The sequence below is a fragment of the Ceratotherium simum genome, chromosome 5 (assembly GCF_057802395.1).
Source record: "Ceratotherium simum simum isolate JZ-2026a chromosome 5, ASM5780239v1, whole genome shotgun sequence".
Lineage (NCBI taxonomy): Eukaryota > Metazoa > Chordata > Mammalia > Perissodactyla > Rhinocerotidae > Ceratotherium > Ceratotherium simum.
The window spans coordinates 21,486,161-21,688,639 of NC_141904.1; the positions used below are offsets into that span (position 1 = coordinate 21,486,161).

A 202,479-nucleotide genomic window follows, 5' to 3' on the forward strand; every position below is an offset into this window, starting at 1 on the left:
CCTGCTTGCCTTTCTCATGGCATAGTGTCTAGATTCCAAGAACAAATGTCCCAAGAGATAGATTGTAGAAGCTGACACTTTTTTGAAGTTTGGGCCCAGAAACTGACACAATATCACTTATGCCATAAGTTATTGATTAAGCAGTCACAGAGCCCAGAATCAGGGTCACAGGTCATAATCTCACTTTTCAATGGGAAGAATGTCAAAGAATTTTGGGGCATGTTTTAAAATCATCACTTAAACCCCTGTGATTTTGAGGTTTCTATGTTAAGGCCGCTAGTGTTACAGTTACAACTACTACAGTGAGAGAGAAGAAAAAGTGCCAGCTCCTTAACAGTCTGACATATTTTAATTACAGGTCACCAGCCAAGGAACAACAACAAAACCTACAGAGGGGGACCTCTAACTTTTGTGAATTACAAAATGCAGAGATCTTTAGGGGCTTCTGCAAAGTCCTACTGAGTTCATCTTCAAAATGTACTTGCAGATCTCCTGTAAGTCAGCAGAAAATAACCCCCAAAAAACACTGCAGGGGAAAAATGGCAAAGAACATGACTAGACGGTTCACAAAAGGAGAAATGAATAGCCAATACAGAAAAAAGCTGTCATAGTCGTTTGTTGGGTTAGCTGCCTCAGATCCATTTCCCCTTCCTAACAACACTGATTTCCCTTGAGAAGTTATCACTTTCTCTCTAGCTGAGGTTCAGTGGGATTGTAATCAGGGCTCTGCCCATTCCTAGCCTAAGGGCAGGCATTTGGTCTAAGCTAGGTCAACTGGAACTTGAATCTTAAGAGAGGAATAAAAAGACCAAAACTGTTGGGGTTCCATTTCATTCTCGTGATGGTGTCCTGAGCAGACCAGACCCAACGATGCCCTTCTACACTGAATCCATTCCTAGGGTGCCTGCTTCCTCATATCCAAAAACGCCCATGTCCTACTCATTCCTAAGCCAGGTTCTCCAGACTCCCATTAATTCTGTGGATCTCCGATGTCCTTCCCCTGCATTCCTCTTTTTTTTTTTTTAAAGATTTTATTTATTAATTTTCCCCCCCAAAGCCCCAGTAGATAGTTGTTTGTCATAGCTGCACATCCCTCTAGTTGCTGTATGTGGGACGCGGCCTCAGCATGACCAGAGAAGCAGTGCGTCAGTGCGCGCCCGGGATCCGAACCCCGGGCCGCCAGCAGCGGAGCGCGAGCACTTAACCACTAAGCCACGGGGCCGGCCCTGCATTCCTCTTGATTTAACCCATCCAGAATTGTTTTCCGTTGCTTATAATGAAAGAACACTAACCCATACAAAAGTTCACTCACAACAGTAATGAAATAAATCTACATTAAAGCAATGAGATACAAGTTCCCTTATTAAACGGGCAAAAATTTTTAGAAATAAATGCTACTACCCAATTTTGTTAAGATTTGGGAAAAATGACTACTTCTAATTGCTGGTGGGAGTGTAAATTGGTACAATCCTTCTGGAAGACAAGGCAATGTACGTGAAAAACTTAAAATGGATACATACTTTGAGTCATATAAAAAATCTGTATAAAGACCAAGCTTCTAGGAAATTTATTAGTGTTGTTTATAACTGGGAAAAATTAGAAATGATATATATAACTTGAGTGACCATATAATGTGTCATCCAAAATGGGGGCACTTTTGAGAGTAAAATAGGGCACTGTTAATAATTATGCCAAGACAAGAGGCATAAACCAAGCCTGTTCAAGGCAAATCAGGATGCTCACAGTCACCTTATGCATAACCAATGATCAGGGGTTAGTACCATAAGGGTACTGTGCATCCAACCAACAGAATTCAGTCAAACTATTAAAAATGTTAGTATATTACACTCCTATATTCATTTAGATCTGGAACTTTGTTTCACTCCATTGATTCTCTTATGTCTCTTTGTACCCATTTAAAAAAATGTTATGGCTTCATGGTATGTTTTAATATATGGTAAAGCAGATCACCCAATATTAGTTTTAAAAAAAAAATTCTTCCAAATGCAATTCATAACAATTTTCTTAAGTTCCATGCCCATCCTCCTCAACATGTTAAGTTATATAATGGTTTGGGGAGGAATGACATTTTTACATATTCTGTCTTCTAAGAATATGGAATGGATCTACTTTTGCTTTCTTTCATATTGCTCAGTGGAATTTTATAGTTTCTCTACATTTCTTGTTATGTTTATGCCTAGGTATTGCACATTGTTATTGTTATTGTAAATACCATCTCCTCATTATTGCTATATAAAAAGTTACAGATTTTTATATATCTGTATAACCAGTCATTCTACTGAACATCCTTTCCAACGTAATAGAATTTTGTTACATTTTTCTTGATAGATAACCCTATTATCTGAAAATAATAACAATTTTGCATCTTCCTTCCCCATTTTGTTTTATTGTCCCATTGTATTCACTAGGATTTCCTGAATAGAATTTAATAATAGTGGCGTTAACAGGCATCACTGTCCATTTCTGACTTCACTGAAAAGGTACCCTATTTCCTGTCTTCTCATACATTGCTCTTTCTCTCTAACTTGCCTCCTCAGCTTTCCTTGGTAACTCCTATTTATTCTTCAGATCTCAATTCATCACTTCTTTCAGGATGACCAACCCTGATGGTCCAGACTACACCAGGTCTCCCTATTACATTCTCTCAGTGTATCATTTACCTTTACTTCATTGCACTTACTATAGTCGTAATTTCAGACTTATTTGTGTGGTTAGGTGACTAATGACTGTCTCCTTCACTCATCTGTAAACTTCATAAAATCTGAGAACTTGTCTAATTTTGCTCACAATGGTGTATCCAGCCCTCAGTAAAGGGTTGACCTGGTTGATGCTTGCCAAGTACTTATTGAATTAATTAATTCTAGAACCTTATCGTTAAGCATGATGCTGCTCACTTTTCTATTGCATATTCTATTGTACTTCATCTGTTTTCCATTGGTGCTTTACTATTGAATTTTATAAACTTTTTGAGTTTTTCATTTATTAACTGTCCAGAATTGGAGTGATTCCCTTCAATGCTCACATCATGGGATGTCAGAGTTGCCATTCGAAAGTCAGATTGGAGGCTTGGAAGCTTTCCCTTTGAGACCTGCCATCTGTGACAACTTGGCGTGCACTAAGCCATGGAGTGGAAAGCACTCACATTTGAAGCTTCCATCTCTCCCTCACTTCCAGTCTTTGTCCCTCTGTGATTGTTTTTCCAGAATTTCCACATCACTTCCTTGAGAAATGGAATTCAGTGCTGGTTTTCCTTGTGAGGGACCTGGTCCAAATTCCATTGTCTCTTCAAAAAAATTCCTTGAAGTTTGGGGTAGCAGTTGGCACCACTCTCTAATTTGAGCTCTTACCAAGTATCCCCCTCCTTCCCTCTTACTTCTTTATGCTCATCTCAGTTCTTCGGAATGATGTTCAGTTTTGCTCTTAAACATCTTTCTTGGATGTTTACTTGTGAAAGTCATCCCAAATCCTTCTGAAATTAGTTTGAGAATAAACAAACTCATAACTAGCCAACTGGATGGAAATGATATATCAGTGAATGCCAGTAATGTGTTGCCACTCTGTAACAGACTGGCAAATGATTGAGACTTGCTGGGCTTCACTTGTCTGAATGGAAATGGAATGGAAACAGTCTCTGAAATGGTCTCTGAAATGGAAATTGTAACAGTACCTGCTCAATAGGGCGGTTGTGAAGATTAAATGAGTATGTAGAGCTTAGAACAGTGCTTGGCTATTACTACTGGAGAGATCTTGTGCTGAAGAATCATGTTAAATGGATATTTCAGGAAATAACCACAGTTATATATGTGGATCTTTGCACAGAAGGCAAGTGTTGGAGGAAGGGGCATTGCAAGAGTAGTTTTACATTTTCTTTTGTGTGTGTGTGTGAGGAAGATCAGCCCTGTGCTAACATCTGCCAATCCTCCTCTTTTTTTGCTGAGGAAGACTGGCTCTGGGCTAACATGCGTGCCCATCTTCCTCCACTTTATATGGGACGCCGCCACAGCATGCATGGCGAGCCCGGTGAACCCCAGGGCGCTGCAGTGGACCGCGCGCACTTAACCACTTGTGCCACCGGGCCGGCCCCAGTCTCACATTTTTTTATAAGTATTTTAGGGGATTCTTAATTTAGGAATCCATTTGGGAGCATCCCTGACATTAGTCATCCTGTCTTGGCTGACTTTCTCTGCAAGGAAGCTCAATACCTTTCAAAACCTTATTGGACAGTAGAGATTTAACCTTAATATTTCAATACTAAGTATGTCATATTTGTTTAAATAGTCTCCCCAGTTTATCATTGGTTTTTTTCTCTATACAGATTTTCTTAAATTTTGTGGAATTGAATATAATAAACTTTTTCCCTTTGTGATTTCTTCATTGCTTTTCACATAGAAAAGATGGCCAAAAAAGTAATGAATAGACAATTAACAGAATAAGAAGTATAAATGGTCAATATATATGAGAGAATGTTTAATCTTGTAGTCATCAAAAGTATGTAAATTAAAATTATGGATCTTTTTGCATATGGAATTGGTAAAGATAGAAAAAAGATAATATTGATTACTTGTTAGGGTGTGATATGATGAGCTCATATATTGCAGATGAGAATGTAAACTATTACCGATGATTTGGCAATGTGTATCAAGAACCTAAAACTTAACGTGATGGTTAATTTTATGTTTCAACCTGGCTAGACCACAGTACCCAGATATTTGGTCCAACATTATTTTAGATGTCTCTGTGAAGATATCTTTTAGATAAGATCAACATTTAAATCAGTAGACTTTGAGCAAAGCAGATTACTCTCCATAATGTAGGTGGGCCTCATCCAATCAGTTGAAGGCCTTAATAAAAAAACACTGACTTCTCTTGAAGAGGAGAAAATTCTCCCAGAAGACTGCAGACTCAACCTGCAGCATTAACTCTTCCCTGGGTCTCCAGTCTACTGAGCTACTCTGCAGATTTTGGACTTCCCAGCCTCTACTATCTTGTGAGCCAATTCCTTAAAATACATCTCTCTCTTTATATATAAATCCCATTAGTTCTGTTTCTCTGGAGAACTCTAATAAACTTGGTAATATTAATTTAAACTTAGTAATACCATTTCTAGGAATCTATCTCAAGGAAATAATCATAAATAGAGTACAAATTCATATAGCAAAAATAGAAAAAAATTAGTAAAAAACAAATGTCCAAAATTATATAATTAAATAGGTATATTATGCCATATATACCCATAGAAGGAATGATACAGTCTGCAATCACTGAAAGTCATGTGTTGGAATAGTATTTGTTTATGTGGGGAAATGCTCATATGTGACATATCCCTCTCCCTATATCTGTGTATCTATGTACCTATCCATTTATATCTGTGCTGTTTAATACAGTAGCCGCTAACCACAAGTGGCTGCTGAGCACTTGAAACGTAGCTAGTCAGAAGGAGGAACTGAATTTTTAATTTCATTTAATTAAATTTAAATTTAAGAAACTTATGCCCAATTCAGGTATTAGAAATCTTTGAAGTATGTTTGGAACAACTTGGATATTTCAATATACTTTTTTTAAATTAAAACTTAATTTTTTCAGAGCAGTTTTAGGTTCACAGGAAAATTAAGAAGGTACAGAGACTTCACATATACCCCTGCCCCCAAACATGAATAGCTTCCCCCGTTATCAACATGCTCCACTAGAGTGGCACATTTGTTATAATCGATAAACTTACATAGACACGTCACAATCATGCAAAGTCCATAGTTTACATTATGGTTCATTCTTGCTAGTGTACATTCCATTGGTTTAAACAAACGTATAATTTGTATCCATCATTATGGTGTCATACAGAATATTTTCACTGCCCTAAAAATCCTCTGTGCTCCACCTATTCATCCCTCCCCCCTCAATCTAACTTTTCAACTTTGAATTTTATGAAGTCTAAATACAGATTAAGTATTTTTGATGAAAATTGAGCTTATCCAAATTCAGATAAGCTTTAACTATAATGCCAGATTTTAGTGTGAATTGTATTTTTGAAATTTTCTGTAAAGGACACATTATTTTTATAATCAGAAAATTTAGTTCAAAAAGAAAATATAAAATCATCTTTAGCAGCAAGAAATAAGGAAAATATCTCCAAATGTGCTTTTCATGACATTTATAGTACAAATATTCTACTTTTCAGGAATAAAAGTCTCTAGACTGTTGGGGAAATAATATTTCATCAAGCAGTGTCTAAAATTTGAGGAAATCAGTTGGTCTGGATCTACTTGTGGGAATTTGAGAACATTTGTTAATGTTTCATGAACAACTATTCAACACATTTTGTGAGAACTCTTTTCTTGAACCATGAATAATTTGTTACTATCTTGCTGAATTCTGGCTCTGGGAGTTAATGTTTTCTTGTTCCTGAGAGATTTTACAGTTAGATTTTGAAAAAGATAAACTGTCTCTGGAAACTATGTAAAAGACTAATTTCCAATCAGCCCTATTCTTGTGGAGAAGTCGTACGGTGACCAAAGGAAGAGAGAGCTTGCAATTTTCATTGATATTTTTCCTCCTTTCCTTCACAATGTAACAGTTTATGAGTTACCTCTGAGATGGTTCTCTGTCAGAAAATTTCTGAAATGGGATGATTCTGTTAAGTTAGTTAAATGATCACTCCCATCATCACTCTTTTATTCGAGACTGTGGGGCAAAATGCTGAGGGTCTGCAGGGATTCCAGAAATTAGCCTAAAGGTTTGTGACTTTCTTCCTACTTTTGATCCAGTTCACTCAAACCCCCAGAGGGGAATCATGAACTTCTATGCACTGGCATTGACTACTCATAGGTGAGTATTTCCATCTCTCTTTAAAGACAAGACAGCTGAGTTTCAGAAACATTAATAAGTGTGTAGTAAATGTCAGAACTGGGTCTACTCATTACTCTCAAATTCCAACATGAGTGTTCTTGTGTAACTGGAGGTTTCTCACTAAACAAAATGTCATAATAGAAATATTTGCTGGTTGTCATACATTAGAAAACAAAGAAAACTTCAGGCTCAGTATGGTGGATGACGATACACATCTATCTCTTCTTCCTGAAAACCCTTTAAATGACAAAAAGAGAGAGAGAGAAAAGAATATTAATGCACAAGGACAAAGAGAATTAGAGAACATACAGCGACGAATGAGAATTAACACAAACCTTTTTGAAAAGAGAAATATCTCAAAGAGAGTGGTGACTTTCTTAGCAGAGTATAGAAAGCTACAAACTGTGGGTATCCGAGATAGATACTTACAAGAAACAATCTGATTCTTCCCTTAGAACCTTGGAAAAGCACGGGATTTAAAGCCGGGGGCGCAGCAAAAGATGCAGATAAGGCGTGAGGCTGCAGGGGAGTGATTGAAATCTTTCCTGCAAAGCGGTTGGAGCCTTAGTTCTCTTCCTCTCTCCAGAGTTGGCTGACAAGCCTCTCCTTCACAGAGTTTCCAATCAGCCATTTGCCACCGCACTCTTAAATAAAAACAGACAGCCCAGGATCACTGGGCATTTGAGAAAAGTTTCCAATATGAGAAAGACCCAAACAAGCAGAAAAAGTAACATGGAGAAAACAGAGGGCATAGAGCCAAGGAAATCGCTAAGAAAGTAGAACAAAAGAGAAGTAGAGAATAGGAATCAGGCTAAGAAATTTGGGGAGGTCATTCTGGGAGATTTGAACTTTCAATAAATAGAAGAGAGGAAATTTCAAAGAAAGAAGTAAGAAAACTCCCAGAGCTGAAGGACGACGTTCCAGATTGAAAAGGCTCTCCGTGTGCCCATCTCAATTAATAAAAAAAACACACCAAGATAGATCTTTATGAATTTTAGGACACCGGGGATAAGAAATATCCCAAAGCTTGTGGTGGGAGAAGCACTTCACATACAAAGAAAAGGGAATTAGAGTGGCATAGACTCCTCAAACCAACGCTGGAAGCTATATGCCATGGAACAGTGCTGTCATAATTTGGAGGTAAATTATGCTCAATTCTATGCTCAACAGAGAATTTTTTTTCAATTATTTTATTGAGGTCATATTGGTTTACAACATTGTATAATTTCAGGTGTAAATTATTATATATCAGTTTCTGTATAGACTGCATTGTGCTTACCACCAATAGTCTAATTTTAATCGGTCACCATACATATGTGCCCCTTTACCCCTTTTGCCCACCCCCCAACCCCTTCCCCTCTGGTAACCATTAATTTGTTCTCTTTGTCCATGTGTTTGTTTATCTTCCACATATGAGTGAAATCATGTGGTGTTTGTCTTTGTCTGTCTTATTTTGCTTAACATAATACCCTCAAGGTCCATCCATGTTGTTGCAAATGGGACGATTTTGCCTTTTTTATGGCTGAGTAGTATTCCATTGTATATACATATCACATCTTCTTTATCCATTTGTCAGCTAATGGCCACTTGGGTTGCTTCCACATCTTGGGTATGGTGAATAATGCTGCAATGAACATAGGGGTGCATAGATCTCTTTGAATTGTTGATTTCATGTTCTTTGGATAAATACCCAGTAGTGGGGTAGCTGGATCGTATGGTATTTCTATTTTTAATTTTTTGAGAAATCTCTATACTGTTTTCCATAGTGGTTGCACCAGTTTGCATTCCCACCAGCAGTGTATGAGGGTTCCCTTTTCTCCACATCCTCTCCATTTGTTATTTTTTGTCTTGGTAGTTATAGCCAATCTGACAGGCGTAAGATTGTAGTTTTGATTTGCGTTTCCCTAACATTAGTGATGTTGAACAACTTTTCATGCATCTATTGGCCATCTGTATATCTTCTTTGGAAAATGTCTGTTCATATCTTCTGCCTATTTTTTGATCATGTTGTTTGTTTTTTTGCTGTTGAGTTGTATGAGTCCATTATGTACTTTGGAAATTAACCACTTGTCGGATATATGATCTGCAAATATTTTCTCCCAGTTGGTAGGTTGTCTTTTCGTTTTGTTCATGGTTTCCTTTGCCTTGCAGAAGCTTTTTAGTCTGATGTAGTCCCATTTGTTTATTTTTTCTTTTGTTTCCCTTGCTTGAGTAGACATGGTATTCAAAAAGATGCTGTTAAGACTGATGTCAAAGAGTCTACTGCCTATATTTTCTTCTAGGGGTTTTATGGTTTCAGGTCTTATTCAAGTCTTTAACCCGTTTTGAGTTAATTTTTGTGTATGGTGTAAGATAATGGTGTATTTTCATTCTTTTGCATGTGGCTGTCCAGTTTTCCCAACACAATTTATTGAAGACACTTTCCTTTCTCCATTATATGTTCTTGGCGCCTTTGTTGAAGATTAGCTGTCCATAGACGTGTGGTTTTATTTCTGGGCTTTCAATTCTGTTCCATTGATCTGTGTGTCTATTTTTAAGGCAATACCATGTTGTTTTGATTACTACTGCTTTGTAGTATATTTTGAAATCAGGGACTGTGATGCCTCCAGCTTTGTTCTTTTTTTTCAGGATTGCTTTCGTTATTCAGGGTCTTTTGTTGTTCCATATAAATTTTAGGATTCTTAGTTCTATTTCCACGAACAATGTCATTGGGATTCTGATTGGGATTGCACTGAATCTGTAGATTGTTTTAGGTAATATGGACATTTTAACTATGTTTACTCTTTCAATCAGTGAGCATGGACTATCTTTCCATTTCTTTATGTTTTCTTCAATTTCTTTCACTAATGACTTATAGTTTTAAGTGTATAGGTCTTTCACCTCCTTGGTTAAATTTCTTCCTAGATATTTTATTCTTTTTCTTGTGATTATAAATGGGATTGTATTCTTGACTTCTCTTTCTGCTAGTTCGTTATTAGTGTATAGAAATGTAAGTGATTTTTGTGAGTTGATTTTGTACCCTACTACTTTGCTGTCATTGTTGATTATTTCTAACAGTTTTCTGGTGGATTCTTTAGGGTTTTCTATGTATAGAATCACGTCATCGGCATACAGCGAGAATTTTACTTCTTCCTTTCCAATTTTAATACTTTTTATTTCTTTTGCTTGCCTAATTGCTCTGGCCAAAACCTCCAGTACTATGTTGAATAGGAGTGATGAGAGTGGACATCCTTGTCTTTTTCCTGTTCTCAGAGAGATGGCTTACAGTTTTTCACTGTTAAGTATGATGTTGGCTGTGGATTTGTCATATACGACCTTTATTATGTCGAGGTAATTTCCTTCTCTACGCATTTTATTGAGAGTTTTTATCATAATTGGATGTTGGATCTTGTCAAATGCTTTCTCTGCATCTATTGAGATGATCGTGTGATTTTTATTTCTCATTTTGTTAATGTGGTGTATCACATTGATTGATTTGTGGATGTTGAACCATTCCTGCATCCTTTGTATAAATCCCACTTGATCATGGTGTATGATCCTTTTAATGTATTGCTGTGTTCGATTGGCCAGTATTTTGTTGAGGATTTTTGCATTTATGTTCATCAGTGATATTGGCCTGTAATTTTCGTTCTTTGTGTTGTCCTTGTCTGGTTTTGGTATCAGGGTAATGTTGGCCTCAAAGAATGAGTTAGGAAGCATTCTGTCTTTTTCAATTTTTAGGAATAGTTTGAGAAGGATAGGTATTAAATCTTCTTTGAATGTTTGGTAGAATTCTCCAGGGAGGCCATCTGGTCCTGGACTTTTGTTTTTTGGGAGGTTTTTGATTACTGTTTCAATCTCTGTACTTGTGATTGGTCTATTCAGATTCTCTACTTCTTGATTCAGTTTGGGGAGGTTGTATGAGTCTAAGAATTTATCCATTTCTTCTAGGTTATCCAATTTGTTGGAATATAGTTTTTCACAGTATTCTCTTATAATCCTTCATATTTCTGCGGTATCCATTGTAATTTCTCCTCTTTCATTTTTAATTTTGTTTGTTTGAGCCTTCTCTCTTTTTTTCTTAGTGATTCTGGCTAAGGGTTTGTCAATTTTTTTTATCTTCTCAAGAACCAGCTCTTAGTTTCATTGATCCTTTCTACTGTTCTTTTAGTCTCTATTTCATTTACTTCTGCTCTAATTTTTATTATTCCCCTCCTTCTGCTGACCTTGGGCTTTCTTTGTTGTTCTTTTTCTAGTTCTGTTAGGTGTAGTTTATGATTACTTATTTGAGATTTTTCTTGTTTGTTGAGGTGGGCCTGTATTGCTAGAAATTTCCCTCTTAGAACTGCTTTTGCTCTATGCCATAAGAGTTGGTATGATGTGTTTTCATTTGTCTCCAGGTATTTTTTGATTTTTCCTTTGATTTCTTCATTGATCCAATGGTTGTTCAGCAGCATGTTGTTTAGTCTCCACATATTTGTGACATCTCTAGCTATTTTCTTATAATTGATTTGCAGTTTCATAGCATTGTGGTCAGAAAAGATGCTTAATATGATTTCAGTCTTTTTAAATTTATTGAGGCTTGCCTTGTTTCTCAACATATGGTCTATCCTTGAGAATGTTCCGTGTGCACTTGAGAAGAATGCGTATTCTGCTGTTCTGGGATAGAATGTTCTCTATATATCTATTAAGTCCATCTGGTCTAGTGTTTCATCTGAGGCCACTGTTTCCTTGTTTGACTTTCTGTCTGGATGATCTATCCATTGATGTAAAGGGGTGTTGAGGTCCCCTACTATTATTGTGTTGCTGTTAATTTCTCCCTTTAGGTCTGTTAATAGTTGCTTTATATAATTTGGTGCTCCTATGTTAGGTATATATATATGCGTAAGTGTTATGTCCTCTTAGTGGAATGCCCCTTTTATCATTATATACTGCCCCTCTCTCTCATTGTCTCTTTTATCTTGAAGTCTGCTTTGTCTTGTATTACTATGGCAGCACTTGCTTTCTGTTGCTTCCCATTTGCTTGTAGTATTGTCTTCCATCCCTTCACTCTGAGCCTATGTTTGTCTTTAGAGCTGAGATGTGTTTCCTCTAGGCAGCATATTGTTGGGTCTTGTTTTCTAATCCTACAGCTACTCTGTGTCTTTTGATTGGAGAATTCAATCCACTTACATTTAGAGTGATTATTGATATATGAGGGCTTAATACTGCTATTTTATCTCTTGTTTTCCAGTTGTTCTATATTTCCATCATTTCTCCTCCCTTGCATTTCTGACTGACATCTTGATGCTTTCCTTCCCTTTATCTTTTATGTTATAATTAGGTGTTTGCTAACTTGTTCTGATAGAGAGCTGCAATTTTCTGATTTTGTCTGTCTATTTATCTCCTTGCTCAAAGCTTTGTAAACCTTTACCTTTTTGTTTTGTGCAAGGGCTTCCTCCATCATTTATTGTAAGAGATGTCTAGTGGTGATGAACTCCCTCAGCTTTGTTTATCTGGGAAAGCTTTTATCTCTCCATCATATCTGAAGGATAGTTTCACTGGATAGGGTATTCTTGGCTGAAAGTTTTTCTCTTTCAGTATTTTGAATATTTCACTCCATTCTCTCCTAGCCTGCAAGGTTTCTGCTGAGAAATCCACTGAAAGCCTAATAGGGGTTCCTTTGTAGGTTATTTCTCCTTTCTTGCTGCCCTTAATATTTTTTCTTTGTCACTGACTTTTGCCGATTTTAATAGTATACGCCTTGGAGAAGGTCTTTTTGCATTGATGTAATGAGGAGTTCTATTGGCTTCATGTACTTGTAAGTCCAGTTCCTTCCCCGGGTTTGAGAAGTTCTCAGCTGTTATTTCTTTGAACAAGCTCTCTGCTCCTTTCTCCCTCTATTCTCTCTCTCGAATACCCATAATCTTTATGTTGCTTTTCCTAATCAAGTCAGATATTTCTTGAAGAATTTCTTCATTTTTTAAAAATCTTAGCTCTCTCTCCTCCTCCATCTGAAGCATTTCTAGATTCTTGTCCTCTAATTCACTAATTCTCTCCTCCAAGTGTCAGTTCTATTTTTTATGGTTTCTAGATTATTTTTTATCTTATTAGTTGTGTTCTTCATATCCATTATTTCTGTATAGTTTTTTTTTTAGGGGCTTCAGTCTCTTTGGTGAAGTATTCCTTCTGCCCATTAATGTTTTTCCTGAGCTAATTGAACTGCCTTTCTAAGTTTTCTTGTAACTCATTTGGTTTCTTTATGACAATTTTAACTTCTCTGTCATTCAGATTGTAAATTTCTGTGACTTCAGGATTGGTCTCTGAAGATTTATCATTTTCCTTCTGCTCTGAAGTGTTGCTGTAGTTCTTCATGGTGTTTTATGAACTGATCCTTTGCCATCACATTTGCAGTAGCATCGGATTTCAGATTCCACCTGCCACCCCTGGGTGGAAGCAGGAGCTGTATTTCTGATCCCTCGCTTTCTGCTGGAAGTCATGTAGTTATGGCTGCATTTGCATGCTGGCCACAGTGCTTGGTGGGTCACTCTCGTGAGGGTGGGTCCTCTGTGCTGAGCAGGCAGGTTGTGCTTGCACAGGCTGGCTCTGGACTCGTGGATGGCTTGGCTGAGCCACTGTGTTTGGTGGGTGGGGCATCTTCATGGGGGCTGAGTTGGCTCCACTCTCCGCTGTGGCATGGTGTGTACTCCCGCAGACTGGGCTCCAAAAGCATTTGAGGGCATGGGCCAGGGCTGTCCCCACCTCCTCTTACATTCACACTGGCCACTGTGTGAGGACCCATGGCCTGGCTCACTGCTGCCTGGGGGCGGGGGGTGCACTTATCTATTTCCACTGCTTCCTGCATATCTAGTCCACCCACCTTCAGATGTGTGGCTCGTGGATCTCTCAGGCATCCTATTATGCTGTGTGGGAATCCTCTATTGTTTAATGAATGTCCGTTTAGTTGTGACTTAGAGGAGAGAGACAAAGGGAACAGCTCACTCCACCGTGATGCTGACATCGTTCTTCAGCATAGTTTCATACCCAGATAAACCACATATTAGTTTCCTAGGGCTGCTGTAACAAAGTACCACAAACTGGGTAGCTTAAAATAACAGAAATTTATTCTTTCACAGTTATGGCGAGCAGAAGTCCAAAATCAAGGTGTTGGCAGAGTTGTTTCCTTTTAGAGGTTCTGAGAGAGAATCTATTCTATGTTTTTCTCCTGGTTTCTGTGGTTGTCAGCAATCCTGAGTGTTCCTTGGCTTGTAGATGCATCATTCCCATATCTGCCTCTGTCTTCACATGGCCTTCATTCCTCTGTGTGTTTCTGTGTCTTCACATGGCCTTGTTATAGAGACACCAGTCATTGGATTTAGGGTCCACTCTAATCCAGTATGACCCCTTCTTAATTAATTACATCCGTGAAGAACCTATTTCCAAATAAGGTCACATTCTGAGGTCTCAGGTGGACATGAATTTTGGGGGCACACTATTCAACCCAGTATAAACCATCAACCAAGTATGAGGGCAGAATAAAGACATTTGGGGGCATGTAAGGACTGAAAAATTATATCTCCAATGCACTGGGTCTTAGGGAAGTTACTGGAGGATGCACTTTTCCAAAATAAGTAAGTAAACTAAGAAAGAGGTAGATATGGAACCAGATAAAAGGAAATCTAACAAGGAAAGCAGAAATAAGAGTCCACCCAGAGCAGAAGAATGGGGGTGCTCTGGGTGTGAAGTCTCCCAGGGCAAGGGAAAGACAATGCTAAGTATTTCATATATTTGAGTATTTGGAAAATAAAACTAACACTTGTTTGACAGAGCTGAAATTCCAAGATATAACAGAAGTTGAATAAGAGATATTCATAGCCCCTTCTTGCCTCAATACTTAGCAATCTTTACATAGTGATAAAATAGCAACCCTAACTCTTGTTTAACAAAAACTTAAGAAATATATCAAGAAGGCAAGGATAGATAATTATGTTAGATAAATTGCTAAATATTCAATCATTATAGGAACTCAGCAGATAGTGTCTAAAATTGATATGACATAAAATTGCAGTGTTAGCACATTGTTTAGAAATAGAGAGGTAAAGTCTAGAAGAAGAAAGTGATAAAAGTTTATATGGTAACTTCTGGGAAATGGATCTGGGCAGGGGAGAGATGATGGCTATCTTTTAATTATGAGCCTTTTAGTGTTATTTGATTTTTAAAATTTTGAGCAAGTAACACTTTTATAGAAATTCAAATTAAAAAACTATAATACAGGATGCATAACAATCATCTAAAGAGTGTGTTAAAGTGCAGCTTCTGTGTTTACATCCAGAGATTCTAATTTAGTAGGATGGGTGGTCCTGGAACTCTGCGTTTTAACAAGACCTATGAAATTCTGATGGGAGTGGTCCCTAGACTTTACTTTGAGAAACACTTGTTTGTAAAACAGCCACAACATTGCTGGGACATCAGCTCCAGCTGGTTTCTGGTAGAAACTAAACAAATTTGATCCTATGTTAGCCGTGTCCATCCCCTATTGACATTGGGATAAAACTGTGTTGCATGTTAAAACCCTACTTAATTGAAAGTTATTCTGGCTCCAAGAGTAGGTGATGAAACAAGAGACCTAGAAGCTGAGGTCAGGAAATGTTTTCAGGCAGTTGGAAAGAGTCTTCCAATAAGGCAAGCTGCAAACATTGGCAGAAGCTCTGAGGACAGTCCCTTCTCTCTTTATAGGAGGCTGAATCAGCCTCCTGCTTGCTAAAATGCATATGCAAAATGAAGTGCCGTGGATTCTGCCCCACCGTGCAGTCAGCCCATTGCTATGGAATAGCTGTGAGTGTGAAGGGGTCTGAGGTCAGGTCCCAGCCTGCGTCGAGGAGAATCTTGGAAATGTATCCCTCAGAAATGCTGAAGTGAAAGCTATTGCTGAAATCTGCTACTTAAACAGTGACAGAAGTGTCACAGTGACAGCAAATCTACTATAAAAGGCTAATAAAGCCACCATCAGCCCTCTCCAAAGTTCTACATGACCTTGGTCTACCATGAAAGTTATCACCAGCTTCCCAAATAGAGTCATTAGGGACCGTTCCCAGCTTCTGTAGCTGAGTAGCTACTGGGAGCCAGACACTGTATAATGCACTTCACACAGGCCAAATCTCACAAAACCAACTTCACAGCTGAGAAAAATGGAGGTTCTGAGAAGTTAAACCACAAGCCCAGCATCACATAACCAGTACGTAGTAGAACAAGTCTTATTCTTTCCATGACTCGGAACTGCATCCTGGACCATCTCTAAGCCTACAGTATATCAGTAACAGAACAAGATCATTAGCATTGAAGCTGTGGTGTGTGGTCCATTTGTCACTGCAAATGTGTTCACTGGACAGAAATCCTGCCGGTCTGGCATGAGGAGTCTCGTGCAGGTGCTGCAGAGGGAGCTGAACACAGCAACACAGCACGAGAGACCCGATGGAGCTCCTGCAACAGTCTCCAAAACACTGACACAGCTCTCTGTCACAGCTATTGATGAAACACCACGGCCAGCTGGACATCCCAGGGACCAGGGGGAGGGGGTCATGAGAAGGGAGTGGCTGATTTTAAGCAAAGACCAAATTCTTAAGATGAGGTCACCAGTTGAAGGGTTTCATAAAGAAGCTGCAGATACCAAAGAAAGTAGCAAACTCTTAATCACAGAATTTATAACCTGAAGGAATTTTAGGAAAGATTAGCCCAACCCCCTAATTTTACTGATAATGATGATGAAGAGGAGGAAGATAATGAGTTAACATTATTTCTCTTCTACATGCCAGGCATTGTGTTAAGTATTACTTCATTTAATCCAATGAGCTGGGTACAATTTTTATTCCCATTGTATTGATGAAGAAATCAAGGCCCAGAGATGTGGTGATTGATCAAATGTGGCACAACGAGTTAGGGGTAGAGTTAGCACTAGAATTCAAGCACTTCATACCCAATCCTGTCTACTTTTCTCTATATCTTATAGGCAGTTTCTCTTCCCTTGAGAATGTGTGAAAAGAATATAGTCTTTGGAAGAACCAGGCGAATCCAGATCTAAATCCCTCTTTACCTTGGACTGTGTGCCTTTCTTTTGCTGAGTCCTGGATCTCTCATTTATAAAATGGAGGCAATGACATCTTATTCTTCCTTTTGTTGTCAGCACTAAATGAAATAATGCATATAAAGTACTTATCACAGCACCTAGGTCATAGTAAGAACTCACCAAATGTGGTTTTTTTCCTTTTCTTTTCTCTCTTCCTCTTGCCTTAGGTGTGGAAATAGTGTCTATTTGGCCTTTTCAGTACCTGCCCTTTTACATAGTAATCACCATATATCATATTGATCTTCCAAATGGATTGACTATAAATTTGCGTACATATGAGGACACATATAATGAAGTATTTCAATACAGAATCCATATAGTCAATCCCCCTTCCCCATGAACACAATGGGGTTTATGGTTTAAGCAAAAATCTATTTTAAGGACAAAGAGCTAGGAGAGATAATTACTTTTTGTTGTATTATTTACCTGATTTTACAAGAAAATAAGAATATTAAGAAAATTTTAATAAATTTAAGAAACACCAAAATGGCTTCTTTGCCTCCGTTCCTAATATAATTAAGTGGTATTTAGCTGGTACTCAGCTGCACAATAGAATTACCTGGAGCTTTAAAAACACCCAGCGTCCAGGCTGCACCTCATACCAATTCAATCAGAGTCCCTGGGGGTGAGGTTCAGGCATCAGTAGTTTAAAAAAACTCCTCAGGTGCTCCCAATGAGCAGTCAAAAGTGAGAACCATTGAGAGACACTAGAGCAGTGGTCCTCAATGTATGGTCCCAGGACGAGCAGCATTAGCATCAGCTGGGAACTTGTTAGAAATGCACATTCTCAGGCCTCACCCCAGACTTGCTGAATCAGAAACTCTGGGGGTAGGCCCTCCAGGGCATTGTTATACACACTCAAGTTTGAGAACCACTGGTCTATACCCAGTCCTCTCCCTTATCCTCTGTCCAAGCTAATCAATTATCATGTCCTACTCATTTTACTTTTTGGATATTTCCCTTATATGTCCATTCGTCTCCAACCTGAGCACCACTATCCGTTCTTGCCTGGGTAACTGATTACCCTGTGACTAGTTCTTTTCCCCTCCCATTCCCTCTTACCTCAGCAGCCAGTACCAGCCATACTAAAAGTCTAACCACATTCCTTCTCTGGTGCCTACAGAACAGAATCTAAACTCTTCAATATAGCACACAACATCCCCTATGGCTGGCCGGTACTAACCTCTCTATCCTCATCTCCCATCACTCCTAGACTCATTTTAGCAATACAGCATCCATACAGTCAATCCCCCTTCCCCAGGAGCACAACGGGGTTCACGGTTTAAACAAAAACCTATTTTAAGGACAAAGAGCTAGGAGAGAGAATTACTTTTCGCTGGATTACTTACCTGATTTTTGCCTGGCTAAATTGTATCCAATCATTTTCATTCAGATCAAAGACACGCTTCTTGAAGAAACCTTCTCTGTCCCAGTCTGGGATAAGGAGTCCTTCTCCAAATTCCCGCAGCTCTGCCTGCGTACCTTCACCTTAGCACTACCACACTAAATTGAAACACTCTCTGGGTCTTCCCAGCTAGACCATGAGCTCAAGGCATATGTCACCTTTTATTTATCTTTATAGTCCCTACTTCTGGCATAATGCATGCTACATGGTGGATGCTCAATATATGAGGCCAAGCTGAACCGAAAATCTGCAAAATGCATGTACTCATTTGCAGAGCATCAAGCAAGCGAATTCTAGGCCAGCACTTCTCAAACATAGATGTGAACGTGAATCACCTGGAGATGTTGTTAAAATATGATACAATTAACTTGTGTGGAGCCTAGAAATTCTGCATTTCTCCCAAGCTCACAGGTGATGCTGATGCTGCTTGTTCAAGGGCCATCAGCTACACTTTGAGAAGCAAGGATTGTGGCCCTCCAAGGCCATGAAACAGAGGACACTTGTAGATCAATTTATGTCGTACTAGAAAAAACTTTTCTTACTTTGCCGAAGTGCTAGTTACAGAGATGGTAAAAGATGCTTTACGCTGTTTACTAGTCTATTCTCATAATACCCGAGTCTGATATATTCTTTTGTAAGAGATTGCAAAGGTTGTCTTATGAACCAGGCCTCCACACAGCTGTTGTCCTCATCACAGGAGGTGAGAACTTCCTTATCAGTGGCATTTGTGTAGAGGACAACTTCTAGCTGTTATAGGACATTTTCTCAACACAGAATCCAAATTCAGTTTGGGAAGTAGAAGCTGGGGAGAAGAAGAGAGAGAGGCCAACAGGATACTAGCGAGCCTCAGCAAAAGAAGGCTTATTCATTCCTCTCTTCCTGCATAAAGAAAACCAGTTAGTGAACACTTGTTAAGTTCCTAGGATACTACAAGGTGACAGATGCTAAGGTTGTCCAGGTGGACAATGGAGGGCTAGAGAAGAAATTTAGTCAAAAGAAAATTCCAGAATTCTGGGTCAGAGATGAAAGAGATTTCAATTTAGGGAGTCCAATAGGGACTGCACCAATGTTCAACTATGACTATTCATATTCTCAACCCCACTGCTCACACTCAGATAAAAGATCTAGGAATCAAATCTAAAATGTCAAATGAAGTTTTCCAGACATATCACAGGATTCTTAGTCATCTGTAATTCTGACCAGCTGTTCTGTAGTGCACTGTCCATGTCTCATAAGACTGCAGTGGCTCAGCTATAGGTCATTTCTGCACAGAACCCCTGGGAAAATGTGTGCTTGATACATGTGCCATGGCTCCTTTTTGAGGACATGCAATTTTGCTTCTAGATCACTCCATAGTCAAATAGATTCGTTACTGTGGAATGGTTCAAGATTTTTTTTGTTTGCCCTTTTTATTATTTTTAAGCTTTTATAAAAAGGCTTTTGAGCAACTCATCACACTTGCCATGACCTCAGCTTCCACTAATCCTCAGAGTTCCAATCCAGTCATGCTGGCCCCGGTACAAGTCCTGCTCACACAGTCCCAGTTTCCCCACTCAACTCAGCGCACAAACAAACACACCAGTCTTGCTGGCTTTTGTTTTCTGGTCATCGCTCATGCCAATTCCCCTCCTCTCCATCAAATCAAACCATATGTATATTTCAAGGTGAGTTTGTTCATTCATTCATCACGTCTTTATTGAGGTGATGCCTTTTAAGTGCCAGGCAACATCTTGGGTGTTGGGGATATAGTGATGAACAAATGGAGGTGCTCACTTCAGTGCCTCTTGGGGACATAGACAAGTGAGTGGGCTGAGCCATTATAACCCTCCCTCATGGGACCCAGAGGGAGAGATCCAGTACTAAGAGACTATACAGTAGGGTGAGGGTTACCTTGCCTACCTTTGGGAAGTGTATGGAAGGTGTTCCCAAGCAGGTGAGATCCAGCCCAGAAGGATGAATAGGAGGAAGAGAGGGAAGAGGCTCCTTGCAGTGGGAAGAGATTAGGCTGGAAGGGTGAGCAAAGGTCAGATTTTGCAAGGTCTTTAAGGCATGGAAGGAGTTTGTACTGTTATCTTAAATGAGCTGGAAGGAGAGCATCAAGAATCTGTAAGTAGGTACCTGGTGTGAATCCCATTTATTCCTTGAAGTTTTCTCCAATTATTCAAATCCCAAGTGATTTTTTCCTTCTTTGATTTCCAAAGCAATTACTGGCTCTATATAGAAGGCTTACTCTGAATTTACGCATGGTATTTTTGTCATCCTATGATCATTCTCTGCTGTTGGTTCTCAACTTTTTGTGCCTCCAGCACACATTCAAGTACTATATTTTTGGTTTGAATGTCTGAGATATATAACACATTTATTTAAAAGTTCCCTACGTTTAGAGTGTAATGCTCCTTCTGTGAAACAATGTCACTTCATATCACCCCTCTGACCTGTTGTATGCATTAAATTGTGCTCTATAACCTCAAATGACCACTCAGACATAAAATTTACATCAAAAGTGAATGTACACTCAGTGGTAACCTAAATTAATTTTATATATTGATCAAAATTATGTGGCATACCAGTGAAGGGGACAAGTCTTCCTGGTCCTTGGTGTTCAAGGAGAACCATTGTTCTAGAATGTTCTCTAACTCTAGCGACCTTGACTTAATGCAAACTGCTCAAGGCAAGGATAGTTTTTATATATGTATATGTTTTAACTTTCCATTATTCTTAACACGGTTCTGGATGTAGCATAAGGATTTATTTGAATTTTACATTTATTTTCATGACTTGGTTTACTCTTTTCATAATGAAATGTCAGGCATCCAAAAATTTATTTAAAAAAATATAAGAAACACCCATTTTTCCATCACCCAGCTTAAGAAATAAAACATTATAAGGACAATTGACCCCTGCCTTACCCTTCCCCACTAAAAGATAACCACTGTCTTGAATTTGGTATTTATCATCCCCATATGCTTTTACTACAGTTGTGGGTATTCACAAACAATATGTGGTATTGCTTCTCAGGTTTTAAAATGTTGTATAAATGATGTCATAACATATCCTTCTGCAACTCTTTTTGGTTCAATATTATCTTTTGGATTTGTCCATGTTTATAGATGCAGCTCTAGTTTACCAACTGAACTTCTGTATCATATTCCACTGTATGAATATACCACATTTAGGACATTTCAGTTGGTTTCATGTCTTCACTAAAACACACAATGTTGTGGTGCACGTGCTTATATTTGGTTCCTAGTGTACCTGTGTGAGAGCTTCTGTAGGCACATAAATCTAGCAGTGGGATCGCTGCGTTGTAGGAGATGTGCACCACCAACCTAACTAGATATTGCTAAGATGCTCAAATGTAAAGGTGGAAAAATTTAGAGTCCCATTAGCAGAGTGTGAGTTCCTCTGGCTCCACATTTTTGATAACCCATGTTACTTTCAGATTTTAGGGATCTGATGTATACTTCATGCATACATTTACACATACACACACCCACACACACACCAAGATTCTTATGGAAAAACAAAACTTTATTAGGTGAGTCGAATTTGCTTTAGAACTTCCCAGAGAGCAACAAATGACTACTTTAAAATTTTTGACAGCCTAGAATTAATTGATTGGATTATTTTAAAATTATTCAAACAGGATAATGTTAAGGAAAATTACGTGGAAAAAGTACAAAATTGCCTATAGTATTACCCCATTAACAGTCACTTTTTAAAATACAATATATACTCATAGACTTGGCAATTACTTGTTGCCTTAACCAAATGGGATGATTTTTAAAATGAATTCACTCTTGGCTTATTAGACATTTTATGTATATTTTCCAAATGTGTTTAACATGTACTGGTGTTCCAATGGGTCTGAGTGAAACTACAGTTAAGTAAAAACGAACAGAACAAGCTTCCAAGTCAGACTTGCTTTTATTTCAGAACTTGTCTCTTGCTACATTGTAATTCCCAAGAACTGCTCTGGTCATATAGAGTATTCATCCTTTTTCATAATGTTTTGGGTTTTTGCAGCAAAAATCAAGTACATGCAAAGTACGCTAAAACAAAACAAATGAACACAGCACAAAATAGCAGTTCATAAAATTAGCCTCATCTCCCTTTTCTCTTTCTCACAAATTCCATTCTTTCGTAAACGTCCTGGAAAAGAGCAAGCATTGACTATGGTGGTGGCAGCCTGACAGGTGGTTTTTACAGAGCAATCAGTGCTAGATGCAACATTAGGGTCATACCAGAACTGAAGACATGGGCATGAGGGTCTAGTTCTATGAATAGCTAGAAGACATTCCCAGAAAACTAATTCTAACTGCTTTTAACTCAAGAGTCCAATTTGATATAGATGGGATGAAAATTATGACAAAAATCTTTTGGCAGATACACCATCAGAATCGATGCCTGACCTGTACAGGGTTGTCAAAGAAAAGATTCAGTGAACTCTTCAAGGTCAGTTGTCCCAATTCTCAGGAGAAATGAAATCATTCCTAGTTCCTCAGGTCTGCTCACTGATGTCTTCACTCAGAAAAGTCTTTCCCTCAGATTTGAAGCAGAACAGATTTAGCATGTTATTAGCCAATTGTTCACATGAGAAATTCCTGCCACTTTCCACTTCACCTCTAACAGACGATTTTTGCTTTCTGGTTAGAACCACGTGGAATCACACATGCCAATGGAGATATCTTCTTTGCTGCTGTGATCATCTTGTGTCCTCACCATCTGCAAAACATGAAAATATGCATTGCTCTTAATGTCACTGGATTTGTTTAAAATGTTCCCTTTAGAGTCTACTCCTTTTTATGCCACATATGAAACAAACACACGTAGTTCTGCCGTTTTCAATAGTCAAAATAAAAGCGTGATGTGATAATAGATACAAATGAGCAGCATATAAGTAGAACTCTAGATACACTCCTTCCTGGGAAAGCTCTGCAGGATAACTCACACGCTTGAGTGCCCTGAGGAGCAAGCTGAGGCTGCCCTCTATGGCACTTTGCTCGAGATGACACCCTTGTTTGGCTTCCACTCCTTCCCTGTCTTGCTTCCTTCATTCCCTCTCCGGTTCTCCCGTGAGTGTCACCTCAATAAATCCCATGCACAGGAATCCTCACCTCAGGGTTGGCTCCGGAGAACCTGGCCCAAGACGAGATCTGAGAGATGATCTCGCCTACTTGTCTTCATACACATTTGCTTACATGCCCTCCTCAAAGGAAAAAAAATCATGTACTCTTGCCTGGCATATTTTAAAGTTAACATCGAATATTTTTTTATTATTAGTTTAAGTGATTGGCAAGGATGTAATGTGTGACATATTGTAAAAACTGACGTTTAAAAATAAAACTTCCACATTTCTCTTTTCATTTACTCAATGGAAGTTAAATATCATGGTGATTTGTTACCACCAGTATCCATTTAAAATATATGTCAACATGCTCATGGTTAGAAGTCAGATATTTCGCAGCATTCATGCCTCTCCTTAAACATGTATTTCTATTTCACTTCTGTCATAGAATTTCATTCTAACTAATATATTTATATGCTTTAAAATCTTTTATTGTTTGCCTAATCATAATTCTCTTCAGCAAAAAACTATATATTCAAAAGTATGCTTTTTATTTCCTATGACTATAAGCTTCTACTTGTTAAAATTTTTTCTAGCTGGATTATCATTAGAATTTATAAAAACACCATATATGTTTAAATTTTGGTAATTCTATCAAAACAAAAAGTAAACATTTTTATTGGAAATGTATTTCTTAATGAGATGGGTAGTTTTTCCCTATTATTTTTACTTATTACAATTTATTGTTAGAGTGAGGTAAAGTTTAATATCAATTCTATTAATATTTATTGTTATAGATTTAAGCACTGATAAATATTGTTTACATAGATGGGTTTTGAAAGAGTTTTATTATAGCAATGTCAGACAATTCTTTGAGTTCTTTCTGAGTTATGTGCCAAAAACCACTCAGCAATTCTTTTGTAAAACTTTTCGGGTTTTACAAAAGAATCTGTTACCTAGGCATTAGTTGACACTTTCTCACTTCTGGGAAATGTACTCAAAAACGCTTTACCAAACTTATCAAATGGCCATTAATTATACCAGCTACTCTTTCACTTGGAGGCACAGTGTTTAACTTGAGAAACTAAAATATGGTTGGAAAACTTTAATATTACTAAATTAACATATTTGACACATCTGTTATTACTATATTTTTTGATAAAATAATATTTCTATAATCTGTTTTATATATTTTTTCTTCAGAATTTTGAAGCTGCAACTTAGCTAATTCACTTTATGGGACATATTCCCATGTAGTCTAATTATGGCAGAACTGGTCCTTACTGTAAAACCAATCAACACCTCTGCCTTAGAAAGAATCTGATCTCATCTTCCAATTTAAATAAGTATGTTACTGAGGGTCTCTGTGATGACGTCTTACTTATGATTCCATTCCAAGACAGGTAAATGATTGAGGCTCTTGCTATGATGTTTTTGGGCTGATGAAACAATGCTTGCTGTCCATTGATATTTCTCCTGCATACTTTTTGCTTTGTTCTCATGGAATTCCCACCCAGGAGAGATGCATCCTTTGACAAGAGTTGGGAAATGGAATGGGCCAGTTTACTAAATGAAATTTATCATCACTCAGATCACCCTCACTCTAAAATATATCTGAATTCAGAACGCCCAAACATGAGTTCAAATACCCCATTTCTAGCAACACACTTCTTGCTTAACAGAAACATGTACAGAATGGGAAAGACCTGACTCCTTACCTGGCTTAAAGGGGGCCTATAGATCCAATATTTAAAATGACTCCTTGTTTGACAACACACCCCCACCCCCCACCTCATGCCTCCCTAGGAGGGCTTTACATCTGGGCAAAGCACTGTAATCAGACTTAGAATGGCTCAGAAATATGCCATCTCTGTGTGAAGTGGGTGGCATTCGTAAAAGGGGATGCAGGAAAGGAGACCCTCCGTGATTCCTCAGACAAAAACATTGTCAGGTAGAGAGCCCTTAAGACTAGTTTTTAGAAATCCATGTATTGGCAAGTCTTTGTGCATCCCCCAGTATGACACACGCTGGCTTTGCCCAAGCTCCTCATTATACAAATAAGAAAGTTGAGGACCAGGGCAATCAGGTGACTTTTCAAGATCGCAAAGCTAGTTAGCGACAGAACCAAAAGAAGCATCTGGATCTCCTCATTCCCAGTCTGGCACTCTTTCCACCATGGCCCTCAGCTCTAATATAATTTGTCATCATCACTCATCGTCGTCGTCACCATCATCATAATTTTAAATAGTAGCCAACATTTATTAAGCTTTTACTCCATGCAAAGTGTTATTTGAAGCAGGTTACCTTCATTTACTGCTCAAATAGCCTATGATGAAGGCTTTACTATTATTCTCATTTTACAGGTGGGGAAATGGAAGCTCAGAGAGGCAAAGTGATGTGCCCAAGAACACATGACCAGTGATTGCAGAAATAGAATTCAAATCCATGTCAGACCTCTGGATTCACTCTTTCAACTATTGTTTCCCAAAGTGGTTTCTATAAAACACCAGCCTGATAAGATGCCCCCTGACCCAAGATTCTGTGGTCAAATTGGTTTGACTATTGAATCTTTCAGAATCACAATGAACATTAGCTCATTAAAGGCACTGAGATGTCCTGCAAAAATGACACCTACTTATCAGTGTTTGACAGGAAAATAATTTTTTCCCAAATACCTATTAATATTTAGTGAAAAGACCCCCATTAAAGAAGATTAATTTAGGCTCAATATCTGTAACACTGGGTCGGTGGTTCTCAAACTCTAGCCCGCATCAGAATTATCTGGAGGGCCCCAACCCCAGAGTTTCTGATTCAGTAGGTTAGGGGGGCATTCAAGAATCTACATTTCTTATGAGTTTCTAGATGATGCTGATGTTGCTGGTCCAGGGACCACACTTTGAGAAATACTGCACTTGATGTTAGAAAAATAAAGGTTAAGAAACAAGCTCTGGGTTGGCATAATGGGAAAAAGAATACAGTTACACTTTTAAAAAACCCATATTAAAATCTTGCAAATGTACATTATAATGAGCAAACAGAAAATCTGTACGTTAAGTAGATGGATAAAGTGAAAATAGAAAACTGGGCAAGCGAAAAGAAAAGCCCACCCTCTTTGGGAAAATAAAAGATAAGCACAGTGATATAAAGGCTGATCATTCTTCACAATGGATTTTTATTTTTAATTGTCAAGTGTATTATCAGGCTCAGATAACTCATTTAGGGATAATACTAGGTGATTATGTGCCAGGTACAGTGTGTATTCTGAGCTTCATATGTATCATCTCCAACCCTTTGCCAACCCAGAGATAGATTTTATTATCTCCTTTTCATGGACTAAATTTAAGGTGAACTTGTGTTCTATAAACATAATTATAGAGTATGAATCATTGTGACACAACAGTATTGGACTTGGTGCTATCAATATTCTTTGATAAGACACTTCAGATGTCTGTAACTTCCACTTCCTTATCTGTAAAAAGATACAAAACAACTCAGTGATTTCTAAAGTCATTCCAATTTTCAACTTCTAAACTTCCATGATTCCAAGAAAAAAGTCAACTGACATTCTCTGAAGAGACTCAGACTGGCTTCACGGAGCATGGCTGGCCAAATGTCACCCAATCAAGCTGTTAGAACTCGCTGAGAGAAATGACTAAAGACATGATCTACTTCTAGATGTATGATATATAATTCAATAGAAAAATGGAGAAAACTTTTGGAGGAAAGAAAATATGAAGAACGATAATAATAATAATATTATAATATATAATATAATAATGATAATAAACAAGAAAGGTATTAGTAATTCTCACTTGATAACAATCCTTTTGATTCTACCAACCTTCTCATTTTCAGCACCAAACCACCTTGAGAGACCTAACAGGACTGATTCAATCAGGATTTATGGCAGTGTTTTCCAAACTTGTAGGCACACTGGAATCACCTGCAGAGCTTCAAAAAAATATGGATGCTTGTGTCTCACTCCCAGAAAATGTGATTTAATTGATGTGAGTGTGGGCTGGACTACAGAATTGTCAACAAATAACCAAGGGATTATAATAGATAGACAAGTTTGGGAAATGCCGATTTATAGAGGGTTCTTTCCTGTGATTACATTGTTAATTATATCCCCTGCTATGCACTGAATTGTATCCCCCCAAAATTCACACTTTGAAGCCCTAGCCCCCCATGTAACAGTAGTGGAGATAGGGCCTTTAGGAAGGAGATTGAGGTTAAATGAGGTCATATGGGTGGAGCCCTGATCTGATAAAAGTGGTGCCATTATAAGGAGAGGAAGAGACACCAGGACTCTCTCCACCATGTGAGGACACAGCAAGAAGGTAGCCGTCTACAAGCCAGGAAGAGAGCTCTCACCAGGAACCAAACTGGCTGGTACCCTGACCTTACACTTTCCAGCCTCCAGACCTGGGAGAAAGTAAATTACTGTTGTTTAAACCACCCGGTCTATGACATTTGTTATGGCGGCCTGAGGCTGACTAAGACACCCACCTTCTTACACTCACCCTCTCTGTCTCTGAAAACTTTTGGGAAAGCACACTGAATCAGGAGTTTCCAGACCAGGGTCAAGTCCCAGTAAGGCACTAAACCTCTTTGGGCTTCAGTTTCCCCATCTGCATCTGAGGGATATTAACTCTGTTATTAACACACAGAGTTTGGGATGGAACCCGGTGACATCGTGTGTATGAAATTACCTTACCAACAGTACAGCTCTGTACATGGCTGAGCTGCATCTGGTACCTGCTTTCTCTTACTTTCTTACTTACCCAGCCTCCCTTACAATCCCGGACATGATTTCTCATTTGTGTCCCTTCCTCAATTTCACTTGCCCAGTATATTCTCTCACCATATAGTCACCAGTCATTGGCCCTCACTCTAATTCCTTGGGGTCCCATCGTAGTTCTCCTGTAAAATATGGCTATTGGCAACAAATCCTCTTAGTTTTCCTTTATCTGAGAATGTCTTTATTTCGCCTTCATTCTGGTGGGCTATTTTCACTGGATATAAAATTCTGTGTTCACAGTTCTTTTCTTTCAGCACTTTAAAGAAAAAAATGTTGTTTCACTGTCTTCTGGCCTCCCTGGTTTCTGATGAGAAATCCAGTCATTTGAATAGTTGTTCCCTTCTTTTGTCAACATGTATTTCTCTGGCTGCTTTATCTTTTGTTTTCAACAGGTTATGATATGTCTGAGTGGAATTTTCTTTGAGCTTTTAAAATTTATAAAGTTATATCTCTTACCAATTTGAGAAGCTTTTGGCCATTATTTCCTCAAATATTTTTTTCTGAATGAATCTAACTTTCCCTTCTTTCTACTTTCCTTCTAGAATGCCAATGAAACAAATGTTAGACCTTTTGATAGTGTTACACAAGTCTCTGAGGTTCTGTTCATTTTTTAAAATCTCTTCTCTCTCTTCAGATTACATAATTAATCTATCTTTAAGTTCACTGATTCTTTCCTCTGTCATCTTCATTCTGCTATTGAGCCCATCCAGTGAATTTTTCTTATTTCAGATATTATATTTTTTTACTTCTAAAATTTCCTTTAGGTTTCTTGTTATCGATTTTTCTGCTAAGAATGTCTATCTTTCTGTTCATTTCAAGTTGTTTACCTTTATCTCATGGAGCATAGTTATTACAGCTGCTTTAATGTCTCCGTCTGATAATTGCAACATCTGAGTCAACTTGAGGTTGGCATCTGTGATTGTCTTTCCCTTTGAGAATAGTTCACATATGTTGGTTCTTTGTATGTTGCACAATTTTGGATTTTTACCCTGAACATTTTGAATATTATGTTGTATAGACTCTAAGTCCTATTTTAATTCTCTGTAGAATTTTAATTTGTTTTTTAAGGAGGCAATCAACCCAGTAGGTTCAGAATGTAAGTGCTGTCTCACCTTCTGTGGACAATAGTTCTAATGTGTTTAGTGTCCAAAGCCTTCACTATCCTCTTTTGGGTCTTTCCCATCCATGCACAGCTTAGGGGAGAGCCTGGGACTTACGCAGTTCCCATACTTAGAATTAGAGGATCGCGTTCTCCAGCTCTCTTCTCTCTGAGGTTACCCCGACATGTTGGCCAACAGAACCTCTCTTCCCAGTTCCTCTGGCCAGAAAGATAGGGTTTTTCTTTAATCTTAGCTGTCTAGCCTTCCACTCAGCTCCAAACTCTGCCCACCTTCAGAGCAAAACCATGAGAGAAAAGAGGGGCAAAATGGGGATTTCTTCCACCACTTGTGACAAACAGCAGCCCCTTTTCCTAGTTCTTCTGCCCAGAAATATGGGGTTTCTATTGAGTTTTAGCCTGCTCCATTCCTACAACAGCTCCAGGACTGGGACCTGTCCTCAGCACAAAAGAGAAAAAAAAATGAGAAACTCAAACCCTTCACAATATATCTGCTGTTGTTTACTTTTCAGAGTTCTCAGGTAGTTGCTTTTTGTGTTTTCTCCCGAGTTTTCAGTTGTAATCAGTGGGAGTGGTAGTTAGTATGGGCTTACTCCATCTTGAGCATAAAGCAGCTTAGTCCCTCTTGACCGGAACCAGATATTTCATCATATTTATATTTGATTTTACTTTTCTTACGTCTTATCTACTCTCCCCTTTCTGTCTATATTTTTCGTTTCCTCTATCCTCATCTCTCTTGTTTTCCATCCATTTGTTGATTTTGTTCTGTATCTATATACTAGTTATATCTACAATTATACCAATATATAATTCATATGTAATATATAATATATAGTATGTATATGTATACATATAAGTATACATACATACTACATACATACATAGTATTTTACATGCATACTGCATACATATATAGTATTTTATTGTATAACTATACCAAAATTTATTTATCATATCTGCTGTAGGGCATTTTTGTTTCCACTTTGGGGCTACTACAAATAGTGCTGTTACAAACATTCTAGTACGTGACTTTTGGTGAATATGTATTTTTCTATTGGGTATACACATTGGAATAACATAGCTGGGTCCTAGGATATGCATATTTTAGCTTTAGTAGGTACCCAAGAATATTTATTTTATAATAGTTTCCCACATAATTTTGGTACACAGCAAAGATTGTGAATAGCTGCCCTAGAGCCTACTAAAGCTTCCTATTCTCCACCTCCTATTTTCTCTTCAGCTGTAGGTCTGTAACCATTCCCTCATACAGCCTAAGAAGCTGCCCTCAGCCTCCACAGAGACCTCAAACCACAGCAGCCTTGTTCTCTCCAGGCTCTACTGAGGCCGGGGCTCAGCTAGGAGCCTACATCTCAGGCCAGGCAAGCCCTGGTTGCTAAGGAAGAAGGCAGACCGTGAGTGCTCAAATTCTGAAGGCTCACTGCACAGTTCCTCCCCATTCCATTTTGCACAAAGGCGCAGGGCTCCCCTTGCTTACTCAGGACCTTGGTCCTTGTTCCTGTCCCTCTCACATCTCCATTCCCTGACCACACACCAAGCATCTATACTGACTTCTAGTTCTGGTCTCGTCAGCACCCCTGACTCCCTTTTTTGCTTTTCTGGAGTTTTATCTCCCTTGCCCCCTTACTTTGGGGATGCCTTGTAGCCCTACATGATAAGCCCCTCTATCTTATCATCTCTTCCTGTCCCAGTGAGTTCTCCTTGCTCATCCTCCACTCAGGGAAAATCCAAACAAACACAGGTACTTCAGGATCTCCAGTTCTATTATACTCAAGGTTACCTTTTTCATCTCGTTGTTTATCATTTGCTGGGGCTGTAATTTCTTCTGAATGTGCCTCCTCCTTGTCTTTCATCATCAGATCCCCAGTTGACAAGAGCATGTATAACTTCCATATCAAATGAGTAGTGGTCTCAGAACCATTACTATGATTGCTCCCTACTACAAAGACATGCTGCTCCTGGGAACCAAGCTCATCAAACAGCTCACTGTTTGCTGTCTCTATTTCATACACCTCAGGAATAAGGCTGAGGTGACAGAGAAAAGAGATGAAAAATACGTTAGCCAAGTCCCTTGCAGGATTAAACGTAAATACAGCCAGAGAATATAACAGGAATCAATTGTATTTTTTTTTTTGCTGAGGAATATTTGCCCTGAGGTAACACCTGTTGCCAATCTTCCTCTATTTTGTATGTGGTTCACCATCACTGCATGGCCGCCGATGAGTGGTGTAGGTCCACGCCTGGGAACTGAACCCGGGCTGCCAAAGCAGAGCATGCCAAACTTAACTAGTAGGTCACTAAAAGGAATCAATTTTATGCATGAGATTAGAAAAGTCCAAATGCTGTTTGTGGATAAATTTGACTGAGGGGCAACTTTTTAAATTTTTTTTTATTATAGGACCCTCATTGCTTTTATTTATTTATTTATGAGGAAGATCAGCCCTGAGGTAACATCCATGCTAATCCTCCTCTTTTTGCTGAGGAAGACCGGCTCTGAGCTAACATCTAAGGGGCAACTTTTTAATATTCCAAAGGGAAATTGGACATTTGTGTCAGTGGTTTAGGACTCCAGACTAACATTATTTTCATCAGTGAATTTTTACTGAGTACTTAGGGTTGTACTTTGCAAAATCAAACTTAAAAGAATTCTTCCTGCCAGTCTTCATATGGATTCTGTTTTCTAAACAGCAAATGTTTTTGTTGCTTTTGTGACTCTTTTTCACGTTTCTCTTCTGCTCTAAAATTATTACATCTAACCTTTGATATTACAGTCATGTGCTGCATAACATTGTTTCAGAGAACAACAGACTGCATATATGATGGTGGTGCCATAAGACTAGCACCATATAGGCTAGGTGTGTAGTAGGCTCTACCATCCAGGTTTGTGTAAGTACACGTATGATGCTTGCACAATGATGAAATTGCCTAATGATGCATTTCTCAGAATGCATCCCTGTCGTTAAGCGATGCATGACTGTATAAGTTTTCTGTTTTGGCACTACACAATATTAGAGTAGTGTTATATAATTACTAATAAGGACCTCTTCTTTTTTTCATAAAAGCAACAGAAATGGAAACATGGTTCTTTCTAATAGGGGTCATATTCTGTCTGCTATTAACACCAGATCTGTGCTATCATCACAAACTAGGAGCATTTAAAACACACACATGCACACACACATCCCACAACCAAACTTGCATCCTGAAAACTAAAACACCGTTCATTTCAAATTATTTTCTTAAGGACTGTTTCGAGCTATAGTATTATTCAAACTGTGAATTTATCAACTCACAATACAGTGTTTTCTGTGCCAACGTTCTCTGGGTTGGGAGAAGTGATGTTAACACACTTGGGTCTCAGATCTGCAGGGGGATATTTGTTGATGGCACCTGGAGAGAGAGTGGGCTGGTTAATCTAAATTTTACCCTTCTGCATTCTGCCTATCACCCAAAGTTAGTTCATTTTTTCCTGCAGTTGGAGGTTTTTTCAAGAGCAAATTAATTTTATAAGGGATTCAGCAAAGTAGGCACCTTCTGACATTGCAATACCTCATTGGCAAAGTCTACGAGATACAGTAGTGATTGAGTCAAAAATTCTCATGTTCTGTACATCATAGGCTTGTGATACAGTTCAAGGACATCTCTTAATCCTTTCTATCATCTATTTCTCTCCCTTTAAAAGGAAGATCTTTCTAGAAGACACCATTAACTATTGAAATTGCCCTATTTATCTCGGAGTTGGAAGAAGGCATCATTTTTCACAAGTGACAAGCCTGCTACCTAATACAAATTCTGAGTTCCAAGACTCCTGAGGGTTACGTGAGCCCTGGGACTTTATGAGTGCCAGAAAGTCTGCATCCCTGTGATTCCCTGGTAAACCTGCAGGAGCTGCAGACAGCCATGTGGGCTCTGCCCCACTTCTAATCTCCAGCACAGGCCAGGACTTGCTTGATGCTACAAGCTCTTAGGTATGCTACTACACTGTGTCTAAAATTACCACACATGGACAGAGACTAGGGCAGCCACTTTCAAAGCCCCACTGTGAAAAGACACCCTTAACCCCCCTGCCTGGCTGTGCCTGAGCCTGCTGTCTGGGACTGAGGCCCTAGAAGAGATTTGTGCCCGTGGCTTATAAGAATTCAAGTCAGAACCAAAGGTAATTTACAATGACAAGATAAAATAGAAGTCCTTGGAGTAGGTGGAGGATGGTGGTAGTGGGATATATTATTTATTACAGCAGTATACCATGCTAAGGATTTAGGAATTGACGTATAGTTTAATGGACAAGGGCACAGTTCTGGGGTCAGAATGCATGGGGTTGAGTCTAAAATTTGCCAACTATTAACTGTGAACTTTTGAGCAATTTATTTAATGTCTCTGAACCTTAGTTTTCTCACTTGTAAAATGGGGATATTAATACTTTCCTTTGAGGGCTGTTTGTTGTTAGTGCCATTGAGTCAGTTCCGACTCCTAGCAACCCTCTGGACAGCAGAGCGGAACCCTGCCTGGTCTTTTTGCGCCATTCTCTCATCTTCTGGCACTATATCAGACAATGCACCACTGCTATTCACAGGGTTTTCATGGCCAATTTTTTTTAGAAGTGGGTGGCCAGATCCTTCTTCCTAGTCCTTCTTAGTCTGGAAGCTCCGCTGAAACCTGTCACCCATGAGTGACCCTGCTGGTATTTGAAATACTGGTGGCATAGCTTTCAGCATCACAGCAACATGCAGCCACCACCACAGTATAACAGTCGAGAGACAGACAGGTGGTGTGGTTCCCTGATCAGGAAACAACCCCAGCCTGTGGCAGTAAGAGCGCCAAATCTTAACCACTAGGCCACCAGGGCTGGCTTGAGGGCTGTACTGAGGATTAAATTATAGAATCCATTTAAAGAACTTGACAAGTAGTAAACACTGACAGATTAGGGTTAAAAGACACTTTTACCCATATGGAGGGTTTTATGGCAAAGACCTTGACAATGCAGTAGTAAAATTCAAGGTCAATAAGACTTTAGATTTTTCTCTGTGGTTTCTCACTGCCTCCTACTCACAGCTTAGACTCCACCACTCTCAACTGAAGTGAGGATCCTGTTACTGAATCAACTGATGAATTATACACAGAGACATTAAATCTATTGCAAAAGCAATAGAAGAGAAAAGGTTTAATAACTTACGTCTGATCGAATGGACAAATGGCTTGACAAACTTGATGATATAATTCAAATCTGGCTTGTGGGTTCGGCCAAGCTGAACTAAGTGATGATCCAGTGGGTGGCTGGCTAATTCTTCTAATTCCTTGTCATTGTGTAAAGGACCAAAGGAAAATACAAATATAGAGTAGCCCTGACACTTGGCTCTCAGAGACACATTTCTTAAGACTTCCTTGTCTAAGGGGTTGGTTTCACCAGCAGATATAATGAAGATAACTTTGTTTTTCCTCAGGTTGGGGGTTCCTACAAAGACATTGTCAATTGTCCATTGCAGGGCATGGCCAATAAAAACATCTCCATTGAGCTGTTGAAGAGAGTCTTGGAGATGACGTTTCATTTGGTGTATACTGTTATAAGTGACCAAATCAAATTCCAGGTAGACGGGGCATTCTTCAGTGTTGGGCATATAGCCTGGAGGAGAGTAGCTCAGGACTGCCACTCTATCTCCTAAGGTGGAGGTCAGTGGATCTGGGGCAATGTGAAAGTAATCAAGAACTGAGGTTATAAAAGCTTTCACTTCCTTAAACTCATCATTTCCTACTCTTTGGGAAGCATCTATGAGGAAAGCCACATCCATGTAATATTCTTGAAGAGAGGCATCTCCAGGTTCATAAGTAAGACCTGGTCCTTCTTTTCTGCCATGATTTCCATGTCCTGCAACAGAATAACTCAAGTCACTCTTTTTAGTAGAAGGATAAACTTGGAACTCCTAGCCAGGGATGGCAAGTTCACAGCATGGGGTATTGCCTTGCTTCATTCCCACAGCCATGGCAGACATCACTAATCAATTACAGTACTTGTTTCCAGATGCATTCTCCAAATATGTCTCCACACAGTTCATGGAGAGCCACTACCATTTGACAAATGTTGTTACATAAAAAGAAACTTATTTGCTACCCCATCTCAGATCTTTGTCAAAGGATTGGTTGATCCTCCAGCTATTTTCATATGAAGATGAAAAACATACAGCTATTTTTAGTGCACTCCACGTGATTGCAAAATTTAAAGTACGTGGTTGCATAAGAGTCAATTACATGTAATGAATCCAAGAGAAAAGTAAATATGTCAAAGTCACATTTATTGAAGTCACAAACACATAGACCTTTACACACGTGTTCAAAATATGCACCATATTTGTGATATCATGAAAGCAAGTATCAATGCTGACTTTAGAATCCAAATCTGTGTAAGACACAACATGCTCTAAGATCTTGGTACTCATAGAGCCAGTATGCAAGTAGTTTATCTGCTCATGACAAGATAAGGAGCTTAATTAGTCTTTGTGTGGTAAATATGATGTAATCCACACAGAAAATGAAATATAATGATGTACACCTGAAATTTATATAATGTTATAAACCAATGTTATCACAATAAAAAACAAAAGGGAAGGAGCTTGCACCATGATGTAAGTCAACTATATTACTAAGCACACTAATTAGTTGAGCTACCTTTATTTTTTTTGTAGCAAGAGTTTCTCAGTGAAGGCAACAGTGCTTTGATTTACCTTCTGATCCCAACTTATCTTGTTGCAGAACAGCACTTCACGTAGCACTGCTCTAAGCCTAAGGGGTCATGAAACCATGTTCACAATCATGGCAGTGATGGCTGGTTGGTGAAGCCACAACACAAAATGCCAGCTCAGAAAGACAGGAAACGTGTGGCCAGTGTTTTTTTTTTTTTTTCTATGAAAGAAGAAATGTGTTTGTGAACCTAATCAAGCAAGAAGTAGATTTCTAACTGGCAAAAATTTATTGATCCCCATTTGTGCTTGACCCATTATCAATACTTTACATTTATTACTTTAATTCTCACAACAATCCTCAAAATGAATTGATTGACCTATCTTAATCCATAAAAGCTTAATATTGAAATAGAATGCAAAAAAACACCACCATGGGTGATGTTATTAACAGGGAAAATGCTCTATTAGATGTTTAGATGCTCAAAGAACTCTGCATGCCTGGGGTAAACTTCACATTATCTTTTTTTTTTTTTAGTCTATTGTTGGATTTGTTCATTTTTTGACAAATAAAAATTGTATATATTTAAGATGTACAATGTGGTGTTTTGATATCAGTATACTTGTGTAATGAATACCGCAATCAAGCTAATATTGTTGGATTGGATTTGTTAAAATTTTGTTTAGAATTTTTAGAGGAATGTTGGTGTGTAGTTTCCTTTTCACGTAATGTCTTCGTCTGGTTTTGGTATCATGGTAATATGACCTCAAAGAATGAGTTGGGAAGTATTCCTTTCTCTTTAATTTTCTGTAAGAGTTTGTGTGGAGTTGGTATTATTTCTTCCTTAAATGTTTTGATGAATTCACCAGTGAAGTCATCTCGGCCTGGAGTTTTCTTTATGGGAAGGTTTGAACTACAAATTCAATTTCTTTAATAGGTTTAGGGCTATTTAGATTACTTCTTGAGTGAGCTTTGGTAATTTGTGCATTGCAAGAAATTTGCCTATTTCACCTAAGCTTTTGGTTTTATTTTCTCTTTTTTATTTATTGAGTTCCACTTTAATTTTATTACTTCCTTTCTTCTGCTCACCTTTGTTTACTTGTTCTTCTTTTTCTGATTTCTTAAGGTGAAAGTTGAGGTCATTAATTTGAAACCTTTCTTCTTTACCAGTATAGGTATTTAATGCTATAAATAACCTCCTAAGTACTGCTTTAATGGAATCGCACAAATTTTGTGATATTGTGATTTTATTTTCACTCATTTCAAAATATTTTCTAATTTCCCTTTTGATTTCTTCTTTGACCATGGATTATTTAGAAGTGCTTTATTTAGTTTCAAAGATCTTTCTGCTATTGATTTTTAATTTAATTCTGTTTTGCTCAGAGAATATACTTGTTATGACTTGAATCCCTTAAAGTTTTGAGAATTGTTTTATGGCCCCTTAATATAGCCCATCTTGGTAAACATTTCATGTGTACTGGAAAAGAATGTGTATTCTGTTGTGGTGTAGATTGTTCAATAAATATCCACTAGGTCAAGTTAGTTGATAGTGTTGTTCCAGCCTATTATACTCCTGATAATTTTTGGCTTACTTTTTCTGCTGATCATTGAGAGAGGGTATTGAAACTCACTGATGCTCTTTTCATTTTTTAAAAATCTTTTTTCTCCCTGAGTTTGATTTTGGAAAATTTCTATTGCTCTATCTTCAAGTTCACTAATTTTTTTCTTTTACCAAATCTAATTTGCCATTAATCCCCTTCAGTGTATTGTTCATCCTAGACATTTCAGTTTTCATATCTCCAAATTCTATTTGAATCCTTTTTTTATATCTTCCATGTCTCTACTTAGCTTTTTAACATATGGAATATAGTTACAATAATTGTTTTAATACCTTTGTCTGCTAATTCTAACATCTGTGTCAGCTCTGGTTTAGTTTTGAGTGATTGCCCTCTTGATTATGGGTCAAATCTTTCTCCTTCTTTTTAAGCCAGACGTTGTGAAATTTTCCTTACAGGATGTAGGATACTTTCGTATTTCTATAAATATTCATGTGCCTTGTTTTGAGAGGCAGTCAAGTCACATGGAAACGGTTTGATCCTTTTGGGTCTTGCTGTTATGATTTGTTAGGTGAGTCTGGAACAGTGCCTAATTTAAGGCTAATTATTCCCTGTATTGAGGCAAGACCTGAGTTTTCTCCCTAATACTCTATGAATTATGAGTTTCCTCAGTGTTTCTGGTAGGAAAACGCTCTACTCCTGGCCCAGTGCGAGCAGCTGGCACTATTCTCTAATCCTTTCAGATGGTTCTTCCCTCAGGCTCAGGTCATTTCCTCACAGGCACGTGCTGTCAGCACTCTGCTGAGTAATTAAGAGGGACCCTCTGAAGATCTCTGGGGTTCTCTCCTGTGCAGCTCTCTCATTTCTAGTATTCCACCCTGTGACCCCTCACTGCTTTGGTCTCCCTGGACTCGCAGTTCTGTCTCCTCATCTCAAGGAGTGCACTGGGCTCCACTTGAATTTCCCTTTCCTGCACTGTGGCCTGGAAACTCTCTCATGGCAGTAAGCTGAAGCAATCACAGGGTTCCCCTCACTTGTTTCCTATCTTTCAGGGATCACTGCCTTTCAATTCCTCATGTCCAGTGTCTTGAAAGCTGTTGTTTCATATATGAATACATATATATATATATATTTTCTTTCGGTTATTTCATTTGGGAGGTAAATCTAATTCCCGTTATTCCATCCTGGGCATTTCTAATAGATGACAACTGAACATCTTGTTTGAGATGTTCCTATGTTTACTTCCTTCTCACAAAGGACTAAGAACTGGTTATTTGTGTAGCAGATTCTTCCTTTATTAATACATTTATAATCATTGAAGTGGATCTTGCATTTCACAAGCATATTTGAAATTTATGGGCCTCCCATTTCTCACCAGGAACCTAGTGCCAAACTCTTAGAAGTTTTGATCAAGATGGAGGTCCCTGATTAAACTCTAGTCACATGCCACATAATGATGTTTCAAAGACGGACTGAATATATGGCGCTGGTTCCATAAGATTAGTACCATATAGCCTATGTGTGTAGTAGGCTATACCACGTAGGTTTGTGTAAGTACACTCTGTGATGTTTGCACAATGACAAAATTGCGTAACAACGCGTTTCTCAGAATGGATCCCCATCAAGTGATGCGTGACTGTACTAAATATGAAACTAGAAGTGCAGAAAAAAGCATATGTTTTATATTCTTCTTTGCAGTAAATGCTATATAATATGCTTTAGCCCTCTCTACCACTGGGATCTCTGTCTTCCATCTACAGCATTTTGGCTTCTTTAAAAAAGCCAATCAACAAACTTTGTTAACAAGTATTTCATAAACGTTCTGGTAGAAGAAAGGTTGACTTATCATGTTAGTGAAATATTTTTTTCATGCATTGCCCATATCAGAAATATTACTGCTTTTTCCAGTTTTCTAATTACAAAAGAACAAAATCTCAATCCTTTTCCAAAGTACCCCACAGAACTGTTTGCTAAAGAGGTACATTTCACTTACACAATCTCTAAAAATACATTCTCTACCTACTTATAGGATTAGCATGATAATCAAAGAAGCTAAATGTAGATGACTATGCCTTGAAACTCTAAAATGTAGTCAAACATAAGGTGTGATTATTCTACTTTGAGTCTAAACTCATCTTACTTAGAGAGACTGGGCCTTCAAAAATATTTTCCTTCAAGAAAACCTGGCAGACATATGGATAAAATATACCTATAGCTCATAGCAATGCTGCATGTTTTCTGGAAATGTCACCGAGCGTAATTCCCCTCTTCAACTCTGTGTAAGAATTTCCTCAGAATGGCAGAGGAGGAAGGGCTGGCTCGCTTTATTATGGATGAGGCTCGGAAGGAATGAGGGACCCAGCTAGATTTCCAGGGACGCACCCCCAGAGATTAGCCTAACTTTGGCCAAGATTTAAGCCACATGCTAAATGCGCTCCATTAACTTCAGGGAGAAGCGGGGGTGGAAAGGGAATTGAGGGAGAAGAGACAATCTAAAGGACCTGAGCCATTTGGACCGGGATTAAGTATGCTGTGAAGTAGCTATGCTGTCTTTCATGGCATTTGTGGGAAAAATCTCAAAATATGCATGAATTATCCTGTGGTCTGCCTTGGAATTTGTCCAGGCGCTAAAATGAGCCATGTGTTCTCCATAAGCAACCCACATGTACAATTGAGGCCAGTTTATGTGTAAACTTCTGTCCACATGAGCTATAGCAGATATTTTTCAAATTAATATTTTTTTAGAAGACTTCTCATGAAGTTGGCAATAATTTCTTTTTTGTTTTTCTACTTTCTAAGTATTCAATTGAGCACTCAGTTTGCTTCAGATCTTGTGCTCAGCTCTATGCATGTCTTCTCTCGTTTAATCTTCCATGCAACACTATGCGGGTAGAATTATCATCATTCTCATTTTACAGAGGAGCAAGTTCAGGCTTGGAGAGTGTACATGACTTGGCAAGAAATGACAATCTGTAAGTGGTAGAGGCAGGATTTGGACCCTGCTCTGTGCAACTCTTTCAGAAGAACTGGTCATCGGATATGAAAGTGGAGCAGAAACTTTAAGGGACACATTAACCAGCTCACCAAAGGCCCTGGGACCTGGTTTGTGATTTTTTCTTCTCTAGGCATTGTATATGAACAGAATCTTTGGGGTCTGTTTGAGTCTCGTCTCTGCCATTTGTTAGCTCTGACACCTCGAGTCTTCTTCACGCTTCATCTAGAAAATGGTAATAATAAACTACAAGCTTATAAGGTTTTGAGAGAATTAAATCAAGTTTGCCCAGTGCCTAGCATATCCTAAGTACTCCACAAGTACAATTTTTAGAGGGAAACAAACAAATAGAAAAGTCTCAGACATCTGAAAATCCTGCCCATGATACTCTATTTTGCAAACCAGAATTTCCATAAGAAAAAAAAACGCAAAGTCAACTGGTATTAGTGGAACACAACTCACACACACATACACAAGTACACGCAGAAAGCTCATTCTGTTGTCTTTATGCACGCTTAACTGCAGAGGAGTTGGCAATAATTTACACACCTCTCCATTGAAAACTGCCAACCCAGGCCTGTCCTCCCTTCTGTCTGGTGAGGTAACTGGTCAAGCTCTCAGCTGGGGCAGCAAGGGAGACAGGCACAAGTGTGTCTGTCATTGTGTGTGTCATTGATTTTATGCCAAAGGGAAATACAGACACATTTAAAATCTCTTGTTTTGTTGTATGAGGTCTTCTTTCTCCCATTTGTCTGAACAAGTGGGAGTGACGGTCTTAAAATAGATTGCATCCTTTTACCCAAACACTTAGAATCAATGTCTTTCTTGCCTAGACTTTTCTAGGTGGCACTTAGTCCACAAGACTCACTCTTGCCTTCTACTTCACACTCAGAAACAATAGTCTGCAGAAGGTACCAGCATACCGAGTAAAAGTGATGCATGCCTTAGGAGTCACTTATATCCAACCCACTGGATCCGGCACTTTGGTTTTTATGGCGTTATTCTGTGCCCTGGCCTCTGACTGAGTTTATAAGCAGTGTTATAAGGCCAATTTATTCTGGCCTTATGGCCTCTGGATGAGTTTATAAGCAGGGATTTTAAAAAACGAAATTAAGTTTTAAAAATAGAATTGCACCACCAAAATTATTTTAAAATAACTCTCTCAAATGATGACATGGTTTAACTTACTCTCAGACTTGGCAATTGGATATAGTTCCCCATTTGTGAATGCAGATAACGCCATCAGCAGGCAACATGGCATACACAGTTAGAAGTTAGCATTTTTGTGCAGATGGGCATGGGTTTGAATCCTGGCTCTGCCACTTACAAGCTATGTGACTTTGCCTGAGGTTCTTAACCTTTGCACCAGTGTCATCATCTGTAAAATGTAAAATGTAACAATAATGATGATGATAGATTTTTTTGGTAAAGATTAAATGAAATGGGATATATAAAGTGCTTAGCATAATACCTAGCACATAGTTGCACTAAATAAGCAGTAGCTTCTGTGGTTACTATTATTCCTCATGCATTGTTTAAACATCAAGCAAGACAGTGTATGCAATGCTTTGAGAACTGTACTACCTAGAATAATCTTCAATAATCTCCAAATCTTCCATCTGCACTTTTTATTAAACTGAATACTTTCTGACTTGTATTAGGCATTTTTTTGTACATAAAGAATATACTCTGTTGAACTATAAGCTCCTTGAAAACAGGGCCTCTAAGTCTTTTTTATTTTAAACCTAACTCCCCAAGGAGACTAGCTGAGGGCTGAACTCAGAACAGGAGCCCAATACATACTTGCTACATGAAAGGATGTCTCAAAAATCATGTGAAAATCCACGTAAATGCTTAGCAGAGTCCTTTCACATCGTAAGCCCTCAATGAGGGCTGCCACTGCCACCTTCCCCACCACCACTATCCCTACCACCCTCACACCTGTACCTCCACCTCCACTGCTGCTTCTGTCGACACCGCCATCACCTCCCCACCACTACCGTTATCACTACCACCATCAGCACCAGCTCACCCTCATACCTCCACCTCCATCTCCACCATCGACAATATCACCACCCCCACCATCTCCGCCACCCACTTCTACCATCACCATCAGCAACAGCACACACCTTCATCACCATTGTCTTCACTACTATGACCAGCACCAACATTATCATCACCACCACCATCACCCAATTACTACTTCAAGTATCCAATTTTTATTCCATTATAAAGGGGTCCACGTGAAAAAAGTGTCACTAATACTCTAGAACATTGCTTTGTTAACTGCAACAAATGATTGCATGAGACCTACAGAAGCAACCTCAGTGTATGTTTGAATTCAGATAGTCCACATACCCTGAACTCTCAGTTCACGGTAGTTTCGCCCACATGCAAAACCTTCAAGACACTCAAAACTATAATAACAATATAGTAAATTCCCAAGCAGAAGTAAATGCAACAACCTCAGTCTACAGTTTAAAATGAACAGGAAACTCAGTTTATTCCCCAAGGAACATCAAGATGATTAAGATTTCCTAAAGAGTTCATGAAACATGTCATTAAAATTCAGACATGACCACAATTCTATTACTGATCTCCTCTTTAGAATGTGTACTGATTTGGAAGTAACACATTCAGCTGGGGTTCCATGGGTGACTCAGAAGCAAATTCTGCTGCATTTAATTCCAGTATAGATTTAAATTTAAGAGAAGTAAAGATATATATTCAAGTTCAATACATGACAGCAAAAATCAGAAGCAAGCTAAGTGTTCAACATGAGTAAATATTTAAATACATTCATTCATTGAAAGAAAAATTATGAGGACACAGAGAAATCAAGATACTTATGTAGCTTGCAGCAATATGGAAAATGTATGACATAATATTATGTGAAAAGCAGTATATGCAATTGAATAAAACTATATAAACTTATATGCCTACGGAAAAAACAAAGAATATAGTACACACTACAAATAGCTCAGTTTGCTTGTCTGATTTTAGATTCTTTGCACTCAAGTTTTATGTGGTATGATAGTACTTTTATAATTTTTTTTAAAATTAGCAGAATCCTGAGGGCATAATGGGGAAACAGTGGACCAGGTGTAGGAATCGTGAGTCCATATACTGAACCTTCCAGTTCCATGATCTTGGGGGCATGGAGTTTATCCTAAAAAGAGTTTCTCTCAGTATTGACAGTTTGGATAATTCTTCATTGTGAGGGGGATGTCCTGTGCATTGTATGATGTTTACCAGCATCCGTGGCCTCTACCCACTAAATGCCAGTAGCACCCTCCAGCTGCGACAACAAAAAATTTCTCCAGACAATGCAATGCGTCTCCTAGGGTGGGGGAGAATGGAATCACCCCCAGGTGAAATTGCAAGAGGTGATCACTAAATACCTCCTCAGCTGTAGTACGCCACAGTTGATTCAAAGTCAAAAGACATATTGTTTAAAAAAAAAAAACTGATTTGTAGATCAGATTCATATTAAAGTTAGAAAAATAAAAAATATAAAGCAAAACCCATGCAAATTCCCTTGAGCACAATTCCAGCCTAGTTTGAAGGGAGAGGTGTTGCTTCTTAGTTTTCAATGAAATTCTTTGAAAAGAACGTCAGCTGAAGTTATCCTAAGGCCTGAGACTGCTTAAAGCTGTGAGTGAGCCCTAGGCTGAGTCTGGGTTGGTATTTAACATTCATTACAAATTATCCTGTCCTTTATTCTTGAAAGTAGACTAACTGTATCTTAAATATTGGTTAAAATAGCACCTGTGATTGCAAGTGCGAGTCTCAACACCAAGCAACAGCTGCAATTTAATTAGAATTAAACCACACATTTTTCATTACATAATTCCAAAAAACTATGTGCATTCCATCAGCAAGTAGTAATTAGGAGGGACTGAATTTTCCAAGGAAACTTTACATTGCAGATGTCGTGGTCAAAATGCGACAGTATCACTAGATGATCTCTCTATATTTGGATCTTAAACAGCATTTTGTTAGATACGTGTTGGATGGATGGGCGGATGGAGGGATGAATGTTCAGTGGTCTTGGATGAGTGAAATAAAATTATAATCCAGTTCACCTGGGACCCTTTGGAAACAGGCATTCTCTGGAAACAGAACTTCTGTTCTGTGACACTGAATACCCAATTGCTCTCAGCTCCATTGAGGCCACAGAGCAAAGCTGGCACAGCAAAGTGGTAGGATGAGCAGTGGCCTTGAACTTCAGCCGATATCAGAATCAGCTGTGCTGCTTGTTAAACCTGATCGCTGAGCCCCACCCGAGTTTCTGATTCAGTAGGTCTGGGATGTGTGCTGAGAACCTGCATGTCTAACGAGTTCCCCGCTGATGCTGATGCTGCTGCTTTAGGGACCACACTTTGAGAACCACTGGGATAGTGGATCTCAAACTTGAAGACATACAAAAATCACCTATGATGGTTTTTTTTTTTTCCTGTGAGGAAGATCAGCCCTGAGCTAACATCCATGCTAATCCTCCTCTTTTTGCTGAGGAAGACCGGCTCTGAGCTAACATCTATTGCCAATCCTCCTCCTTTTTTTTCCCCAAAGCCCCAGTAGATAGTAGTATGTCATAGGTGCACATCCTTCTAGTTGCTGTATGTGGGACGCGGCCTCAGCATGGCCGGAGAAGCGGTGCGTCGGTGCACGCCCGGGATCCGAACCCGGGCCGCCGGTAGTGGAGCGCGTGCACCTAACCACTAAGCCACGGGGCCGGCCCACCTATGGTGGTTTTAAAGCTTGTAGCTTTTTCCTTGCCACTCACACCCCTAAATATGAAACAGCAGATCTGAGGAGGGCTTAGGAATCTGTGCTTATGGAGGACTTCCAGGTGATTCTGATACAGATTGTCCTTGAGCTGCTGTAAGGAGTGGCAAGGGCCAGGAAAGGCGATGGAATTGAAGATGAACTTGGAAGTCAGAGCAGGTAGAAAGAGGCAGAGGGAGAGGCATAGGTAGAGAGAGATAGTGGGTGTGCTTCTTGTGTAAGGGAGTGATACACAACTCATCGCCAGCCCACAGGACTCTGGGAACTCTGTAAATTTTTTAAATGGTTAAGATTTCCGACTTTCCTCCAAGACTCAGCTCAAGGGCAGAAAGATCAGCCATCAGCCATAAGAATCACATTGTAAATGAGTAACTAGCACAGCATATGGAGAGGCTTCCGAAAGTTATCGACCTTTTATTTGTGCAATACATTTGGAACTTATCAAAGCTCATCTCTTAGTGACTGAATAAAATATCTGAACCACAATTTACTCTCCACGAGGACAGCACATTATACAGAAAGTTCTCAGCAGGTTTTGGCAACTGGCTAAAGAAAGAAAGACAGGAACAGCACAAAGTCCCTAGACAACACTTGATGATCTTTAAAAGATAAAAAATATATATTATCCTTAGGTCTGAGACTCGCACTGTTTCCAGGCTATCACAATCTGACACAATCCTCCCTGGAACTCCCAGCCCACTTCAACGCACTGCAGGAGAAATTGGGTGGGGTAGGGGTAACTGACAATTTACATTTTTTCCTACTAGAGAGCCATGTACAATTTTTTTTTCCAGCCAAATTGGACCTTACACTGGCTACGAGTATCTCGATTTCCAGACATCTGAAAAATCAATTGAAAAGTCTATTATTACTGAACAATGGTCATTAAAGATGGCTGCAAAGATGAGTTTCTTTTCTTTTTTTCTTTCTTAAATATCCAGTCATAGCTGTCTTTCCTGAAAGGTTCACACTTCTGAGTTATTAGACTTCAGAATATCTAACAAAACTATCACAAATGACAGTTTGGTATTCTAACACTGCCAAAACAACTTCTCATTTTCTTTTTCTTCTTTTTAAATCAAACTATAATAAATTCCTTGAGGCCTGTTGTAATTCCCATATCATTAAAATAAACACCTAAAATTAACTACATCTATTAAAACGAACAAATATTTTACTCTCTTCCTTAAGCTACGTCTATAAGACAATAAAAAATTGTTTCAGCTAAAAAATATACACATCTGAATGCCTTAATGCCATCATATTACATACATCCAGGTTTACTGTATTACCTTGTTTTTGAGCCTTGTTTTTCAACTAATGATTGATTGACTTTTTAATTCTTAATTCTAGCTTCTACAAAGAAAGTTCGGCTGTTTTAAAGATAAAGTTCAAATATTTATATTTCAGAAACGGGGGGAAAATGTGGGGACATGAATATTGAACCCAAGGAAAAGAAAATTTATTTATCTAAGGAAGCCACTAAGAATGAATAATTGGCATGAAATTGGCCACTTTTTCTTTTAAACGTGCATTTTCTAACACCACACATGATACTTATGACAATGCTTTAAATGCTGGCACTCTGGCCAAAAGAACTTTTGGAAGACTCCAGATGCATAGGTGGAATGGCTGAATAGTCTGTTTAGAATGTCACCCTTTTTAATGAAAATACAGACAAAACTCCTATGTATCTGATTTATTTGAAACTACTAAATCCTGACAAAAGGTATTAATGCTTTACCATTCAAATGTATAGAGTAGGCAGTGGGGGAGTTTATGCTTTATCATTTCCGGGTACTTAAAAATTAACTTATACCTTCTCATGCAATCACAAATTCTGGGGGACTGGCCAGGCCAACTTTCAAAGTCATTTTAATCCTTCCTTTGCTCTGATGCTCTCTATATTGCCTCCTTCTACATCACACTAACATTTTAAGTTGTGGAATCTAGAGAAATCTTAAGTCTCGTGAGAACATCAGGGATATTTCTTAGAGCTGACATCAGCGATCTCCTTAGTGGTGCCTGTCACCATTTAAATCTTCACTTTCAACAAAAGCAGTAGTTGTAGCTACCATCTTGAACTTGAAAAAAGTTGCTTTAGATATCAGCTTCAATTTATGTGATTCTCCACTAGTGTTAAAAGACAAGGACCTGTTACTTAAAAATTTCCACCGTAACTTTTCATTTCCTTACCAGAAGTGAGACTTGCAATTTCTTCAGAATCCTTATGTTTTTCGTATTTAATCATTAATTCCTGTGGCACAAACATTTGGCTTGGAACGTAAACCAAATGGTCACTTCCGTTATCCTCCAAGACAAAAGATGAGTCTCTCCCAGCACTTAATTCCCGGCCAGTGAAGCTGTTCTGTCTTAAAGAAACCTCATGTGGCTCAGTAGTAAATCTAGAAGATAAAAAGGAAAGTTTTAGGTGCATGAAGGTAACTTTGGGGAATGCAAACAAAATATCCCAACAACTTAATATAGTTGATTATTTCTTAGGAAAAAAACAAGTGAGTGGTACAACTCTAAATTCATTTCAATCAAATAATTCACTAATATTTGTTATACTTATTAAAAAAGTATAAATTGATAAATTAAAAAATTACCATTTATTCTTCCTTTTCCCCCACCTGCTTATAGCCTATGAAATACTACTTTGGAATAAACTAAGTCTGATTTGCCACAGATTTTTAGATAAATGATGAGAAACTCAGTCATAGGTTATTTGGAACAACCAAATATTGTGTCTCAGACTGACATCAATCACCACAGAAAATATAGAAAACAATCATTTAATTTACCAAGAACTACTCTGAGAAGAATAGACTATATAAAACATATCTCATTGACATCATGACTCTTAAAATGGTGTCTACATTTATATTCTTAAGAGTTTGAGTTCTCTATGATAATTGAGAACATTGTGTTTTTATTTAGATTATGATATAAAGCATATACAATATAAGTTTATCTTTATTTTTATTCTATTCATGCAACTTTATGCAATTTCAATGTCCGTGTTTATATTTGTATTTGATACTGGTGTTTGGCACCCAGTAGTACAGTTTTAACCGTTGAGAGTTAATGAGGACAGGGGAAAAAGTCAGACATAATACATGAATAATACATTCACACCAAGTGAAAACCAAATGCTATCATGACACATAGTATGGATAATTTTGCAATAGTGCAGGTAAAGACAAGTGCTGAGGAATCAAGTCATCATGCACCCTAGCAGGCACGCTGACAGGGGATGTAGCTCTGCCGCATGCATCATATTTTACGTATTTCACCAATATGGACCACATCTTTTTAGTTTTCAGGAATTTTATTTCGGCAAAGCAGAATCATCTATTATATTAAATCAGTGTTTTAAATTTGTATCTTATTGACTTTGCTGCACAAATTTGCTTTGGGTTGATAGTTGCACAAGAACTATAAGCATAAGGTATTTGCAGCTAGATTTATGTTTATACAGATTTAAATAACATTATAATATTTTATCTGCAGTTCTGTAAGAATCGATTTTCCTTTAAACGAGTTTATGAGTTATTCAGTGTTGGGGAACACTGCTTCATGACATCAGTGCCATAGTGTCCCTCAGAAGTTGTTGGCTGCTGGACACTTCCTTCCTAAACTACCGAGTCAATGAAATCTGACATTGGAGGAACATGTACTCGTACGAATGCTGAGGAATGCTTCATCTTGCCATTTTGCTTCTGGATGTGGGTAAGAGACCTTATCTGTTCTGAGAAGCTCTTTCCTTATTTGCAATCTGAGAGGATGGAGTATTTATGGGCCTAAATCTGGGCTTTCACAAGGCTGCAGTCAGGGATCCAAGCTCAGGGAAGTATAGAGAGAAACAGAGAGCAACCAAATGGGCCACTCTCGTGCTGTTTGAGGTTCAAGATTCATTCAGATTAATTATTCATATATTTCTTTTTAGGACAGAATTTTAAGGAAAATCATTTACATGTGAAATTATATTGTGGGGTCTTTTTTGCTAGGTTCTGAGGATGAAACAATGAATCATATGCAGCCCAGACTTCAGTGAGACAAGACATTGGGATAAACTGTAATAAGAGCCTCAGCAGAGGTATAAAAAGGTACAAAAAAGGGAGAAACTATGGATTTTGACTGAGAGTAAAGATGAGCTTCAAAGAGGAGACAGCTTTAATCAGGGCCATGAAAGATGGGTTTCACTGGAAGGAACAGGGTCCCAGGCAGTGTGACCAGAGGCCCGGGAGGGTAAAACAACAGTTCACACCTTGCAGACTAGAGTCCAGTGTAGCCAGAATGCAGCACTTATGGTGGGAGACATGGGAAGTGAGGTTGAGGTGGGTTGAGGCTAAACTGTGGGTTCTATTCTGGGGTAAATTTCAAAGTGGGAATTTCTGAAGAAACCATGAATTCAAAGGCAAAATGGTAAGAAAGCTCATGAGGATGTTATAAAAACTTTGATAGAGAGAGCATGCTAGATGTGTAACTTCTGCTACAGAAAATGGAATACAGGAAAAACCTTTACTTAGAGACCTCATTAGCTTACTCAACCTAGTAACCTGCCATCAGCCAGTTACAAATCATCAGTCAATTAACAGTCACTTGTAAATATAAGAGCTTTCTAACTCACAGGAGATCGCTATTTTGATCATCCTCTCCTGAACGGATGAGTCTACAGGCATTCTCAAGCATCGGTGGTGGGTACTGATTGAATCCTCCTATTGAGAGAGCAAAGTTATAGTTAGATTTTTTTTTTTTTTTTTTTTTTTGTGAGGAGATCAGCCCTGTGCTAACATCCGCCAATCCTCCTCTTTTTTTGCTGAGGAAGACGGCCCTGGGCTAACATCTGTGCCCATCTTCCTCCACTTTATATGGGATGCCGCCATAGCATGGCTTGACAAGCAGTGTGTCGGTGCGCACCCGGGATCCGAACCAGCGAACCCTGGGCCGCCGCAGCGGAGTGCGCGCACTTAACCGCTTGTGCCACCAGGCCGGCCCCTATAGTTAGATTTTTAAACTAGAAATTGTGTTTGCTAGGTAAAGAGAATTCCAACAGGAATCCTCTTGAAGCAATAAATATCACTAAAATATTTCAGCCAAATTTGGTTGGGGTGAAAACAGAAAATAGTAGCAACTAGAAATAGCATTCAAAACTTGATTTTAGAGTGCTTTGCAGCCAAAGAATTACCAGGGTCCTAGAAACAGACCTCTTCTCATTTACGAGTTAATTGTGATGCAGAGACACATGATTCCCATATGCTCAGGCTAACATAATCTAAGGGAAATTTTATTCTGACTCTATAAAGCTTTTTCACTCAGACTTATGCTAATGGATCAAACATAGAAAAAGTAATATTTTATTACATGATGCTATTTCTGTGCTTCTGCGCCAATTAACACTGATTTCCTAGGAGAAAAATAATCACAGAAAAGATTTTAGCTTACTGACCTAAATAATATGTCCCTTTACCCCTTTCCCATTGTTGTTCTATAAACCGTGGAATATTGAGACGTATATCGTTTTTTCCCCTCATTCAGGAAAAGAAATAGTTTTTTAGCTAAAGGAGGCCTTTGACCATCAAATGACCCAAGACTCCATGGAAAGGTCTCAGAGAACATTTATGGTTTTATAATAATCGTATTTCTTTAGTTCTGAGATGAGCATTTTTTTCCCAAAATGAGACTGTCTTCTAATCAATTGCATTTGACAGTTGCTGTTAGTGAGGCAGGAATTGTGATGCAGTTACTATTGCCTGTGCTTGTGGGAACAGCAAATGTGCCAGCACTAAAACTTGTAGAATTGGGGTCAGTAGTTTAGAAAAAATTCCCATAAGTAGGGGAGTATTTTAATACCTACAAACCACGTGGTTATGGGAAGGCAGTGAATTGGATGTGTTTAACAGCATTGCTCAGGGGGAACTCAGCAGTAAGCTAGTTTTACTTGATCACAAAGCCACTTAAGAGCCCAGCAAGACCAGTTTGGAGTTATTTTATAGAGTCTTTCAAAAGTGCTGCATCTTTATCAATCTTGATGGCCCAAAGAACAATATTGCATGGAAAAAGATGGATATCCATCTCTCTGAGTCAAGAAAGAGCTCACAAGAGTCAAATTTTGAATAAGAAGTGTTAGGAATGCCTTAACCAGTCTAGTTCACATATATTCCCTTTTTATGCATGCACAAGAATGATATATGATAGTCTGTCTAAAAGAACTCTTTCAATTACTATAAAATAACTCTAATAGAAAAGTTGATATCAACATTTAATTAGAAGCATTTTTTTCTTTCTTTTTACATAATATAATGGTGCATAATACAATTGAAGGCATTTAGAGTTAAAGAAATAACATGATATTCCCAAGAGGGCACTTATTGGATTCTCCAATCGAATATGAGTCACAGGAGAAAGGTGACTCTCTGCAACGAAGAGTGAACTCTCACAACATTGTCACTGCGGTGGTGTTGGAGACTCCTTGAAGACCAGGGCAACTTCAGAATTCTAGCGTGGTGGGATTGGTTCCAGCAGAACTTAACTCTAAACCTGTCCAATTTTCAAAAAGAACAGGTTCAGCTCTGATTCTGTGGGATCTTCTAGAGCTGGGTTTCTCAACCTCAGTGCTACTGACATTTTGGACTGGATCACTCTTTCCTGCGGGGAGTGTCCTGTGCATTGTAGGATGTTTAGCAGCAGTCCTAGTCTCTACCTGCTAGATACCAGTAGTATCCTCTCCCTCAGTTGCAACAACCAAAAATGTCTCCAGACATTTCCAAACGTCCTCTAGGGGGCAAAATCATCCCCAGTTGAGAACCACTGCTCTAGAGTGTTTTCCAAACTATTTGTGGTGAAGGACAAGGTAGTTTTATTTCTAAGCCTTTGCAGATTGATACGTTTGGTTTATATCTTGTTCAGTGAGATAGAGTCCACTGTTCATGCACTTTATACCATGGCAATGACAAATTGCTTTAAAAGTTTCTAGATGCTTACTCTTGATTTCTGTATTTCCCTCTTCACGGATCACTTTGTGGACTAGCATCCACCCAAAGGGTGACACTTTGTAGTCCATTGGCCTAGAGCCTTGCTACTCAAAGTGTCATTCTTAGACAAGAAGCATTGACATCACTTGGGAACCTGTTAGAAATGTGGAATCTCAGGCTTCACCCTAGACATACTGAATCAGAGCTGCATTTTAACAAGATTTCTATGTGATTTGTACGGTCAGACTCTTTGGGAGCAGCACAGGACTGTGACATCTTTACATCCTCACACAGGTCTCCAGGGTGTGCCAATGTTGCAAACAAACCAGGTGTAGCAGGGAAAATTTTTATTTCAATGCTCATCCTGGAGACCACCTAAGAGCTGCTAAAACTTCTTTAGGTTGAGCGAGTGTGGCTCAGGAGAACTCCAATCACTCTGCGCTTTCTGGTGCTGAGATTTTAGCTAAGAAACATTCTATCATGAAAAAGGTCTCAATGTATTATGACCAAGGTATAAACAGGATATTACCAGGATATGTCCTGTCCCTGTCCCCATCCCACCATCAAATTCATATATTTGGGTTAGCTATAAACACAAAGATAAGTTAGGTTATCAATACTATTAACAAACACTAATTTATTACGACAGAGGAAAAACAAAATAATGACTTACGTCGGACTGAGTATACAAATGGCTTTAAAAACTTCACAACATAATCCAGATCTGGTTTGTGAATTCTCCCGAGCTGTATCAGATGGTGATCAAGTGGGTAGCTGGCTAACTCCTCCATGTCGTCCCTATGTGTAGAGCCCAGGGAAACCACAAATATGACATAGCCTTGACACTTGGCCCTTAGAGCCATCTTCTTTAAGAATTCCTTTCTCTCATGATTTTCTCCAGCTGAGACCACAAAGATAGCCTTGTGTTTTCTAAGGTTGGGTGTTCCTGGGAAGAGAGTCTCCATGATCCACTGTAGGGCTTGGCCAATGGTGGCTTCTCCATTTAGCTGCCGGAGGGAAGTCTTGATGTGGTTCTTCATTAGGACTTGGTTGTCATAAGTTGTAAACGCAAACTCTGTTTTTATTGCACCCTTCTTTCTCCTAGAATTATTCCAAGGAGAATAGCTTAACAAGGCAAGTCTATCACCAGAGTCTGAAGTTAAAGGGTCTGAAGCAATGTCAAAGTTGTCAAGCATTGAGCTCACCAAGGCTTTTGCAGCTTTAAACTCATCATTTGCTATATTCCGAGAATTATCTAAGATGAAGGCTACATCCATGTATGACTTTTCAGGCACAAATACTTCTTCGATGCAAGTATTTGGAAAACACTTATCTGAAAACACATAAAGAGACTCATCGTTGGTTCAATGTCAGCACAACAAGACACTGTTGTTTGAGACCTTTTTCAAATGATTCGGTGACTGATTACCAATAATTAATAATCTGATCAATTACCTCTTCAATCTCACATCATTTAAATTAATGAGCAATTTTCAATGTCCCAGTATTTCTGTGGCCAAATTTCTGTGGCAGAAATTTGGGAAGGTCTTTGTTGAAAGCAGATGTAGGTAGCATGTAAATTTGAAGTCTACAAGTCAGGTCCAAACTCATTTAGAAAATATTCTCGATATTTTAGAGGCTTTTGATCAAACTACCAAATTGTCCCCAAAGAAAACCACATCAATTGGAACAATCTTCTAAACCAATTTTCACATTCTATGGAAACTCCAAACATTACAGAAATTGAAACACTGACATGCGGTGTTGAAAGACTGGAAAACTTACGATAGAATCTATAATCAAAAATAGAAATCTCTGATAAAGCCAGATTTAATAACTCACACGAAAGGCATTTAAGTATTTCAACACAATGAATTCTTCTCATTGGTCTTACCATAGCAAAGTGTACAATGCCGAAGTCTTTCCAGTGGTTCATATTCCCCATTTGGAGGAACTGGAATCACCTGAAATGTTCCAGTGTTGTCAAACTGTATTGAAAAAGAAGCATATGCTTATTTGCTCATTTTCTTAGTCATTATCAGGAAGCCACTGTGCATCCACTTTAAGAATTAGTTTGAAAAACACCTAATTAATCACCATTACCTTGCATTACAGCCCTTTGCTCTATTCAGTGCATCTTTATACACACACACACACACACACACACACACAATCTCCCTTTTTTCCTAAACATAACCCAAAGAAATACACAGAACAGGTATTGGCACCCCTTTTTTAATGAAGAGAAAACTGCCACAAGATACCCACCAGATTCACCCACGAGGGCAAGTATTAAAATCTCACTCATTTCCAAGCCTGCAATTCTGCACTGAATTTTTACATGCTTCTGATTATGTACCAGCTGATTATGTACCACACATCAGCTCCTGAAGTTGGGTCCTGCAGAAATTTTACATTCACAAGTTTCCTTTGGCCTCTTGAAGTAGTGATTTCAACTATTTCCACCCCAATCACACTATCTAGAAGGCACATCTTTCACATGTCAAGTGGACTTTCCCAATCACAAGTTCCAACTAGAAGTCTACTTCGAAAGGCAGTAGACAGAAGACACTAAGCCTATTCAAAATTCTTAGTAGTATACTACCTGATTGTCTGTTTCTTGATTAGTTTTTTTGCTTTAATATTCACTGAAATGGGCAATATATAGCATTCATTCATTCATTTATTCAGTCAGTGAGTCAATAACTATTTATTGACCATTTCTCTGTGCGAGGCACCATGCGAGGCAGATACTTTAATTACAATGAAAGAAATCTATCATTCCCTGGTGGGGGTGAGGGTATTTCTCAATCCACAAAGATGTTCATACTGTTTCTCCCTCTCCCTTGGGAAATTAAAGGCTTAGAAAAGCCACACCCTCTGTTTTTATGCAAAGTGCTGAGTGACCATTTGGAAATATTTATAGTCATTCCAGTCTTATGGTTAGAAAGTATTTACTACATTCCTACTCTCTACTCTTCGTGAAATTGGATGCTTTGGGCATTATTGTATATTTGACCTTGGTGGTCCCCCAAGTAAAGACTAAATGTTGCCTTGGTAAATCAAGAAAGTTTATTCACAGGAGTAAACCACGTGTTCTTCATTCATTCATTTATAATGTTATAGGTAAAATATAATGTGCCTATATTGTTTATAGGTATTGTTCTAGGTGCTGGGGATACAGAAATGCATAAAGCAGATAAAATCTCTACCTTACATTCTAGTGGGGGGACATATACCATAGCATAACAAATACAGATCTTCCTCAACTTACGATGGGGTTACATCCTGATAAACTAATCATAAATTGAAAATACTGTAAGTCAAAAATGCATTTAATACACTTAATCTACCGAACATCACAGCTTAGCCTAGCCTACCTTAATCGTGCTCAGAACACTTACTTTAGCCCACAGTTGGGCAAAATCATCTAATACAAAGCTTGTTTTATAATAAGTGTTGAATATCTTATGTAATTTATTGAATACTGTACTGAAAGTGAAAAACAGAATGGTTGTACGTGTATCGGTTGTTCACCCTCATGATCGCATGGCTGACTGGGAGCTGCTGCTCACTGCCCCTGCCCAGCATCATAAGAAAGTATCATACTGCAGATCACTAGCTGGGGAAAAGATCAAAATTCAAAATTTGAAGTACAGTTTCTATGAATACGTACTGCTTTAGCACCATGGTAAAGTCAAAAAATCATAAGTCAAACTATTGTAAGTTGGGGACTATTTGTAAATTAACTATCTAGTATATTGGGAGGTAATTATTGTTGCAGAAAAAACTTCGACTTCCTACAATCCTTTTTGTCAGGATCAATTGTGACTCTCCCTGTGGCTCCTATTTCCAAAAAATTCTTGAATGTGTTATGAGCAGATTGATCTTTTCACGTTATAGAGGATTTCGTTTTCTTTTTATGGTAGAAATATGTGTATTTGTTTGAAAATAGACCTTTATGACCTCCTGGATGACGTGACGGCTTCACCCAGCTCCAGGAGCATGTACTTCATGGATAATCTGAATATATTTAAAAATAGTAGAACAGTAAGTGGAGAGGTTCTTCAGTTGTTTTTTTTTTGCGGGGGCGGGAAGCAGAGATCTCAGGAGAATCGGTGAATCCAAAGGGATGGAACTTCTCTTGGGAAAAATGTTCATACACATCAAATGTTTTACACAACATTAAGGGTTCAAAGATCCCCTAAACTTCATCCATCACAGGTTAAGACCAGCTGTTCAATGAGATACAGAGAGCAGATGACAGATTTGAGAAACACGAATGCTGTAGAGGGCTGGTAGAGTACCATATTCACAGCCCTTTCTATCAGACAGACTTGAGTTTGAATCTTGATTTAGCCATTTAGTAGCTGTACAAAATTGAAGAAGTCACTCAAACTCTCTGGGCCTCAGTTTCCCCATTTTTAAATGGAGATAACAATTGTATTCACTTCAGAGGGTAGTGAGAATGTATGAGTATGTATGTAAAGCTCTAGGGACAGTGCCTGGCACACAGCAGGAGCAGAGCAAATGTGGCTGCTATTATGATTGACTCCTGTTATTAGGTATTGGATTTCATGGACCCTGATAACAACATAACTGTGAAAACTGCAAAGAGGATCAAGAGGCCACATATCTCCCCCTACTCCCCACTACTCCCATCCTGCTAGTACCACTATCTTAAAAATAAAGATGTTGCCAAGGGAAGTTCTTACCCCAAAAGCCTCATCAAGGAAATTCCTTTCATTAAAAGCAAAGACTGCTGGACTGATATCCAGGGCGCTAAACTCCATGGTGGCTGTGATGATGGACGACCTACTGGCTGTTTGTCCATTGCTAAAAAACACAGCAACTCTCCTCACGTTGGCTCCTGGATAAGTCCGCTTGAAAATATTTCGGGCCACAAACCTCATCGCATTACCAATGTCTCGGGCTTCTGTGGGGATTTGATATTTTATTTGGGAAAGAAGCTGGATGAGTTGCTTCTTTCTATGGTAGTCAGACCAACGGATGAGATAGTTGGTGTCGGAGTCATAGGAAACCACAACCACACTTGCTCCCACAGGGCAATTATTTTCCCTGATGTTAAGGTCATTGACAATAGAAGCGATGATGTCCTTCATTTCATTAAATCTCTGTTCTGTGATACCGTAGGACTGGTCCAAGGCAAACACCAGCTCTGTTGGATACGGAGGACACTTTTCTACAAAAATGAAAAGCAGAGTATGAAGTTATTTCACTAGATCAAAAGCCTTTCTCATTCTCTTTACTCCAGTGAGGCTGGTTGACACCGAGGTCTAGGAAAATGCAAGTGTCACATACAGCTCTAGAACGAGAGGTACCCACATGTGAAGGAAGGAGAGGTTTCTGCTTTGTTAGCTTGAAGGTGTTATACAAATATAGAGCATTAATATTTGGCTATATGATGCTCAGACCTCACAGTCCACTATCAGGCTGCTACTTAACAAGCAATGGGATGGAGTATTTGGGCTGACGGAACTGCTCTGTATCCTGATCGTGGTGGTGGTTACATTAATCTATGCATGTGTTAAACCTGAACTCACATAAAAAAAGTGAATTTTACTGCACATAAATTTTAAAAAATGAATAAAAAGAAATTACGGCTTATTGGGTATTTTGAAAGTTTACTCTTTCTACAAATCTTCAGAAATTCTCTACTAATAATGGAAACGTCAGCTGGAAGATCTCCATCCACTTATGCAACAAATATTTATTGAGTACCGCCATGTGAAAAGCAGGGTGACATACACTGTGAGGTAGATGCAAAGATGAGCCAAATGCAGGTCTGCCCTCAAGGAATTTTTACTGGGGAGGATCATTATATTACAAGGTATAGAGTGATGCTTATTCTTAATGGGGATTCAGAGGAAAAAAGAGGCTGTTTCCAAAGAGAGGAGATCTCAGGGGCTTCATGAAAGCTAGCTTTTGAATGAAAGCGAGGGTGGCAGGAGAAAGGGAGCATCACGGACCACTGCAGGCTTGCAACAAGCTATTATAAAAATGGGACTGTCTGCAATTCCCAACTCAGTCATAATAGTCTTATGATGATTGAACTTTAGGAATTTCATAGGGAATCTGCCCTATGTATCAAACCTAACTTTTGAAAGTCCTTGTTAAAGTCTGAACACAGGAAGAGAAAAAGGAATTATTTGAAAAATAAGCATTATCTGTACAGGCTGTTCTACTATCCCCAATCTGGCTAACTCCCAAAGCACATTAAACTCGAAATATCCCATATCCCAGTAATAGAAACAGAAGAGGAAGTGTTGGTTTAGAGATGTGTTTTGAATCAAGGAATTTTACTATGAAGAAATTTTTATAATATGGAAGGCAATAATGAACAATAAAATTAGAGAAACGAAGTATTCCTTATCTCTTAGCCCTATACTAAAAATTATTAATGGAGTGGCAGACAAGCATATTCAAGACTGACCTACCATCACAGATTCTCCCAGAAGACAGAATCACTTTCTATTTATTTTTATTCTCTCCCTTTCCTAGTGCCCAGCAGGGTACCTGATAAACTTAATTCAAATCCATGAAGTTTTATTGGGCACTTACATGAGTAAGGTTTTTTTCTTTTGAAATGTAAATTCCAAAGTAAATGGTGCCAAACTTTAGGATAAGCTCAAAGACCCTGTGGGTCTACCTTGGCAGGCCTCTTGGAGACCAGGAGCTCTTGAAGGTGATGTAATCAACTTCAATGACAATGTCATCCCAGGGATCTAAGGCACCATCAACACCAACTGCAGTCTAGGCCCCGAGAAGACCATCCATGGGAGGGTCAGGTTTACAAGTGGTGGGCACTTGACAAGATGAAAGGTGTGAATGTGGGTCAGAGGGAGGAAAGGAAACATCACTAGTCCAAGAAGCCAGTGTCCATGGGGTCAGTAGCATACAGAGCAATAGAATGTGGTCAGGCAGAGAGCCCTGTCACTGAATTCCCCAGCAACACAAGGCCTCCTCCGTGAAAAAAGTGAGGTGTAAACTGTGACAGGACCTAAATAGAACAATAGTGTGAAGGGGCTAGGGGCTAGGTGTCACCATTTTACAATCAGATCCAAACATGACATTGACAATTTCATTCATAACCAAAAGACAGAAGTGTCTGCATAGAAGAAAGAAGTCCTTTTTCCCATAGGGATAAGAGTTTCTTTCAAATTAATCTTGTCAGAATGCAGTAATTATTGCAGCAAAAAACATAGTATGGTAAGAATACTCACCTTTCCAACAAGCTATAAAAATGAGAGAGAGAGAAGAGTCTGTTACATTTTTGGAACACAGACTAACAATAATCCAAAACAACAAAATTTCAACAAAATCGAACATTTTGCTTGACTCGAATCGCAAATGAGGCTTATTCCTAGATTACTGGAAGCCAGGGTTGAAGGACTGAGCAAGACAAATGCAGACTTTTATTAATTTGTGAATCTTCCTGACCTATTCTCCTTGTGAGTCATGGCCAGCCAACTTGAGCAGAATTTTGGTTGAAATCTGAAACACTGATCACTTGTCTTAGAAGCAGAATAGGTGAGCCTCTGATTAAGTGGCAAGATAGCTAAAATTCAATTTGTTTTGTCTCTCTTCCTACAGTCTCCTGAGAGCCATACAGCAAGACAAGGCTAAAACATGGGGTCTTATTTTCTTCCCCGATGAACACCTTGGGAACCTCTATTTTCCTGCGGAACTGTGGGGATTTCCAAATGAACTTTGTCTCTGCTAAAAAAATATAGCTCCTGTGTTTGAGTGATCTCCATATCTAGAGAAAGGAGAGAATCCCCCCAAGGGTATCTCCTGAGCAAAACAGCAGCTGGTTTCTCTAAGTGATTTGCTCTGTAAGTGTGAGACAAATCAGGGGGAAATGTTAGTATATCCTTAAGAAAGTACAGGCCTGACAATTTCCATGTTCATTTTGCTCAACTCCTAGGACACAAATGAGTCACTCCGATGTAATAAAAGATTTTATTAGCACCAGCAACGGAGTGGCCTTTCATCCTGCTGCCCCACAGCACACGCTCCCCTCACATCAACCCTATTAACACCCTTTTTTTGTCTTAATCCTGTGGCCCTGAGATGCTAACAGCTGGCAGACAACCCACAGCCTCCTGTGCTTCTCAAGGCCTGAGACAGATGCCTTTTTTCTGACTGAGAACTTCCATTTGTTAACCTCCAACCCAGCTGTGAGGCTAGAAGCACAGACTCTGGAAATAGACACTTGTATGGATTTGAGTCTGGCAAAGCTGGGTGACTTTGGGGAAACTGCTTGACCTCTTTTAGTGTGTTTCTTTTTAAATATATTTTTTCCTAAAAATCCTCTTTACTTACGCCTCCTCCTCCAAAACTCTAACCACTTGGGTCCTCCTGTTTTATCCTCGACCACCCTGTCCCTCTCCCTATTGCACCCTAGCCTTCTAGATCTCTTATTTTATTCTGGGGAGAAGGTCCCAGCTGCCAGCTCAGGACCTGGGCCCTGATCCCTGTGTCGCAGAGCTGCTGCAGGACTGAAGAGCAAACAGTGTTAGACCAGCCGTCCAGCCTTGCAGGGCCTCGGTGACATCATTTATGAAGTGAGGCCCTCTGAATTAGCTCTAAGGCCTATCACTCAAATCCTCATCTCAGTTCTGCATTCCAGAGTTCCATGCTCTCCGATGAGCACCCATCTGCTTATAGAACCCACCCACTCTTCCTGGGCCCCCTAATTTCCTGGCTAACTCCTTTCATTCATGTTGGAAAACTCTCTTCAAATCCCAAGCCCTCCAAGGGCAGGTATTCACCTCCCCGGCCCCTTCCACCTCCTTTGATCTTCCTTGGGAAGACATCATTTGACTTCACTGAGAAGACCAGCAACACCTTGAGGAGTTTGATCACACACTCGCCTCCCCTACAGCCGCTCTGCCTTTGTCCTCTCGCTGTGGCCCCAGGCCCTGGTTCTCACCTCCTCCCTGTGCTGGAAAGCCTTTCTACCTCTCAAGCAATGTCTTTCACATGGCTCCCCTCCCTTTGAATCTTCTCACCATTGGCTTCTTCCTGCTTCTTTTCAAGTTGCCCACATTTGGTGGTACATCCTCATCTCTGTAAGGCCATTTTCTGTTCTCTGGCCCTATTCTTTTTCCTAAGCTCCCTGGGTTCAGCCTTTGGGTTTCTGTTTCTGTCTCTCTAGTTTCACATCCTTAGGAACCTCATCCATCCATGTGGCTCTAAGGACACAAGTGCTTGAATGACTTCAACATCTGAGACTCTTCCCCTGATCCTCATCTTTCTTAGAGGCCCATTTCATCAGCTGCCTGTAGATCATTTCAATTTAAGGCCTACACAACATTTCTCTACCTCTAAAATGTTTAAAGTCATCATCTTTTCCTACCAATTGATTTGCCTTTCCTACCACTGGATTTCCCTGCCTCCTCATCGACAGTGATACTGAGCCTCCTCTGCCGGCCTTACAGTGATTTTAAACTTGTTTTTCTTGTTTGTTGTTCTTTCCTTGCCACACACTTGCAATTTCTACATTTTTTTATCCAGTCTTCTTCAGTAAAGTCTCTTTGATTTTCCCATTTTACATTCTTCTGACTGTGACTGTACAAGCATTATTATAAATCACAATGCAAACATGAAGAAAGAAAAATCATCTTAAACTCTACCACCCTAACACAATAAATTGTTACATTTTCTACTTTTGCTTCTAGTACTTGTTTCTCTGTGTATATATATTTACCTATATGTAAAAATAAGGAGGATCCAATTTACTTTTCTGGGTTTTAATGACAATATTTTTCATATTCTGATTGAGTCATCATAAAAACCATATCTGCTTAATATTTTGCACCATAACCTAATTATTCTATAAGTTTAAACAGTCTAAATGTATATTCATTTTGCTCTAAATGAATAATATTTCATCAACCATCTTTACCTATAATCTTTTCCTTTTTTTGCTTTATTTCCTTAGTATAAATTTTCAGAAATGAGATCACTGGGCTTTTTCTCCTTCATAAGCAAAGACAACCTCTCTATTTTTGCTGACTCCTGCTTTATTCCTTTGCTGAAACCCTTCTCTTGCCGCCTCCCATCACTTCCCTATAACCAGATTCAATTACCTCCATCCAAGGAGACATCATTAACTAACTAACCAACTAACCCCAAACCCCCATGTTCATCGCTTTAACACCATGCCTTCTCAGGCCTTTGTACGTAATTGTTATACTAGTGTGAGCTAATTCTTATACCTTTTGAGTGGGTCTCTAGGCATGCTTTCTCTCTCTGTTTGAATCGCAACTCATGAGCTAAGGCACATGTCTTTTCCTCCCACCTTTGATGTGAGCTCTTCCTACAGCAGGCACTCACGACAAGCCTGCTGCAGACGATGTCTGCCTTCTTCACTGGTGAACTCAGCCTACTGATTCCACATACCCACACTACCTTCATCCTAGGAGCCCTCACCAATCACTGATGCTCCTGTTCCATGACACACAGATACTCACGACTATGGTCCCGCATGAACTGGATCAGATCGCACTGCTGCAAATAAAAAAAGAGAAAGAGAAAAGAGACATGAGCACAGTGACCTCCAAGTGGCCATCTTCATATCCCAGTGGACTGGTCGAATAAGCAGATACGTACAGAATGTAGAGGCTGCCCCGCCATGCCTTTAGCACCCTAGGAAAACAAAACCAAAGCAAGTTATTGGTATGTGAACTGGAGTCTTTAGTGACAAAACAAGAGCAAATAAAAAAACCTTCATTAAGAGCACAGCTGGCAGAGAGTGATTAAAATATTTCTGAACTGCTAGATAACAATGTTTTTTCCCACTCACATTAAGAGTATAAACTTTTTTCTTTCAGTGTTTTATCACTTAATCTAATGATTGCACAGAGGGAACTGAATTATTTTTCTAGGGTGAGAAGAAGAAACAAAAGTATTTCTTAAAGATATTTGTACTAAAGATATAACTCTTAGAAGGCATTTCTCACAAGAAAACTTAACATTGTAAACAGCAGATTTCCCAAAGGGTGGCACTAAGGAGAGGAATCTATTGCGAGGTACAAGTATATTACAAATCAAGGAGCATAAAATGCAGGCAGTAGCAGGCAACCTCTATATATGTGAAAGAACCAAAGAATTACATAGCAAAATGGGCATTACACAGAAGAAGAGCATACACTAAGCTCATAAATGCTGAAAAGTTATGGAGCAAAGGAGTACAAATTACTGGGTGAGATGAATCAGGGAAGGTTCCTGAAAAGTCAGTCCTTCTTTCTTGGCAGCTGAGCTTTTCTCGTTTCCCCTTCTTACTTCCATTTATCAGGATCAGGCTTCTCCTTGGCAGTGGTCCTTAACATGTCTGCCCACATGGATCCCTTTGGGCAACTGATGGATACTAGGATGCTAGCTTCAGAAAATGCTATTACATGCTCACATTCCTACAATTTCACTGGCCCCCAGAAGCTCAATTAGGCATGTCAGTATAAGAACCTCTGTTCTAAATGACAATTGTGTCATCTGCCCATCCATCCATCCATCCATCCATCCATCCATCCATCCATCCATCCAGTAAACAGTAAAATGTCTGCTGAATGCTGATGTGCCCCATTGTGTGCTGCTGGTGTTAACTAGAACTGTTGCAGCATCCATAATTCTACCCATTAGGTCTTCCTGACCTAAATCATGAAATTATGCATCTTATTAAATGATACTGAGTCTTATCCTTCCCTTTAGTTATGGCAGAAAACAGAAAGGAATGCACAGTGATTTAAACAGAGAGAGGAACAATTTCTGGCTGATAAATAGAGTAGACAGCCCACATCTTACAGATCAGAACTGTGGAGAGTATGTCCTAAAAGACTGACCTTAAGAATAACTTTGAGCAAGTTCTTAAGCAGAGATTGAGGATCAAGGGCCTAAGACAAAGAAGCTACATTCCACCTGACCAGCAGGACCAAACACAAGACCAGGAAGATGTGGGTCCCCCAAATGAGAGCTCCAGAAGCTGGAAAGGAGATAAATTCAGACCAGACCATATTGACTTAGAGACTAGATTCTCACCCACATGACTAAGAATATTCACCAGTTCCTTAATGCAAAAGAAAGAAAAGATTGTATCAGAATGTCCTTTGCAGTTAGTTATTCTCATTCTACTATGGATTCAGACATCCACAAAACATCCATGTTTTTTATTTTCTTTATAAAGTTAAAGAACCCCTCCAGGTAGTCAGAAAACATTCACAATGCACAAAACAAGAAAAGCAGTTTCTCCCCTCATTACACAGTGCTGCCTGCACCTCCTACACAAAACACAGGTGCTGGTAACATTTAGTTCTTACCTAACTGTGCTCATTAGGGGAGAGAGATGTGTAAATAAATCGTTACAATAACAGGAGAGGCACTAAAATAGAGATATAGATATTTCATCAGTGGGAGATGTGCCTGACTCTGCCTGGGCACGCTTCCAGAAGTGACATTTCTCTTGTAATGGAATCACAGTGGAAAGTTTCAGTTATATTTCCAAAGCTCTCTAGAGTCTAACTTCTGAGGCTAGGAAGGCAACAATCATGGTTATGGGAAACTCTATCAACTTGTCTCTCATGATGGAACTTTGCCAGGACACATCTATGGAGCTTATGCAATCCCATCCCTATTTTTAAAACTTTAGTAAAAAATAACAGTAACAGCTAATGTTTGCATTGAACTTTATAGTTTATAAAGAGTGTTCACATTTGATTATCCGATCCTCACAGCTACCTTTTGAGGTGGTTAGGAGAAGATATGTTACCCCTATTTTAGAGGTAAACTGAGAGACCCAATGCCTGGCCTAAGGGCACACAGCTAGCAAGAAGCAGAATCTAGACTTGAACCCAGTGCTTCAGACTTTAAATTCCGTCCTAAAAACCAGTATACGCTCCTTAGTTCTCGTGGGTATACTTACTCTCCGTCCAGGAGGGCCTTGAGTTCCTTGAGATCCCTCTTCACCTTTCAAGCCTACACTGAGCTGCAGATATGAGTGTGCATTAGTTTCCACATTGTTTATCCATGGGGACTACTGTACTTTTAACGAGACTTTATAATTAACAAAACTTTTTTTAAAGAAAACAACTATTAATTCAAGTCAAGTAAATTGCTTACTTGTAATATAAACTAGCCATTCTTAGTCATCGGTAAACATCCTTTTCCCTCTTAGCCTCTTCATTAAGTGACATACTTTGCTCTGTGCCTTTAAACCTAAATTAGTCATAAACTAAGATTGGCCCTAAAAAAAGCAAATATACTAGGGCACACAGAGATCTAATTCAAAAACCTCCCATCTGCAAAGGATCAAATAAGAAAAATAATTCCCCACATACATAAGAAGACATGGCCGGGCTGTGTCATTCCCAGGCCTCAAGGTGATGGATGTGGATGCTAACGAAATTTATCCAGCCAGATGGAAAGTATCTGTTGAATTGCATCTCTTTCATGCTGATAATGACCACTGATATTACACTCAAACTTTACAATGAAAGGATGCATGTCTCAGCACTTTGTTTTTAAGTAGGTATAACATTCTACTCTGCACTTGGCTAATTAGAAGATCTCAACATCCTTTCTTAAAATGAGTACCCCATATGACCTTGCTTATGGGTAGTGGAATTGTCAGAAAACCCTCAGGGACACAGTGGGAAGATGTCAGCTTCATTTCCACTCGCAAGGTTAATATTCTAGGCTTTAATATGTGCCTTAGAAAAGACTGGAAGGCACTGACATTTCTTGGAACAGCCAGTTATCAATCTGTAAATCTTTAAAATAGTTCAGATTCATGGAACCATAGAATTTGAGAGCTGAAAGTGACCTTCGGTGTCATTAAGTTCAACTCTCATGTTATAGAAATGAAGACCCTAAAAAGGTGTGTTGAAGGTCACGTAGCTAGGAAGTAGCATTTCAGATGCCCTTGGGTTGGATCGATAATCCACATTTATTATTATAACATAAAAGCCAGAGTCTTCCAAAGAAACATTTATTATTTCTGGCATTATAGGCTACTTACTGTTAATCCCCTAAATCCTTTGGGGCCAGGCCTCCCAGCAATTCCAGGATCACCAACATTACCCTAAACATTCAGATATAAGAAATCAAGATATTAAAATATTTGCTATGAAAGAATAAAAGTAATTCTCTCCAATCCAAAACCTAACTGATCTTATAACTATACCATATATTAAACATTAAATGTCATCTTCTGTCATTTGGAATTAAGTCATTGATACACTTAGATATTTTCCAAACTATTTTTAATTTTCTAATAATACAAATATTTGTGCATAAATATCAATTCAATGGCTATCCAATCAGTTACTAAAAATATCTAAAGAAAAATGTTTGAAAATCAGGAAAAACATTCAGAGTATTGACTACATAAAATACTAAAAAACGAATTACTTCTTAAATTCATGAATCATTTCTGAAAAAGTTGAAGGTAAAAAAAATTCACTCTGACTTTGGTGGGAAACTAATTTTAGCACTTACCAATACGCTAATTTCACATTTATCTGTAAATTGAAATATGCTTATTTTCTCCCTTTATCAGTAAATAGAAAATTGGTACTCTACAATGAGAACTCTTAACCTAACAGTTATTTATATAGTCCCTTCTTGTACCCTTCTCTACCTAAGGAAAGAATCTCTCTCTTTTTTTTTAAAGGGTCATTCTATCTGGGTTGTCTTTTTTTTTTTTTTTGAGGAAGATTGGCCCTGCACTAACGTCTGTTGCCCATCTTCCTCTTTTTTTTTTGCTTTTTTCTCCCCAAATCCCCAGTACATATTGTAGCCGTAGAGTTGTAGCTCTTCTATGTGGGATGCTGCCTCAGCATGGATTGATGAGCGGTGATTAGGTCCGTGCCCAGGATCCGAACCGGCGAACCCCGGGCCGCCAAAGCAGAACAAGTGAACTTAACTGCTGCACCACCGGGCTGGCCCCAGAAGGAATCTCTTTTAGTGATTCATCAATTAAAAGCACTTTTAAGGGGATTCGAAAATTGGCTATTTTCCTATAGTTGATTTGATTTGCTTAGACATTCTATTTCTTTAATCCATAATGGGTATTTTAATTTGAGCATCAACAATTGGAAGACACTCTTCTGGACAGGACACTTTTAATTCCAGTGTATAAAACAGATATGACACGAGCTACTCTGGATGCAATGGAAAGTATGGCTGGTTGTAGAACATGGAGATGGATTTCAATCTGGTGGGCAATGAGGAATTCTGGAAGACGTCTGACCAGGAGAGTCACCTAATTAGGCTATGCTTCGGAAAAAAGTGACAGTAGTGTTTGGGATTAACTGAAGCAGGGAGAAGTTGGAAGCAGGAGACCAATGGGGAGAATCTTGTCATCTTTCAGGTGAGAGGAAGTGAAGGCCACCATAACAAAGAACAAATAGGAATAGCTGAAGCCAAGAGTTCTGAATGAGATCACCGAGGCAGAGACATCAAGAAGAGGACAAACGACTAAATTTGGGGGGATACTTAGAGATAGGTTTTCAAGACAAGAGACAGCAGGCAACGAAGGACAGGACAATCTTTTCCAATTTAAATTTTCATGGGAGTTAAGTGTAGTCTTTTCTTCACGAAGCCCAGGTGAAACATCTGCTTTGTTTTGTGGTTTTCTTTTTTTGCTTTTTTCCATTTCATTCAGATCTACAGGCTTACCTCAATTCTCAAGTAGAAGGTTAAGATCATGGTAATTTCAAAAGAAGATCATGTGCACAATACCTTTTGCCCCATATCTCCAGGGAATCCTCTTGGGCCCTATAATTTTTAGCAGAGGAACTAAATCAACACACCACTTCTGCAGTATGATCATTTCTTCTTGTATTATTTAGGTTTGACTCGTCAATTAAAGAAATAATTGTTTTCCATATTTACCTTTATTCCTTTTCGTCCCGTAGGACCATAGCCTGGGATGCCATAATCTCCCTGTGAACATATCAGTTCATTTCAATTTCTCAAAAGCGAAAATTAGTTGTAATCTATACTGGGGGGATTATAGTGTTAGGAGAGAAGCACAGGAGACTTCCAGGTGGAGGAGGCCTAATCAGTGACCTTGAACTCTGGGAATATGGGAGTTGCTGGGTTTTTGTCACTGCCTGATATGTGCCCTGGTACTTCTTGGGCCAGCTCTGCTTTGCAAACTTTGCAGGAGGCAGAGGGATGGTTGTTCAGGACTTATGGAGTCAGTGACAGTTACTTGCCTGGAAAATTAGGAGCTGGTCTAAGGGACACAGGCGAGGAATTCCCCAAAGAAGAATTATAAATGGCCAATAGACATATGGAAAAATGTCACACTCACTAGTAACCAAACAAAAGCAATTTGAAACCATATTGAGATACCATTTTTAGTCAATAAAATCGGTAAAGATAAAAAAAAAAGGTATTGACACCCACATTGGTGTGGATGCCCTGAAGAAGGACTCTCTTGTATAACACATGGGTGCATATATCTGCATATATCATTTGAATTTTCCCAAGAGCACTTTGGGAAAATAGAGTTCAACGCCTTAATTAAATACGTACATAAATCTTTGACCTAGCTATACTACTAGAAATTTCTATGTAGAAATGAATTATGGTTTCGTCCAAAAATTAGTTAGGTACAAGAATGTTCATTGCTGTACTATGACAGTAAAAAATTAAAAATAAACTAAATATCCAATAATAAGAGATTGGTCAAATGAACTAAGGTATATATATTCAGTAGAATATTATGATGCTACTAAAAGTGATGTTGAGGGAAAAATGTTAATGACATGGAAATATACACGATACATGTATCATCATACGTTGTTTACAGGGAAAAATAGAGTAATTTATTTTTTGTTTCTCCAGAATGTTAATGATAAATGTCTCAAAACGGTGGGATTATGGGTAATTTTTTTTTCTTCCTCATTTCCCATCTTTCGTGCTTGGTAAATTTTCTATAATATCTATGTATAACATTTGCAATAAACATTAAAAAGGAATACAAAAATTGTTCCTATATTGGCTGTTCCATGGACTGAGATCCTGGGACAGCTGGAGCTACCAGAACAGATGCCCCATTTCTTGGCCCTACTCCCTTCTTCTTGTCGTCACCCTAGACTTTTGCAAGACAGGGAGAGAAATGGGCTGTGCTATTTTTCAGCTGACATGTGTCCATATGGCCATCTTGGTTGTTAAAATATTGCAATGCCCTGTTCTAACTTATCTATGATCCTCTCTGCATGCCCCCTTTCCCTCTTGCTGCTCTCCCCCACTGTAATAGACTAGCTATAGAATGAGAGCTCAGGGGGTAGGAGAAATGTCCCACATCTCCCTAGGAGATGCTGAAATACCTTCAGTTCCCCCGGTGCTTAGGCTAATGGTGTCAGGCCCCTTCTTTTTACATCAGAACTGAGCACATGGAGCCAGGAAAGGGAAAGGATCCTAAAAGCTCATACCTGCTGTCCTCGCTGTCCATCTTGCCCCACTGGCCCCGGATCTCCAAGAATTCCAGGTTCTCCCTAGAAAATGAGACAAGAAGAGCTTCAGATCAGTAAAATCAAACCCAGCTCCCACCCTAGGAAGTTCTGTCCACCAGATGGGGAGACTCCAGGTTCCCAGTGAGGGCTCAATGCCCAGTAAGGAGATGGGTAGATAAACAAACAATGATCTTCCCAAAGGCGAACAGAGACCATCAGCACAACCCAGGGCTGGACGCAAGTACTGCTTTCCCAGTGTTATAGAAGGATGAAGGAGAAGGCAAAGAGTGGAAAATTGATTCTAGGGCAAGTTGATTCATTTGCCCATCCAATAATTATTTACTGTCCTGGAAAATAAACTGTTGGACATGATAGATATGGTCCTGCCCTCACCAAGCATAGGCTGGTTGGAAAGAGAGAGAGTTAGACAGGCAATTATAAACTCGTGTGATAAAGTTCAGAGTGCTATGGGAGCCAAGAGAAGGCGAATCTAAACTAGATTTGGTGGGGCTGGGGAGGCTGGCTGCCTGAAGGAAAGGAGCAGGGACGGTGAGTCTTGAAGGATGAGTTGTGTGAGCTGGAAGAAGGATCAAGAGAAGAGTGAGAATGATCCACGTAGACAAAAGGCATTGGTAGAAGCCCGGGGCAGGTGTGCAGGAGGGAGATGAGCTATGAAGCCTTAGAATTACACAGGGTCAAACAGCAAAGGGCCTTCTTTAAAGTTTAGAGATTCTCCTAAGGGCCATGGGGAAGTTGAGACTGGCTCCATAATTTGTAGAGCTCAGTCTAAAACGAAAGCACAAGCCCCTCGCTCAAATATTAAGAGTTTCAAGATGATGATAGCAGAGCATTAAACCAAGCAGGGGGTCCTTCTAAGCGAGGTCCCTGCGTGACTGTACAGGTCCAGGCCCTGAAGCTGGCCCCGGGGGAGGGAGCCACGGAAAGGTTTTAGGCAGGGAGTGAGATTCTGAATAGGCCAGTAGTCTGCTCTTTGACAATCTCCGGCAGAGCCGCCTCAGAGATGGTAGGTTGAGCTAGACAGAGAATCGCATGCAGAAACAGACTTGAGTCCTGACATGCACCACCCTCTGCCCAACTCTGCCACCACGTGCATTCATGCGTTCAGGAAATCAGGGAGCTGAAGAGATTTTTCAGAGTTGTTTCATGATAGGTGAGATCACTGTGTCTCTCCTGGTGTAATGGGGCAGTTTCATGAAGAGGTAAGCAATTAAAAATCCTTTGCTCGTTAGAAAGAAAAGAACTATAAGCAGGAAGCTGGTGGGTGATTGATGGTTCCTGGATTCAATTATGTGAGGAACTAACATGAAAATCCAGAAAAAATGGAGGTACTCTTTTCTCAGTTTTTAAAATCTGTAAGAAATACACTTACTTTTTTCCCCAAAAGTCCAGGTCTTCCAATGCTCCCTTTAGCTCCCACTATCCCAGGAGGACCCTGAAAGAAAATGGGAGATGCAAATACTGGCACTGCACTGATTCTTAGACAGCCCATTAGATTGGTTTTGCTTTTCTTCATGTCATTTCCAACAACTCCTTGATGCCTCCTTAACAAGAGACTCAGCCACCCAAGGGAGAGAGACATCTGGGCTGAAACCAAATGACTCAGGCTACAGTGTTGATTAGAGGACCACAAGTCTTCATTTGCAGGGATGTCACTAGTCCATATGGGGCCTTAGTGAGAAACAGAAAAGGCGCCCTTGACTTGATATACGTTATTTCCGAATGTGGCAACTTTGTTGTAATGTACTGATTTTGTTAGAACGAGATATTTTGCTGTCATTGGCACTTTTGTGCTCTGTACCACGCACACATACAAAAGAGTATGTAGACTGTGTTTCAGTTTCCCTTCTGAAAATGGGCAAAAATGTCTTTCACAAACATGCTAGGAAGATACCTGAGCAAACGCAGGTATCCCTTGCCTTCTGAACTCTTGCTATCTGAGCTGGAGAACTGAATAGAGTCCGAACATTTTTCATACGAATCCCTCACCATCCAAACTCTCATTACTCACTGTCAGAAACCAGGGAACCAAAGAGATTCAGAGGGTGAATTCAAAGCTGATCTTAGGAATCAAATACATTTGAGTAGCAAGGGATCTTGGCCAAGTCAATTTTTTCAAATATCTTCAGTCAATGGAGATACACACGGCACAGATAATTTTTAAAAGTTAGAAAAATCAGAAAAATGTATCAGGTTTTGAATCTTTCACAAGTCAGCAAGGTTTGTATTCTTCCAATTGCTTTCCTCAGGCTGGTGAAATGGGTCTGTGCTTTCGGAGTAAAACCCCAGTGAAGGAGAAAGCGGAGTGTTTAAGCCACGTGCAAGGAATCTGAGCTGTGCTAAAAATTTGTCCCAAGTTAATCCAAAAATGAAATACTCCATATGTAGATAATATAAAATAAACTATATATGAAGGTGTTTTTGGAGTAAGAGGAAGACAAAGCTTGGAGACCATTGACTGTAACGTTTCTGAATCACTCACCTGAGGTCCTTTATGCCCCTCGCTTCCCTTCTCTCCTTTCCTGCCAGGAACTCCATTTACCCCCTTTTGTGGTAACAAAAGAAACACAGTGCAATGAAGTCAGTGAAACTTGCTTTCTTCATTAGTGTTTTTGAAACACCCCATGGAAAAGCACTAGTCCCACCCTCCAAGCAGCCTTTTAACTCTGAAATTAAGCATGTCTTAGAAGAGGAATTGCGGGGAGACCCAGACTTAGTGGTACAGATTTTATTAAGGAATTCCCAGCCTGGGTATAAGACCTTCATCCCTCTCTGAGAGGGAGAAATGAAAAAGAGACTAAAAGGAGAAATAAACCCATAGGAGACAGAAATAAGATGTAAACAGTGGTCGGATGGATTCCTTTGACAGGGCTGGTTACCTGAGTCAAAGTGTTTATCAATGTGCACCATAGAGAGCAAAGTTGTTTCAAGTTAGCACAAAAGGACATTTTAGCAGCAGACCCATCAGAGGAATTAAAACATATTTCCTGCCATATTTACCAATAAATGCATGGCTCTCATATGGTTTTCTCATACAGATGAAAAAACTAGAGGGGCTGGTAATGTTTCTCACTGCCAAAGCACCAGCATTAAGATGGCCCTGGCTGCCCCGTGCAAATGGTGGTTGGAGCCCTGGGCTAGCCTTGGTTCACTGCCCAAGTATCAGAGACCCTGGGTCGCTGAGGTAATGTCACCCCTCTCCTCACAAAGCCTGGGGGTGGATCTAGGCTGGTCCCATGGTTACTCAATCAAGAGGAGCTGCTTGCTGGTGGCTTGGGTCAGGGGCCCCAGAATCACTCAAGAGAATCCCAAATTCCAGTTTAATATTAACAATCTGGAAATTTTTTGAAGAAAAATGAACCTCTGGGAAGGTCTTAGAATGGACACATCTACACAGGCCCTTCCAGACAAGTTCAGGCTTAAAGTGGACTCTATAAGGTGACTAAATACCCACATGCTACAAAGCCATTCTCTAGGGATGACCCCAGCATCTTTCTGACACAGAAGAGAGACAGAGATATCCTCTCTCTGATGCCCATATCACTAATGATATGACGTAAAGCCCTATCAGTGATGTTCCCCAAGCACTGTCATCCCCCATGGTGTTAGCGTTAGGTGAATTGAATAACCGTTTCCAATTCCTAACTTTGCTTCATGGGAGTCTGTATGTGGAACCTGAGTTAAGGAAAACCAATTTGTTGATCCTGATATTGATTACTAGTATAACATTAAGGTCTTAATAATTCATTATTAAAAACATGCAGACACAATACCAGGTCAGCACAAGAGCATGCTTTTCCTCTGTCAGTGAGCTGCAAGTGTAGGAGCAGGTTTGATGGAGCAAAATCACCGACCCACAATGGGAAAGGTAGAATTCCAGAGACACGTACCATGGAGGAGAGCAGCGGCAGATTACAAATTTCTCAGTTATTATTATTATACACAACTATCTGCCGCCTTCCTATCAGAATAACAGCATTATTTATCAATATTTGTGAAATATTCCAACACACCTGTGGGCCTTGTAAGCCTTCAGCTCCCTGTGCACCTTCAGGCCCAGGATTTCCCGGCTGCCCCTGATGAATGAGAGTTTTCAGTGGTAAGATTTTCTCTGCATGGTTTCCATGTAGATTTTCTATTTATAGTACCTAGTACCACAGCACACAAGTACTATTTTGTCTGACTCTTTGCTCACCCCTGACTTTGCTTAGGATTTTCCTCTTCCACACTGCCTACGAAATGAACACAAGGTCATTTCTACTGCTTCAAAAGAGTAAAGAATTTCACTCTTTTGCAGCCGATTCCCAGGGCATGTGAAAAGCAGTCAAATGGACCACATTTGGGATTGCACAGGTCCTCTGGTCTCTGAGGCGTCTGTGAGAGAGGCTTTGCCTTAAGTGAGGCCTGTCCTGTCCCTGACAGCTGAACTGATGGACATTTGTGTATCCCCCCTTTGGTGGGGATCATGTCCAGCGTTCGGCACTTCCTACAACATCCCTGTCAAATGCTCATCCATTCCCAGGGCCATCTGCATGTGAGAAGGCTCCTTGGCCCCATCTACCACAGAGGACAGGGAGTAAAGCATACTCACCGAGGCACCATGGAGCCCCCTTTGGCCTTCTCTGCCCTGGAGAAGAAAAGGCAGTGTTAGTGTGTGGGGGTCTGGATGGAGGTTCCTCAGAGGCAAAGCAGCCTGTCTCATTTCTTGACAGACATAAGTAATGAGCAGCCCACAGAAATGGCTTCCCCGAGGCACTTTCCAAAGACAAGTTTTCACACTGGGCACTTAATTACAGACTAACATTTGGGAGATTGATTGCAAACCAATCTAAAAGTCATTACAGACCCAGCTCCAGCCTGACACCCTCCGACAATTATCCGGGAGGCTATGTTTGGAGAACCAAACCATCCAGAAGAACCCGTCTTCTACCTTTCTCTCTCTGACAAATCCCACAAAGTACTGTCTGCTAATCAGAGGCTTCCTGCGTGAGAACAAGCTGTGTCATAACCATCTCTCTCTGTGTTGGGCTCCTGATTGTATCTTGGGGAGAGTAAAAAACTGTTAGATACAGTGCTTCATATGGGCCAAATGGGGTTTGCTTCCAGGGAATTCTACAAGGAGGAAATGGCCGATGGGGTCTGCTCGACTAGGTGGTAGTCCAAATGGCACCACCAGGTTCATCTGAGAAAAGCTGGGCTGGTCTCTGAAGCTGAAATCTGTCTGTACCGATTCAGAAGCGATTTCACGTTGCCAACTCAGGCTCTCCATATAGTGGCTGTCTTTGTTACACCCTCTCCTTTCCAGAGGGTAGCCAAGCGGGGAGATATTCAGACCCCAGATCCTAACTTCTTTTTCCCTAAAAGAGCAATGATAAAGACTGTGCCCTCACCCCACCCCCCCAGGCCCTGCATCTTTGAGAGAGAGAGAGCTGTGGAACATCGCAACCACCAATTTACTTTGTGCTGTGATAAACAACTATGATTACTTTAGGTACAATATGAATACTTCAAAAAAGCCTATCCACTCATTCATTCAGAAAGCACGGACATTCTTATTTCAGAACTGCTGTTTCCTTTCAACTGCCCACCTTCTGAAGTTCCTTAGAATAAACTACCTGATCACAGATCACCTCCACTGGGTTAGCTGATGATCAGAATTCCTCCATTGAGGTTTTGACCCTTGATTCAGCTACTCTTTGCTTTTAAAATGCAAAGACCCTTTGGGAGAAGTTACACATTGTAACTTGGCAGCTGTTTGTACCTTGATGTGACTAATAGAGCTCTTGACATACAAAAGCAGAGAAGACACAGTAAAGAAAGGTTGCGGCCACTGTTTCATGATGTCATAATTCTGTCTCCATTAAAAAGCAAGGATAAAATAGCATTCATTCCATAACCAGACAGTATAGCACAATGGTTAGGTCGTTCCCTAAGAAGTCAGGCAGTCTTGAGCTCAACCCTGTCCTTTAAGCCCCTGTGGCAGAGAGCAGTCACACAATAAACCTTGGCCAGCATGGTTGGGAGGCCAGACTCTGGAGGGAGACAGACCCCAGCTCTGCCACTTATTACCCATCTTGATCCTGGGCAAGTTTGCCCAAGGTTCCTTGATTTTTTTCATCTGTAAAATGAATATAATATTAGTTTCTACCTTGCAAGTCTGTTATGCGGATTCAATGAATTAATATCTGAAAGTGCTTTGATTAGATCCTGGCACAAATTAGAGGCTATAGAAGTACAAATACTATTATTTGTAAGTATTCTTTGTGCATGACAGGCCGAAAGCAATGGGCCTGGAGTGTGGTTTCAAGTGCTCTGGTTCTCAGTACATTGATCCGCTGTTTTGGCAATAGCTGGCGCAACAATTAATTCACATAAGTTGAAATTCTGTAATGCAGGAGGCAACGTCTTAGATTTCCTTGTGTTTTTAGAATCCATTTAAGATCCTCTGACCCTCATAGAGAATTCTGGCCTTCACTGGAAAAGTGGGGGAGGAGGTAAAAAAGCTTGATGTTGTTTTATATCCAAACTGCCTTGTTTAATTCAGAAGAAAAGAGGTTACAAAGGAGGAGATGCTCAGGGAAGTGGATGAAAATGAGGGAGAGAGGCTGAGAGACCCCTGTCCTTGGAGAGACTTAAAATAATCCGCTGGTTTGTCCAAGTAGTAATCCCCCACCCCACCTCTAGCATCTCTTTTTAAAGAGTGCCTGATGGATGGTGACAGTTATAAAGCGACTTCAAACTAAAAGTATTTTCTCTTCAACCAACAAAAAGACATATTTATCTTTAAAATTTACAGCACTTAGTTCATCCTGCTGCTTTCCTGCTCCCTCTGATTAATTTTAATTCTCTTGAGTGGAGAAGAGGGCAAAGTCCCAAGGAATTTTACCAGAAGCACCAGGAAGCCTAAGCCACCCGACTACAGATTCTTTCTCCTAAGAACTATGAGTCAAGATAAACAAAGGCGAGAAGAATTAAAACACATTTCTCCGCTATCTGTTGCAGAGAGAAAGGCAGTCAGCCACAGCCTTCAAAGCGATGAGAAGATTCCAAGTTTGCAAAAGAAAAGAAAGCCAAGCATTTTCAGTTTCCTCTTGAACAAAACTCAGGGCCAAATCTAGGATGTTGTACGTTATTCTCTTTTTACGACCTGCTTGCCGAGTGCGTGATAAAAGGTTTTCTAACACATTATAAACAGCATCTCCAACTTCAGTAGTCCACAAAGAGAAAAGTGACTCCTTGGTTTTTCCTTAAAAGGAAGAGGCAATCCCATATCCTTGTTTAGGCTCCATATCACATGGAGGCTATAAAGTTACCCTAGGATCTCGAGGTTGCCACTGGCTTGGCCCTAATTGCTAGTGTTTTGGTTCATTCGAGAAGAATTTATCTGTGATTCTTCTTTCCCACTGGCGTATATAAAGAGAAAGAGGGGGTGTCACAGTGGTTCTCAACCAGGGGCTGTTTTGCCCCCCACCCCCATCACCCCCCACAGACATTTGGCAGTATCTGCAGACAGTTTTGCATGTCACAACTCCAGGGGTGGGGGTGGGGGTGGAGGTCGGGGGGAGTGTTAGTGACATCTAGTGGGTAAAGACGGGAGATGCTGCGAAACATCCTCTAATGCACAGGGCAGCCCCGCACAACAAAGAATTATCTGGCCCCGAATGACAATAGCGCCAGCATATCAGCCCTGGACAAGCCGACTCTGCAGCAAGAAATACTCTGAATGCCTCTGTGGCATCTTCAGGTGATAAGGAGCGGGAAATAAATGTCCACGGGAATACTTACCCTGCTTCCTCCGGAATTAGAACTGCCTTGTGTTCCTTTCTGTCCGGTTCTACCCTAGAAATACAATCGTTCCCCCAAGATTATGAGGCAATGATTCTGAATAAATTACAGAGGCATCAGCACCAAAATCTCAAGCACTATTAAAACAGCAGAACAAATGTGTCATGCTAGAATCTGTCCGCATACTCACACTACTGGGTGCGGATCCATTAAAGAGGACAATGGTACAGCAACATGCTCCGCTACCGCCAGCATCCCCATAGAACAATATCACCCACAGAAGCTTAGTAATTTTGCACAGAGAAGTGCAATCTGCTACAGACACGCCTTATTTTAAGAAAATAAGCCTCTTTTAAATGGGAACTTAGAGAGGTGCAATTATAGAAGAGTTACATATTTTGCTAATTAATAAATTTAGACTTTATGAAGGCCTCAGCTAGGTAACAGAATTAACCAACTTATATATGGAAAGTAGATCCAATTACTTGTCTTCCTTGCTCTCCTTTGGAGCCCTTTTGTCCTTTGAGGTTGTTGTTTTGTCCCGGATTACCCTAGAGGAAGATTTAAAGAGTATTTCAGAATCAAGAAATATCAGCATTTTTTTTTTTTGCAAAATGGTACAATGTTCAAGTACTAAGCTAATTTGGGTTAAGTGATGAGGGGTGTGAGAAAATGCCCCATATTTGGAACTCATAGATTTTTGAAAAAAATAGAAGTAATATTTTCCCAAGTTTGAAGGGGGTTTGGTGATAAATGAAGAATTCTAAGAGCGCTTGCTGAAGCCATAGTGATTTTCCTTTCTTTGTATGGGAAGCTGCACTGATGCACTAGTCCAAACATGCTCATGCCATTCCCTCCAAAGTATAGGAAGAGTCCCCTGTAACTTAGTCTGCAAATAGGGAATCTACAAGATTAGAAGCCAATAAGCAAAACTATCGAAATTTCCCCCCAAAAGAACTTTAAAGACTCAACATACCATAAGGATGAATAAGATAGAACTTTGGTTCCCAGTTCTGAATTTTTAATGTAATCAGCCCAGATGAGACACAGACAGATTTTTTCCCAAATAAGCCTCGCTCAACACCTACCACCTCCATTCCCAACACAAGCCTTTGCCTACAAGTTAGCAAGAGACACAAGAGAAAGGCGACAGGAACTTAGAGCAGCTACACAATTCAGAGCCAACTGGGCCCTAGTAACTTACAGGATCCCCTGGGAAGCCCTTCTCCCCATATCCCCCAGGGGGGCCTCTGGAACCTGGGCTGCCCTGAAAAAAATAAAATGAGCTTCTGAGTTAGCTTGTAGGAGGGTTTTATAATGGTGTTAAAATGTCAAGTGCTGTGTGCATTTAGTAGGGAGGAAATCAGACAAAATAATCTACGTTCTTCTATCCCAGCCGGGTTCTCTCAGACTGCTCAAGCAGTACTAGGTCCTGTTTTAAGTCTATGGTCAGAATTACCTGTAGTGAGGCTGACAAATGGGAAACCTTCCTATGGCCTAGCATAGTGCCGTCCAATAGAACTTTCTGCAGTGCTGGAAATGTTCTATATCTGTGCTGTCCAATATGGCAGCCACTAGCCATATGTGGCTGCTGAGCATGTGAAATGTGGCTAGTACAACTGAATTGCAGAATTTTTCACTTTCATTAATTTGAATTTCATAATTAATTGAATTTAATAATAAGTCACGTCTTGCTACTTGGTGCTGTATTGGACATCCCAGCCAGTCTAGCAACATCTGACATCTATAATCAAATGGCCCACTGCAAACCTCTGCAAGGATGTTCCACTGTCACCTCAAACTCAACTGTTCCCAACTAAACCTGCCCAAGCTGGGATCCTTGCAGGCATTTTGACCGACTCCTCATTTCCTGCTCCTCTGGTCACCTAGATCTGGAGATCTTGTGTCCCTGAGCTAAGACTAGGGTGAAACAAGCAAGTCGCCTAGGGTGCAAAATTTAGGGGGGCACTCACTCTGCATAACTCTGAGAACTAGTGCTTCGAAATTTTGCACCCTAGGTTCTCACTCTAGTCCAGGCCCTGCTATGTCCTTGATATGATCTGTTTCTGTCCTCGCTGCCATTGCTTTACTTGAAGGCTTCACCACTTCTCACCTTGATTGTAACAGATCCACCTCTCATCTTTGCCTTGCATCTAGATCATCTCCAACACACCCTCCACACTACTGCCAAGTAATATTTCTAAAACGTAAATTCAATTGTGATCCCCCTGCTTAAAACCTTTCAAAGGCTCCCCACTGCCTAATGGTTAAAAGCCAAACTCCTCCGCATGGCTCACCAGGGCCTTCCCAATCTCTTCCCACCACCTCTTGAACCCCATCTCCCTCTATCTGTACTCTGATGCTCACGTCAGGCAGTGCCCCCAAGCCTCCATGTCTTCGCTTATGCTGTTCCCTCTGTCTGGAATACCCTTCCTCCATGTCTTACTAATTCCTATCCATCTTCAGCTCAGGGACCACTTCCTCCAGGAAGACTTCCTGAACTCCCTCCCCACCCTGCCACGTTAGGTGCCCTTCTCTGGGCTCCCATGTCAATGCCTGCAACATGGTCCTAATCACATTCTGTGTTGGCATTGGCTATTGATACGTCTGTCTCCCAGCTACACCACGAGATCCTTGAGGACAAGGACAGTGTGGTTCATCTCTGATTCTCTGACACATAACTCAGGGTCTGGCATATGCCAGGTATCCAAAAATATTTGATAAATAAATGGATCAGAATATAAAAAGCAGAGCTGCTTGGAACCAAATAAGCACATATTAATGAGTGTTGAAATGAATTTAAAATAAAAAAAATGTTTCACTGTCATTGCTATACCAAGGCCACCAAAATAATTTTGTCTCTTTCTCTGGTTTTTGTTTTTTTCTGATGCAATAGAGAGAACATGCAAGCTGCTGACAGGCAAAAGCATTCATTTTCAGACTTCTGAAAAACACGCCTGTAGAAGGTCCTTGGACACCTTGAATTTTTCTAGCTGGAAATTCTTGAAAATTACAGTTACCCACTTGCCCCAAACAGGAATGCAGCGTCTATTCAGTGGTAACAGGTCTTCATTATGTGGTTAAGTCAGCTGTCAGATTTATCCCTAATAACCACTGACACACAGCAATTAAGACCATCTGCGTCACCAAATTCTCCTTCTTTGATGTACTGAAAAGTGTTACCTGGGATCCTGGATCACCTTTTTCTCCCTTTTTTCCTGGAAATCCATGAACACCCTAAAGGAAGACAGGGAGAACAAAATTCTCATTAAGAAAAATATATCAACCTCATGATGATTTTATGGTACTTAAAGAAAAATGGCTTACCTCCTCCCCATCAAGTCCATCCAGCCCATCGTCACCATCTTCTCCCTGACAGAGAACAAGGAGCAGCAATCAGGTCAAAGGCGATCTCTGCCACATGCTTATTGGGAAACTAATCCCATGAGGAAATCAAATTTGAGAAGCAACTACAGTACCTTAGATCCAGGAAATCCTCTGGCTCCCTGTAAAAGATTAAATAGCTCTCACTGGCATATCCAAGACAGAACGTGGATTCATAGACTGTTGGAGCAGGAAGGGGCTGCCTCTCTAAAGAGAGTGACTGTGGATTTCTTTAGTTGCTTCTGGCTATACAACCTCCAAGAGATTACAGACGGAATTTAATGAGTGCTCAAAACTCCTTGAAATGATTGAGAAGTAGAATTAATCTGCAGATGAGGAAACCAACAGATGTAATTGGAGAAAGGCAAAGAGCAAGGGATGATGGGAGAGAGAAAAGGAGCGGGAAGGAATGGAGGAGAGAGGGAGAGGATGTTGTAGGCAATTTAAAATAACATTTCAGCAAAACCTTACCTTTTGACCCTGCTCCCCTAGACATCCTGCAAGCCCTTTTTCTCCTTGGAGTCCAGTGTCTCCTCGTCTGCCCTAAGAGAAGGAACCCAAACAGGTATCTGAAGGCACTCTTGCCAGAAGCTACCAGCAGTTTGCTTTTCGCGAGTTAAGCTAGGTCACATGGCACTTTGAGCTTTAGACAAAGCAAATCCTCCCACAAATTCCTTCATTTAACTCTGTTTCCCCCCTCTATTCAAACATTTTCCCTGTCAACCTTCAGGGCTTCCCTCAGATCCAAGATCACTCAAAGGTGCAGAATGAGCTCAGTGGCTTCACTGCCCTCATCAGACAGCACAGCTAAGGGTTTGGAAGTCGCTTCACTTTCCAGCCACATTCCAAATACTCCAGTAATACATGTTGACCTGACATCTTGCCCTGGGCGCTCATGTTGCCCTGGAAAAGTCAGCATTGTTGACCGTAGAGAAGCAAGTGGGTGCCAGGGGACCCAAGCTGAGTAAAAGCAGTTTGATGGGAAGCAACGCTACTCCAAGCCAGTGCTCATGGGAAGGACCGCCAGGTTAAAGATCCCCAAAGTCAGACCATCCACACAGGGAGAAGCGCTCAAGGGCAATGACGTGTGCATCTCCCACCAATCCTGCTTCTCCCAGGAAACTTTTAAATACGGGTAAATCCTAGAGTAAAATGAATCTCAAGAGAAGAACAATGTGCTTGTTGAGGGCAGGAAGCCCCAACCGTCTCCTTCCCCGTTGTGTCCCTGTGCCTGGCTGAGACCTGGGTGCACTGCAGGTGCTAATGCTGTGCTGTATGGATAAATATCTATTTAGCAATGAGCCTAATCCTTTCCTTCCTGGTAGGTGAGGGGAGAGGTGACTTGCTTTCACCTGTTTTGTTTTCTTTATTCTGAGGGTTATTCTCAGCAGGAGGCCTCGCTCAGCGCCACAGCTTGCTCCGAGGTACCTAAACACTGCGCCTTCCTATTGACTGGACTCTCAGCCAGCTGTGAGTGTAGGGTGACACTAGTCCCCACACTCAAAGCCCTCCCCTGCTGGCTAGGGCTCCAAGACCCCTCTGCAGGTACAGGGTGGGTGATTTAGAGTGCTCCTTTTAGTGGTCATTTCGTAAACTACGGCCCCAGAGGAATTTATAAATGTTTATGGCTGAGGAAACTGAGGATCAAGAAGTTAAGTATCTTGTTAAACTTCACATCTAGGTCAGCCCTTGACTGTCTGACTCCGGATTCTGTGCTTTTAATCATAACTTGGTGCCCAGACGAGGAGCTGGGCTTGATTCTAAGGGGATGGAGAGGCAGGCTGAATGCTTCCTGAACTTTTCGCATCCCAAATGGAGCCACCCACATGATTTCAGTTCCTCCAAATCCATTTTCATAATGTGATTGATGAAGCAAGTGTGAGTTCTGGTTTTAGGATCAAAGATTGAGATTTGAAAGCCTCTGTGTGGCATGTAACCATGACGCCATGCCTTGGGGGTGCTTTGCCCACTTCTCTTTCCATGTACGAAGCACTGGGTTTCAGGACCAAAGTCGCCTGCGTTGGGGCAGGGAGGGGGATGCCCAGCTCCCTGCCACTAATAAAAACATGCCAGGCAACCAGTAGGTGAGCCCGCTCCTGACTTCCTCCCAAAAGTAGGTTTGGCAAGTGCCTCATGACTCAGACAGGAAAAGGGAAAAGAAAAGCAACCCATTTCTTTCCCAAAACTACAAAAAATAAACATATAAACAAAACCCCACCTACTCTTTTCTGTGGGAAAAGAAAGCTTCCCATGAAAAGGAAAATCAATGTGTGTGTGTGTGGGTGTGTGCGTGCGTAAGTGGTGGCTCACAAAAACTTACAGGGTCTCCATCCTCTCCCCTGTGTCCTCTGCTGCCTTTCAGACCTGGAGAACCCTGGGAGGAAAGAGAGAAAAACAAACGACAGCCATCTCTCATCAACTCAAACTTGTGAAATCGTTAGGCATTTTAGGCAAGTCCCTCCCTCCAACTTGGCCGTAGTTTTTGCCGGTGTGGCTGTGAGTTTGGGGATAGTCTGACACCTCTGGAGCTGGCTCTTGTCCTTGCACTCACCTGGAAGCCCTCTGCAGAAGGTGGCCCTCCCCGTGCCTACAGGAGGCTGCCCTTTGGAACCCACCTCGCAGCTCAGTGTGTCCGGGCCAGTCCTGCGCCTGAGGAATTTGCGTGGAGGACAGCAACGGCCACCACAGCTCTTTTAGCAGGCAAATTGATAACATTTCCAAAGAGATTTAAATTATGATCGTCTCTCCCATGGCCATGTGTGGTTTAACTGCCTTGTGGCTTATTTGTGGCAGGGATTTAATTTGAGGTTTGCTTTCCTCATTCTCGAACACAGGTCTTAGCTGTCTGCTCGGTATACCAGGGCAGTTGTACTCTTAGACTATAATTCTAATACTGAGTTGAGCAAAGTAATGAGAGAGGAAACTATGCTAAACAAAACATCATAATTTAGCAAAAAGTCCAAGGAAAATTATCCTTCCAGAAGAATGGACATGGCAGAACTCATGAGCAAGTATTATATTTGATCTCTTAAAAAAACCAACAAACCAGACTTCTTTTTATTGTAATATCTAAAACCCATTTGAAAAAGTGCATAAAAGTAAATGAAATATAAATTACACCTTAATTATTGTAAAGTGAACATCTGTGTAGCCACCACCCAGGCCAAGAAATAGGACGTCGCTGGTACCGACATGCAGCACCCATCCCAGACACAAACCACTCCCACGTCCACCCCCGGGAGCACACTCTTGACTTTGATGATAATAATTCCTGGCCATTTTTTTTTTAATTTTTTTTTTTTTTGTGAGGAAGATCGGCCCTGAGCTAACATCTGCCAATCCTCCTCTTTTTTTTTTCTTTTTTTTTTTCTGAGGAAGACTGGTCCTGGGCTAACATCCGTGCCCATCTTCCTCCACTTTATATGGGACACTGCCACAGCATGGCTTGACAAGTGGTGCATCGGTGCACACCCGGGATCCGAACCGGCGAACCCCGGGCCGCCACAGCGGAGTGCGCACACTTAACCTCTTGCACCACCGGGCCAGCCCTCCTGGCCATTTTTTTATACTTCACTACTTAATTATTCATCCCTAGACACTATAGGTTAGTTTTGCCTGTTTTCAAACTTTTTATAAATGGATTCATACCACGTCTTCTTCTGCATTTTGGGGTTTTTTTTGGCCATTATTGCATTTGTAAAATTTATACATGTTGTCGTGTGTAGCTGTAGTTCATCCATTTTCGTCATCTTAGAGAATTCCGTTGAACAAAAATATCATGACATATTTATCTGGGCTATTGTTGTGTAACTTATCTTTTATAATTTGTTTTTTTTAAGGCTATTAATCTGCAATGCTACGCTCGTTTTGCAGTTTAATTGTGTTCCAATGCTGATGAAGTATAACTTTCCCCACTATTTCTAATACCCCTTGCTACTTTCAAGCTGTCTAAAGTGAGTACAAAAGTATAAATTGCAAAACCAAGGGGCAACATCACCAAGGATATATAAGAGAAAAGGGAGTTATTCTTAACAACAGTATCAAAAGTGAGTCCTTCTAAACTGGCTCCTACACCAGAAAAGGCACACAAAATGCCCAAAGCAATTACACCAGCTTTGAGTGAAGGCTGCAACTGAACCACGTAGTCTCAGTCCCACCCATACCAAATCAAGGCCCATTACATAAAATAGTTTCACAACTGAGTGGCACCTTCGAAGCTAGTCGTCCCTGGCTCCCTTGAGGTCCTGGAATCCCTGGACACTTGCAAAATGTACAGCAGCAAGCCCTCTCTGCAATGTTTCCCTGGAAAAAACCAACCTTGAGTGAGCAACAATTGTGAGGAACTTCATCACATAAGAACTGCATTTACACAAATCATAGTCCACCACCTACAAGCCCATCCTTTCCTTTTGGGTGAGCGGCCGCAGAGAAGAAGAGGTGCTTTTAGACTTGATACTGATTAGAGGGCACCAGACTAGCAACTGCCTTGGAAACGTACCCTCTCCAAGGAAATGACCTCTATTTATAAAAAGGGCACTCATCACATAGATAGCCACAGGCCAAGTTTGCATAAGACTGGTTGGTTCCTAGTTGATAGTCTCCTGTTTCCTGGGATTTCTACAGCAAAAATTGTTGGGGGCTTTTTTATTTGATTAGGGTTTGGTTAGTTTTTTAGTTCCCTATGCATTCATTTGGTGAGATGACAAAGGATGAAAGGGTATGCAAAAACAAAAATACAATGCTCTGGTCTTTCACATTTTTTCATATACTAAAGACCACGCACCTAATTAGTGGGGCAAACAAGGCAGTCTTTGGAAATACTCATAAAGATTCCAATTTTGTTCCCATGGCATTTTGAATAACTGGGCTTTTTGATCAACAACTCACCAGATATTGTGATAGCATTTTTCCCAGTTCTCTCATTCCAATTGTCAGATGAGACCTGTAATCAAATCCTTTCCCAAATTCAAAGCTGGAAAACTCATCATGAGCAGTTGTGTTTAGGGATACCACCAGCAGAGCATCAAGTCCTATTCAGTAAAAATAACAGATATAAAGCCAAAGGGCTTGTTCATGAAAAAGAAGAAAAGACCATCATATTTATACTCAGTGAACATTATTCAAAGAATGAGAAAGGGGAAAAGAAAAACATAAGAGGAAGCAGTACTCTTGACATATGAAGAACCCAACAGCAGGTCTGCCTGCATTTTCAGTACACACACTCGGCACTGGTCCCTGACTTTAGCATGAAATCCCCTGAGAAAAAGTCTTCAAGGGAAACTGTTCACAAATCTTACGGAAAAACACTAGCAGAAAACTATGCTCAATACCTTACCACCAACTGTGATGCAATTCTTGGGCATTCAAAAGCAATTAAGAAGGGGTATTTTTCATCTTCAGAGTTTTTCTGAATGTAAATTAATGGTAGTTCTCAAGTCATCTCCACTATCAAATGCCCATGGGAGCCCTGGCCCTGAGAGTCTGAGGAAAGCCCAGGGTGATTGTAGTTTCAGCCGAACTCCTGGCCATCCCCAGGAGTTCATTTATTCACTCACTCACTTATTAATTCATTTGCTAGTTCATTTACTCTATGCATCCTTTCCTTAAACAAATATTTGCTTATTAGAAGACTATTATGTTTTAATCATTGTATCAGCAATACAAGATGAACAGGACAGGCATACTCCCCTTCACAGAGGTATCATCTAATAGAAGAGCTGGACAAGAATCAGAGTTGCTCTGAGAAGTGGTAAGTGCTCTTAGAGGGAATGTCAGGGTGCTATGAAAGCCTCAAGGAGAAGCTCCTGACTCAGTCTTAGAAGGTCATGGAAAGTGTCTGCAAAGACCCGATGTCTAAACTGATCCTAAGGGATGAATAGAAGTTGGTCAAGGGAAAGAATCAGAGAAGGAGATGGAGAGAAGGACTGGGGAGGAGCTGAGAGTGGGGAGAGTTCTAGGCAACAGAAAAGAGTACATGCAAGGTCTGGGAGGATGGGGCTGTGGAGGAAGAATGGAAAAGGTTCTGTACACCCGGAAGGCTGAATGTGAGGAGTGAGGTAAGGCTGGAGTGGGGAGCAGGGGCCAGATCCTGCAAAGCATCATGGGTCACACTAAGGAATTTGATATCCCAAGAACAGTGGGAAGGTGTTGAAGGGATCTGAAACGGGAGGGTGACACAATCCAGAAATCAAGGAGGAAATTTTGTGCCCTCTAGGGAGGTTGCCCATGGAAGCTAAACCCCAGAAGCCAATGTGGGCCTAAACCTGGGAAGTCTCAACAATGTATCCCATCTGACAATCAGTGGAGCCTTCTGTCACTGCACATTACTCTCAACTTCCGCATTTAGCGTCCAGCTCAGTCTGAAACTATGACACAGACAGAGGATGTATAGTGAGAAGAGCTTTTCAAAATCTATATTGTTATCTTGCACATGGATAATCAGAAACAGTAGGAAGCATCTTAGGTCAGGTTCCCTAGAAGTAGAATCTGAGAGAAGAATTTGTGAGTATGTGGTTTCTTGAGGGAGAGAGAGGAACAAAGGGAAGGGGAAGTTGTAAGCAAGGATGTGTCTCAGTAAAGTCATGATTAGCATGACCTCGGCATGATTCATGATGGAGTTTGGAGTGTAAATTGCATCAGAGTTGACCCACTTGAGGCCAGGGTGCTGGGCTTCTGCACCCCTATATAATTGATTGCCCCCCTTCCACCCCGAGAGTGGACGTTGTATAACCCCGCTCCCACTCCAAGCATCAGGTCAGTCAAGGGCACACGACTATGGAAGGTCACAGGTGTAAGCACTCGGCCATAGCATTTGCAGCATTTGGGGGATGAGTGTGTGGGCTGGTCAAGGGGGTTTGGACAGGGTACCAACAGCATCTGCTACAAGTGTCCAGACAGATTCCAAAGTCTAGAGCCTCTGAGCAGGTAGGGACTTGCTCAGCACATCCCATGTTTCATCATTTAAATTTTCAACTCAGTACCTGCTTCTCTGAGCCTGTCCGACTCATGCTCAAGCATTGTGGTGCTTTCATCTCCAAGACCATCTGAAAAGATGAGGAGCACCTAGAGAAAGAGGAAAGCAGAGAACAGGATGATGTGAAAATGAAATATATAATTGGGAGGGAGAAACAAATGAAGGGCTGTGGAGATGGGAGATAGAATGTGTTGTGGATACCTGTCCTCGGGATGCAGATTTATCCTCAAACGTGTCCCACAGCGACTGCAAGAACTGTGCATTCAGATGAGTTGGCCCATTGACGGTGACTTGCAGCAAACTGTCAAATATTGTTTTCTCGTAGATTTGGAACTTGGCAGGGAATTCTTGGTCATTGTTCACCTTAAAGGCCACACTCACCTGCGCCTCTGCGCCTCCCCCACAGCTCACCCCCCTGATGGAGGTGATGTCCTCTAAGATGCCTGGGAGGTATGATTCCAGGCGGGGGTGGCCATGGAACAACGGCTGTCCCAGCAGGTGAGTGGAAATGTCGAACCCAACCACTATGTCCACAAGGCAATCTGGAGACCAAGGGAAAGGAGGCCAGATTAATGAGTAGACAGGAGCAGGGAAGGGCAGACCAGGTCGGAAAAAGGAGAGCGATCATGGCCCAGGACTGGAGGGTCTCTAGTACCCAAAAAGCCTTCAAGAAGGAAGATATTGGCTGCTTGAGCAACATATAACACAGATATTTCCTCTGTCCCCTTTCCAATATTACAAGTTCCAATAGTTATTTGAAGATCCAATCATGATTTGATCTCATTCTCAGTGGCTGACTTTCTGTGTGTGTGTGCATGCATATTTTCTTCTTTAAATGATGACATATTATGGTTCATATAATCATAACATATTAAAGATTTGAATTGTCCTTAGAAATTATTTAATCCTGAGGTCACAAACTCAAATGGCTGCAAAGTCCAAGTGGGTAATATAAATGAGTGAGGTGGGCAGGGAGTGAAGAAAATGAATGGAGAACAATGACCCATCTGTTCACTGTTCAGCTCCAGCTGAGAGTAGCCATGTGGAAAAGGGGACCTAACATTGTCAGATCATCTGATTTTTCAACAAGAAGCCTGAAATCTACATTTTTAATGTAAAATCTCCAGTTTATAAAAGCTGTCAACTAATTTAACAAGTTGTCGACACCAGACAGGACAAACACAACTCAGCTGCAAGTTGCCATTTAGTCACCTCTGACTCTGTCCACTTGCTCATTTTACACATGAGGAGACAATGATTCGTGGTGGCTGTTGCAGCTGAACCAGAATTAGAACCCTGGCTTTCTGATTCCAGGCTCTTTCTGCCATCTGCCTCCAACTGAGCACCCCAAATGGGATGTAAAAGATCTGGAGAGCTTGGAAAGATCAACACGTGTTGCAAAAGAAGTAGCTTCAATCATAACAACTCTAGAAATAGAAGCACTCTGAGAAATTTCTGCATGTTGTGCAAATTCCACAAGATGTTATCATTCACTGCTGCTTCCTGATGCACTGTCCTCCCAACTCCCAGCCCCAAATGTACAGAACCTGAGCCCCACATGGCTACTCTCAGCTGGAGCTGAATAGTGACATCCCCATCAATGGGTCATTGCTCTCCATTCATTGTCTTCACTCCCTGCTCACTTGACTCCTTCATATCACCCACCTGGCCTCTGTAGCCATTTGTGTTTGTGACCTCTGGAAATTAAGTAATCCCTAAGGACAGTTAGAATCTTTACTATGCTATGATTATATGAATGCCATCATTAAAAGAAGAAAACTTACACACACATATGCTCACACAGACACACACACACACACACCACTGAATCCCTTCCAAGATAGTTTAACAAAGTTAAAAAGGCAAAACTTCCAATTAGCAAAGGTTTATTTTACTTACTTCCTATTGGATGTAAGGCATTGTTCTAGGACTTCCAGAAGTGGAGAGGAGAGAAATAGAAGACTGAGTTCCAGATGCTAAGAGGCACGTAAACACTGGATTGCAGTGGGGGGACAGGGCTGACCAGAGGACATTGCTCAGGGCCTCCTCCAGCCTTTGTACCATTTTCCTTGTCTCTGAGGGAGGCTGACTGATCTCAAACTTCTTGGAAACAGAGGAGAGGTCTATTCTCACTGCACACTCTTCTAAAAATAGGCTCTGCTAGACCTGCCCATAAGATACCTTGGGAAATGGAGAACCGAGAAGTTGCAATTAAATAAAAACAAAGAGCAAGGGAACACTTACTGGTTTTCCCACAGCTCCGGCAGATTTCACGGACCATTCTTTTCTTCACATCCACGTTCTTTAATTTATTAAAGTCTTCAAAAGCAATTATTTTTTCAGAATTGCCTGTTATCGGCAGAAGCTGTTCCTTGTGAACATCTCCTATGCCCAAAACAAGGACACAAATTCCAAGGTCTTTCAGGATTTTTACTGCATTTGCCACATTATAGCGGGGATCCCCAGATGTGATAACAAGCAAAGTTTGAGGCACACCAGCGTTTCTTCTCCCACCAGCAGATGCATCAAACATCCAGCTCACTTGCCTAAGGGCGAAGTCGATTCGCGGAAGCCCACTGCTCTTGGTGATATTTTGAATTCGCGTCTTCCACTGGGTTGTAGTCAGAGAGTTTTCCAACTCAGTAATTTCTTGGTAGCGGCTCCCAAATTGAGCCATCCCAATTTTCATTCTTTGAGACTGAATGTCAAAATTATCAATTAAGTCTGACAAGAAAGTTGTCATGGTACCAAACTCGGCATCAGATACCATGTCAGAGCCATCACAAAGGAAAATCACATCAGCTTCTTTAATTTTACAGTCTACAATTGGAAAAAATAAGTCAATTATTTCCCTCATGAATCATTCTAAATTTTCCCTTTACTCAAATACTTAAATTGCTTTACTAAATCCCCTCATTTGTAGCAAATTGAGATCAGTTAACAGAAGAGAGGAGGAAAGAGAAGGAAAGAGAGAAGGAAAAATAGCAGGACAGAGAAAGAGAATAGATTTTGTTTCAAATTTTAATTATTTATATGATTCATTTGAAATGACACTGAAATCTACTCAGAGAAAGAAAATAAGAAGTTTGAGTAGATTGAATATATTCATTGAAAGGTAATTACAAAGACTAGAAATCCCTTCAACATACCCAGATCGGAAGGTTCACCCAAGTCAAGGTAATGGTACTATTCTGTACTATCATTAGTACTCCTGTTACTATTAATGCTATCATTTTATATTTGTGTTGAGAATTATCATTTGAAAAAATTTTTTGGTATACAATAATAGTTAATATTCATGACCACCTTATAAGGAATTATTCTAATTGTATAGATACAGATATGGAAATCAGAGGTTAAGTAACTTGCCTAAGAATACACAATTACTATGCAGTGGAGCTGGTACGTGGACCTCTCAATCCTTTTTATTCTTAAATCCAGAACTTTTTTCAACAGCAAAATTTTTTTTTATAATATCATAATCCAAATATTAAAACTTCATGGGACAAGTATTAATGGCTAGTAAACGGGGCAGAGGGTCATATCCCTGAAGTCCAATGTGAAATGTCCCGTAACCAAGGGACGATCTTCTACACTCAGTTCCAATCAAATGCAATGGCTGGGATAGGGGCAGCACTAAAGTGATTACTGAAAGTAATTGAGTAATTCCTTGTAAGGGTAATGTGGCAGACGCAGAGATGGGCTGCCCAGATAGACCTTCAAGGAAGCAATGGCTGCCCAGCTGTAGGAGTGTGATCAGCCTATGGCCTCCAGCTGTCAGCTCCTCAGGGTCAGCCTCACTGCAGAGAGATGCCTTGCCAAAGGCCATGCTCTTCCCAGGGCAGCCCACATCTGGGGACTAAGTGAGAAGGGGGTATAAAGACCCAGTCCTTTTAGTCTGGTGCTAGACAACTCTGATGGGCAATACTCACTCCAGAGCTCTCGCCCAGGTTTGAAGTTTTGTCAAGCATGCATCACTGTTTGACTTCTCCTTCTGCCCATCCTGCTTTCCCCCTTTATTTCACAGGTGTGGATCCCTGATAAACATCTGGCATCCCAAACTCCATCTCTATATCTACCTCCAAAAAGTAGGCATGAGAGATGAGAATAAAACAGCCTCCACATCCCTAGGAAAGGACTGTAATCCTAGCAATGTACTAGATTTGGTGGGGACCCAACGATAAACAAGAGGCCAAGCCCGCCCAAGGAGCTCACAGTCTTGTGACAGATGCAGATAAGGAAACAGCAAATATGTGTTAAGTGCTACCACCAGGAGAAATAGAAGGTGTAGGGGTTGGGGGACACTGTGGGGACACCATCAGGTGTTGGGTAAGGAAACTGGTGAACAAAGGCCGAAACATGAGAGACAAGCTAGATGTAGCCAAGAGAAGCAGTGGGCTGGCGTGTTTGTGGTGGGTAGAATGGTGCCTGAAAAGATATGGAGGAATTTCAGAATGACAGGAGAGACTGTAAAGAGGGGAGGGGCAATAGATGAGGCTGGAGACATGGGCAGGCGCTAGATGGAACTCAGGAGTTAGACATTGTAAACTGTAAGCAGAGCAGTGACATCTAATACACCAATGTGTATTAGAAAGGTCACTCAATGTTGAGAATGGACTGGAAGGTGGCAAGACAGATGGCAAGGAAAGCAGGTTTCAGGGCAGGAGTCCAGGGACAGGCCAGAACAGGCAGAAGAACTGAGATGGTCCCACTGTCTTGGGAAAAGTGATAAGATGACATGATCATTCAGTATCTGAAACAAGAAGATGAATTTATTGCTTACTTAAGTAAGGTAGAGTTATGGTGGTCAGACATACTTTCATTCAGCACAGCAAATGCTGCTTCTGATACGGGATTTGCGGGAAGGTTTTGTTTGGGGTTGGACTGCTTACAGAGATGGGAGTGGGTTAATGTCAGTCTTAGAAACATGATTTGCATTGGCCACAAAAGTAGGTTTCAAACTGGTAGAGAAGAAGGAAGAAAGGAGGAAAGGAAGAAGAGAAGGCGGTCGGCAGGAAGGGAGAGGAGAAGGAAAGAAGAAAGGAAGGTAGTTGGTTGACTGATTCATTTGCCAGGTTGGGAGGACTGGGCCAATAAGCGGCAAGGATTCCCACCTTCCAAGCAAGCACAGTGGCCCTCCCTAGATGACATGTCAATCTCGGCTGCTTTGAGATCAGGTGGCAAATCTCATCCTTCCCTCACTCAGATGTGATGCCTCCAGCCTACCTTACCCCAGTGATATCTCAGGGAATCAGCTTAGGCCCCTTCCCTCCCTCTTCCTAGGAGCCAGTCTCCATTACCCCACATTCAACTCCCATATCTCTCCCTCTGTGCTGGTGGTCCTTAGCCAGAAAAACACATTAGACCACTTGGACTTCCTATGGCCCTACAGGATGCATATGATCCCATATAGAGGGCCCTGGATCTTCGAAGACAAAAGTCTATCTGTTTAAACCATGAAACTCTCCACTTGAGTTTGGCATGAAACTGATGCCCAGTGGCTGCATTGAACCATTAAGCAAATAGAACAACACAAGTAGCCATGAAACGGGGCAAAGTGAATACAATCCTAAGAAGAGTTCCTTTCTGCCAAGAAAAAGGAAACGGGGTGGCAAGACAGCAAGAATGCTTCCAAAACCTCCTTGTATAATCTCTTCCATGCATGCTGCAGTGGGAAGGGACCTTGAGCATCTCACTCAATCGCCTATTTATTTTAGAGATGAGACAACGTGGCCTGAGCAGAGAAAAGTTCAGCCCATTGACACGCAGGTAATGGGAAGCCAAGACTCATAACTTATGTTTTGCTTAAATTTTTATTACTACCCCCATAGAAACTTTAAAAAATCACAACTTACCCTCTTGTGCATTGGTACACATACCATCTTGTAGAACCTGGTAAACATCTTTCAGTTTGTCAAAATTATCTACATGGATAGCATTGTTTTTATTCCCTGCCATAGTCTCAAGTTCTTCTGGGTCGGCCTTTCCTACACCCACTGCATAGATGATAATGCCTTTGTTTCTTAATTTCAATGCTGTGTCATTGAGCAGGCTTCGGTCATGGGATACCCCATCGGTGATGATGATCAGCATCTGCTTCACGTTTTGCTTGATGCGGCTGCCGTGTTCCTCAGTGAACAGGCTGTTTGAGTGCTCGAGAGCTCTGGCAGTGTAGGTAGGCCCTCTGGTGTCCCGGTGCCTCCTCAGATTCTCAATGATTGCTGATCTGTTTGAGTATGTATTAAGGTAGAAAAGATCCTCAGGATGGTCAGAGTATCTGAGAGCTCCAAACTGAACTCGGTCCCTGCCAACATCCGCTTTCTTCACCAAATGGATAGTTAGGTTCATCATGCTTTCTTGCTGTTGTGAACCTATGCTGCTTGAATGATCCAGCACAAACACAACGTCTAAGAGGTTAATCCTTTTACAATCTGAAAGAAGAAGAAAGCAGGCATCACAAATCTTCTGCACAGTACGTTCTACACAGAGAGCTGAGAAGGAAAGCAAACTAACATTTGCCATGAGCCTACTGTGTGCCAGCCACTGCATCTCACTGAGTTCTTAGAGGAGGCTGTCGCCATTTCACAGAGAAAGAAGCTGAGGCTCAGAGATGCACAACTTGCCCAGCGCATGACTCCAAGGACATTTGTACCCTTATCTACACGACTCTGTGAGCAGTGGTTCTTACGCCACAACACTGTTCTGCTAAATCTCATTAGAAGGTGTAAGGTCTTTTGCTAAGCAGGCTTTCAACAGAAAGGAAACGTCAGAAGGTAGTTCAATGTCAATATAATGGTGAGATCACTGATGTTTGCCAAACTGGCCTGCTGCTTTCAAGAGCGCAGGGGCTCATTGTCTAAGCTGGGATTTTTATCCTACTCCCTCTGGCTTCGGCCGTCTTCTCAGCTTCTGGCAGGCAGACTTTCCTATGACACCATGCCTCTTTGTGTCTATTCGTGTTGCCTCCCCTGACCTCCTGAATTAGAAAGGCCCCAAGTAAGGGTAGAGCTAAGGATCCTATCACCTCATCCTTAGCCCCAGGCCCTCCTCCATATTAGAAGCCAAGTGACCACTCTGGCTGGGCCTCCAAAGTGTGGGCCTTCTCTCCCCTCTTTTCCTTTCCTCAGTACCTTAAGCACATGCCTTCCCAAGGTTCGCTTTCTCCACCTACCACCTGCCTATCTTACCTCCAATCCCTATTTTTGGCAATGAAGTCTCAAAATTTCAAGCCTCGACACTGTGGATGAGCCCAGGCCACACCTGTAGGAACCTGGGGCCATGACCCACTGCGATTTGGTGACTGGTCATGACTTGATGAATATTAATGAGTCGATCTAATGTATGAGGCAGCTGGATTTCACCTTATGCTCTAGACAGGGCCTCCACAAACATTCCATGTATCAAAATGAAGAAATTCCAGGAAGGGCCCAGCGGATTTCAAAGGTGGGGCTGTGGCCTTAAGGTAGGCCTTTCTTAGAAAGTCTCAACATTACCAAGAGTTTTGGAATCACTGCCATTCTTGGAGGAAGAAAAAATTCCAATTTAGCTGTTATGAGAGAAATCTTAGCGCCATCGCCTAAAACTCAGAGTTGACACTGAGACATTTTATTTATTAACTTTCTGAAAACTTCACACAGATATTCTGCAGAATGAAGTCCAAAAGAGATCTCTCTGTTGCCAGGGGAATGACATACAACAAACTTACTAATACTTCAGTTTGTTCTGTTAGTTGTAGCCAAAATACAGGTAACGGCACATGATACATTGAAAAGAACAGGTGTTTTTAGTCTTATGTATAGATTTATAACCAGTTCTCACTCCAGAGCCATTAAAATTGATGGGCTCAAACTGAAGTTGCTCAATACAATCTGAAAAGCACTCCAGTTTGTGAGGTAAAAATGATGACCCCAAGCAATCGTTTAAAAAGTAATAAGTTAAAATTTTCCAAAGGCATAGATACGTGAATACACAAATGTAAAATACCTAGCTGACAGAAGTTAAGGAATAACATGAAGCAATGAAAATATACACTATATATATATCTTTAAAATAGAGAGGGTTGTTTTGCAGGGGTTGCTTAGGATACTGGATTTAATTTAACTAAGAGGAAGATGAATTTGTATTTCTAATTATTTACTACTTAACAATGGTTATAAGTGGCCAAAAAACAATTCTGGGGAATCATTTGGGATTAAAAATTGGATCTGGAAAAATCTAGGTATGCAGGTATTAAAGAGGTGGAAGTTTAATGTAAAATTCTGAGACCTTCATAGACTATATTTGAAGTCACCAAAACCAGACTCCCTCACAAAACTGTTAATCTGGAATATCCCCGGAGATCATGAGTATAAGACCAAAACTTAACACTATAGTCCAATTAGAGGCCAAGCCCAGAGTTCAGCCCACTGTTCACCCCACTATAAAATCAACAGCTCACATCCTTGAGTCCTGAAGAATAACAGGGTCACTTACCATGCTGAGCGCACACACGAAAGATGAGTTTACTTTCTATTGCCTTTAGATCATCGAACTTCTCAACATGGAAGACCAGGCTGCCATCCCCACTGATCTCCTCTAGCTGAGACCTATTGGCACCGAACACTCCCACAGAGAAGATGATCACACCTTTGTCCCGAAGAGCTCTGGCAGGTTCTCTCACAGCATCCTGTGCTTCTCCGTCCGTGATGAGGATGAGAAACTTTTTCACCCTAAGACGGGCCCCCTTGAGGGGGCTGAAGTACTGATCTACAAATGTTAGTGCCTTTCCGGTAAAAGTGTTTTGGTTCAGGTAAGACATTTGGTCTATTGCATCAGAAATTTCTTTCTGCGTAAAGTATTTATTAAGCTGGAACTCTTCCTTAGTATCAGTACTGAACTGAACGACACCAATATGGGTTTTGTCGGGTCCAATTTGAATCTTAGCTAACAGATTTTTCATGAAGGTTTTCATTTTCCCAAAATTTTCAAGTCCTATACTGCCAGAACTGTCCACCAGAAACATGATGTCAGCCTTCATGTCTTCACAACCTGCATGTTATTAAAAAACCAGAAATAAACCAGGTTGACATGTTTCTCAGAATATGCAGAAACAGTAAAGCAGAAATAAACGCATTAATCAGAAAACACCTAATTTAACTCTAGCAACTGCTATTGCATTTGGAAATTTTATTTGCTTCTTTAGTAGAAACCTACTGACTAGGATCCTGAATCAGAAATCCATTGAAGATTAGCCAAAAAGATTTAAAGGGGAATTGCAACTTCCAAAGTGTGTATTCATTCATGCATGCGTCATTCATTTATTCACAATTCATTCATTCATAATTCTTGAGGTGCATGAAGTGCCAAGCATCAGGCTATACGTTAAGGATGCAGTGGTGATCAAAAAAAGGAATCAGAGGAAAAGTAATCAATTCCCTGTACTCATAGGACTAATATTCCAGGGTTTTATGTACAGTCTTGAAACACAAAATTCCAAGTAGTCTTTATACAGTATATTTTCTGGAATAATTTACAGTGATTTGATAAATACTATAAATCAATATTAAAAATTGGGGCAAAAAGCTTTTACTAGAGAGAATAAGTACGTTAGTAAACACATATTCATTCAACATGGATTGTTCTTTTATTTATAAACAAAATTTGTAGATATCCTACTGATTGGAAATGGACATGTATTTGCATGTGTATGTATGTATATATGTACACGCATATACATATATATGTACACATACATATATACCCACATAGAAGACCAATTTCTATAAGCCATAGAAACAAACCACTGTTATTAATTCATGGTACAGATGTTGTGTGTATACATATGTATACATATATAAAATATGCAAATATATTTTCTTTAGCATGTATCTCCTTAGTCTTATCCCTTTCATCTGTCTGTTACTGTTGCCATTCTCTTACTAGTCCGTCCCTCAACACTCACAGAGTCCATCCCACACTATTTGAAAATAAACAATTAGCATCAGCCATAGAAGGATAAGATGATGCTAATTATTTTTTAATAACTTGTGTAAGGCCCACAAGGGAGGAATAAAACCACCATCTAAGACCCAGGCTACCCTGGGGCCATCATGCAAGTTGTAAATAAGGAGGTTGCTGAAGATGTCTGTGGCGTTGGTGAAGCCCCACCGCTGTGAAGTGTGTAAGGCTTTCGTCCATGAAACACAGGTGAAAGGAGTCGATTTTTATATGTGGTCTAGTATCCACAAAATTATCTCCCTGTATCTGTTTATGACAGAGACTGCTGCTTGTCCTCTAATATCTTTTCTCCCATTCTTCTATGTCAATAAAGTTTCAGCTAGGCAGAGGGCTGCCCAGGTAAAGACTCTGTTTCCCAGGCTTCCTTGAAGCTAGATGTGGCCCTGTGACTAAGATTCAGCCAACAGATATGAACAGGAGTGATTCGGGCACTTCTGGGTCTTAACAATGAGACAATTGAGCATGGCGGGCTCCCTTGGCCCTCTCTCCCTTTCCACAAATGCCAGGTGATGAGAACTGGAGCTTCAGTTTTGACCTAGAGACGGAACCTATACATTGAGCATGGAACAGCGTCTCTACTAGACCTGGACTGCTCCCTCTGGGCTATTACACAAGACAGAAGTAATATTCTGTGTTGTGTGCTTTGGGGTCTTTTTTGTGAGAGCCACTTAGACAGCCACCTAACCAATACATTCGGTCTCACTCCATTCGCATCCGCTCTGAGACCGGTCAGTGTTTTCCTAGGCCTTGAGCTTTGGCTTCTTAGTTTTCCTGCCTCTCTGATCACATCTTACGGCTCATTTCCTTGTCCACAGCTTGTCTCCTCCTTCAGATGTGCCAGTGCTCAGGCCTCTGATCTGCAACTACCTGTAATGTACTGTACCTCCTCAGATTGGTCCAGGACCTTCTCCCTTGAAGGACCTGAGATACAATCTACTTTATGTCTCCTGAAACTCTCTCACTTTCCTAGGCATCAACTCCAGGAACCATTGTGGAACTTTTCCTCTTGTACTGTTTCTAAGACACCCTGAAGACCCCACTCTATTACTGTCCACACAGGGAGAACAATGAATAAAATTGGGATTTAGGTTTTTGCTATGAATGCTACTTATGGGCTTGTTCATTTTTCTTTTGATTTTAGTGACTCAGAGAAAATTCCAACACATTTTCACTTTTGTAAGTTCAAATAAGTGAGAATTCTTTTCCTTCCCTCATCAGTGAACACCTTAGCCAACTTCTGCAATAGCTAACTTTTATGTGGTGCTTACAATGTGCCAAGCATGCTTCTAAGTGCCCCACATACATTGTCACCTATAAGATTTGCAATAAGCCTAGACACAAGGGAACCAGGGCAGGTAGACAGTAAATAACCTATTCAAGGCCCACAGTGAATAAGTGATCAAGCTGGGGTCTGCACTTTTCCTCTTTGACTCCAGCATCCTCTGTCTTAACCACTAAGCTAACACGCCTCTCAGCAGACAATATTTTCATGCGCTAATACTAGCAATCAACACATACTATTCTTAATTAGTAAGTGGCTATTATTAATAAGAGAAATAACAATCAAGTACGGGAATTTGCAAATTTGCAAAGTTTTCCTAACTTTTGTTATTTACTCTTTTTCAGAACAAAAAGGCAAATATGTGTTCCTGTCATAAACAAAAATAAACAAGGATTACCTGGGTACTAGGTATGCATTCATAATAGAGAAATAATGGTTGGTGTTTATTACGTTAAACCTAGAAGGACTCTCTTATACAGGTATTATCCTCATTTTATAGATGAGGAAGTTTGAGGCTCAAGTGGAAAAGTGAGTTGAACCCCGATCTACCTAAAGCCAAAGCCAATTTTCTTTCCACTGTACTCATCTGCCTCCATCAGTGCTTATGCATGCACGCTCACACAACTCACACTTAGAATAGAGTCTCACACTCCACAGCAGTGGGCTGTGTCAAGGCCGCAACATTCTTAGCAACCTTTCTACTTAGGACTTCCAAGATGGCCTCAGGGCAGCTGTCTACAGAGGGCTTTTCTAATCTTGGCAATTGGTTTAAAGTGAGGGGCTGAATCTCTCCCAGGTGATAAAGGAAGTTAGCGAAACGGTAGCCAGACAGCTGGTCACATCACTCCTGTCTCAGCCTGGCTATTAGTCTGCCAGAAGCAATTAATGAAGTGTGCAGAAAAAAGCCTTTTTAGTTTTGCTTACCTTTCTCAGTGCAGATGCCGTGAGCAACTTCATTTTTTATGCTTTTTAAAGAATCAAAGTTCTGCGCAAAGTTAACCCTTTCTTCTTTCCCAGCAATTTGTTGCAGTTCCGCCTTGTTAGCATCTCCAACGCCAACTGCATGAATGGTGATCTGCTCAGCCCTTAGTCTCTCAGCAGGTTCCAGGACGTGGTCCGATGACTTCCCATCAGTCAGCACAATGAGATGACAGGGAATCCCACTTGGCCTATGCTTCCTTCCCTTCCTTATTATTGGTCGCATGAAATCCAGAGCTGCCCCCGTGGAAGTTCCGCCTTGGAGTTGCCTGATGTTGAAAATAGCCTTTCTTAAGTCCACATCATTAGAATAGACACTAATATGAAATTCTACTTGATTCTTATGTGAATACTGCACAACTCCAACTCGGACTTGGCCTGGGCCAATGCTAAACATTTCTGTCACTGCTGACATAAATTTCTTGATTTGCTCAAACTCTTTTTGACGGATGCTGGTTGAGCCATCGATGAGGAAATAGAGATCCGCCTCCTTTGTATCCACACAGCCTGCAAAAAAATAGAAAGCGGAAAGTGCATTCTTCCATTAACTATAGAGAATCTGGCGAGAACTTTGCAAGAGGGTTTGTAGAGAAATGTGAGACTGTGAAGTTTCTAAAGAACGAGGACACTTCACGTTTGCAAAGAGCCTGTCCATTTCATCGAGCTTGTTCATACTCATTCTCTCCTTTGAAATTCGCAACAACCTTGTGAGGAAATTGAAACAGAGTGGGGCCTCATTTGCCTAAGGTCACACAGCCAGTAAACTAACGGGTAAGGACCAGAATCCCAAGTCTCCAGGCTCCAAGATAAATCATTTTTCTAGTATTGACACCTGACTTTTTAGACAGTTTATGCCTTCATTTCTTGAGAAACAGGATGGGATAGATGACTTTCTCTTCTTACTTCCCCAGTAACCTCTTCTTCCCAGAGCAAGTAGCACAGTATATTTAAAACTAGAACCAGATCATATTACTCTTCTACTTAAACGAATTATCATTGCATTTAGAATTTAAAAATAAAAAATTGACCTGATCTTCCCCCTGCTTTTCTCTCTGATCCTATTGCTAGCAATTCTTCATCTTACTCACTGTGCTCTAACCACACTGGGCTTCTTTCTGTATTTTGAACGTGCCCCAGAGCTTTTGCACTTGCCCTGCTCTCTTCCTGGAATATTCTTCCGCCAAATATTCCCATAGCTTGTTCCTTCTCATCTCATCATGGACGTGCCAACTCAAACATTATTCTTCAAAAAGGCCTTCTCTTCCCCTCCAGCTAAAGCACATCAATCATTGTCTAATCTATTACCCTGTTTTCTTTATAATACCCATTACTTTCTGAAATTATCTTATTCATGTGTTCATGAGCACAGTCTGCTTCCTGTCACAGAATGTCAGCTCCACAAGGACAGAGACTTTGCCTAGTTCTCTGCTTCTGCCCAGTAGGCCTGGTACATCACAAGATTTCCATAAAAATTTTTAAATAAAAGAGCTCTCAATGTTCCTCCCTTTTTTGAGCAGATTCTATGAAACAATGCTATAACTTTCCTAATAGTCTATTTACAACTCTATCTAGTCATTCATTGAAATTGGGTAGGAGAAAGAGCATACTTTTAAAATTTAGGTTATTTATGAAATTATCCAGTTGAGTACGCGAAAAGATCTTTAAAATACAAGACAATTTAGTCATTTCAGAAATACTTTCTCTCAACAGTTTTTTGGCAATTTATAGCTATTGACACTGCTTCAAGCTATGGGGAGGTGGTCCTTAAGAAATCAGAAATACTGGAAACAAGTTTAACCCTGAGAATTAAACTATGAAATCCGCACATAAAATATTAGGGCAAAGATAAGCAGTTATCTGCAAAAGTTAGGGTTGTTCCTGGGCCAGCAAAACTTGACAGTAACCAGAATGAATTGATTTATATACCTCATAAAAAAGAATTAGGTATTCTTCAGAAGGAAGATAGTGGTGGTCTGCACGAAGGAGAGAAAAATGTGAAGTCACAGTGGGTAGGCGTGGCAAGGCCCATCCAATCCCCCTTGGAGTTATGTTGTTCAATACACTAGCCACTAGTCACATATTGCTATTAAAATGTAAATTTAAACTACTTAAAATTAAACAAAATTTAAAAATAAGCTCTTCAGTTATACTAGCCACATTTCAGGTGATTAACAATCCCGTGTGGCTAGTGGCTATCATATTAAACGGTGTAAATATAGAACATTTCCATTATCAAAAAAAGTTCGATGGGACAGTGTTGAAGCAGAATGTGTCCCTGGCCCACAGCCTCACCTGTACAGTTATATATAGAGAGAGATAGAGATAGAGATCTATGTTCTTGATTTTGAAAGAGAGTCATCCACCCAATTGGATGCCACTAGACATTTCAATCATAAAACTAACTCCCTTACTCTCATTCCACAACTTCCTTGCTCTGATTCTTTTGATTATAATTTAGCGTCTCACTTGGCATGCCTACAGGAAGAGAATGTATTTCTCAGAGGACAGGAACATCCAGGCCCTGGGCAGTGATAGTTGTCATTACAAAGACAACTGTCATTCTTCTTCTATATATTAGCCTCTTGGCTTGGTTAATGAGTCTCCCCTTGATTTAATGAAGTTCTATTTAAAAAATTGAATACCTAGTATGTGCTAGATGTGGTGGATACAGCAGTGACTACGTCAATATAGATTGGTTCTCTGTGTCTAACCATTCTGAAACTAGAAAGCTGACCACCACACTCTAGACCATGGCAAATTCACTAAGGTAGTGCTTCTCAAACATTGCTAGCATGAGTTCACTGGGGAGCTTACCAAAATGCAAGTGTCTAGGCCCTACCCTCAGAGACTAATTCATTACGTTTAGGGTGGGGCTTGAGCCACTGAATTATTAACAAGCTCCCCAGGAAACTCTGGTAAGTTTACTGCAGATGCTGTTGGTGCTCTGCCTGTATCCCCTCAAATCTTTTACCATTTTTGTGCATGTTGGCCCCCAATGCTTTCACTCCAATGACTAGCACCTCTGTCTGTTTGTTTCTCTCAGGTTGTTGGCACCCTCTTGGCTTGGTGCTTGAGTGAGAAGTGTGTGGAAATTTACATTCCCACGTGTGCTGGAATATAAATTCTCTAGCTATATTGTCCCCTGACTAGGACAATTCTAAAGTTGAACCCACGCTGTTTCTAGAAATGGCCCCACGGAATTGACCCTCCATGAGACTTTGCCTATCATCCTTCCCTTCCTGGTTCTATTTCCTCACTTCCCTACCAATCTCCAGTTTTTCTTGGGTATATTTCCTAATACATCAATTTCACATGAATCCTTGTCTGGCCTCTACTTCTCAGGAACCCAACCTAAGTCAGGTACCAATATTTGAGAGCCACTGAATTAATAAGAAGCTACCCACTGTGGCCTTATGGAAGATAGCCATCCCCTTGGACGGCCCTTGCCCTCGCCTTGGACCCATACCTTTCCATTTAGAATTTCTATAGTGACAATAATAGTTTTTGTCACATCGTTGCAAACTCCCCGAGAGAGACCACATTACACATCCCTCCTATGCCCGAACAGTTGATACTAGACCAAGGTGGCTGCCACTCTGAGGGACTCCCCTATGTATCACTCAGGAGGTAATAGGGGACTTGTTTCTTGCTGCTGCTTGTGATGTACATGTGCCAGAGGAAATCCAGGGCTGGCCCAGGATGCATCCTTAAACCTTCAATTGACTGGTCTGAGTTTAAAACTAGCCTTTAATATCATTGGAAGATTACAATTCTTTTCTACGTGAGTGCTGCCAAATTCCAGTTTCAATTGTTTGTAAGCATTTTATCTGCAGAGGAAATGTGTGAAAATAGCAGCTATCTCAGAATTAGATAATCTCAAAGTGACATCAAGTATCTCTTGGCATGTACCTTTGAAAAGAGCTCAGGAAAACTAGCAGATTCACAAAGCATCTTATCTAGGATATCCTTCACTAGAATGATGGAAGAAAAAAATAAGAAAAAAGAACAAAAAGTGAGAAAATAATCACGGTTGTGCATAAAGATATAGGAATAAGGATGATCCCTGCAAGACTTTTATAAGAGCAAAACATTGGCAATGACCTGTATATCCAGCAGTTTAGGATATGTTAAACAAATTATTTTATATCCATACAATGGAATATTATTCCCAACCTAAAGAATGCTGCAAAAGAATATTTAAGGAAATTGACAAAAGTTCATGATACAAGGTTGATAAAAAAGTGGGTAAGGCAGATAATACCAGTTATCCCCAAGATCCATTCTCTCCTTCTACACTAATGGAACTCCCAATTTTAACCTAGGTACTTGCTGCCCCAAATAAAGACTACATTTTCCAGTTCTCATTTTTACAACTAGGTGTGACATGTGACTAAGTTCTGGCCAATGAGATGTAAGAAGAAATGGTGTGTGTAATTTCTGAGAATATCCTTGGAAAAAAGGAGGTAGAAGCCTCCCCTTTTCCTTCTCTTTCATCTTTCTTGCTTGCTGGATGTGAATGTGATGCCTGGAGCAGTTGTCTTGGACTAAGATCACGGGAGAAAAGGCCATGAATAGCAAAAACAGTAACACAGAAAGAGACAGGGTCCCTGAACCATGGTGTACCACACAGGCTCTGTCTGCCTACCTCAGGACTTAACTGTGAAACAGAACAAATAGTTTCATCCTGTTTAAATCACTGCTATTTTTATTTCTGTTGGTCACACCCAAATGTAACTGTAACCGATACAACAAGTTACCCGACTGTATATTCCTGCAGTGTCCAACACAACAGCCATCAGCTACATGTGGCTACTAAAATTCAAATCAAATTAAATTTAAAATTCAGTTCCTCAGATACATTAGCCACATTTCAAGTGCTCAATAGCTACATCTGGCTAGTGGCTGCCTTACTGGACAGCACAGATAGAGAACATTTCCATCATCACAGAAAGTTCTTCTGGACAGCACTGAAATACACAATGTTATACCATTTTTTTAAAACGAGTGTATTTGTGTGTACATGAATGTAGAGAGAGAGAAGAGACTAAAATGCAAGCAAAATAAATGTTAAGAATGGTTTTATCTGAAAGATAGGATTACAGATGATTTTCTTTTCTTCTCTATGTTCATCAAGACTATTAAACTATTTTATAATTAACACATTATTTTTTTACGTTTTATTGAGGTATGATTTACATACTAAATACTTCACTCACTGTAATTATTCAATGATTTTTAGTAAATTTATAAAGTTTTGCAACCATCACCAAAATCTAGTTTTAGAACATTTCCATAATTCCTGAAGTTCCCTTATCCAAGTATAGTCAGTCCTTGCTCCTGCCCCAGCCCTAGGCAACTATTCATATTTTATAATAAGAAAAGTATTTTTTTTAAACATACCAGTTTTGTCAAGATCTATTTGTTCAGCACGAGTAGAAATTTGGGACCATATTTCATTCTGGAGCTTTTTTAGGAAGTTCTTACTATAAGTTTCCAAGTCTGCATAGGACTTCAGCACGGAAACTGTCTGTCTCGGAGGGTAAGATGCTATTTCTTCTATTTGGGTATCGTTAGCCCCTTGGATGCTCATGGCAAACACAGTTACGTCCTCCAGCCGAAGTTGCAGTGCAGCCTCACGCACCTCGTCATCTGATGGTCTGTTAGTGATCAGAACTGCGATCTGAGGCACTCCCTGTGCCCTTCTGCTGCCATTTGACTCTGAGAAGCCTTCTCTCCTCATCGTCTCAATAGCAGCTCCAACATTGGATTTCCCAGCCTGGAGAGAAAGCTTCTGGATTTGCTCCTGAAATTCAGATTGGGTTGTACTTGAACTCAGAGAAGAAATAGTATTGGCTGTATTGCTGTAACTCATAAGTCCAAGCCGCAGGCAATTGTCCTTCACATCCATGGAGGCGGTAATGTTCTTCAGGAAGCTCTGCAGGTTCCTCAAATTTTGTGTGGTTCCGACTGACTCATCCACCAGGAACACGAGGTCGGCAAGGGAATCTTTCTGACAGGCCATGGGGAAGGGAACTGTGGAGAAAGAAAAAGGATTATTACAAACCACTGGCCCAGAGTGAGAAAGGCACTTTTCAGATTGTCAAGAAGCATTAGTGACAATTGAGGTAGTCATGACAGATGTAGTTAGCATAGTTTTCTTTTTGTGAACAAAAGATAAAAATTCTGAACACGACTTACAAGGGTCATTGACTTCAAAGGCTTTGCAATACTGTTCTTGCTATCTGAAGAACAAGTCTTACCAATTTTCCTACCACGGCTCACCACCAGGATCTTCATGACCACCATCACCACCACTATGAATACCACCACCACCACCACTACCTCCACCTCCACTACCACCACCACCAACCACCACCACCACCACCACCTCCACCTCCACTACCACCACCACCAACCACCACCACCACCACCACCTCCACCTCCACTACCACCACCACCAACCACCACCACCACCACCACCACTGCCACCTCCACTACCACCACCAACAACCACCACCACCACCACCACCTCCACCTCCACTACCACCACCACCAACCACCACCACCACCACCACCTCCACCTCCACTACACCAACAACAAAACCACCAACCACCACCACCTCTACCACCACCTTCACCACCACCACCACCACCACCTCCACCTCCACTACCACCACCAACCACCATCACCACCACCTCCACTTCCACTACCACCACCAACAACCACCACCACCACCACTGCCACCTCCACCTCCACTACCACCACCAACAACCACCACCACCACCACCTCCACCTCCACTACCACCACCTCCACCTCCACTACCACCACCAACAACCACCACCACCACCACCACCTCCACCTCCACTACCACCACCAACAACCACCACCACCACCTCCACCTCCACTACCACCACCACCACCAACCACCACCACCACCACCACCTCCACCTCCACTACCACCAACAACAAAACCACCAACCACCACCACCTCTACCACCACCTTCACCACCACCACCACCACCACCTCCACCTCCACTACCACCACCAACAACCACCACCACCACCACCACCTCCACCTCCACTACCACCACCAACAACCACCACCACCACCACTGCCACCTCCACCTCCACTACCACCACCAACAACCACCACCACCACCACCACCTCCACCTCTACTACCACCACCAACAACCACCACCACCACCACCACCTCCACCTCCACTACCACCACCAACAACCACCACCACCACCTCCACCTCCACTACCACCACCAACAACCACCACCACCACCACTGCCACCTCCACCTCCACTACCACCACCAACAACCACCACCACCACCACCACCTCCACCTCCACTACCACCACCAACAACCACCACCACCAACAACAACAACAACCACCACCACCACCACTGCCACCTCCACCTCCACTACGACCACCAACAACCACCACCACCACCACTGCCACCTCCACTACCACCACCAACAAAAACCACCAACCACTACCACCTCCACCTCCACTACCACCACCAACAACCACCACCACCACCACCTCTACCACCACCTTCACCACCAACAACAACAAAAACCACCAACCACCACCAACAACTACCAACAACAACCACCACCACCTCCACCACCTCCAGGTCCACCACCACTACCACTCTCAAGTGCAGGGATGCAGGGATGAGTTAGCAGAAATATTTTTGACCTCAGGGAGCTCACATTCTATGGGGAGGATAGATAACTAGATCATGTTATTTCAGACAGTAATAAATGCTAGCAAGGAAATCAAACAGGTGACTCAATTGAGTTACTATGCTGGGGATATGGGGTGGGTACTAACTTATCTGAGACATAAAGAAGTCAGGGAAGGCCTGTCTGAGAGGATCATATTTGGGTTGAGATATGAATGAAGAGAAGGATTCAGCCACATGTTGTTCTGAAGGAAGAGGAATTCTGTCAGAAAGAACAGCAGGAGGTAGGAACAAGCAAGAAGCTCAGAGTGGCTAGAGCTAGTGAGTGAGGAGAACAGCGATGGATGAGGTCAGAGGGAGGTGGGGCCCAAATCATATAGGAGTCATATGATCTTATTTAAGTCATAAATATCACCCCAGTTGCTGAGGGGAAACAGTGAATTCACAGATATCAATTAAGAAACAAATGCTCTAGTGCCAGAAAGAGATAATGGTTCTTGGACAAGGATAACAGCAGATAAGGTGGAACAACAGGGTAGCTTAGATACATGATCAGAGGTGGAACAGAGAGGACTTGATAATAAATTGGATGTAAGTGTGGAGAGGCAAAGAGGAAGTGGTGAAAACTCCTAGGTTTTTGCCTGAACAACTGAGTGGACGTTGGTGGGCTAAACTTGGAAGAGACACACACAATCTCTGCTCACATTTCATCGGCCAGATCTTAGTCTCATGGCCACTTTTCCTAAGGAAAATGAAGCTCAGAGGTTAAACAACTTACTCAAGGCCCTAAGCAGCCAAGCCAGGGTTTGAACCAGACCTTCCTGACTCCAAAGCCCTTACTCTTATCCTCTAAAGGCAAGGAAGGGGTCCTGTCAAGCAAATCCTTGTTGTGCTGTACCGCTGTGAAGTAAATAGGAGGAGTGAGAGAAGCAGCATCAGCACACAGAGCCCTCTAAGAAGGTGGGAGAGCCCCACTGTCCTGGACAGCTCAGGCAAAGCAGCTACCTACAGGGGTGGAGGATCTCCAAGGTCCCCAAGGTGGAGGGCCACAGGAGCGTTTCTGCTGTGGGAGACGAAGCACATACGCCATAAGAACCTGCTATTTTCCCTAAGGCAGGAGGAGTGCGGGATGGGGAGGGGAAGGGAAAGGGACTCCCTGGTGCCTCAGGGGCAACACTAACTGTGGCAGAGCCTTCTAGATACTCACCAAAACCCATTTCCTCTTCTTGGGTATAGAGCTATACCTGATTTCCCAGCCTCACTTTCCATTATGAAAAGTGGCCATGAGACTAAGATCTGGCCGATGAAATGTGAGCAGAGATTGTGTGTGTCTCCTCCAAGTTTAGCCCATAAAGCCCTCCCATGAGTGATCGTCCATCTTTTTTCCCTTCCACCGAATGTGTAACAATTCCCAGGTCACCTGGAAGTCATATTTGATGATGGAAGAGCCACCACCAGTCCAAGTACCTGAACAGAGGAAAGACAACTGGTCACTCTGAGCACTGGCCCCACAACGTTATAAGAGAAATGAATAAACTTCTTCTTATCCAGGAAGTCTATTTGTTATTAAACCCTAGTCTAGTCTGACAAAAAAATCAGCCCATAGCTATAGCCATTGAATTGATGAATGGCAGAGCAGGATGGAAGTTTCAAGTTCATTCCGCTTCTTACAAATGAGGATGCTGATGCAAGGCACAGAGAGATGATATCACTTCCCCAAGTTCACAGAGTCAGCGAGTGGCATTGTCTGGATCTTTTAACCTGGTGTTCAGGGAACTTTGTACCACACCAAGTGGCTTCCTTGAGCATTAAAGCTGGATAGCACCTGTTCAGAATGGCCCATCATCGCTAACCGAACACAGAGGCAGCTGGGAAAATCCATTTTGCCGGAAGTCTTTCTACCTCATTCTGGAGAGAATGGCTGGAGCCTCTCAACAGCACAGCACCCTTACTGAGAACCTCCCCTGAGCTGTGTGCTGGCCTTTTTGCCAGCTCATCAATACTGTATGTGTAGCTTCCTGTCTCATTTTACCCATTCTTCACCAATGCTTTCTAGGTTTACCTCCCAAGCAAACTATTTGTACTCAAGGGTCTTCTGTTTTGGGGTCTTCATGGAGAACTCTCCTAAGACACAAATAAAGCATTTTTCAAGTGAGAAGTTGTGAGTTGTGGGGGCATAGTAGTCTTCCTTTTGGTCCAGGGGATCAGGAATGAAAGTTGATGAGAAGGAGGTGTTCTGCAGGAAGTACAGGGATTTGCCAGGGGCTGAAGGGAAGGCTGTTGTGGCACTTGGCAGTTCTGGGGGGTGGCAGCTTAGTGATAATAGAAAATGTCTTTCTGGCCTGAGAATCAGCATTCTCCCAAAGGAAACCAGCTGCAGTGACTGGGGTAAGGTACTGCTCTCAAGCAGCTTTGCACACAACAGACATCAACATGGATGATGGCGCCTTAGAGGATGGGTCTGTGCTGTCACGAGGATGTTTCTCAGAAAATAAGCTGGGGAGAATTTACATCAGGGGGTGTGATAGCTGAGGTCTTAAATTATACAAGTGGGGCTACTGAGTCAGTTCAATTTGAGCTGCTTTTAATTGATCTCATTCACCCCCATAACCTCATCAGAAGTATTTCCAATACTTCTTCGATTCAAAAATTCAGTCTACTGTAAGATATACTATGACTTAATGGCAACTCTTCAGGAATTTTTTTAAAAAGGTACAACTGACAGACACATCCCTATATAAAAAATGTGAAAATGTGAAGAAAATGTATGTCTTGGAGGTGAAAAATACAAGCACAAAATGACTGCATGGCTGGGAGGGGGAATGAGTCAAACTTCTGGCTTCAGCAGATCCTGACACTCATTAGAGAGATTTTACCTCCAAGGGAAAAAAAATGGGGTAGGATAGGAGAAGCCAACACAGCACATGAAGGGCTCAAGACTGCAGAATCCTGCATTGCACTACCGTACAGCTGAGGGTATCCTTTCTCTGCCTGGTCTCATTCTAAGGTTAATATTCCCATATAGTGTCACCACACCTTAATTGACAGGCATTTATTGAATATTTACTGCCCTCACACTGTGCCAGGACTGTGAGGGAAAGAGAACAGACAAGGATCTTATTTCTTTATCTGTAAGACTTTCATTTTCACTTATTAAGAAATATAACATCAGTTCCTTGTTAGGCACTGTGTAGAGTCAAAGAACACAGAGATACATGTAAGTTGCCAATTCTGCCCTCGTGGTGCTACCAGTTCACTGGTGGGGTTGGGGGTGGAGACCAACACAGAAACGGGTAATTATATACAGTTACGGGAAGCGCTGCTGTCATCAAGTGTGCACAAGGAACTGTGAGACCCAAAAAGAAATTTGAAAGAAAAGCTTTCCAGGAGGATATGATTGCGGGGTTGGAATTTAAATGATGACAGGAGTAATTCAAGCTGTAAGAAGGCTAAGGAGTGTGAAAAGATTCCTGTCAGAGAAACCGGCCCAAGCAAATGCAGAAATGAGTAAGAGCAGAGTATGATGTGTACAAATTTCCAATACTTCAGCATGTCTAATCAGGAAAACCAGAAGGGGAGTTGCAAGAGATGAGGGTGGACAGATGAAGATCTGATGGCATGGGGACTGGGCACCTCTTCAAGGGCTTCCTTACCTTTTATATCAGTGTCGTCTGCCCCTTCCTTGTACTGAGTCACATCCTTGATGATCTGCGTCATGTTTTGGGAAAACGTGCTGAGGTCTCTGACCGTCCGAAGGTTGAAATGAAACGGAGCCGTGGCCATGGCCTTCAGGTCCTCCTCAGAAGCTGTCTGCATCCCCACGGAGATGATTCTCACCCCGTCTTTCCTCAGGGCCTTGGAAGCCTCTTCCACGTCATCCTCGGACTCGGCTGAAGCCAGGACCACCAAAATTGGGGGAAACTCTTTCTTGTCTCTCCTGTTTGGGGGTCCAGAGAAATAGGTTCTGTGAGCCTCCCGGAGGGCGTTTCCTATCCGCAGGGAGCCGCCAGTGAAGCTGAAGTTCTTCCTGAGGTGGTTCAGCATGGGGTTCCTGCTCTTGAAGGTGCTCAGCTGGAATTCACTGTGGAACTTGTCACTGTACTGCGCCAGGGCCACGCGGTATTTGTCGGCCTCTATGGGGAGACTGCTGATCACTTTGGTGATGAACGTCTTCACCAGAGGGAAGGACTTGGTTCCCAGGTGATCAGAGCTGTCCACCAGAAACACCACATCTGCGAACTGAGGGCCTGGCTCTGTCAAAACAAAACGACAACAAACCAAAACAAGGAGATTGTTCAGCCTTTACGTTTTCGCCCACAGCACTCATTTGAGACTATGTCCTACTGTTAAGGGTAACTCAGAATCCCAAGGAATGTGTCTCCTGGAGGTCAAACAGAAGAAACCATACTTGTTTTTGCTAAAATGTCAAACAAGAGCACTTTTGTAAAGTTAACAACAGATTTTTCTTTCTCAACTCTATACCAGAGGCAATCAATATTGTTTTCCTTTTTGGTTGTGGAACCCCAAACTCTGATATTGTACCAAAGAATAAATAACACGATACCAGCAAATCCCAAAGTGGTCTGTGGACTAACAGCAACTTTTAAAACAGTATCGAGGAGGCAGCTGTCTTGGGTTGGAGAGCGTAGAAGCAGATCTGAGACAGGGTTTTGGTGAATGAGCTTGATGGAGGGAAGCAGGAGAGGGGCAAAGCAGGATGTCTAACCTTGGCCTGATCTGAGGGGACTCTGGAGCATCAATTACACCAGAGTGGCCCTCTTTGAGGCAAGAGGGCCAAGTGATTGTGATCCCCTATCAGTCAGTCATTGGCTGCAGACCATCCCCAGGAATTGGAGGGAAGGAGAGGAGGGTTACAGGCATAACCTCCTGGGTAAAGTGGCTCTGGGAAAGCTGAGAGCAATTCTCCTGAGAAAGAGGGGTACAGCCGTGAGCTGTTGCAGGCAATATTCGCAACTGCCAGGGGGCGTGCACCAGCCTGATAAAGAGAGTCTGGGCAGGAGAGGCACCACCAGTCATGATCAGCCACCTCTGCTCTCAAAATTAGTGATATGCTAGTAAATATTTAACAACTGGCTCTTTCTTTCAAAGCAACTCAGAAATGAGTCAGGAAATTCTAGGGTAACAGTGCAAAGTTAAAAATGCTTCTTTGAAATATGTTTTGAGTAATTACAAGAGAGTAGAAAAACCTAGCTTTCATACTCTTTTTATATATACTCATATATCCCTTCCCTATTTCATGTTTGTAAAAGAAAAGGAAGGCAATGGTTTAGCCACAAAAACACATAGAATTTATTTTCTATGTGGAGTTCCTTCTTTTTCCTTTTCTTCCATTTATTAAGGCCAACATGCAAAATGACCTACAAAACAAATGGGTTGACTCTATTCATAGAGACAAGAAACATTGGGACTTAAGCAAATCAATGAATAATTAAAGTTTTTCTAGCCAGGTGCAGCATAATTCATGACTTTTGCCCATGGCTTTCTGTCATCTTTGATAGATGAAGTTTGCTTGATATTGTATAGCTCCAATTACAACTAAATGCTGTCTACTTTGATTTCTTAGTAAATAAAGGTTTCTTAAGACATAAAAATTTTTATTTTCCTAAATAATAATAATAAACATAAAACATGCTGGTACCTGGACTTTGATCTGCCAATGTTTCAGTCCAAAGGATTAGGACAAATATAATTAGCAGGATCTTCATCTTGTTAGTGAAGGTTTCTTGCTTTTATCCTGTAAAAAAAATGTTATTTACAATATGAAAAATCTCATTGTATAACAAGAAATCACTACTGGGAAAGATGGGTTAGGGTGCAATACACTGTAAACAACTTATTTGTCAAGCAATGCCAGGTGTGTTTAAAACATTCATCAAGCATTTGGAGTATTTGTTGAAAACAGATAATGCTAATGTTTGCTGAGCCCTTTCCATGGCTCAGATACTTTTCTCAGTGCTTTACAAGTATCATCTAATTTAATCTCCACCACAGTCTTACAGGATGGTGCGATTACTATAGCTATGTGACAGATAAGGAAACAGGCAGAGAGTTGCTTGGTAAGTGGTGGATCCAGGATCCTAACCCAGACAAGGTGACTGCAGAGCCCAAGCTCTTAACCACCGTGCTATAAGCCTTGCATAAAATCTGCATCCTCATGAAATGTATGCAGTCACTATTCTTTACCCTCTATTGTTATGCTGACAATGACTAATGTATATGTTCATAACTTGGCTCCAAAAAGCCAACAGCTACCCATGTTTCTTTCTTCATTCAACCCTTATGAAAACTGTTCTCTCATTTATGGTTATATTCAGTTTTACAAATTACAACTTCAGCATTTCTCTCCACGAAGCTCAAAATCAATCAGAAATCTTCATGGGAAATTACAATCTTACAGAAATTCCACCAAATCAGAGTTGCTCTTTATAAAAAGGGAAATAGATCAAATAGCCAATCCTCAAAAATAGAACTGCCTTAAATAAGATACCACAGATGGAAAGGTTGATTTTTATTCTGGAATTGACTTCTCCAGCAGTTCTTTTGAAATTGCTGATCATGCAGGAAGATTGAGAGAATCATTGGAAGCTAGATTTGGAAGAAACCTGATAGATCATTTAGACTAAACCCATATTTTGCTAAGGAGGAAACTGAGGCTCCCCAGTAGTTAGTGGCTGAACCATGTCAACAATGACTTATAATAAACCATACATTTTACTTATTCATTAATTTTACTATTGAGATATAATTCCCATACTACAAAATTTACTCTTTTAAAGTGTACAATTCAATGTGTTTTAGTGTATTCACAGGATTTGTATCCATTATCACTAATTCCAGAAAATTTTATGACCCCAAAAAGAAACTCCATACCCGTTAGCAGTTACTCCCCATTCTTCCCTTCCCACAGGTCCTGGCAACCAATGATCTACTTTTTTCTCTATAGATGTGCCTATTCTGGGCATTACTATAAATGAATCATATAATATGTGGCCTTTTTTGTTCAGATTCTTTCATTTAACATAATGTTTTCAAGGTTTATCCATGTTGTGACATGTATCAGTATTTCACTCCTTTTTATGTCTGAGTAATATTCTATTGTATGGATATACAACATTTTAAAAATGTACTCATCAGTTGATGGACATTTGGGTTGTTTCTGCTATTTGACTGTCATGAACAATGCTGCTATGAACACTCACAAGTTTTTGTGTAGATATATGTTTTCATTTCTCTTAGGTAGATATCTAGGAGGTAATTTTTGGTCTTATGGTAACTTCATATTTAACAGTTTGAGAAACTGCCAAATTGTTTTCCAAAGTGGTTACATCATTTTAGATTCCCACCAGCAATATATAAAGGTTCCCATTTCTCCATGTTCTCATCAATACTTGTTATTGTCTGTCTTTTTTTATGATAGCCATCCTAGTGGGTATAAATGGTATCTTATCATGGTTTTGATTTGCATTTCCCTAATGATGAATAATGTCAAGCATTTTTTCATATACTTATTGGTCATTTGGATATCTTATTTGGAGAAATATCTATTTAAATACTTGGCTCATTCTTAACTGGGTTATTTATCTTTTTATTGTTGTGTTCTAAGAGTTCTTTACACATTCTGGACACTAGACACTTACCAATATATGATTTGCAAATATACTCCTCCCGGTCTGTGGGTCATATTTTCATGAGTGGGTCACATTTTCACTTTTTTTTTTCTTTTTTAAAGCTTCAGTGCATGGTTGTGTATCCTAGTTGTTAGTTTTGATTCTCTGTGTCAGCCGCCGCCACAGTATGACAACTGACAGACTGGTGGTTTGGGTTCCACCTCTGAGAAAGGAACCCGGGCTGTGGCAGTGAGAGTGCCGAATCTTAACCACTAGACCACCAGGGCTGGCTCATATTTTCACTTTTTTAATGGTGTCTTTGAGGAACAACTGATTTTAAGTTTGACTAAGTCCAGTTTATCTATTTTTTTCTTTTGTTGCTAGTGCTTTTGGTGTCATAGCTAAATCACCATTACCTACTCCACAGTCATGAAGATTTACTCTGCTGTTTCCTTCTAAGAGTTATAACTGGAATTGTCTACCCTTTGACCACCTTCACACATTCCCCTCAACCCCCTGCCTCTGGAAACCACCAATCTATGCTCTGTCTCTATGAGTTCAGTTATTTTAGGTTCCTCATGTGAGTGAGATCATGCAGTATTTACTTTCTCTGTCTGAGTTATTTCACTTAGCATAATGCCCTCGAGGTTCATCCATGTTGTTGCAAATAGCAGGATTTCCTTCTTTTTATGGCTGAATAATATTCCAGTGTGGGGTGTGCGTGTGTGTGTGTGTGTGTGTGTGTGACATTTTCTTTATCCATTCATCTGTCCATGGACATTTAGATTGTTTGCATGTCTTAGATATTGTAAATAAGGCTACAATGAACATGGAGATGCAGATATCTCTTTGAGATAGTGATTTCATTTCCTTTGGATATATCCCCAGAAGTGGAATTTCTGGATCATATGCTAGTTCTATTTTTAACTTTTTGAGGAACCTCCATACTGTTTTACATAGCGGCTGTATCAATTTACATTTCTACCAACAGTATACAAGGGTTCCCTTTTCTCTACATCCTTGGCAAAACTTGTTATCTCTTGTCTTTTTGATAATAGCCATTCTAACAGGTGTGAGGTGATATCTCATTGTGGTTTTGGTTTGCATTTCCCTGATGATTAGTGATGTTAAGCACCTATTCATGTACCTGCTGGCCATTTGCATATCTTTTTTTGGAAAAATGTCTATTCAGGTCCTTTGCCCATTTTTTAACTGGATTATTTGGGGGTTTTTTTTTGTCTTTTTTTTGCTTTTGGGTTGTATAAGTACCTTCTATATTTTGGATATTACCTCTTATCAGACATATGGTTTGCAAATATTTTCTCCCATTCTATAGGTTGCCTTTTCATTTTGTTGATCATTTCTTTTGCTCTGCAGAAGCTTTTTAGTTTGATATAGTCCCACTTGTTTATTTTTCTCCTGTTGCCTGAGCTTTTGGTGTCACATACAAAAAATCATTGCTAAGACCTATGTCAAAGAGCATTTTTCCTATGTTCTTCTCTAGGCATTTTACGGTTTCAGGTCTTACATTTTTAAGTCTTTAATCCATTTGGAGTTAATTTTTATAAGTGGCATGTGATAGGCATCCAGTTTCACTCTTTTGCATGTGGCTGTCCAGTTTTCCCAACACCATTTATTGAGGAGACTGTCCTTTCCCCATTGTATATTCTTGGCTCCTGTGTCGTAAATTAATTGATGATATAATGCATGGATTTATTTCTGGGTTCTGTATTCTGTTCCATTGGTCTATATATCTGTTTTTATGCTAGTACCATACTGTTTTGATTATTATAGCTTTGTAATATACTTTGAAACAGGAAGTGTGATGCCTCCAGCTTTGTTCTTCTTTCTCAAGATTGCTTTGGCCTTTTCAGGGTCTTTTGTGTTTCCATACAAATTTTAGGATTGTTTTTTCTAGTTCTGTGAAAAATGCCATTGAACTCTTAATAGAGATTGCATTAAATTTATAGATGGCTTTGGGTAGTACGAACATTTTAACAATATTAACACTTCCAATCTATGAACACGAGATATCTTTCCATTTATTTGTGTCTTCGACAATTCCTTTCATCAATGTCTATAGTTTTTTGGTGTATAGATCTTTCACTTCCTTGATTAAATTTATTCCTAAGTATTTTATTGTTTTTGATGCTATTTTTTTTAACTAATCACATTAAATTCAATATTTGAAAATTAAGTCATTCAGCCAGCTCTATTTATATTGTGAATACTAAACAGAAACAAACACACAGACTTTTGGCCTCAAATAAATAAATAATTTGCTTCAATGCTATTTAAATGGGATTGTTTTCTTTATTTCTTTTCCCAATAGTATGTTGTTGGTGTATAGAAATGCACTGATTTTTCTATCTTGATTTTATATCCTGCAACTTTACTGAATTTATTAGTTCTAACAGTTTTTTGGTGGAGTCTTTAGGATTTTTTATGTATAAGATCATGTCATCGGCAAACGGAGACAATTTTACTTCTTTCTTTCCAATTTGGATACCTATATTTCTTTTTCTTACCTGATTGCTCTGGAAGTATGTGGAATATGATGGTAATAGTGGACACCTTTGTCTTCTTCCTGATCTTAGAGGGAAAGCTTTCAACCTTTCACTGTTGTGTATGATGTTAGCTGTGGGCTTGTCATATATGGCCTTTGTTATGTTGAGGTTCATTCTTTCTATACCCAATTTGTTGAGAATTTTTACCATGAAAGGATGTTGAATTTTGTCAGATGCCTTTTCTGCATCTATTGAGACAGGATGATTTTTATCTTTCATGCTATTAATGTGAGGTATTACATTTATTGATTTGCATATGTTGAATCTTCCTTGCGTCCCAAAAATGAATCCCATTTAATCATGGTTTATGATCCTTTTGATGTGCTGCTGAATTTGATTTGCTACTATTTTGTTTAGAATTTTGCATATATATTCATCAGGAATATTGACCTATAGATTCTTTTCTTGTAGTGTCTTTATCTGGCTTTGGTATCAGGGTAATACCAGCCTCATAAAACAAGTTTGGGAGTGTTCCCTCCCCTTCAAATTTTTAGAAGAGTTTGAGAAGGATTGACATTACTTCTCCTTTAAATGTTTGGTAGAATTTACCCATTAAGTCATCTGGTTCTGGGCTTTTCCGTGTTGGGAGGTTTTTGATTACTAATTCAATCTCCATACTCATTATTGGTCTGTTCAGATTTTCTCTTTCTTCATGATTCAGTCTTGGTAGGATATTTGTTTATAGAAATTTATCCATTTCTTCCAGGTTATTCAATTTGTTGGGCATATGATTATTCATAGCAATTTCTTATGATCCTTTGTATTTCTGTGTATTAGTTGTAATGTCTCCTCTTTCATTTATAATTTTATTTGAGTCTTCTTTTTTTCTTGGTGAATCTAGCTAAAGGTTTGTCAATTTTGCTTATCTTTTTAAAGAACCAATTCTTATTTTTGTTAATCTTTTCTATTGTTTTCCTATTCTCTATTTCATTTATTTCTGCTCTAATCTTTATTATTTCCTTCCTTCTGCTAACTTTGGGCTAAGTTTTTTCTTCTTTCTCTAGTTCCTCAAAGTATAAAGTTAGGCTATTTGAGATTTGTTTGGGTTTTTTTCCCTTTTTTCTTTTTTTGTGAGGAAGATCAGCCCTGAGTTAACATCTGCCAAACCTCCTCTTTTTTTTTGCTGAGGAAGACTGGCCTTGGGCTAACATCCATGCCCATCTTCCTCCACTTGATATGGGATGCCACCACAGGATGGCTTGACAAGTGGTGCACCTGTGTGCGCCCAGGATCCAAACCCTGGGCCGCAGCAGCGGAGTGTGTGCACTTAACCACTACGCCACCAGGCCGGCCACTTTTCTTTTTTCTTAATGTATGCATTTATAGCACTAAACTTTCTGTTTAGAACTACTTTTGCAACATCCCAAAAGTTTTGGTATGTTGTGTTTCCATTTTTGTGGAGCCACTAGCTGGGCTCCACAAACACCTCTGGTCCAGCAAAGTCACAAGCTGTGTTCCCCGGCAGGGTGGTGCCAACGGTTGGACTCTGTGATTGGGCAGGGCTGTGAACTGGGCTCTGTAATTGCTCTTGGTCTGGTGGAATCTCAGGTTATGCTCCCCGACTAGATGGTGCTGCTGGTTGGACTCCACGTTCAGGCAGAGCCACAGTCCAGGCTGTGCTCTGTAATCAGGCAGGGCTACAGTCTGTGCCTCAAAGTTACGTGGAGCTGCAGACTGGGCTTTGTGGTCAGGTAGGCCACTGGCTATGCTCTCTTATTGAGCAACATTGCTGCCTGGGCTCTCTAGTTGGGCAGAGCTTCCCACTGTATCCTGCAGTTGAGTGGGGCTAGAGACTGCTCTGAGACTGGATGAGGTCACTGTCCAGGCTCTCTGGTAGGTTGGAGCCACAGGCTATGCTCCACAATTGGGCAGGGTCACTGGATGGGCTCCCTGCCCGGGCGATGCTACAGGCAGTGTTCAGAAATCAGGCAGGGCTGTAAGCTGGGTTCCACTGCTGGGTAGTACCATAGGCTGGGCTCTGAGGCTGCCCAAGGTCATTGTTCAGGCTCCCTGGTTATGTGAGGCCAGAAGCTATGCTCAGCAATTGGGCAGGGCTGCTGGCTTGGTTCCTTGCCTGAGCAGGGCTGTAGGATGTGTTCCACAGCTGCCCAGGTTCTCCAGTGAGGCTTCTGGTCAGGTGGGGCTGAAGGCTATGCTCAGCAGTTGGGTGGGGCTGTGACTTTTCTTCCTTGACTGGGCAGAGCCATAAAATGGTCTCCACGGCAATACAGCCCATTGGTTGGGGACTCCAATCACGCAGAACTGCCACTAGAGCTACCTGGCCAGACAGGGCCACAGGCTCAGCCCTGAAGATGGGCAGAGCCACTGGCTGGAAGCTAGGAATATGTTCCACCAAGCTCGTAGCACTGGTTCATGTAAGCCCTGCCCCGCTTCTCCATCTCTATCTTATCCCCAGTGGTCAAGCCCTGCAGAACCCCCCGGTGATCCCTGTGAGGTAAGTCCCAAATGGACCTCCTGGGAAGTGTCCTGCAACTCTGAGGGAGCTGGATATCCACTTTGGGTTCTCTTTTCCCACTAGAGAAACTACACCCTTGGGGGAGTGGCCCAGGTGGTTCTGTGCCCGCCTGGGGGACAGGCAACCTGATCAAAGTGAAACTGCTCCTCTTACCCACCTAATGTGGTCCTTCTCAGTCTCTGTGGTCTAGGGGTTGCGTCAGCCTCACCCTTGGGTTCTGGATTTTTGCAATGGTGTCTTGCCTATGGATAGTTGCTAGTTGGTCATCTTGTGAGGGAGACTGAAGGAGGGAACAACTTATGTCACCATCTTGATGACATCACCTCCAGGGGCTCCTGGACCATGGCCAAGAGGGGCTGGAGTTGGTTCGCAAGCCACTTCAAGACCCACAGGTGGGTGTGACTCCTCCCAGGTCCCTTGGTGTATGGGGCTGGTGACAGAACCAAAGCCAAAAGGGGCTGTAGCTGACCTTCAGGGATATAGAGCTGTTTTGGGGTCTGAGGCAGAGACCACAGTCAGTAAGCCAACTACCTGGGTGCAAGCCCACCTTCTCAAAATGGCTCTCTGAAGTCTTGAACTGCACCAGGGTTTCATAATCTCCTACCTGGTCCCGAAGTTCCCACAGAGACACTTTTGTTCAGAGATGGATGCCAAAGTGTTGTGGTGGGGTTGGGGGGCTGGACACAAGTGAGGGACGTCTTATTCAGCTATCTTGCTGAAGTCTCTCACTTCACCTTTTTATTTGCTATTTCCATTACTTCTGCTTCTCTTAGTATAAGCTGTTCTGATTTGTTTATCTTTCGTATTGCTTGTGCTCTTGAGAGAAATCTAATTTTTGCGTATGTGTAACTCATTTTTCATTCTCTTGGCTGTTTCATACCCTATTCCTGAGGATAGAAGGAAAGCTTGTGTTCCTCCAGATGAGATGGGGATAGAAGAGGGCAGACTCCCAGAACAGAAAAATTCCACTGCTGTAATCTAGGCCCATCACTCCAATCCCCTCTCCCAAGCCTCCCTCTCATCAAAGTACTTCTACCTCAGGCCCTGTGGTTATTCTGGGAAGCCATCCTTTATTAATTACGAATTATATATGGCTCTTGGTTCTTTGATGACTCAACTTCCCTATCTCTCCTGTGGCATCTTGAAGTTTGGATTTGACAGAGGAAGCCAGCAGCCAGTACCAAATTGCCAACTTGTCCAAAACTAACAGGGGAAAAGTGAAGGAAGGATTAGGCTATGGAGGTCCCAAGACATCAGAGTGGGGGTCCCAGCACTCAGGAGAAGGTTGAATCACATCTCTAAGGCTCCTTCTACCTCTAAAAGTCTCTGATCCCTTGATGTTACGATGGAAGGTCCTGAAGCAGAGAGTAGCACAAACAAGTGATATTTTGGGGAAGTTAATCGGCCATTTTGGAGGATATATACCCCAAACTAGACTTCAGGCACAAAAAAACTGAAGCTCAAATAGCTGCTAAGTGAACCAACTTGCCCATTCTCACACTTTCAACTGTTCAATCTCTTGGAGGCTGATTGGGAATTCAAAGCTAGCATCAGCTCTAAAGGGACAGTACCCCAAGTCCACTTCAGGGGCTATCAATAGCCAAACGACACTTCTGGAGAGAAGGCTCCACACATCCTGGGAAGCAACTAGCTGGCCTTGCTGTTTCCTGTGGGGATGTTCAGCACATGTAGGCCAGCCACATAGAGATGGGTAAAGATACTCCCCAGCCATTGCCAGGAGACAAAATAGGAGAATAATAATGAAATAATGAATAGTCACCTCCCTTTTGATTACATTCCTTTGGTCTTAAATGTCTGTGAAGACAAATCTCACTCATTCGGAATGGTAAACTGTACTTTCTATAGGGCAGTCTGTTTTATAACATAAGGCCTGGGGTCTAAATTGACTTGGTGAAGCAGGAAAATAAAAAAGCTTAAGTTAGTGAAATACAAAGGCACATTGCAAAGCTTGCAGCCTTCTGACAGGTTCAGACACTATAAGAAAACAGTAAATATTTAGTAAGTTATAATAATACATCAAAGGCACTGGTGTAGGTCTTGAGCCTGCTGGACTGGAAAGAAATATGTAAAAAGTTTTTTGGAGATTCTAAATCCTTCTAATCTTTACACTTCTAAATCCTAAATCAAACACAGTACAAACAGCATTCTAAAACCACCAAGCTTAATTTCTCTTTCTCTCCTTTTGCAGCCAAAGGAGCATGAGGTCCTGAAAGTTGGTAAGACATAAAGATCAGGCCAACTCTCCTTCTGTGCTCCATCCTGTTTCCCTCCTCCCCAGTGGCCACCTCCACTCTCCCAGATTAACCATCCTTAACTCAAGATATCTGCACCACAAATAGGCCAAGACCAGGATATGGAGCTCCAGCAGAGGGAGAAGGACACAATTTAGGAACCGCAACCTCAGCTGGTAAGGGCCTAAAACTGCACCTGTGCCACCCACTCATTTCCAGCTGAGGATCTGAGGTCCAGCGAGGTTGTGTGGAATGTCCAAGGTTACACAGCTAGTCCATGGCAGAGCTGAGGCTTAAAGCCTGGGCCTCAGCCTCCCGGGTGCTTTGGCCCATTTCTGGGAGCATCTGGAAGGCACATTGAGTTTTCCTGTGAGTATGGACAGTGAGGCCAGATAATCACCCTGTCTTATTCTCCTGCTCTGGTTGACCATCGTGTGGGTGCCACATGGCTCTGCTTCTCTTGGTTTTCGCGCTTTTCTTGCTTCTTCCATGGCACCACTCCTCAGAGAGGATGTGCTACCTCCTCCACATCCCAGAATCTACTGACACACCCAGACCCCCACTCTGGCTGCCCGGACTGCCAAGACCATCCTCTTCTTTGGCACTAACCACATTTTGCCTGTTCTGTGGTTACTGAAATTCTTTTCTTAATCCCCCACTTTTTCTCCTCACCCAGTAACACACAATGAATACATACACATACACATACACAGAAACACCTATAAGCTTGTTTAAGGCAGGATTTGGCTCTTCATCCCTCACTAGGTCAGTGCCTAGGTCAGTGCCTGCTCTATAGTGGGTTCTCAAGAAATAGTTATTGAATTGAGTTACTTAGAAGGTGCTAGAAGCACCATCAATCCAGCCAATTCCACTCAACTGCCTAACAAACCTCACACAGCAGCAATTCTAGGCATAACTAGGAGCAAAAGGCCATGTTTGGAGCATCCTGATATTGATAAAGAATTGCCCTATGCATGGGAAGCAAACACTACCAGTTTGAGCAACTATGTGGCTAAGCTATACCACCATATTGGACCATTCTACACAAGTCCCAGGGAGCCTGCTCTGGCAGCAAAGGCCACACTGTGTGGACAATCCTAGTTCCAACTTTATAAAAAGCAGAGTCCTTCCAAATCCCCTGCGGTCAGCCAAGGGAGGAAGTAGATGGTGGCAGAGGGAGGAGATTTGGCATCAGTACTAGGACCAGTATGTCCTTCAATACAGGCTGGGCAAAGCAGATGAGACGTAAAGATCCAGAGTTCCAGTTTAGCTAGAAACAGCTTCAGTTCAATGCCATAAACATCTACTGAGCTACCACAATGCATGGTGCTTAGTGCAGGCAACATGGGGAAATGAAGATTAAGACCTAGTCCTTGCCTAAAACAAGACTAGAATCTTTGCCAGGAAAAGTCCAACTCATGATTTAGAAGCTGACTCAGCAAAGTCATCCCTCCTCTGCAGTCTCATTGGACTTTACTTACATCATTTCTATATATTTTTATATACACGCATACATGTATATATGTATATATATATGTACACACATGTGCATGAACATCCATGATAGATAGGTTATTTATTCATTCAACATACATTTCTTGAGTGCCAACTATGTTCTCAGCACTGTTGTAGGCAGTTTGGATTCAGCAGTGGACAAAAATCTTCACTCTCGTGAAGCTTTCATTCTGGTCCCCCCTCTAGACTATCAACTTCTTTGGAGCTGGGACCATATGTGTTTGATACATCTTTACATCCACAGTGCTTGGCACAGAGTGAATACTCAGTTAGAAAGGAGAGAAGGAAGTGAAGGAAGGTCTGAAGGCAAATACTTATAAAATAAGGCCAAATGAGGTGTCATCTCAAACAAGGGGATGAAACAAATACATGGAAACAGAGCAGAATTAAGGAAACGCTTCAAGAAAGGCATTTGGATTAGACTTGAAGGATGCCTGGAATATCAAAGGGCAAAGACGATGGGAGGAGACAGTTCTGGTGTCTATGGTGCAGAGACAGCAAAGGCTCTGGATAGCAGCAAGCGGCAGGTGTGTCCTGGAGGCTGCCAGCTTCGGCTCTGGCTGTGGTCCAGGATGTGGAATGAGGAGGAGTGGAAGGTCAAGGCTGGAAAGGCCCAGGTTGAGACGACAAGATGGCGGAGGGCTTTAATGCTCTAAGGAGCATTTTAGGAGTGGGGCTCAATTCTGTTGGTAATTATGGCTAATGATCGCTCTTGGCTGAAGGAAAAGGGGCAATCCAAGATAGAGAGGATCCCACAGCAAGGTGACACAGTGCATCAGTACAAGGAAACAGTTCCTCAAATTCTTCTTGTTTGGAGAATGTCTGATAATTCATTCTAGGGACATCTTCATCAGAGCACATTAGATTAGGACTGATGACAGGAATGCTTATGCCACTGTCTTCTAAAACCAAGACAAATAAGACACATCAGAAACATGGGCTGCAGCTTAATTAACAAATTTACCAGCTGTCAATTGCCCAGTCATCCAACACTGCCATTTATAGAGAATTAATGGAACTGTTATAGGCTCTTGGACACCAAGAGTAAAATATATAAAATATTCCCTCCAAGAGTATACAATCTACTTGAGGAGCCGGGATAATTACATGAAAAGAAAAAATACAGGAAGCACCAAGTGCTCAACCCTGAGCTGTAATAAGGGTCAGAAACCTGTTGGTTTTGACTAAAATGTCACTTCAGGGGCCAGCCCCGTGACTTAGTGGTTAAGTGCGTGCGCTCCGCTGCTGGCGGCCCGGGTTCGGATCCCGGGCGCGCACCGACGCGCTGCTTGTCAGGCCATGCTGTGGCGGCGTCCCACATAAAGTGGCGCACGCTCCGCTGTAGCGGCCCGGGGTTCTCTGGTTCGGAACCCGGGCGTGCACCGATGCACCGCTTGTCAAGCCATGCTGTGGCGGCGTCCCATATAAAGTGGAGTAAGATGGGCATGGATGTTAGCCCAGGGCTAGTCTTCCTCAGCAAAAAAGAGGATTGGCAGATGTTAGCTCAGGGCTGATCTTCCTCACAATAAATAAATAAAATGTCACTGCAAACTCCATCATACAATAACTATGGCACATACTCCAGTGCCTGGCACACGCTAGGTGCCTAGTGAATACTTGTTGAAAGAATAAATGAACCTGGTGTTTCAGAATAAATTATAAAGAACTGAGTTAGAATGAAGTTTAAAGAATATAACACTGTATTTTATGAAAAGGTATCAAAAGGAAACATACAGAAACACTTGATATACTCTAATGGCTCCTACAATTTTTATCAGGGGTAATGGAAAGAATACTGAAGAATCAGAACTCATAATTCAAAATGTGAGCTCCTTTCTGAGACTTGGTTCCCTAATCTATAAAACAAGAGGGTTAGACTTCAGCTATAAAATGCCCTCATTTTGTGAATTAGAACCAATTTCTTCTCGGAACATGTGGTCTGCCAAAGGCATACAATGAGTGAGTCCATCCCTCCAAGGTCTGGACCTCTCAGACAAGCAGTCACCTTCCTTGCCAGAGCATTGGCAGAAACTGCACTGGTACATCCAGAAGGTTCCTCCAGCACAGGCCCCAGGCATCAGAGACTTTTATTTTTCACGTATTATTAATTACATGTCAACCATCCAATCTATAAGCTTCTTACAAACCAGATTTTGTTTTTTGCATAAACATCCCTGGAGAGAAGAATGTCTTGCTTATGTTTCTAATACCTCCACTAGCCAAAACTTTACAAGGCCTGTTATATCTACATAGGAATAAATGATTGGATCATAGCTGCCCTCCAAATCATGAAGCCCCCAAATTAGTATGATTCCCATCTATACTCCCAATGCCTGATTTCCACTGGGGTTGCAGCTTGCTTTCCTGTGGTTGTTTGATCTCCTTGGGGTCTAAGTGTATGCCTCATTAATGGTGCTGCCATTGAGAAAACAGAACATGGCTCCGCTCTTTCTTCTCATTACAACTTTCTGAAAAGAGAACAACCTCTGGGCTGGTGGCCTTCAACCATGGCTGCACCCTGGAGAGCTACTAAAAAATTCTGATGCCTGGTTCTACTCCCAGAGTTTCAGACTCAATTGATCAGGGCTGTGGTCTGAGCATGGGATTTTTTAAAGCACCCCAGGTGATTCTGATGTGCAGCCAGGATTGAGCACCATCGGGTTAGGCCATCCTGAAAGGTCTAAGCAAACTCGCTGGAGAAAGCACAGGGTTACAGTACCAAAGAGAAGAAAGTCTGGACCTCAATGGCCTTATCTGTAAGTTGTGGTGAATAATGGTTGTAGCATTGTGTTGTTGAGAAGTTTCTATAAGATTATGTATATAAAGTATCTTGTAGGAGACATCTGTTGATTTTGCCTGCCCAATATTCATTACTCCTCCTGAGGAAGCCCTCTCCTCACTTTCAATTCATGTAGTTGCTGAAATCATGACTTCACCCCTACTCCAGGAAAGGACACCTGGACTCAGCCAGCATGGCTGTGGTCACCATGATTGATCCAAGGATGAGCACCTGACCTAGACCATCAGCATCAATAATCATCAGCCAATATATAGGCTTTTGCTAGACCAATTGGGAAGGAGAAGTTCTCTTGCTGCTGAGGTTGATAAACTGGTGGGATATAAGACTGCAGCAGCTTCTGGGGTCACCTTGCCACCATGAAGGAGAACCTCAAGATCAAGAGAGACATGTTTGTGATGGCATCAACACCTTGATCACCCCGACCAATCCCTGGACTTTTTCAGGTATCTCAGCCAATAAGTTCCCTTTTGTGCTTCAGCTGGTTTGATAATTTACAAGCAAAAAATCCTGACCAACATTCACCTGGAAACATTTGAAGATGCTTGGATACCAGACCCACTGGGAAATCAAGATTGGGGCCTCTATGATGGTTCCTTCTTGCTGCAACTTTGAAGAACCATACTATCTGGAGAGCTCTCAAATTCCCAATCCCTCTGGAGCTGATGAAACACCGTGGTTTCCACGCTGTTTCTTCCTCTGCCCCAAGCCTGAACAGTCCTCTTCTTATGCACAATCTCAAATGCCAACTACACTTCAAAACCTGCTTAGCCTTTCTCCTGACCACTGCAGCTGCATCCACATTCCAAGTTCCCATCTGCCCCAAACACTGTCTATACCACTGTTTCTTAACAGCTCACATGTATGTTTTATTATTTGTATTGTTTATTTCTGTGTACATGTTTGGTTGACCTATCTTTAGTGTAAGTTTTGAGAGAAGGGACCATATTTTATTCTACTTTGGGTTCTAATACAATGCAAAGCAAGTAAACGCTTGCCTAACCTAATTAAAAGGATACAGTAGGTTGGGGGTAAATGAAGAGTTGAGTGCGTAAAGTGTGATCCCAATTTTTTAAAAGATGTCAAATATGTTTATTTCTAGGATCTGGGGTTGAGGATGTTTTTAGTTAATTCTTAAATTAAAAATTATTTTTTCCCACTTCTATAAGACAAACGAAACCAGAATCAAGATGAACAGACAACCCACCAGCTGGGAGAGAATATTTGCAAAACATACATCTGACAAGGGGTTGATCTCCATAACATATAAAGAACTCACACAACTGAACAACAAAAAAACAAACAACCCGATCAAAAAATGGGCAGAGGAAATGAACAGACACTTCTCCAAAGAAGATATACAGATGGCCAATAGGCACATGAAAAGATGTTCAACATCACTAATCATCAGGGAAATGCAAATCAAAACAACACTAAGATACCACCTCACGCCCATTAGAATGGCTATAATCACCAAGACAAAAAACAACAAGTGTTGGAGAGGATGTGGAGAAACAGGAACACTCATACACAGCTGGTGGGAATGCACACTGGTGCAGCCTCTATGGAAAATGGTATGGAGATTCCTCAAAGACTTAAAAATAGAGATGCCCTATGACCCAGCCATCCCATTACTGGGAATCTATCCAACGAACCTGAAATCAACAATCCAAAGAGGCTTATGCACCCCTATGTTCATTGCAGCATTATTCACCGTAGCCAAGAAATGGAAGCAACCTAAGTGTCCCTCGACTGATGATTGGATTAAGAAAATGTGGTATATATATACAATGGAATACTACTCAGCCATAAAAAAAGACAAAATCGTCCCATTTGCAACAACATGGATGGGCCTGGAATGTATTATGTTAAGTGAAATAAGCCAGAAAGAGAAAGACAAACACTGTATGATCTCACTCATATGTGGAATATAAACCAACACATGGACAGAGAAAACTGTACTGTGGTTACCAGGGGCAGTGGGGGTGGGGGTGGGGGCACAAGGGGTGAAGGAAGTCATATATATGGTGATGGACAAACAAAAATGCACAACTCAAAATTTCACAATGTTAAAAACCATTAAAACATCAATAAAAAAAATTATTTTTTCCCGAGTAAAGCAAACATAAAAATTGAGGGAAAAAATTCACAAATATATGATGCGTTTCCAAGAACAGTACCAATTCCTGACTGTTGTCCCAGTACATCCATTAATAGCAACTTGTTTCTCTCATAAAGGTGTCCCAGGACTTCCAGTGTCCGATCTGGCTTGTAAGGAGCTTGGAAGTCATCACTCTGTCCTAACAACAAGTAAAACGCTGAACAAACTGAAAATCAACAACTCTTCTTAGATCTATCCAAGAAGTGAGGTCACAGAGCAAACCACAGCTCCCAAAATTGGAGAGACAGACGGGTGGAGACAGAGAATCACAACTTACCACAGCAGAAACCTCTACAGAAACCTCTGTAGGAACCAGTGCCGGGGTAGAGGAACCTGATCTGAAATTGACAAATTGCGAGAGGCTCAGAGTGGACAAATCAGAGAGTTAAAAACTCTAAGGGAGGGCTGAGTATTAGGGTGGCACCCATACTTTTGTAAGTTTTACCTCCAGTAGCTCTATCAAGTTCTCACAGTGAGGATCTGAGAAACTACACTTGTGCTTCCAGCAGCGGGAGGGGGAAGTAACCGTTTTGAAATATTCCAGAGAGTTCTGTTCTTCTTAACAAGATCTGCCCTCAGGAGAAACTATTTTACCAGAGCCTAATCGACCTGGGGAAAGGGAAGTACCTAACTCCAGCCCCCTGTAGCCATCCTGTCCCACCTAAGGGGATAAAAAAAAAACTGAGACGCGCCTGTGAAGGTCACAGCCCAGGAGGACAGGCTCATTAAAAGACTGAGACCTGATCACAGGACTAGAGAACACTTCCCTTCCCTCCACACCTTACTACCACATCACTAAATACTTATTTATTGCAGTTTCTTTTAACCATTGTGTCATATACAGCTTTCCAAAAAAAATTTATCAGTCACGCTAAAAGGCAAAAAACAAAGTTTGAAAAGACAGATCAAGCATCAGAAGCAGACTCAGAAATACAGCAAGGATGTTGGAACTATCAGACCTGGAATTTATCAGACCTAAATTTAAATATATTTAGAACTAAATGAAAATGAAAAAACAACTTATCAAAATTTGTGGGATATGGCAAAAGTGGTGCTCAGAGGGAAATCTATAGCATTGAATGCGTGTATCAGAAAAAAAGAAAAATCTAAATTCAATCATGTAAATGTTATATAAGCATCCACCTTAGGAAAATTTTAAAAAGAAGAGAAAATTAAATCCAAAGTGAGCAGAAGAAAAGAAAAAAATAAAAATGGAGCAGAAATCAGCAACACTGAAAACAGGAAATCAATAGAGAAAATCAACAAAACCAAAAGCTGATTCTTCGAAAAGATCAGTAAAATTGATAAGCCTTTAGCCAGGCTGACTAAGAAAAAAAGAGAGAGGACACAAATTACTAACATCAGAAATGCAAGAGCGGACCTCCCTGTAGATCCCACAGACCTTAAAAGGATAATCAAGGAATACTATGAACAACACTATGCTCATAAATTTGATAACCTAGATGAAACGGACAGATTTTTTGAAACATGCAATCTGCCAAAACTCACACAAGAAGAAACAGACAATCTGAGTAGACCTATATCTATTAAAGAAATTAAACCAATAACCTTCCAAAACCAATGCACCAATGACAGACAGGTTCACGGTGAATTCTACCAAATACTTAAGGAAGAAATGATACCAATTTCTCTACAATCTCTTCTAGAACACAGAAGCAGATGGAATACTTCCTAAATCATTCTATAAGCCAGAACTACCCTTATGCCAAAACCAGACAAGCATATTACAAGAAAAAGAAAACTACAGACCAATATCCTTCATGAATACAAATGCAAAAATCCTCAAAAAAAGTTAGCAAATCAAAGCCAGCAATGTATAAAAAGAATTACACGCCATGACCAAGTGGGATTTATTCCAGGTATGCAAGCCTGGTTCAACACTCAAAAATCAATTTACGTAATCCATCACATCAACAGGCTAAAGAAGAAAAGCTACATGATCATATCAATCAAGGCAAAAAAATCATTTCACAAAATCCAAAACTCCCTCATGATCAAAAAAAAAAAAATCCTCAGCAAACTAGGAATAGAGGGGAACGTCCTCAACATGGTAAAGAACATCTACAAAAAACCTACAGGTAACATCATACTTAATGGTGAGAAACTAGACGCTTTCTCGCTAGGATGAAAAACAAGGCAAGCCATATGTAGAATGTGGCTAAAGAATTCTTGGGTCTCATTCCTTTCATTTCCCATCTAAGCTCTGTATCATTGAGTCATTGTTTTCTGGAATCTGATGTTGCTGAGATAATTCATATGGCTAGCCTAATTTATGTTTTATTTTTCTGCCTGGATAGTTTATCTTTTATCCTTAATAACACCAAATTAATATTGATTTGTTTTTTTGTTTTTTCCTCTGGAACGTGATGAGACTTTTCATCTGCCAATTCAGATGTTCTTTTACTTTGGAAAAGTTTTCATCTAATTCCATGTTTCCTTAATTAAAAGATATATTTTTTCACATTTTAGTCTTTCTCTAATTGAGAAATATCCTGTGACGTTCTTTAATTTATTATTGTTCCTTTTTATTCCCCTAAAAGTTATTTTCAAACCAACAACGCATCTTGATTAAGGATAGTTTGAAATCACAGAAATACAACATGTTTTATATTTATTTGCAGTTCCTTTTGTTCTCTCTTTTTTTTTTTTTCAGAAAGTCCACATAGTCCTATGCTGTTTCTCTGTTGTTTTTTTTCCATCGCTATTATTTTATCTAAGCATTTTTCTCGCTTTTCTCGCTTGTCCTCTGCTATCTATGAGATTTTTGCCAAAGCTGTCCTGTAAATCAAAACTCAGTTTTCCACAAGGTTAACTTATATCTAGTTGCTTCTAATTTGGATTTTGATTTTGTAATTGTTTTATTTTCCTTCTGTGCTTTCCTTGACTTTGCCTTTCATTATCTCTTGCATTTCTTTGAGACTTTTAACCTGTGTTCTTTAATGCCTTAGAATTTGGAGTGATTTTCTTCTGTTTCCCAGAATAATTCTTAATCTTTATTCTGCATATAACAAATGCTTCCCTTTTTATTGGAAGCATTTTTGCATAAGGCCCATACTGGTGCTTTGGATTTTCTGTGCAGCCTTTGAGTGTGTGTTGGGCATGGAGATGGGGGAGGAAAATTGAGGCAGCAGGGATCCAACAGGATTTGGTCCTACACATTTCACATTCATAGTTCTCAGCTAGTTTGTAGTTTCTTGCTATTAAGAATGGACATTTTCCAGGCTGGCTCGGTGGTGTAGTGGTTAAGTTTGCTTCGGCGGCCCAAGGTTCGCAGGTTCAAATCCTGGGTGGGGACTGATGCACCACTCCTCCAGCCATGCTGTGGCAACGTCCCACATACAAAATGGAGTAAGATGGGCACAGATGTTAGCTCAGGGCCAGTCTTCCTCACCCAAAAAAAAGAATAGACATTTTCCTCTCATTACACTTTTAGCTGCTTGTTACTACTTTATAAAAAAGCTATTGATTTTTTTCAGGATTTATTTTGTACTCAGCTATCTTAATTAACTCAATTAATTTTTCAATTGACTCTTAGCTATGGTCTATCTGGAACAGCAAGCATTTATATATTTCTTATCATGTGCCAGTCACTATTCTTTGTTCTTTATCTTTACAACACCTCTATGAGGTGAGTACCACCTTTAGCCCATAAAACAGAAGAATAAAGTGATGTTAAGTATTCTACCCAAGTTCAACAGCTAGTAAGTGATGAAATGCTGATTTGAACCTAGATAGGGGGGCTCTTAAATCATTACACTGCAAAATTTGATTATGTTATCTCCCTCTTTCCAATTTTTTTTCTTACCTTATTGCAATGGTTAAAACGAAGTATGCAAAGTTATCTTCATTCTCTCATTTCTTCTACAACCTGCCCCCTCTCCATTAAGGAGATAGACCTATTAAGCATATCATAAAAGCTAAGGTCTAAAGCAGCTCTATACTAACTTGGCATGTGCTCTTGGGCAAGGGCTTAATAATTCTAAGCCTCAACTTTCTCATCAATGAAGTGGTAATAAACACTTCATTTATTTTTTTTTTTACCTCTCAGAATTACTGTGAGATTTAAATATAACCATTTTTATAAACTGCTTCAAGACCTAGCAGAGATATCATTATTACTACAATTTCACACCCAGAATATTTCTATTTCAGGGGCCTGTCTGATTGACTTGAACATCCTCAAGCCATCCAGTTGCCTAGAAATTTGTTATTACACACACATGTACAAACCACCACCCACCACAACCATTGTCACTTGTCATTCTCCAAAGAACCATTCTTGTCCTGCATCCTTGTTGCAGAGACTTCTAGTTGCCTACCCATTATCCAATATTCTCTCTTTCTTTATCAATAGAACCTCTATATTGATGGATGGGGCAATGTGTGCAATTATAAAAAACACATTTCCAAACCTCCTTTGCAGCTAAGGTTAGCCAGTGAAACACACACAGAAGGTGGATGACCCAGCAGAGAAGTAGGTCTTTGTGCACTATAATTATGCCCATACCACTGGTGAAAAAAACTGAGGCTCAGAGAGGTAGTACAGCTTGCCCCAAAACTTGCAGTCTCTGTGACTGCAAAGATGATGTTCTTTCACTGCACTATGCTGCCTTTATAAAGCTCTCATTCCACTATTCTGGTCTCTTCATTTCCTTTATTATCTTAGTTAAACATGCCGAGGGAAATGGCTCAAGGTGTTATCTGGATCCATCAAATAACGTGGAATTTACAATGGCCTTTCAGAGACCAAGCCTTGAATTATAGTATGACCCCAAAGAGTGGCTTGAAGAGTCAGAATTCAAACAAGTCAGAGGAATCTAGAACAGTACCACAGGCGACTGGGGATTTTGACAGTGGTGACAAAAATTCTAGCAACTGCCACTTGTACCACCATCTAGCCCCTCCTCATAAGGTAGGCATGCATCTTGTTTGTGTCTTAGGTCCTGGCTTTGCCTAGTGCCCCACTTCCTCCTCCTTTGCACGTGCTCAGAGAGGACCTGAGTCTGAGATCCTGCAAGATTGACAGGGACATCCTCAAAGCAAACTGCAATACCATGAAAAGTACACATCTCAAGCGAATTCCTGTCCTCCAGTGCCAGAGCTAGAGGGTTCTGGGTTAATGTTCCAGGGTTAAAAATTCTTCCCTTTTGGAAGGTGATTTGAACTTGAAGGAGGAAAATCACAACATAAAATACCATGAAAACAAGACATATGTTATAAATCTTATACTCTGTTATAGAAGGATGCTGAGTAGATGCTCTTCGAATACTTATGAACAAGCTCGGTGTGCATGCATGATTCAGGATGGGGAATACTTAACATTGGCAAACTTTATTTTCACAGGCTCGTGACATTCCTAGCAACAGCTTCAATTTTACCGACATTTCCAAAGTTGTTTTCAAAGAGAAGTTAGCCTTTGAAATCTGTACAAACCTTGTAGATGTTTTAACTTAAAGTATGCAAGCATAATTAAATATATGATCATTGTATTAAGTATTTCCTCTGCTTTAACATATTAATAAAGATTCAACATTGTAACTATACAGCAGGTAGGAAACTCTGAGGAGATACTTTGGAATAATCCTGGCAAGTGCCACATCAAAACCATACATCCTGCATCTACCCATTAAAGAGAGGGGAAAACTGAGAAATAGTGGCAGCATTTGCTCCAGAGTCTCAGAATGAGACAATAGTGGATTTAGACAATATTTAAATGAAGCCACTAAAGGAGAAGAATAACAAAAAAACACAAGTAACAGCAAACCATTCATGGAACCTTCATCATCAAATATTTCATGAGTGAGATTCTCAGCAGTGGTGAAGAGCCTGCCTCATCAGCAGGAAAGGTTCAGAACCTTGGAGAACAGGAAACAGCATAATTTGGGTCTACACAGCATCCATATTTCTTTCTAGGGGGTTTTCCCATAGCAACTGATTTCTTCTCAGAATTTGTAAGAGGTAGCTAGCTCTGGCACCAGACTCATCAGAGAAGATGACAAGTGTCTTTCTCACTTTGATTCATAAGAAATCTCAGGATCCCTATTTATTCTACTTGTAAAATGTATCACATAAATTTTAATACAAAGATCAAAAAATATGTCTTGCCAATGTGAATTTTTCTTAAGGATTTTTGTTCAGAACTCGCAAAGTAAATACATCTCTTCCAAAATATCTAATCTGGCATTCTGGGTTAACAACAATAACAAAAATTAACTTCAGAAGGAGCATTTAAATACCAAAAACCAACATAAATGTGAGGTATGAAACACTACCCCAAATTACAAAGATCCCGGTTAAAGAAATAATATGCCACCAGTTCGGAGATTCTAAGAGTAGAATCCCTCCCTCACTTTGAAAGAAGCTTGCTTGGAGCCTTGCACATGGTAGAAACTCAAAACTCTTTGCTAAAGCCATGAGTGCTGTTTAAAGGAAATCTGGAAGATCACAGTTCACAGTTTGAAACAGAATAGCAATTCCCAGAAACTGTGTTTCCAAGTTCTTATTATATCTGAATATATCCCAATATCTAATGCCAAGTGTTAGATGATCTCCAAGGCAGTGGCTATCAGATTTCAGCTGCTGGAGGGCTTGTTAAAACACATATTCCTGGGCCTCTTTCCCAGAGATTCTGGTACAGCAGGTGTAAGGTGAAGCCCAGGAATTTGCGTTTCTAACAAGGTTCCAGGGAATGGCGATGCTGCTAGTCATTGAACCGTATTTTGGATAGCACTGCTCTTAAGGTCCTTTCCAACTCTAAGAGTCTAACCTTTAAGAACCTTGTCTCAACCATTTGCAAAATTCCTTAGAGTCCAGGATTTTAGGGCATCCTACCGGTGCAAAATCACCGGAAAGGGAACATCCTACTGGCACCTGCATATCTGCTCTCAGCGCCCTCCTCAGCCCGCCTCAGCCCCCAAGCCCCCAAGCCCCCGCACTTTACACTCACCGAACTTTGCACCCTGGAGACCGCCCCCAGCTCTCCGGAGAGCTCCGCTAACCGCGCGCCTCTCGGCGCCCGCGGCACGGCTGGCGGGAGCGCGGGCAGCCCGGGTCCCCGCTGCACAGCGCAGGTGGGCACCGAGCGAGCGCCGCGTGCCCTGGGCGGCTCTTTTAAGCTGGCGCTGACCCTTGGCCTTGGCTTGCCTCTCCCCTGCGGGCTGAGACTTTTAACTGTTTGCAGGTTTTTATGTGCGTGTTCAGAAACGCTCCAGCTGCCTGTTGGCTTCATCCACAGCGGCTCGCAGCCGGTTTCGGGGAAGCTGCGGGCTGCCAAAAGAATTGCAGAAGGCAGAGTTTCTCAGAAGCCGAGGGCAACGTTTATCTGTCTGCCGGCTGCTGAGCCGAGGTCACTGCTGCTCCTTGGACTGAGGACTCTCCATTTAGCTCTAAGGGTTTACTCAGCAGTTTCCTCAGAGTCGGCCTGCGGAGAACCAGAGGAAATTCCCAAAGAGGGGCAATGTCCTGGGGGAGAGAGAGCGAGTACCTATGCTAAGAGTAGGTAGCAGTTCTCTCCAGCAGCTTCCAGAAAGGGCAGGGTTGACAAATAGAGCAGGCAACAAAAGTGAAGATGTGGTTTAGCACGTAGATCACGATGGAGAACTTAGAAAGCGTTGCCTATTCTCAGATGAATGGCTTATTTTTTATGTATGTTTGTTTTTCATGGACAGGAGATTTTATATGTAAACATGTTCCCAGCTTGTGCGGTTGAATTGGGTCTGTCACTGCACCGTTTCAGCTCCTTCAGGCTGTCGGTGAAGAGAAGCTGAAACGACTTACACTGATGGAAGTTTATTAAAAGGCAGAGAGGAAACAAGGATGGGAGCTCCTCCTGGCCCAGCAAAGACCTCTGGTGCGCCAGGCCTCTTGATTCTGGTACTGCTTCCGAAGAAGTTAATTAGGAAGTTGCCACGTATGTCTCAGAAGGAATAGGGTTGAAAGGATGGAGAGAAGGAAGTTGAATGAGGGCTGTCAGGACTTTTTCCTTGTATTATTATTTTTTTAACAAAGAGAACACAAATATGTGTAAACTAATGACTAGTTTTCTATTTGTTTTTTATTAAGAAAGGGGAAAATGGTTTTCCTCAGAAGACAGTGTGTTTGCTCTAAGCCAAGGGTGTCCTGGACTTCTGGAATCCACTTAGTACAGTCAGGATTACGGGGTGTTCTGCGCAGAACGTCCTGAAATCTTGGATTTGAATAGAGTTCTGTTCAATTTTGGGAGGAGGTCCCAGCCTGCACCACAGGGGTCAGAGCCCTGCAACCTGCCCCAGCTGGCTCTTCAATCCTCAGGTTTCTCTTTTGTGTGTAGGTTGGGGGTGGAGAGGTGTGCTGTGAGAGTTCACTGTCCCTGGTGCCGCCCACCAGAGCTGTCCTGACTGTCCAACATCACCCTCCTCAACAGTCCCCCAAGAGGTGTAACGAGGACCACCAACACAACCCAATAAAAGCAGAATGGTGGGGGGAGATGGAGGCCATGCTCTTTAAAGGTACATCACCACCCAGCATTGTTTCTAGAATGTAATCAGGAAAAAAACTCAGGATGCCAAAGAATGGTTTCTCTGGTTGAGATGCACTCCTCACCCACCCCAAGACTCGTCCTTTAGTATCAGTGAGCCTCAGATCCTGTCCGGGCCTTAACGGAGAATCTGCGTTTGGCCATAAGGGTGAACCGTAGAGAGTGATGTCGAGGGCTGGAAGGTCAGGAACCTGGATTCTTGGGGACAAAATCTACTTCCAGCTCACATTCATGCCTGGCACCCCACGGAAGCTTTGCTCATGCTGTGTCCTTACACCCTCAGTGTGCAAAGATTTATTAACTGGGATGTTATTCCCCGACCAAAAGTAAAATCCCAAGGGAGGAAAGGAGATCTATTTCACTTCAGGAGAAGGGTGGGGTCCTTTCTTCACCATCAGTGAAGTAGTATTCAAACGGCGTTGGAGTCCAAAGGAAGTTGGCTTTTTTGAGTAAACTTTTCTGGAAAATATTATTGTAGGAATGTTTTTACTTACAATACAATTACAATTTAGGTTTCATAATCCCAATATGATGTAAAAGTGGCTTTGGGGATCTACCACCTTTTCCACAGAATTCAACATTTCCTTTTCCTTTCTTCTGCTTCTAAAATTGAAACAAGTTTTTTTTCTAAAGAAATTATAATGCAAAATTTGTCCTCTATTGAGAATTATATTTATTCTACTACAAATACATTAATCTAATTTAATTTGTTTCAAAAAGTAGGAGTTTTAAGCTGAACATTTGAAGGCATTCAGGCACTAAAATCACCAAGTTTTCAATTTCCTAACACAGAAAATAGCTTACATGGACTTACATTACATTTATCTCACTTTGGCTTCACTTGCCATTTTCTCTAGGAAAGGAAAAGTTATGGAATAAAAGAAAAGAAATCCAGAATATTAAAATTGTGGAAAGGATATTAAATGTTTCCCCAGAATTCATCATTAGTTGTATTTTCTTTTGATTAACTCAGCCTCTGCAGTCTGAGTTTTCTGCAACTTTTTAAAATAAGGAGAGAACATTAGAGTGAGCGATATCAAATTGTGTTCTCCTTAATGTGCACCCCTTAATTCCCACTGAGAAATATTGATGGTATTTCCAAAAATGTGAACCCTATACTACCAGAAATACACAAGATGATTTTGGATGGGAGATGATTTAAATGACATGATCGACTTTCTCCTTGATGAAATCGGAATTATTAAAAGAAGGGGAAAATAGGAAACACTTCTCTAACTAAGTGACTCAATATCACTCTGTCATGCCTGTATACTAGTAGGTAAAAAAAAATTAATAAATAAAATACAATATTGATAATTAAGGCCAACATACTTTCTTATCCCTGTGTTAAACAATATTGGAATCTGGTGTGCTTTCCTTTCTCGATGTTAAGCCGTACTGAGAACAAGCAAAAATGACTTAACTACTCACTCCAGGAAATACTTGCTCCTTAAAGATAAGACTGTGACTAACAAAAACAGCTTATTTATCAATACTAATGAGCTAGCGCAACAAGAATTGCTTCAACTCCTTCATCTTCCAGTGTCTGCCAGTCCAAAGCTGTTACATAATAAACTCTGCCCAAACCCAACTAGTATGCTGGCTGGCAAACCCACCTAAAATTCACCCAGCCCAGGACCTAAACCCTATAAATATCCTGCCCTGACTTCCTTCTGAGACACTACTAGGACTATCAATAGGGTGTTCTTCTTTACTGTGATAAATCTGATTAGTTAGCTTTGCTTGACCAATATGTTTCTCTGGTGGTCTTCTAGAGGAACTCAACAGTTGACAAGCACACCTTAATCAATGTTTGTTTCACGTTACAGCATCACAGAGGAAGACGAAGCCAACAGTGTGTGGATGGGTGAGGGCAGCAGAATCTATAAAGGTTTAATGAGAGAGTGACATGAGAGCTAGGTCCTAAAGAGTCCTGAGTCCAACTCTGGAATACTGGGGAACCATGTCTCCTTAGGAGAAACCCTCCATCTCCAAAAAGAACAATTAGAAGGAGAAATCCCAGGAATTCATGGTAAAATGAGTGGCTACCCCTTACCTTCTTAGGTAGTTGAGAAAATCTCAGATACGCAAAAAATGTGAGAAGAAACTTCATGTATCCTGGATGGGATGGTGAATATGATGATAACAAGAGAGGGGTCTCTAGAAGACCTAAAACCTCAAAACATGAGTTCCCTTGATTTATCCAGCAAGGATAATAGTTATGAGCCTTTCTAAATAGCCCAAAGCCAATTTAAGTTTTGTTTCTTCACCTTGATATTAACGGTAATAAAAACATGGTAAAATATCTTTTTACAACCCTGTTGAACAAGAATATCAATTCCATTATATATTTCCAGGTAATTGTGGGAAAAGTGCTATCCCTTTTAATGCAACATCATCTGAACTATAATATGAATTTTGATAGTGAGATGACTTAAAATGGTGGAGATAATTGTGTTTGCCTCACAACAATGTCATAAGATCTAAATGAAATAGTGTATTTGTGTGTCTTAACATTGTGGTTAAGAACTTAATCTTTGGAACAAAACCAACCTAGGTTTGAAACCCAGCTCTGATTTTTATCAGATGTGTGATTTGGGGCAAGTTACTTAATCTCTCTCCAAGTCTCAGATTTCCCATCTACTAATCATGGATAATATTTATGCTACAGGTTGTTGTGAAGACTAGATATGTCATCTATGTCTAATATGACAGTGTACAACATATAGTAGCTGCTCAATAAATGCTACTTGCTTTCCCTTTTCTCATCTGAAGTCTTGTCCTAAAAGTCATTCAGCACATCATTTTTTTTTCCTACTGGGTAGAAATGGCACATTTCACAAAAGACATGGAATGCGATGATTATTTATTTCACACCAAATAATAAACAATGTCTTTTTAGCAGAGCGTTCCTGTGTGGGAAAGAACACAAATATCTTAGACACAGCAAAATTCTAGGCTAAAATTTTCCTTGCCTTTGCCAAGAGTATTCAGGACAAGGGATTGTTGAAAGAGAAACTGCAAGGATTGAAGACAGAGCCCTCAGGAAGTGAAAGTGCATATGCTCCAGGCCCAGTGGAGATGCAGATAACCCCAGACAAGAAAGGATCCACCACTGTAGATGCTTTCTCATCACTTGTAATGCAAACACTGCGTGGCAGGCAAGCCTTGTGACTTCTTGGAGCCTATGACTACGCATCTTCAGCTACCATGGAGGAGAAAGCAGTGACTGTTATATATATGTTGGTTTATATGTATTATTTTTTCCTGGGAGGAATAATAGTGGAAGCAAGGGGGAGGATTGAAACATAGAAAATGCAGCCTTATGATTATGGGTTTCTGCTCCTGATTCAATGTGGCCAAGAAGGAGAGTTTTTGCCACAAGAGTTTCACAATCTGTCAGGTTTTCAAAGACCAATGAAATTATGAGCCCAGGTACTTGGGGTAAAAGTTAGCTTCACCAAGGAAGGTCCTAAGGCAAACCCCAGACAACATATTGATGTGGCTGCAAGTTGTCTTTGATGTTCCATAATAAGCATTTCGTATCCTTTAAGGCCCATCCCTTCCTTGATACGTCATCCCCAATATTCACCCTAGTGCTGTAGAGGGTCAGAGCTGCTGACTTCCAGTAAAGAGTCAAACAGAGGGACCTCCAGGGTAGAATGTGCCTCTCCTGTGGTACAAACTGACTCCCTTTACAAGTTCCCTGGAATCGTAGCTATGATGCATATACAGGAGAACAAAGCGGATGGAAAGGATGTTGAGTGGTACTTGAGCACAGAGCAGCAGGTCAACTTCAAGTTTCCAGATTGGAGCCTGAACTTGGGAGTGGCTTAACAATCCTCCTGTAACAGAAATCTGATTTTAAACTCACCTACTGAAAAAACTCAACAGCTTCCTGTGATATTGTGATTTATGATAAGCATATATTTGGTCTTGTCCCATTCTAGGCTCCTAAAACCCTTGGAATTTTCTGTGATAAGAACAATAAAGGTGTCTTGTTATGTTAATGAGGTGATTTTTGGAAAAAACCTAGGTAACCTAAGGGTGGAGGCTGGTTGCCAGGAGAACTAACCTTGTGATGAAGAGGGTTGGAACTTTGGGTACCCCCTACTCCAACCTCTGGAGAGGAGAGAGGAGCTAGAGGTTGAATCAATCACCAATGGCCAATGATTTAATCAATCATGCATATATATATATATATATATATATATATAAAATGAAGCCTCCACAAAAGCCCAAAAGGACAGGGTTTAGAGAGCTTCCCGGTTGGTGAATATGTGGAGATTTGGGGAGAGTGGAGCGCCAGGAGAGGACATGGAAGCTCCGCCCCTTCCACATACCTTGCCCTACGCATCTCTTCCATCTGGCTGTTCCTGAGTTATATCTTTTTATAATAAACCAGTAATCTAGTGAGTAAAGTATTTTTCTGAATTCTACGAGCCACTCTAGCAAATTAAGAGAACGCGAGGAGGGGGTCGTGGGAACCTCTAATTTATAGTCAGTTGGTCGGAAGTACAGGAAACAACCTGGACTTGCGATTAGCTTCCTGAGTTGGAGAGGGTCATTGGCATCTCCAGTTTGTAGCCGGTTGGTCAGAAGCACAGGTAACAGCCTGGACTTGGCGACTGGCGTCTGAAGCAGGGGAGGAGCTGCAGTCTTATAGGACTGAGCCATCAGCCTGTGAAATCTGACCCTTTCTCTGGATAGATAGTGTCAGAATTGAGTTGAATCCTCAGACGCAGCGCTTGGTGTTATATGGGAAGTCCCCCCCCGCCCCAACACATATGTTGGAATTGGATCCAGGAATGTACAAGACTCCCCAATACCTAGAGGATAAAGTTAAACTTAGAGCAAAGTATAAAAGTTCTTTAGTGATCTAGATGCACTCTACTTTTCTAACTTACACCAAAATCTAAACTGTCTTGCTGTTGCCCACACATACCATGCTATTCTATACTTCATACTTTCTCAAATGGTGTTCCCATTTGTCTGCCTAGTAAAATTCTAGTGATCCTTAAAGACTTACTCAGATGTTACCTCTTCTATGAAGCCTCTTCCCTATTATCACCTCCATTCAATGTTAGTTGTTCTAGTCTCTGTAACAACATATATAGATAGATATAGATATACACAGACACACAAATCACAATATGATAATTATAACAATTAACTTTCATGTCTGTACCGGACATCTATTGTTTTGAATTCTTAGAAGAGCATTCCCCTCCCCTCTTCTGGGAAATATTTATTCTTCTTATATGATTCCAAAGAGAGCAGCCATTCTTTTCAGGGCCCCACCTCCATAGCCATAGTTCTTGGTCTGGGGATAGCCCTTGACCCAAATTTGGCCAGTCAGCCCTGGGATCTTGGGTTCAGAGAGGCTGAGTTTTCATTCTTTAGCAGATAAACATGAGTCTGAAGGCTGATGGAAGCCACATTCCAGTCATTATGAAAGAAGACTGTTAAAGATTAGAGTTGACCTGCAGAGAAGAGAGTGGGAGAGCCTTCTGGGGGTATTAGCGTTCCCAGTTCCAGTCATCTTTAAGACTTTGTCCTTACTACAAGGTGTGCATATTGGCCAGGAAATAGTCCTTCTTGACAAACAGCTAGTTAGTTGTTTTTCACTCAGTGAAAGAAGCCTGGCTAATATAATGACTATTTAATCCACTTAAATCTGGGTTGTATTTTATTACTGAAATCATCTCTTCCTCCCTTTGGTATCTCAGAACTGTCCCAAAGTAACTCAAAAATTACAAAAAGCGAGCCAGCTCTGATGACCTAGTGGTTAAAAGTTCAGCGCACTCCGCTTCAGTGGCCCGGGTTCAGTTTCTGGGCACGGAACCATGCCACTCATCTGTCAGTGGCCATGCTGTGGCTGCTGCTCACATAGAAGAACCAGAAAGATTTACAACTAGAATAGACAACTAGGTACTGGGGCTTTGGGGAGGAAAAAACAAAAGAGAGAGAGGAATATTGGCAACAGATGTTAGCTCAGGGCAATTCTTTCCCAGCAAAATAAATAATTTTAAAAAGCACTACAGTAGGAAAAATAAACACTGAGGTTCTCTGTCTCCATTTAAAATAAAGAGTTAACCATAGGAAACTTCAGAATATCTCAAATCCCACTCAATGGACGGAGCCATATGTGTTAAGTATACACCACATATAAGATTCAACAACCACTACTAAGCAGGTGGGCAAGTTCTCAGAATGTCAAGTCCCCGAGGAGGATTTTTATGGGTGGGTCAAATTCCATTCAAATTTCAAAAAACATGCAATTCCCAAACCCAGTGCTGTTGGGATGTTAAAACGGGTAATGTTAGAAACGGTTATGGTCAATTTACCGGTACAGGTTAAATCGTAGAGGAGCTGCTGTCCCTGGTGAGTTCTGGATCTCAGTTTTACTGCTTTCATTTTACTAGGTTATTGGAGAGATCAAGCTCTAGATCATATTTTCTCAAGTCAATTGTATATAAAAATCAATAGATTTTTAAATCTATGTTTTAAAAATACATATGTATATGTATATAGTATTTGAGATACCAAGGGCCTGTTGAATCAGAATCCCTGGGGTTGGTGCCAGGAATTTGGATATTTTAAGGCTCCAGAGTTGATTCTTTTGACCAGACAAGTTTGAGCACCACTAGTCCAAAGAATTGATTCACATACTCAAATGCACAATACCATGGTTTACAAACTGTGGTGCCCACTCATTTTGCCCTTGTTATGAGTAGGACTTCCCTTTGGCCTAAATTTGCATGGCCTCCATCTACCCTTCCTAACAATCAGGTTTGAAGAAGACAAATTATTAAACATGGTTCTTGAACAAATAAAGCAAGAGCAAATAAAGCTGTTGTATGGTCTATGTAGTAACAACTAAACCTTATGCAACTCCTGCCCAGAAGGAGGTCATAATTTAGCGGGGTGAGGAACAGCAGAGTCAAACGTCTAGACAAACAACAGTAATACATTATGATACAGCTTGATAGAGTAAATGCCAAAGTTCTACAAGATTACAGCGAAAGCAGCCATTCATACCATTTGTGGAAGTCAAGACAGGCTAAAGTTGGAGAGCTAACTCAAGGTCAGGGCTCTGAAGAATGTGTAGAAGTTCACCAGGTGGAGGAAGAAATGGATCTACATAGAGGCTAATAAAGCATCCCAGTTTCACTACGGTAACTTAGAATGGGCAAATGATTTCTCTTTTCTAGATCTTAGTATCATCTCCCAAAGGGTTAGGTAATGCGAACAATAGGATTCATTTATCTAAGCTTATGAATATTCAGTGTAGTGTCGCTTTCTTGTAAATGAAAAAAATTGCCAAAGCCAACTGGCCAGATCTGTGTTGTGTGCTCCTCGATAACTATCTCCCTTCTTCTATTTGCACTTCCTAACATCCTTCTCCGTTTCAGCCTACGTTCATAATAAATTCAGTTTCGTAAGTTTGCAGAACACATGTCAACAACGAAATCTAAGGGCCACTTGTTACATTTTTAGAAAATATTTTATCCTCATTAGATGTGTATGTCCACAGTCTGGTAGAAGAAGTTACATCTAGAGGGCTGCAAGAAACAGCCCATCTACCAGACTGCAAGCTCCTGAGGTCAAGTGCTGTGTTCATCTTGTTCACTGTTATAGCCCCAGGAACCCAGAGAATTGCCCATCTCAGGCAGTACTCAATAAATACTTTTTAAAGTAAAATTATAATGGAATGATTTAGAGAAATTATAAAGTTTCCCTCTGTTTACAAAGGCTGCTATATAATTACCCATCCACATTTTTACCTCGTCCATTTATCTTTCACATCCAAATTATTCCTGTTTGGGAGTTTGATTTGAAACTTCTATCCAGTTTACAGGTTCATTTCCAGTTCGGTGGCTCATGAGTTATTCATCTGTCACCATAGTAATTACACATAACAAATCACTCCAAGACCCAGAGGCTTATAATATCAAGCCTTTATTTTTCTCACACATGGGTCCATGGGTTGTCTAAGGTGTCTCTTCTTCAGGCTATGGGTAATATGGGCTTGACTCCAGGCTTTGGATTGGTACTAGATCTCCTTTACATGTATCCATATTCTCCTTGGACCGATGGTCACCTAGTCAGATGGACAAACCTATCAATGGAGTGGAGAAATATATCCCTCCTACATGTTCACTGGCAAAAGGAACAGGACTACATGATTGCTTAAACTGAGCTGGGAATAGGGTCAATATCTCTAAGTATAATGCCACACAGAGAGAGTAGACATCTGAACAAAACTTGCACACTGCTGATGAAGAAGAGTGGCATAATGGATTTCAAGTAGGAAACCAATATCATCTGCTACTATTGTCTACTGGGAAATTGACAGCCAAAGAGTATGTGGGCGTTAAGAGATTAGTGTGGAAAAGTTTGAAATAGATTTGTGGTAAATTCAGTAGAATCAAAATGGAATAAATAACCTGAGATATTCTAAAGTGTTTTTTTTCCTTTTTCCATGTATGTTTCTAGTTTTATGACATGAAATCATTGAACATGTCCTGTTTGATATGAGCTCTTTAGAATTCATCAAGAATTTATTGTCTCCCCAACAGCTATTACACCCCTTCCTCCCTGTGTAGCCATCTGGAGGTTTGGGTGAAATTGACCTCACCTCTAATTCCAGGAATAGGCCATGATTGGTCTAAAACAATCAGGGTAGTCTCCCCTTTGTCACCATATTGGTTGAGATAGTCCTAGGCTAATCCAGTCAACGTCTGACATTCTTCTGAACACATGAATTGGTTCCAGAGTGGTACAGGCAGCTGGCCTCTCTAGGGTGTTTTCTGGAAATTCTTGAATACAGATGTTCTCTTGTTCTAGATGGTATGATGTGCAGGTATGAGGCCTAAAATTCCTGCTGCTGAAATTCCTTGCTTCCATGGCAGAAGTCTGAAGTCTGCTTCCATGACAGAACTTTTTTGCTTCCATGACAGAAGTCTGAAGACAAAAAAGGGATTGGTGGGAGAATTACACAGAATCGGTGTCTGATCACACCCTACATGCATCCTTATTTCCCTAATAATTTTGTTTCCTGGGGTGTAAATTCTTCCTTTTGTTAAGCTTGATTTCTCCTTAAATGATATTAGATTTATTTAAATGTTGGGTTACTTTTGATTGCATGGTCCGCTTTGCAGTTGAGATTTCCTGCTGTGTGGTCCCCTTAGAGGGGAAGAGCAAGCAGGGGCTGCGGCCTTTGCTGGCCCACCTCTCTGCTTTCAGTGAGAATGGGTGAGGAATGGGGCACTCTCTGTGTCAGGCTTCTGAGGCTGGTCTCCTAAGTGTTCTTTCAGAGTATCACCCACCACTAGGGACCCTGTTTCTGAAATACAATCTTCCATACTCACTGCTTCTCCCTAGAGCAGTGAGATTCCCTATTGTCATTGCCTGGCCCAAGATAGAGACAAATCACAGACATGTTTCTCCCTAGGTTTACCCCTAAAACTCCCAGCTAATCACCCTGTCATTTGTCCCTCAGCCTTTTGCTGCTTACAGCTGCTACTCTTTATCTCTCTCTCAGCACGGATCATTCTTGATCCTTCTTCTATCTTTCACAGTAATATTTTCACACAAATGGACTGGGCTGTGGTTTTTCTCCTTAACCTGAGAATATCTAATTTCCATCTTTAGGAAATTTTTCACAGCCTCTGGTCCTTCAAGAGTTTCCATTTCTATTTGCAAGCGTATGTATCTATTGATTGATTTATTTGTTTAGTTTTCTATCATTTCTAAGGCTTTTTTGTAAAAGATACTACAGCGTGAGCCCATTCCACCATCTCGAAATGGCTTCCATTATATGTGAATCCCGTAACCACTACTTCTACCTTTGAAAATATCCTGAGTTTTTATTATTATTGCCATCTCACAAATAAACACTGGTTTAGATGGCAAGAATCTAAAGAAACCAATTTAGACCTCAGGCAAATCAAGTATAAGGCTTAAAGAAGTGCCAAAGGCTCTGGGTCCTTTTCTGCTCATTTTACTTGGTTCTCTTGGTAAACTTATTCTCTGATTTATTGAGTCACTCAGATCTATGTTTACATATCTGAATTCTTAATTGTTCATTACTGAGCCACTAAACATCTGTCAAGCATAAGCATGATGATTCTGTAAACATGTCCCAGAAGAATAAAGAGAAGTTTCAGATCTTCAGTGTTAATTCTACTGTATATATTCAATTACCCAGTCACACATTGGCAGGGTATCCTGAGTTTGTGCTCACTGTAATTATTTCAGTTGCATACATCTGAAATTTCTGCACTGTGCTGCATTAATTCCCTAAAAGGAAAACAATGTAACTGATTGAGGCCAGAAACAATGAGAAGGAGACGTGTACAACTGGATGAATGTTGGTGTTCCGGCCATCCCGTAAGTCTGCAAAATGGCTTCAATCCAATGATTAGGGCTTTTTCATCATTGCTGTTGTTAGAAAAGATTTCACAGAAGGATTCCAAATGCTTCCCAAAATTTTTGTGTAAAAAATATAACACAAATGAAATCTATGCTCACACCATCTGAAATTCATAGGACTGTAACCCATATCCCCACCTAAGAAACTTTGGAGAAAATTTATAAATAGGAAGAAAATTTTAACAGTCAAGGTCACGGTTCAGACTTTATGTTTCCAAAGAGGTGAAGTCCCCTTAAGTTCAATTTAACTTTCAACAGCCCAAGGAGATAATTCTAAACTCCGTTTTCTACTAGTGACTGGAGAGCAGAATTCTCTGCTGGGCAAGTACATCTTGACTACCAGCCTCACAAAACAAGGGCGTTCACTTAAAGAAGTGACACCTGATTCTGCTTATGCAGTGACCATACAGTGAGAAACTCAAGGGCATTTTGACTGTTGACATCTCTTCAGAGGAAAGCCACATATTAGAAAACGCTCATTCATCCTGTTCATGTGAGGTTCAATAATAAGGTAACTTAGTTGCTTTCTTGCCACATTCTGCTTGTAGCTTTCAGGAATCTTCTGATTTATAATCAGTAACATAACAAAGGAAGTAAATTCACAAATCAAGAAAAATAAGCGTTGTATCTAAGCCTTCCTAACTGAACAAACAAGATATAATTTTAAGGGCACTTGGAAAAGCTCCATTGCCCCTGAATTTCCCCCAGACTAGTCAGAAACGTCGATGACTATGATTCCTGTAAATATGAATGTTATTCAATATCTTAAAACTTTGCTGATCAGGTACTCTGAGCAATGCTCTCGAACTTCTATAGGCCTTCACTGCCATGCGACAATCATTTTATTTATTCCGTTTTGATTCTACTGAATTTACCACAAATCTATTTGAAACTTTTCCACACCAATCTCTTAACCCCCACACGATCTTTGGCTGTCAATTTCCCAGTAGACAACAGTAGTAGATGATATTGGTTTCCTACTTGTAATCCATTATTCCACTCTTCTTCATCAGCAGTGTGCAAGTTTTGTTCAGGTGTCTACCCTCTCTGTGTGGCATTATACTTAAGGAAATTGACCCTATTCCCAGCTCAGTTTAAGCCAATCTTGTAGTCCTATTCTTCTTGCCACCTGGCATGCGACCTTCTTCTGGCCAATGACACACAATGGAAGGTCTAAATGTTTTCTCTCTTTTAAAAAGATACACTCTCTTTCCTTCTCTGGACATTATCACATTCAAATGAGATGCCTGATGCTACAGCAGCCATCTTGTGACTAGCTTGAGGATAACAGAGCAGAGTAATGGAAAGAATCCGGGACTTTGATGATGTCATTGAGCAGCTGTAGGTTATAGCCTGTGGCTGCCCTTCCCAGGACTTCTTGTTATCTGAGAGAATAAATATCCTTATTGAATCAGCCAGCTATGTCAGAGTTTTCTATGACTCGCTGCTGAGAACATCCTTGCTGTTAATTTTACTTAAACTGCTAAATCTCAGGCTTCAGTCTCCTGAATATTTATGCAGTATTAGGTTCTGTTGACCTTACCATTGAAAGTTTCCTCCTTTGTCTTTGAGGAGACCACACACTCCAGGTGTTCTTCCTACATTTCATGACATTTCTTCTTTGATTCCATGTCCTCCTCCAGCCTCCTACCTGTGGCCATATCAAACAAAGTTTAATCCTTGACCTTCTGCTCTGCTTCCTCTGCATGCTCATTCATTTTCATGGCTTGATTTCTCAACTTTGAGTGTGGGAACACTAACACCACAACCTGGGACTCTGCTCAGTTTTAGTTCCACATCTTCCACTGTCTGCTGGACAATTCTGTCTGGACATTCCATGACCATCTCAATATCGACATACCCACAAGCAAGTTTACAATCTTTCTCCAAAGCCCAGCAGTGCCACAAGACTCTGTATCTCTCTCAGTGCTACCAGTATTCTGCCAGACTCAAACCTTCAAGTCATTTTTGCTTGTGCTGTCTTCCATTCCCTATAAAAATAGGCAGTCACCAAGCATGAACAACCCACTCAGACTGTCTGTCATCCCTTTTTGACTGCCCTCCTGCCCTCACCCACATGGTTGCTACTGGAGCTGCAATATTTATTCAAGAAGATCTGCCCCCTGTCCACCGTTCATTGGTCCAGAGGTAGAAACCTGACCCAAGCTATGGTCCCAATCATGGTCTATCCATGGGAAATAGGAACTTGCATCATTCCCTATCCGGGTGCCTAGACTGAAATTTAGGTGCTGTCAGTGACCAGGTTTGCTACCATATGGGTGGGAGAAGTAGAGGAATCCTGACTGAAGAGAGAAAGGAAAAATAAGAATTAGCAAACAGAGAGAGAGAAGCAGAAGTAAGAAATGGAGAAAATATGTGAGTTCATAACTTGGTCCTACTTTTTTCTGAGCCCTAACTCCAGTCCTCACCTTGGAGCCTATAAGATAACTCCAAATTCTTACAATGAAATTCATGTTTTTCATGAGTTAGTCCAAACTGGGTTTCAGTCACCTGCAAAAAAAAAAAAAAAAAGACATACCTTGTAGAAGATCTTATCCATCTTTTCTTTGAAATATTGGTTATTTTATTTCCATTCTCTAAACATCTACTCTAGGCATCTACTCTAAACATCTCATCCCCTAAACCTCTACAACAGATGGTTCTTAACTGGGTTCCCTGCCTCCAACATCTTTCCCTCTCAGTGTGTCCTATGGTCCAATTCAAAGTTAACCTTCTAAAATATTGCTTTGAATATGTCATCCTCTTTCTCAAAAATATTCCATGGGTCCCCATTGCCTTTGTAATTCAATACAACTCAGGGTTTACTAGTGCTTTGCATAACTAGCTATGCAAGGTCTTGGACAATGTAGCCCATACTACTTTCAAACTTCTTCCATTTTTTATAAACGTGTATCTTCTGGTTCAGCTAACCTTGTCTTCTAGTTTTTCCTGAACATGCTATGAAGAATTTTATAACTGTACCTTTACTTACATGTTTTCCCTGTCTGAAAGCCTTTCATTCTTCCATTCTGCTTTTTTATGAACATCCCATCTTAAACATAGAATTCAGATCATATCTCTTTTGGGAGACCTTCTTTGGAGTGGTAGAGTGCAATATTTGTTCAAGATTTTTCCTTCCTTCCACAACTTTGCCAAGTTCACAGAAAAAGAAGTATATTTCCCCACTCCATTTATTTTGAGCTTAGCCTTGTGACATACGTTGGCCAATGAAATATGAACAAACATGTCAGTGTTTGTTCTTGGTTAAACTTTTAAGAAGTATGGAATTTCCACCAGCCCTCTTGGAGCTTCAGATCTTTGCCATGAGAAGAGCATAATTCAGGTAGTCAAATGAAAATCCATGAAGCAGACCTGACTCCAAATTGAAGCCTGAAATCCAGCCCAATCCAGCTGAATCTAGCCAAGATCCACTGGACCACGGTTTGAGTTAAAATTCATGAACAAGAACTAAACATTTATTGTTCTGAGGCACTGAGATTGCAGGAGTTGGTTGTTATACAGCACTATCACAAAAAACAATCCAACTAAATTCATGAACAAGAACTAAACATTTATTGTTCTGAGGCACTGAGATTGCAGGAGTTGGTTGTTATACAGCACTATCACAAAAAACAATCTAACTAATATGTTGGGTCAATTTCTTCTTTGAACTTCTAGAACATTAATTGTCTTTATTAATGGTTTTTTATATAGAAAATGTTGTCTTATTCTTTAGGCCTCTTTTTTTTTTTAATTGAGGTAATACTGATTTATAACATTATATAAATTTCAGGTGTACATCATTATATTTCAATTTCTGTGTAGACTACATCATGTTCACCACCCAAAGACTAATTACCATCCATCACCATAGGTCTCTTTTGGTGTTCATAATAATAGCCGATATTTATCAAGTAAATTTTTTGTGTGAGGCACTACACTAGATAATTTAAATATTTTATATCATTTAATTCTCCCCCAAAATCTAGGAAGTGGGCATGAGTATTCCCATAAACTGATGTGGTTTCAAAGATTAAGTAACTTTCCCCAAACCACAGGGGTGGTTAATGAGAGAGGCAGGATTCAAACGCAGGACTGTCTAGATCCAAAATTCATGTTCTATGTGTCTTTTCAACTTGGAAGCTTTCACCAGTTAGCCAAAAAGGATAAAAACCATTAGATGCAGTTCTTCAATTTCTTACAATCAGGAGAGACCACGAAAATAATACTGAATTTGCAACCTTGTTAAATAAGTAAACTTATTTTTGCAATTTATAGTTGAGGAAACTGGAACTCAGAAGGGCAAGATTTCTCTGTTAGCAAGTCCACCATTCCTTCTATCATCTCTGTCATGGGGAGACTAAGCCAGTCATACTCTGCTTCACTCAACTCTGAGCTCTTTGAAAAAGAAAGTGAACTCTGTTCATCCTTGTGTTTTAAATGCCCATCTCCCACAATGTGTGCCCAATAGGAGCTAGCAAAGATCCTGGTTCATTGAAATTGCTCCATACTTGTGCGTTCAATCATGGGAAGAAAAAGACAGAATTCTGCTCCCTGATGAGTGTAAGGACCTTTAGGAGTCACACTGAGTGACATGCCTGGCATAGAAAGTGAGATTTTAATATTCCAATCTTTCATTATCCTTCTCATCCACCAACAGAGAGTGGGACCATGTTTATTTCCATTTCAGAAAGCATATATTTTGTGGGAGAAGGAAGTTAAGTTCACACATTTTTGAGCAAACATTTCATGAACACCTTCTCTCTGCAAAGGCTGGAGAAAGATGTTCTCTAACTGAATAATCATCAAATTACATAATCAGAGAGGGACTTGTACTGCCCATGATCCTACATCATTCCTGGGAATTGTTTAGGGCCCCATGTTATTGACAATTACCTTGCTGATGATGGACCCCATTGAGTACAGTAATTCTCCACAAGGAGACTATAGCATTGCTTCACCTGGGGGAAAAAAATTATTTTCAGCCTTCACTTCAACTCTTGGTCAAGCAGACTTAGACCTCTTTCTGGAAGTAGGTGTCTGTGTTCAAAATATTAACATCACAAGCCACGGAGGCATCAAAGAATAATCTCTCTCAGTTAAGAAGATTCTCAATATAAAAAGCTTTACTTTGTAGGGTAGGCTTACCAAGAACCATTTCTTCAAGCTCTGCAGCACACAAAAGAGCTCATTCTCATGGTCTCTGCCTTCCATCAACAGAAAAACCGCAGATTTAAACAGTTTATTTTGGTGCAGAATTAAATTATTTATGAAATCTAAAAGAGACAAAACGTAATTTATGAGCCTCTCTCTTCCCCCACCTCCCTATTTCTCGCCCCCTAATTCCTACTGTGATGTCATGGCTAGTAGGGTAAATAACTAGTGTGGGTAGGAAGGAATGAATAAATAAAAGCTTCATCAACACATGCTTAAAAAAAAGCATTTGATAAAATTCATCAGTTGTTTTTGATAAAACTTCTAATTAAAATGGGAATATAAGTAAATTTGTTAAGCATATAGAGTGTTTATCAAGAACAAATAGCAACTCTCTCAATAAATGGCAAAAAATTAGACATTCTCTTGTAGGCAAAAAAAACACAAGAATGTCTTCCTCCACAACTTGAACACATATCTGATTTGTGAATATTTTCTCTCAGACTATTTCTTGTCTTTTCATTCGCTAAGAGTACTTTTCAAAGAGAAGAAGTTTTTCCTTTTGATAAAGTCCAATTTCTCAAATTCTTTTATGGATTGTGTTTATAGTATTCTGTCTAAGAAATCTTTGCCTGACCTAAGGTCATTAAGATTTCTCCTAGAAGGTTTATAGTTTTAGGTTTTACACTTAGGTCTATGACCTATTTTGCATTAATTATTGTATATGTTGTAAAATATGGATCAATATTCACTTTTTGCATATGGATATCCAAATATTCCAGCACAATTTATTGAAAAGATTATTCTTTCTCAAGTGAATTGCCTTTTCATTTTTGTCAAAATCAATTGATCATATATATGTTGGTCTATTCCTGGACTCTTTATTCTGTTCCATTGATTTATTTGTCAATCTTTATGCCAATACCACACTGTCTGGATTTTTGTAGCATTATAATAAGTCTTAAAGTCAGGTAGTATAACTCCTTCAACTTTGTTCTTTTCAAAGTTGTTTTGGATATCCTAGATCCTTTGCATTTCCACATAAATTTTAGAATCACCTTGTTAATTTCCATAAAAAATTATTGGAGTTTTTATTAGAATTCGGTTAAATCTATAGATCGATTTGAGGGGGAGTTGACATCTTAAAAAATATTGAATCTTTTGATCTATGAGAACATTTATCTCACCGTTTATTTAGATCTTTAATTTCTCTTAGCAATATTTTGTAGCTTTCAGTGTACAGGTCTTGCACATCTTTTGTGAGATTTATCCCTAAGTAGTTCATATTTTTAAAACTATTGAAAATTATATTTTTAAATTCAATTTCCACTTGTTACTCAAGGTCTAATTTGTTTATTAAGGCATAATTTACATAAAATAAAACTTACAAAATTTACATGTACAATTCAATTAGTTTTAAAAATAAATAGTTGTGTAGTCATCAACAATATCGGACATTACCATCACCTCCAAAAGTTCCTACAGATACTTTTGTGTCTGGTTTATTTTACTGGCTTTTGGAATTCATCAATATTGTTGGTGTATCAGTATTTTATTCTATTCTACCTGAATAGTATTCCATGTGTGGATATGCCACAATTATTTATTCATTTCTCTATTGATAGATATTTAGGTTGTTCCCAGTTTTGGGTTATTATGAATTAAGCTGCAATGAACATTCGTGTACAAGTCTTTGTGTGGGCACATGCTTTCATTTATCTAGGGTAAACACCGAAGAGTTCATGCTGGGGCTCCATTTTATCAGAGAGAAGTTAATATAAAAATTGTTAACTGGGTAACTGAAAAGGCAAAAACTGAACACTCTGAGACTTCCCTTTCCAGATACACATGTGAGGAGATTGGAAGTCACCACTCTATCCTAACAACAGGTAAAAAGCTTAAAAGATTGAAAAAAATAACAACTCTTCTAGGATCTGTATGAGAAGTGAAGGCGCAGAGCAAACTGCTGCCCCCAAGATAGGAGAGACAGATAACTGAATATAGGGAGTCATGGCTTACCAAAGCAGAGACTCACGAGTGGAAACCATCAAGGGAACAGACGCCAGGTAGGAAACCTTTAATGGTAATTGATGAATTGCTAGAGTCTCAATGCAGACAACCCTGAGAGTTAGAAACTCCAGGGGGATCCCTCATAGTGGGGCCCCTACAATACTGTGAGATGTAAATCCAGGAGCTTGAATAGGTTCTAACAATAAATATTGAAGAAAAATCCCCTCAGCTCTGGCAGGGGGAGGGGGAAAGGAATCATTTTGAAACATGCCAGAGCACTCTGTTCTTTCTAACAAGGGCTGCCCTCAGGAGAAAGTAGGTAACCAGAGCCTAACCTGCTGGGTCATTATCAGAGCCTAGCAGACCTGAGGGAAGGAAAATATCCAATTTCAGCCCGCTTTAGCAATCCTGTCCCACCTAAGAGGGGAGGGAAAAAAACTGATATGTACTTGTGAAGTTCACAGTTCTGGGGCATAAGATCACTAAAAAACAGAGACCTAAACATAGGACTATAGAATGCTTCCCCTCCCCCAGCACCTCACCACCACATTACTAAAGGCCTATTTATAGCAGTTCCTTTTACCCACTACATTATGACTGGCTAACAAGAAAAAAATTACAAGGCATAGCAAAAGGCAAGAAAATACAATTTGGAGAGACCAGCAAGCATCAGAACCAGACATGTCAGGTTATGTTGGAATTATCAGACTAGGAATTTAAAATAAATATGATTAATATGCTACGGGCATACTTCAAACTGTAATATGGTGGTATGTTAATCGCCTAACTTTAGTATAAAGGACAGAAGTATTAAAAGGAACTGTAGCTACAATAATTTATTAATAGATAGACAACATAAAAAGATGTAAATCGTGACATCAAAAACATAAAATGTGGGGGCCGACCTGGTGGCGTAGCAGTTAAGTTTATGGATTCCACTTCAGCGGCCAGGGTTTGCTGATTTGCATCCTGGGCACAGACCAACTCACCACTCATTGGGCCACGCTGAGGCAGTGTCCCACATAGAAGAACTACAACTCTACAACTACAGTGTACAACTATGTACTGCGGGTTTGGGGAGAAAAAAGAAAAAAGAGGAAGATTGGCAACAGACATTAGCGCAGGGCCAAGCTACCTCAGAAAAAACAAAAAACATAAAATGTGTGAGAAGGAGCAAAAAGGGAGAGTTTTTATATGCAATCGAGGTTAAGTTTTATCAGTGTAAAATAGACTGCTATATCTATAAAATTTTTTATGTAAGCCTCATGATAACCACAATGCAAAAACCTACAGGAGATATATGTCTATAAAGAGAAAAGATTCAAAGCTACTACTACAGAAAATCAATTCACAAAGGAAGATAGCAAGAGAGGAAGAAAGGAACAAAGGAACTACAAAAGAGCCAGAAAACAATGAATAAGATGGCATTAGTAAGTTCTTACTTACCAATAATTACTTTAAATGTAAATGGATTAAATTCTCCAATCAAAAGACATAGAGTGGCTAAATGAATTTAAAAAACTAGGCCCAACTTATGCTGCCTACAAGACTCATGTCAACTTTAAGAACACACATAGGTTCAAAATGAAAGGATGGAAAAAGATATTCTGTGCAAAGGGAAACCAAAAGAAAGCAGAGGTAGCTATAGTTCTATCACACAGAATAGAGTGTAAGTCAAAAACTGTAACAAGAGACAAAGGCCATTATATAATGATAAAGGAGTGAATTCATCAAGAGGATATAATGATTGTAAATACATATGTACCCAACATTGGAGCACCTAAATATGTAAAGCAAATATTAACAGAACTGAAGGGAGAAATAGACAATGATACAATGATAGTAGAGGACTTCAATACCCCACTTTCAACATGGATAGATCATCTAGACAGAAAATCAGGAAGGAAACATGGGACTTGAACTACACTTTAGACCAAATGGACCTAACAGGCATATAAGGGCATTCTATACAACAGCAGCAGAATACATCTTCTTCTCAAGCACACACAGGAGATTTGCCAAGATAGATTATATGTTATGTCACAAAACAAATTTTAGCAAATTTTAAAAGATTGAAATCATACCAAGTATCTTTTTTTACCATAAAAGTATAAAACTAGACATCGATCACAGAAAGAAAACTGGAAACTTCAAAAATACGTGGAAATTGAACAATACACTCTTGAACAGATAAAGGGTTAAACAAGAAGTCAAAAGGGAAATAAAAAGATATCTTGAAACAAATGAAAAAGGAAATACAACATACCAAATCTTCTCACAGATACAAGGGAGATTGTTAAACTATGTATTTCTATCCACTTCCCACATTATGCTCCAAGAAAACATTGGAGTCAGGTATACCTCTCCTGGCCAGGTGATTAGAAGTTTCCATGCCTGCAAAACAGACCAGACCAAGATAAAAAACAAACACTAATGGCAAAAAAAACTTCAGAATATGACTGTTGTGAGGTCTCCTAAGGAACATCCCAGCCACATCAACCGACAGTGCAGCCTACCTGAAGACTACACCATCCCCAATCCTTCACACACATACACAGAGCATCCAACCAGCTTTTTTAGTGACATCTTCTTAAATACAAGCCAAGACTGCCATTTACAGGACATTTGAAAAAAGCCCAAACAACAGAGAAAAACAACAAGCAGAAAAAAGAAATAAAGCAAGAATAAAATTGGGGGAAATGTTAGAAATATAATTGATATCCTCAGAGAGATAAGATATTGTATCCATTAAACAAGAAGAAGAAACCATACAAAAGTAGTTTTGAAAATAAAAAGGGCCCCTAGAAGTTACAAATATGATAGAAACAGTAAAAATTTAATAAAAGGAATCAGAGTGGGAGAAATATCCCAGAAAGTAGAATAACAGTATACATAAACAAACAAACAAAGGAAATAGGGGGAGAGTTTGAAGAAATAAGAAAATTAAAGGGTTAATTCAGGCAGTCCAACATCCAAGTAATAGACATTTCAGAAAGAGAGAACACAGAAAGTGTAAGGGAAGAAATTTAAAAAGCAATTAAGAAAAATTCCATAGAACTGATGGACATGACCATCCAGATTGAGAAGCCCACCATGAACCCAGCATGTTAAAAATAGACCACAAAAACATCACATCATTGTTAAATCTTTGAACACTGGTGACAAATTGTAGATCCTAAAATCATCCAGAAGGAAAAAGCAAGTCAAATACAAAGGATTAGGAATTATAGGACACCACTCTTTCCAACAACACTTGAGTCCAGAAGACAAGGGAAAATGTTTTAAAAATCCTAAGAGAATCATACATTTAACCTAGAATTCCAAACTTAAACTATGAATCAAGTGTGAGGGGAGAGTAAGACATTTTCAGGCTTTTATTGTTTCAAGGGTAGAAAGTGTTTTTAAAAGGAAGATTGATCAACTAGGCAAATATTGCTGCAGGTCAAATGAGAAGCGGACATATTGACCATTGGATTTAGCAATGTACAGGTCAGTGGTGTCCACAAGAGGAGCAGTTTTAGTGGCATAGTGGGACGAAAGTCTGACTGGAGAAGAGGAAAGATGGAAGGAAGGAAGGAACGAAGAGAAAGAGGGAGAGAAGAAGGAAGGAAGGGCAAGGGAAGAGAAAGAACGAGAGGGAGAGAAAGGATGGGAGAAAGAAGAAGAATGAGAAATCTTTTAGGGGGGTTTTTGTAAAGGAAAACAAGGAAATGGGTAGCTTGATGAGAATGCCGCATCTGGTGAGTGCTTTATTTTTTACGTGTGCTTCATTTTTAGGATGAGAGAAATTATAGAATGGTAGGATGTTAATAAGAAAGACTCAGTAGAAGGAAAAATTAAGGACATAGGAGAGAAAAAGTACTGTTGTTGAAGTAATCTTGAGGATAGCAGAGGGCAAGGGAGCTAGCACATGAGGAGAGAGGATGGCCTTATATGGGAGCGGACACAGTTCACTCACAGTAATGGAAGAGAGGACAGAGTCTATGAGTACAGATTCTGTGAATTTGGTAGACATAATGATGGAAACGTGGCTATTCTCTTCTAATTGTGCTTTTTTTTTCTCAGTGAAACAGGAAATAAAGTTATCAGCTGAGAATAAGGATAGGGTAGAGGTGTTGGATGTCTGAGAAGAAAAAGTGTCTTAAATAGTCCCCTAGGGCATCCTTCTCCAACTTCAATGTGCACTTGAATTACCTGGGGACCTTCTTAAAAGTGGACTGTGATTCAGTGGATCTGGGCCAGAAATGGAGATTCTGCACTCTAACAATCTCTCTGATCCTGATGCTGTGGGACTATGAACCACACTTTGAGTAGCAAGTCAGGAAAATGTAATTTGGAATTGCTGGACAGCACTACCAGTCAGCATAGTTGTTCATTTCTCCCCAGCTACATTCACTGCATGGTACAAATGGGAAGGATAGGGAGAGCTGGATTTCATTCAGGTTCAAGTTTTACCAGATGAGTATGGATACAGGAAAGAGGAACAAAGAAGTTGAGGGTTCACGTAAGGAAATGATTATGATGACATCTAGAATCTAAGAAGAGAAGTAGGGACATGAGTGGAGGGGGAAGGAACTATGAAAAAGTGATAGGATCAATGGATTGTTGGTCTCAATGGGGTCAACAATACTTTTTGGCTCTGGCTAAGAGTGGAGTGAGCTGAAATGGTCAGAGACCCAAATGCTCAAAATCAAGATAATGGAGGATGCAGTTGATGGTAATGACAAGGGCCAGTGTCGACCATGAGAGTGTTTAACTGAGGTGGGTAGCATTTTTGTTAGAAGTCAAAGATCTGAGAAACCAGGATATTGGAGAGATGATCCTTGTGGATACTAAAGTCATCAAAAATGAGGGCAGGAGTAGTGATGGAAAGAGTAACTATGAGCCAGGGGCTAAAGTCATCATGAAATGACTCAGGGACCTGAAGATTTTTGAGGCTGGTAGTGGAGTAGGGTAGTGGATATGTGATGGCATGAGATTCAAAGTTTGAAGATTAGGGAGGAGTGAGAAACGTCCTGCAAGCAACAATGTGGAGCAAGAGGGAACACATGCCATACATCTCAACACAGTGGTATCAGGAATGTGAGAGAGAAAATGAGGCCTTCTGGAAGAGTGGTGCCCTTAGGAGTCCAGCAAGAACAAGCAGGTGAAGGGAACTCTCATAGCAGAGATTGAGGGCATAGAGGATTTTGCTGATGAATAAGTTCCAGAAGATGCAGTGAGAGGTAGAAGAAAGGATGGAAGTGCTAGGAGGTGCACAGAGCCTTATGGATGTGAGAGTCCAGATGATCTTGGAAGACTTGGAAGTCATGCTTCCCATGGTGGCCTATGTGAAAAGGAAATAAAACAGCAATACAACATTATATCAACCCATTGAAGAATCTGCTCTTTAGCTGACGGTTTTATGTCACAACTTTCTCCTCTGCCCTGTGATTACTTCCTTCTGCTTTTTTGGAGTGCCTCATGCCTACCCTCTGCTTGTCTAGCCTTGGCCCTTCCTACAAATAACATCTCAAGTCCCACTTCCTCTGGAAACTGTCTCTGATTTGTCCAGCTCTCAAGGATCACTCTCTCCTTGAACTTCTATTGCACTTATTGTCTGTGAATCCCTTATGGGGTTCTTAGTTGGTATTACTTTATATTATGGCTTATCCTTATTTGTAAGTGTACTATGTGCCTGATTTCCTTCCATGGGACAGAAAGCATTCTTAGCAGGAACGAGACTCTCTCAGTCAGAGTTACTATTGGGGACAGTAGGGAGCACACACAGTCTAAAGTAGGGCTGGCTGAAGAGGGATGGAGGTTAGTCTCAGAGTCACTGAAGATCAGTTTCAGTTTTATACCCAAGGGGTAAGTGCTCAGGCAGAGAGATACTACAGTGAGGCTAGAGTCAGGAACTGACTAGGAAGTGGACTGGGAGGCAGGAAGAAATGAGCAGATTGTGGTGCAGGTGTGAAAATGCAAGACCAGGAACTCACTCTTACTGGATGCTGTCTACCTGGCCCCCAGGGCAGATCACCCAACTCAAAGTTGCAGACCTGGACTGATGCTTTTTCTCCATCTAGACTATAAATTCTTCAAGGATTGGTATTTTCATGTATTTCTTTGTATCATCAGTTTATTGCATAGTACTCTAAACATGATAGCTGCCCAGTATATTTTTTAAATGATATACTTATAATACCTAAACTTTGAATTGTTTTATTGTGTTTGCAAATTTGACTATATTCGTATCTTATCTTCATAGAACTCTATGAGGTAAAAATTATAACCTTCATAGGCAGAGAAGAGCGTTGAAGCTTATGTAGTTGTAAGTGGTACATATAATGCAAAAATTGGACCAGTTTTGGTGAATCTCTAAAATGAAAATGAAATGAAACTTATAACATTGTCTGAGCTAACAACATACCCTAATAGACATCCCATGGGCAAATCTTAATGAATAGATAAGAATCATTTTTAATCAGAAAATAAATTGTATACAAATTGGATTTGCTAAAGAACATGGTTTTTTATTTCCTTAAAATATTTACTCATTTGAGAAGAGTGACATCAGCATCATGGTGGAGTGAGCTGTTCTCTTAGTCTCTCCCCCTAAGTTACAATGAAACAGACATTCATTAACTAGCAGAGGATTCCCTACAAAGCATAATAGGACATCTGAGAGACTCATGCAGTCAGACATCTGAAGGTGGGGGGACTGGATACCCAGGAAGCAGTGGAAAGAGGTGAGCAGATCCCTCCCCATCCCGGGTGGCAGTGACCTAGGTCATGGGTCCTCATACAGCAGCTGGTCCATGACTATAAAAGGAGGCAGGGGACAGCTTTGCCTGCACACCAATGCTTTTGCTTTTGGAATTGCAGCCCAGCTGTGAGAGTGCCTACCGTGCCACAGTGGCCCCACGGATGGAAATGCTCTCCATGGAGTGGTGTGGTTCAGCCCCCATAAAGGAACCCCCACCAAGTACAGCAGCTCAGGTGAACCACGCGTGAGCATAGAGATGGCCAGTGTGTGTGAAAGAAAGTGCCCCTCCACTCCCGCCTAGTGCCAAGGCAGCAACCCCACACCAGAGCACCTGTGCATGCATATGTGAACCTCCAAGTGGCTGCAGCCAGCAGGCAAACAGAGATGAGCCCTACTGGCACAACTTCCAGCAGATGCAGTTCAGAAAACACAGCTCCTGCCCTCTCCCCCCAGAGGTGGCAGGTGGAATCTGTGACCTGATACTCCTACAAATGCCCTGGCAAAGGATCAGTTCATCAAACACCATGAAAAACTAGAGTAACATTTCAGAGCAGAAGGAAAATGACAAGTCTCCAGAAACCAATCCTGAAGTCACAGAAATTTACAATCTAAATGACAGGGAATTCACAATTGTTGTCATAAAGAAACTCAATGAGTTACAAGAAAACTCAGAAAGATAGTTCAATGAGCTCAGGGGCAAAATTAATGAGCAGAAGGAATACTTCACGAAAGAGAATGAAACTCTAAAAAAAAAAAAAAAAAGAACCAAATAGAAATTCTGGAGATGAAGAACACAATTAATGAGATAAAAGATAATCTAGAATCCTTAAATAACAGAGCTGACTTTATGGAGGACAGACTTAGTGATTTAGAGGATAGAAATATAGATATGCTTCAGCTGGAGGAGTAGAGAAAACTAAGATTTTTTAAAAATGAAGACATTTCCTTGAGAAATGTCTGACTCAATTGGGAAATGCAACATAGGGATTATAGATATCCCAGATGGAGAAGGGAGGGAGAAAGGAGCAGAGAATTCATTCAAAGAAATAACAGCTGAGAACTTTCCAAACCTGGGGAAAGAACTGGACTTACAAGTACATGAAGCCAATAGAACTCCTATTTACATCAATGCAAAAAGATCTTCTCCAAGGCATATAATAGTAAAACTGGCAAAAGTCAATGACAAAGAAAAAATAACAAGGGCAGCAAGGCAGAAGAAAATATCCTACAAAGAAATCCCTATCAGGCTTTCAGTGGATTTCTCAGCAGAAAACTTACAAGCTAGGAGAGAATGGAATGATATATTCAAAATATTGAGACAAAAACTTTCAACCAAGAACACTCTATCCAGTGAAACTATCCTTCAAATATGTTGAGAAATAAAACTTTCCCAGATAAACAAAAGCTGAGGGAGTTCAACACCACTAGACCTTCCTTACTGGAAATGTTGAAGGAAGCCCTCATACCTGAAAAAAAAAAAAGGCAAAGGTTTACAAAACTTTGAGCAAGGAGATAAATAGTCAGACAAAAATTGCAGCTCTCTATCAGAACAGGTTAGCAAACCCTTAATTATAACACAAAAGATAAAGGGAAGGAAAGCATCAAAAGTAACAATAAACACTTCAATTAAGTCACAAACTCACAACACAAACCTGGAAGACAAATGAAAATGAAAATACAACATATCAACTCATATCAACTCTTACATGATGCAACAAAAGCGGTTCTAAGAGGGAAATTAATAGCAATACAGGCCCACCTCAACAAACAAGAAAAATCTCAAATAAGTAATCTTAAACTACACCTAACAGAACTAGAAAAAGAAGAACAAACAAAGCCCAATGTCAGCAGAAGGAGGGAAATAATAAAAATTAGAGCAGAAATAAATGAAATAGATATGAAAAAAAAAATGGTAGAAAGGATCAATGAAACTAAGAGCTGGTTCTTTGAGAAGATAAACAAAATTGACAAACCCTTAGCCAGACTCACTAAGAAAAAAAGAGAAAACCCTCAAATAAATAAAATTACAAACAAAAGAGGAGAAATTACAATAGATAGCACAGAAATACAAGGGATTATAAGAGAATACTATGAAAAACTATATGCCAACAAATTGGAGAACCTAGAAGAAATGGATAAATTCTTATGCTCATACAACCTCCCAAAACTGAATCAAGAAGAAATAGAGAATTTGAATAGACCAATCACAGGTAAAGAGATTGAAACAGTAATCAAAAAACTCCCTCAAAACAAAAGTCCAGGACCAGATGGCTTCTCTGGAGAATTCTACCAAACATTCAAAGAAGATTTAATACCTATGCTTCTCAAACTATTTCAAAAAATTGAAGAAGATGGAAAGCTTCCTAACTCATTCTATGAGGCCAACATCACCCTGATACCAAAACCAGACAAGGACAATACAAAGAAAGAAAATTACAGGCCAATAACGCTGATGAATATAGATGCAAAAATCCTCAACGAAATATTGGCAAACCGAATACAGCAATACATTAAAAGTATCATATACCATAATCAAGTGGGACTCATACTAGGGATGCAGGGATGGTTCAACATCCACAAATCAATCAATGTGATGCACCAAATTAACCAAATGAGGAATAAAAATCACACAGTCATCTCAATAGACACAGAGAAAGCATTTGACAAGATCCAGCATCCATTTATGATAAAAACTCTGAATAAAGTGGGTATACAAGTAAAGTATCTCAACATAATAAAGGCCATATATGACAAACCCACAGTCGACATCATACTCAATGGTGAAAAACTGAAAGCTATCCCTCTGAAAACAGGAACAAGACAAGGGTACCCACTCTTGCCACTCCTATTCAACATAGTACCGGAGGTTTTGGCCAAACCAATTAGGCAAGAAAAAGAAATAAATATTATCCAAATTGGAAAGGAAGAAGTGAAACTCTTGATGTTTATAGATGAAGTGATTCTGTATATAGAAAACCCTAAAGAATCCACCAGAAAACTGTTAGAAATAATCAACAACTACAACAAAGTTACAGGGTACAAAATCAACTCAAAAAAATCAGTTGCATTTCTATACACTAATAAGGAACTAGCAGAAAGAGAAGTCAAGAATAAAATCCCATTTACGATCACAACAAAAAAGAATAAAATATGTAGGAATAAATCTAACCAAAGAGATGAAAGACCTATATACACTGAAAGCTGTAAGAGATTATTGAAAGAAATTGAAGAAGACATAAAGAAATGGGAATATGTTCCATGCTCATGGTTTGGAAGAATAAACATAGTTAAATGTCCATAGTACCTAATGCAATCAGCAAATTCAATGCAATCCCAATCAGAATTCCAATGACATTCTTCACAGAAATAGAACAAAGAATCCTAAAATTTATATGGAACAACAAAAGACCCTGAATAGCTAAAGCAATCCCGAGAAAAAAGAATAAAGCGGGAGGCATCAAAATCCCTGACTTCAAAATATACTTCAAAGCTATAGTAACCAAAAAAACATGGTACTGGCACAAAGATAGACACACAGATCAACGGAACAGAATCGAAAGCCCAGATATAAAATCAGACATCTATGGACAGCTAATCTTCAACAAAGGAGCCAAGAACACACAATGGAGAAGGGAAAGTGTCTTTAATAAATTGTGTTGGGAAAACTAGACAGCCACATGCAAAACAATGAAAGTAGACCATTATCTTACATCATATACAAAAATTAACTCAAAATGGATTAAAGACTTGAATGTAAGACCTGAAACCCTAAAACTCCTAGAAGAAAATATAGGCAGTAAACTCTTTGACATCGGTCCTAGCAGCATCTTTCCAAATACCATGTCTACTCAGGCAAGGGAAACAAAAGAAAAAATAAACAAATAGGACTACGTCAGATTAAAAAATTCTGCAAGGCAAGGGAAACCATGAACAAAATGAAAAGACAATTCACCAACTGTGAGAAAATATTTGCAAATCATATATCCAACAAGGGGTTGATCTCCAAAATATACACAGAAGGCATACAACTCAAAAACAAAAAACCAACAACCTGATCAAAAAACGGGCAGAGGATATGAACAGACATTTTTCCAAAGAAGATATACAGGTGGTCAACAGGCACATGAAAAGATGTTCAGCATCACTAATTATCAGGGAAATGTAAATCAAAACTGCAACGAGATATCACCTTACACTTGTCAGAATGGCTATGATTACCATGACAAAAAATATATGTTGGAAAGGATGTGGAGACAAAAGAACCCTCATACACTGCTAATGGGAATGCAAACTGGCGCAGCCACTATGGAAAACAGTATGGAGATTTCTCAAAAAATTACAAATAGAAATACCATGTGATCCAGCTATCCCATTACTGGGTATTTATCCAAAGAACTTGAAATGAACAATTCAAAGAAATTTATGCACCCCTATGTTCATTGCAGCATTATTCACAATAGCTCAGGTGTGGAAGTAACCCAAGTGCCCGTCAACTGAAGATTGGATAAAGAAGATGGGGTATACATATACAATGGAATACTACTCAGCCATAAAAAGACAAAATCATCCCATTTGCAATAACATGGATGGATCTTGAGGTTATGATGTTAAGAGAAATAAGCCAGACAGAGAAAGAAAAACACCATATGATTTCACTCACATGTGGAAAATAAACACAAAGATAAAGAGAACAGTTTAGTGGTTACCAGAGTGGAAAGGGGTTGGAGGCACATATGTATGGTGACGGATAAAAATCAGAGTATTTTTGGTGAGCATGATATAGTCTATACGGAAACTGATAAACAATAATGTACACCTGAAATTACACAATGATATAAACCACTATGACCTCAATAAAATAACTGAAAAAAAAAGATACTGCTTAAAAAAAATATTGACTCATTCATGATATGTCTAAATCATCAATAACTGTGAATTAATGCAATCCAGCTGTTTTCCCTTAAAAACATAACATTGAGCAATCACTCAGAAAATTTTATGATTAACATTGAAGAAGAGCAGATTTTTTTAAATGTCTGACACTCTTCCATGGTGATCAAGGCAGAAATAAGACATTTCGTGTGATGTGTTACCTATGACATACACTTTGCCTGCGTGATACATTTTATACTATTATAGATCCAGAATAAAAATGCCCAAAGAAATATGTGCATGATTGTTCAAAAAACTAAAAGTAGTTGGCACGTTGAAAGAGGTAGGGAACAGTTTCAAGTTTAATTGAGGAAGACATGTCTCTACAGTAGCTAAACTCGTGGTGCATGTTTATCTAAGGTTAAATGCTTTAGTGAGGAAACGGAAATGCCAATCATATCTAATTAAGTATGAGCTGTCAGAAAAACTCTGTAGGCTCTGGCTATAGGCTAAGCGTTGGTAAGTCTGCAAATACTGTTCATCTCAATACAACTGAACTAGGTAAGCAATCTAGTAATCCAAAGCATTGGGGGAAAATAGCACCAAATGTGCTTAGAGAGGTAAGCAGGGTCAAGTATTATGTGGGCATGCTCCGGAGTTTGGATTTTATCAAACACATTGAGAAATCGCTGAAGGCTTTGGGGCAGGAAAGTGACATGATTCCATTTACATTTTAAGTAGAACACTGTATCTGCTTTATGACAACTGAATGGAGAGAATGGAAGCAGAGAAACCAGGCTGGAAAATCTTGCAGTGGTCCAGATAAGAGGTGATGGTGACTTGGACTAGGGTGGTGACAGTGAAAATGGAGGGAAGTGGCCAGGGTCTAGCTGTAACTTGAAAATGAAATTACTTTGGTTTGGAAATAGATCTGATGTGGGATATGAAAGGAAGAGAAGTGTTAGAGCTGGCCCCAAGGGTTCTGACTTGAGCACCCAGATGGCTAACAGAAGCTTTTAGTGAGATGGTTGGGATGAGAAAAAAGTTGTTTATTCATCAAAATCCTAGTCATTTTCTAAGTCGATGTTTATAATTGGAGGATATTTGTTGTCTTAAACCAAACTAAACCACCATCTTCAGTATAAAAGTTTTCACATACTTGGAAAACAGTATTAAATAGCATATGTAAACATGAGAGATCAAGATAGCTGAGTTCAAGCTAAATGGCTTTCCATAAAAATGTGAGAAATTGAAGAGATGAGCTCTGCACTTGGGGGAGATGGAGAGGCTCTTGGTCTTTGTGTCAAGAGTAGCCAAAGACCACCTCATAGCCTCCTTGGCTAGTGGAGCATGACCTACTCTAGCTGTATCCTGCCAAGCTGAGGATGGAGAAAAGATCCCAAGATGCAGTCCCTGAACAGGCTTAAACAGAACGGGACTAGGGTAAGGGGACATAATTCCTATCCTCTCGGCCAAATGAAAATGGATCTTGAAAAGGAGCCTTAATCTAAAGAAAGAGATAAGAGAACTTTTTCACCCCCATTTGATTCTTGAATACCTTTTTTGAAATCATACCAATATTTAGCAGTACCACTGTTGGGGAATTCTTCTTAAATCAACTTAATCTTTGAATTACTTTTTAATTAAACCATTCTCTCTATTCTGGCTTTAAGAAAGCTAGAAAACAGCCAGGAGTCATCATCTTTGTGAAAATAATTTTAAACTAACACTCATAAAGACTAATGGAACCCAGATGTCAGATGTCCCATATCGAGTCTGTTTTTGCTCTTTACTGTGCTTAAACCACCCAAAACCCAACACGAGTTCCCTTCTCTAAAGAGAATTCACTCATGTTAAAAGCATTAATGAGCAACGTAGATTTTGTTAAAGATTTTTCCTTGAGCAACAAAATAGGACTTACATCACGCACCACAAAGCAAACTAATATAAATTCTCATTAGACATGTTATCCTAAGTCCCTTCTTCATTTGCCACCCACTCTGGGAGCTCTCCTTGGCATTTCTCCTGCAGGGTGCTCCATTTCTCTGTGGTCCCCTTAAAACCTCAATACTTCCCCCATTTTATTGGGCTTTTCTTTCTGAAGTATAAACCACCATCCACCACAGTTGTTAACAAATAGAGCCCTCAAAGAGTGGGAGATATTATCCTATTTTTTTCTCACAATTTGATTTAATGTTGAAGTTCTTAGGTTTTGCTTAGCTTAACTAAATTAAGTACACCTGGCATCCTTCCAACTTGGCAGCCATAGGTACTATTTTCTTACTACTGATTCCCCTAGAACCAGTACCAGAAAGACAGGCAGCTTCCATGAAATGTATGTGGTGCACCTACACAGGCTCCTTGAGGAGGCAGTTCCCAAGAGAATAGTTTGAAGCCGAGTCACAGAGGACCACAACATCTCAAGCAATGCGAGACAGAAGAGACTGGGGATGCTTGTGAACTGATGATCAAAGCCGGAGATGGGGCTGAATAAAAGGACAACAGGCCCACAAATGAACGTCCAGGATTCCAGGTCCCAGCCGTGTCACCCTTTGTCCTGTGTATTGGCATTATTGCAGGGTGGATGGTAAATTGAAAGAGCTCAAATCTCATCCAGGCTTTCTCAACCTGAAAACAAAAATAATTATTTGAGTGGCTGTTTTCTCCAATCTCCCAAGAATGGTACATAACTAGTATTAGATACAAGGAAAAGAAGTTAATTCTTGGCATGCAGCGGATGTTTTAGATCAGTGGTTCTCGGCATTAGCGAATATCCAAACCACGTGAAGGGCTTGTTAAAACAGACTGCTGGACCCCACCCCCATCGTTCCTGAATCCGAAGGTACAGTGTGGAACCTGAAAATGTGCATTTCTAACAAGCTCCTGGGTGTTACAGTGCTGCTGGTCTGGAAACACACATTGAGAACCACCACCTTACAGCGTTAGGGGATAATTCTCTTGGAGAATTCTGGTGGACAAAGGTCTAACTGGATTAAATTTTGTGTAGTTTCTGTCCTGTCTATACTAGGGTTCTGACTCATAATTTCATTGCCATCCCTTCCATATTGAAGGTTCTGAATGTGGCATTTAAAAGACATTATGAAATATTGAGCAGAAGTTAGTAGCATGTAAAACTTGCACTTGCAACTGATTTTTGTTCCTTTCTCCAAAGAGCATTTATCAAAGTAAATTTAACACCATAATAACAGAAGAGATGATTCATATTTGAAAGTAAAGTGGCTTTGAAATGTAACCAAACTTTGGCTTCTACACCACACAGGTATACTGATTATTCAATCAATTTTAATTAACCTCCAGTAATGTACAAGGGACACATCAGGTGCCATAGCACAAATGCACAGGAAACATTTTCTGCCATGATCTAGCAAGAAAAAGAGATGAGGAGTACACAAATACCTCCATCAATGAAACAGCATTTTAATGGCATTAGTGCCAAAAAGGCTACGTGCATTTGTAAGGGCAAATACAAACTAAAAATAAGAAAAAAAAAGTCTCCCTAGCACAAAAAAAGGAAAGAGACTCCCCACTTCCCTTCTCTTAGAGCATTTTCTTTAGAACATTTATATTTGTAAATTCTTTTTCTGCCTCTTTGAGATGTACATAAATCTTTATAAAGCTAAATAAGCCTTCTGATAGTTTTACAACCCAGGAATGTTTTTCTCAAGGATCTGGGAGCCATCTTTTTAAAATGTAATCATCGGGGAGGACAGCACCCCTATCTCCCAGTTTCCATGGAAGAGTAGGATCCTAACTTTGGCAGAAAACCTGGTTCCAAGTTGCAAAACTACCTCTTGTGGTAAAGACACAAAAAACTTCCTTCGGATAATGGCAGTTAGCAAACACAGGGAGCCACTCCAATTACCAGGTGAATTCAGGATGCGTTAACGTGTGACAAATGGTGCTGTCAAGTCTTCTTACTTAACTAGTTATCACTTATCTTGAGAACGTGCATACAATGGGTTGTATCTGCTTGGCTATCCAAGAGAGTAAGACTTCATTCTGTCTTTGCAATCTCTATAGCAGATTGTCTGTGATGCACATCAGTGTCTGGTTTAATGTTTATTGAATAATAAAACTGTGTTCTGTCTTTCCTATATTTGTGGAGAGAAATTTATGCATTGGCAGGAGATTTTATTCTTAATTATATTTCTCCTAAAGTTCAGGGAAGAGAAATAACATTTCTGACAAGGTAAATGTGAGATGAGAGAAGGTCTCCTAATGGGAAGGCCTTGAAGATGGGGTAGGATGTTGACTGAGGAGAAGAGGAAATGAAGCATTTCAGGCATCAAGGATGATCCAAGCAAAATCTGAAGTGGTAGAATGCTAGAATGTTCGAGGAAGAGAGGGGAAATCAACTTAGCCAGAGTGGAGGACTGCTTGTAATCAAAGCATTCATGAGTAAGACTCTCCAAAAGCAGCCAAGTATTAAGCGAAGATAAATGACTCAATATGAACTTCATCAAAATCAAAGAAAACTAGGGTCTGCCCCGTGGTGCAGCGGTTAAGTGCGCGTGCTGTGCTTGGCAGCCCAGGGTTCGCAGGTTCGGATCCCGGGTGTGCACTGACGCACCTCTTGTTATGCCGTGCTGCGGCAGTGTCCCATATAAAGTAGAGGAAGATGGGCACGGATGTTAGCCCAGGGCCAATCTTCCTCAAGGAAAAAAGGGGAGGATTGGCATCAGATGTTAGCTCAGGGCTACTCCTCCTCACACCAAAAAAAAAAAAGAAAACTATTTTTCAGTGGAAATGGCCAGTCTTAGGAAGCTAAACAATCTTTAAGGTCCCTTTCATGACTGTTTTAATCTCAATAATTTAGTCAACAAATCTTTCCACAATACCTGCTATATGCCAGGCACTGAACTAAGCACTGAAGATATGAAAGTAAATAAAAGAGAAATGGCTTCTCCATTCAGAGAGCTTATAGTCTATTGGGTAGGTGCAAATGTAATACTCAGGTCATTAATTAAGCCTCTTCTCTAGGCACTTAGCCCCCAAAGTAAGCATTATTATATTCATTTCATAGATGCAGAAACTGAGACTCAGAGAGTTTAAATAAACTTCTCAAGCTTATGTGGTTTGAAGTGGCAAAGTAAGAATACAAATGCAGTTCTGTTGAATTCTGACCACCATGCTCTGTACTGCAAGTGGTGAAATCACACATTCTTGCCTTGTCTCCAAACTCAGCAGAAAACAAGTCAGTCTCTCTTCATTAAGCAGGATGTCAGCTGAAGGTTTTCTGTAGGTACTCTTTATCAATCTGAGGGAGTTCCCTACTATTTATAGTTTACTGAAAATTTATATCAAGCGATGTTGACTTTTGCCAAATGCTTCTTCATCTTCTATTAAAATGATCATATGGTTTTTCTAGTGTATTCCATTAATATGGTGATTTACGTTGATTCATTTCAAATGTTAAACTGATCTTACATTCCTAAGATAAATTCTAATTGGCCATGATGTATCTTCCTTTTTATACATTGTTGGATTGCATTTGCTAATTTTTTTATTGATATATAATTGACATATAACATTAAATTAGTTTCAGGTTTACAATGTAATGATTCAATATTTTTATATATTGTGAAACAATCACCACAATAAGTCTAGTTATCATCACCGTATGTAGTTACAAATTTTTTTTCTCGTGATGAGGACTTTTAAGATCTACTCTCTTAGCAACTTTCAAATATGCAATACAGTATTATTAACCAAAGTCACCAGGCTGTACATTACATCTCATGACTTATTTATTTTATAACTGGAATTTTCTCTTTTTTGACCCCCTTCACCCATTTGTTAATATTTTGTTAATGATTTTTATGTCTATAATTGTGAGGGATATTGATCTGTAGTTTTCTTGTAATGTCTTTGAATGTTTTGATATCAAGGTAATGCAGTCATCTTAGAAGAAGTTGGACAATGATCTATTTCTATTTTGTGAAAAAATTTTGTGTAAGGTAAGTATTTTTTCTTCGTTAAATTTTTCATAGACTTTGCCATTGAGACCATTGGGACATAGAGTTTTCTCAGTGGGATAGTTTTTGATAATGAATTTAATTTCCTTAATAAATAAAATAGGACTATTCAGATTGTTTGGTTTTTCTTAGGTCAATTTTGGTAAGTTGTATCTTCCAAGAAATTTGACCATTTTGTCTAAGTTTTTGAATGTGTTGGCAAAAAAAAATTGTTCAAGTATTTTCTTATTATCCTTTTAATTTTGGAAGGACCTGTGGTTGATAACCCCTCCTTCCTTCCTGATATTGGTGATTTGTGTTCTCTACCTTTGTTTCTTCATCAGTCTAGCTGGAAGTTTGTCAATTTTGTTGATCTCTTCAAAGAACCAGCTTTTCGCTTTGTTAATTTTCTCTATCGTTGGTTCTCTTTCAATGATTTATTCTCTTCTCTAAATGATTTTCTTCCTTCTACGTACTTTGTGTTTACTTTGCTCTTCTTTTCCTAATTTCTTAATGTAGGATCTTGGTCCTTGATTTTAAATCTTTCCTCTTTTCTGATATAAGTGTATAAGACTATAGATCCCTCTAAGGATTGCTTTCTGTGCATCCTATAAACTTTGATATACTGCATCCATTGTCATTCAGTTCAAAATATTTTCTAATCTCTTTTGTGATTTTTGTCTTTGGCCCATGAATCATTTAGAAACGTGCTATTTAATTTCCAAGTATTCATGGTTTTCCTAAATATCTTATTATTATTCATTTCTAATTTAATTCTATTATGGTCAGAGAATACACTCTGTATGATTTAAATCCTGTTAAATTTATTGAGACTTGTTTTATGGCCCAGCGTGTGACCTATCTTGGTAAATATACTGTGTGCACTTGTAAAGAATACATATTCTACAGTTGCTGGATGGAATGTTCTTTAAATATCAATTATATCAAAGTGGTCAACAGTGTTGTTCATATATCGTGTGGCTTTACTGAAACTTTTTTTTGTCTAATTGTTCTATCAATTGTTAGAAGAGGAGTATTATATGTACAAAAATATAATTGTGGAATTATTTTTTCCTTTCATTCTATCAATTTTTGCTACATGTATTTTGAGCTTCTGTTATTAAAGGCATACATATGTATAATTATGTCTTTCTGTTGAACTGTGCCTTTTATCCTTATGAAATATCTTTATTTCTGGTAATATTGTTGTCTTGAAGTCTATTCTATGTAATATTTAATTCTTCCTATGATTACAACTTGCATGGTATGTCTTTTTTCCACCCATTTACATTTAATCTTTCTGTGTCGTTATAATTCAAAGTGTGTCTCTTTAGGCAGAATGAACCAGTGTCTTGATTTTTTATCCACTCTATTGATAACTATCTTTTAACTGGAGTGATATTACCATTAACATTTAATGTCATTATTAATATGTTTGGATTTAGTCTACCATTATAGTATTAGTTTTTCTTGGCCTTCTCTATTTTTTTTACACTGCTCCCACTTTCTTGCCTTCTCTTTGATTATCTGAATATATTTAGTATTTTATTTTAATTCTTCTAGCAGCTTTTGGCTGTATTTCTTTTTCTAAGCAGTCACTCAAGGGATTACAAGATACAGACCTAGACTGGGCTCTGAAATCCTCCCCATACTATCTGGCTCACGGGGTCTACTTTTTGTGGTTCTTTGCCAGAAAGACAGGGTTATTATCAGAGATTAAGCCACCAGGGCTGCTGTAGCCATCTTGCCTTTCCATGACGAAGGGTCTGCCCTGAAACCAAACCTAAAGAGAGGAACCCAAAAAGGAAGAGAAATACAAATATGACACTATGTGGTCACTTCTACAAGCTTCAACTCCCCTTAAAACCTGATTCTTTTTGTTTACCTTTCAGATCTCAAGGAGTTGTCTTTTGTATTTTTTCCAGATTATTACATTGTAATCAGTGAGAGCAATGGGATATAGGAGGTTTATACCACCAGAGCAGCACCAGAATTCTTTCTTTGGTTTTCTATTCTTTCGGTTAACTAAAATACATAATTGATAAATTTTCTTAAGAAAGGTAGAGTAATTATTACTTGTCCGAATTCTTACCTATCTCAGGACGTTTTTGACTTTTGAACACCCATAACATTTGACAAAGTATAGAATTTTGAGGTAATTTTCTTCCCCCCTTAAAACATTGTCGATATTCTCCATCGTCCTCTGGTATTAAATATTGTGGGGGAATAATCTGAGGCCTCCCTAATATTTTCATTTTCACATGTAACTTTCCTTCTCAACTTGGATTCTTACAAAATTTTTGTCTTCCTCTTTTTTTTTTTAATTGATATTTTAATAGTTTTTAACATTGTGAAATTTTGGGTTGTACATTTTGTTTGTCCATCACCATATACACGTCTCCCTTCACCCCTTGTGCCCACCCCCCACCCCCATTGCACCTGGTAACCACAATACAGTTTTCTCTGTCCATGTGTTGGTTTATATTCCACGTATAAGTGAGATCATACAGTGTTTGTCTTTCTCTTTTTTGCTTACTTCACTTAACATAATACCCTCCAGGTCCATCCATGTTGTTGCAATGGGATGATTTTGTCTTTTTTCATGGCTGAGTAGTATTCCATTGTATATATATACCACATTTTCTTGATCCAGTTGTCAGTCAAGGGACACTTAGGTTGCTTCCACTTCTTGGCTATGGTGAATAATGCTGCAATGAACATAGGGGTGCATAAGCCTCTTTGGATTGTTGATTTCAGGTGCATTGGATAGATTCCCAGTAGTGGGATGGCTGGATCATAGGGCATCTCTATTTTTAATTCTTTGAGGAATCTCCGTACTATTTTCCATAGAGGCTGCACCAGTTTGCATTCCCACCAGCAGTGAATGAGGGTTCCTGTTTCTCCACATCCTCTCCAACACTTGTTGTTTTTTGTCTTGGTGATTATAGCCACTCTAATGGGCGTGAGGTGATATCTTAGTGTTGTTTTGATTTGCATTTCCCTGATGATTAATGATGTTGAACATCTTTTCAGGTGCCTATTGGCCATCTGTATATCTTCTTTGGAGGAGTGTCTGTTCATTTCCTTTGCCCATTTTTTGATCAGGTTTTTTTGTTGTTGTTGTTGTTCAGTTGTGTGAGTTCTTTATATATTATGGAGATCAACCCCTTGTCAGATGTATGTTTTGCAAATATTCTCTCCCAGCTGGTGGGTTGTCTGTTTATCTTGATTCTGGTTTCGTTTGTCTTGTAGAAGCTCTTTAATCTGATAAAGTCCCACTTGTTTATTTTTTCTTTAGTTTCCCTAGTCTGGGTAGGCATGTCATCCAAAAAGATTCCCTTATGACCAATGTCAAATAGTGCGTTGCCTAATTTTCTTCTATGAGTTTTATAGTTTCAGGTCTCACCTTCAGGTCTTTGGTCCATTTTGAGTTAATTTTTGTGAATGGTGATAGCAGATGTCCACTTTCATTCTTTTGCATGTGGCTGTCCAGTTTTCCCAATACCATTTATTGAAGAGACTTTCCTTTCTCCATTGTATGTTCTTAGCTCCTTTGTCGAAAATTAGCTGTCCGTATATGTGTGGTTTTATTTCTGGGTTTTCAATTCTGTTCCATTGATCTGTGTGTCTGTCTTTGTACCAGTACCATGCTGTTTTGATTACCATTGCTTTGTAGTATGTTTTGAAGTCAGGAATTGTGATGCCTCCTGCTTTGTTCTTTTTTCTTAGGATTGCTTAGGTTATTCGGGGTCTTTTGTTGCCCCATATGAATTTTAGTATTCTTTTTTCTATTTCCGTGAAGAATGTCATTGGAATTCTGATTGGGATTGCATTGAATCTGTAGATTGCTTTAGGTAATATAGACATTTTAACTATGTTTATTCTTCCAATCCACATGCATGGGATATCTTTCCATTTCTTTATATCATCATCGATTTCTTTCAATAATGTCTTGTAGTTCTCATTGTATAGGTCTTTCACCTCCTTGGTAAGATTTATTCCTAGGTATTTTATTCTTTTTAATGCAATTGTAAATGGTATTATCTTTTTGAGCTCTCTTTCTGTTAGTTCATTATTAGCATACAGAAATGCAACTGATTTTTGTAGATTGATTTTGTACCCTGCAACTTTGCTGTAGTTGTTGATTATTTCTAATAGTTTCACAACAGATTCTTTAGGGTTTTCTGTATATAAAATCATGTCATCTGCAAATAGTGAGAGTTTCACTTCTTTCTTACCTATTTGGATTCCTTTTATTCCTTTTTCTTGCCTAATTGCTCTGGCCAAAACCTCAAGTACTATGTTGAACAGGAGTGGTGAGAGTGGGCAGCCCTGCCTCATTCCTGTTCTCAGAGAAATGGCTTTCAGTCTTTCCCCGTTGAGTATGATGTTGGCTGTGGGTTTGTCATAAATAGCCTTTATTATGTTGAGGTACTTTCCTTCTATTCCCATTTTGTTGGGAGTTTTTATCATAAATGGATGTTGTATCTTGTCAAATGTCTTCTCTGAGTCTATTGAGATGACCGTGTGGTTTTTATTCTTTGTTTTGTTGATGTGATGTATCACGTTGATTGATTTGTGGATGTTGAACCATCCCTGCGTCCCTGGTATAAATCCCATCTGATCATGGTGTATGATCTTTTTAATGTATTGCTGTTTCGGTTTGCCAATATTTTGTTGAGGATTTTTGCATCTATGTTCATCAGCGTTATTGACCTGTAATTTTCTTTCTTTGTATTGTCTTTGTCTGGCTTTGGTATCAGGGTGATGTTGGCCTTGTAGAATGATTTATGTCTTCCTCTTTTGATGTTAAAAATTTTTCCAGGGGGCCAGCCTCGTGGCGTAGTGGTTAAGTTCGCACGATCCGCTACAGCGGCCCATTCACAAGTTCGGATCTCTGGCATGGACCTACACACCGCTCATCAAGCCTGCTGTGGTGGTGTCCCATATACAAAGTAGAGGAAGATTGGCACAGATGTTAGCTCAGGGACAAGCTGTCTCACAAAAAAAAAGAAAAAAATTTTTCTAGGATATTCCCAGGTGTTGTCTATCTTGTTAATTTTTCCCAGGACAGAACAGAGCCTTTTCAAATGTTAAACTGAAGCTTTTATTTAGCTCTGGGTTGTTTTTTCCTCACTGTCGGCCAATGCCACGCCCTTATTTTTCTCATTTAATTTATTAAGACAAAATCTCTAATATTTCTTGCCTTTCTCTATCATCTTCCTGATCATTTTCTTCTCTTCATCTTTCCCCTCTGTATTCTGGAAGTGTTCCACATTTTTTCTCTATATCATGACAGAATTTCTGCCTTTGACTGTCACACTATAGTAAAACTTGACCGTATTTTGGGTTTCCTTGCATTATTTCCATGTATAAGCCAGCATACTCTGCATTTCTGCCTTCACCTTAACGTCTTTCCTCGTGTACTCACCTTTGTGCTGTGGAAGTTTTACCTTGTTCATCTTTTAGGAGGATAACCAACAACTGCCTTCTACAATGTTGTTCTGGGTTTTTGTGTGAAAAAATCATATTTAGATATTTGCTCTTCTCAGAGTCTTCAGGAAAACCATTCCTTCCCGCCGTGTTGCATTATCTTTGCAGAGTATCCATGGAGTTTTTCTGTTTCCTTTCTTTGAATATAGAGAGATCTACCTGGAATTTGGCAACAAGATGGAGTGTTCTTAGCTCCTTCCACTGTCCTCTCAGGTGCTGGCAGCCTCTTCATCTCAGACCTAGACATGAATGTCAAGTAAACCTGGACAGCTGCTAGTTTAATTAGTGAAGTCTAACAGCATTCCTTGAGCATGAGTCTGCTGGCCTGAGACTGGATGTTCTCTGGATCTGACAGCTGGAGATCTCTAATTCTAAGTCAGATGTGTACAGCTTTTGTTTCAGTGAAATACATTACCTGGAGCATTAAACCCTACATGAGCCCTGCTCCCAGAACTCTTCCTGTCTCTGCAACTGCTTGGTGAGTTTCTTCAATGACAAAGAATCCCAGGATGCAATGAACCTCTGCCCATCTTCTACTCCTGCCATGTTTGTTGCTAGGAGTATTAATCTCCCAGTGAATATAGAAAGAAAGATGTTAATGGGGCGAGGGGAGGACAGTAGTCTGGGTTTTGGAGCGAAGTTCACTGTTTTTCAATCAGTGAACCCCTGTGCCCCAGATTTAGGAATGCATTGGTCAAAGCCTTCCTCAATTCTTTGAGGGGCTCTGAACTGTCTATTTATGAAAGGTGGACAAAGAGGTGAATAATCTAAGATGATGCTCCTCGATCGTCCTAAAATGATGCATTCAGAAGAAATTCCACTCCAACTCTGACATCTCTTATCTTCATTTTCCAGGGTGCTTGCTAGTTTTTATCTTTTTCTGCTTTTTAAAGGCTATTTTAATAAGAAATTTGAAGGAAATATATCAGGTCTGGCTGGCTGGTCTGTCACCATAGCAACCCAGAGCCCTCTGTAATTGTCTTCTGAACACACTGCTTATTTGGTAGATTATGTCGATGACTATCTGTGTCATTGGTAAAAATAAAGCTGTCAGCGTGACAATTTTCCTAACTCAAAGAGTCTTCCACCCTGGGGCTGGATAAAAGCTCTGATTCTCTGGGAGAGCTGACACTCAGGGCAGAGTGCTTTCTGTGTGCATGTTGTCACTCATGAAGAGCTCCTGTCTCTAGGATTTCCACTTTTCTCTTCCCTTGTAGCTCTATTGACTCTCCCCGGAAAGAGATGTAGACAAATGTATTAGTTCCTTTGGATTTGGATCATATTTGAGACAGAACACTGAAAAATTACACTTAGCAGGAAGCTAAGTTTATCTCTAACACACTATGTTTCCTTTATTCTTCGTTAGTTCCCCACTAACACTGCTTCAGTTGATTAAATACACAAATTTAGTGTACATTTGCTGAGCTTTGATAAGCATACACCTGTGTAACCCATCACTATCCCCACTCTTGACAATCACCACCCTCCAGTTTCTCCCCTACAATTCTCAGGGTGACAGCTATGTAGCAAACAGCAACCAGTCCCAACCAGAGCAGAAGTGCAGAGGGCTCCAAGAGAGAGATAAAGAGACAAAAGTGATAGAATAACTAACATGTTCGAATAGATTAGAGGAGAGCTACTCTTCTCACAGCATTTGGCAATGAAATAGTGATGCATATATAAGTGACTACCAAACAAAACAAAAAATAGAAGTGACTATTGCTCTCAAAGAAAACAATAACTTGCATGAAATGTACAAGACATAGCTCTGCTAGGAATAATATTTACATATTCATAGTAATATAAACACTGAATATTGATCTCACTTAAATAGATACATTTATTTGGAGGATGAGGAGAAGGGAAATGGATATGTGATTAAGAAAGCCTGTACTAGAAATTCAATAGAGAATATCTAAAACTGAAAAATCAAGAAAGACTTATTTAGAATATTATACAGAAAAGAAAAAGTTGAATGTGATTGTCTTTGGAGAGCTTGAGTTGAGGAGGTAAGAGGCAAGAAAATTCTGTCCTTTGTAGTTTAGTACCTCAGTAGAACTTAGTAGAACCAATTGACTTTTTAATCCATGTACCTATAAAATATCATTAAAAATTAAAGTGAAATTTTGGGGGCCGGCCTGGTGGCATAGTGGTTAAGTTCGCACGCTCCACTTTGGTGGCCTAAGGTTCACAGGTTCGGATCCTGAGCACAGACCTACACACTGCTTGTCAAGCCATGCTGTGGCAGGCATCCCACATGTAATGTGGAAGAAGATGGGCACGGATGTTAGCCCAGGGCCAATCTTCCTCAGCCAAAAGAGGAGGATTGGCAACAGATGGTAGCTCAGGGCTAATCTTCCTCACCAAAAAAAAAAAAAAAATTAGAGTTTAATTTTAAGCAGCAGAAGAAATAAATACTGTGTGGCAGATTTCCAATTCCATTAATATTATGTGCTAGGTATATGGTGGGGCAGGGGGGACCTCTCACTAAAAAGCAACTAGAAATATTGGTGAAATATACTAACCTTTAAATTCTATACCTGAGTTTAAAGAAAGTAAGAGGAATCCCCCAGGCAAAACCAAAAAGAAACTGAAAAGTAGAAGGTATCTTTGCTCTGGCATCATTTGCCAATTGCAGAAACCAAAGAGCTTAAAATTTAGTGACCCCACACTGACAGGAGACAAGGTGTTGGGACTATACAGGACTTGGAATGAAACCCCCACATAAAACCAAGACTCTCAAAGAGATACTCTCTTGGTGAAAGAGAGTATTAGAAAAGAACAAATCTTTCCAGAAAAGAAAGAGATGACAAGGAACTTACCTGCCTTGGCCTGGGCCCTGAGTGGGAAGAAGAAATGTCTCATCTGAGAATTACAGGCAAAGGCCTACTCTCATACGAGAGAGCGTTTCAAATGTACTATGCATTATCTTGGATGCCCAAGTCAAGAAATTATCATAAAAAGTGGTCTTAGATTAAAAACAGCCGTGGGATTCCTGGCAAAAGCCAACCCAAATCTTCTTTGGAGAGACACATACTTAACCCTGGGCTCACAGATTCTGACAGATAAGATTCTGCCTAATATAAGCTCAAACATAAAATTAGAAAATAAATTAAAAAGCAACAGGAAAACTCAAACAAATATCAAGCTACCATGAACAAGATCTTCAGAAACAACATATATCAGAATTAGAGCCTCAAAACTTCAGATAATGGAATTACTAGATATAAACAAAATATGAAGTATACTTGAAATTATTAGTTAAAAGAAAGAATGACAAACATGAGATAGGAACAAGGTACTATCACAAATGATAAGGCAAATTTGAAGAATACATGTATAGTACATCTAGATGTCAATGAAATTAAAAACTCAGTGAAGGAGTTCTGTTTTCAATAATAGTGATTTAGATCATCACTCCTACCTGGATTGAAAGAATTATTTTCTGGAATTTAACAATTATTAAAATTGTCTCAAGAAGAGATAGAAAAAAACACATGAATTATATTCATGAAGGAAGTTAAAGAAGTTTCCAAAGAACTCTTCTCTTTACGCTCTCCCTAAACAAAGAAACGAAACAACAAAAGTTTCATATATTTTAAATCAGTCAATTTTTCAATAGAAATAGAATAGAAAGAGTGGATATTATTTAAATTTCTTCAGCCCCAGATAAAGAAAATACGATTCCAAATTATTTTTTAAGAAGCCAAGACAGTTCTTTCCTCAAATCTTGACAAAGATACAAAGGAAAAAAGAAAACCATAATCTGATATTATTCAAAATTAATAATAATACTTAAAAATTGTAAATAGATTACAGCATTTGATTTAAAGAACACACCACAACCAAATGCAATTTTCAAGAATTATTCAATAATAGAAAATTCAATGAAATAACTTATTTAAAAGGTCAAAGAAGAAAATCCATTTAATCATTGCAATAAAAATTAAAAGCTTCTGAAATTCAGAGCCCTTTGTAAAGAACAGATGCTCAAATGTAAAGACAAGAAGCATCTTGGAGAGTTTTTTTCTAATTAGAAAAAACTTATATACAACAGAAAAGAAATTAAGATATATGTTAATGTATATTTTGTGATCTGAAGCTGAGTTATAAAGCGTGGAAGGAGATTAAGAGTATTCCTGTGAAAGCAAAGCTGTGACAGACTACAAGAATTTTTATACCCAGTTATAGAAGTTTGTACTGTGTCAGTTTGGTTAAAACTATGTTTCCCAGAATTCTCTTTGCTGTATGATTTCAGGTTAGATTTGGACAGAAGAGGGATTTGCATGAGGTTTAGAAGTTCAAAAGAGAAGGTCTCTGAAGGCTGTCATTATTGAATATAGTGATGAGGGAGGGAGGTGGATAACACAGCTTATCCTTGCTCTCTCTGCTCTATCTCTAGCTCTTTTTAACTGATGTCTCTTTTGATCAAGAGCAACCACAGGCTGAACACCAGCTGCTCGATGGAAGACTGACACAGAGGTGGTAGCCACACAGAGGCATAGCTTCCCATGGACCTCCCCATGTGCTTCCTCTTTGCAATCTCACTTCAGTGGCTGGGTAGCTTGACATCTCAAATTGGTGACTTCTCAGATTGGTGACAACTTCCTCCTGGATCTTCACTTCCCAGATCCTCCACAACTGTATAAAGCTTAATTCCTATGCTGAATCCTATATCCCAAACTCACAGTGGTTCCACTTCCTCAATTGAACTCCAAATGACTCAACAGCCAACTGTCATCTGTACATTAAAACAACTAAAAGTTTTTCTCAAACACATAAGAATTCAAAATATAAAGCAGTTATAAGCCTTTACGAAGATGAAGTCTTTGAAAACTGATTAAACGAACAAGATGACTAAGAGAAGAAATTAAAAAGAACTCATGATAAAGAAGTCATGAGCTGAAAGGATAAATGGAGGCTACTGATGTTTTTAAAATGTAAAATTAATACTAGGCAAATGTAGGAAATAAAGATATAGAACAGAATGCCAATATCATAAAACTCGATCTTGGATTAATAATGCAAATAAATGGAGGCAATTTTGAAGATGGTAAGAGGGAAAATTTCTAGGTGTGCTAATTTCTTCACAGTAAGGAGTTAGTAAATACCATATGAATGGAAATTTTTTTAAAAATGAGGTTTAAGTTTTAAGGATTGTCAAAGTTATGAAGATACCCATGTGGATCACTAAAAACAGACTACAAAACATCCAAATTAATAGAGAAAGAAAAAATTTTCAAAGCAAAACAAAAAAATGTAGTTCATAAATCAAAAGAAAAAAATGCTTTCAAAAAGAGAAAACAATATTAAATAAAAACAAAAATAAGAGGGAGAAGATTTAGCAATAAAACCAGAGTATGATTCTTTAAAAATAATAATAAAATTGACAAAATTTTTGCCATTCTGATAATAACAACAAAAAAAGGACCATATAGATAAAATTTGAGTTGAAAGAGCAGAGCTACACATAGGAATGGGGTTAGAAATCAGAGATTACTATGAACAGCTTTATTCAATAAATATTAACATTAGCCAAAATGGTTGATTATACAGGCACATATAAATTCCCAAAATAATCATAAGTAGGAGAAAAAGTTGAATAAACCAATAATATTAAACTACATAGCTTCTCAAAGATGTACCCCTAAAATAACCACTTCACCTGGATGGTGCTATAAATGAGTTGAATCAATCTTTAGAAAAGTCCTATATTATGTCAATTGTTCAAGAGCATAAAAAATTATAGAACTATCTAATCTGTTCTACAACACTAACATAAAATGCTTATTAAAAAAGAAACAGAGAAAGTTGAGAGGAATGAAGGAAGGAAGGAAGGGAGAGAGGGAGAGGGAAAGAAGAGAAGAGGAGATAGAAAGGGAAGGGAAAAGAGAAGAAGAGAAGAGAACAGAAAGAAGAGAGGAGAAGAGAGGAGAGGAGAGGAGAAGAGAAGAGAAGAGAGAAGAGAAGGGAAGGGAAGAGAAGAGAAGAAAACGAAACAAAACACCTATAGGTTATCTTCATTTATAAATGCTGAGTTTTGTTGTATAAGGCAGTTAGTTTACTGACAGGTCAGATTTCTTCCTCTGGACAGCTAGGGTAAGTCTAGAGCAGCCTGCACTAGGGCTTATGTAGCTCTGCTCTTAAGTTATGGCCTTTCTGAGATCTCAACTGAATGCCTCCTCTGTTTAGTGAGTCTCCTCCACCCTGGCTGGTTAGAACTCCAATGTTTCCTAGCACTTTGTGATTTCAGAAAACTCCATTTAGCTCACAAACCCATAGTAGCCATTCTCCATCCGTCCTCGTGGGCTCTGTAGACTCGGGTTAATATTCAGCCAAAGGTTCAAGAGATGGCTGAAGATTTCTGAAGAGATCCTTCTCTGTACAACTTCCTTCTCCGTTTCTCTGGTACACAAACTCCAGCCACCTCAGCAGCTCCCTGGTCTCTGGGATCCAGTTTCCTCTGCTACAGGTTGGAAAATTCTCCAATGTAGAAAGTTGGAGTGAATGTGTAATTCACCTCCTGTTTTTCCCATCTGTTGAGATTACAGCCCTACAGTGCCTACTATTCAATGCTTGGAAATAGTTGCTTCATATATTTTGATCAGTTTCATAGTTGTTTACAGCAGGAGGGTAGTACAATATCTGTTACTGTATCATGGTCAGAAACAGAAGTCCATGTGCCATTTTTTAATTTAAAAAAGTCTTAAACCTTGAATGTAACATAAGAATAGGAAACTGAGAGTGAATAAAAGCAAAGAAATTGCTGAATGTCAAGGCAGATGTTTCTTTATCACAAAAAGTATTCCCTAAAATATTCTCCTAATTTAAAAAAATAAGTAGTCATAAAAAGCTTTACAAGATTGGGGTAGTGGGTTCTTTTTCTTTTTAACTACTTGTTAAAATTTTATACAGCTCCAATCAACATCCTGCTACAAGTGAGGAGGACATTGGCACTCGAACAATTTTCCCCACCACTACTATTCCCAATTGATACATAAGGTATCATTTTAAAGGTTTATGACTTGCCTTCTGTTTGTCTCGCTTTCCTTTTTTTTTTTCTTTTTGCTGAGGAAGATTAGCCCTGAGCTAACATCTGTTGCCAATCCTCCTCTTTTTACTGAGGAAGATCGGTCCTGGGCTAAAATCCGTGCCCATCTTCCTCTACTTTTTTTTTTCATATGTGGGACACTTGCCACAGCATGGCTTGATAAGCGGTGCACAGGTCCACATCCAGGATCCAAACCTGCAAACCCCGGGCCGCCAAAGCAGAGCACGAGAATTTAAGCACTACACCACCAAGCCAGCCCCCTCTTTCCAATTCTTATACCCTATGATTTCCTCTTTTTGTCTTGTTTCATTGGTAATGTTACCCTAGCCCCCTGGCCCCATAGACATTAACCACAACCCTTCTCAGAACAAGCCTAACACATTCTCTTTAGCTTACAGGAAACCACAAAGAGAGGAAGGAGGAGATGTCTGAGACAAATAGTCGAAACCAGGTAAAACCAGTTGAAAGCAACATGGCAGTCTGACTTGACCTGACATAGACCCCACAGCTCATTATACACTCAGTGTAATGCATTATCATATTATGGAACACACTCACCAGTGCCATGACAGTTTACAACTGCCATAGCAATGGCAGGATATAACTACATAAGGAAAGAAAAGAGGTGGCACCCTTGTTCCCCCCGAAAAGCCTGCCCCGTTCCCTGAATACCTATAAATATTCCTCTCCTTCGTTACCTTGACCCCTTAGAACAGCTGTTTAATTGCCCCAACAGCTGAGAAGCTGATTTGTGAACTTAGTTCCCACTTCTCCATTCTTTGGTCATTGAATAAAGCTTGCACTGTTGAACACTCACCTTCAGTTTTGTTTCAAATCCACGACATCAAACAGGAAAGAACCCTCCAAAGAAGGGATGGATTGTGGGCACAAGGTCCACCTATGGGCCCCTCCTGGGAGATCCTCCAAGTATGGATTGGAGTCTCACCAGAGTGAGGTAAAATTTGTAACAGTAAGACTCTCTAGTAAAATGAGGAAAAGAGGCAGTGATAGTGAGCATCAATATTTTGTTCCTTACTTAGAAATATTTCAAAATTTCATCAAGTATAATGTTTGCTATGGTTATTGATAGTTCCTCCTCATGGGTTAAGAAAGTAGGACTTTTTTAAAATCATAAATGAGTGTTGCATTTCATCAAATGCTTTTCTGCAATTTAGAGATGCTCATACAATTTTTAATATGTTGATATCTTACCTTGATGGATTTCATTGACATCATCCTTGTATTCCAAGGATAAATCCTATTTGAACATGTCATGTCTTTTCATATACAACAAAAGTCAATTTGTTAATAATTTATTTAAGATTTTTGCAATAATTTTATCATATTGTATAGTTCCATTTGTCTTTTTTGTTTTGTTTTGTTTTGTTTTTTGTGAGGAAGATCAGCCCTGAGCTAACATCCATGCTAATCCTCCTCTTTTTGCTGAGGAAGACCGGCTCTGAGCTAACATCTATTGCCAATCCTCCTCCTTTTTTTTTTCCCCCAAAGTCCCAGTAGATAGTTGTATGTCATAGTTGCACACCCTTCTAGTTGCTGTATGTGGGACGTGGCCTCAGCATGGCCGGAGAGGTAGTGCATCGGTGTGCGCCCGGGATCCGAACCCGGGCCGCCAGTAGCGGAGCGCGCGCACTTAACCGCTAAGCCACGGGGCCAGCCCCCATTTGTCTTTGATACAAAGTAGCCCTATGAAATAGTTGAGTAATGTTTTTTTTCCCTATCCTCAGAATTAGTTTGGGTAAGATAGGGATTATCTATTCCTTAAAAGTTTGATACAACTTATCTACAAGATTCTGATTGAGTGTCTTTTGAAGAGAACAACTTGATTTCAGATTCAATTTATTTAATGGTTACTGATTCACTCCATTTTTCCTATTTCTTTTTAAGTCAGTTTCACTAAGTGATACTCTAGAAAACTATCTTCATCTAAATTTTCAAATTTAATGACGTTGCATTTTAGTATTTTCTTAGGTTCCTTAGACTTCTATTTTATCTATAGTTATTTCTCATATTTTATTTTTGTGACAGATTGTTTTCCAAAACTGGCCACAGCAATATATTCAGTCTCAAATGCTCTTCCAGAATCTTACTGCTCTCATCAAGTGGTAGAGTGTATTTCCCTTCTCTTTGAACCTGGACAGGACTCTGTGACTGCCTTGATAAAGAGAATATAGCGGAAGTGATGCTACATGGCTTCCAAGGCTGGAGCAAAACATCTTCCAGCAGAGGCCGGAGACACTGTGGAGCAGAGCCAAGCTCTCCCAACTGTGCCCAGTGCATAGTCATGATCCACAGAATCTGTGAGCATGATAAACAGAAAACCCTATGAACTGCAGTGGAGCACTATCGGATAGAGCGCCAGAAGGTGAGAGGAGGGAGCAGAAAGACCGGCAGGTTCCGCTCTGCTGTCCACAGGGTCACTAGGAGCCGGAATCACCTCAACAGCACTAACGACAACAAAAAGGCTATCATTACATGATGGCTTTAGTCTCCCCTTTCATTTTTTTTCCTGAGCTCTTCCAGCTCATTTTTTCTCTCTTTTTAGCAGTTTTTCCTATCTTCTTTGGACCCTTGCTTCTCTAAGCTCCTGGTGCAAAAAGGCCATATTTCCTTTAATTCATCTTCTTTATTTGATTTCAAAGAAAGTATTTGCTCAACATTTTCTTCTGCTTTGTAAAATCACTATTCTGTTATTCCTATTATAGGGAGTTTCTCCATTTTTATCTTTCAATATTTTTATCACAGTTCCCAGCTAGTTTCTTTAAGATTATTGCTCATCTTCTCGTGGGAGCCAGTCTTTCTTGGACAGGTACTTGCTAAAGAATAGTGTACGGTAACAGACATCAGACTGGGTGAGCTGGTCCAGCGGGCAACTCGGGTTTAGATCTGTCATCTTGAAACATTCTCCCACCAACTCTCTGCTCTGGGGCTTTTCTCCTTTGTCTCAGCTATCAGGAGTCGTACATGGCTCTCAGTGAGACCAATATCACAGATTCTTCACGAGGTGATTTTGTGCTTCCTTCTCTTTAAATGAACTTGCCCTCCAACATTTCTCCTCTACACTGCCACTCAACAGTTTGCTTCTCGTGAGATGGCATGTCTGCTATTCTTCTTTAAGCCTGAAATTTCTTACTACTACTTAGCATCAAAGGGGGCTTGAGGAAATTCTGGCACCATCTACTCCAAGATCAGGGCTTGAAAGTTGGTAATCTTATTATACCACGTATTCGTGGAGAATTCTATGTACTTCTAGGATCTGCAGAAGCATCTTCATTCATTCAACAAATATTTATTTAGTGGTCACCATTTCCAGGCACTATTATAAGTCTTTGAAATACATCAGCGAACAAAAGAAGCAAAAATCCCTGCCCTTGTAGAATTCATATTATTAAGGGAAAGGGGGGAGGAGCAGCAGACAGTAAAACATAAATGTTATAATTTGGTATAAATTATATAGTATGATAAAAGCTGACAAATGCGTGGAAGGTAGAAAGTGGGAGTCAAGAGTGGTAGGGAATAAACAGGTTGCAATTTAAAATAGAATTATCTAGATTTCATTGCATTTGACAGCTATTCTTTATAGATTGTGGTTTGGGATTTTCCTCTCCTATAGTCTCTTTGCTGTTTTTCTGTTCTTTCAGGGAGAAAAATAAAGTTGGTTTATCTTGATTCTGCTAATCTTAACTGGAAGTCTTCCACCATCTTCTTTTGCATCAATCTACTTATTTCAGGAATTATGAGTAATTTGTAGTGACACATGCCTTTCTGTTTTTCTACTTTAGCCTCATTCTATGCATATCAGCAGTGGAGACATTCTTAAAATCCAACCGCTCTTTCGTTATCCTGAATCCGGAAACCACATTGTGACTCACATAACATTGACCAGTCCCCTTGAGCCTTAGTTAATTTATGCCAAATGGTTTGAGTTTTATTTTATGGTTTTCCTTAGAAAAGTACATTCTTACATAATTTGGAGTGAGGGTGGCGGAAGACCGATAAAAAAATGATATGCTTTTCTCCTCTCCTCCTACCTAAGTGTGTAGTAACAATTATAGGGATGCTTATTTTATTAAGATATGCTGACAATATTTCAAGATAAAAGCTACCCTCTTATACATGACAGCTGGAGAGTAGATGTCTTTCTCACAGGAAATCCAGACGAGGAGGGGTACTAAGGCAGCATGCATGGGAGACTATAATTTTGATTATTCAGAGTCAGAGTGTCAAAGTAGAGGTTTTCTAGTGGTAGAGTTTGGATGACACCCACCAGGTGAAGGGAACCTGAGAGTGAGGATGTCTCCAGTGCTCTGTGCCAATATCACAAAACAGGAAGAGGATCTTTATTTTCTGGTGGTTTAGCTAGGAAGGTGTGACCAAGGAACTGTTGGGATGATGGTTCAAGATTCCTAGAGAGAACTGGTCTGAAAAACTGGAACTGACCCACAGAGAGAAATAGAATTAAAGATAGAAATATGGAGTTTAGTCAGTGTTTGGGTCTCTGGTTCAGGAACCCAACTGTATCCACTCCTTCAAAGGGATACATGAGCCAATGAATTCTTCTTACTGCCTTAACTAATTGTTTTGAGTTTTGCTTTTGTCACTTATATCTGTGAATCTTGAGAGAGATGAGGGACTTGTCTACACTCGAACTAGAAATTGAAAGGAGGAGCTCTGAAGGCCTATGTATCAGTTAGGATACTGTTTTGTTGCTGGTTTCAGAAATCCTGATAAACAATAGCTCAAACAAACCAGGAATTTGTCTCACATGACAGGATGTCCAGGATAGGCAGTCCAGGGCAGGTAGGTCTAAGGTCTGTACCATCAAGTATCCAGACTTCTTCCAATTTTCTACCAACCTTAGCAAAGGCTTCTGCATCTCCAGCCTCATGTCCACATTCTAGGTGAAAAGAATGAGGAAGCTGGAAAGGCAGCACCAGCAGGCTCCCATGTACTTCTCATTAGCCGTAACTGAGTCACACAGTCTCCCTGGTGACAAGAGAGTCTGGGAAATTGAGCTTTCAGCTTTCCAGACTGCCTAGTAGAGTAGGGTTGGAAAGGTTGAAACCCAAAGAGATAATGTGGTGGTGGCAGTGAGAAAAAGAGGCAGTAAGAAAGGGAGTCAAAACTCAAGGGACACAGTTTGTTCTCTTTGTCAGTTGTCCTCTCAGCTGAGAGATTCTCTTCCCACCGCCAGCTTTGGAGAATCAGGTACAGATGGGGGGAGCTCTTGCTAAGGGAAGTGATGGTTGCAAATATCATTCATATAATTTTGTCTTTTATTTTTAAAATACAGGAGAAAAGACCCAAAAAAAATAACAAAAAGAGAAGCCACAAAGGAAATGATTGGTAAATTGACTACGTAAAATTTGAGTATATATTTGTATATACATACACATATATATATGCATACACATATATATGTATATAGTTTGTTGTTAGTATACAAAATACAATTGATTTTTGTATGTTGGCTTTGTATCCTGCAACTTCACTGAATTTGCTCATTAGTTCTAACAGTTTTTGGGTGGAGTCTTTAGGGTTTTCTGTATATAAGATCATGACATCTGCAAACAGAGGCAATTTTACTTCTTCCTTTCTGATTTGGATACTTTTTATTTCCTTTTTTGCCTAATTTCTCTAGCTAGGACTTCCAGTATTATGTTGACTAGAGTGAGGAGAGTGGGCACCCTTGTCTTCTTCCTAGTCTTCGAGGAGAAGCTCTCAACTTTCACCATTGAGTACGATGTTAGCTGTGGGATTGTCATGTATGGCCTTTATTATGTTGAGGTTCATTCCTTCTATACCCAATTTGATGAGAGTTTTTATCATGAAAGAAGGTTGCATTTTGTCAAATCATTTTTTGCATCTATTGAGATGACATATGATTTTTTCCTTCATTCTCTTAATGTGTTGTATCACACTTATTGATTTGCACATGTTGAGCTATCCTTGCATCCCAGGGATGAATCCCACTTGATCACAGTATATGATCTTTTTTGCTTTTTGATTGATGTCTTAATAGTTTATAACATTGTGAAATTTTGGTTGTACATTATTGTTTGTCAGTCACCATATAAATGCCTCCCTTCACCCCTTGTGCCCACTCCCCAACCCCCTTGCCCTTGGTAACCACCATACAGTTTTCTCTGTCCGTGTGTTGGTTTATATTCCACATATGAGTGAAATCATGTGGTGTTTGTCTTTATCTTTCTGGCTTATTTCACTTAACATAACACCCTCCAGGTTCATCCATGTTGTTGCAAACGGGACGATTTTGTCTTTTTTTATGGCTGAGTAGTATTCCATTGCATATATATACAACATCTTCTTGATCCAATCATCAGTTGAGGGACACTTGGGTTGCTTCCAATTATTGGCTGTGGTGAATAATGCTGCAATGAACATAGGGGTGCATAAGCTTCTTTGGATTCTTGATTTCAGGTTCATTGGATAGATTCCCAGTAGTGGGATAGCTGGCTCATAGGGTATTTCTATTTTTAGTTTTTTGAGGAATCTCCATACTGTTTTCCATAGAAGCTGCACCAGTTTTCACTCCTACCAGCAGTGAATGAGGGATCTCATTTCTCCACAACCTCTCCAATATTTGTTGTTTTTTGTCTCAGTGATTATAGTCATTCTGATGGGAGTAAGGTGATATCTCAGTGTATGATCCTTTTAAGGTGCTGTTGAATTTAGTTTGCTAGCATTTTGTTGAGGATTTTTACATCTATATTCATCAGGGATATTGGCCTGTAGTTCTCTTTTCTTTAGTGTCTTTATCTGGCTTTGGTAACAGGGTAATGCTGGCCTTGTAAAATGAGTTTGGAAGTATTTCCTCCTCGTCAGTTTTTTGGAAGAGTTTGAGAAGGATCTTGTTAATTCTTTAAATGTTTGGTAGCATTCATTATTGAAGCCATCTGGTTCTGGGCTGTTGTGTAACTCCCCGACATTAGCACTTTTCATATAACATAAGTGCCTGACATTAAGCTTTTGACTGCTGAGGCATCCACTTCAAAGACATCCATCTCAAATGAACACATTACCAGCTACACACCTAGATAAAGAGCCAGGCTCCTTACCCACAAAGTTCCCCTTTTAGAAAGCCCTAGCTGATCTAGATAACTGACTATTGAGTGACCCCTCGTTTCCCTTCCTGCACTTTAATTCCCACTCTTATATTTTAAATTCCCCAATAAAGACCCAACCTGTGAAACCCTAGGCATCTCACTTTCAACCCCAATGGCAGAACCCTACGTCCACCCCTCTACCCACGACCTCATGGTTTGGTCCCAGACATACTGTGTGCCCTCCAGGACTTGTGAGTAATAAACTTTGGGGTTTTTTCAAAGTTTCCTAATGTTGCTGAGGTGAGTCTTGCAATCATAATAAGAACCACAAGTGCCAGTCCAGCCACGACGTTGGTTCCGGTCAGGGAAATGTTTATGGGAGCTTGCCAGAAGTAGTCTTCACCCAGGTAAGTGCCCCCACTTTCTAGCCAATAGCGTCACTATCAATAGGCTGAGCCTGACACAAAACGTGAACTTTTCTTTGTTGAGAGATTTTTGATTACTGATTCAATCTTCTTACTTGTTATTGGTGTGTTCAGATTTTCTATTTCTTCATGCTTCAGTCTTGGTAACTTGTATGTTTCTAGGAATTTATTCATTTCTTCTAGGTTATCCAATTTGTTGTGGTATAATTATTCATAATAATCTCTTATGATCCATTGTATGTTCGTAATAATCTCTTATGATCTATTGTATTTCTGTGGTATCAGTTATAATGTCTTCTTTCATTTCTGATTTGACTCATTTGAATTTCCTCTTTTTTTCTTAGCCTAGGTAAAGGTTTGACAATTTTGTTTATCTTTTTAGAAAACCACTTCCATTGATCTTTTCAGTTGTCTTTCTAGTCTCTATTTCATTGATTTCTGCTCTACTCTTTGCTATTTACTTCCTTCTGCTAACTTTGGCCTTAGTTTGTTCTTCTTTTTCTAGTTCCTTGAGGTGCCAAGTTAGGTTGTTTATTTGAGATTTCTTTTTTCTTACTGCATACATTTATCACTATAAACTTCCCTCTTAGAATTGCTTTTACCACATCCCATAAGCTTTGGTATGTTATAATTCCATTTTCATTTGTCTCAAGTTTTTTTTTATTTCCCTTTTGATGTCTTCTTTGATATTTTAATTGTTTTTGAGTGTGTTGCTTAATTTCTACATATTTGCGAATTTTCCAGCTTTCCTCCTGTTATTGATTTCTAGTGTCATACCATTGTGGTCAGAAAAGATGCTTGAACACTTCAGCACTTTCAATCTTCTTAAATTTGTTAAGGCTTGTTTTGTGACGTAAAATATTATTTATCCTGGAGAATGTTCTGTATGTGCTTGAGAAGAATGTGTATTCTACTACCATTGGATGGAATTTTCTATATATGTCCATTACGTTTGTTTGGTCTAAGGTGTAGTTCAATATTTCTGTCTTGATTTTCTATCTGGATGATCAATCCATTGATGAAAGTGGGGTATTGAAGTCCCCTACTATTATTGTATTGCTGGCTATTTCTGCCTTCAGATGTGTTAGTATTTGCTTAATATATTTGGGTGCTCCAATGTTGGGTGCATATATATTTATAATTGTTATATTCTCTTGATGAATTGATCCCCTTATTGTTATATAATGATCTTCTTTGTCTCTTGTTACAGTTTTTTACTTAAAGACAATTTTGTCTGATATAAGTATAGCTATTCCTACTCTCTTTTGGTTTCCCTTTCAACAGAATATCTTTTTCCAACCCTTCACTTTCAGCTTCTGTGTGTCCTTAAAGCTGAAGTGAGTCTCTTATAGGCAGCATATAGTTGGGTCTTGTTTTTTTTTTAATCCATTAAGCCACTAGATATCTTTTGATTGGACACTTTAATCCATTTACATTTAAAATAATGACCAACAAGTAATAAGTTACTATTGCCATCTTGTTCATCGTTTTCTGGCTCTTTTGTAGTTCTTTTGTTCTTTTCTTCCTCTCTTGCTGTCTTGCTTTGTGAACTGATGATTTTCTGTAGTGATATGCTTTGATTTCTTTCTCTCTATCTTTTGTGTATCTACTATTGGTTTTTGCTTTATGGTTACCATGAGGCTTACATAAAAGATCTTATACTTACACCAGTCTGTTTCGAGCTGATAACTTAACATCAAACACATTCAAAACCTCTACTCTTTTACTCCCCCCCGACACTTAATATTTTAGTCACAATTTACACATTTTTATATTGTATATCCACTAACAAATTATTGTAACTATAGTTATTTTTAATACTTCTGTATTTTAACCTTCACACTAGAGTTAAGTGATTTACACACACCATTACAGTATTAGAATGTTCTGAGTTTGACTATATACTTACCGTTAACATGAGTTTTATACTTTCATATGTTTTCCTGTTACTAATTAGCATCCTTTCATTTCAGCTTGAAGAACTCCCTGTAGCATTTCTTGTAAGATGGATCTAATGGTGATGAACTCCCTCAGCTTTTGTTGGTCTGGGAAAAGTCTTTATCTCTCCTCTGATTCTGAAGGACAGCTTTGTCCAGTAAAGTATTATTGGTTCCAGTTTTTCTCTTTCAGCACTGTGAATACACCATCCGACTACCTCCTGGCCTGCAAAGTTTCTGCTGAGAAATCTGCTTATAGCCTTATGAGGGTTATTTTTTTGCTGCTTTCAAAATTCTCTTTGATTTTTGACAGTTTTATTATAATGTGTCTCAATGACTTCCTCTTTGGGTTGAATCTGTTGGGGGATTTATGAGCTTTATGTACCTGGATGCCCATATCTCTCCCCAGATTTAAGGAGTCTTAGCCATTATTTCTTTAAATAATCTTTCTGCCCCTTTCTTGCTCCTCCTTCTGAAACTCCCAAAATGTAAATATCGTTTTTCTTATTGGTATCCCATAATTCACATACGCTTACTTCACTCTTTTTTATTCTTTTTTCTTTTTTCTCATCTGCCTGAATAATTTCAAATGACCTGTCTTCAAGATCACAGATTCTTACTTCTTCTTGATCAAGTCTGCTGTTGATGTTCTCTCTTGCATTGTTTTATTTCATTGATTGTATTATTCAGCTCTAAAATTTCTGTTTGTTCCTTTTTATGAGTTCTATCTCTCTATTGAACTTTTCCTTTTGTTTATGTATTGTTTTCCTGATTTCATTCAGTTGTCTATCTGTATTCTCTTGTCACTTGCTGAGCTCCCTTAATACAATTTTCTTGAATTCTTTTCAGGAAATTCATAGATCTCCATTTCTTTGGTGTCAGTTAATGGAAAATTATTGTGTTCCTTTGGTTGTGTCATGTTTCCTTGATTTTTCTTGTTTCTTGCAGCCTTGGTTGATGTCTGCACATTTGTTGACGCAGTCATCTCTTCCAGATATACAAACTCTCTCACCTGCAGGTGGGTGCTAGGGCACCAGCTGGGTGGGGTGTGGTGGTTTCAGATCTTGGGAAAGCCCAATGGCATAGTCTCTGTGCAGCTCTGTCAGCTGAGGTCAGTGTCAGTGAAGATTGCAGGGGTCCTCAACCAAGGCTGCAGGTTCTGTAGCAGCAGTAAAGGCTGCTGGGATCTTCAATGGTGAAGTGCTAAGGACCACTCGATCTCTTTTTCTCCCATGAGGGATGTCATGCCCAAGGGGATTCCTCTTGGTTCTGGGTCCAGCTTGTGGGTGCCCTTGCAGTGGTGGTGGCACTGGGGTCTGATGCATGTGTGCTTATGGAGCAATCACAGAGCTGGGGTCTGGAGTACTGGTGCCCACAGAGTGACAGCAGCTCCAGGGTGTGGAGCACTGTTTAGCTTGCAGTGGTGGTGGCTCTAACACCTCAGGGGTGGGTGCCTGTGGAGCCGGTATCTGGTGCATGGGTGCTCACAGAGTGACAGTGGCTTTGGGGTCCAGGGGGCTGGCTCGCCCACAGCATAGTGACTTGGGTGCTTGAGATGCAGGCAAGCACTAAGCAGCCATGCAGTCAGTTTCTGAATGCAGGTATGCACTAAGAGACAGCAGCTCTAGGGTCTGGGGTGCTGGTTAGCCTGCAGCAGCAGTGGCTCCAGTGCCTGAGACATAGGTGTGCACACAGCAACTGTGAAGCCAGAGTCTGGAGTGTGGGCACATGCAGAGCAGCCACAGCTCTGGGATCTGGGGTGTGCATGGGATTAGGGGGGTCTGGCAGTCCTAGTCCCAGGCAGCATGACAGCAGCTCCTTCTTGGGGGTGCACTGCAGCTTCTCCCTTTTGGGGGTCCATGGCAGCTATCGCTGTTGGTACCTCAGTGGCAAAAGCCGTTGGTGACCTCTGTGGAGCAGACTGCTGGAGTCCATGCCAACAAACATTACAAGGTCCTTTGCTATGAAAGCTGTGGGGAATCTGCAGCTGTCGCTGAGGCTGTGAAGTCCTCACTGGCAAAAGCTGCCAGGGTCCTCCGCAGACCAGGCCACCAGTGAGATGGCAGCAGATGGCACCGCTGCGTGGCTGATCCTGATAGCCTCTGACCTCCGTGTTTGTCTCCAGTTGTCTCCAGATGCCTCAGCTAAGGCAATCTCCCCAGTGATCTCTTCTGTGTAGTTATTCTCCATTTTTTGCTCCACTGTGTTACTGGAGGTTCTTAACTAAATTCTTCAGCCCTCTTAGGGTTGTTTTTGTTCATGGATGGCTGTCTTAACTGTTGGGTTTTTGTGAGGAGACAAAGGCTGATAGGTATCTCCTACTTTGCCATCTTACTAACTGGCAATGACTTTTTGAATATGACACAAAAGCTCAGGCAACAAAAGCAAAAATAAACAAATGGGACCACATCAAACTAAAAAGCTTCTGCAGAGCAAAATAAACCATCAACAAAATGAAAAGGCAGCCTACAGAATGGGAGGAAATATTTGCAAATCACATATCTGATAAGCGGTTAACATCCAAAATATATAAGGAACTCATACAGCTCAGCAGCAAAAAAACAAACAAGCAGATTGAAAAATGAGCAAAGGACCTCAATAGGTATTTTTCCAAAGAAGACATAGAGATGGCCAACAAGTACATGAAGAGGTACTGATCATCAAGGAAATGCAAATCAAAACTGCAATGAGATATCACCTCCCAGCTGTTAGGATGGCTGTTATCAAAAAGACAAAGATAAATGTTGGTGAGGATATGGAGAAAAGGGAAGCCTTGTACACAGTTGGAGGGAATGTAAATTGGTATAGCCATTACAGAAAATAGTATGAAGGTTCCTCAAAAAATTAAAAATAGAACTACCATATGGTCCAGCAATCCCACTTCTGGGTGTATCTCCAAAGGAATTGAAATCAATACCTAGAAGAGATATCTGTGCTCTCATGTTCACAGCAGCATTAGTCACAATAGCCAAGATGTGGAAACAACTTAAGCGTCCACTGACAAACGAATGGATAAAGAAATTATGGTATGTATATACAGTGGAATATTATTAAGTCTTAAAAAGGATGGATATCTTGCCATTTGCAACAACATGGATGAACCTGGAGGACATCACACTAGGGAAATAACCCAGACACAGAAAGAAAAATACTGCATGATTTCACCTATACATGGAATCTAAAAAAGCCAAATACTTGGAAACAGAGAGTAGAACAGTGGTTATCAGGGTGAGGGATGTGGGAGAAACGCAGAGATGTTGGTCAAAGGGTACAAAGTTGCAATCATGTAGGATGAATAAGCCTAGAGAGATAATGTACAGCATGATGACTATAGTTACTAATACTATTTTGTACACTGGAAATTTGCTAAGAAGGTAGATTTCAGATGCTCTCACCACGCACCAGAAAACAGTTAACTATGTGAGCATATGAGAGCAAAGATGTTTTTCTTTATTCTTCACTGACATATCCCAAGCTAAAAGAAGAGTTCTTAGCATATAAGAACTCAATAAGCGCTTAGTAAACATTTTTTTTGAATGAATAGATATTACTTCTGACATCTACCCTTATAAGTTTCTCTCTAAGCCCCTGTCCAGTTCTAAGAGTCAAAACGAAGGTATTTCAAAGGACCCTGAGATTAAAATGGGACTGAATATTCTGACATCACTCTTTAGTTTCCCCTGAGGAAAGCGATTAATAAATCAAGACCAGGACCTAGTCTGAGTTTTTCTCTTCCTAACAGAAGGAATTCTGATGCAATTGCTGTGTTCTGATGCATAAAAAAATTATGCTTTTAAAATGTGTCTACTCATAAGTGCATAATGAAGAGTCCACTGCCACTTCCAAAGAAGGAGATCAACTTAGGCCAACAGAGAACGTGTTTTTACTTTCCTGAATCCAGGATTGTGTGACAATAACATCAGCTCACATGTCCTGGATTTATGTTTCTAAGAAATTTCTGGATTACTGTGATGCATAAATCATAAACCAACTGCATAAAACATAAATTTACACTTTAATGAATGCATATAAAGTAAATACCTGTGAAAAAACAAGTCCGATAGATGAATAGAACATTATTAGCACCCATGTTCTGCTTTCCAGTCCCTGGCACCTCCCTCTGCAAAGGCATACGGGGGACCCCAGGAAGCAGTCTCTGAAACAGAGATTAGCACGCAGGATATTTATCAGGGAGTGCCCCTGAGGCCAAAACTTGCGGAAGGGAAGGGAAGAAAGTCAAATTAGGCAGAGAGAGAAGTTGGGCTGTGCTATAGTCTAAACGAAGGCCACAGCCAATCCTACAAGCAGCTCTGATCTGGGATGGCCCTTTAACAGTTGTCCTAAGTTGTGGCGCTGGGCTTTTGTAACTCGATATTGATCAGTCACTGGATATCTCTGCCTATAGAAGGATGTGAATTTTTCAACTGAGGTGCTGATTTCAGGTGCCCCAGTTTTGGTATTTACCATAACACCATAATCCCAACAGTGAATCCTTAGCTGTATTAAAAATATACCTTTGGGATTATTCAAAAATTAAAGGAATAATCCACCATGAGATCACAAGATAGCAAAAATTAAACAGAGGAGAAACACTGGGAAAGTGCCCAGTCACTATGAGCTCCACTCAGGAGAGCTGAGGAAAAATCCTTGGATTCATTTGTACACTTTGATAGATGGCTGGGAACCAAGTTCTGAGCCTAGCAATCCTAAGTCCTCCTATTTTCTAAGATCAACAAAATCCCTTATATGGTTAAACTCAAGTTACACAATGGTTAAAACCCTTAAACTTTGCAGATCATGAAATCTGATGTCATGCAAGTCGTGAGATTTGATGTCACTGGACCTTTCGGTGTCTTAATTCCTTCATCAGAATAATTAATATCCTCAAAGCAGTGCCTGGTGATAATTGATGAGCTAACAGATCTAAGGGAGAAATTAAAAACACATAAACTTTTTCCACTTAGCTGATGGGGCACTGATGTCCTGGTGTCTGAAACAAATGCAGAACATCTATAAAGCAAAGAGTTTTTCTAGAGCAAGAGATAGGGAAGGAAAGAAAGTGTCAAGCATTGTTGGGGAGACATTTCTAATAGCCTTTGAAAGGAAGCAGAGAGTTAAAAAATCAGAACCAAAAGTAAATGTATCAGACTCTGTGCAGGGCAGGCAATTCCAAGGTGAAAAGTCTCATAGTCTAAGGAGACTAGTGGGCAAATGGCATAAATATAACGGCAAAAGGGCAAAAAGAGAAGTGTGTACAAGGCAGCCTACAGTAGATAAGGATTAATTCTTTCTTGAAAGGGGATAATGAGAGAAGTTTTCACAGAAGCAATGAGAGCTGAGCTGGATTTTGACATAGATAATGGATCTGGTACATAGTAGACGCCTATTAAATATTTCTCAAACAAATGAATTAAAGGTATTACCCACAGAAGTATCACCAAGAGCAAAAGCATGGATGGACAGAATATGTAATTTCCAAGAAACTACAAGTGATTTATTTAGTATTGTTCAAGTGAAAAGTTGGAGGGTCAGAACAACTGCCACCATTAGCGAGGCTAGAGATGGATGCAAAGATCAGATCTCTGAGGCCCTGCATGCCATACTAATGCTTTTGAGTGTGACCTGTTGGATTAAGGAAGCTAAAGAAATTTGGAAACAGAATGCAAAAGGACATTCCAAGTAGAAACACAGTGATGGACATGGAGATGCGCCACCCACGTCCCCGTTCAATGAAGGACTTGTTGCCCCAGCTGCTAGGAGCACTGTTGGTGGATGGCCTTCAGCTATGCCCTTTTGGGGTCTGCCACAGCTGCAGAGCTGCCTCACCCATGGGCATGCCCTTTCCCGGGCAACCCACATCCAGTGGCCAATGGAGGAAGGGGATATAGGCCCAGCCATTTCAGCCCACCCTGGGGCAACTCGGACAAGCCCCTTTAGCTCCAGAGCTCCCTGTGGGCTTGGCCAAGGCTGTCATCAGGATTGCTCTGCATCACAGTTCAACTTCTCTTTCAGTCCATTCCTGCTTCTTCCTCTCCTACACCTAGGACCAGACCAGAACCTCCAGGAGTGAGAGGGGAGCATCCAAGGCAGACAGTCAGGTCAAGCTTATGTCAAGCAGGAAATTCCTTTCTTGTGTCTCAGCCCATCCTCCTTCCCCTGTGGCTCTGACCTTCAGAATTCTCTGGTGGCAGCTAACGTTTTGGAAGGAATGGAGTAGAACAAAAGCAGCCGGAGTGTTGGGATCAAAAGGAGTTCAAGGCCAGTTTCTGCTATGTGTCAAGGTCAAGCCACTTCACTTCTCTGAGAATGGGAAGAACAATAGGAAAAGCTGGGAAGAACAATGGCAACATCCGAGATTTCGTGGGGGAGTGGGCAAATACATGAGATAATGTGGGAAAGTGCTTTATAAACCGTGTATACATGAGTGGGGATGAATACCATCTAAAACAATAGGGTAATTGTTTGTGTGTCTCAGTCAGATCGTCTCTGTACCTCATGGTTTTTCAAGTAAACTTTCTGCTAGGGTCAGAGGAACTTCACGGAAGGGTTTTACCACCGCCTTATAAATGCAGAGAGAACTGCAGGTGGACCTCATAAGCATTCCAAGGATGGGAACAACCAACACACTTGAACATCACACCTCCCAATGGTCCTCTTATTATTGAATCTTTGCCTTTGTTCTCAACTCCTAGACATGGGAAGGGCAGGGTGGGAATAAGTGGAAAATAGACAGATCACGGCTCAAATCACATACATCCTCAGGATAGTTAAGCTTGGCCCCTTTACGCCCAGGAAGTTGAGGTTATCCCTAAAAGAGAGAAATGCACGATGAGCAGCTGTGCCAAGCAAGACGGAACATCTGCCATTTCATTCCCAACATGAAAATGCTTTAGCCAAAATCAGTTACAATGTAGTGTGTTAAGGAAGAAAGAAAAAAAGATAGTATTCTTGGCATTAGAAAAAACCTGGATTATGCCAAAATGGTTACCTTTGGGAGAAAAGATTATACATGATCTTTATTTCTTCCATGTGCACTTCTGTATTTTACAAATTTGCCACCATGAACACATAGTTACCCTTTTGTGATCAAATAAAAATAATTGTCATAAAAATGGAATAGAATTTTAGTGTTTCTATGATCATTTTGTATAAAGCTGGTTCCCATCCCATCTCCAGTGTCATTAGGCTGAGAGGAGGAACAAAAAGGATTCTAGAAATCACACCAGAAACTTACCAGAGAGCAAGCTCCCCTCTGGGTCCCTGGGGGGCAACCGCTAGCTGCTTGTGATATGTTATGGACTGAATGTTTGTGTCCCCCCCCAAATTCATATGTTGAAGCCCTGATTCCCAACGTGACTGTATTTGGAGATAGAGCCTTTAGGAGGTAATTTACGGTTAAATGAGGCCATAAGGCTGGGGCCCTGA

General features: G+C 40.0%; 1 protein-coding gene across 1 annotated transcript; it reads right to left on the reverse strand.

Moving 5' to 3' along the window:
• Positions 1 to 22,258: 22,258 nt before the first annotated feature.
• COL6A5 (collagen type VI alpha 5 chain) lies at positions 22,259 to 136,728 on the reverse strand. The gene is made up of 41 exons (XM_014789693.2): positions 136,302 to 136,728; positions 113,598 to 113,693; positions 111,592 to 112,191; positions 105,639 to 106,271; positions 100,185 to 100,745; positions 96,455 to 97,009; positions 93,838 to 94,413; positions 90,227 to 90,802; positions 88,184 to 88,524; positions 87,990 to 88,071; positions 85,897 to 86,039; positions 85,219 to 85,311; positions 83,330 to 83,383; positions 81,481 to 81,552; positions 81,105 to 81,131; positions 80,953 to 80,997; positions 80,809 to 80,862; positions 78,830 to 78,892; positions 78,111 to 78,176; positions 77,626 to 77,679; positions 74,432 to 74,467; positions 73,854 to 73,916; positions 72,323 to 72,385; positions 71,213 to 71,275; positions 69,802 to 69,864; positions 68,252 to 68,302; positions 68,099 to 68,134; positions 66,375 to 66,437; positions 65,280 to 65,342; positions 62,978 to 63,013; positions 62,839 to 62,875; positions 59,584 to 59,595; positions 57,055 to 57,542; positions 54,234 to 54,327; positions 53,013 to 53,672; positions 49,996 to 50,083; positions 47,559 to 47,767; positions 34,528 to 35,217; positions 32,648 to 32,744; positions 31,135 to 31,379; positions 22,259 to 23,075 (listed from the first exon to the last, which is right to left on the reverse strand). Exons 2-41 carry the CDS (start codon positions 113,662 to 113,664, stop codon positions 23,056 to 23,058), a joined length of 7,839 nt encoding a protein of 2,612 aa, XP_014645179.2. The 5' UTR covers positions 113,665 to 113,693; positions 136,302 to 136,728; the 3' UTR covers positions 22,259 to 23,055.
• Between the last annotated feature and the right edge of the window lie 65,751 nt (positions 136,729 to 202,479).

Bases quoted from the DNA above. Each gene is read 5' to 3' on its own strand.
- COL6A5 (XM_014789693.2), bottom strand. From the start codon at position 113,664: ATGAAGATCCTGCTAATTATATTTGTCCTAATCCTTTGGACTGAAACA. The intron at 78,893-80,808 runs GTAACACTTTTC...TATTTTTTTCAG, and splicing joins AAGGTGATCCAGGATCCCAG to GGCAGCCCAGGTTCCAGAGG. The intron at 50,084-53,012 runs GTAAGTCATTAT...CTCTCTCAATAG, and splicing joins ATTTGTATACTCAGTCCGAC to GAGGATTCAATCAGTACCCA.